This window comes from Oryzias latipes, chromosome 22 (assembly GCF_002234675.1).
Source record: "Oryzias latipes chromosome 22, ASM223467v1".
In the NCBI taxonomy this organism is placed as follows: domain Eukaryota; kingdom Metazoa; phylum Chordata; class Actinopteri; order Beloniformes; family Adrianichthyidae; genus Oryzias; species Oryzias latipes.
The window spans coordinates 18,770,848-19,059,205 of NC_019880.2; the positions used below are offsets into that span (position 1 = coordinate 18,770,848).

The following is a 288,358-nucleotide window of genomic DNA, read 5'->3' on the forward strand; positions in this document are numbered from 1 at the left end:
GTCATTGGGGTTGACTCACAATCAAAATAATTAAACAGTTAATGCTGGTCAATATTTAATACTTCCCCAACATTTTCTCTGTAATGTTTGTGGATAAAATAAGCAGGAAGAACAAAACGGACTGGGGATAAACAAAACAGATCATTTCATCATAGCATTTCACAATAGAACTTAACCGACAACAACTCAAACTGCTTTATGGTGTAGGTACAGAAACTGTTCGGCCTGCAATAAGTGTTCGGGGGCCTGCGACTAATGATGACGTCACACTGTTTGATTGGCTGTACGTTGGTCCGATGACGTATAACAGGGGTCCCCAAATCAAGGCCTCGAGGGCCATTGTCTTACATGTTTTCCAACCAACGTGCCATTGAAGCATCTTATTGGCTAAACACACCTGATCAGCAGCAAATAAGGCAGGGTTTCTGGAAAACCAGCAGGACACCGGCCCTCAAGGACTGGTTTTGGGCTACCCTGACATTTAAGATAGTGATTGGTCTGGATAAAGATCGGTGCAACTGTGGTTGCAAACAAACAAAGCTCCGACAGAGCGAGAGGATCTTCTAAACGGGCTTTAATATTGTTATTATTATTATTATTATTATTAAGTGCGTGTTCGCTTACAGCTTTTTAACTATAGGGCTTTATTATTGGCAGAGCAGACCCGCAAGAAGGGTTAGGATTAGGTTAATACATGCTAACAACATTTAATCGTGTTACCAACATTTAGCCATGCTAACAACATTTAGCCGTGGATGAATTTGAACAAGAATAACATCAGCCATTTGTTTTGTCTGGACTGAGTCCAGCAGCTCGCTTACTAAAAGCAGCCGAACGGACTGCGGTCCGAACCCTTCTCCGGACCGCACACTGTAACAAAGCACACTCCCCTGCCCGCAAACACGAAGCTACGAGTCCGGCTGCTTTGCTAGCGTGGAGCAGCCGGTTTATTTTAACAACCACAGATCATTTTACAAAGTGGGTTATGGCAAAATCTCTTTATAAACTTTACAAAGAATAATGACAGACACAAATTATGAGGGAAAAGAACTTTAGGTTAAAAAAGGAAACGTGAAATAAAAATATGTAGAGCCCGAGCAGATCTCGGCGCTATGCAGTTTGTCCAAGTGGGGTCACTGTAGTGTGACGCCATCATTAGTGTCAGGCCCCATGACACCTATTGCAGGACGAACAGTTTTTGTACCTACACCGGCATCGTAAAACCCCAACATTGATAGGATGAGGTTGAACATCTGCCATAAATTCAAATCTCATACAAATTTTTCAAGCACCTAGAAATTGCATTTTCAATCTGTAAAACTTTTCCAGGTTTTCCCTGACCCCCTGGGAAGCCTGCACCCAGTCAACGAAGTCATGCCATCCAGCCGCTACAGCAATATTTCATGAACTCCCATGTTAAAAAGTTCACTTTACTACATCTCATTCACCTTTTGCTGTCTCTCAGAATTTTTTCAAGTAACCTTTTTTTTCTTTTTCAAACAGTGACGTTTTCTGTCCCGATTGGTTTTTCTTGTCAATTTCTTCTGCGCTGTGTCTCCTGTCAGAAACTTGGCATGTGCAGCTTGTCAGAGTTGCATAAATCTTCATTGCCATCAGATCTTTCTTTTCATTCTACAATACTGGACTTATCTTTCTATGAAGGTTTAAATGTGTAGAGTTTAAAGAAGAAAAGTGTAGAAAAATAATAGTCTGTCTGAGAAAAAGTATAGAAAATGTTTTAGGGGTTTTACAGAATCCTCAAATGAAAAACGTTTTTTTCTTACATGAGAAACAAAACATTAGCCATTCCATAAATGTGTAAATGACTGGCATACTGCTGTTAAGACTGTAATTTGTGTAATGGTAATGTTCAGTAAAGGCTTTATTCAAACCTTTTTTCTTAGAATAATAAACTCAACTTCAGCGCATAATGGTTTAGTTGCCATTGTTGTCAAAGTTTAACAGTAATATAGACTGTCTTCTCACCTGGTTGACATAGCAAACATCTCTTGAAATAGTGCAGTTGAACTGACAAATAAAAATACGTATTAGTTTAAATTCATTTCGAGATTTAGCATTTCAAAGTGGTATAAGAGTCAATATGTGCAGAAAAAAGGGGGTTGTCTTTAATTGGGCATTGACTGTACACTACTTTTGAACCAACTGAAAACCGATGCAGAAACTAAGGTTTAAACATTCCTCCATGGCTTGTTTTTCAATGAAACAGATTAATAATCAATATATTCATGTGCTGAAAAACAAAGTAACACTTTGTAGCTGCTAACTGTCTTCTATGCTTGTGAGAGAATGAATAAGCGACTATGAGTAAGTAAGCTGTTGCTGTGCTAACACTGAATTTTAACCTTTAGTATAAATTTTTTTGGTACTTTGGTGGTTATTAGTTGACTTTTGTAAAGTACTAGAGCTTGCATTCTCAGCTGCTAAAAGTATGGTGTCTGCTTAAATATTATCGCCTGAAAGCTAATATTATGACAGAATCAACCAGAGGAGTAAATTGTTGTTTTTTTTCCCCCTGCCAAGCTGATTAATTCAGAGCTCCAATTAACATCGACCATATTAGTGTGTGTGTTTAGCTTTGAGGTTTTGTGTTGTTCAAGCAGAAGCAGTTTTCTTCATAAAAATAACTTTTAATCCCATGTTTTTTTTAAATTTTGTTAAAAACTGTCCACATCTCTCTAATAATAATTAGATAATTTACCAGAATTGATGATATAGATATGCTGAGGAAAACAAATGGATCCAGCAGTTTCAGAACCACCGAATTAAGATCTTTTGTGTCCATTGGAAGTTCAACAAGTGTTTACTTAAAAAAAAAAAAAGACATCCACCATGGCCTGCACAAACTCTTTATCACGAATTTGCAAACATTAGAGGAACTAAACTAAGCTAAGAAATGAAAGAGGACCTCTTGTATTTACAACTTATGTGTCACTGTAATTTGTTTGGCCAACTGAAGATCTGGGTCATCTTGGTGTCACACACTCAACCCTTTACACAAGACTGAATGAAAAATAAACAAGACATAAAGTTAAAGCTCTACAAATTTGACCCATGCCCTGAGTTGGGAGGCAGGGAGTTACAGACACAGCTGTGCTCGGGAACCTACGTGTGAACTACCAGTGTAAGGCAAAGAAGCCACCATCAGTGTGTAAATGTGTGTGGATAAATGTGCCTGTACTGTACAGCCAATTTGGACCTTCAAGGAAGGTAGACGGCACTATTTAGTATAAGCTGTTAATCAAAGTTTACTTTGAACTGATTGGGCGGCGTTTCATAATACAGATGAACAATGACCCAAAGCAACTCAGGAGTTTATTACAGCAAAGAAGTGGAATATTCTTGAATGGCCAAGTCAGTCACCTGATCTTAACCCAATTGAAGTTTAGTCTTCAACAAGTGAAATGCATGCTCAGACAGAAAGGCCCACAAACAAACAGCAACTGAAAGCTGCTGCAGTGAAGGCCTGGCATTGCATTCAGAAGGAGAAAACCCAGCATCTGGTGATGTCCATGACTTCAAGACTTCAGGCTGTCATTGCCAACAAAGGGTTTTCAACCAAATACATTAGCAATGAGCATTTTGTTCTCAGTTATTTCATTCGTCCAATTACTTACAAGCCCATGAAATGAAGGGGATTGTGTTTAAAAAATGCTTTAGTTTTTCACATTTGTATGCAATCTTTTTGTTCAACCCATGGAATAAAAGCTGAAAGTCTGCACTTCAACAGCATGTAAGTTGTTTTATTTTAAATTCACTGTGGTAATGTACAGAAAATAAATGAGAAAGAATGTGTCTCTGTCCAAATATTTATGGTCCTGACTGTATGTCTCAGGGTTTCAAAATTAGAAAAAACTTCAATCATCGAGCCAGAATCAAAGAATAATTCAATAATTCAGCTATAGTTAGATTATCAAAATTTCACTGGTGGTAATGTCTAACTAGAAGATAAAAACAGAGATTGAACAAGATCATGTATTGATAGTGAAGTTCTACAGCCTTTTATTTCTCTGGAAAATCTAAGGGCATTTGACGTCTTGGAGCCAGCAGGTACTTCCTGTTTCGATTTCAAGGGGGCTGTATTGGCACCAGGGCCAATCAGAGATCAGCCGCCCAACTTCTGCACCACAGCTGCCCCTGCTCTGGTCAAGTAGTTGTTCTTTTTTTACACAGAAAAGTTTTTAAATTTGAATATGGGTTCTTAGATTAAAACAATTACCACAAACATTTTTACCTTTTTAAATAAAGCCTTTTTTTTAGCACACAACTGCAGACTGGTTATACAGTCCAAATTTTGATTTTTTTTTTCTTTTAATCAATCCTGGACTCCTGTATTGGCACATTAGTACCTAAAACTGGATATTTTTGTATGAAGGGTGAAGAAAATTCTTTCACTTTGATTTTTTTCTTTGTTCTCCCTCCAGGGAGCCACACTCGGTTCAGAGAGCGGCTTTAGATATCGGCTGAAATCACACCTCCTTATTGCTTCAGGTCAGACTGGAAGCCGTTCGCTCTGTCACAGAGCGCTTTACTTTACCCTCAATCAGCACTGAACTCCAACCATCTCCCACTGAGATGATTCTTACCAACAGGCTGTGGTTATATCCAGAAAGAATCTCAACCTTTTTCCTTCTTCAAAATCCACAGGCTGTATCATAATAATCATAATAATAATGCACAATGCAATTAATATAGTATGTTATTTTTTATTAAAGCTTTCTGGTCTTTAGTGTGGTTATTATTATATGAAAAATGGAAATGTCTGTCATGTTTGCTATAAAACTTGTTTATGTTCTTTTGTAATTCCATATTTTTGGTGCTTTTGAGAGTTCTTATTTCTTAGATTAAGTCAGACTTTGTGTTTAGGTTAATTTCTTTTGTCATCAAAACCTTTTTCCTCTTTAAACTCAAGAGTCTGGTTTTCAATTTGTTTTGTCAGATCATTTGTCTAACCACCCAGCTTTTGAAGTTTAGTCCATTTTTGTCATTTTGTGGTCATTTATTAAACTTTTTTATGTTTCTGTCATCAAGTCAGTCTCCTTTGTTTCATCCTCCAAACCCTGTTTTCACGACAGCTTTCTTCTTTGAGCATTCAGCAGTTCATTATCTGATTCTATTCACTTGCTGAAGATATAATCCCTCCCTGATTGTCCTGTTCTTGGAGCATTGTAGTCCTTCACACCAAGCCTGACATCCTGTAGGCAGGTGTGTCAGACTCTCACAGCTGTATCATTCTCTCAGTCTGTGGATCTGTTTTCCAATTGAATGGATGTACTGAATCTTCCAACAGGTTGTACATGTTTTTGAGGGCTCTTCTATAACTGGAGTGACAAATATAGAAGGAAGAGAAGTGTGTCTTAGCTGTTCTCTTATCACTGACACTTACCAGTTTTTACTCCTCTTTGGCATCATCCTTCACTGTTGATTCTTCTCAGTGTACACAATCTTCTCAGTCCACAATTTTTCAAAATAGAAGTATTACATGTTCTATGGTCTTCAAGGGAAAATCTATCCGATAATGTGCAAAAACTCCCAAGTCCGTTGAAAATGCATTAAGTGCAAAATTCCTGGACTTAGGCCTCTCTTGCATGGATTTTGCTTTATCCGATAGATGGCAGGACTAGTTATCCAATATGGCAGCGCCCCTGTTTAATTCAAGAAGGGCCCTAGTCCAGAGACTTTAGTTTGCCAGTCTTCTGAAATTGTAAAAGTGAGGTGCTTCATATTATAGCATTTGTAAGCTATGAACTGGTACTAAATCTGTATAAAGTATTAATCATTTGGTGTAACCTCCCTTTAAGGTATGCAATTAAAATCACTTGCTGGAAAAAAAAACCTCTTGGACTTGGGCCCCTTTTGAACTAACCAATTCAAATGGATTATACGGTGCTGCCCACAACTTAAATACTGTCGCTCTGTAGAAACTGTTTCCCAGAAAATACAATTTTTTATTTGAGTTATTTTTGACTGACCAGGCACTCTCCCTCTTTGTTCATTTCATCATCGACCACAGTAGAACATACACATTCACTTAAGCACAGGTGTTTGCGCATCTGGTATGATTTTTCTGTCCAGTCCAAAAAAAAGGGTATATACCAAAAGGTGTATATACAAATATACACCTTGTGTGTCAGAAGATTCATAACCCCCTGTTGTAACTGTAAAGTCTAGCCACCCATCGGATCTAACAGATGCATTGTTTTTGATCCCTCTTCCTTCCACTTTATCTTCAGCTGCCTTAGTTAAATGGGTCTGACAAAGAAAGGAGGAGGGAAAATACTCTGGGAGTAACCTCATGAAACTAAAATAAACTCGGAAAAGACAATATTTGAAATGTAAATCTAAATGTATACGTCTAACAGTCTACTTTTTTAATTAATAATATACCAGCCTATTGATCAAAAGCACAAGTAAGAATGTCAGGGAATTTGCCATTTCACACATTGCAGTTTAATATTTGTGAATTTGCTACTTCCATATGCAGTAAAAGATGGCAGAATGTGCTGACACTGGTCATAGTCTGTCACAATACTCCCTAGTGATATCTCTACTAAAAAGTCCTTCACATTTCTGTCCAAAGTTATCCACTTTCATTGGGCTTATAGAAAGTCAAACTGAAATGCTCATGACAAAAATGCCTAGAATAGCACATTTACAAGAAGAAAACTACCTGTGTCCCCAGTATCAGGTGCAGCTCAGGCAGACACAATGGTGGAGTCAGGGATTGGCAGAATCAAAGTCTTTAATATAAATCAAGGCAAAGGTTCAGGTCCAGGAGGCCATCCAAAAAGAGGAATAAAAGCAGGAACTAAAGCACTAGGAACTCTGGAGAATTAAGGGCTGGCTTGCTCACAGTGGAAAAAAAAAGACAACCTGGCACTGGCTTGAGTAGAAACACTGCTTATATAGGGAAGACAATGCCACACAGGTGGAGCACATTAGGGAGGAAGCAGATCACACAACATGAACTGGAAAGGAAGACAGGGGAAAGACAGGACTACAAAATAAAACAGGAAGTGACAACCAGAAAGCTAATTAATCCTGACACCCAGTAAAATTTGACTTTCACTTGATTTGACTCATCTTTTTAAGATGGTTTGAGAATTTAAGGGAAGAATTGTAATGGCTTAATTTGTACTTTCTTTTATAGATTATGCAATTAAAGAACATAAAATTCTGATGATTATTAGGGTACTTATTATTATGGCATCTATGATGTATAAACCGACACCTGAGATGTCTGGTGCCCTGCTGTCTGTCTAGTCATCATAGAACAACTGTTACTTTACAGTAGACTATGTTATGTCAACATCCTACATTTTGAGTACTTTATCTTCACTTTTAACCTTTGTGCTATCCTAGGCACTTTATCGTTGGGAGTTGGGTCATCTAAACCCACTAGACAGTGCAGTGAACCTTTTTTCTTCAATGATTTGTGATCTCTACTGGTGTCCATGGATTACATGAAATCTTTACACCTTTTTCCAACTTTATCATGGGAGGGAGAACACGTCAATGCAAGGGTGGGGGTCATCTAAGATAGCACAAGGGTTAAATGACTAAGAACTATTCTGAAGAGCAAATACTGACTGTAAAAGACAGGGGTCGGTAACCTTAATTGCCAAAAGAGCCATTTGGTCCAGTTTCATACTGACCAAAATCTAGTAAAATCTGCAAAGTCAGATTTCACTTTTTAGAAAGAAATTTACATTATATTTTTGTGGCCAATTGAAAAATGTATTTATAATGTGGCTTTTAAATATTTAAAGCAATTTATTTATATATGTTGTGGTTTTTCTATGTAATAAATGTAACTTTTTTTACTTTTGTTAGCAGCACATACATGTTTATTTTAAAAATACTGCTTTTGGGGTTGTTTTTGTAAGGAATTAACATTGTCATGTTAGGGAGAACACGTCAATGTAAGGCTGGGGTCATCTAAGATACCACAAGGGTTAATACACGTTAGCTTTCCAAATGCCATCTGACCCATTCCACACAAAAAGTTTGAAGGAAAGAAATTGCACCTTTTTTCATGTTATATCCATGGTAACTTCAAGTTATGGTAGCTTTCTAGCGGCTGTAAGAGTTGGCTAAACTACCATTGTGAATTATTTTTTGGTCCCTCTTGTGCAGGATGAAATTAGATGTTGGGGTGGTTGTGTCAGCCCAGCACCAAGCTGTTTTCTTTTAATGCTGTCATTGACAATATAATACTTCAACTGTTTCTGAGCTATAGCTAGTGCTACAATTGCTGCTACTGTGTTGACCTGGATCTCTGTTGGCTACCCAGCAACATGTCCATAAAATCACCAAATCCAATGAAATTACATTAACCCTTGTGCTATCTTTGATGACCCCACCCATACATTGACGTGTTCTCCCTACCATGACAAAGGTGGATAAAGGTGTAAAGATTTCATGTTATCCATGGACACCAGTGAAGATCACAAATCATTGAAGAAAAAAGGTTCAGAGCACTGTCTAGTGGGTCTAGATGACCCAACTCCCAATGTTAAAGTGCCTAGGATAGCACAAGGCTTACAAAAAATAAAAACTGCAAAATGGTTATTAAAAATGTTCTTTTTAGATCATGATTTCAAGTGATGAAAGTCAAATAAAAGTCAAAACAATTCTTCTGATGTTTCTCAAGCTAGTGTTTTTTAAACTATGACTTGAGTTCCCCTCCTCAGGATTAGACTATAAAATGCAAATAGTTGTTAGCTAGTTATTCCTTATTATTGCTTTCAATTCGTACATTATTGAGTGTTAAACCTGATTGAATTTACACGTTTTTTCCACAAAAGGAGAATTTAAGTTAGGGATAATTTTCCCACTTTTATACCAAAAGCTTTCCAGTCTGCTTTTTACTGCTATTCTGAAGAAGCGCCCTCAAGCATCGTTCACACCAAGCATGTGGCAGGCAATAAATTATGCAAAATAAACCTTTTGAGCTTTTAAGTGTATTCAAATGTTTATTCCTCACTAAAAACAACCCCAAAAAGATATTTTGATCCATTCAAGCGTTTTTGAGCATTACTGTAAAACCTGCGCTCCGAGCGCCAGCCCCTCCCAACCCACAAAAACGAGTGGGTTCTCACATTCATATATATGAAAGTGAGGAACAGCCCCTCCCAGGAAGAGTCTGCGCCGCCAGTAGCACACACACCCACTATCACAGCAGAGCTAGCGGTGGTCAGAAAAATAGTTTGTAAGAGTCCACAATGCACATCCATCTTTTAAATGGGCACAAGGAGCGGAAGATCAAGTCTTCTTACTTCTGGGTGTTAAATTTTTAAATGAGCTGTGAAAATAACTCTTATTTGATAAAAAATGTGTTTTTTATTGCGCCAAAGGTGCATATACTTTACTCTGAAAGGCTTAGGTCCTTTGATTGTGCTACAATTACATTTCTAAAAGCACATCACACTGGACCTGACACTTGTCCCTCGCTTGTCCCTGTTTACATAGACTTTTCATTATATGGGGACATTTGAATGCTCATTAGGCTGGTGCGAACACAGAATCAAACAAATTACATTGTGGCATGGTGATCTTATTGTCATCATGTTACTATTGGCAGACCCAGATGCTGGAACCCAGAAAACCCAGACGACGTGAGGTAAGTAAGAGATATTTAATTTATAGTCGGATATTTTGGTAGCAAACTTGAAGGATTTATTCTGATGAACAGAGGAATGATGTGGATAAGGAATCTCGTCCTGGAGGCGAGGCGTGGCTGGAGGTTAGGGCAGACGGTTTTCAGGAAAGCCGGGCTTGAGCAGGATACAAGACGTGGAACCAGAAATGTCGACGGTGACCATATGAGCACTCGTGGAGGAATTTTCCTGTAGGCGAGGTGTAGGATAATTTAGCGAAAGGTAAACAGACATGAACTAGATACTAGAGGCGACCAGACTAAGCACCGTAGAGGAACAACAAACTGGCGTTGAATACTGGCACTGGATCTCCTTAAGAGGCTGCAGGCTGATGAGGTGAGTGGAAACAGCTGGCCACGTCAGGTACAGAGCAGGGAGGGGAGGGGGAGGAGAGCTGACAGAGGCACCATGACACTTATAATGTTTTGAAGGATTTGTAAAATTTTCCCAAAAATGCTAAACGAATCTTTAGTGCCTGAGGTAGCATTTGTATTGGTAGGGTTTGTTGAAACCTTAGAAACCTTAGAGAAGGTATTTTCATCCCACTGGTGGCCAATTAAACTTTAGCTTGTAGTTTTACTTGGTGGAAACCTTCCCTAAAATAAAAGAACAAAATGACCATCAGTAAAAGAGAAAGTTACAATTAGAACGTTCACACAACCAAAAGCTACAGAGAAGTTAGCTTAAAAAACTGTATTGGTAGAAATGAGCATCAATTTTTCCAGCTTTGCTGGAATCTTCCGATGACCCAGAATTCCAGTCTCAGCTATTTTCAGCTCTCTCCCTTTTTCTTTTTTCTTTTTCTTTTTTGTATTTTATATAGTATAAATGTGAACATGGCACATAAAAAAGGGGAAATTATCGACTTTCCTTAATTAATATTAACTCTATTCCCTCCAGCCTTCATTGTTTTCGCTTTGCTCTCTGACTTCTCATCCTGTCTGAATCATACAACATCTGCTCACATTTCTGCAAAAATGCTCTTGTTTCTGTGGCAGTTTCGTTCTGTGTAAAGACAGACCTGTTTCTGTAAACTGTTTTTTTTTTTGTTCTCTGTCCTAATTAACGTGATGGTCTGTGAAATTGCTAATTGCTGCCTCTTTGACTCTGTTAGGGCTTCGGGGGCTGGTTGTGTGCGCGTCATACTTGTGTGAAAGGAAAGCTTCAGCTGTTGGAATGAAAAAAAGACCACATGAAAAATGTTTATATTTTTGGGTAAAAATCTTGACTAGACCATGTACAGCATGTTTGAGCATTATAATCAGTGAATGTCTCAGGCAATGGAAAGCAGAAAATGTGGTGCTGGAGGACAGATCCTCATGGTAGGAAATGGCTGATATCAAGAAGTCCTACCAATGGCTAGAAAGGGCTGGCCCTACAGGACAGCACTAAAGCACTCATCCTGGCAGCTCAGGAACAAGCCCTGAGCACCAGAGCCATAGAGACTCAGATCTACCACACCAGACAAGACCCAAGGTGTAGATCTACCACACCAGACCAGACCCAAGGTATAGGCTGTGCAAAGAGGCGCCTGAAACAATCCAGCACATAACTGCAGGGTGTACGATGCTGGCAGGTAAAGCATACATGGAGCGCCACAATCAAGTGGCTGGAATGATATACAGGAACATGTGTGCAGAATATGGACTGGAAAATGGGAAACACCTCCAAAGGTGGTAGAGAATGAGAGGGCAAAGATCCTGTGGGACTTCCAGATCCAGACTGATAGGATGGTAATGGTGAACCAACCAGACATTGTAGTGGTGGATAAAGAATAAAGGAAAGCCATTGTGGTGGATGTGGCAGTGCCATATGACGGGATTTTTATAGCTCAAAAAGTTGTTTTTTAAAAGATAAAGGCTCTTTAAAGGTGTTTATTGGCAAAATTCAGCTGTCCAGCATATGTGCCTTCCAAAGCAGAGGTACTTTGCAAGCGTTTGCAAGTATTTTCAGTGACACCTGCCTTTGAAGCTGCCACATACTGACCAAAAAATCCCATTTTTACCAGTGCAAAAAGTCATATACATTTTTAGAGTTTCCTGTTGTTTTAATCTCTTATTTTTACTTTTTTGTACTTGGCAAAAGAAACATTTCTACCCAGTACTAGACTCATTTAGAAACAAGAATGGATTTTAAATAAATGAAAAACTTGATCTAATTCCTGAGAAGCCGAAAATTCTCTTGACTTGCTCCATAAAAAAAACCTGCAAACCTGTTGATTATCAGAAGTTATGCTTTTTGGTTTGTCTGAAGATTAATAACCCCTTTTGTTAAAGTAAAATATGTCCAACACAAGAGGCCGTCAGCTCTCATCTGCCTGCCCAGCTGTTGGACAGGACAAGTTAAAAAAAAAAAAAAGAAGTTATGCTTTTACTATGACTGGCCATAGAGTAAAGATGTTTTTTTATTTTTATTTTTTTTTATTTATTTGTTTGGATGAATTTTGTTAACTACCTGTATAAGTGGAAGGATAAATTCTGTCTGTTACTATAGTACGTTCTGTCTAGTTTTTATACAGTAAAGGTAATTTTAAAATATAATTGATTATTACTCCTATTTCCTATAAACAATTTGACTGTCTTTTAATATATTTTAAGAATATTTCAGGTTTCAAATTTCTCAAACTTGGTTTGACAGACTGAAAGAAGAAAAGGCTTGTTAAAGATACTGCAACATTGGAGAACATATTTGTGTCCAAAAACAGACAAGAGAAGGACATCCATTCTGGAAATCATTCAAGCACACACTGACAGATCCCAACACATCCAGAAAGTCACTTTCACACACACAGCAATGGGGATGACAGCCGTGCAAAGTGGCCCATTATTAGATTATTGTTCGTCATCATACTTTAGCAAGTGGGGGGGTGTGAGAGAATGACAGTGTTGCTCCGGACAAACCAGACAGGAAGCGACGCAGAGATGCAAAGAAATGCCAACAAGATGGAAATAGTTAAGTCAGCTTTGAATCAAGCTGCAATCTGAAGAGAAAAATGAAGCTGTGAGTGAAGGTGACAAAAACCCCACAAGAGAGAAGACTAAATAAATAAAGACGTGTTAAGGCTATCTTTTACTGGAATGAGCTGAACTTGTGTCCTTCAGCTGCCATAGTGTATGCTTAACAGCTGCATTTCCACTGCAGTATTATTTTACTTTGATTACTTACAAATACCCCTTTATTTTTTATTTTGACGCCACGTGATGGAAATAAATGCTCCTTGGTCTCATGTGGTTTTCTATAAGACCCCTAAATGTTGTTTATGTTCTTATTTATACCCATTTTTTTATTAAATGTGACTCTTTTAAGCACTTTAAAAAGATAGGTTTGATTAAAACCATCAAAATTTAAAAAAGTATCCATGCTGTCCTTTTTTTTAAATACATTAACCCTTGAACCAACATCTATTCTTTATAGAATAAAAACCAGTATTTACTCACCATTTTTTATACATTTCTAAGTGTTGGGAACTTGGGATATTTTTTTCAACTTTTTCTAAAAGAAATAATCTGTTCATTTTTTATTGTCCTATTAAATTTGTGGTAAAATAGGGTCTTAGATTGCTGTAGTAATTATGAGAAAATAGATTTTTGGCTTGCATGACATTTAAAAAGCTTAGTTACTAAATGAAATGGTTAAACTCTGGTTACAAATGCTAAAAGAATTGCAAAAGGAAAAAATAGACGGTGCTGCTTAAATAAGCTATATTCATAATAATAATAATAATGGATTGCATTGTTCTGCGCTTTTCCAGACGTTCAAAGTGCTTACAGTGTGTCCATTATTCATTCACTCCTTGTTCATACTTGGTGATGGTAAGCTACTGATGTAGCCACAGCTGCCCTGGTGCAAACTGACAGAGGCGTGGCTGCCACTGTGCTTTACTATGGTATGACCATCACCGGGGACATTCATATGCATTCACACACCAGTGGAGCCACACTGGAGGCAGGACGGGTAAAGTGTCTTGCCCAAGGACACTACAGTTGGCTGGTGGGAGCAGGAATCAACAATTCGGTCAAACATGGATTGTCATATATGAAAAACCTTGTCTGTTAGAAATGATTGTAAATAAAGGTAAATAATTGAGCAAAACGAGGTTAGTATGGATTACCATGCAGCAATACATAATAAAATAGGGTTAATGTATCTAATGTACATGTCTTCCAGAATTTCCATTCTTCCGTTTTAAAAGTTTATTTTGAACCCCTCTTAAAATTGAAGATACCTCTAAAATATCTGACTGCTACGAATACAAATCCAATTTTTAAATTTGTATTTTAATTTACTTGTGCTTCCAAAAAGTCTATTTATATTGCAATATTGATAGAGATATTTCTAAACAGACTTTTCTAAATGAATAACCCTGATTAGGGAAGCCAAGAAAGGACATCTTTGCCTTTTTTCTGGCCATTTTCCTTTTTATAACATCTACTATTACGTCATCACGAAAGAAAAAAAAAATTGTGTGATAATGAGATAATATGTCGTTATCAAGAGATAACAAAAAGCCATAAACAGAGTAATTAGCATTTTTTTACCCTGTTTTCAAAATAACAATTTCTATGTTCTCGTTATAAGGATAATAAAAAAAAAAGTTTCTCTTGAGAATAAGAGCGTTATTTTCCGTTACAACAACAACCTTTAAAATGTTATATCTGTTGGTAATCACCGTATATCTACTTGTAGACACGGTGTTTAGGTTCCATCATTCTGGAACCTAAACACCGCCTGGTCCCGTCATTGACACCAACTGCAGGATCGCCTGCGCAGCTGCAGTCGGGCCAACCTCCTCTTCAAATGCTGAAGTCTGATTTGGATAATGTTATGGCCGACAACATCAGCACAATCTCTGCCTAAGTTAGACCGTGATTAGAGTAATCAATTATAACATGATTGTTTTCTGGAATTATTGGTGTGTTCTGGTATCCAAATGCTAGAAAAATTTAAAAAGTTTCTTCTTCGTTAACAAAACTTGTTATCTCCCAATAACAACATCTATAATCTTCGTATCATGGGAAAGACACTTATTTTCTTGTGATAACATGGGATTAGATGTCATTATCACAAGAAAACAGGCACAAAAAAAAGAAGGTAGGCTTATGTGGGCACCAGTACTACAATTCAGCATCTTCCTAAATAAGATTTTTATTCAACAGTTATTTTGATATATTCTGGTCGAGTTGTAATCGAGTGTGCATTCACAGCATGTTGTCAACCCCCCCCTTTTTTTTCTCTTTAACCTGCCTTCCATCTTTTCCTCTTCCTATATGTCAGCCCCTCCCTCTTTCACTGCTTTTTTTTTTTTTGCTCTGATGTTGTCTCAACTCTTCTTCCCCTTTTCTCACCTTCTCAGTCACCCTCCTCTGTTTCTCCTTCCTTCTTTCAGTCACAGTTTGATCCCCTCTTCTAGACGCTTTTCTTCTCCCCGCTCGGTTATTTGTCGGCTTCCTTCCTTCATCTCTCACTGCATTGCAGTATCTGTGTCAGGCATCAGCAGAACAGGCTCCCTTGTGTGTGTATGTGTGTATGTGTGTGTGTTCGGATCCTGCAGTCCTTCCTTAGCAGTAGGACAGGAACTCAAAAGGATGCCATTTTTTCCCACACCATCTTTATCTTATTCTGTCTGGCCTCAAATGACCGGCGTTTTGCTTCATGTCTCAATCTTTTTGTTCCATTTGATTTTAAATATACATATTTTTTTCTTTTGCAAAATCATAACATTTTTTATTCTTCTATATCTGTTTTCATTTAATATTGTCCATGAAACATATAAAAAAAATAGATGTAAGAAGCTCTCTACCTTTGCTTTTAACGTACGAACCTCCTAGAGCCCTTAGGTCCTCAGGTGCAGGCCTGCTGAAGGTCCCCAGGGTCAGGACAAAAAACCACGGCGAGGCCTCGTTTAGAAACTACGGGCCTCGTCTGTGGAATAGTCTACCTGAAGATGTGAGGGCTTCATCAACTGTGGAGGTTTTTAAAAAGAAACTAAAGACACACCTTTTTAAATTAGCTTTTAATTAGATTTTATGCCTTTTTTATATTTTATGATATTTTATCACATATATATTTATTCTTCATTCTTTTTACGTTTTATGATGTTTTATTACATCATTTTTAGCATTTTACTTGTTTAATCTACTATTTTCTATTCTTATATTTTCTGATATTTTATCACATATATATTTATTCTTCATTCTTTTTTACGTTTTATGATTTTTTGCACAGCATTTTATTATTTTATTTGCTTAATCAAGATTTATGATATTTTACCACATATTCTTTTTATTTCAAATTAGACTGTTTTCGAGTGTTTTCTCACCCTCGGCTGGGGGGTTTGGGTCTATACTGACACGCCTGCCGAGAGGAGGACAGGGCAGACGGCGCTTTCTGGTTTCTCTTTATTTTGGTTTCTCTTAATTCTGGTTTCTCTTTATTTTAATCACTTATTTATTATCCACTGCTGTTTGTCTTTGTGTATTTTATTGCGTGGGGCTAATTGAATGTATTTTATTGTATTTTATTGCATTTGTTTTTGTTTTTATGTACAGCACCTGGAGCTGTCTTCTCGTCATGAAAGGTGCTATATAAATAAAAATTATTTAATTTAATTTACCTATTAACCACTTCATAACATATGTCACTAATTTGCTTTGTACCAAAAAATTACAGGACTCCACTTGATTTTGCATCACCTTGAAATGAAAAAGCACAGGTTTTTTTTCTTAATATATATTCAGAAATTAAGTCAGGCATGAAGGGGTATAAGCATAATTACATGCAAAGTTTATTACAATAGATTACAATCGTATTCCTTTATTTTCCAAAGTAAACAGTGTTTGCAAAGATTATTTAAAGTTTGTTTACTTCGTAAGGTTCACAGCATACCTGCTTGTTGGGCCCGTTGGGCCCTGCATGACTTGATTGTCCCAACCACAAGCGTTTTAGAAAGTGCTTATTGCTATTGTATAATCCCTTTAGGATCCTATTGCGCTGCCCCCATTTCCAGCTACTTGCGAGGTAAAGAGTGAGGAGACCAGACACACAGAAAGTCACTCAGTACAGGATGTATAGAGGGCAGGATTGGTCTGCAGCTCACCAAAATTCAAATTCAAGTTAATTTTATTTTATAAAGCACCTTTCATGTCAAACAGACAACTCAAGGTGCGTTCCATAAAAAACAAACAAGAATACAATAAAACTAATCCCCACACATGTAATAAAATAATGAAATAAGCCCCTCATAATAAAATACACAAAAACAAGCACAAGTAAAAGAGAAATGACAGAGCTAAAGAAAAGACAACCAGTCTGGCAAATTATGCCCTAAGGCCTTCTGCCATTCCAACGTTAGTCAAGATCTGGTTGCTGCATGAAGGTCATTTTCACGCAACTCCAACCAAGAATCCCATGACCTTCATGCAGGATTCCCAAATTGATTCCCCTATCAAGAGACAGTAGGCGACCTTTTCTGATGCAGGTGGGGGATTCCTTCTAACATTGTTCAGAACCGCCCATTGATCAAAGACCGCAATAACCACTAGATGCATTAAACATGCACCTATGGTATGAGCCTCTCTTATTTTAAGGCCTCATGGGGTATCCTCCCGATTTCTCCAGTGAACTAGGTTGTTTGCTGTTAAAAGTGCCAGGTGATGTCATTGCTTTTGCAGTTTCCTGACTATTTCTTCAAGGACAGACGAGACCCAAAACGTCAAACAAGCTGTGAAGGCATCAATAAGGCCATCTTGATCATTTTCAGGCACATGGTCATTGGATCCTGTGCCACAGAATTTTCAGATAGATCTTTAAGGACACCTAAAATAAAAGACTTGCCTGGCCTAACTGAATGTATATGCATTCCAACCATTTTATTTCACAGTTCCTGCCCTTGGTGGTAAGGGCCTACACTCTTCAACAATCTCAGTCCAGTAAATTAGTAGAATGATTTTAAAAATATTCAGGTTTCTCCTTGACCCCCTTGTTCATCCAGTCTTTAAAAACAGATCATTTGCAAATTCTTGAAGCTGTATGTTTGCTTTTCTTCTTTTCTGGTGCCTGGATATGGCAGTTCATTACAAGACAGAAGATCGTGGAATTTTCTTGTTTGACTTTTCTTGTTTGACTTCAATCTCAATGCTGGAGAGTAGCATTCTCCTGCAACCCAAACAAATCCATGCATCACTTATGGCAATTGCAGATCAACTTTATTGCATAGTGTCACGAGGAGGGGGTTGATGAAGGACCCAAAATGCAGAGGCGAGGAGGCACGTGGTTCCAAACACAAAGGGGTTCTAATACTCAAACAAGAAGTGCTGCTGAGCAGGGTTAACAAACCAAACCAACTGTCGGGGTATCCAGGACCACAGGGAATCAAACGGTATGGACCAGCACAGAAAAAGGCAGAGACAAGACTTAAATACACAAAGAAAAGACAAGACAGAGGTGAAAACGATCAGGAGAGATTGGAACCAGGAAGTAAAACTCGAAACTCACACATACAGGGAACCTTTAAAATTAAACAGGAAACAGAACTCGAAACATGACAGAACAAAATTGAAGCAAAAAAAAAGATATATTTGTCTCTCTGCTCCTAAGCAACCATGATTATAGTAATGTGATTTAGACGACAGCCTTTTTTTTTGAATGGATAGCCCCTATATGAAGAAGAACACAAAGAGGTCACATGGCTTTGTCTACAAAGTCCAGAAGCTACAACTTAAAAACGTATTTCTTGTGTCTTTCAAAACCCTAACAACCTGTATCCATAACTCCATTTATTTTTTTGATTTGAAATGGTTTATTTCAAGAAATCAAATAAGAATAATATACAAAATATTACAATCATCAGTTGTGCATTCATACAAAGACAAATCAAACTTAGGATAATTACACATATTAATAAATATTGCTTGAAAAGGAGTGGAAGGAAGCAAACTTATATAATCCCACCTCGTTATACCGTAATCATTTTATTACATGCTTTATCAATATTCGGTTCCTCGTTTTTATCAGACAGAATAAAGAAACCTGAAATATCAATAAAACACATGACAAAGATGAATTAATCAAATTATTATGTTAAAATAACTTTTAGAAATCAACATAGCAAATGCAGATCATTTATCCAAAATATAAGCAGATAATGTTACTTATGAAAGTCATGTATATGATTAATAAAAATAATAATATATCAGTAAAATAGACATAACACTGCTTCAAAGGTTTCTCAGCAAAATTTGATCAAGTATCAAAAGTTAAACTATGTGCAAATTTATGTTACATCAGGAAAAATCATGAGTCAATTTTTCAATTTTTGGAGCAATGAAGTAATATCATTATAAATCACTCAAGCTAACCATTTTCAATAATTGATTAATCGCTTATTTTTTTTTTTTTATTTTATTATTTTTTTACTTTTTATAATAAGGTAATGCTGTAAAGTATTACATTATTTACCTTACAGCCATTCTTCTGGTTTTAAACAGAGTTTATAGTTCTCTTTGTTGTCATGTCTGCAGACATTAGATTCAGGTCCATATCCTTCTTCAGCTGATATCAGCGGCGCTGAAAGTTGAGGTCAAGTTGTCTGCAGCTCAGAACTTTGCTGAAAATCAGGGTCACTTCAGACTTTTGGAGAAAGGGATGAATCCAGGCGTCATATTTCATGAATTTACATTTGACGCTTTGATTTATTACTGCATGTTGGTTCAGACGTCTGTGATCAAACACTTCTCAAAGTCCTTCATGGTGTTACAACCAGAACCTTGGACCAGTCCGGTGGTCCAAGTGGTTTCACGTAAATCCTGCAGCCTTTAACCCAACTGTTCTCAATCTGCTTACGCTTCCTGAGAAGCCGTGCTTGTTGGGCCAATTCAGCACTTCGTCTGGTCAGATGCTCGTTCAGATAAACAGCAGATTCCTTCAGATTCCTCCTTTGGTTCATCAGAGCTAGCTTATGTTTTTGATTCACAAAACTGATGAGGATCGCTGGTTTTTTCGTTTCCTTTCTCCTGGGGAGCGAGTGGCAGGTTTCGATGGTATTTAGATCCAGGGAAATCCGTTTAGATGTGAGAAATGATTCCACTTGGTGTTCCACAGACTCTTCATCACTCCCTGTTTCAGAAGAACTGCTAGCAATGCTAGTGCTATTAGCATAATGCAATGCTAACTCCAGCTTTGCCCGAAGTTTTACGATACTCCAGTGAGAATGACATTATTCATCCTTGCTTGTTGTTCAACATCGTCCAGTCTTTTCTCCAGAATGTCAACCAGCTCCATCAGAGGTGTTAGCTTAGCGGTCACTTGCTCCATGAAAGGTAACAACTTAGCTTTGATACCATCAATAATCTATTTAAGGTAGATAGTCCTGTTTTTTCTTAGGGGCCATGGTCAGCTCTCTTGCTTTGGAAAAAAATCAACTTTTAAGTCAATTGAAGATAGTTGTGAAGCCACAGTGAGCCACACGCGACACTTCACATTTAATGTCATATGAATTATATTTTTTGTGCTAAATGCAAGCAGGAATACAAAAATGTGCACATTTTAGACCTAATTTGAGTCTCCATTACTCCTCAGACATGAGGAGTTATTGCTGCCTGTATGGAATATGAAGAAAATTGACATTCCAAGACCAGTTTGAATAGAAATCATAAACTAAGTATGAGTCCCATTTTATCACAAAGAAGTAATTAATGTCAATGGATATTTTAAGATGTTCAAGTTGGAGCCTAGTGACATGTTTAGCTTATGTTATTTATTGCTGAGTAGTTAGTGCCTGTGAGTGTCTTTAATAATTATCATCTTTAACCCCATTCTGTTCACTGTCACATATGTCAGTCTAAACCTGACTGGCTTTTTTCTTTATGTTGCCCATCTTCCCCCCTCCTCCTGGGGTGGGACGTAACATAACAGTTGATTTTGATTGTCAACTAATTTATGTTTCAAACATTGAATTTGTCAATTCTTTTCAAAGCAATTACATCTGTTTTTTTCCGACCATGACAGTTCAAATAGAGCTGAAAAGAGTCTCTGGTTTAATTTTTTAGACAAAGAAAGAAAAAATACAAATACAAAAACCTGCATTATATTTAATAGTTACTATGATCATACTTGTTCAGTACCAAACCTCTAGACCTATATAGCAACATAGTTTGTTACATAAATGTAATGCTGTGATTACAAAACATTTAAGGCCATGTGATAAACATGGTAATGTTGTGACTTCATTGCATAGAATTTAAGCTTGCTGATTTATAATAAGAATTAGTGTAGTAATGACAGTAAAATGACAAAATAGGTAAACTCATTATCATACATTAGCATGTAACATGCAAAAACTCTTTTCAGAAAGAGAAGAGGTGTATTATATGAGGTGATACAACATTTTTAAATGGCAAACAGTCTGAACAACAAAGAGAAACATGTTGTTCAAGTTACCACTCCAACGTGCTGCCCGAGCATGCCCGTAGGAGAAAATTTTTTAACATGTTTGCCTTATGGGCTCTCCGAGCAGCCCATGTTGTTAAAATTTCCTGCGGGCCACCTACATACCCAGAAGAGATTTGTCAATTTTTCATCTGCAGACAGCCTGTATCCACCCATTAAAGCACTAAGGGACTAAGGCTTTAGAAAATCCACGGACATCCATTGTTTTAAATGTAAATTTATGGAAATAATCTTTGAGAGATATGGGAAGGAAAAATGAATTCAAGTATAAAGACTGTCTGCTCTTAATTTGGCACATTAGACAGTTTTGTTATGGCTAAATATGATGTGTTAATAGTTATTCTTATAAATGTATAACAGACATTGAAAGACAGTAGTGATATCAAATGGATTAATTTTATCTAAGAAAAAGCCACCAGCTACATTTCATAATAATTTATGAATGTGTAAGGGGTGGGAATAAATGTGTTTTTTCCTTCCTCCAACTCCGTTTTCGAGCTGTCGTTAACATGAATGGATAAAAAAGCACTTGGAAAAAAAAGTGAAGATTGAACTTTTGAATTCAAAAAGAACCAGATAATCTGTGTTAAGAACTTTAGAAGGAAAAACTGAGAGCAGGGTAACAAAACACTGCTCTAAATGGAGATGAGGTGAAATGAGAGAACTGTGTGGTGAACAAAAGAAGGATTTGAGCAAATAAAGAGAGTGCATAAAGATAATAAATACATCTTGGGTTGGGGTGGTGGACTAGACATGTCTGTGGATGATCCCAAAAGAAAATGGTCAGGTGGAATTCAGTCTCTGAATTTGCAATGGCAATAGAGACGTGGTGAGTTGGGAGAGTTTTTACAATGATGAGGGAATTTGGACGAGTTAAATGGAAGATTGGCTTTGGAAAATTGCAATAATCATTGTTACGGATGGACCTGGAAGTGGACCAGATTGGAGGCAGAATGGTGGGAGTCAGAAAAAAAGCAGAGATGATTGATGGTAGATGGAAAAAAAATTTGCTGACCAGGTTGATGGGAGACTGAAATGATAAAAATGCTGCCCAGGATAATACAGACTCTCACCCCAGACGTTCCTCCTTTGGGGAGAAAGAACCTGGAAAACTGTTAATGGGTAGCCTATTACAACTCGGATGGAATAAACCAAGGCTGTCAAACATTAGGCCTCTGTGTCAAAACGGGCTGCATGAAGGGCCCGACCCAGCTTACTGGATGAATTGGGTAAATGTGAAGGCAACACAAAATGCAATAAATGTGACAAATACAACTTGTCCATAAGGGAACACGCACTTTTTGTGAACAGTTTTGTGAATTAGGGTTCTTAAAGACGCATTTTTAAATTTCTCTACTTGCAGAATTGGTAAGTTAAAACTGCTTTCTTTTATTTTTTTCTTTTACTTTGAAATTAATTTTTCAAAGGCTTGTGATTTGCTTGTTGACAGGATAAGAAATAACTTGTTTTCAGTGAGATAATGAATATTTAAACGCCGTGGTCGAGGTAAGTAAGGCCAATAACATCTGTTGCTATGATAGCCAGAACAAAGTGGTCTCACTGCAAAATATGCCGTATGTTCACAACTTCAGGTTTTTACAAGTACCAACTGTAAATGACATTCTGAACTCATCTGAGAGCTGAACCCTTACAATGATGGACTTGAGAAGTTAAAGGTTTCAAGTTTTAGGAGCCAGAAGGTATTTTCTGTTCCCTGAAAATCATATCCTTCACTGGAGTTTATGACTCAAACGATGTTGAAAGAAGGAACGTTTTTGATTAGAAATACAGCTAAAAACGGGATTCAGACAGTTATTGGGATTTCTGACCAATAATTTCTGACCGCTTCATCCGGAGGGAACCAGACATCCTAAGTTAAAGTTCCAATTTACTAACAACAAATGTTCAAATAGTCAACATTTAAATCAGCTAGTGAAAAAGTAGATTTTTTAAGCTATTTTCCTTTCACACACACATTTGCATTTCACCCTAAGTTAGAAAAGTTTAAAACTGCTCTTATGGCTAGGTACAGGCAAAAATACGGGCTAACTTACATGGAATAGCAAGGTCATAGACCACTATGCGAGTCCATGAAAACTTTTTCAATGACACATTTTTTACCAGCATGCAGTGGGCGACATTTTTACAACACACAAGGTAAAGTGAGGGTCAAGTAGGTAAGGCAGCCGCGTTGTACAGATTTGTCATTTTTTCAAACTCACCAAAATCCTGCATAATGGGCTACTGAGATCGGTTCACATGAGGCCACCTGCATGCCCTGTACAGGTTTGCCAATATCTTTTCTCCCAGACACTCCTTATCTAGCCATAAGTGCAATTGTGACAAATGCTTTACAAAGGAATTGAGTGTGCACCATATGACAGAATCATCATCATTAGTGTGTGCAACATACATTATCATTATGTACACTTCACGATACACTTACGCCTGACTTCCACTGGTCTCTCTGCGGTACGTCTCCGTTGTGTTGAACCACAAAAGAGACACATCGTAGATCGACCATTGTAAATCAGTTTCTTTTTTTTACCAGTATGACAATTATTATTATTACTTTCTATTTTTAATGAGCTTCAAGGGAACTGCGAGAGACACCTGGGGTCCCTTTAACCCTTTAACAGCAGCTATAGCTCTAGTGTTGACATTCTTTGAACAACAAAAGATGTTTTTTTCCACATCAGAATCAGATGATTTTTGTTGCTTGTTTAAACACTCAAAGTTACGGTCGGTCAGAGGTCATGTGTTATTTTGGTGTCACCTGCGACATCTCTGGCGTTAAAGGTTTAACCCTTGTGTTATCCTAGGCACTTTAACGTTGGGAGTTGGGTCATCTAGACCCACTATACAGTGGGCTGAACCTTTTTTCTTCAATGATTTGTGATCTTCACTGGTGTCCATGGATTACATGAAATCTTTCCACCTTTATCCACCTTTGTCATGGTAGGAAGAACACGTCAATGTAAGGGTGGGGTCATCTAAGATAGCACAAGGGTTACGATGCACCTTGAATAGGGACGCTCCTCTCTTCGGCTCCCATTCAACCCAAAAACCCGAGGCTCCCCTATGAGTGTATGTGACCCTGTTTTAATGAAAATCTTCAAATAAAACAAAAAAAAGGTTTATCTATACTTCCACTCAAGGTTAGCAGGTTATGAAATGTTATTTAATGAGTATTCCTCCATAGTAGAGTTTGTAACTAAATCTGCAGCTTCATTGAAACTTCAATGAGGTTTTCTCTTTTGGTAGTTGCTTTGAAAAATAATGCTGACCAAATAGAGACAGATTTCACCTCTTAACATCACGGGTAACGAGCCCGCAAAGCATCCCCTTTACAACTAACAACGTCTTTGTGTGAGAATTTAAACTGTTTGTTTTCAGACAGGTACCATGGTGTTCGCCATCTGTTTTCTTGCTCAGTCACCAGAATTTTTTTTCTTCATTCAGCTCCTTCTGTTTCTCTCTTTTCTATTTTTCCATGCAGAGATGTGGAGCAGATTCTCAGCTGGACTAAAAAGAATAAAACATAAAAAAAATGCCTCAGATTGACACGGAACTGTGTTGCCACAAAATTCTTCCTCTTTTGTTTTATATTCAAACTCTCACCGTGCATCATACGTACAAAGAATATGAATGATCAGGTGTGCCACTGTTAATAATAAATTATGTTAATGACTGAGTGGCAGCACACCCACTGAGTCATGAATGATAATTATGCAGCACCCTGATGTGTGGGGGTGGGTCAGGTCTGGAAATGGGTTTTGGGCTTCCATTAAAAAACAGCCCTGCTTTGATTGTAATTCCACAACATGGCTTGCCAGACAGTTTCCATGAAATGAAATGACCTGCCACCTGCTCACATTTAAAAAATGACAGGGACGGTTAAGAGACTGGTCTCACCAGAGCTGAGTTGGAGTTGAAGTAAATTGGTTGGGTATTAGAGTGAAAGTCCATGTAATGACTTGCTGTATGGATTTGCAGATATGATGCAATCCTCACAGCCCCGTTCTGTGAAGGGATGCTCCCTCACTAAATCCTGCTTTGAATATTCACAAAGGTGTGCACATTACTGAGGCTGATAACAACACCAGCCAAATCTAGGAGATGTTCCAATCAGGACGGAAAGGGAGAATTTGGGTTTTATTGCACTGATGTAATTAGGATCAAGTTTCATTTTGAAAAATGTCCAAATTAAATTTCACTCATGCTGACGTTAGTTAAGTCTTTTGGTCCAGATGGCATTTTCTGCTTTGGAAGAGGCTTGGTGCAAAATGTCGAAGTGATGCAAATCTTGCTCCAGGCTTTTTCTTTCACAGCTCTATTCCGATATATCAAAGACTTTTGTGCCATGTGATTCTGGTCAGGCACAAACTGCAACTATTAATTTCTCCTCCATGAACAATTCACACAGGTTGGCACTACCATGAATGAAAAGGGACGCCATCCATACTCCAGTATCAAATCCAAGTCCCTGATTGGTCAAAGTCCAATGACCATGCACTTTGTACACAGAGCAAAAAAAGTCCATCAACATAGAAATGTGTCTGTATGTGTTTGCGTGCTAGGGGCCTTTATCAAGGGTAATAACTTTATATAACTTGAAATCTTAATAAAATATATGAATATTTGTATTAATTTAATCAAGACTAAGTTCTGATAATCACCCCACTATCCTGAATCTGTTTAAGCGTCTTAGTTTTTCTTTCCATTTACACTGAATTTTACCTCTAACTTATAAAATCCCAAATAAACACAGAGGAATTTCATTATATTTGACAAACTAATTCATTCGGCAGAGCAAACACTCAGCATGATCCCGCTAGCTGATGGACCTAAAGCTAATCTAAAATAAATCTGCAGAAAAAAGGTTGACCGGGTCCGACAGTGCTGACAGTTTGAACCTTAGCGGAAAAAAAAACAAATGTGACAGACATTCACTAACCTGCTCTCCCCAATTCCAGACAGCTGACTGTCAGCTTGGCATATTCTGGTCTCACGAAATGTCACTGGGTTGCTCGGAGATGAGAAAGGGCGGTTCTAATGTCCTGGTGCACTGATTTACTGATGGTGTCATGAGTTTCTGGCTCCTCCGTCCGTGTTTGGACAGTGATTAGTGGATTTCATCGTGTTATGGATAAAAGTTTTTGGCTTCTTGCAGAATTTTTAAGAAAAATAGAAACATCATTTAAAGGTCTTATACAATATGTTAGCCTCTAAAAATGAATGATATTTTCTAAAATTCCTGGAGCTAATAAAATGGTAAATTCTGAGGGATGGCAAAAGATAAAAGTAGTGTTTTTTTAATGTGGATTATAATTAAAATAAAAACTTTCGAGGTCTATATGAGATAGAGAAATAATTTAAAAATGGGGAATAGAAAAGAAAACAAAAGGTGTCAGCAGTTTTATCTGTCTCTCACCCAGTAAGCAGAATCAGATGCCAGTGAGCACCAGGAGCATGACAAACTGATTGTTTCTCTTTTATTAATGCTTTTGGAAATCACTTGTGTAGGATTTGTTATTGTTTCAAAGGTGCTGTATCGTGACAGGAAAGCTGAAAATGTTCAGGATACCACTCCAATACTAAGAAGGTCCGTGTTGGGGGATGTTTATAGAGCTTTGAAACAGGCTTCAATTTGAAGTCGTGTCTCCCTGCCAAAGTGTAAAAATTCAATGAAGTGGGTTTACGTGTTCTATGCTTTTTTTTTTTTTGTACTTCCGTGGTTTATTCATAATTCATCTGTGAAAATTTCACGTGAAAAACCACAACATTATGTGTAAAATGTACGTAGCGGCAGTGTGACACGGCCCTTAGATGCTATTTAAAAGAAGACAGATGGAGATTGCTCATTCAATTGTAAGTTTTCAGTATTTATAAAAACACAAGCAAATTGTAATATTAAATAATTAAAAAAATTATCTCCAAAAGCTAAAATAAAGTAATAAAATTGATATTATTTTGGTTTCTTGGAAAACACAATTAAAGAAAGTTTAAGAAAAAATATTTTTTATTTCGCTTGTGTTTTAAACAAACAAACAAAAATAGAGTATGTCCAAAGTCCTGCTTTACATTTCAACTTAGTCTTTTATCTTTTTCTAGTGAAAATAAAGGAATGTTTTTAATATTTGTAGATCTACCTTTTTGACTTTGAAATTTCAACTGATTATCTGCTGTACTACAATAACCTAAAACAAATTTACATAACACTTAGCGCGCTACAGTACATCTCACTGACAGCACCAATTTCTGAGTTCTTTATTTTATGTGACTGAATACTGTTAAGTTCTGTTTGTCTGAATTTGTCATAGCTAACTAGGCTAGACAGACCCAGATGCTGGAGCTCGGAAGGAAGACAGACGGTGGGTATGGATTAGTAAAAGTTTTATTTGCTCCGCTGATGAGGATGTTCCGGTGCGGTAGGGAGGCGGCGTGGCTGGAGAGGGTCCGTGGGTCCGGGGCGAGACTTGAGGATCGGTGACGGCTAGGAGGTCCGGCTATGGCTCGTGTGGCGCCTTGGCGATTGGCGAGGTTCCACAGAGAGGTAGGTATATCCAGATGAACTTCTGCTCGGCGTGTTCAGCTTTGGACGTCCACTCGTGGTGTATGAGATTCCTGGAAACAGGACAAGGTATTCGTGAGGCAATGGCGAGATGTACATGACCAGGGGCCTCATTTATAAACGTTGCGTACGCACAAAAGAAGGCGTACGCCACTCTCTACGCAATAGTTGAGATTTATAAAAAGCAAACTTGACGGGAAAATGTGCGGTCCTCCACGCAAGCTCTGACCCAGGCGTACGCACAAAAACGGGTGAAATGAGAAATGGCGACACCGTCGGCAGATGGAAGAAACACGTGAAAGTGACAGTGTGTGCCAAATCGTGCTGGCATGTGCTGTGCTACACAATGTGGCACAGCTTAAAAACGTGCCTCTACCCCCTGGCGCTGATTGCTGTGTTGGCCCCGACCCTGAACCCCATCCCCACGCATTTGAGCCAAATGCTGCTGCTGTGCGCCAGCGTTTGGAAGTGATGCGTCGCTTGTAAAGAAAAAGAGGTGTGGAAAATATTATTTATTTAAGAATTCCCTCATCGTGCAGTTTATTTCAGTCAGGGCGATCTTAATTTCGCCCAACTCCTTGGCCACCTCTCTGATTGAACTACTGACTTCCCTCTGCATTTCAAGGACTGCATCGGTGGAGACGCTGGGTCCAGACGGCTGCTCAGCTGCAGCATCGTAACCACTTGCCCCGCTGGAACACCCAGCAACTAAAATAAAATTGTTCTATATTAATAATCTGTAATTGTGTAGCCTGCATACATGTGACTTGACTGCATTCATTTTAATTATTTCTCTTAGCTGTGTCACCCTGACCCTGGCGCGTCGGCGTCCCCTCCGTCTCAGTCAGGTGACTGAGGCGGAGGAGGACGCCGATAAGGGGGACTTAATAGGGATTCCCCAATAATAGCGGCCAGTTTCTCATCAAGAGGGGTCAGCTCCGGTCCCCCCACCCCCCCACACCCCACCCCCCCACGTGGCGGACACACTCTGCCGATGCAGCGCTAGACGTTTTTTTGCCTCGACTTTGATGTCCGATCATTTCTTTCATTTCTTTTTTATTTCGGCCACGGTCCGAGGTTGTGAGGCTACAGCATTTACGGCGTCTGCCACCGTTTGCCGCTCACGTGCCTTTTTGGCATTAGTAATGCCCACACTGTGCCCTCCAAACAACGTTTTATCCTCTTTTCCACCTCGCCAACGATAACTTCTACTTCACATTGAGTGAAGTTACGTTTTTTTGATTTCCTCTCTGTGTTTGCCATGATTTAGCAAGCCATGAATATTAATTTGTGGGCGTTTCACGGACTATTTATGGGCAACTATGGGCGTGTCATGTAGCCGCAAAAGCTGCGCTGCATTTAGAATCGGTTGTGATTTATAAAGGGAAAGATGCGTAGGATGTGCGTGCGCACGGTTTAATAAATCCGAATATTTCTGTGCGTACGCACGTCCTATGTTTCATCCGTACGCCACTTCTGACGCAAATCCTACGCAAAGTTTTATAAATGAGGCCCCAGAGACTGTGAGTAGACCAGACTAACACCATTAGAGGCAACGAACTGGCGATGAATCCTGGTCTTGAAGCTCCTTAAGTAGGTCATGCAGGCAGATGAGTTGAGTGGACGCAGCTGGGATGAATCAAGGGCCAAGCAGAGAGGGGAGGGGGAGGAGTCTAACAGAGGCACCATGACAGAATTTGTTTTTATTTTTGCCTAAGAACACATATTTAATATTCTTGAAACTTAAAACAGTTTCTAACAAAGTTAAACTATTACCATTTGAATACAAATGGTAATATTTTAAACACAGTCATCCTACAACTTTTATCCCCAGAATGCTGACATTTTTTATAATGTGTTATGTTATCATATTGTTGCTGTGAGGATTTAGTCTTTCAGTGGTATTTTTGGTCATGTTCTGTCCTCGATTAGTCACTCCAGGTTCATGTTATTTATTCGCAACTGTCTTCATTGCTGTTAATTGTCATAGGTGCATAGAAGTCTCTGATTTTAAGTTCTATCTTGTCAGGACATCTACTATAACGATCATCTATATATTTTAGTGCTCATCGTTTTTAGGGTAGTTAGATTCTTTAAATTGATATGTTTACACAACAGATTGTATTCCTTGTAATTCAGTTTCTATATATGTAACACAAGAAAAACCAAAACAACAGAAAAAAAAACAAATTGTATATTAATCCTCAGTCTCTCAAAACCGATAAGTTTTCTTCACGGTCACTCACACTCCCGACACGTAGGCATCATCCACAAAGGAAATCCAAACGTAAAAAAAGGAATCCTTTCACCCATGAGTCCATTGTCCAGGCGAGTCCAAACAGAGATGAATCCCAAGACGAAATCAGATGCGTTGGGCGTTATGCGCCTCTTTTCTCTCTTCAGGTCTCTTGTAGACTCCCTAAAGTTTTCCCCGTCTTGACAGGATATCTATCACATCAGTCACAGGTACCTTCAGTCACATGACCTACTGCTGACGTGTCCTTAATGCAAAAAAATATATATAAAAAAACGCATACCATTAATTTATTTTGAAAATTCAATTTCCTGTCCCAGCACGAATTGCTGCTGAATTGTTGAGCTGTGCTTAGACATCTGGCAAAAGAAGAACTGTAATCCTTTACAAACGAGGAGCATTTTTCTGACATATTAACCATATTTATGTCATGGTGGCCTGGCAGACTCCTCCCCCCTCCCAGCTCTGCTCCTGACTCTCAGCTGTGTCCGCTCTGCTCATCATCTCGTCTGCTTCTTAAGGAGTCCTACCTCAAGTATTCTTCGCTAGTCCGTTAACACTGATGGTGCTTTACCTCGCTCTCAGCTACGCCTGGCCCCTTTGCTTTGTACCACGCTCCCCTTGTTTTGTGTTGGCTCGGGTTTCGTCTTCCACGAGTGACACTGGAGCATTCCATCCTCCAGAGCAGAAGCTGCCTACTTTGACGCCCCCCAAGAACTCCAAGCCACGTCGCCTCAAGAACTCCTGCCACGCCATTGCTGCTCCTTCCAACCACGTCTCAAGTTAAGGTCCGCACGGCTGCCTTTGACTCATCTGGTTTCCACCACGCTGACGGCTCGCTTCGTCAAGCTTCACCATACCATTTCCTCTGGATCCGCTGGCTCCTACAAAATAAAACCCCTTACTCACCGTTCTCTCACCTGCCTCCTCCTTCCAGGTTACAGCATCTGGGTCTGTCACGAGATCATATCATATCATGACAATTTAAGTTTGTTGATTCAGGTCAAAGACTGTAGCTTCACTGTCACATGTCTTCAGTTTTCCGTGTTGCAGCAGTTTCTCTTGCTGTTTGTCTGTGATGGCACTGAATCTGAACAGAGACAGAGGCAGCAGCTCAGATCCCTCGGGTTACAAGAAAACGGGAAGAAAACCGTCTGGATTTAGTGCAAACGTTCTTTTTTTCTTGCATCACTAACAAGAATTTATTTATGTTAATTTAATACAATGAAACAAAAAAGAGGGACTTGGGCACTTTTTAAAACGAGGCAAAAAGGTCAGTGGTTTCTCAACCACCCCTAGGGCCCCATGTGTGCACATGCCTGTGTTTGATTCCTGGGTTGCTTTATCTCACAATTGACTTCAAAGCAACAAAAGGTTCGAGTTAGACAAAAAAGTACCCACTGCCACACAACCCTAATGACATTTTTTAACAGCCTATTAGACAGAAAGCTACTGCAAAAAGGTTATTAAAATGGCTTGAACATTCATTTTTGGACCATAATTGTGGTTAAATAATGTCTTGCCACCTCCGCCCAGGTGACACATTTAGGTAAAGTTGTGAAACAAATCCAACAACCTTAGAAATTTAAAGCTATTTTTGTAATTTATTATTAGTACAGTTTGCTATAAAGTATTTAAACACACACAGAAAGATATGATGAAGTTGTGTTTCAGAAACAAGACCTTTATAACTATACATTTGTTGCAGAACTAGGGTTACTGACAGCTAACATCTGGTAAATCCAAATGGCCTGTTCTGTCAGAAATGACTTACTAGGTAACAAATGCAGGGACACTGTGGGTCTCCTGCTGAGACATCAGCTTTAGCTCTGAAGGGGTTGCTTCTGGGTTTCACGGAGAGAGAAAAGATCATCCATATTAGGGATTTGGTTTATAAGCTCTGAGCTCAGCTTCTCTTTCCTTTCACTCTCTCCTCTTCTTCTCTTTCGGGCCTTAAAACCATAGTCACCATTCCTTTATTATCCAATGTTCTGGACATCTGGGTGCTCAGTTGATAGAAATGTATTCACTTTTCTGAGCCAGAAGGGGCCATTGGTAAGTGAACAGAGATTGACAAATCAATGGTCATTCTAAACTCTGTGCCTTGTCAGGGATACTATTGACAGACACAGAGCGGGGTGTGATTGACTGACAGAAGCAGATCGCTGGAAAGAAACGACGTCTGACTAAAGCCAGTTCCTGCTCAGGTGGTCATCAACGAAAACAAAAAAGTGAAACTGTTTTCACACTTTCAAACTGGGCTGATTGGTCCAAGAAAGACGCCATTTTCTGAGACGGACAAAAATGGTGCATAGTGGAGTGTAGAAGGCAGGAACCATTTGGTGGATTAACCCCCCCCCCCCCCCCATTCAACTCCTTATTGAATTGATCTGACCCTCCAGTCACAGGGCGAACACAAGGCCACTGAGCTTATCACTAGTCTGAACCAACTAAACATAATGGCATTTTTCATTCATTCATTTTCTATTCTGTTTTGTCCCTTTCGGCGTCACAGGGCCTATCCCGGCCACTTGCAGGCAAAGACAGGGGACATCCAGGACAGGTCACCAGTCTGTCACAGGGTTTATATCTGAATGATATAAACATGTCTGTAATGTCATCTAATTGTAAAGTCAAATTAAAACCTCATGAGAAAACAAACAGATTCAAAGGGGAGCAGATTAACAGAAAATACACTTTTTTGCTAATTCCGCCCCCAGGTTATGTATTTTTATATGAAATCAGAAGAAAGACAGCCTAAAAACGTTATAATGTGACTGAGCTTTGTGGGAGATGGGTGTGGTCGACTCCAAATAACGGAAGGCAGAGAGAGCAGAGAGCTGGGAAAATAAGATGAAATAAATAAAATCTCGATTTCTCCGAAAAGAAATCATTTAAACACCAAATTCGAATTCAATAAAATTGTTAGTATAATATTCAAATCATTTTTCCTTTGCATTAGTTTTCTGTGGAAAAACAGTGGGCTGAACTTTATGAAACTAATAAGTGAATGGATTTCTCATTCATTTTTGTTTACTCGTTTGTTTGTACACATTTAATTTCTACTTGATTGACTCTAGTCTTTGAAGGGTTTCTGTCCTTGTTTTCTTATGACCCCTCCCACTGTTGCTGCAGATCGCAGATCTTTTTCTGTTTTATCTATAAAAGATGCTATTTGATTTTTAATAGTATACATATTTGTATGAACATTGCTGTTTTACGTTTTCTGGTCGCTGTAGTGGATGTTTCCTATCAATCTGAAATTGAAAGATTTAATCAGTATTTTTATGTTCAAACTATTCCTTTTCTCTGATGAATGGCATTTTTTCAAATACATTTCAGTCAGACAAATCATGCAGTAAATAAGATTTATTCTATTTGTATTTTAGTTTGGCATAAGGCTCCGTTCAGAAACATAAAACAAAGATCTCCATAGAAAACTTTGGCTATTAAACTACCCGTAATGGAGCTAACAGGTGGAGGCTGAGGAGGAGGGTGGGGCGACTAACGCAGAGCTCGCGGAAATGGAAGCAGAAGATTGGACCGCACACCCGGAACTTAAGTAGGATGCTGAACAGGTGAGTTGATTAGACTGAACCACCCACACTGAGGAGTAACCAGGTAAACGCACTGCTAGACTAACCTGCCTGAAATATTCCCAGGGTCATTCACTTCAGTTAGACAACTCATGGAGTAAAGAACATTTATTCCATATTTCTTTTAGTTTGGGATAAGGCTCCGTTCAGATAAATAAAACAAAAATCTCCATAGAAAACTTTAGCTAGTAAACTACCCCTCAAAACCGAAAGGAGATCAGCAAGAGTTTGAAGAGAATGTGAATGTTAAGATCAGGATTATGTGTGTTTAAGTCAGATGAGGCCATCGAGGAACAGGCGAATGGAAGGGCATCCAAGGACCAAGGGGATTCAAAACATCAAATCCAGCCGAGCTGGACAACCTTTGTAATAATCTCCACGGCTGAATTCTATCAGAACACCATGATCCGTTAATGGACCATTAGAGAGGTGGATTGGAGTTCAACATCCTAAATTAAAAAAAAAATCCTCCCAAAATCAACAGAGAGCACAGCATCAGAAAACCAGTGGAGGGAGACCGAAGACTCAAAAATGAAATGCAAGACAGAGGTCCGGGACCGAACTACCTAGAACGAGATAGCAACATGAATGAATGACCGTGGCTAATAATGCACAGAGCGAAATTCAAGGGCCCCAACAGCGATAAAACCCCTTCGTCAGACATCTAAAGACTGAAAAGACGATGCGCGGCATGAATAAGAGGAATTTTTTTAGTGGGCAGAGAGGCTTGCATCAATCAACCATCCAGATTTATGTCGCAGAAAATAAATCCAGACAGGTAGAGGACCCCACGTCTTAGATAAAGCGGAAACCAGGATGCAATGTCTGGGGATAAAGGTGGAAAATCGACCACCGAAAAAATCATCAAGATGACGCAAAACTGAAGGAGAAACCATAGAATTTTATAAATTCTAGCACAAGGCTTCTGACAAATGTAGTCGAAAACATGACGACTGTTACGATAGCGGAAAGGTAAACGGACAAATAATACTTTGAGCGCCAACTAACGCCAAAAAGATGCCACTGGGAGGGATGGAGAGGCAGAACAGGGAGAACATCTGCGATATCCGCCTTCCCCAGCCATGCATTGCGTCCGGTGGAAATAATCATGGAGATGGCATGGTCAGCCGAAGTGCAAAAAAAAACAAACAAACAAATGAAACAGAGAGGATCATGAAGAATTAGGCTGCTGATAGAATGGATGAACTACGAGGCGCAGACAGGTCTAATGTAAGTCGCTTCAAATCTGAATACTTCCAAGTGGTAACCCTTTGGGGTTGACTTGAAAACGGGAAAATTGGGGCCCTGGAAAGAGCCCATCACATAGCCCCCACAAACCAGCCAGAAACCCCTGAACCAACCAGAGAGAGAAAATAACAAAATATCTGTTAGGTTGAGAAGACAAAGCTGACAAATTCACAAGGGTGGCTGATGTTAGTTCCCCGAAGGTTAGGGCTGGACTCTCCGGGGAATACAGAGCGGGGTGGCTGTCCACAGAACAGCTGGCCCCAAGAGAGGAAGGGTGAAGCAGAACCAGACGCTGAGCATGCAATGGTGACGACACGAGGATTGCTGTTTCTGGACCAAGCAAATTAAAATGAGAAAAGGAGCCACAGATGCTGCATAAAAGAGACCAACGATGAATAAAATGTCCACAGTTGAAACAGATGCTGGTTAAACTGTCGAATGTACACAGCAGCTTTAACAGAAAAGAAACAAAACAGAACCACCATAACTGCACTGCTCGAGTTGCCTGCCTGAAATACTCCCAGGGTCGTTCACTTAAAACCCAGCAGAATTTAAAGCTGGAAATGACTGAGATTTTGTTGGTGTTGTAGATTTACTGTTACTGATTTACTATTTGAGGCCAAAATTGAAATGAATGTCAGTCCGGTTCACATAAGAAGGCATTTGACAGAAGATGTGAGTCTGAAACTATAATTATTACATGACAACAAAGCTGTTCATAACTCCCTTGTAAGACAAAATCAAAAAGAGTTAAAGGTTTTCCTCTATACTTTTGTAACAGTCTTGGGTTTGGTTTGCCCTGCACGCCCATGTGTTAAAGTGTCTTTGAGTCCCACATTGCTCATGGTAGTTATAAGTTGGTGCCAGCTCATGTCTTTTATGTAAAAAAAAAATACTTTTACAAAACTTAAACATCAACTCATCTGTCTTTCAAGTTTAGTTAAAGACCCACTCCAATGGAAATGTTGTTTTTAACACATTCTTGTGGCATTTATCTAATGACTGAAGACAAAGAAAGTTAAGCTTAAAATTACATTTCTGAGTATTTCTTTATTCAAATCGTTGTGAATCATGAACAGACACATTTTTAAAAAAGTTAGTTTTTGACGTAGAAAATATGCTGGGCGGGCTATAAGCTGTCTGCTGCCTGCTTCGGTCCATTCTGTCCAGAGACGCATTTTTGAGTTTCAAACACAGCGGAATATTAGCATATTGGCGTAATTCGTGCCTTGCGACACAATGCCTCTAGGGTTAAAATACTGATCTTTGGGGAAGAAATTGAATCTCATCAAACCGTCAGGAACTCATATTTTTTCCCTCCTCTGACTAATGCGGGACTCGTCGTCAAACTGAGTCACAGAAAGACGGAAGTTCCGCAGAGAGCAGCCGTCATTCAGACGCATGTCCTGCAGAAGATGGTGAATCTCTCCGTATTAGGAGAGTCTCGGAATGATCTCATTAATCCGGATATGGGGATGCGTTTACCAATATTTTTAAGGAGCTCTTCAAAATAAAAATAAAAACGGATCCCTCAATATCATCTGTGTCCACAATGCATTAACTGCCTAGATACAGGGGTCCCCAAATCCAGGCCTGGAGGGCCGGTGTCCTGCTGGTTTTCCAGAAACCCCTCCTTATTTGCTGCTGATTACTTGGATCAGGTGTGTTTAGCCAATAAGGAGCTTCAAAGGCAGGTTGGTTGGAAAACACGTAGGACGCCGGCCCTCCAGGCCTGGATATGGGGACCCCTGGCCTATAAGATATACAGTCAACGCTTCCATCTACCAATGAGGCTAAAAATTAATGTCAGGAACATCAAGGCTATGGACACATTTTTGGACAAGCGTTGTGCAGCCAATTTGACACACGTCCATCCTTATCCTTTTTTTTTTAAATATACAATCTAGCATACAATCTGACTTCTCATACTGCTTGTAATTAGTTGTTAAACATATATTTGTATAATCCCATATTTTACTAAGGAATACAATTAAAAAAAAAAGGTAAATGGCATCAAGGGGGGAAAACTGAACACTCAATCTTCCAATCAGAGGTCAACCAATCTACATTTGCGCCATGGCCACCCAGGCACCAAAAGTATGTACTACAATGCTTTTGTAACATTTTTTGCAAGAAAATTATACATGTCACAACATTTCCCATGTGTCCCTAATACTTAGTTTCACCACTAAATAACTTCTTTGAGGAACTGTTTACCAGAGTCTTTTTTTATGTGAAAAGGCAAAGTCATCTACCTTTTGTTGTAAAGATTGCAAATAATTTGCATATATATGAGTTTTGGTTTGAATACTGCAAAGTGAATAATCATATTAAGACTGAATGTCAGCATCTAGAATACCACTATCCCCACTTGGATATCCCATCCTACAATGCAAGATGGAGCATGTAAGCACCTGGATCAACTTTCTGGGTCCGTGACTGCAGAATGCATTAACTGTATTATCACCACAACACAACCCAAAACGGAATCAGAAGTGGAAGATACACCGGAGGGCGAAAAAAAAAAGAGTTGACAAAGGAGGAGAGAAAAAGCTAGGAATGGTGTGGATGAGAAATAGTCTCATTATGCAAGAAGTATGAAGGGCAAAATCAGACAGTTTCACATAAACGTGACTTTTGATTTCATTGCGAGAAACTGTGGAGACTGTGGTTCATGTGCAGAGTTTATGCAGCCCCCTGACACCATCTCTCTGGCATTCATTTTTCAGCAGGGTCTTGTTGGGGAGATTGTTATTTTGCTCAGAGGAGAGATTACTGAAGATTCCCAAATCCATTTTCTCCTATCAATTATTCAAATCTGACCGAGCCTCATTATGCATGGAACCTTTTTTTTTTTTTTTTTCAGCTCAGTGAATGAAGCAGTGCCTGTGTAAGTATGTACACCCGTGGATGCTTACATTCACCCCGTGTAGTTCGGTGCTGGGTTATTGGAGGATGAGAACTCAGTCACCACCTTTATATCGGAATACTGTAAAGAATTTTTTATCTATTTTCCTTGTCTTGGATTTTTTCTAACAAGTATCAATCATCTATTAAAGATTTTTTGGATATTTCAAATAATTCATTGTTATCATTTAAAATAAAAATGAAAATAAAATAAAAAAACAGTACGTTCAGTCTCTCAGTTTTATTGGCCAAGTATGAGTGCACTTGTGCTCTCGTGTACAAGGACAAAGTAAACAAAGACAAAGCATAAATAGGTTTCACACATTTAAGAGTGTTCAAAAGTTCTCATGTTGTGGTTTCATTCTCTGTTACTGTTCAAGAGTTCATCAGAGGGACAACTTCAGGGAAGAAGCTGTGGTTGTGGCAGGTGGTTTTGGCATACGAGCTCCAAACAACAGTCTGAGGGGCCGGCTCACTTCCCCTCCCTGGACCGGTACAGATCCTGGATAGAGGGGAAGTTGGAACCAACAACACTCTCTGGAGAACTGCTGGTTCTCTGAGGTCTGTCCCTGTTGTGTTCAGTTGCAGATCCAAACCAGACTGTGATGGAAGGATAGTATGGATTATTACACAACCGAAGATGGTCAGGGAGGTCGAACTTCATAACTTGACATTGGAAGACGGCCCAACAGGGGTTGTACTTCCTGAGGGAATCTATGTGGGAAGTCCACTACAGGTCTGGTGAGAAACTGGACCCTTGGAACCTGCGTGACTCAGTGGAAAGTTCTCAACACAACAGTTCCTTTCAACAGAGTGGTTTGAAATGGTCCAAGTGAGCATTTCCTTTCAAAGTTGGACCGTCACTGCGCAAGCAGGGTGAAGTTAACAACAATAACAATGGAGGTCATCCAGCAGCTAATTTTTCTGCTGGGGTTTGGTACTTCATACTTCACTTCACCTTCCCAAACTGGTTCTTTCCTTTTTTCTATAGACCTACAACCAACAGAGGCCCAAAAATGGCACAGCTTGGTCCGGCTTAATGGTACCATTTTTTAATGGAAACGCTCAAAATACCAGACCTGACCGTACCACTTAGGGTGGGGGTAGGAAGTTCTTCCTCAAGTTCACTGTTTTTTCCACAGTTTTAAGTGGGTTTAGCTCCAGGTGGTATTGGCTGCACCAGAGGACTAGCCACACCACTTCTAAAATAGATTTCCTGAAATGGACATCTATTTTTCTTGTTTGTTCACATCCAAATCCTAAAAATGATGCTGTATTTTGCTGTCTACTGGTGCTGTCAGTGTATAAAAAGTGCCATTTTGGAGGGACATGTTGTCTCTTTCAGAAAAAAACAACAACATTAAGTCCTAGAAAGACAGCAGTATTAGACACACCGTAGGTTGGCTTTGCACCCTATAATATTTATAAAAACTGCACATTTTTCCTGCATTTAATAAAATATTTGTTATTTCTTTCTGTTTCGAAAATTGTTGAAAAATAGGCTTTAAACATTCTTGGAATTTTAGTTCCTAAAATATTTTACCTAAATATTTTTTATGTAGATCTACAATAAAGCCAAAAACGAACAAGACAAGATATCTACAGTCGGGTATTTACTGAAGAACAAAAACAATTAAAGTTCTTTAGTTATTATGGAAATTAGAACGTTTTAACTCAACAAGTGTCTCATTCTTTAAAATGAGGAGAAAATATGAAGTCAAATGTGCACAACAAAAGATTTCTGAAGAAGGAAAGAAACAGAGTAGGTGTCTGATTACTTTGGCGCATAGATATGTTTAGTTTAGGCTTTACAACAACCCAAGCTTTCAGGGTGGTTCCGACACCCATCCTTAGTTCGACTTCTGTTTGACCTGTATTGTTTTTTAGCAATGATCAAATATGCATTCTTCCTTCTAGTGTTTCATTCTATATCTGCCTGCTGCAAATCCTGAGTTTAAGTCAAGATCAAGCCCACATGGTGTTAACGAGAAGAAGACCTTACATGGTTAGATAGGATCAGATTCCATGGCAACCATGAGCTAGTTTTGCCAATATTACCTGTAGTCTCAGAGGTGCTTGGATGACAGACACTCAATATAAGCTTTTAAACGCTGGGTTCCACATTAAGCAAGTCTTTAGACAGCATTTTATCCAGCCAATGAAAATATAATTGCTTGCATAAAGTCAGTAAATGTGAAAAAAACAGTCTGATATTTTTGTTCAGAGCTAAAGCCTGAACGGCCCACTGGAAATATCCAAGTTGTAAACTAGTTGGTGAGCATTCAGAACTAAAATGTTTATGCTAAAGATTCTTTTACAGGCATACTGCGAGTGACAGGTTATGGTGAACATTTGTACAAAACGCAAGGGTAAGTTAAGGTGAAGTAGGTAAGACCGAGGGCTGACGTGTGAATTTGGCATTTTTTCAACCCCAAATCTTGCAGACTGCACAAGAGGCAGCTTATCACATGATAACTGTGCGCCACCTGCATGCATCCTGACTGTTAGAAATTAGACAATTTGCGTCATTTGCTGCACGGTAGCACAGTGGTTAGCGCTCTTGCCTCACAGCATCAAGGCAAGATAAAAGTATATATAGTCTTTTTATGCATAGAGACAATACTTTGTGAAAATGTGTTTTCTAAAATATGGCAGATTGTAAAGATACTATTTCAATTTTGTGAAACCTGCAGTACACTTACAGAAAAACTGTCGAACCACTGCGGAATATTGAGTTATGTCAAAGGCACATACCTGAAACTCAATGTTATGGTTAGGGGTTTTCTTTTATTTGGTTTTGTGTTGTTGTGTTTTGTACTTATGTTTTGTCTGCTTTGTGCTTCTGCAGGGTGGCCTGGGGCAGGAGGCGTGGCCTTCTAGACTGGTGTCTCTGCACACCTGCACCCAATCTACACTGTCCTTTAAAAGCCTCTCCCTGGCTCTTCCAACCTGCCAGGTTATTTTCCTTTCTATGTGGCCTCGCCCTTGTTCCTGTGAACGCTGTCTGTGGCTTAGCCTCCTGCCTTCACCCCCAGTCAGCCTCCTTTGGTTTTGTTCCTGTGGTGAAACTAATAAACGTCACTTATCTGACACATCCAGTCTGACTCTGCAATCTAGCCACAGGGGTTGCAATCTAGCCACAGGGGTTGCAAGCCAGTAACTTCTGTGCCGGTCCCAAGCCCGGATAAATAGAGAGGGTTGCGTCAGGAAGGGCATCCGGCGTAAAAATTGCCAAAATAACCATGCGAATCATCCACAACACTTTAGACATACCGGATCGGTCGAGGCCCGGGTTAACAACGACCGCCACCGATGCTGTTAACCTACAGGGTGTCGGTGGAAATTTGACTACTGTTGGTGGAAGAAAGAGGGGAGGCAGAAGGGTCCGTGGCCAGAGAGAGAAGGGAAAAGGCAGGAACATAGGTTTGAGAATAGGGACTCTTAACGTTGGCACAATGACAGGGAAAGGCAGAGAGCTGGCAGACATGATGGAGAGAAGGAAGGTAGATGTACTGTGTGTGCAGGAGACAAGGTGGAAGGGCAGCAAGGCACGTAGTATTGGAGGAGGATACAAACTGTTCTATCATGGTGTTGATAGGAAGAGAAACGGGGTAGGAGTGATTCTGAAGGGGGAGTTTGTGAACAGTGTTCTAGAGGTGAAAAGAGTCTCAGACAGGATGATGAGCCTAAAGTTAGAAATTGAAGGGGTGATGGTGAATGTAGTCAGTGGGTATGCGCCACAGGTTGGCTGTGAGTTAGAAGTGAAGGAGAGATTCTGGAGTGAGTTGGATGAGGTCATAGAGAGTTTTCCCAGAGGAGAGAGAGTTGTTATTGGAGCAGACTTTAATGGGCATGTTGGTGAGGGCAACAGAGGTGATGAGGAGGTGATGGGCAGGTTTGGTGTGAAGGAAAGGAATCTGGAGGGACAGATGGTGGTGGACTTTGCGAAGAGGATGGAAATGGCTGTAGTCAACACTTACTTCCAGAAGAGAGAGGAACATAGAGTGACATACAGAAGTGGAGGTAGGAGTACTCAGGTGGACTACATCCTATGTAGACGAGGTCATTTGAGAGAGGTTAATGACTGCAAAGTGGTGGTAGGAGAGAGTGTAGCCAGACAGCACCGCATGGTGGTGTGTAAAATGACTCTGGAGGTCAGGAAGAAGAAGAGAGGGAAAACAGAAAAGAAGACCAAGTGGTGGAAGCTACAGAATGAAGAAACTTGTGAGGAATTTAGGCAGAAGTTGAGGCAGGTCCTGGGTGGTCAGGATGAGCTTCCAGAGGACTGGAAAACTACAGCAGAGATTATCAGGGAAACAGGTAGGAAGGTGCTAGGTGTGTCATCTGGAAAGAGGAAAGACGGTAAAGAGACTTGGTGGTGGAATGAGGAAGTACAGGAATGCGTCCAGAGGAAGAGGTTGGCTAAAAGGAAGTGGGATGTAGAAAGGACTGAGGAAGGTAGACAGGAGTACAAGGAAGCGCAGCGTAGAGTGAAGAGAGAGGTGGCAAAGGCCAAACAGAAAGCTTACGATGAGCTATATGACAGGTTAGACACAAAGGAAGGAGAGAAGGACTTGTACAGGCTAGCCAGACAGAGAGACAGAGATGGGAAGGACGTGCAACAGATAAGGGTGATTAAGGACAGAGATGGAAAGGTGCTAACAACCCAGGAGAGTGTACAGAAAAGATGGAAGGAGTATTTTGAGGAGCTGATGAACGAGGAAAATGACAGGGAAAGAAGGGAGGAAGATGTGGTTGTTGTGGAGCAGGAAGTAGCAGAGATTGGAAAGGATGAGGTTAGGAAGGCTCTGAAAAGGATGAAGAGCGGAAAGGCCGTTGGTCCTGATGACGTTCCTGTGGAGGTATGGAAGTGCCTAGGAGAGACAGCAGTGGAATTTCTAACAAGGTTGTTCAATAGGATTTTAGAGAGTGAGAAGATGCCTGAGGAATGGAGGAGAAGCGTTCTGGTCCCGATCTTTAAGAACAAGGGTGACATGCAGAACTGCAGCAACTATAGAGGAATAAAGTTGATGAGCCACACAATGAAGCTGTGGGAAAGAGTAGTGGAAGCCAGGCTTAGGAAGAAGGTGGAGATCTGTGAGCAGCAGTATGGTTTCATGCCCCGTAAGAGCACCACTGATGCCATTTTTGCTTTGAGAATGTTGATGGAAAAGTACAGAGATGGTCAGAAGGAGCTGCATTGTGTGTTCGTAGATTTAGAGAAGGCGTATGACAGGGTGCCGAGGGAGGAGCTGTGGTACTGTATGAGGTCGTCTGGAGTGGCAGAGAAGTATGTCAGAGTAGTTCAGGACATGTATGAGAGAAGTATGACGGTGGTGAGATGTGCTGTAGGTCAGACAGAGGAGTTCAAGGTGGAGGTGGGACTACACCAAGGATCAGCTTTGAGTCCTTTTTTGTTTGCTATGCTGATGGACAGGCTGACAGACGAGGTCAGACAGGAATCTCCCTGGACAATGATGTTTGCGGATGACATTGTAATTTGCAGTGAGAGTAGAGAGCAGGTGGAGGAACAGCTAGAGAGGTGGAGGTTTGCTCTGGAAAGAAGAGGTATGAAGGTCAGTCGTAGTAAGACAGAATACATGTGTCTGAACGAGAGGGATCAAGGTAGAAGCGTTAGGTTACAGGGGGCTGAGGTGAAGAAGGTGCAGGAGTTTAAGTACTTGGGGTCAACAGTTCAGTGTGATGGGGATTGTGGAAAAGAGGTGAAGAGGCGAGTGCAGGCAGGTTGGAGCGGTTGGAGGAAAGTGTCAGGAGTGTTGTGTGACAGAAAAGTGCCAGCAAGACTCAAAGGAAAGGTGTACAAGACAGTGGTGAGACCAGCTCTGCTCTATGGGTTAGAGACGGTAGCAGTGAGACAGAGACAAGAGGCTGAGATGGAGGTAGCAGAGATGAAGATGTTGAGGTTCTCCTTAGGAGTGACCAGGTTAGACAGGATAAGGAACGAGTACATCAGAGGGACGGCTCATGTTGCCTGTGTTAGCGACAAAGTCAGAGAAGCCAGACTGAGATGGTTTGGACATGTTCAGAGGAGGGATAGTGGATACATTGGTAGAAGGATGTTGGAGATGGAGCTGCCTGGCCGGAGGGCAAGAGGACGGCCAAAGAGGAGATATATGGATGTCTTAACAGAGGATATGAAGTTGGCTAACGTTAGGGTAGAAGATGTTCATGATAGAGTGAGGTGGAAAAGGATGATTCGCTGTGGCGACCCCTGATGGGAAAAGCCGAAAGAGAAAGAAGAGATCCAGTCTGACTCTGCTCTGGGATCCGTCTACACGCCGTGACACTCAAGGCCCGGGGGCCAAATGTGGCCCTCCATGTCATTTTATGTGGGCCGCGAGAGCATAAAACTTTTTGATTTCTCATAATAAAAATACAAATTGATGTTTATTTTTTTAATTCTAAGGGGAATCAGATTTGAAATATCGGATTGGGCAACTATACGTCAGAACTTAGACGCTGTCCATATAACCTGACCTGTCAGAATCAAATTTAAAAGGAATTACGCTAGAGTAACAAGCAAATATATGTTTCCTATGCAACTGTTATTGTCACTTTAAAAAGTTATAGTAAATAAATAATGAGTTATTTAACATTAAGAAGTAGTTGCATTTATTTTTCATTACATTTACATGTTATATATACAAGTTATATCTGGCCCTTTGAGGACAGCCGCTATGCTTATGTGGCCCTCGGTGAAAATGAGTTTGACACCCCTGGGTTAAAGCAAGGAGGTTCATTTAGAAGATAGAGTGAAATACTTTTTGCCTAATACAGCTAAAGCTGGCATTGAAATGTTAAATACAACGCAGTAAAACGAATTATTGAACATTTACTAAACAACTGGAAGTCTACAATTTTCTAAATTCTACATTATTTTGATTGTAGAGATGAGTTATAATTGGATTGGTAATTGGCCTGTGTTTGCAACATCTATTAAAAGGCACACAGAAGTTTCTAAAGGATTTCCTAAGGAGATGTATGAAGTGGTTTCCTGTCAAACAGAACGCTACAGGCTGGCTTTAACTCTGCCTTTAACCGCCACAAACCAAATAGGAAACTGCCATCCATCAAACAAGCAGAACGGCTTACCACCCTCTGCACCTTAAAGTGTTTCCTGTAGTGACCAACAACAAAACAATTGAAAGGCCCTCTGTCGTTAAGCCGCCTTAGCAAACATTATTAATAAACTAAAAGTAAAGGACTGGCAGAAAAAATGTTAGACGCAAAAAAGGGTTTATCAAAAACAGAGGGGGAAAAATGGTAAGAAAGACTGCAAAAATGCTCCTTTAAAACTAAGTGACATTCAGATAGTTATGAGGATCAAACACAAAATTACAACACTGAACAAATAGTAAAAGCCACATTAAATCAGGGCCACACAGCCACAAACAAAACAGATTAAAGGATTTGCTTTGGAGAGAAGCGACAACTAATCCAAAAATTAGTCACTACAACACAAATGGTACCAGGGGGTTTAACAGCACCAGATACTGCAACAAGCATGCAGTGTACGGAAGTCAGCAACACCACCACAAAGTCCCAGACCTATGCACAAAATATTTATGATATTTATTTGTACACAACTGTTGATTTCACCTGTGTCTCTTCAGTGACAGTAGTCCCTATATCAGTTTAAATTTCTATAATAACCTGCTAGACATGTCTGGTGTGCTCTTATGAACTCTAAAATTAGCCAACTGTTTAACACACTAATGCCTATTGATGCAAATATGCATCAAACCACTTTGGCTCCAAAATGACTAGAAAATGTGCATCTTTAACCCTTGTGCTATCTTAGATGACCCCCCCCCCCCCCCCTAACATTGACGTGTTCTTCCTACCAGGACAAAGGTGGATAAAGGTGGAAAGATTTCATGTAATCCATGGACACCAGTGAAGATCACAAATCATTGAAGAAAAAAGGTTCAGAGCACTGTCTAGTGGGTCTAGATGACCCAACTCCCAATGTTAAAGTGCCTAGGATAGCACAAGGGTTACAGCAAAAACATACGTGATTTTTTTTCATAGCTAGCTATCAAGGAGTTAAAAAAAAAAGCTGTGTAAAGAAATCCTGAATCTGTTTGCAAATTCCAGATATCATCAGATTATAGGCTTTGTAGAGGGATTTCTAAGGGATGCTAAAGTCCCAGGTCTTCCAGATGGTCCAGAACTTCTAATTTAAATTGTATATCAACAATGTTCACTCTTTTTTAATAGGAGCTGTTGTCTTTTTGACTTTGGCATTACAACATTGCACCATAAAATGGTATATTTAAACCTTCAACACTGGAGATGTTGCCGACGACACCTAAATGACACATGCATTCCATAAGTCTTCGACTATTTACATGATCAAAGTAAATCAGCTAATTTAATGTAGATGCCTTTATGTATTGACTTTTCACTGATATTAAAACGGCACAAAGTGGCTTTTCTCTGCAACAGAGTCAGCTGATTTATGTGAATTGAGGAAGCAATTCACTACTGTAAATTGTTACAAATCAGTGCATAAAAGCTGCTTTTCTCCACTTCAGAATCTGATGGAATTCAGATAATTGTGTTAATGGTTTAAGAGTTATGGTAGTCAAAAAAAAAAAAAAAGGAAACACTAGAGCTTAAAGCTCTGGTGTGAAAGAAAGGGTTAATAGTATTTCCCTAACTTCTCCCTTCTTTGACTGTGATTGCGTAGAAAAAAAAAAAGAATATTTGACTGTAGCAGAGCAGTCCTTGTTTGATGGATGAACTTGTCAGCTATAGTCAATGGACTTGTATACTACAGAGGTTTTTCTTCTGTTGTTGTTGGTTTTTCAGTAGTTGCCCGCTTGGTTCTTACCTCTTTGACGCAGTATAATAAAACAGTAATATTACTTGCAAAGAAAATACTTCAGTTAATGTCTTTTCATTGTTTGGCACGTATTTGGGTCATTCTGACCACAATTCTTGAATGTTTTATGTTTTTTTATATTGAGTTAAATAAACTGCACTTTGAAGTTTTCATGTCATGTCAGCACATTTTTTAAAATATGAAATAAGAAGAAAAAAAACTGCTTTAGTTTCTGCAGACTGCTGGTAAGCCGTATTTTCTTTTTTATATTTCTAACTGTGATTTCTTAAACTCTCGCCTGACAAGCATTATTTTTACAACTGTAAACTAGAAATTACTAGAAATTTCTGTAATATTGTTGAATAACACATTATTATGCATCCCTACTGTTCAGTCTGATGGTTGTAATACACCTTATCGTGAGCTGCTATAACGAGGAAGAACAAATTACTCTTTGCTTGTTTGAGTTAGACATCCCTGGTGCAAGGACTGAAATGGAATTTTGTTATGTAAGGCGGCCCTGCAGATTCAGGATTGCCATAAATCAATGTGATTCGTCATTTTAGATAGCACACCCATCAGTCATTCTTGCTGCGGTAGGCAGTCGGCAAGGCTGGAAACTATTTGCTCACTTATGTCTTTATTACTTCTTTTAAGGGTTTTATGGTCATAATTATCAACCTAATTTGTACAACTGTTCATCTTTACCATACAGAAATATTTCTAATAGTAGTTTAAGTTTGTCGCTATCACCTAATTTGAGGTGGTATGATTGACAAAATTATGTATCTGAAATTAACTGGTGACACTGGTGGGTACTGGAGAAGGAATGCACACAGTGGGATGTTCAAAGCCTAAAGATAGTGCTATTGAAGACCTGTGGTAAATGTTCTAAGCGGCAGTCTGCAGAGAAAATGTTTAAGGTTCGGGCCGTTGCACCTCTTCCTCGAAGGACCACAAGACAAGGATGATGGAGGGGTTTATCCTGTGGATTTCTACCCATCATCAACCAAAGTAACCAAAAACTTTATTGCTAAAATAATTTTTATTTATCTATCTTCAGGCTTCACAGATAGTCAAATGTTTAGTTTATTTCTAGAGGAATAAGTCAAAGCTAAGGTTAAGACATAATACAAAGAATAAAAAAATAAAATAAAAGACAGAAAGGCTAACAAGGAAGCAAAATGTACAAATATTTCCAATATTCAGAATTTGTTATATTCTTGAACAATAAAGTTTTTTTTGCCACATTATTTGAACTGTATTCCAAGGATTGTCTATACACAGTGAAAGATCAACAGACTACATCCATAAGTTTTAGTTGTATCTCATTTACCAAACAAGTAATTGGGCCTCAAGTGAATCACATCTTTTTGCAGTACATAAATAAACCTCCAATCATAGGAATATTGTAGCTACTTCAAAAAGTATGACCATCTTCTATGGCTATTTGGGGTAAAAGTACTGAAAAAAGACGAGCCCAGAGTTTAGAACATTGAAACATCTCAATGAAATTAAAGAGACAATTTATTAACTGCAACAATGACAAATTTTTGATCATAGGACTTTTCCTCTGATCATACGACCATATTTTCAGCAGTATACGTCCCTCCAGAGTAGAAATCACAAGAGCCAAGAAAAATTCACAGATGATTGATTTTATGACGAGCTTGCGGGCTGCATTTTGCACGCAGGCCGGACTTTGGATATGCCTACCTTAAACTGTTCCTTAATTTTAAACGATTAGGTAAACATTGAATAAAAAAGAAACTGTTTATACCCATTTCTGAAAGATAATGCACACATGAAGACTTTTGCCAGACTCCTGCCTCAGAGCTAAACTGACGGGTATTTGGAGGCTTCAGGGATCCAAGGAGCTATCCAGGCCAAATGCATCCTGGTATGATCTCCTGCGAGCAGGCCCTAGGTGACAAGCTTAACAGTAGTTCTAACACACCACAACCAAGACTCTTTCTATTGCCCAGACTGATATCACTGGGGTCCAATCCTGGAGCCAGGTCAAGGATTTGGGTTCATAGGCAAGTGTCCCTATTACTGGCTTCCTGTCACAGAACCTGTCCAGGCTCTGGCAAATAGCCTGTGTGGGATCACTTTAGGCCGACGACCTGCAGGAAAATCCACAGGGGGCTGTATTGTGTAAATTTGGTAGCAGTCAAGAACGGGTGCTATAACGGCCCAACCCACAATGATGCAATCTATCCATCAGGACATGGAATATCACCTCACTGAGCAAGAAGAAGCCTCAGCCTGTGTGGGACGCTGAGCAATATTGGTTACCGATACTTCAGCTTAACTCCATATACAAATTGGGCTGTAAAACCCAACTCCTCAAGAGAGGTTGGACTCTCTTCCACAATGCATATGGTCAGAGGTGAAAGGCTGGTGTTGCTTTGCTCAAAGAGCCCAGCTTGTTGGTCATGAGGTTTACCTCATTGAACAAGAGAGATGCTTCCCTCTGCACCAGTATTGAATACCTGGTCATCTTGGAGTGTCTCAAAGAGGTTACAGAAAGTGCTTCGATTGTGGATTTACTACAGTGCTTTTCAATTATTTTTTGCGAGGCCAATCTGTCATTGTTTTTTTAAACTAGAAACATTTTTGACCAACAGAACCATTTGATGCTGAGAAAAACAATTCAATCAATAAATAATATTAAATGTAAATTGATCTAAAACATCAGCACAGCTGCACCAATATAGTTAACATTTTTAGGCTGAAGAAACAGGTAAAAAAACATTGGGCTGATTTTTTTTTATAGCCTAGTGTTAATTTGGTGCTAAACTATCTCTATTTAGTGCAAAGACTTTTAAAGGAGGGGTGGCCTGACTGAATTGTAAGTCAGAGGGTAGCAGATTCAACCTCGAGACCACAAGCAATAAATGAGATTTCTAATGTTGTTTACCTCACTTTCAAAAACCCCACTGTGGCATCATGTCCTTGCTCCAGGCTGCTGCCCCAGATGTGCAAGTAGTCACTGAGCAGCTCGTAGGTGTTAAAGTGTTTAATGGTGTGTGTGTGTGATTAAAAAGGTCAGACCAGTGGAACAAACAGCCACATGTTCCAGTCAGCTTGGACCCTCTTAAAGCCTGAAATAGACCCTCAATGGTCAGATCCAAAAAGTCTCTCCATGTAACACACGATAACTCATAAATCCTAATCCCCATAGTGTCACATTTTATTTGAAGACTTTAGCACTAACCTTTGACAAATTGTATATTTTTGCAAGCTAATTCAATATAAATTAAATATGTAAACAAAAAGACATGTTAACAATAATTAAAAAATGTTTTTGTAAAGTTCAGCCCACTCTTGTTTTTTACATGAAAATAATACAAACGGAACAGTATTAAAAAATTCTCACTTTACAAAATTCAAAGTGTTTCCACACATTGGACTGTAATGATGGTTGATCATGTTTTGATGCCATCACGTGTGTTGTTCACTGCACTAAGCCTACTGTCTCAATCCAAGTGGTATTTTTTTTAAATTTTGATTTGATTACAGTAAATCTAATTTGGAAAAAATATTTTGATGGGATTGGTTGATTCGATATGTGAGTGTGTGTGATTGTGTGGCCCTGGAACAAAGTAGTAACCTGTTTGGGGTACACCCTGCCTTTGCCTAACAGGAGCCAGTTTGGCTTCAGCAACCCCGCGACCCTGAAAGAGATTCAGCGGGTTTTAAAGATGGATGGATTGATTGACAGGACCAACTTGATCATAAGTCAACTCAACTTTATTTTTTCCTATAAGGTAAATTATAAAGTCAGGCTAATCAGATTCTATCCAATCCAAAAAAGAAGCTAAAATTGTAAAGATAAGACCTTTACATTCTGGAAAAATATAGGCTATATTTATATAAGAGGAAATCCGGAAAAAAATAAAAAAGGAAAAGCAGAACTGAAAACAAGTTGAAGGCAGAATGAAAAAGAAAAAAACAGAGGAAGCCACAGATAATAGGAGTGATGAAAAACTGAGCAGACACTTTTAAGTCAAAGATCTTTCCTAAACAAGACACAAAGATGCAATTGGCCAGTACTGACTCTGACAAACACACACAGACACAAACTTCCTCTCTGAAGCAGATTTATTCTCCTTGCCTTTCCAGGGTCACTGCTTGTGTTTGATTGGCTGCCACACCATAATTTAGAGGAAGGAATGTTGCTATGACGACAGCAGTCAAGGCCGGAGACAAAGAGAGTGACGTGTGACGAATATTGACTCTTTCACTGTAACACTTGGCCATTCCCCTGTCAGTGAGTCTGCATGCAGGAATAGAGACATTTTCTCTGGACAAATACCGTCTTCTAAGTAATTTGACTATGTTGCCAATTTCCCTCCTCCAATTTGAAAAGATGACTTAATAGAGTTTATGCTTAGCTTAGATATTACTATTATTTTTTGGCCTTTTCCTGTTCATCCAGTTATCCAAAAAAAGTATTTTTTGTTTGATTCCTGGCATCAAATCAACATCCTGAACAGCTAATGCTCTTAAACATTACTGTTGCTAAATGGCTGCTGCTGTGTCTCCCAAAACTGCGCGACTGCATCAACAAACGCTGACATACAGATCGCTAACCACCTAAAGGATATCCAGAAACTCTTTGATGAGCTGAGGTTGAAGAACGATCTGTTGAATTCTTTGGTGGACCTGGCACATTAACAGTCCACACACATTGCCTCCCTTAAAGCGGCTTTGCAAGACACTGTATATCTGACGATGTCCTGACGGCTGCTCCTCCACTCAGTAGTGAAAATCCTCAACCTGTCACTGCTTTTCGGACCAAGAAAAAAGGCGGCCCAGCATCTGGAGGTTCATCTTCTGCCAAACGCCAGTGTTCTTACGATATGTCCGACCTCATGAGATTTTCCTACCCATAGCATAAAATGATAGATATAGCCATTAAACTGTCCTACCTTATCAGATAATCCTTCCCACTATATATGAACAAACGCACCGTTTTGATGGTAGCTCGTAAACACAGCCTCACGGCGATAGGACAGCCTCCAAAGAGGTAGGACAGCCTCAGATCGAAGAGGTATCCAAACCCAAATGGTGGTGCTGACACAAGATTACAGAGATAACACTAAGCACAAGATAAAAGGGTTAGCAGTAAGAAGGAAAATAATCACGGGTAGGACAGGTTGTTAGAACGCCGGCTGCTCCTGAGAGACGCAGCCGGTAGACACTCTGACACCCGCTGCCGTCGGAACATAATCCACATCCCCATAGGACTAAACAATGGGGGGTTTCCATCTGTAGTCACGGCCTGGGCATCAGGTTCAAAGTCTGCTGTGTCTGCTCCGGCAGCAGAGATAGGACAGGCCATAGGTGACAGCCGACACCTCCCCTCCTCCTGGTGGCTCACCTGCCTCAGTGACGCCAACTCCCGCTAGTCCTCCTGCCGAGACGGGCCCGCTTACTGTACCTCGGCGGCTAGAACTGGAGGCCGTGGGGATCACCCTGACTCGTTTGTCGTGGGACACTCCATGGTCAGGCATGTCTACGTTAACAGGAGCCGCACTTTCTGTCACCCGGGCAGAGACCCTCAAGAAAGACATCATCCCCCTCATCAACTCCATCGAACCAGTAAACAAACGGTGCATCATCATCGCTTCTATCTCCCTGCTTCAGAGATATTGAATTCAGCCGTCTGTGACAACTTCACATCTGGCTGTATTTCTAATAATATTCCATATGCTAACATTTTCACCCCCTTCTACAATAGACCATATCTATTTAAACCAGAGGGCATCCATCCAAACCAAACAGAATCTTATCTTCTATCCATGAACATCAAAGTTACACTCCGCTCCACTAAACTGTTCACGTACTGACTGTACCACTGCCAGAATCCATAATCAGTTAAAACCATATCTATCACACAACACGTCCCAGCTCACATAACAAGCAGATTTCCCAAACATCCCCGGTCAAGATCCACCAGCTCCACAGTCAGAAATCTCCATCATATTCACACAATACCTGACAAAAAGATGAAACAATCCATCTGCACTCACACACGATTTTGACCTTCGCTGTTTTAAACATTTGCTCTCTTTTAAACAAATATTTTATTGTGAATGACCTTATTTTTGATAACAACATAGACTGCCTATTTTTTTAAACTGAAACCTGGCTTGGCACTGATTTTTCTGTTATTCTCACTGATGCGACCCCACCAAATTTCAACTAATGGCTAAAAATAGGAAATTTCTCTGTTCAGACAGGTGGCTTCCCCGCTGCCTCTGAAACCGCCATGGTGAGGCCTCTTATGAAGAAGAGCAATTTAGAAGAACTTCAACAACTTTAATAATTATCGACCAGTATCAAAATAAGTAACATGATTAAAAAACAGTTATAAGCCAATTGAATGAGTTTTAAAGTAAAAAAAAATAATGTGGCGTCACACCTACCTTTTTGCTTCACACCAAACAGGCTTTGCAGTTGCTGAGGGCGGGGTCTGATTATCCCATATATAAAAAGTGATTTTCCAGGCTTAGTTAGTTGGCACATGAGAGAATAAACCTTCACATTAGGAGGACAAGAAGTGTCTCTTTGTCATTGCCACAATAACTTCTTTGAAAAGTGTCAGTCAGGTTTTAGGACAAACCACAGCACAAAGACAGCCCTTGTTCAAATGGTAAATAATAGTAGATGTAACCTTTTTATTTATTTTTTTATTAAACCTTTATTCAACCAGGAAGTCCAATTGAGATTAAAAATATCTTTTCCCAGGGAGTCCTGGCCAAGAGGCAGCACATTTCAATGCAAAAAATACATATAAACAAACATCATTAAAACCACATACAAAGCAGTTGCACATCATTGTTTCAGTCTCTGATGATTTGAACTTGTTCTTTGAAACATTTAAAGATACCACGCTCACCTATGGTCATGAGCTATGGGTCATGACCGAAAGAAGAGGTCCCGAACACAAGCGCCTGAAATGAGCTTCCTCCGTAGGGTGGCTGGGCGCTCCCTTAGAGATAGGGTGAGAAGCTCGATCACCCGCGGAGAGCTCAGAATAGAACCGCTTCTCCTCCACATCGAAAGGAGCCAGTTGAGGTGGCTCGGGCATTTAGTCCGGATGCTTCCTGGACGCCTCCCTGGAGAGGTGTTCCGGGCATGTCCCACTGGGCGGAGGCCCCGGGGAAGACCCAGGACATGCTGGAGAGACTATGTATCTCAGCTGGCCTGTTATAAAAGTTATAAAAGTTATAAAACTTCTCTGTATGTTAGAAACCTTGGTATTATTTTTGACTCTAAGAAAAAAATTGTTCCACATTAAAAATATAACAAAAATGTTGCTAGTCTTCTCATTTTTCTCTCTCATCAGCACAGATATACTAATCCATGCTTTTACTGTCTATCTAGCAGATTAGATTATTGCCTTGCTCTCTGGTCTTCCCAGAAGAAGAATATCAAACCTTCAACTGCTGCTAAATTCATCCACACTCATGCAGATAAGGACCAGGTTGCGGGAACACATTAAACTGATTTTAAGATAACTGCATTGGCTCCCTGAGCAATTCAGTATTGATTTTAAAGTTCTTTAATTGGTTAACAAATGTTTTTTTATGGTCTTGGGCCTTCAAATTTGACATGATATGATCTGGGGGGGTCCTGTGGTAGAGTATTCTGTGAACTTGAGTCGCGGGTCGCTGATGTGGACAGGTCCCCAACGTATTGTTTCCCCACTTCAGTTCAAAGCCAGATTTCTACATTGCATCATTTTAGTCAATCATTTCATGCTTTACCATGGTGTGCGTATGTGTGTATGGGTTTTATACAAAATATTTGTGTAATGCTTTGGTTTTTGTTTATAAAAAAACAATTATGTTTTCTTATGTAAAGCATTTTGAGTAACAAAATTTGGAAAAGTGCTATACAAATGAAGTTAAATTTGCTTTGCTAATGTAGAAATATGTATTATTAAACTAAATTTAAACATTTTTTTGATCGGACTATTGCGAAAAGAATAATCCTAAAAGATTAGGAAAATTGCTTTTCCTTCTGCAATATCGCGCCAATGCTTTAACTCTACCTGAACACTTAGATGCCCCAATTCAGTAACAATCGGTTTTCAACTTTTTCACAAGCCAAATTCGACTCTTAAGGCTGAAGTCGAGTACTAAAAAATTCCCAGAGTGTGATTTCCTTTGGGAAATCACAACTGCAATCCTGTGTTAGATATGGATGAAGTCTACACCACTTGCTCTAGTTTCATCTGTGAGGAAACTGAGGTCTGTATTTTATAACAGGGATATGTCAGTTCTTGAAGTCCTGACATCTAACCATGCACTTCAAGCTTCATGGCAGCATCTAAAAAACTTCACTTTAAGCAATGAAGCAAAAATTCTAGTTTTAAACTCACTGAAAGGACATGATTGGAAAACGATGGCGGCTGTAACTTTTCTGTATGTTTTCCCACTATTCTTCAAGCTCATATAAATATTGCAATAATTGTGTTTAAGAAACCTTTCAGTTAATATGACCTCTAAATCTGAAAGATCAGAGTATAAAAGTACTTAAGTTATCTACAGTAAAACACAAAATCACACTATTTACCACAAACCTTTTGTTAATCAGCCAATTATTTTCAAGGCCGTTGACCTTGAGTGCAATTCTCTAAAAGATAGGTAATTTAATCTGTCTTCATAAATACATAAAAATCTCCAGAGCATCCTTGCGTAACCCTCTATAAATGACTTGTCATGTAAAGGAAGAAGCCTTTGTTGTGTAACACAATAAGCAGGAAGTGAGTGAAATATTTAGCAGACATCCTGCTGTGATCTCCCTTGCTGTGCATTCTGATTCGGTCATGCATGGTTGGAGATGAGAGGGCTCCATTATGAAGATAGAAAGGGATGCTGGTAAAGATTGGACAATCGAGTGAAAGGAGCATTTTAAAAATAAAATCGAGTTTGCACATAAGAGATATAACAGATGTTATCCTTTAAGATGAATGATCACCAGCAATTAATCAAATTGTAGCATAATCCTTTCAACAGTAAAAACAAAACAAAAAAACCTGATAGTTAAAAATTACATTTTGTTGCATTTCTCAAATTCACAAATTGTTCTGTTTAACCCTTGTGCTATCCTAGGCACTTTACCATTGGGAGTTGGGTCATCTAGACCCACTAGACAGTGCGCTGGACCTTTTTTCTCCAATGATTTGTGATCTTCACTGGTGTCCATGGATTACATGAAATCTTTCCACCTTTATCCACCTTTGTCATGGTAGGGAGAACACGTCAATGTTAAAAGCTTTTAAATGGAAAAATGGGTACATGAGTGTCAAGACTGCATATTTTTCCATTGTGTGATCTGCACAGTGATGACAGCACACAGGTGCTTTTTTTTTACAATGGATATGCTTACTCTTTTTTTTTTTTCTCCAGCATTATAGCACAATATACCCAGTGGAGGTTTTTCTGCATATCTGATTAAAAACAGCATTTGAAATAATGGCTTTTTATAGTTTTTTTGTTTTGTTTTTTTGTTCTTGGAGTCCAAAGAAGCAAGTTTTTTTTTTTGTTTTGTTCCGTATGAGAACTAGCCTGAGTGACCCCCCCATACACACACACACCTCATGTTCCAACAGGAAGTACCCAATGGCTCCCAGAAACCAAAATCCCATGTACTTCTATATAATTCCACCCCTGTTCTACCGTCACCATTTTCATTACATGTTTTATCAATAACCGTTTAATAACATTTTATCAGATATCTATTCCTTACCACCACCGTTTCGGGTCATTAAGAGTACTTAAGTATCAAAAATCACATGACAAGGATGAATTACCTTATAAATCTGTAAAATGGCCAAAAAAATCTATTTTGGATATCCACATAGGACATACAGATCAATTACATACAATATATTCTGATTATTTTCATTAGAAAAATCATGAATATGTTCAAAAATAACACTGTTTCAGGAAAATAGATATAACACTGTATCAAAAAATCATCAGAGCATATGCAGATAAATTATCAAAAATATTTCAATAGAAAAATTATAGATCACTTATTGGGGCAAGTGAAGTGACATAATTATAGATGAGTCACTTTAGCCATCTTTAATAAATAATATAAACAATTTTATTATTATAAGGTAATGCTGTAAAATAATAAGGTCCACATTCAGTATATTGTCCAGGGTTGATAATTCCATCCTTTGCTGCCTGATTGACAGCCGTCTTTCTGGTTTTAACAGAGTTTATAAGTTCTCTTCATTGTAATGTCTGTGTCATGACTAGTGGACGAGGCAGATCCAGATGCTGTAACCTGGAAGGAAGACACAGGTAAGTGAGTGGGTAATTAATAGGATTTATTTTGATCTGGCGTGGTAAAGAGTCGTGGCGTGACTGAAGGCTCTGGCGTTGTTTGGATTCTTGGCGTGGCTGGAGATCTTGACAAGTTCAGGATTCGTGGCGTGACTGGAGTTCCGGCGTTTACAGGATGCGTGGCATGGCTGGAGATCTTGTCGTGGATTTCGTTTTCTCAGGAGTTTCAGGAACGTAGCGGCTGCTCTTGGGAACATCTGACTCAGGTGAACCTCGTGGCTTGAAGTCCTGAGGCAGGAAAACAAAGTTAGTGAGGAACCAAAACATAGGACTCAGACATGAGTCTAAAGACCAGAATAGGCACCACCAGGGGCAACGAACTGGCGATGAATGCTGGAGCTGGGTCTCCTTATGAAGAGCTGAGGCTTGATGAGGTGAGTAGTCACAGCTGGTAGAGTAAGGAGCAGAGAGGGGAGGGGGAGGAGAACTGACAGAGGCACCATGAATCGGATACGTGCATCTGCGTGTGCCATGTAAGCAGACAAATCGGATATTCCCCAGTAAATGCAAGTCGTACGTCAGTGACATCAACTCAGGACACCACAAACTGAGATCACATGACTTATTAAGGTGCTTTTTGTGCGCTGATGTTGCTGTCAGCGTGTTACCTTTCAGCCTCAGGCTTCAGACCGTAGTCGGAAACCGCTGTTATGTATGGTCCGTACGCAAACGGTAATTAATGAAGCGGGACACCGTTGCTATGGAACAGGCTAGAAGCCGTTTATTTCTTTGGGGGGCGTGTATGATGGGGACCGTGTGTGTGTGTGAGCGTGCGCGCGCATGCTTGCGCGCGTGTGTGTAAGGAGAGAGGTGGGATGTGAGCGCGGAGCGGGGGAGTGTCGGAGAACCGTAAATTTAAAACAAGGCATCTCGCCCAAAAGTTTTGGAGTCTTTCTTAACCCACTCTGGAGGTTGAGGGTTCAGAACGGAAAAGAGAACCCTGAGGAAATCTCCCGTGTGTTTCTGACCACGGTCGGAAAAGAGAAGTCATCGCGCAGGAAAGGTTCAACACTTGGATCAAACTGTTAGTACATCACGTCTTCAAACACGTCCTCATTCAAAACTCAGAGAGAGCTGAGCAGCCCTTCCTTTTCTCCCCCATGCATCCCCTCTGGAGCGCCCAAGGCAACGCCTCCTTCCGTCGCCGCTTTGCCTCCATGACAACCGCAGTCACAAAAGTCCGAAAGAGGCATTTCCGCCTTCCGCGGAAATGTCCTCAGAACGTCTACGTTTGATGGTTTCAGCATTATAGTGTAAATGCAAAAATCAGATACGGGTCACTTTTAAAAGATGATGTAAGCGGGTCGTGAAAAAAATCGGATATAGTCAGAAAATCGGATATGAGTATCAAGACCTGCAGTGTAAAGGAGGCCTTAGAGAGAGCGCAGATCCCAGGCGCCATATTTCCTGAAATGATATTTGGCTCTTTGATTCATTACTGCATTTGTTAGCTCAGACGTCCGTGATCAAACACTTCTCCAAGTCCTTCATGTTGTTGACAACCAGAACCTTGGACCGGTCCGGTGGACCTGGTGGTTTAACATAAATCCTGCAGCCTTTAATCCCACGGACCATTTACTGTTCAGAATCTGCTTATTTACACGCCAGGCCACTGACGAAGAGGGGTCAGCGGATGCTGAAGCGCATAGTGCAAAGGGGTCGCTGACTGCACAGTCAATTGCCACAAAGCTCCTAACAACATGTGACCTTCAGATTAGACCAAGTACATTACGCAGAGAGCTTCATGGGATGGGTTTCCATGGCCAAGTAGCTGGATCCAAGCCACACATCACCAAGTGCAATGCAAGGCGTTGGATGCAGTGGTGTAAAGCACAGCGCCACTGGACTCTAGAGCAGTGGAGACACCTTTTCTGGAGTGATGAATCATGCTTTACCTTCTCATGGACTAGTCTGGGTTTGGAGGTTGCCAGGGGGAACGTACATTTCGGACTGCATTGTGGCGAGTGTGAAATTTGGTAGAGGAGGAATTATGGTGTGGGGTTGTTTTTCAGTACTTAGGCTTGGCCCTTTAGTTCCAATGAAAGGAACTGTGAATGCTTCAGGATACCAAAACATTTTGGACAATTCCATGCTCCCAACCTTGTGGGAACAGATTGGAGCGGGACCCTTCTTCTTCTAACATGAATGTGCACCAGTGAACAAAGCAGGGTCCATAAAGACATGCATGACAGAGTCTGGTGTGGATGAACTGGACTGGCCTGCACAGAATCCTGACCCTAACCCGATAAAACCCCTTTGGGATGAATTAGAGCGGCGACTGACAGCCAGGCCTTCTCGACCAACATGTGACCTCACCAATGCGCTTTTGGAAGAATGGTCAAAAATTCCAATAAACGCACTCCGCAACCTTAACCGAGAATTCCCAGAAGAGTTGAAGCTGTAAAAGCTCCAAAAGGTAAAACAACATCATATTGAACTCTATGGGTTAGGAATGGGATGACACTTCATTTCACATGTGAGTCAAGGTGGGTGAGCGAATACTTTTGGTCATATAATGTACCTAAGATCAGGTGAACTTGAACATATATGATGATCAAAGGTCTAGGAACCAAGAAGCTTTTTTTACACAGAAAATCTGGCTAAATCTGCAAGAGTTGTGCAGGATTCATTCGTTGGCTTGTCTGTGTAATATAATGATTGCCTGGTATCAAGATAGATAGACTTCCAAGTAGTAAGGAAGCTTTACTGTGCCCTTTTTTGTAAGAAAAGATGATATTTTCATAAAGCTTCCCATATGTGCTGTGCCATTTCAGGGAAGGCACTGGGACTCAACAGGATTTATTGACTGTGTAATAGTATATCAGATCTCCATGACTTTATTTAAATTTCACATGTGTTATAAAAAGACTATTTTAAAAAAAAGTACATCAAAGCCATTTGAGATTTTAGCTCAAAATGTTGATATTGAACACTGCTATGCAGAAGTGGGATAATACATTGATTTCATGTTTGTAATGGAAGCAGGTTGTAACTGGATAATATCCACAACATCCTATTTTTATCATGTTTTAAGTACTTACATGGAATTCTAACAACACAAAACACAGTAAAAAGAGCTACAGCAGCCTTTGGGTCAGCTTCCAGATTTCAAGTGTTAATAGATCAGAATCTGCTTCACAATGAGGGGGTCATTGTAGAATCATGCCTGGTTGAGATGGTCATCTTTTATAAAACGTAGAACACAGAGTAAAGAAATAGAGATGGAAAATGATGACCATAAGTGTAACCACAATTGTTTATTCTTTTTTAGTTTTACCTTTCATATCAAACCTATAATACACTATACTTTTAGGATGAAAAAAAATATATTTTTGTTTTAACGTGTCTTCTTTTGTTAACTACAACAACAATTTGAAGCCAAATTAGGCAGGAACTATGACCCTCACTATAGGCTTCCCCTTTAAGCTTCACAAAATGAACTATGATGTTCTGAAAAGCAGAAATGATAACTTTGTCAGTCATAACATGATATAATTGCTTCTTGGACATTTCATTCACTCATGGCAAACTTTTCATCACAATCCTGAAAACCTACAAGTAGAATGAAGTTTATCAATTAGGAACAGTTGCTGAGGATTTTGTTTCCTGGTCAAACAACATTGTAGACCTCCTTTCTGAATGTCGGATTTGCTGCTTGTTGACTGCATAGAATGAAAGGCTTGCATGGAGGACCACAATGCATTAGAAAGATTTGAAGTATTAGAGGATAAACGCTGTAACTCTTGTGCTATCCTAGGCACTTTACCATTGGGAGTTGGGTCATCTAGACCCACTAGACAGTGCGCTGGACCTTTTTTCTTCAGTGATTTGTGATCTTCACTGGTGTCCATGGATTACATGAAATCTTTCCACCTTTATCCACCTTTGTCATGGTAGGGAGAACACGTCAATATAAGGGTGGGGTCATCTAAGATAGCACAAGGGTTAAAAGAGTCTAACAGGCAAATTCTTAAACCAGTTAACATCCGAGATGTCACTGGCATCACCTAAATAACTCACTTTTAAACAACGTAACTAAAAAAAAAGATGTAATCCCAACAGATTCTGACAAAATCAGCTGATTTACGTTGACTGTGTAAGCATGCCACTACTTTAAAGTGTTGCATATCAGTGCAAACCTGCATTTCTTCAGAATTCACTGGAAGTATACCAATTGCGTAAACAAATAAAAGAGTGACGATAGTCGAAATTATGTCAACACTGACCGGTCCGGTGTTAAATGGGCAACCGTGGTAACCCAAACACATATCCCTCAACAACTAAACTACATAGGAAAGGCATGCCCTTGTTTATCATCACAATCATTCTATCTGAAGCGTGACTACCTTTTGAGAAACTGCTAAACGTATTACTAAGCAAACTCTGAATTACCGCACGATACATCAGATTGGCAGCTTTTCCAACATTAGTTTTCAGCCTTCACGGAAAAAAAAAAAAGAGTATAGGGCAGGTTATAATATGCATAAAGAGATTGTCTGGGTTGGTCTAAAGAGGAAACGTGAGTAAACTCAGGTGAGAGGAAATGAACCACAAAAGGGAGTGAAATCTATGGCAGGGGAATGATAACGTAAAAAATTGGCAAGGCAAGGCAAGGCAAGTTTATTTGTATAGCACAATTCGTACACAAAGTAATTCAAGGTGCTTCACAAAACAGAAAAATGCATTAAAATCACAATACATCATTGAAATCAACGTAAAATTTACTTTAAAAAAAAAGAAAAAATTTGAAAAATGATTTAAAAATAAAGGAAGGAAAGGAAAGAAAAGTGCAGATAGGACCTTTCAGTCATATACACGGCTAAACAGAAATGTTTTAAGTCTAGATTTGAACATGAACACAGAAGAGGCCTGTCTTACGACTTCAGGGAGGCTGTTCCAGATTTTAGCTGCAGAATATTGAAACGCTGATTCCCCTTGTTTAGTTCTGACTCTGGGAATCAACAGGAGGCCGGCCCCTGAGGTCCTCAGAGTACGAGATGGTTCATATGGCACTAACATGTCAGAGATGTACTTTGGTGCTCGGCCATGGAGAGACTTGTACACAAGCAGAGCTGCTTTGAAGTCTATTCTTTCAGGTACAGGGAGCCAGTGCAAAGACCTGAGCACAGGACTAATGTGATCATACTTCCTGGTTCTGGTCAGGACTCGAGCAGCAGCATTCTGGATGTACTGAAGCTGTTTTACACCTCGTTTGGAGAGGCCGGTGAGCAGGCCGTTACAGTAGTCTAACCTACTGGAGACAAATGCATGAATAAGTATCTCCAGGTCTGGTTTTGACACTATGTTTTTGATTTTGGCAATGTTTTTCAGATGGTAAAATGCCGCTGATGTTACTGACTTGATATGGCTGTTAAAGTTCAGGTCAGAGTCCATGATTACCCCTAGGTTTCTGACTTGATTTGAGGGTTTAAGAGACAGAGAATGAAGGGAGCTGCTGACTCTTTCTCTTTGTTTCTGTGGGCCAAAAATAATAACTTCGGTCTTGTTTGAGTTTAGCTGGAGAAAGTTGTTCTGCATCCACGCACTGATCTGTTGGAGGCAGTGGCTGAGTGAATCCACCGGCCCATATTCACCTGTTGTCAGTGACACATAGATCTGAGTATCATCTGCATAGTTGTGATAAGATATGTTATTACTGCGTATTAACTGCCCTAGTGGCAGCATGTAGAGGTTGAACAGAAGGGGTCCCAGGATCGATCCCTGGGGCACACCACAAGTCAAGGCCATGTAGTCTGAGACACAACTCCCAATTTCAACAAAATATTTCCTGTCTTCTAGATAAGACTTGAGCCAACTTAGGGCAGATCCAGAGATGCCAACCCAGTCTTGGAGTCTGTGCAAAAGGATCCCATGATCAACAGTATCAAAGGCAGCGCTCAGGTCTAGCAGGATTAAGACAGAGACTTTTCCATCATCAGTGTTCAGGCGGATGTCATTGGTTACCTTGATAAGAGCAGTTTCTGTGCTATGATGGGGTCTAAAACCTGACTGGAAAACATCAAATGAATTGTTTAATAAGAGAAAGTCAGTGAGCTGTTGGTAGACAACTTTTTCAAGGACTTTTCCTAAAAATGGCAGATTAGAGATAGGTCTGTAATTATTCAGTACAGTGGGATCAAGACCGCTCTTCTTCAAGAGAGGTTTAATGACTGCAGTTTTTAAGGCCTCTGGAAATATTCCAGATTGAAGAGACATGTTAACTATTTGAGTAATTGATGGCAACACACTGTTCAGGACAGACTTTAGAAATCTAGTGGGTAACACATCAAGGCAGCATGTAGACAAGCTCAGACGGGTGATGGTCTCTTGGACAGTTTGGTCAGTGACAGGTACAACGTGAGTTAGCTTAGAGTGAGTAGGTGGCCGTTCGATAGTTATATGTGTTGTGGAGTTGATGGCTTTTTTAATGCCCTGAACCTTGTCATTAAAAAATACAGCAAACTCATTACATTTAGGTGTGCAAACTAGTTCTATTGGTAGCTGGGTTGGAGGGTTAGTTAATCTGTTAACTGTTGTGAACAGGATACGAGAGTTGCTGCTGCAACTTCCAATGATTTCAGAGAAGTACCTTTCCCTTGTTCTGCATAAGATCTGGTTGTAAGCGTACAACTCCCCCTTATACATTTCATAATGAACCTGGAGTTTTGACTTGCGCCACTGTCGTTCAGCTCTGCGGCACTGTTGTTTCTGTGCCCTGACTAGATCATCGTTCCTCCAGGGAGCTTTCTGTCTATGTTTTCTCAATTTAACCTTCATAGGGGCAATGGCATCCAGAACATTCAAGATGCTAGAAGTAACAGAATTCAGCATTTCATCAACATTGGCACCAGAGGCGTTTTCAAGGTCTATCATTTCTACAAACTGTGCCCTAGTGCTCTCATTTATTTGTCTCCTTTGGACAACTGCAGGGCCAGGCGGTGGTTTGGGAGAAACAGACAGGTCAAAGAATACACAGAAATGATCAGAGAGGGCGACATCAACCACACTGACATTGTGAATATTAACCCCCTTTGTGATGAGCAGGTCCAGAGTGTGCCCTCTGTTGTGGGTGGGGCAACTCACATGCTGAATTAGATCAAAGGTTTCAAGGACACCATTGAGCTCTTTTGCATTTTTGTCATTGACATTGTCAACATGAACATTAAAATCACCTGTAATGACTAGACCATCAAAGTCTGTGCACACAACTGAGAGCATTTCAGTGAAATCATCAATAAAACTTTGGCTGTGCTGAGGAGGTTTGTACATAACTATGCAGAGTAAGGGAGGAGTTTGTTTTAACTCAATCTTAAAGGACACATACTCAAATGATGAAAACACACCAAATGATAGTCTGCGGGTTGCAATATTATCTCTAAACAGTGCAGAAACGCCTCCACCCTTTTTATTTTCTCGTATTTCCGATTCATGTTTGTAGTTTGGGGGAGTTGATTCAACTAGAACTATGTTTCCTGTGTTTTTGTCAAGCAATGTTTCAGTTAAAAACATAAAATCAAGATTAAAAGAAGAGATAAGATTATTGATTAAAAATGATTTGTTGCACTGCGTAGTCAGAAGCTCTTCGCCTGTTTTCTTTCAAACACTGCGGCTTGCTTTACAATTTCGTTTTCCTCTTTTCCTTCTCTCTACCTAGTCATTCATCTGAGTGACGAAAGTGGAGTTTTCTAATTTACCTGACTGGGGTGTGTAACAAGCTTTTGAAGTCGCTGCTGATACAGGTGAAGACTAAGAGGAGTACACTGACACAGAGGACACCGTGAACGACGGACAAATTGGAGACGGAGAGGGTCACTTTGTTATATTGTTGATGACAAATAACTTTATATGGGCTGTGAATTCACAAAAAAACCTAAATATTATCAAACCTTCAATAAGGAGCAACAGATATAGGACAAATCACCACAACATGTTTTTGATTCCATAAGCTACATTTTTTATTAAACTATTCTGTGATACATTGGCATGAAATTGTTCACGTTTCATTATTTTTACATTTATTATTCATTTCGTTAATATTTCTAAGGAGGATTAAAAAAAAGTTGTCTTCTGTTGTTAGAGAAGAACCTTGGGGTTGACTTTACAGACTAAATAAAAGTTTTATTTAATGTATTGTTTAGTTCCACTTGATATGTAGATATTCTATAGCTGCAATATAATGAAATATCACAATTTAACAGGCTGAAAATAACACAAAGACTCATAATGACATTTTAACAAACTGTTTGATCACAATAATAGCTTATGGGATCAGACAAAAGCCATTCGTTGGTGGAGCAGGTGGAAAGACGCAAAATCAGTTTGGATCAATCTATTGCACCCCTTGGGGCATTTTTTGCATAGTTTACACTGCTCAATATGCTACCCTGCACCTTGTTAATTACAGGGCTGCTCATTTAATCTCCACTGACATATTTAATCAACTTTTGAGTACAAAGCAATCATCTACTCACCCACACATGTGAAGCCAAAAAGAAGGTTTTATTTGTTCAGTGAGCGCTTTTCCAACAAACCCCATGACAGGATGCTGCTTAAATTCCATCTTTCTTTCATGATAAGACATAGAAAAAGAAAAAACTGTCTTCTGGAGGAGCAGTTGTAGAAGAATGTAAGAATGCTATAAAGCTTAGTTTGTAGAGGAACGAAAAGAAATAAATTAAATGGAAACCCAAGAAAAAACAAGACAATTTTACTGACAGTTCAAATGTTAATGTTTTTACTGAACACTGAACATCTGGGGGGAATTCCAGAAAGCACATTTAAACTACCCGGACTTTAAGCCTGAACTCTGGCTGAAATCCGCCTGAACTTGCTTACTCTGGGTATGTCGGTTCCAAAAGACCCGATATGAATTAGCGTAATTGCGCCCGACTTGGTAATCCTTGGTTAATGCACGTGCACGGCAAGTACATAAATACATTCTCAATGGATCGCCGATTCCAGAGTCACCATGGAAAAACGTGGAGAAAAAAAGAGAGTGCTATACTCCCGTGAGACGGAGTCGGAGATTAATGACGGAGTATGAAGATTATACGTCCATCAAAAAAGTAATACGGCTGCATCAGCAAAACAAAGAGTTTCTGCTTGGAGAAAAAGAACGGACAAAGTAAACGCAAAAGTTTCTGATCTTATTTCCGTTTTCCTTGCATATATATATAGAACTTATCCAATTTTCCCAAGTTAAATGAATTACTTCTATTGGTAGCAAGTAATTGAGTTAATTTTATTCCACCTAATTTCTTACGTCTATCAAACTCGGTTAGTGTTTATAAAACTCAAATTAACATATTTATCTAACCAGTCATATTACTCCAATTCACTTAAATGTTTTTCCATCTTAATTTATTGTACTTCTTGAACTCTCATATGTCTGAGTTTGAGCCTGCATATATACTCATTTTTATAACAATAAAAAGAAAAAAACAATATAGATTTATAGCATGAAAATTTCTAACATTTCTCCAACTTTATCATTAAACCATTTCTCAGTAGGGGTGCTATATAAAGTCATAATCTTCTTCCTCCCTCTCACTTATGATGCAGAAAAAATTAAACATAGTAGGACAAATAACTCGGCAAAACACAGTAAAACAGCTAAACAACTAAACAAATTTTGTCAAAAAGCCACACTTAAACCCAAATCCGTCCAGACAGGCAAAGGGAATGGTATCCCACAATTCTTTGCAGTGCCAATCTAACAGCAGCACCAAAGTTACACCTACTTAATTGAATTAATTTGAATGAAAGTAAAATAAATGTCTGATAACTTTGTGTTGTTTTTAAGCTGACTTAACTAAAAAAAAAGATTTATCTGAACTGAAGCAAATAATTAAGTTAGATCAAAGTAAAAACGTTTATCTTTCCAACATCCATGTGGTCTTATTACCCTCTCATGGTGGAAATAAATCATCTTCAAATGGACACGCCATGCTGCTTCACCTCTCTGAAAAGACACTAACCTTCAACTAAACCTGCTCCAGACCAGGTTATGTTCAGAGCATGAGTTGCTATGGCAACTTGACATACCCTGAAACATACCTCCATTTCTGGAACCAAAAGCTGAGGCTATCCTCTTTCTTAGCCTCAAACAAGGGGGATTTTAACTTGTGCTGCACTGTGACGCAGTGATCTGCACTCCTACTTCACAGCGAGAAGGCCCCGGTTCAAATCCCTACTGGGAACTGTCAGCAGCTCCTAGCAGGGGGGGAGGGGGATGGGCAAAATAAAGCAAAAAATAAAGCCGATAGGGTTTAGCCTGACAGCTCTGCTGTTAATTAGATTGATAGATGCAGGAGTGAACAGAATGGGGTTAAAGATGATATTTAGTGAAGGGAAATAAACTTAAATTCACAGGCACTACTCAGCAATAAATAACACAACCTAAAGTGGAACTTAAACCAGAGGGACAGTACTAAAAACAAATAAAAAAAGCTTAAATGAAAAGAAGACCATAAAAAAGGCAAACCAGGCCTTTTCCACAGGCTCCTAAAGCCAAAACCGAATATATCTACATTCTGTTGTGCTCCTTCTATGATGACATTTTTTTCTATTCTGCTTTATTTTAAAGAAGCACTGAAAAATGATTGTGCTTTTGTCTAAGTTTTCACAGTCTGCTGTATGGTGTAAACAGCTATGCTGTTGGACAGAGTTGGACATTAGAACGCCTGATTAATAGTCTTCTAAACTAATGACGTCTATGGCTGTTCCATGTGTAAGGCCTCAGAATTAGCTAAATATTGCCTTGAGACTCCTCATATCAAGATAATGAAAGAATCCTGGAGTTGAAATCCTACGTGATTAGAATTTTTAAATATTTACTGTCCTCTGAACTCTTCCAAAATTAATCAGGTGTTATTCCCTCTTCCTTTCTACTCCTTTCAATTTGCATTTCTATACCTTTTTTCATTGGTAAAGGCATAAATGATTTATTCAAGCGTTTTTCTCGAGTTGTAGAGAAATCTCTTACGGGTACACACTGAAAGATTCTTGACAATAAATGAGCGCACTTCCACTTATGCAAACATACTGAAGCTTCTGCATAAGGAGCTCTAGACATTTATTTAGCTACATTAGACTCTTCATTTTGCCTCTTCTCTGCCAATAAATGCATTTTGAAAAATATGTCAGCTTAAACTACATCATAGAAAGATTTTTTTAACAGTGCCTATAAAAAATAAAATGGTAATGTAGATTTCTTTTCTTTTTTCCCCTCCCAAATTTCTCTCGCTGTACAGGCATTACATACCATACAAATGGTTTGACAATGCATAAAACTGTGAATTATAATAAGCAATTAAGGTTAACAATAGTTAACTATTGGCAGTGTATATGTCCATGGAAAAAAATGTACTAGTTAGTTTAAAAAAAAAACACACACAAAATTTGGAGATACAGTAAAACATGGATGCAGACTTCTTCTGGTTTTTTTTTTTTGTAAATAAATAATAACGTACTGTAGTGCCAAAATTAACACACCAGATTGAGGATTCATTATCTATTAATTAATTTAGTTTTTGCTTTCATCATATCACACAGTAAAAATTAATATTAACAAATATTTTAAAAGTTGAGATGTTTTGTATGTTTGATATAAAAAGAAAACATTTAGAGAAAACACGCTTTATTTTGAAAGGTCGCGGTTAAAGTTGCATGCAAAAGCGTAAAAGTCGAGAAGGGGCTCTGGCCTTCTGCTGCTGTGTTTTTGAATTATCTGTATTTCTTTGGCAGCCTTACTTGTAACTAGATTACAAAAACAGGTTTTCCCCTATTAAAGAAAAGAATTGTGTTTTTGGTGTTTAAAACATGTTCCTGGGGCATTTTTCTCATTATGGAGGACATCTATATAAAGAAAATAAATCTTAAAATTACATTGCTGGGTATTTCTTTCAAATTGTTGTGAATCAACCAAAACATTCCGTTTGAAAAAGCTTGCAGTTGTGTCGTGGAAGCTACAATTCACAACAATGCAAAAAGCTCCCTGCTTCGTTCCGTTCCAAAGCATCCACTTGTAGACAAATAGATCCATGTCTTCATTTTACTCGTCTGAGCTGGAATCTAGCTTAAAACTGCAGGGCTGGATAGCTCCAATATTCGCCATTTTTGCTGCACCCTTACTGTTAGGTTGGGGTTGTGAGGGGCTGTGAGCTAGTGGGAGAGCATGTAAACAGATGGATAATAGGGAAGTGGGGGGTGGGCTTATTCAATACCAGTGGTCCTGCCCAGCTTTGTTGCTTTTGGCTAAAAATGGCATAGTCATAATTACAAGGCCACATATACAAAATAAAATTGGAGTGGGACGTTATGAATGGCATTGAAAGTTCCTCAAACTTGTCCTTACCTTTTTTGAAGAAAGAAGGTTGTGACAATGATCCAGAAGAGTTCAAGTCTGAGATCCACGCTGACACTGACAAACATGTGGGAACCTGTATAGCTTTATCTTCATTAAAACACCACATGCCACTTTACTTGTAAAGAAACACAAAATATGTGTCAGTAGGAGTTGAGAACTTTTAATAAATACAAAGTAAACACTTGAAATATGCTCACAGAGGTCAGTAATGATTCACCATCAGTTCTCTCTATTCAATTTATTTAATTAAAGCAGCACTTGTAGAATAATTGATGAGAGAACTTCCATTCCCGATTGTCTGTCAGATCTGCTTCATGTCAAACACTTTTCACTGATTTAACTCCACAGCGAATCCGTTCCCTCTATTGACGTTAAATGATGCTGACTTTGCCCGTACTGCCCGTCGCCCACCAGCTGCTCTTCTGCGTGTGCTCCTTTGAAGTTTCTTGTCGTGTTCGTGGTAACCTTACATGTGACCATTTTCCTTTGGTTTGTACCTTTCTGAATACGGCATATCTTATTTTCCGCACTACAAGTTCCTTTTCGAAGCTTTAACTTTTTTTTAAAACATGACCGTGCACCCTATATTCCAGAGCCCTTTAGAAAGTTGAACAATTCTGGTTGTGTTTACTGATCCTGAAGCCATTTTGTGAGGTACACAGAGACCTTTCATTATGCTGTTTTTTTATGCGTTGCAAACAAGGTCGGGTGTTGTTGTACATACGCTAACAGGGCCAACGTGCACCTGTCGGACTGTTTTTAATACAAGTTGCAAACAAGGTTAAGTATCATTGAAAATACAGTAATGAGGCTAATATGTAGCAGTGTTGGGCGTGTTTTTTCTCGAGTTGCAAATATGGTTGGGTGTTATTGTCAATACACTAATGCGACTAACGTGTAGCTGTGTTGTTTTTTATATGTGTAACTAACAAGGTTAGGAGTTAGTGTGGTCACAGTAACATTTGTTTTTGCTTTATCAGTCTGTTTTGTTACGCAAATAAGGTTGGGAGCTACAGGTATTGTGAATTTGCTAATGTGGCTAACGCGTAGCGTGTTACAAATGAGTTCTAGAGTTCTTTTATATATAGAGGTAATAAATGTAAATGTATCTATTTTTTCTGTTTCACCCCAAAATGTGTTCATCCAAAAGGGACAAAAAAAGTGCTCATTTCCCCCTGGATGAGCACTTTTGCAAGATCTTTTTGTTGATTTGTGGAAATGAAAAGAAAGAAAGAAAACAATTTGAAAAAAAATATTTCCCAACAAAATAATATTATTTGGATTATTTTTCTACAAAAAAAAATCAGCTTTGCATGGATTTGCAAGATTATACTCATTTTATAATCATATTAACTTGCCTTACTCTCATGAGGTTCTTATTGGATTTTGTTCTTAGGAGTCCAGAGAAACTACGTTTTTGACAATCAGAGGAAATTTAATAGCCCACCTATCATTCCGTCTACTGACCAGAAGCCCCATGTTCATCTGTTTCTGCAGTGCTGCTTGATGAAAGAATCAAGCCACTGAAAAAGCCTGCAGCCTGCTCTTTCTAGCCTCTGCAAAACTTGAGCACAATAAGAAAATCACATAACATGTCTACCATCCTGTCAATGTCACTTACCCATAAATCAAATGAGTCTCTCTGTTCCTGTGGTTCCTGTGTGGTTTTGGGGTATCTTTTTGCCACCTAGATCAACTTATATCGTATTCAATTACTCAGTTTGAGTAATTTTCTAGACACTAACATCTTACAATTTGGACTAGTTGTAGGACTGTTGCTAAGGTTCTAATACAGTTCCAAAGAAAAAAGAAAACATGTTTTCCAGTGATTCATGATATCATTTTAAACACTTCACAACTTGTTACATATTTCTTTCTTTGTTGTGTGTTTACTAACCATTTGTTACGTCTAGTAAATTAAAATCATTCCAATTCTTACAGTACCCTTAAAAAACAGTTCAAGGAGGAAAGACTCCTTGATGGATGCAGGGAATAAAAGTCTGGTCCAGCAGACTGCAGCTCAAAGTGCGGAAGGAGTTTATGCTGTATCTGGTTGAAGGATCCCAGAATACTTTGCAGCTTGTAGGCTTCAGAGCTGTCTGGAGACTTGTGCGGAACCATATCAATTGCACCAACAATATGCAGGCAAGCATCAGATCCAAACCACAATCAATGGATTACAATGGTCTGGTCTGATCATTGATTATATTTGAGAACTGGACTGAGTCATCCCTCCCCTGCCGCGTTCCAAACAGGAAGTAGCTACTAGCTCAAAGGAGACAAAACCCCATAAACATTTATTGGTAAATCAGATATTACTCAGTAATTTCATTTGTCAGAATAAACATTCTTGCTATGCTACCTTTTTAACATGTTTAAGTTAATCCTATTTTTTTTTTCATGATATTATTTCTGCAGTGCAAGTTTTTCAAGTAATAAACTGACCAATCAGATGCAACAATAAAAGCATGTGGTCTTGCGTTCAACGTTTGAATTCTTTCGAATCCGCTTGCAGGTGGTGGGGGTGTGGACTTCATACTAGCTCACTCCTGGCTAGTGAGAGTGGTTGCCATAGAAATGTAGACTCAGACTGATTTGGACCAATCACTGCTCACTGAGGTTGTCTGACTCCAACATGGGATCCATATTACAGAAAAATGGCGACTGAATTTATTTCATTTTGTTGCCAGTTGCTATGGGTGATGTCGCACTCAGTCCAGTTCTCTCATACAGTCAGTGGGTCTGATGAATACTTTTTTTAATACCCCAGCACCTTCCATGGATCTATTTAGCTGTTATAGCAGGTAAAAAGTGGTAATAGCTGTAATGATAAACATGTCAGACCAAGCTTAATATATGAAAAAAAATACAGTTTACCTTTTTTAATTTTATCCCTTTTTATTTTACACATCATAACAACACAGTACATGTTGTTTTTTTGTTTTTGAGTTTTTTTTTTCTGTACAGAAGCTTTCTGGGAGCGTGTGGCCAACACAGACCATAGTATACCAATGCCAGTGAAAAGCTCACAAAGAAATCATGTTCTTCTTTTTTTTTTCCTGTTAAAAAATATCAATTTCATAAGAGGTCCATTAGATTCTCAATGTGTTGTTTGATCTTTCCTTTATACACCAAGAAAAGATCTGTACTCTGCAGAAGGTAAGAAAGGCTATGTGTGAAATCTCGCTCTTCCTTAGCTGATCCCATTCATCCAAATTCCTCCAGTGGTGGAGCCATTGTGATCTCCTACAATGAGGCTCTATCAATTAGTGAGGATCTGTTAGTGCAAAAGAAGGCACTGACTGCTGTTCTCTTGCCAAGTTATGGACACACACTCAACGTGCGTGTGTATGTATTGAGAATGATGTGCTTTTTGTTTTCTCCAATCAAAAGATCTTTCTCTTCTTTCCCTTTTTAATATTCCCTTTTTGTAGTACTGTCAGATAAGGTGAGTGTGAATCGGGAAATGACATGGCAAGCTCATTGTCTTGTTTTTTTCTTTTGTGCTATAAAGTGGAACCAACGAGACAAGTCGAGGATAATACAAGACAAGGCAAGAACTCCACCCGTTGCCAAAAAAGATGACCAGGAAAACTGAACGAACAGAACTGTAAACCAAATACAAAAGGCTGTGAAGAAACAATATGAAAAGAAGAGCTGAAGAAGGCTTCAAAAGGGGGTGAGGGAATCAAAGAAACATGGCTTTCATTTTGACACCAAAAACCCCAAATGAAAACTCAACAAAAAATACATTCGGAACAGTATCAACACGCTGTCTCAAATGTGAATGACAAGTTCTTACCTTCACCCATACCCCTTTAAACAAATCCAAACACACTGCATACTCTCACACAAAGATTAAACAGTTATGAATGAAAAGTTTCTGTTTTAGCTGCTGCTTTGCTTCAGTTCAAACTGTGCTTTCCAGAATCCAGTCAGAGTCGAGCCGCCCTTTGTCTGAGTCTGCGCCCTCGTCTTTGGGGAGGAGAATGCCGCTCATTGATCGACTTCTTTTGTCCCGCATCAAACGCCCCAGCTTGGGCGCTCCCGTTGCTCCCAGATGGGGCGAGTAAGTCTTTGAGCCTCCTTCACTAAGGGAATACCTTCTCCTCGCTCTGCTTCTGCCTCCCTCTTCCACAGGAAGAGTCTGGTACTTAGTAGAAGATGAGGCAGCCCGGGGCGCCCTGCGTAGGATGGGAGTCTCTCTGAATCGCACAGAGGGAACAGGGCTTGGAGCGGCAGAATGACTGCCGAATGGGAAGGGAGGTGGGATTTGGGTAAGGGAGGTGGAATTGTTGCGGTTGGTGTTAGGGTTCTCTATAGGGTTGGGAGCAGATGAGGTGATAGGGGCAGGATTGGTTATAGATGATGGGGAGGACAGAGTGGGGCGAGGAGAGGAGGTGGATGGGAGTTTCTCAGGGATCTTTGTGGTGTTGGAGCAAGCTGAGGCCGGCTTGCTGGGAGCAGGCTTGCGCTTCGGCCTGTGCAGGGAACCAGTGGAGGAGGCTGGCAGGACAACGCTGGTTTTGGATCTTTGTTCGCTCGCTTTCTCCTGGTCCTCCACCCCGGATGTTGGGCTTTTCGACTCCCAACTCTGGCTGAGGACCGATGTTGCAGTGAAGTAGTCAGGCAGGGAGCACTCAGATGACTGGGATATTTTGTCCTTCCCCCCACATGCTCCTCCTGCAGCTGCTGCTCCAGCTCTTTTCTTTGTTGGCGCTGGAGGGTCCTCCAGTCCAATGGATCCCTGTTTGGAGGAGCTGGGGGTCATGTTGGATCCCTGGGATTGCTGACCATTCGTCTGTGAGTGCATGTTTATCATTGACATGGAGACGCCTTTACCACCCCCACCTGGGTTACACACCTGTGAAAAAGCAGAACATAAGTCATTCGTTTTGGGATAAAAAATAAAATAAAATTAAAAAATTAAAAAAAGAATAGCCACATCCGCTAGAGCAGGGGTGGGCAATTCCAGGCCTCGAGGGCCGGTGTGTCTGCATGATTTCCAGATACTCTTGCCCTACTCATGGCTGATTACCTGGTTCAGGTGTGTCCAGCCAATCAGAACATGCCAGAGCAGGGTATGCTGGAAAACATGCAGGACTGCGGCCCTCAGTGCCCACCTCTGCGCTAGAGGGTTCTGTAGGTGTGTGCATCAATATTTGTGACCGTCAACGACACAGAACAAGTAGCGCCGCTCAATCTTATGCCAGGCTTGGTAGAATTGTTCCAATGTGACACAGAGGATGAAGAATTCAACTGGTTTAACCCTTGTGCTATCTTAGATCACCACACCCTTAGTTTGAGGTGTTCTCCCTACCATGACAAAGGTGGATAAAGGTGGAAAGATTTCATGTAATCCATGGACACCAGTGAAGAGCACAAATCATTGAAGATTGTCTTGTGGGGGTCTAGATGACCCAACTCCCAATGTTAAAGTGCCTAGGATAGCACAAGGGTTAATGATTTGAAGTCGTATAAAGATTTTATTTGACTTGTTAGTGTATTTTTATTTTTTTTTGCTATGGTTATGGGGTCATATGTTGTGCTACTATACTAGATTGCTGCTGTTTCATGAAGCTAATTTGTGCCATTGAAGCATGCATATTTTTAAAAATGGTCTTTTTAGTGCAAACTGACGTGCAGTGTGACAAAAGAGACACCTTTGCTATCCCCCTAAGGGTTTGGTTGAGCCTGAAGGCAGGGCTCCTCATCCATAGTCTTGGATCACCCAGCTTCTTTGCCAGCTACCATTTGCGTCTGATTATTGGAATTCAGGTGAGGATTTCCAATCAGACTCAAACAAAAATAAGTGGGGCCAACACACTTCAGTGTTTGAACCTCAAGCTTTTCTCTGTTCAGAGTGAAATGGTCCAACTTAACAACTAAAACAATCAACAAATTCACACTTTTGATACAGCCCAGGGGAGGTCAACGACAGAAACAATTGTACGTTCTTGTTTATGTGCAGCTTTTTTCTTTTTGTTTATATTTACATTTAGATTTCTGATAAAATATGTCACACTCTTCTTTGTTAATTTTATTTTACCCAGACTTAAAATTGTTCCCAGACAGAACCACAATGCAACTGATGCAACAGCTGGATCATATTTATTCGAAATATCTATAATTGATAAAACCATTACCATTCCAACTGGCAAATAAATACAGAGTATTTATGTTCTCACACATTTAATAGTTTATTTAGTTTTTAGATTTTTTTTTACATTTACTGCTGTGTAAAAAGTTGTATAAGTAAAAAATTTTTTAAACTATTTTTGACACCGAATTTTTACCCTCATTTCTTTCATAATAATACTCTTTTAACAAGCGACCATCATAATGTCATTCCTCCAGCTCAATAAAGAAATCTATTTAATCCATTAAGAGGTATTTAAGAGTGGGTCTTAAGAGGGACAGATACCTACCTTGTACCGTATCATCAGGATGATGATGAAAACCAGCACAGAGGCCACAATTATCCCTCCGATGATGATGATCATAGTCCCACCGAGGAACTGAGACTGCATAAAATGACATCTCATGTACTCTGACTCGGTTGTGAATTGCACACAGCCAACCACTCGCGTGGCTGTCAGGGAGGTGATGACATCATCATAAATGGCCAAAACGCAGAGATCGTACTGAGTTCCCGCTGCCAGATTATTGACCAGGAAGCTCTTGCTTGACGGTGGGATCATTCTACAAGGAGGAAACACAAAAGAAGAAAGTATGATTGATGCACATATTAAAATCAATTTTGTTTTATGATTTCGAAAAACTTTTCTGTTCTTTTTTCGAAAAGCCAGATGCTGGATTACTAAGAATGCTATAACATTCTTTGCATTTTTAGGTTGGAATGCTTTAATTTGATAGATAAAAATGCAAAAAAATATAAAAAGTGTTTTAGTAAATTTATTTTAACACATCATTTTTTGACATCACAGTTTTTGCAACAAATGCAAATTTTTCACCTTGAAGCAAGGTCATAAAAGCAAACAAACTTATTTATTTAATGGAGGACAACATCAAAAAAAATTACAAAACCAATCTTTTTTTTCAATTCAAAAAGGTAAATCAGTCAAAGTGATCTGGATTTTTGTCCACAGTTGTCAGACATATTTGTTGCTTTAACCTATGAAGTCTATCCGCACTTTGGGCTTTCCCTATTGGAATGCTAATCAAAAGCCTATTCAAACTATTAAATTAAACCGTTAAATTGGTGGCAGTGGCTCCCAATTTTTTGCTTGAGCAGGTCGGCCAGTGATTGAAAAGTGGGTGGTTCGATCCCTGCTCCCCTCAGCCAATTGTTGTTGTGTCCATGGGCAAGACACTTGCCCCGCCCTGCCTTCAGCGTCGCGACACTGGTGTGTGAGTGTGTATAAATGTCCCGGAGATGGTCAGAGGTGCATACTGGCAGCCACCTCTCTGTCCATCTGCCCCAGGGCAGCTGTGGATTCATCAGTAGCTCACCATTACCAAGTATGAATGAGGAGTGAATGAATAATGGACACATTGTAAGAGCCTTGAGCGCCTGGAAAAGTGCAGAAAAATCCAATCCATTATTTTATTATTATAATAAACCGCATAGGGCAGCTAGTTCACTGCTCTTCATGGTCACTAAGAGTAGCAGAGGGGAATCTTTGTGTGGTTAAGGAACTCAATTTACAGTGTGAGCCAAGCAAAGGTTAGACAACATATTACATTTTAATGGGCAGAATTAAGAGGTTCAGGATAAATTCACTACGGTTCATTACAGTGTTCTGACTAAAGTAGCAGCAAAAGCTTGCAAGCGTCTGTGTCAGAGTCCCCATGAGCCCATGAATACTAATTGAACCATCTTTACAATAGACGGCGAAGAGTGTTATTTTTTCTTCACCCACTGTTGATGCTTTTTCCATTTTAATGAGACAACCTCAACTCAAACAGCACTCACATCTAAAACTTTAGTTATCATAGTTTCCAGTTCTGAGTGAATGATGAGTTTTTTTTAATGGAAACAGCTAAGGGTCATGACAACCTAAAGCACCAAGAATTTGTAACATGAAAACAAGCAACTTAACCAGATAAGTCATGAAAATTGAAGTAAGACTCAAGTAGGAATCCATCTCATACCTTCTGACCTTTAATACTAGTAAAAGTAAAATAGCAACATAACCTCCGTAACCCTTGTGCTATCCTATGCACTTTACCATTGGGAGTTGGGTCATCTAGACCCACTAGACAGTGCGCTGAACCTTTTTTCTTCAATGATTTGTGATCTTCACTGGTGTCCATGGATTACATGAAATCTTTCCACCTTTATCCACCTTTGTCATGGTAGGGAGAACACGTCAATGTAAGGGGGGGTCATCTAAGATAGCACAAGGGTTAAAATGAGTCATTTAAAGTGTCATCCTATGGTGTACATTTTATTAGAGATTTCAGATTTTAAAAAATGTTGTCTTTCAGAAAATTGGCATGTTCATCTATTGAAATCCTAAACCTAAGTGTGAGCATTTAGGCATCAATGCATACAATCTAAAAAAATAATCATTACCATTGTAAAACTGAGACATTATAAGATAAAAAAAAGTTTTGTCTTAATTCCAAATAGGATTTTTGCCTTAGTGTAGAACCTGGATTCATTACTGTGTCAATTATTGCATATTTAACTCTCCCCATTAACCCCCCCTTTTAGTAATAGGTTTAGTGTCAGGAATTAGTGCCAGTGGACGAATTGGGCTTAATCCTCAAACACAATTTGGCCCAACCTCTATATTTCAAAAAAATAGGGGGATGTCAAATAGTTTTACACTTAATAGTAGAGGTAGGTGGAGGATTTTCAGAGCCTTTCCAATCAAAGTTTATTGTGTTACCCCAATTTGGTGACGTGGGGATGCTGGAGCCTATCTAGCTACCACAGTGTGTTCCAAATTTTTATGCAAATTGTATTTAAGTGTCAAAAAGATCAAATTCTTTATTTTTCAATTAAACCCATGGATGCCATTCTGTCTCGGGGCTCTTTGGTTCTTCATGGGCAGAGAGCTGGTCGGCCCCTTAGGGTTTCTTAAGGTGTGAAACATATGTGGAGTTTCTGACTGACCCCATTCTTCCATGGTACAAAAAAAAAAATGTGCTTTCCGAAACAAAATATCTTAATGCATGACAATGCAGTATCTGATGCTGCAAGGAATATGTCTGCATCATTAGCAGCTATGAGCATAAAAGGAGAGAAACTGATGGTGTGGTCCCATCCTCCAATCCTCAACCCTATTAAGAACCTTTGAGGCATCCTCAAGCCAAACATCTATGAGGGTGGGAGGCAATTCACATCCAAACAGCAGCTCTGGGAAGCTATTCTGACATCCGGCAATGAGATTCAAGCAGAAACTCTCCAAAAACTCACACCTTTTTGAAGAGTTTGGCAATTTTACTGATCTATACTGTGGGGAATTCTCTATGTTTTGATACTTTTATGTCATTTTATTTCATGCAATTTCATATTAATAATGTACTTTAATAATGTAAGTTTATTTCATCTATAGTCTCTTGGTGGCTGGCCATGGTCAGCACAGGACAGGGAATGAAAATTAGCTAAGGCTACAATCCTACGTATGTGTAGTGTTATTGTATTTCAGAGCACCCCACACTGTTTTTCTATGCATTGTCCCTTTACTTAATAAATACAAATACAATATGATACAATTTCAATAGATGCAAAAATTGTGAAGCTGCAACAAAATAAGGGGTCCTATGTCAAAATGTGACTTGACCTATTAAGATGTTTTTGATTGGAATAGCTTTTGGTTTCAGTAATGCAGCAAAATCCACAAATGACCATCTTCAGTTCTTTAGAATGTGTAAAATGCTGTGGAGCTCTGTGTGTAATAATGTGAAACAATGCATTTGCAGATTTCTTTCTTTTTGGAAAAAAAAATACTATCTTATTTTATTTATTTTTTTTAAACACTATCTTATCTTTAGGAGGTTTGTTCAATTACATTTAATATGCAGTGGGTCACAAAAGTATTTATTCAGCCACCACTTATGCAAATTATCCCACTTGAAAGATGAGAGAGGCCTTTAATTTTCATTTTTTACCTCAACTATGAGTCTTCCCAGTCTGGTGCAGGTCAGCAATTTTATTTCTGGTGTCCTCAGACAGCTCTTTGGTCTTGGCCATAGTGGAGTTTGGAGTGACTGTTTGAGGTTGTGGACAGGTGTCTCTTACATAGATAACCAGTTCAAACAGGTTCCATTAATACGGGTAAAGAGTGGAGGACAGAGGATCCCCTTACAGAAGAAGTTACAATGACGACCAAATACTTATTTTCCACCAAATGTTGACAAATAAATTCTTTAAAAATCAGTTTTTCTGGATTCTTTTCACATTTTGTTTCTCTTAGTTGAAGTTTACCTGTGAAAAAAACAGCTCAGGCCTCTTTCATCTTTTTAAGTGGGATAACTTGCACAATTGGTGGCTGACTAATTACTTTTTGCCTCACTGAATATTCTAATGTTTAATGACTCAAAAATATATGCTGTCATTTGCATTGAGAATTTAGAAAAGCATAGAAATATATCAATGAATGGTAATTTGGAACGCGCTGTAAAATGGGATGGAAGGGTACACCCTGAACTGTTTGCTGGTCCCTTGCAGAGCAACACAGAAACAAACAACCGCACAGACACACATTCACCAGTTAACCTATAAAGCATGTTTTTGGGCTGTGGAGCCTGGAGTGCTTGGAGAAAACCTGTTCATGCACGAGGAGAGCATGCAAAGTCCACACGGACAGATCCCAGATGGGATTTGAGCTATAGGACCTTCTTGCTGTGAGGGAAGAGTGCTAAGCACTACACTAGAGTGCAGCCCATTCTATGGGTTAATGCTACAAATAAATGGATAAAGAAAAATGTATGCACGTCCTTCTTAGGAAAGATTTAAAAATAGTTCTAACAATTGCTTACTTTGATAAATGGTATCAACTTGCATTCCGCTTTTCCACTTATTTCAAGGTGAAAAAACTCTTAAGTCGATGCTTCATTCAAACACATATGTATTACAATTCATAGCAGAGCTGCCATCCATCATTAAGCCAGGCCACCAGGAGCAATATGAGGTTTAGCGTATAACCTGTGGTCCTCTGACCATGCTACCTCTGCTCTTGCATTGAATCAATCAGTTCGACTTGTACTAATATGCTTTTTTTATGTTAAAGAAAACCCTAAAAAAATGAAATTTTATTATCTTTTTAATTATTAGTGCATTGCACAGCAGTCCAACATGGCTACACATGTTTAGTGTTTGTGTCACTTAACTGCTTATCTGCTTTTTACAACATGTCTTTAATCACCATTGGTGCTCAAGGCTGACACACTTTGGTGATAATAAAGAGCAGCACTAGAAGTCATAAAGTGACTCTGGATTACAATCCTGATGAATCATTTCAATGCAAGGGCGTACTTTTATTCTGCTGCATCCCTCACATTCAGTTACAAATCAATACAGTTCAGTAATAAAGAGACAATTTACAGCCAAGGTCGTGCCAAGAAGCTGCACACAACAAAAACATCAAATCAAGCAACTGTTAATAATTTTAGTAATTCCAGATCATTATAATCCAAAAAATAGACCACCTTAATGACTAATCTTTTCATGAAATCAAATTATGTAATCTTATCAAAAGAAGGGCCACCTAAGCCTGATGCTGTGTTCGTACCAAACACGATTCATGCATCAAATTTGCAATCGAACGCCTCTTTTTTAATGCATGTCAACGCTTGTCTGAAAAAGGTGTTCATAAACTTAACGCTCCAGACGCGTGTGGGAGGAGCTACTGTTAAAGGTTTTTGGCCTCATCACTACATGGAAGCGTAGAAGGTTGCGTCTGGAAGGGCATCGGGCGTAAAACATTGCCAAATTTACCATGCGACTTGTTCGCTGTGGCGACCCCTGATGGGAGAAGCCGAAAGTGGAAGACTACATGGAAGCATTGACATATATCTCCTAGACAATGAATGAATGACAGATTATATTGAGAGATCAGGTAATTTATTTATTTTGAAAGCTTAAAAAATCCCAATTTGGGTTCATGAGATCGTTCAGAGACTCTCGCAGTACGGTGAGCTTCAACATCTACTGCAGAAGCTGTGTCTATATTAGTGTTTTTCAACCAGTGTGCCGCTGCACACTAGTGTGCCGTGGGAGATGGTCAGGTTTGCCGTGGGAAATTGCCCTCTTTCACTGATCTAAAAACATTTCCCATCTCCAGGAAATCAGCTCTTTGTTTATCCAAACAGGCCCTGATAAAACACTGAGTAGTTAGGAATATGAAAGATCATAAAATACTTGTTTCTTTGTGTTTATTTGATTTTATTAAAGACAGTATGAAAAGAATGACGGTACTGCGATTTAGCTGCAGCTATAACTGTATTCTGAAAAGTCCCGCCCCTTTAACTGTCTCCACCAATCATTCTTGAAGGCTTAATCACACGTCATCAGTCTGACCAATCAGAAGTGGTTAAAGTCTTCACCTCCTTGTTCAGATTCTGCTCATACAGTCGCACAGATCCAACAAAAATACCAGCTAAAGCTCATCTTTAGCGGTGTAGCTTTCCACAGAATCCGGTATCAGACCATGGAACAAGTGAACAAAACAATGAAGCTCAGAGACGCGAGTCTTTCTGCGTTCAGCGGCTGTTTGCACTATATGTCCCATGATGCATTGGGTTAAAGTAACAGCATCTTAGCGCACAATCAGTCTTCGTTGTTAAACGTCTTGAAACCATAACTGACACACATTGATCAGTTTTTAACTCTTCTAACTTAACATTTGTTACATCTTTTAGAAAAAACAGCTGCAGCTTCCAGCTTTTTCTGCCACAGTTATCACATAAATGCATGTGAGATTGCGGAGGAGCTGTAGATCAAGTCAGAGTATGAGTTTTTCCTATTTTATTTATTTTTTTGAATGCTGGTGTGCCGCGGGATTTTTGTCAAGGTCAAAGTGTGCCGTGGCTCAAAAAAGGTTGAAAAACACTGATCTAAATGACGGCCGCTTTCAGGGGTACTCCTATTTCTCTGCGACCCAGTTTGATGACTTGCTGTCCCGCATTAGTCTAAGAACTGACAAAATGTAGACAATCTTTTTATTGTTGTCCTGATGGAAAAAGAAAAATATAAAGTTCAGGGGTAATATGACTTGGTTCTCTGCCATGTTGCCTTTGGACTCCACCCCCTGAATGCATCATCAGCATGTCACATGCCCAAATGCGTTATTTTTGCCCAAGTTCAGATTTTTTTACTTTTGATTAGCAGGGATGCTAAAAAATGCTGCTAGACAGACCTGCCGCACCTGATGTTCAAATGTGGGATTGCAGCTTAACCACGGTTAGTCTACAAGACCAGGCAAGTAAATCTATCTTCTATCCTTCCATGGAACCTCTTCAGTTAGGATCATATGTTCTCTTTCATCTGAATGAAGCAATGGAATAAAACAAGTTTTACCAACACCTGTATGGTTGGTTCCCATCACTTAAAGTGCAGCTGAAATGTGTGAATCGGCAATAGTTATGCATCTCGTCTGTTTGCTCTATTGAATGTAGTCAGATGTGAAAGAAAAACATTTTCTTTTTCAGAATCATTTCTTTTCCAGAAACCGTCAGCTCAACAAGCCGTCCCATCAGAAACACCAAATCCATCCAACCTATAATTTGACCAATGAAAACCAGCACTCTGAAATGCGTCTTCTAGTTAGCGTGTGACCTGACATGTCAATAATAATAATTCAGTCAAAAGAAAACAACTGTGTTTGGACTTTGCGCTGGGCGCCAAACTCAAACGTACATTTTCATGCTGATTTCGTTTTGTGCGTTTGTTAAGTGTGTGTTTTTTTCGTTCCCATTCTCTTTTGACTGTGAGAGCTGCTCGTTTTTTGAAGCCATACACACTGACTCATTCATTGTGGATAATTTCTTTGTGTTTGAGTCGGATCTTGCTGCCAGTATTTGAAGCCCCACTGTGGGCAGATGATTGCCTTGGCTGGGACTATTACACTAATCTATCTACTCAGTTCTGCCAAGCCCTTAGCCCAAGGCTCCTGTGTGTGTGTGTGTGTGAGTGTGTATGCATGCGTGTGTTCTAGGTTTCTAACACTTTGACAGCACAAAAGACAATGTCTGTCTGCATGTTTTGAAGTGCAAATGGTCTGGATCTAGACGTAACTAAAAGAAATGCCTTGCCTTTCCCTACACGTATGCCGATGCGTGTAAAATCTGTGTCAGGAATCGTCTCCTCTAATAGCAGTCTGCTCATGTCAGTGTCTCTCACCACGCCTGGCCTTTTGCCAGGATCTCTGATGCACTCTGCATGCTGGTAAACTGAAACCTGTGCTGCGTTTTTTTCCTGCATGGATGTGAGCTTTCCACAAGCATTTGCAAACATATTAATTCACTGAAGCCTTTCCGCACTGCGGCCCCGGACAAAGAGAAGATCGCTAATAGAAAAGTCCCTACTTTTATTTCGGGTCTCCATACAATTCACTGTCTCCATGCACAGAACAGTGAATTATGACACTGGTTTGTTCTATTTTGAGCCATTTTACTTGATTAAATACTGGATAAAGTCTGTGCGCTCCAAACACATTAACTTTTCAGGGGGGACAAGCAGAATTCTTGGCAGTTATTCAGCACACAAAACCAGAGCTATCCAGTTGAGCTGGAGCCATAGGATGAGGTGGCAGGGCTTCTAACAACTCAGCTGTGGTCCCCCCCCCTCAGCAGTGTGGTCCAGTTACATCATGTGTAAACTCCTACCCTTCAACAATATTCACTGCTCCAAGCTGTCTCATTAGCAGCATTACATAGCTGCAGGAGGAAAAGTACTTTGCAGGAGAAACTGTGTTCTCTTTTGAACACTGCAGCTATTTGGAGCTTCCAAAATCAGGAAGTTAGCTCAAAAACACACATGACTTTTTGTTTTCTAGCACATGTCTGCATCCAGTCTTTCTGTTCAGCTGTATCTGTAATAATTTAGCATCAAAAAGTGACTTATTTCATCTTCCTAGATGTTTTTTTTTTTTTTTTTTTTTTTTTTTAACTTGTCCTGTCCAACAGCTAGGCAAACAGATGAGAGCTGAGGGCCTCTTGTGTTGGACATATTTTATTTTAACAAGAGGGGTTATTCATCTTCAGACAAACCAAAGGTATGTCTGAATAAACCCCTTTTGTAATTGAGGCCAAACTTTATTAATTTCAATCATGTTTGAAAATCTTTGGTGTTGGACCGGACGGAAAAGGAAAGAGGGGAAGAAGAGAGAGGGACGTTAGAGAGAGGGGGGGGTAGGAGGGTGATAATAGGAGGGGAAGGGGGGTAAGACCATGAAGCAGCATAGAGCAGGCAGGTTTACTGGTTGTTTATCGTTACGGTACGGTTCAAATGTAGTACAAAAAGGGCGGGGCCTGTTCACACACACTCAAATATTATCAACACACCTGCTAGCCGCAAAAATGTCCACATGTCAACATGCACACAAAACAGATAGTGTTCACGAACGCATACCTATGCCTTTAAACCAACTAGTGTGAAATCTTTCATTCATTCAATCATGCAAACTATTAGTGCAAAGGTGAGCTAACACCTGTGCTCAGGTGAGTGTTTATGTTCTTCTAAAATGGATGGTGGAATGTGAAAAGAAGGAGGAGGAGCGCCCAGCCACCCCCACACCCATACCCCCGCCGCAGCAGCAGCGGCAGCCGGAGCCCCCCCAACGCCACACGGGAACAGGCAGGGAACAACCGCCCCCCGGGCGACCAAGACCGCCACCCAGGCCAGGGCCAGCAGGACCGCCGCGAGGCCCCCAGAGCCAGAGAGCAGGGAGGCGCAGAGGGAAAGAGAGCGCCGCCCCAGCCCAGCCAGGAAAGCAGCCCCCCGCCGCGCCGGAAGAGCCCAACGCAGGGCCCCACCGGAGAGGGACGCCCACAGCCCCAGACGAGCACCCCACCACCACCCAGGAGTTCCGGGCATCCCCCCGCCCCGACCCCAGGTACGAGCCAGGACCCCCCAAGGGAGACCCGCTCCGCACTCCAGGCAGCCACCCACCCGGCCCACGGTTGGTCCAGGTAGGAGCAAGGCAGGGGCCCGCCGCCCCCGCCCAGGAGGGGGGAACCCCGGGGAAAAAAGGGCGGCCCACAAGGGATGTTATAAATATGGCCCGACCAGGCTCGGCCATGTTGGAAGTTTGGCGGGGCCCAGCGTCCAGGGCCAAGGACCAGGACCCACCCCCCAGGGACACGAACACCCCCGGCTCAGGTGTAATATGAACCCCCCCACCGTGCGGAGAGAGCACCGCCGGGCCCAGGGAGCCGGCACCCAAGGGACACGGCCGCCATCGCCAAGGGGCCCGCACCCCCCACCAGGGAAGGGGTAGGGGACAGATGGACCCAGGTCCCACCTTCCTTGTAAAATGTGTGTGCGTGTATGGGTGTTTGAGAGGGTGTTTGTGTGCATGTGTGTGTGTTTATGTTTGAATGTATATATTGAAGGGGGAGGGGTGTGTGTACTAAGGGGGGTGCAGTTAAAATTGGCGAGTAGGGCACTAAGGGGACATCTCCTGATTACTCACAGTGATGTCCCCTCACCCTCCACACCAAGGGGCCCTAAATGTCTAAGGTGCGGTTAAAATTGGCGGGTAGGGTGCCAGGAGGACATCTGCTGCTTGCTTGCAGTGATGTCCAAGCACCCCCCCTACCAAGGACCCTACATGTCTAAGGTGCAAATAAAACCGAAAGAGGGGGGGCCCACTCCATACGGCAACCATAGGAGGGGGGCCACTCCCAAGTAGCCCCCCCCCCAAGGCGCATCGCAGGCTAGACCCCCCACCCCCTCACCCTAATATGAGGTTATATAAGGAAGGGGGTAAGTTGGGGACAGCTGGTAGACTGTCCCCCGGTGGTCAAACAGCCGTCCCCCAGCCCACCCCCAGCAAAGGGGCCAGGGCCACCCAGCCCAGGGGCCCACCCCCGGAGGCGCCGACACCCCAGGCCCGGCACCACCCACCCCACACAGAGAGAGAGGAGCCAGAAAGCGTCGCCCCCCCCCGGAGCAAGCCCAGGCCCCCACCCCCAGACGCCGGCCCTAGAAGAGCTCTGGTCAGGCCTCGACGGGACCGAGGAGGCCAACCGGCCGAGGCAACCACCGATTGCCTCAGCGGAGACCCCGACCCGCTAGCCCCCCCCGACCCGTACTAATAATGGGCCCCCCCTCCCCCCCAGAACGCCCCCCCACAGGACAGGGCCGACAAGCCCCCCACCCCGCCCCACCCCAGACCCCGCAGCCGAAGCGGGTGACACCCAGAGCGACCGGGGGCCCCGAGAGGGTTGTCCCGTCCCGTCCCAGAGCCAGGGAAGGGCCGATCCCAGCCCCAGGTGCAGATGGGCAGCCCATCCGGCGCCGCTGGGCCCCCCCCACCCGAGCAGGGCCCCCCGCCAACCCCCCCCAGCACAGGCAAAGGGACCACCCCCCCAAGCCAAGCCAGACCACCCCCCCACCCCCCCACCACGCACCCCCACACCCAAGCCCAGAGGACCACGCAGCGCCCCAGCCCGCCCCACCCAGGCACCGGACCCGACCCCCCGACCAACGGAGCCCCCCACCGCCCCCGCCAGGCACCGGAAGCCCCGACCCCCACCCCAAACCACGGCAGAAGGGCAAGGAGCAGCGACGACCAAGCCCTCCACCCCCTAAGTCATGGAGTCAACCACAGGAGACCAGAGAGACTGAATTCTTTCAAAGTTACTTGAGCTTTGGGCTGACATTTTTTCCAAGCTGATATGATCAAACAGCAGATTTCTGTGTTGACTTATGTTTATATTTTTCTTGTTTTTCCAATTTATTAAAATAGTTTTTTTGGCAATACAAAGAGTTATGAAAATGATAGATGCTAATCCTTCTTCTATATCGACGGCACTCATGTCACCAAGCACACAAAGTGACGGTGAGGCAGTGATTGAAACCTTAAGCCAGACTGATAGATCGGCACATACCTGCTGCCAGAGAGCCTGGACAGGAGTGCAGAACCACAGTGCGTGCATGTAGCTGTCGGGTAGATTATTATCACAGTGCTCGCAAATGTCTGAGTTACTGAGACCCATCTTGAACATCCTCTGTCCAGTGTAGTAAATTCTGTGAAGAGTTTTGAGATGGATTAGCTGCAGATTTGGACTTTTTGTCAGTTTAAAGGTGTTTAGACAAAGTTCTGACCAGAAGCTTTCATCTGTGCTGATGCTCAAGTCTGCATCCCATTTTTTTTGTTGGAAGGGCAATATTGTTATCTAAATTACATAAAAGTTTGTAAATTTTGGAGAGAGTTCTATTCATTGAAAAATTAATCAGAGTGGTAACTACATCTGATAGCTTTAAATCGTCGTCTTTAATTTTATACTTTTTAGTAATACTTGATTTAAGTTGCTGATATTCCAAGAAGTTATTTATTCCATGTTTGTCTTGAAGTTCCTGGGGGGTTATGAATCTTCTATCAATAATTACGTGCTCTAGTTGTTTTATGCCCCCTGCTTGCCAAGCTGGGAAGTGAATCATTTTTTTGTTAATAAGGATGTCCGGGTTGTTCCAGATGGGTGTCATTTTGCACGGTTGAATTGATGATTTTGATATTTTGAGAAATTCCCACCAGGCTGTTAAGGTGGCATTTATATTAATGCTTTTGAAACAATCCTGTTTTTTAACTGTTTGGCTAATAAATGGTAGCTGTGACAGGTTGATCTTTCCACATAACACCTGTTCCAAGTCTAACCATGAGTTGGTTTCTGGATTATTTTTTAACCATTTTAAGATATATTGTAATCTATTTGCAAGAAAGTATTTGTGGAAATTAGGTAGTTCTAATCCTCCACAGCTTTTTGCAGATTTTAAAGTTTTTAGACTAATTCTTGCAGGTTTGTTGTTCCATAAAAAGCTTGATATGGATGAGTCTAATGTTTTGAACCATTTTAATGGCGGTTGTGTGGGAATCATTGAGAAGAGATAATTAACTTTGGGTAAGATTTTCATTTTAACCGTGGCTACCTTGCCCATAAGTGACAAAGGCAGGTTGGTCCAGCGTGTTAGATCGTCCTGTATGCTTTTCAGTAATGGGGTGTGGTTTAGCTGCACCAGTTCTGATAGTTTGGGGGAAAAGTAGATACCCAGATATTTGATATTTCCTGTTTTAACTGGAATTGTGAGTCTTTGTTCCATATTCCTGTTGAGTGGTAATAAAACAGACTTATTCCAATTAATGGAATAGTCTGATATGGAGGAGAATTCATTTATGATCATTGCTGTTTCATTTACAGAATGTAAATTCCTTAAAAACAGTAATATGTCATCCGCATAAAGACTAATTTTATGATGGCTGTGTTTGGTTTTTATTCCTATAATGCTCTCATTCTGTCTTATTGCTGCAGCTAAAGGCTCAATGAATATAGCAAAAAGAGAAGGAGAGAGTGGGCAGCCCTGTCTGGTTCCTCTTCCAAGAAAAAAACTGTTTGAAGTCTGTTTATTAGTTCTAACTGATGCATTGGGGTTGTGATATAATATTTTGATCCAATTGATGAATGCTTCTCCAAAACCAAACTTATGGAGGGCAGCAATAAGGAACTTCCAATTAACTCTGTCAAAGGCTTTTTCAGCATCCAGCGATAGTACCGTCATTTCCTGGTTTTTAATGGTGGCAAAGTCTATTATATTAACTAGTCTACGGACATTATCATCCGAGTGTCTGCCTTTGATGAATCCAGTCTGGTCGAAGTGAATTATGTGAGGAGTGATTTTTTCTATTCTCTGTGCTAGTGCTTTGCAGATAATTTTTACATCTGCATTGATTAGAGAAATAGGGCGATAGCTTGAAGGACTAGTGGGATCTTTGTCTGGTTTTAGAAGAAGAATTATGTTGGCTGAGTTCATGTTCCTAGATGTTTTATTGTGCTGTAAATCACTCAATCTTGCTGTAGTACCCCTATTTATGAGTATTTTTTTTCTCAGCTTAGTTAAATTATTTCTTTATCAGACACTGGTTTGTTTTATAAAACGTACCGACATGTTTCGGTGGAATGCCTTCCACCTTCATCAGGGTCGTCATCAGGTGGTGGTGTGTGACGTCTTTAAAAACAGATGATTGTGACTGAGGCGGAGTCACCTGTCAAACTTTGACAAGTGACTCCGCCCCTTGATGTCCGTTTTTTGCTGGAGGATGTTGCTCCAGGTGTGGGAGAGCAGGAAGGCCCCCTCATCCCTTTTCATGGAAGTGTGGGCTCGCTTTCTTATCTCCACCGCCTCCATGATCCATCTGCGACGTCTGTTGTCTTCAGTGCGGAGGACTTTGGCCTTTTCCCAGTCCATAATGTGGTTTTTTTGTTTGCAGTGGTCCGTTGTGGCTGATTTCATATTTTCTTGTACTGCCTGTTGTCGTCTGGCTGGCGGAGTCACTGGTCAAAGTTTGACAGGTGCCTCAGTCACAATCATCTGTTTTTAAAGACGTCACACACCACCACCTGATGACGACCCTGATGAAGGTGGAAGGCATTCCACCGAAACATGTCGGTACGTTTTACTTTACAAAACAAACCAGTGTCTGATAAAAAATAATTCAGATAAGCAGTATAATTTTAGAGACACAATGAACCTCTTTGAATAATTTTCTTTTCTCAGTTTACACAAATACAGTACTTTGAAAATTACTTGTATATTTCATAGTACAAAAGAAATATACACTATGTGGTATAGTTCACAACAATTCAAAGAGTTCATCTTTTGGGGAACAGTAGGAACTTAGTTTGCTGCATGTTTCTTTTTTTTATTTAGTACACTTCAGTGTTTGGTTAATACTTAAAAATAATATTCATAACGTGAAAGCAAATCAAAGGAATTAGGACTTCTGTCACATTTTTATTTTCCAATTTCCCTACAATGTTGACAGGTGAATCCTGCGAGCAACTTTTAATAATAGAACATGTAGCATACATAGAATCAAAATGTGTAAAACGAAACCTTTTTTCTTTTTAGGAGAGAGCGTTGACCCACTTTGATGAAAGTTGTCTTTAACATGTGGCATTTTTCCCTTAATGGAGGACATGTATAAGGAAAATTAAGTTTAGTTTAGAATTTAAATTAAGTTTAGAGTTGCATTTATGAGGATTTCTTTATTTAGATCATGGTGAATTGGGAGCAGATGAAAAATTGCTGTTGGAAAATTTTGTAGATGTAACATAGGACCTACAACGGCAAGCTACAGGCTCCCTGTTCCCCTCCATACTGATGCATCCACTTATTGACAAATAGATCCATGTATTTCTTGTCTGAGCTGGCATCTGGCTTGAAATTGTATGGCTAAACAGCTCTGATTTGGTCGGTTGGGGTTGTGAGTGGCTGTAAGCTGGCATAAGGAGAGTGTAACCAAAAGAGATGATGGGAAATAGGTGCAGGCTTACTCCACAGAAACAGTCTCACCCACAACTAATGAACTCCTGCCGCTCGGCAGAAACTGTCATTGAGAAGGACTCAGGTTTTTGCATTGTTTGCTAAAAACAGCATAATCATGATTAAAAGATCACTGGGAATGCTTTTAAGATGGATCAAAAGATGATAATCGATCTTAAGTGATACTTTTAAAGATAAACAAAATAATTGGTTACAGATAATACGGATAATTAGATGCAGGACATCTGCTGGCTTTTTTTCTAAATATTACCCTTTATGTTGTCATAGCATAAACAAAATTTGATTAATAATAAGTATTGTTCAAACCTCTTCAATAACAGCATAAAACACCCTGCCTTTGCCCAACAGTAGCCGGTTGGGTCCGACAGCCCTGTGACCCTGTAAGGGATACAGTAAGTTCTGAAATGGGATGGACGAATAGTGTAAAGCCGACATGTTGTAAGTTCAGCCCATGGGCCAAATGTGCCCCACGTTCAAATCTCCAATGGCCCACAGGCTCCTTTCTTACAAATCAATAATATACGGCCCCCAGCATTTCAACTGTGTGTACGATTTCATGATTGTGGTTGGCTAATTGAGACTTTAACCCTTGTGCTATCCTAGGCACTTTAACATTGGGAGTTGGGTCATCTAGACCCACCAGACAGTGCGTTAAACCTTTTTTCCTCAATGATTTGTGATCCTCACTGGTGTCCATGGATTACATGAAATGCTCTTCACCTTTGTCATGGTAGGGATGACACGGCAATGTAAGGATGGGGTCATAGGATAGCACAAGGGTTATGAAGGTTCAATATCAAGAAAACGTACCAGATAAGACGTGCTATCTATGACAGGCTAACTCGGAATGAATGGTGCAAAAAACTGACAAACTGACAATGATTTTGGTTTAACCATTGTGCTATCTTAAATGACCCCCCCCCCCCCCCCCCCCCCCACCCTTACATTGACGTGTTCTTCCTACCATGACAAAGGTGGATAAAGGTGGAAAGATTTCATGTAATCCACGGACACCAGTGAAGATTACAAATCATTGAAGAAAAAAGGTTCAGGGCACTGTCTAGTGGGTCTAGATGACCCAACTCCCAACGTTAAAGTGCCTAGGATAGCACAAGGGTTACACAAAATCAGCAAAAAAAATTGGACACCCCTGGTGTAAAGCAAGTTTGTAAAGTGTTTTAGTAATGGACAAGGCAATGTCCATTTGACATTTTTTGGAAAATAATAAGTCACATTGATTTATGTTTGGCACACTTTTTGAAAATCTTCCCTTACAGACATCTAAAAGTTAAAGGAAGCAAACTTCCAAGTCATTATTGTGTGCCTGCACGGATTAAACAAAGAAGACAGCTTTGTGCTCGCTCATTTACTCCACTGAGAGCATGCTGAGTCAGTAGCTCTAACAGCAGATGGACACCATTGCAAACAAGAAACTCACATCTTATTGCTTGCCACATGGCCAGCTTTCACAGTATGGCTTTGGAAACCACTGGGACTTTTTGTTTCCCTTCAGGACAAGAGCCGCATTACGAGATACAAATAATCCTGCCCTAACAATTAAAGAGCGGCGTGTTAAAACCGCTGACATGTTCTTTAGGGAAACCATAGGATACAGAACCCAGCTGCATACTCCTGCAGGGTAAGACATTACTGTGATGTTCATTTTTTTTTCTTTTTAAGAAAGCACACTTGTTACTCAGTTTTTTATATTATTTTATGCCTGTTGTGCAGAAAATGACAGTTGTCATTTTTCACCTGCTTTTTTATAAGATCACATCAAAAAATCTTAGATTCTTTTTAAAAAACAGCTTAAATTTTTTCACAACTGCAGATATGATTTGTCTGCAGGCGAAAAATGGGCAAACCTGGTGGCCCACACAAAATCAGAAAATTATAGACGTCACAAAGCAAAAATGTTTATGCACTTTTTTTTAGAATAATAATAATAATGCATTGTATTCATTTGCGTCTTTCCAAATGCTCAAAACGCTTACAATGTGTCCAGTATTCAATCACTCCTCTAGTACACTTGGTGATGGTAAGCTACTGATGTAGCCACTCCCCTCCTCAGAAATTCCTGTAGCACCTCCTTCCCACACAAAAGTCTCATAGAAGTGTCTTGAGCTGTCTGAGTTTTTGTGATGAACTGGACAAAAAACCTTAAATATTGAAACGCTAATAGCAGGGGAACACTGCAAGCCAAAGGCACATGCTTTTTTTCTTTATGTTAGCAATTGATATTGATGGTATTCTGTTTTAACGTATCTAATCCTAGTGCTGTAGGTATGACATACAGCATATAATAATAATAATAATGAATTGGATTTATCTGTGCTTTTCCAGACGCTCAAAGTGCTTCCATTGTGTCCATTATTCATTCACTCCTCCTCATTCATACTTGGTGATGGTAACTACTGATGTAGCCACAGCTGCCCTGGGGCAGACTGACAGAGGCATGGCTGCCAGTTCACGCCTACGGCCCCTCTGACCATCACCGGGACATTCATACACATTCACACACCAGTGGAGCCACACTGGAGGTTGGCTGGGGGGGGCAGGGATCGAACCGCTGACCGTTCAATCATTGGATGACCTGCTCAGCCGCCTGAGCTTGCAGTACTTTTTGTTTCAAACATAGTTGCAATACTATTTCAACTTGGGCCTATTTTCCTTGTGCAATATTGTTATGAAATCACTTTTTTTGAGTGAATGCCAACATACTTGTTAAAAAGCTATTTAACCTGCTGTTTGTAAATTAACTAAAATTTCAGATATTTTGAAAAAGTTTTTGAGTTTTTTTGTATTAGAGTTTGCATTATAGTTGTTGATGGGACATTTGTAAAGGAGACAATTTCAAATTGGCACTTCATGTCATAAACGTTGCGTAGGTGCACCATAGGACAGCATCACCCGTATCCCTAGAAGTACATGCAACTTACATTATCCTTACAAATTAGACTTACGAATACGCTTAGCACATGCACAACAAAGGTACGTTCCTTAAGGTGGCATCACGAGCTTCAAGGGAACCGTAAAATATACCTGTGCTCCCTTTAAGGTGTGGTTGGCCCTGTCTACGACCCGGACAACCCAACAACCTGCACCACTCAACTGTCTTATTGGGCCGTTTGACTAAGGCTTTAACAATCGGCAACCAAAATAGGCTGATTTTAAGTTAGAATTAGAGATGACCTGATTTCTTTGCTTGTGTGCTTTGTTCTGTGATCAGGTTGGTTGTGAATTGCTTTTACACATTAACTACTAATTGTGTCAACCAAATTACAATTTTTTTTTTTTTTTAAAAACTCAATGTAATGATGGTAGTAATTGTAAAAATGTAGATAGTTAGACTATTATGATGAAATCAATGTGTTGTGTTTTCATGCTAAGGAGCATGAGTTGGGATTAAGGCAGGCAAATGGAGGTTATGATGTGAAGCTGGTCAAAGGTTAACCTTGAACTTTGAATTTAGGCAAGCAATGAAAAGAAATCCAGACCTCAAGAGTAAATAAAATAGATTTTTGATTTGATTATTTAATTTAATATTATTCTGCCAAGCATTTCTTTTTACAATTTAATCTAATTAAAGGGTTAACTATTAAAATAATGGAAAAAGGGTTTCTCTTTCTCATTTTTTTAAACATTTTGATTTAAAATAAAAAGATAAAAATAAAAAATATCCCATTTTTATGGAGCTCTGGACATGACATAAAAAAGTCCCCTCAAATTAACACTTTTTGCTCACTTATTAGAATCTTGAGAATTATGTGAAGCTTTTTTTGTTCTTTAATAAATAACAAATACAAATTTAAAATCTTAACTTTTACAATTTTATAGTTTACAGTAAGAGACAACACCTTTGTTTATTATTGTAAATGTTATTTTATTTCTTTGGTATTTTATGTGCATAAGATGCTAACTTGTGCGCACTAAATGATTAATACCAATTTGAAGGAACTTTTTTTTTTAAATGTCATGTTCAGGGCTGCATACTTTTTAGTTTATGACAAAAACTAAATGTTTCTGACATAAACTTTTAATTTTTAAATTCTAATTCTCTGTCTATCCTTTGGAATCAAAAACGTATAGAAACAGTTTTTTTCTTTGAGTAAAGACTGATGTATTTTCATGCTGATCTCAATCCCAAATGATTATTGCACAATGGGACAGGTGAGACCAAAGTTCTAAAACAATGCAAAAAAAAAATAAAAAAAGAAAGATTCCACAATGTTCTAAAAACTATTGATCTGCATTAAAAGGTTCCCGTTCTGCCTTTTTAAAAGCACAGATGAAAGGTTGAAAGGGTGACCATCAGCCTAGACAGGAGAGGAACCAAAAGTCGGGTCAAAGACATTTGGAAATGGTAATGGACTGCATTTATTTAGCGCTTTACTTATCGTTACGACCTCTCAAAGTGCTTAACAAGCAAAAGCCAACACAAATGCAAACCTCCACACAGCAGTTTCATGCATAATCATCCTTTAAAAGACCATAAAGTGTTTGTTTTCTGTGCTTAATGCACACTTACAGGCAAACATGGGGCATAGCGGCTTGCCCTGGTAACTTCTAACCACTAGATTACCCCTTGCACTTACTGTAGGCATAATTAAAAATATAAAAAATAAAAATAAAGGAAGACGGGTCAATTTGCCAGTTACCCACTAGGTGGCTTGTTGTCTACACAAAGTGGTTTCCGCTTACTTTATGCAAAACAGTCTGTCATATCCCACCTATTTGTCCACACCTGACCTTTGTCCACACCGTCTGTCAGGTAATTTGTTCAGTCGTTCCAACTGCTGCGCGGCTCCATCTAAACGCTGGACATCTGATGGAAGCGCAGACCGTGTCTATTTTAGGTCCGTCAGTTAGAGACCTTAATTAGACGTCAATATGCAGTTGGACTGTCAGACTAAATTCGTTTTTTGCTAGAGGTCAAACTGTCATGAGTTGTAATTTTTCTTTTTTGCCAAATACTAAAATTGTTGCCAACATGATTGATAATTATAAGAACAAATTATTTTACATTATACTATTTGTAAGATACTTCCTGTTTTGACTCCATTGGTTTATTAAAATAGATCAACTTAGGCTGATCATCATGATTTGAAGCAGTTCTACAGGCAGAGGCAGCATGTAATCACCGCCCAACTCTAATTAAATGCTTTTATTTTTGTGCTGCAGATGTTTTAGCTTAGCAGTCCACAACATGGTCCAGTAGCAAACTGGTTTGATTTAAAACTACATATTTTACATGTAGGTTGTAAAACATATAATAAACATGCATGAATATTTATGGTCTGGATAACCTACAACAAAATCCTCACTTTGTACAGTATATTAAATTCAGATTTGCATGATGCACAGTTTGACCGAACGTAACTTTTAAGCTACGTTAGCAACACGCATTCAAGTGGCCGCTTCCGTTCTCTAAAAATTCATATAAAGGCTTGTAAATTCTGTGTTCAAAACTGTTGTGTAACTGACCTGTTTTTTGGGCTCTACACACTGAACGTGTGTTGAAAGTAAAACCAGGTCAAATCAATCAGGGATTGGATTTGGTAGTGACGTCCAAATGGCGCCCTTTTTAATAGACATAAGTGCCAACCGTTTTGTAAACTGATGATGACAGAGAAATTAATATATGGGGTTTGAACCCGGCTGGACACCAAGTATTTTATACATTGGAACAGAGGTGTGGAAGAAAAAGCCTGGGGTAAGATTTGCGAGATTTGCGCCACTTCAGCCTTTCAGACCAAGCCTCTTCAAACTGTAGGTGGGCTAGTAAACAGCAACAAAAGAAAAACAAGAACAATTCCCCATTCTGCTCATCCAATCTGAACACCGTGGACTAAAGTCACTAAATCACTGCCTTCAAGTTCCTTTACTTAACACTAAGTTAAACAAATGCAGCAGATCCCACCATAAAAGCAAACAAGAATATCTGGTTTTTCAAGGAAAAAAGGATTAATGGTGGCTCCACCCATTACTACTGACCTCAAACCTAATGCGACTTGCATAGCAACTGACATGAGGCCATGCTAATAGGTCTGCCTCAGCCCAGCATGGAGGAAGCACAGCACAAGCTACCTTTCTGTCTCTGCTTTACCAGGCATAATGTCCCCAATGCCAGAACTAATGGATAACAAGCACCCAGTGTGCTGGTAGTTAGATCTGTTACTGGGATTTCGTGCTCAGACCAGGTGGACTCTGGCATCACCTCAGCTTCTATTTTTAAGTCATTTACAACTAGGAGAGTTGTTTTGCACTTGCTGAAAAAGGAATCATTATCTATCTGGTTAATTATCCGGCAGTGATACGATAAATTATGATGGCAACAAAGTGAGACTGAAGTGCAAATAAGGTGCAAAGTGAAGCAATGAAATGACTTGTCAGACAGTATCATTTCAATTTCTAAGGTCATATATCTTTACATCTGACCTCTTTCAGTTTGTCATGGCAACACCACAAAAAGAAATTAACAAGGCAACTGTTACATTCTGGGTTTTTTTCCCATTGTCTTTCCTTCTACCTTCCTCTACATGTACTTCCTGTGTTTAGTGAAGACACATGGTGGAGACCTGACGAGCTGTCCAATCAGACCTCAGAACCAGCCACCAGGCCTGCATTTAAACTCTTGTGGATCACAAGAAAACAAGGAAAGGAGCTCTTTTTTGATCACAACTTTCATATGAATGCGTATGCCCCCTTTATGCTGGAGAGTGTGGTGCGTGGACAGGTAAGACGGGGTATCCTGTACACCTCATATAGCTTATCTTCTGTTATGCATACTCTTGTATGTTTTCATTCCCTTTTTGTAGATTGGTCAGTTTGTTTTCCTGTTTCTGTTTTAGGACGGTGATAGCTAGGCTGTGTTTTGTTCTATTTATTTCATTCCTTTGGCCCAATCAAATCAAAATCAACTTTGGTCCCTACCTCCCCTCCTCCTTTTATCCAGTACAAACCTAAAATTTCAACCTTTGTATGTTTTATGTTAAGATACCTTCCAACCCTAAACCTGCATATACGTAGATATAACATCAACTTTTTTTTTTAAATCTGAGAGAAACTAACTTTAGAAACAATAACCACTTAGACAATTGTAAACATGCTTCAATGCACAATCATGTAATGCATATTCTATAGCAGATGCAGAAATGAATACATTGTTTGTAATCAGTCATATTAAGTGCTATTACAGACTTTTATGTGGAATGAAAACTGTTTTTTTGGGGGATTTCTTTGACAGTCCATGTCTCACGTATGTGCGCACAGCAAGCTCAGGCATTCTTTAGTCTTTCCTGCTGTATTTATATAATACTTAATATATACATATAAAAGAAATAGAGACAAATTTTACCACCATGTTTAAAAATAGTTAAAGTAAAGGTTTTCATTATGTTTCCAGTTTTAACAGTTTTTTCTAGTATGAGCACAAAATCAATCAAATATACCAATATACACAAATCCTTTTACCAAAAATGGCTAAATGATGAACTTATGGGATTCTTCTATGGTTGTATAGAAATTGAAGGCTCACATTTTACAACAAATGTCTGTATTTGCATTTTTTTTTAAACAGTGCCCAGGTTGTGGTTGTTATGGATGTGGAATCATTTCTCAAGATGTAGAACACTAAATATCTCAAGTAATGTGACATCTAACATTTTTTTTTTCTGTTGAGTAAGCTTGTCTGGCATCATTGTAAATTTCAGGCTGAGTAAGGAAAATAGATTTTTCTTTTTCTTTGTTTTTTGTTCCTTTTAGGGTGTTTTTTGCTTGTTTGTTTCTCAAGTGTTGTCATGAACACATTAAATCAGAATAAAAGTAGTACCTTACAGTAAGAATGGGATCGAAAACACTTTTTTATTACATATTCAAACAAATATGATAACTAGGAGTGTCACTAACAATTACTTCAGAAGTCAATTCGTTTTTCGATTAGTCAGCGATTATTGTTTTTGTCAAGTTGCGGGCAATTTATTTTTACAATAGTGCTGGTACTCAGTCCGTGGAGGTTTGCGTCATGTATGGTACTGCTAATGCTCGGCGTATAGTGCAGTCACAGAAACTGAAATTTTACATGTATAGTTCATGAATTTCAATTTTACATTTATAAAAAATTAAAGGTTAAAGGTCCCAGCTAAGTGGCTCGCAAGTTATAGGGTACCTGATCCATATGCTAAATGATTGTAAACTTCCCATAGAAAAAAAATTAAATAAATAAATAAACTTCCCATAGAAATAGTGAGCAAAAACAAAATTGTGAACATAGGTTTTTACTATATTGAAATTAGTGAACAGTAAAATATTCAACAATAATTTTTCCTCCATAAGTTTGCAAAAGCGACTTAGGTGGTAGCCATGGTACAGCCCCCCAATCATGTCTTTAAATCCATCCTCTTCAGCCATTGACAGAGGTCTCATTTCTTTTAGAAAACACCTTAACCCTTGTGCTATCTTATGGGGTCTAGATGACCCGATCCTTACATTGAGGTGTTCTCCCTACCATGACAAAGATGGATAAAGGTGAAGGGGTTTTTCAAGGAATCCATGGACACCAGAAATCATTGGAGTCTAGTAGGGTCCAGATGACCCCACTCCTAATGTTAAAGTGCCTAGGATAGCACAAGGGGTTAAGGATGCTCTGTGTAAGTGTTGCAGCCATCACTGCAGCACTGTGGATTTTATAATGACGTGTGGGTGCCATCCGCTTCAAAACAAGGAAGTACCAACGTTGTGAACATGATCATGAAGGAGGCATTAATAATTGCACTTTGTGTCCGGTCGGATTATTGACTCCAAGACAAACATTTTTAGAAACAGAGCTGTGAAAACAAAACGTCTCTGCACTGCTTTGACTTCGAGCCTCTTTCTATAGTACATGGTAGTGCTAATAAGCAGTAAATACACAAAAAAAGAAGAACCCTCCCCCTGTCCCTATGTGCACGTCTGATGCCTGTCCTATGTAAAAACAGCTGCCTGTATCCGCGTTCGTAAAGACAAAATGACCCAAAAAAAAGACGCGCCGACCATACCCCATCAGTGTCAACAATTTTTAACATTCGATCAATGGACTAACCGTTGACAGCCATAGTAATAACCTTAAATGGACAGCCGGTGGATTACAAATACTGCTATAGGACCCTGACATTAGTGAAAATATGTCATAACTATAATTTTGATACAGTTTTGTTTTCACACAGTGTAAAGATTTAAATAATTTATACATTTAGCAGGTAATCTGACAAAAGAAAAGCAGGAGAGAAGGTTGTTATTAACTATTACATAGATACCCGTCTACATCATTATTACTTTGCTCTGTCTGACTGTATATATTTATTTTAGGACTTTGTGTTTGGTGGTAAAAGGTAGATTTTGTGTTTTTGCCACCAACAAACCTTCCTTTTACGCGTACTCCTGCTTTGTAATTGTTCACATGCATCTGCATAATTTGTTTCCTCTGGATTTTTCTCTCTTTGGGATCAACACAGGTTTTCCTATTCCTCCTTGATTCATGGCTTAATATTCTTTCGTGTTTCAACTCAGAATCACCCTCACGGCGCTAACAGCTCCCTTTGTGCAGCTCGTCTCGGTTTAACACCCCGTGGACTACTTAAAGCAGGAAGACTGTTACATTAGGGTTGCTATGTGTTTATGGTGCTATAAAAACAGGATTGGAACATTACAATAAAATAATGGTGGGTGGGTTCCATGGCCTAAGCACAGCTGAGCTAGGTGTTATGTGTGGGCCTTGGGGATCAATGGCAGGGATACAACTACTTCCTGCTTCGCAGAGATAACGGGTGAAAACAAGAGGTTTGGGAGAGTTGGCATTCCTGTCGCAATGTTTGTTACAGAAGTTCATTAAAAAACAAAGCATCCTGCTACACTACAACTTTCAAGCAGACTTTTTTATGTAGAAAAAAAAAAGTTTGATAAAACTGTATTACATATTGTAAAAAGTTAAGTTAAAATTGAAGTCCCATTAGTTTGTCGGAAACCTGAGACTGTAAAAATTTTACGTTTTTGGTACGACTAGTCCGTGGATTTAAACTCACAATAAAAGACTATATAGAGAAAAAACCAGCAAAATTGACTAAATGGAAAATGTTGTTTGTCGTGAGTTGGTTTTTTGGCTTTTTTTTTATTTTCTTTTTAATTAATTTAAAGTTTCTGTTAAGAAACTTGATACAATTCTTAGTACTTTAAAATGAAATTTAAAGGGCCCATATCATGCTTCTCGTAACCCTTGTGCTATCTTAGATGACCCCACCCTTCCATTGACGTGTTCTACCTACCATGACAAAGGTGGATAAAGGTGGAAAGATTTCATGTAATCCATGGACACCAGTGAAGATCATAAATCATTGAAGAAAAAAGGTTCAGAGCACTGTCTATTGGGTCTAGATGACCCAACTTCCAATCTTAAAGTGCCTAGGATAGCACAAGGGTTAAGCCTTTCAGACTAACCTATATCCATAGTAATATATTACCTTTGACACACTAAAGAACACATTTTTTATGAAATATTAGTTATTTTGCAGTTCATTTTCTTGTCCATAAGTAAGACAGCTCGATCTCTGAGGCACCGGCTTTCACTCCATGTGGGTGCTATCCATTTTATGACAAAAGCCATTTAACCGCTAGGGCTGCAGAGAAAGTGGGAGTTTGTATTAGCCGGCAGCAGCGCAGACTTTTCCTGGAAGGGGCTGTTCCTCACTTATCAATGTGAGAACCCGCTCGTTTTCATGGATCGGAAGGGACTGGGGCTAAGAGAGCAGGTTTTTAGAGGAGTACTCTGAACTGTGTAAACAGATCAAAATACCGCTTTGGGGTTGTTTTATGTGAGGAATTAACATTATAATACACTTAAAAGCTCAAATAAGTAGATTTTGCACGATATAGGCCCTTGAAACTCCAATTCTTTTACACAAACATATGCAATCCAGGTTTAATGCAGAGACTTTAAAACAGATTTATAAATATTTTACAAACTTTACAATGCTAAAAACATTTCTCGTAATTGTATTTACATTTACCTAATAAAGTTAAAAGGTTTAAAACAAACCTTGAAAATATACTGTTTAAGTACAAAATGAACAAAAAGTAAAAATTTTCTTATCCTTGTATTTTTAAAAATCTTATTTTTTTGCTTTCCTTCCTTTTGTTTGTGTTTTATGTTTTTTAGGCACACATAATAATGTAAAAAGAAGCACCATAAGACAAGTTGAAGTCCCAAAAATGAATGTTTTTGCACTTCATAAATCATTTTTACACAGTGCTCATCAGGGTTCACTGCTTCAGTAATGCTGCCCACCTGAATCAGGTGTGTTCAGTCAATCAGGAACTGGACAATTTGAATCGAGCTAATCAGCATCTTTTAAAGCAGGATTAGCTGCAAAACAAGCGTTAGCCCATGAGGAACAAGGTTGGTGACCCCTGGTTTGGACAGAAACAGTTAGTATTAACAGATACTTTTCTTAACACATCATTGCTAAGAGAATGTTGAAAATAGATGACAGTGCAGAAAAAAAAGCAATCATGTTCTGCAGAACATGAAGGTCGTCATGAATGCTGCATGCTTCTTCTTGCAGCACTGCCTGAATTGTTTCTTCCAGAGGTTCCAAACCGACTTCATTTCATTTCATTCGCAGTCAGACTATTTCTTCGTAATGATAGCAGGCCTTATTAGCACTCATCCCCCACCCTGCAGGAGCCGGATGATATGTAATGCCCTCTGATCATTCCTGAAGCAGGGTTAGCCCACCTCCATGCACAATTAACATTTATTTGTTTCTTTATATTTCCTCCATTTTTTTGTCATTGGAATTCGTTCAATTCCTATTTAACACTCACTTTGAAAGATGAAGCTGTCAGGCTGCTGCACGGAGGTTATTCCTATTTCCTTCATGTGAGTTGTTGCAGATGAGATGACAGCGTGCATCACTGCATGTCTGCATGCTGCATTGCAGCTTTATGCAGACAACTGTAACCTCAGACATCATTTCTCTTTCCCCAGATTGCTCCATCAGTCACTGTGGTATCAAAGGTCATGTCATGGATAAGCAATCTAGTCATCTCATCTACCAGAATATTGCACTTCATGCATGCATTTTTCCAAGTTTGACAAATTTTGAATCCCCACTCCCTACCTCTCAGTCTACATGCTCTTCACCTTAAAGTCTAATCTCAGGTTCTTGGAACTCTTTTATTTCTCTATGTCTGTCAAGTATTGGATTCACTGAACTCAGTTTCTCACTTTAATCTGGTTTTGTTGCTTTAAAACATTTTCATTTCTGGACTCTCATTAACGACTTGCTTGAAGTGAACTATTTATTGGTCCATAGATGTCAGTCTCAGATCCTTGAATCCACATAATAATATTCCATAGTGCATCAATAACTTTCGTATTAAAATGTAGGCCTTCATTTTGCATTTTTATTGGTAGGATTGTTTCTGTTTTAAGTGTTACAAAAACCAACTCAGTGGCCTAGTGTAGGAGCATCCACCCGGAAACAGGAAGGTTGTGACTTCAAAATTGAAGTTTAGTCATACCTAAGACCCTAAAAATGGGACCATTGCCTTCCGGCTTGACACTCAGCATCAAAGGGGTCGGATTAGAGGGTTTAAACCACCAAACGTGTCCTTAGGATCTCCAGGGTCAAATGTGGAGATCAAAATTCATACATTTAGGTGTGTGACAGCTAATGGGACTTTAAGTCAAGACATTTTTTCCTCAATCAAGTAAATATTTTAAAAGTTATAAATGTACATTAAAATAGTGTTGTTTTTTTATGAGTAAGATTAAAAAAATTTCGTGAACTGAATTTACAGTCAGGGCTACACATCGGTGCTGTGGTCGGTACTGTGACCCTGCTTTGCATGTTCTCCCTTCTCATTCATGGGTTATTTCCTGGCATTTCAGCTTCAAAACCCGTTTCTTAGGTTAATTGGTTGCTCTAAAGGAGGGATGGGCAACTCCAGGCCAGAGCTGTATTCCTGCAAGTTTCCAACATACCTTGCATGTTCTAATTGGCTGGACACAACTGAACCAGGTAATCAGTCACGACTAGGGCTTGGATACCTGGAAATCATGCAGACACACTGGCCCTGAAAGCCTCGAGTTGCCTATCCCATCCTTGTTCTAAAGTGTCCCTAGGTGTGAGTGTGTGTGTGTAGGAGTGACTGTGTGTCAAGCGACAGGCTGGCAACCTGTTCAGGGTGTGCCCCACTTTTACCCAACATTAGTCGGGTAAGACCAATCCCATGGTCAAGAGAGGGACATAGCAGGTATTGAAAATGGATGGAATTTAGTCAGTGAATGTTAACTGGCAGACATTTTCACTCCTGCTCAGATTTTTACACACTGCAGCTATTTTTTTCCAAATAAATTTCCCTCGAACGGTAATTACGGCAGAAATCATGTGATAAAAATTCAAAAACAAAACAAAAAACTACTAAGTGGAAAAATACACACTTCAGGGTAGCATGGTGTATTTAAGCAACAAATACCTCTATGTTCTATGTTGTCTATATTACCATATACTATACAGTTGTGTTGCACTGTTTGACATAGTTGAAGTTTATCTTTTTTAAACATAAAGGATTGTATTTACAGATCTTACATACAATAGCATATCAATATGTTCATACATATATTTTTTGTGTTAATAATTTACTATTTTTGGCTTATTTTAAAGCTGCTACTAATAAAAAAACACTTTTTTTTTGTTCCAAAGTGATATTTTTGATTGGTTCTTCAGATCTAGTCACTGTTCTTTGTAACAGACTTTGATTGCCACAGGAGAAGAAATACCACACTGGAACAGGAAGAATATCAGTGTCCACTCAGCAGTGTCAAGTGTCTTTGAGCATGACCTATGTCCTGTTAGTTCCTTGAGTTCTGCTCTGTAGCTGACCCTGACCTCCCTGAGAAAGGACCCGTCCAAATAAGAATCTGCTCTGAATCAATATTTACAGTTCTTACATTGCAGACATGTCACACATAGAAAGACCAGGAAGCCACAAGGAATTTCCTACCGCAATGTTTAACCAACGTCTATTGGACCTTAAAAAACTGCATGTGTGAATACTGTCTGCTGCTGGTTGAAAGTGTTTCCTTTTGTACTCAGTTACTTAAATGCTAAATTATCAAAGACAGGAAACACATTTCACTATTAAAGCCTGATTTGTTTTACAAAAGATGTCAGAGTGGTAAACAATTGTGTCTAAGAAACCGACAAAGCAGTTGAAAAAAGCTAAATAGTAAGAATAGTAAAAGAAAAATGGAAACAGTTGCAGCAGCAGTGAACAGGTTTTAGCTTGTATATCAAACATAATAAATAGCAGCTTATTATTAGGGGTATAAGTTGTTTTTTTCCGTTTTTTTTTTTTTGCAGTTTAGCCTGGGGTGTGACTTATACTCAGTTGAGACTTTAATGTGTTTTTTAAACAATAAAAAAATAGGCTCATAGGTTTAATTTTCCCACTAACAACCTCTAGAGGGCACTGTAGGTGTGTGTATCAGTATTTGCTACTGACAGCAAGGCAGAAGAAGAAATGTCCCTCAGTCTGATCAGCGGGTAGACTCCAAGACCAACATAAAGAAAAATATGATTGTTCTCCACCTAAACTTTTTTTCTTTCCAATTTGTATAGAGAGAATAATAACAAAGATCCTCTTATTTTATTCTTACTTTTAGGCTGAATCCAAATTCTTTCTCCACCTCTACGGCTTTTCCCTAACCGCTACATTTAGCCCTCCAAACGGAGAGTTTTGAAAAAAATAGTGTTTTCCAATTTGGACGGCACTAACCCTCGATGACGTCATCAATATTCATCGCCATCTACGTTAGCGTCTAGCTGTCAGAGCTCGAAAAAAATATACAACATTGGTTTTATAACTTGCTAAAACAAAAGGGTATTACTCGCATTTAAATGTAAACCTGTGGGCTTCAGAACACACTCACGTGAAGAAATGCATTTCTTCTATGCAGCACAGCACAACACGGCTCACCCTACTGACGAAGGGACACAGAGCTCAAAGTCTTTTCGCCTTACTTAAAAAAAAAAAAAAAAAAGCTTCAAAGACCCCTACAAATGCCTCTTCAATTGGAGAGGCAGGTAGAAGCCGTATGGGCAGGGGAAGAATTCGGATTCTTTCTTATTTTTTTCCCTCCTATGACTAATGCAGGACAGCAAATGGGTCACAGAGACAGAAGTACCGCTGAAAGCAGCCGGCATTCAGGCGCAGTTCCTGCAGTAAATGGTGAACTTCACCGTACTGGGAAAGCCCCTGAATCATCTCATGAATCCAAACATGGAGTCTTGTTTACCGATGCTTTTGTAGAGCAACAAATAAACCTGATCTCTCAACATCGTCCGAAATACAATCAATGCTTCCATGTGGCAGTAATGCTGAAAACGAATGAAAGTAGCTTCTGCCACTGGTGCGTCAAATTAATGAACACATTTTTGCTTTTTTTAAAATTTATTTATGCTTTTGTTTTTGCTGCTGTGACTTATACTCCAAAGCAAATTATAGTATAAAAAAATGCACGAATAGCATTTGCCAACCAGCCTTTTTTTTAATTTTTTATCATGGAGGACTTTACTTTTTATTTGTAGCCATAGTGTGGAATACCTAGCTACTGCTACTTTTTAGGCAGCTGTCTACCAGACCATTATTTAAGATAAAGTCCTAATAATATTTGTTCTGAGAATTGTAAAAGGCATTCACTTTTCCCAGATGTACATGGCAAATGACAAAAAAGCCAATAAAATGTGTTTGTACAATCTTTTGTTCCGTTTCTTTGTGAATAAGAATAGTAATGTAAGCTAATTTGTCTATATCAGAGCTGTTTGTACTTACAAACTATTTTTTTCTCAGGTATCAGATACAAGAACCAGGAAATTATTGGTATCTTTCATAAAAAAATGTATTTTCTTGAATCACTACTAACAGTTAAATTCCTTGGATGCAAAATGCCAAGTTAGCCAACCAAATTCTATGTCTTTATTCCTATTGAAACATGGTTGCTAAAATGGCAATGAAAGACTTCAAAATGTAAGTAGTGACTAAAATAACATCAAAGGCTTTAAATATTAAAGTGTTTAAAAATATATTCTCAATTATTTATTATTTACTTAAAGTATAAATCACGGCTAAATTGTTAAGTAAGCTAAACCAAGGCACAAGGTTCTAGATCTTTTTTTGTCCAAAACTAAACAGAAAGTTCCCCTCTCAACTGAATTCTTTGATACCAGAAAGGCTAGCTAAAACCTTTCTATGACAGAAACATACAAATAAACAAGAACTGCTAACAGAACCCAACAGCTTTATGCTGAACAGATGGAGAGCTCAGAGCAAAAATGTCAATGGGTAGCAAATCAATAAACTCTCATTGTCTCTCATTAAGTGCCCTGACTGCAGCAAGAAGAGCAGATTTCCCTTGCCTATCATGTTTTTTCATTGCTCTCTCACTACCTATCTCCTCTGCCGCCCCCTTTGTTTTTCATTAACCTTGTTCCCATTTTGTCCCGATTCTATTTTTTTTTTCATTTCCTTCTGCCCTGGCACTTTTCCCTCTCTTCTCTCTGTTTGTGTAATGAAAAGGCATAATCAATGGGCCTCTGCTTTGTGCCTTGAGAGGAATTGAATAGAAATCAATTTGCTTTCTAAAGACAGGCGCTTTTGCAAAATAACACAGATGCCTACAAGTGAGAGGCAAGAGAGGCTTGAAAAAAACAACAAAAAGGACAGAAACAAAAATCATGTTGTGATGAATTCAAAAAACACAAGCCTAAACGTTTGATCTCTATGAGAGATAGACATTTCCTGGTTTTTATTTAATCTTATACCTTTTTAAAAAGTTGCAGAATTGTGGTCACAGAAACCCAGATGCTCATCCTCCTCAGATCCTGATAAAAGTGATGTGTTCTTATTAAGTGTGTTTGTGAAGCAGCTCTTAAAGGCAGATCGTTCTGGCACATTTCCCTGAAAATACCCTTTGTGCTTAATTCCCTCTCCTCCTTTTTTTACCTCTGTAAATATTTGCTTCAAATAAAAAATCATTCTGCTTGAGATCAGATCTAATCTATGTAATCATGAACAAATGAAGAAGCCAAGCAGAGCTGTCAGTTCTGGGCCAGTTAAGGCCGTCCTGATTAAGTCAACAGGCCAGACCGTGTTGCATTTACTTTCGAGGTCTAAGGTAGGGATTTTAAACTTCCTGGTGGCATTCTGCCTCACATCTCTGCATTATCTCTGAATTGGTTTGACATGAGCTGTCTGGATTGATCATCAACACATATGCTATGCAAAATCCCAATGCTTAACCTAGAGCAAAAGCTCTCCCCTTTGCTTTTCACTCTTTCCCTCCACATACATTGCAATTGCATCCTTTTATTTGCATTTGAAATTCAACAATTAGACATCATTGACGGAAAAAAAAATGTTTGCCACAATTTTGAATTACTTTCCGCAGTAGACATTAAAACCATCTTTTCCCTTTACAAATAAGAATACATGCTCAGAAGACAATGAGTAGAGCAGACGTCATATTTCCCCATTGTGATCAGCTGAGTTTGAAAACAAAGAAGACAGCCCTCTGCTGTTTCTCCTTGGGCTGACCTCTGAGACTCACGGTTTACATGTTACACCTCTTTGGCTTCCACAGCATCCATTATTTACATTGGAGCCCCTGCAACATCCGGTTAGTAAACAACACTTGAACCGTTGGTTAAGTCCTTTCTGTCGTGTGTTCGAGGCTAAACCCAAGCATATTAAACCCCTGTTAGTGATCCTGTGGGCAGGTAGCATCCTTATAGCAGCTTTATGGTGAATTTTCCTAACTAGATCTGCATTAAGTCCTTATTCTTGGTTCCTTTGTGTTTCTTCAGGTATCAATTCCCTGTGATCACATTTTCCAACAAGATCATTAAAACTGAAGCCAATCTCCTGTAATTGAATCTTAGCCACTCAGACATGTGTAATTCTCTACCCCACATTGGCCATATCCTGGGTCAGTTTCCATTGGGTAGACCATATGAGTTTGCATCGGTCAGCATAAGTAAGCATTGACGCAGTAATGCTGTCAATCTTACCTGTAGACCAGCGAGTCGTCCTGGCTCCCGTTGTATTGTATCTGGAACATCCGGATTCCCGGTATATTCCTCTGGAAGTTGAACTTGATCAGCGCAGTTGACGATGTGGCCTCAGCGGACACCACCCGCTTATCGACTCCACTTTTTATGTCACCTGTCACATCGCTGCCATTAGCGCCGCCCCGGCTTGAGGTGGAGATGTCGGACGATCCCGGATCAGGCTCTTGGATGTTGTTGGTATTGTTGGAGATGTGTGGAAGTTTTATGATGACCAGGTCCACAGTTTGATGGGCTTCACCAGCAGGGTTGGAGGAGATGCAAGTGAAGGATCCGGTGTCTTTCACAGTGGTGATGAGTATGTCCAGGGTCCCATTGTTGTAGACCAAGGTTCTGGAGGAGTTCGACACCAGTTTGCCTTCAGGAGAGATCCAGTGAATGGCTGGTTCTGGATCGCCCCTCGCCTTACACCTTTGGAAATAAACAAGCAATGGACAAAATTTGTAAAAAAACAGCCAGATGGTTGTAGGTCCAACAGAAAAATATTCAGGCAAACAAATATGACAACCAAGAAAAGGCCATTTTGCTTTTTTTTTAACTATCAATAGCATTAGCATGTTTTTTTTAATGTATTCCCCTTTATGAAACGTTTGACACCTCACGCATGGTCCATGGGTACTTAAAATTCCTCAATCGAATTTTGAGTAAATCTCAGTTCGACAGTTTCAAATACTCTAAAGTAAAATATATTACCCATCAAGTACAGTACTTTTTTGTTGTTGTGTGTTATTCCTGAAAAGCCACAACCTAAGACAGACACAACCACAGAAAACACAGCAGATCTCCATCATTTTCATTTCCATTGTTGGAATATAGCATTACAGCTAAAAGTGCAAGACCAATAAAAATGCAAATGCAGTTATGGAAACACAAACTTGTTGATTATGTTTAGTTTCAATTTCTCTTCTTTTAAATAATTTATACTATTGTATTGTCCCCACTATAAGGCACACTTAAAAACCTTAATGTCTGAAACAACAAAAAACAACAACAGTGTGTCCTTAAAATCCAGAGTGCCTCACATATGGATTAATTCTTGTTGTGTTTACTTATGTCTAAAGGATTTTTAGAGAAACAGGGCTCTCTGTTAAAACCATTGGTTGGTTGTCATTGTGAAGACGCCAGAGTAGCTAACATATAGCAGTGTTGGACTGTGTCTTTTTATGTGTTGCAAACAAGGTGGAAGTTACAGGTATAGTGAATACATCAACACGGCTTCTGACATGACGAATGTGTAGCGTTACAAACAAGATGAAGCCACTTGGATGAGTGGGTAAACATTTCAAAGAAATAAGATGTCTAAATGCCACAATTCCACTTCAGGTTATGTATTATCTGTTGTGCACCAAGTATGGGTATGTATTATCAGGTATGTATTATCTGTTGTGCACCAAGTCGTCAATAGATGTTGGACATTCTCATTTATGTGCAAAAAAGAACAATCAAAATGACTTAAATAGGAGATGGGTTATTTGAGTCCCAGATGCTACATATACTTAAGAATAATACCTGAGCAAAACTCTTTGCCCCTCAAGAACCCTCATCTCATGAGAGTATCTGGTAATGAGGGGGGGCTCACAGAGGAATTCCTCTTCCGGAATGGACCAGAAGTATCTGCCCGAGAGATGTTGAGGGGTGGCACACGTCTCTAGGTCGTCCTCTCGGTTCAGCCTCCTCAGCCAGAGTAACTCACAGTTACAGTGAAGAGGGTTTCCACCAAAAGACAGGGCAAAGGAAGAGGAGCTCATGATGCCTGATGTTGCTAGGACCTGTAAGTGTGAGAAATTGGTTCGGAGGAATGTTTTAGTTTCAGTTTAATTATTTCAAACTCAAATGTAAAATAAACACAGTAGTTTACAATAGAATATAAAGTAGTACAGTGTGCTTGAAAAGGAGTGGGTTGAAGAGAAATCTTGTCTGATCCCACCCCTTTTTTTACAACACCTGATGATGTGCGTATTTCTATTTACATTCTGCATGCCAACTATGAAAAAGTGCCTTTCTGTTTTATTAATCATTTCTGGCCTTATAAAGTTCTATTAGTGACTTCTTGTAGGTACGTTTAAATACATGTGAACTTTTGCCTCATTTTAAACCTTCATCCAATCCATTCCATAAATCCACAACACAATTTGATAAACTCATTTTCTTTTTTGTAGTGCAGATGCACTGCTTTTTGAAATTCAGTTGTTTTCTTAAATTGTCACTCTGTCTCTGTCTCTGAACATTTGCTGTAAGTTTATTGTAAGTAAGCTGTTTCTGGCTTTATACATGAGTGCCGTCATCAGTTTCACTAGATCCCTTAGTTTCAATGAACAACACTTTAAAAATAGTGTGTTTGTATGTGTTCCATAATCCACAATGCGTGAGCTTTTTTTTGTAAGATATACAAACACTGTAGGTTTGTTTTGTAAGTATTTCCCCAAACTTCTACACTGTAATGTAAATATGGTAGTATATATATTAGTAAACGTTCTGTGAGTGAGTGTATGATGCCTTTTTCCCAACACTGCTATGCTTTTAGCAAGTTTAGCTCTGACTTGCTTTATTTATGGTTTCCATCTTATTTTGTCGTCCACAATTACTCCGAAGTACTCAATTTTAGTCACTCTTTCCAGAACATGATTGTCAATAGCAACTTTTATTTCTACATCTACAGGAATGTGTAGATTTCAGAAAATCGTGAATTTAGTTTTGTTAACATTGAGTGAGAGTTTATTTTTGGCAAACAATTTTTTTTGTTTCCCTAATTCTGTGTTTACTACTTTTACAACTTCCCTGCGGTTCTCCCCTGTACAGACTATACTTGTGTCGTCAGCATATAAAAGTATTTGAGTGTATTTGATACAGAGTGGATGTCATTAATATATAGGATGAACAGTGTTGGACCTAATATTGACCCTTGTGGTACTCCACAGGTTGAATTTATAAGGGATGATTTAAAATCTTCCAGTTGGACAAACTGCTGCCGGTTTTTAATGTAGCTGTTTAACCAGTTTAATTCCGGTTCTCGTATTCCATATTTTTCCAGTTTGCTTATTAAAATGTTATGATCAATAGTGTCAAAAGCCTTTTTCAGATCGATGAACACTCCTACTGTGAACTCTTTATTATCTGTGCCATTAATTATTTCTTCAGTTAGTTGCGTAATTGCCATGGATGTTGATCTGTTTTTTTCTGAAACCATATTGGTAGTCGGATATAAGTTTATGTTTCTCAACAAAATTATCCAGCCTTGTGAGGAATACTTTTTCAAGTATTTTTAAGAACTGGCAGAGTAAAGACACTGATCTGTAATTTGTTTACTAATAAAAGGAAAATAAAAGAACAGTTGATGGCACTTTTACTACTTTGTATTTTGTTAACCCATCTGACGCTTGATCTTGGTCCAACACAATATTTAACCAACCATGTGCTACATGGTATGTTGGTACTGATGGGGGGGTTTGTGTGCTGTTTACACAGATACTGTTGCCAGATTGGGCAGTTTTCTGCTCAAATTGGGCAGGTTTTTGCTCAGATTGAGCATTTTTTTTGTATACTTATATAGCGCTTTTCTACCTTCTTCAAAGGCCCAAGGCACTTTACAGTCACAGTCCCATTCACACACACTGATGGCAGCTCCGCTGCCAAACACTGGCGGCAGCCTTCCACCAGAGGCAAGGTGGAGTTCAGTGTCTTGCCCAAGGACACTTCGACACGTGGGCTGGCAAGGCGGGTATTGAATCTGCAAACTTCAGATCAGAGGTCGACCGCCCTACCACTGCACCACGGCTGCCCCTTAGGTAAACTTAAATTTACCCATAGGTAAATTTACCCACAGGTAATTTTAAGCTTGTACGAAAGTAGGGCTGTCTGCAGGAGAAAAATGGGCAAACCTTTAAGTGGCACACAGGTGCCCCACGGCAAATATCAATACAGTGGACTGCTCCATGGGCCCGTAAAGTGTAAGTGTATGCAAATTTTTTCCTACATCCATCAAAGATCATATTAAACATGCTAGGGTAAATAAGGGTTAAGTAGGTGAGATGCAGGCATGTCATAGGGATTTTTCATTTGCTTTTACTTTTTCTAAATCCTGGGCAGGGCTCAAGGGGGAGGTTGTCTGTTCAACTAATAACTGTGTGCTCCTTGTATGCAGCCTTACTGTTAGGATTTATCCAGTGGCGGTTTTTGATATGGGTGAGGTGGGCAGTGGCCCAGGGCGGCACTTTATAGGGGGCGGCATTTTCTGTGCCCGCTGAGTTACACACAATGAAAAACCAAATTCAAAGAGGAGACATTGAGCTTTTATGTTGACATGCCTGGAGCAGCCGGCACTTTACGCTCTTATTTTGACACATCTGACTTCTAACATCGCACCCATGTCTTCATCCCTCTCCACAATTATGGTGCAAATAAATAAATAATGGATGAAATCACTCATAGTGAAACAATTTCCCACAATTCCCTGCTCTGACACAGCAGACCCAATGTGCATGTGACTCCCGACCTCTGCTGCAAGACACTTGCGCCCCCACCTATTTACGGTAGTCTCTGGAACTTAACAAGTTAAAAAATTCGACTGGGGGGCTAATCGATAGCTGGGTGAATCACTCTAACAGGTGATTGGGAGTTTTTTTCACTCAAACAATCAACTCTAGGCCGCAGCTGCGCGCTGCCGTCATAGAGACGGAGCCGCGTGTGTCAGAGGGAAGGGGAGGGGTGGTCGGCGCAGACAATTTTTTATGGATTGAGGTTTTTTGAAGGATTTCTGCTGTTGGTGTTGCACAAAATTAGGGAAATGCCAAATATTTTTGGAGTAATCCCACGGATGAGTTCTATGATTTAGTTTTTAATGTTTTATAAGACCTAAAAATAGTATTCACAATAAGTTTTTTTTAGATCCAATCCTTCTGCTCTGTTTCACAAAGAAACACACAGGACGTCACACACCAAGAAATTATTGCTAAAAATGATGCAGGAGTCCAGCTCCAAAAAAATGACAAAAGAGTAAAGAAAACAAAATTATTTGATTTGTTATTTCTTATTATTAATATTTTCAGGCTTTGTTTGTTTTGTTCTGCAGCATGTTCATATTTGTATAATTTTGACAGAATATAATTTTATGGAGAGCAAAATATTATTATTAAGTTATTTAAGGTTTAACGTGAGTTACTCTAGATTAATGTTCCTGTTTTCTTCATATTTATGTTCAAAAAGTTCAGTATTAAAGGTTTAAAAGTTTAGCTTTAGTGTGTTCAGTTAATGTTTATCTTCTTCGGCCCAAAACCTTAAGCGTGTTTTTAATTTAGGCCCCTGTGTGGGGGGCGCTGATGGGATTACTCACCCAGGGAGTAAGTTAGTGCAGAACCGCCACTGGATTTGTCAATTAGACAATCAGAGCATAGTTTGTGTGAGTATCCTGCGGGTATCCTAGATGTCCTACTGGCACCTACGTATCACCTGCACACCCCGTGGGGCATTTATACACGGTAAGGGGCCAGCATGCGCACCTTATTAACGACTAGAGTATGGTGGAAATGCTCTGCATAAAAGCATCACTCGTATGTCATAAATGGCGGCATCTTACTGTTAACTTATAAATACTCAAGATACACTTACAATGATAAGTTACATTTTTATGACATCCCATGCGAGCTTCAAGGGAACTGCAGAACATACATGTACTCCCCTTAAGATGTGGCCGCTGCTATCTAAGGGTGTGGAAATGTCAGTTGGTCCGGACCGCTTTATTTGGTCTGGACTGAGTCCTGACCTTGTGTGGTCTGCATTCAGACTGCCGTTCAAGCTGATATTTCTGTTGCAAACCAAAATTTGTAGACAAACCCACATGACTAAAGACTTCTTCAGTCATTGGCCAGGAATTACAAAGTTGAGGCAAAGCAACAAGAGAAAGAACAATGGAAGTCCTACTCTATACAATCCTTGTCTATATACTGTAGTTTCTTACTCAAACTTTATATTTTACTGACTGGTTTCGAAATCCATTTCGAACAATACCCAGTTTCACCAGCAGGGTCTATCAGTAGCTGACGCCAGCAGATGAAGCATAGTCAGTACGGGATAAATGAGTCTGCAGAAATTATGTTGCACCGAGAGTGAGTTGGCCCATCATTTTTATCAGTGTAACACACGCATTCATCCAACTAAATCTCAGTGAATTGCTTTGTCTCATCATCATGGTTCCTACTCCGTTTACATCCCATAATGCCCGTCTACAGTGGCTGTTCCTATTGAGACTGAGGTAAGTCAGAGCAAACCAAAGCTCAGTCCAATTGGAAATGAACTTAGACCACCTTAAAAGATGGGTCTGAGAGCGCTTTCTGGTCCTGGAAATTTTGCTCCGAATTATTGATGGAAACAAAGTGGTTCATTTTAAGTGAACCAAATGTGTCTAGTCTGAATACACCTTAAGACCCTCATTTGGGTCAACCCCCATACGTGTTCATGGGAACACAGCTGTAGATGTTACCTCCACCGTAGCTTGTCACACAGCAACACCTCACATGTCAAATAAAGTCCTACAGAACAGTGTTTGCAGCTTGCCACACTTTCAGAACAAAAACATGACCCCCCACCTTCCACCCCATGGCACTTTTTCAACAGAAGTCTCACCTTCCAGACTAAAGAAGTCAAAGTGCCACATGTTAACATCGCCTCAGACACAACAAGTACCCGACTATGCTTTAGTTTGTGCCTCAAGGAGACACTCAAAGTTGGGTGAAATTGCTGTGTGACACACTAATGTTGGGAATTGAGTTTGGAAATGTGAGTTTGATCTGTGCAGGCCTTGTGAGAATACCTGGGCTCGCTGAAAAAGTGGGTCGGGTGGTAACTTTTGAAGCTTATTAGATGTGACATCCAGTCGGTTGAGTTTCTGTAGAAGAGAAAAGGTTCCCTCAGGAATGAAGTCCAGCATGTTGTGGTCTAAACTCAACGTGTGGAGGCTTGTCATTTTCTGCATGGATAAAAAGAACAAGACACAGACCTTTTCATCGTTGGTTTTCCTTGTATCTTTTATGGATGCCAGACATTTGAATGGAAATAAAAGGCACAGGATTTTACGAATGAGGATAATTTAAAGGATGTCTACTTCATCTTCAAGGTGTTTTCTGACAGATACACATGTGTTTTCAAAGTGTCCATTTTAAAGTGTTTGAGTTTGATTGCTGTAAGTGCTGATGCAATACGCCAACCTGTATCGCCTCCCATGGAATCGAGTCCAAATTATTGTAACTCAGGTCTAGTTCTTCTAGTGCCAGCAGGTCATTGAAAGCTCCTTGATGGATCAGCACCAGCTGGTTGTTGTTGAGGATCAGATGATGGAGCTTGGACATCCCGCTGAATGTATCATTGCCGATCCTCGTCAGGCGGTTACTGAGAAATTAAGAAAAAAAAAAACGGTTAATGTCTGTTTCAAGAAAAGCACATGCAGTACGATTGTCACTACATACCTGTTCAGGTGTAACGCTCTGAGATTTTCCAAATCAGCAAAGGCAAGAGGTGTGATGTAGGAGATGGTGTTTCGGGATAATGTCAGGTCCACCAGCCGTGTCATGTTTGCAAAATCTTTTCTCTTTACACTGTTAATAAACATTATTAAAAGGAAAATAGATAAGAAAAAAAACACTCTGGTACCAGATCTCATCGTATAGGGCTAACCCTGTTTTTATTTATCAGCTCTAAGAACAATGAGAAGAAAAATAGTAAATCATTTAAATAAATTCTATGCTAAAACATTTTATTTTACTATACATTATCTTTGTGGACCTTATTTTGAATCCAACATTTGAAAGCAAGAGTAAAGAGCCTTTCTCAGCCATGTCACGCTCTAGCAAAGCGGATAAACATCTCCAGATTCAGACTGAAGAAAGTCATGTTTATTTTCCCACATTAATTCTAAATTTGTCAAATTTTAAAGTTTTCATGAGAATTATATCCACAAGTCAAATGCACTACCAGCAAAAACTCCTGATTATACATTTTGTAATTGTATATGTGTGGAAGTTGGGAGTTTGGTGCTTCAAAGCGGGGAGAAAATAATTCCTTGGCTTGTGGAGTAGATGGATGTGCAGCAGCGTATCCTATTACTGGCTACATCAGGTGTGTGGGTTTCTCTTTCAGCATTGTGTCGGACAGTTGGTGTGATATGGGTATGTCAGCATCTACATATGACCATAGTGTTAAAGGTATAAAGTTACAAAGCAAACAACAGCTGGTACTTGTGAAAAAACAAAAAACAGCGTAGAGCGAAGCTTAAAATTATAAGCAAGGGAGGTTCGGGTTCCCAGGGCTGTACATTTTTTACAAAGTCAATCTTTAAAGACCCACTCCAATCATCATTTGAGCTTTTTCAAAAGCAATCCAATTCTTTTAATTATTATCGTGCCATTTTTGGCCAAATGAAAAAAAAAACTTTGTCTTTTCTAGGACATAGCTTCTGCAAAGTGCCAGAAGCTCCCGCCGAACACAAAATCCCCCCGGCGGATTATTAATTTGATTTATTTACTACTTAAACTAAAATAATCCAATTTTTATTACATAGTGTAGCCTAGCAGGAAAAAATAATGTAGTTTTTGAGTATTTAAATATGGTAAGAAATTTCATTCATGGATGGATACTGTTAGATAAAGCAGTAAATCTCATCCTTGGTTGCCTTTTTTTGGTATTTTATTTATAGTTTGAAACTACTTATAGTTTGACTTGTCTTAATTCATTTATCTGACAGGTTTTCTTTAAAGATATTTGTTTAGAATAAAGTGTAAGTGGAGGTTCTCAAATTCCACATTCGTTAGACATTACCTCGTGACAAAGTTGTCAGCCAGTCGTAGTTCCACTGTGTGCCTGTCGATGTTTGGTGGTACAAACAATAGGCCCTTCTTAGCACAGAGGGTTGCCAGGTTGGGCGACAGAATTTGACATACGCAGCGCTTTGGACAAATCTGTGCCCTCACTGCCATGGCAACCACCAGCATCAGACATAGCAACAGCCTCTCCATGGTTACCACCCGCACCTGAATGCAACACCTGGAAAGAAAAAGAGAGAAAATACTTTTTGATGTAAAAGTAACTTAATGTAGTCTTTACTTCAACAAATACTATTTGGTTAAAACAACAGACATTGGACATTTTGATGTAGCATCGTCAACCTAACTCAAATAATGAAACATTTGGAGGTCAGTTTTGTTGGGGTACATTAACTGTTACCTTTTAGGCATTGCTCTATTGGATTTCATGACAAAAAGGATCCGTTACTGCACAAAAAAAATCATGCACCGAACCCAGCAGTTTCCAAGCTTTAAGACCCAAGATGGATCAAATGACACTCAAGCAGCCAGCAGCTGAAGGGAAACACTAGAGCTTTGGGTTTAGTCCTTTTTCCTTTGTTCTTGCATTGCACCATCACAGTAAACTGCAACCCTGCCAGCTCTGTGAAGCTCAAACACTCACCAATATCAAAGGGTGAAAATCAAACAAAAAAGCTCAGTTTTTTAATCTTGCAATACTGTTTCTGCTCCATCAACAGCATGCACTTATTGAGTCTGGTCATCACTGCCTAGTTAGGTGTAGATCCAGTATTTGCACTCCAATCAACAGATCAGAAAGGGACGAAAGTGTTCAATTGTTGTGTTATTGGACATTTCCTGACGCCTTCCAACATGCTTCTTCCTTCTTATCAATGATCTTTCACTTTCCTATTTGAACCTGTACTAAAACTTCACACTCCGTGCAATCAAACTTTCACATGCTTAGACATAGTTCTGGAGTTTTCTTATGGAGTAATAATTTATCACTACTTTTAAACAGAACAGCACAAAAAACTGTTTGAAAGCATTTAGCCTACGGTGTTTACACCGGACAAGCAGGGGGGGATTCTTCTTCTGCTGTTGCTACTGTCTACTAGCGCATGTCCACCACCCACTTGGAAGAGGCTTGATGAGAAATATCAGTGGTGCGAATCTTGCTCTGGACTTTTTCTTTCACAACTCTTTTCTGATACATGAAAGACTTGATGTCATATAATTTATGACATATTTATATATATATATATATATACATATGTATATATATATATATATAAATAAAGGGATGTCATTTAAACATCACTACCAGATCTGAGTCACTGATTGGTCAAAGTTCAACTGGTTTTACATGCAACACCTTTGTATGTAGAGCCCGACAGTGGTCGTAGAAACGTACATAGCTACACGTGATCATGTGAGATTTAAGGCCGAAATGCGCATTTCCGTGCATTTACATAGATAGTTTCTCTCTTGAATGGGGGTTGCTGAGGGCAATGTGAATGTAGTTTAAGGCCGCATTCCAATTACAAAAAGAGATAACATTGTTGTAACTGATTATTTATTTGTTTACTTATTCATTTTAAATCATTTTCCAATCAAGCAATTCAGCACTTGATTATAAAAGAAATACAGAAAACACTTTATTTTAAAAAAAAATTTTTTTTTTTTTAATTTGAACCAAAAGCTTAACTTATAGAAAAGATTAAGCTTTGTTAATGGGACATGAGCCATGCAGTTACAATAAGATCATTGCACTATAAAAAGCCTTTTGAAATTCACAAAAATGTTCAAAAATACTATGCCGGGTGCCAAGTGAACAAAGAGAATTGCAGTGTATTTTCTGTATGCAGAGGAAAATGAAAGAACATTAAATTCAAAGTAGGCAGCAGTGAGATCTGTAGCTGAATCTCAAGAGTAGGAATTGCGTGTTCTGTTTGTGCAGCAGAAGATTTTCTTTGGGCACTCAGGCTTTATCCACGGCAATCCAAAAACACTGTGACTGAGAGCATGCATGGTGGTTTAGCTTCAGGGCTTTTCCAAACTCCCTCCTGATGACAGCTTGGGTAGAAAAAGTCATCCCAAAGAGGACAAAGAAGCATTTCCAAATAGACAGTCGTCCTTTCACTCATTTTATCAAACCCAATGTGTTTGTGAGATGTTTTTTTAACTTGCAATGAGCTTTTAGTGCTAAAGGTAGCTCAAGCTAAATGGGTAACTAAAAGAATTGAGTTGCTTACCTTACAACTGTCTCAATAAAGTTTCGAAATATATTTCCAACAACATCTGTTGTTTGAACACTGCTACAAAGCTCTGCTTGAGGTTATTCTTACCACAACATATCATACAACATAATTTCCTTAGTCTGATTAAGAAGCCATTCACCCCAATGAGATCTGGTTGTGTGGCCATCTCTCAGAGCACCTCTTTCATTCCCACATATAATTACTGAGCTGTAATCGCCTTCCCGCGTCACAGGTCACACAATTGCTTTAATTTTTCTTTCTTTTCCACATGAGTGAGGAAAGAAAGGAACACAAAGACCAAGAAGCAGCTAAATAGAGCCCAAGATGACTCACATGTATGGGTGTTATACACATACACACACACACACGACGCTTGTGACCCCAGTGACATGAAAGCAGATATGGGCTCATTAATTACACCGAAAAATGACTGTAATGAGAGCGGATGAATGAGACAGACAGAGAAATGGAAAGGAAACGAGGTAGAGTTATCAGAAAAGGGAGGAAAAAATAAAAGAGATCAGAGAGCTGGCTAATTAAAATGAGTGCCGAGGTGTGAAAGCCAGAAGAATGGGGGATGAATTTAATTTGGGGTGAAAAGATGCGCTAGTCCCGTCACACACACTGTAAACAAAATCCACCGCAGAGGAGATAATGGTATATGTCGCCACACATATGAGAGTAGATCTTACATCAGAACTGGGCTCCATTTCACCCAAACTCTTCTTCACACTCAAATTACTGACACTCTATTGCCTGAGGTGACATGTAGCACCGCTGGGATCAAATGGAATGGTGAATTAACCAAAGGGATTATGTGTAAGGAAGACAAATTAAACTCTGTTTGCAGTGGTCTGTAAAATGTGATTGTGTTTCACACATGTCCGCCGCCTGTTTGATCCACTTTTTTGAAAGCCAACCCACCGGGTTCCTACGAAGGCCTGCCACAAAAACCTATTTCACCCCTGGCTTGCTCAAAGATGAACAACTGGCTTCCCTGAACAGTTGAAATGGATTCTCCCCACGCTCCATGCTCTAAACTGATCTGAGGTTATATTCAAATCCCACGGGGAATAACCAGTGGAACGACTTGACAGTTAAAAGCTATGGCCTGGAACTTTTCACACAATCAGACCCTTTTGAAGCTGCTAAAGAGGCATGATCCAATGTTTTTGCCAATGTTATGTGGCTTCCAGAGGAACTTTTGCATCCCAGAGCATCTAACTACAAATTAAAAGTTTTGCTTGGTTTGAAATTAAAATATCGCTTATTTGTTGAATTGATGCACACGTTTAAAGGTAAATTAGAACAAAAACGAAAATAACGTCAAAAAACAAGTAAGCCAACCGACTTAAAATGTTGTGTTGAATAATTAATTCTTTATTTTTACAAAATATGGTGTTCTTCATCTGGCAGAAAATGGTTTTAAAATAGAATACACATTTGGCAAAATATCTGACACTACTAAGACAAGGTTGTGACAAAATTGAAGAGGATGAATAGCTTTTTCAGTTGGTTTGACCTTAGATTAGAGGTCAAACACTTGAAAAGATAGAAGCATTTATGCTTTAGATGAGGAAAAAAAACAATTTTACAGGAAGTACTTCAGTTTCAAAAGAAATTGAATGTACTTAGGGTGGCCATAGCGCAGAGGTAGAGGGGTCAAGCTCTGTTTGGAAGTCCGCAGGTTTAGTTTCCGCCTTGGCAGTGTCCATGGGCAACACACTAAAACTCACACTGCTCTTGGTGGGGACGGTGTTTGACAGTCAAGCTGCCATCAGTGCGTGAATATAACCTGAGAATACATGGGTGAATGGGACTGTGACTGCAAAGTGCTTTGGGCTTTCTGATGCTATATTCACACCGGCTGCAACTTGTGCATCAGTGACTCGATCACAGGGTAGTAAAAAAGATTCAATATGGCTGCTCAAGGCATGGATTTTCATCCTACCTTTCATGCAAAATCAACTTTTTTTGTTGTTTAGTGTTTTATAATGTTCATTCCTCACTATAAACAACCCAAAAGGGGTATTTTGATGCATTCACACAGTTCTGAGGATTCCACTAAAAACCTGTGCTCTGACCACCAGCCCCTTTCAATCCAGTTAATCGAGTAGGTTCTCAAGAGGTGACATAAACCAGTGAGAACAACCCCTTCAAGGAAGAGTCTTCACTGCCAGCACCGCCCCCAGGCTAACACAAACACCCACTTTCTCCGCTGAGCTTGCGGTCGCCTGTCTCTAATAGTTGCCGGGATCCATAAGGACATATGAGGTGGTACATGCATTTGTGGAAGACTGACATATTCTCTGAAATACCTGAGCAGATCCAGTTAAAGTATGCGCATTAGCACCATAATAGATGTGCTTATAAAAGCCATTGCTTTGCTGGTTTAAACATAGAAAAAACATTACATCCAGTGTTGACATTCTTTTGACTACCATAACCTTTCAACCGTTTATGCGAGAAACTTTATTCCAGCAGATTTTGAAGTTGAGTAAAGAAGTTTTGGTGCTGATTTTACGCCATAAATGTAAATCTGTTGATTCTGTCACAGAGATAAGCTGCTTTTTGCCGTTACTAATATTAAGTGCTGTTACTAACAAAGTAACATTACTAACGTGAACTGTTCTATATCAGTACAAAGCCAATATGCAAAGTTACTAATTCACGTTGATCCCATGAGCAGTCGAAAAGTTATGGTGTGTCAAAAAACGTTTGTTAGGTGGGGCCGCCACACCTCTGATTTTAATGGTTAATGTTTAATTTATCTTGGTATCCTCACCCCCCCGAAGATGAATTCTCTTAACTTTGGCCCAAAAAAGTGGTGTATAGTAAGACACAGTTTTTTGCGTGTAAAAGGCGTCTTGTTTCAAAGTTTTAGTCAATGTACAGACGCGATCAGAAGTCCTGCAGGACAACTTGAGCATAACGCGCGACCAGTCGGCCTGGCAGCAGCCCGTTTTGGTGCAACTTGGGCATAGTGGGTTAGTGTGTTAAGAGTTCAAAAATCTGAACTTTGGCAAAAAAGACGTGTTGCATCTAATTGGCGACTCAGCTTTGGCCTGTGACATGGTGATGATGAGATCAGCGAGTGGAGTCCAAAACCAACATTTCTGAGAATCTTTTTGTTCTATTCCTGAACTTAGTAATATTTTTCTTTTTTCCATCAAGACAACAATAGAAATATTGTCTAATTGTATTCCTATTTTTATGTTTTTCCTTGTCAGACTAATTTGGGAGAGGAAGAGGTCAAACTGGGCCACAGAAAGAGGGAAGCAACACTGAAAGCAGCTGTCATTCAGACGGTGAACCCCACACTCAACATTTACAACCATCCATTGCAAATGAAATAAACAGTCAATACTTCCATGTAGCGATAAGGCTAAAATGTTATAACAGTTGCAACTTCCACTTAGGGCTGGAGCATCAATTTAATGAACATTTTTGACGGGCGTCCAAAGAGAGGCGTCGCACCAAATCATGGTTAGCGTGAAGGTAGCATAGTAGAGAGGAAGCTATAAAACTGCTTCTGCTCTGGCTCTAAATCAGCATTAAGATTAGCTTGGAAAATGGCTCTCTTTAGGACAAGTCTTAGAAAATCAATGGCAGTTTGGTGTTTATTAATTTTTAATTTTAGCCAATTAATCCACCCCTCGGTCAGAGATACAACCCCAATAAGTGATTCTTCAACATGGCAAACCATAGAGCTACAGTGTGTGCCAAAACATTTTTTTAAGAGCCAGGTCCAAAATTCTTAGATACTAAGGCACCAAACTGTTATTGAAACCACGTTACTAACAATTGAGGTATTAGTTTCCACAAAGAGTGGTGCATGTGGTAAGGGTCCCACAAGAACTTTCTAAGAAGTCCGCACTGAGGTTTCACATAAAGAATGTCATATTCCTGATGGATTGTGTTGTTCAACACCTGGAAAAAAAGTTGCCCTACTGAACAACATAAAACCTTTAAATCAGGGTATTTTTAATTCAGGTGACCCCCACCTATATACACAGCTCAAAAATAAAAATCACTGGGCTATTTGATGAGAACATTGGAACCCAAACATAAGTGTGACCTTAAGTAGCAGTTGGGTTTATTAGTCTCGCACTTGCAAATCGTGAATATAATCCCCTGATTGGCCTGCCACAGCTGAGAAAGCCCCAAGTCTCCTACGAGGTCCTGGACAGAATGAAAATAAACGAGCAGACGGAAGTGAATCAATTAGGTGGAGAATTTGCACTCTCTTCTCTTACGAAAGCATTTACCTTTGATGCATTTAATATTTAATAAAACGCACCAATGCCCAAAGTCACTTTAACTAACCTGCTGCCGGCAGCTCATCCTGCTTCCACTCTTTGGTAATCTCTGTCTCTGCTAACACAAACCTGCTCTACATGGGATCATCAGCTGCTTATTACTTTAGAATAACCTTTCATGCTGTTTACATGCATTGAAGTACCAACACACCAGATAACACCAGTGGCACTGAACACAAGATAAAAATAAATGCGATTTTCATACCAAAGCTCTCGCACAGCACAGCACAATCTCAATAAAGCTTTATGTTACATTCATACTGGGCAGTAAATGGGCGTTCTTGTATGCCCGTTGTTGGCCCGTGCACTGAACAAGCAACTGTTTTCTTTACCATCGCATGTCCACTACCAACAGTTGGAAGAGCCTTGGTGTGAAATGCCAAATGACAACGGTTCAATTCATTACTAGTGTCAATGCAATGACAGATATGGATTCTCATCATGTCAGGAGAGCGGTCTCCTTATTTTATCTTTATTTGAAAAACAAACATAGACATTGTCAGGCTGGTCACTGTGTAATTTGTTGGTCACTACTAATTCTGAGTCCTTGACTGGTTAAAATACAAACCGGTTTAGCGACACACATTCAATGGCCACGCACTTTGCACGTAGAGCCTGACAACGTTCTTAAAACTTGCACAGCTACAAGTAGACCTGAGAGTTTTGAACGTGGAAGCTCGAAACGCTCATTTAAGCGCGTTTACATAGACTTTTCATTTTAAGTGGCCATCTGAACCCGCATTGCAGAGGGCTTTCTTTTGGGTTGTCCAGGTCTGTGGGTCTTAGAAAGAAGTGGCCACATCCTAAGTGGAGCACAGGTGTCCCTCCATTAAGGCTTGTGCAGCCCATATTAAAATGGCCGGCTGGGGGACCTGAAACAGAAAACCAATGGGGGACCTTTCTGTGTGAAGTTTGCATGTTCTCCCCCTGCATGCGTGGGTCTTCTCCGGGGACTCTGGCTTCTTATCACCATCCAAAAACGTGCTTCATAGGTTCATTGGTTACTTTAAATTGTCCCCCGGTGTGAATGTGAGTGTGCATGGGTGTGTGATTTGTAGCCCTTCGTTAGACTGGTGACCAGGATTTCCCCTGCCTTTGCCCATGAGTGGGCGGGATAGTCTCCTGCAGCTTCATGACCCCGAAAGGGATAAAACAGGTCTAGAAGATGAATAAATGTAAGTTTCTTGCACTTATGATGTATGGGTGATGCTGTCAGACAGCATCTTATGCTACACTCTAGTTGTTGGTATGGTGCGCGTACTGGCTACTTTAAGATTACTCGAAGGAGCACTGGGTGTGCAGGTGATACATAATAACCTGTAGGATTCCAACACAAATTATGCTCTGACTGTCTAATTTCCTAAATTCTATCAGTCAGACAGTATCAACTGACTCCCTGTGCAGTACACAGGATTGGGGAGGTTTGAAAAATGAAAAATCTGTACAACGTGCCTGTGTCTCACTTACCCTTACTTGCCCTCATGTGTTATTTCAGTTGTCGTGTTGTTTGCCATAAATTCCAATGTTCACCCATCAACAACTATAAGTGTACTTTAGTTCCATGTATGCTGGGTTGTTACACATCACTCATCATTCAATCCTGTCCTCTGAATCAATAGTTAAATTGGCTGCCTTTTATTCATATACAATCATAGTTTGGTTATAAATTCTTGGACCTTTATCTCTGTATTTTCAGCGGTTTGCTGGCCCTCCTCCATCCTGTCCTCCACAAATTACAGTTCTTGGTCATGGACTTCCCCTCAAGAACCGTCAGCATTTAGGCTCTGGGGTTTATTCATCTATGGCCCAGGCTTATCTTATAAGTATGCAAGATGTCATCGTCCCAGAGCCTAACAGCTTTTGACTTGTTTAATGCAAATCTCATAATATGTAAATTTTTACTCCCATTCCTAAGATCTCTTCCTATTGAAATAAACTCTAAACTCTCCTGTTTGGATGTTTTTTTGCAACAGAATTACTGTGCATCTAAAGGGATGCAATACTGGGAGTTTGACAGATTTGGCAAAAGGTATCAAGTCAAATCTATGGCTTACTTTTATTTTTCTGCCTTATCTAATTCAATGCACACATTTTCTCATAGACAGTCAACTGACTAAGTCAATAGTCTGTCATGTTGGATGTAGCAAGTCTTTTTTTCCCATCTACAAGCCAATTTTTCTTACCTTATCTTAGAAAAGCTCCCTGTTTATATCTGGGGGAAGGGATGAGCAATGTAGAAGAAAATTGCTTTTATAAACACAAAATCCATGTACCCATAAACAAATTGTGTGTGTGTGTGTGTACACTGTATTCTTGCCTAAGTAGACATCCTCACATGCCAGTAAGTGCTTGAGTGACCACACTCTTAAATGAGTCCTGGGCTGCCTTCTATCCTTGATCTCAATCAGCTCTTCATGGAATAAATTGTATTCAAAGGGAACATCCAAAAATTCAGGTTCAGATATATATATATATATATATATATATATATATATATATATATATATATATATATATATATATATATATATATATATATATATATATATTATATTTATATATATATATATATATATATATATATATATATATATATATATATATATATATATATATATATATATATATATATATTATATTTATATATATGTATATATAATTGAGATTATGCATGCCTAAAGCAAACACACAGGAATTACTAGGTTTTACATGGAAAGGCACAACAGGGCAGTATTGATTTTAGATCCAGTTGTAACTGCACTCATAAGCATTTTGTATGACTGGAAAAGGGAAGCAGTGAAAGAAGAGAGAAAGCTCGGGAAAGATGTGTAAGAGGAGATGACGGTACTGCGGTGTTTAAAGTGCTTGATTCATGGCGGTGCAGAGCAATGCGAGGTCTGCACAAATGTTTCTACACCATCACATCAGAGAACTACCCCCCCTGAAAAAATAAATAAATTCTAAAGTGCATTCATCAACAACTAAGCGGATTATATCATGAAAAACATGACAATTTTCTGTGAGAAAACATCTATCACTATCCCTCAAAGTGGATCCTCCACACACTAAATAACCCAACATAGATAGGGTTTTTTCAGCATGTGGTTTTAATATTGGCCCCTTACAAACCAGTTTAGACTTGTGATAAAAACCTCAACTATGAGATTCCTGCTCATCCTTTTTAGGATGATCATTGATTGATTGATCACAAAGACTGATAGTGTTATTCATCTTGTTGTGTGCAGACAGTTCATATGCTTAGCTGCTGCTGTTGCTTTAAGCCTCAAACACAATGTTGCTTTCGTCATCAAGATCACATACATTAAAAAATAGGAAAAAAAAAACGGACTTGCTTAAATGTAAGAGTGACTTCTTAAAAAAGGAGAAGGTTTGATTATAACAGTTTTTATTATTGGAACCCTCTTGTTTGTTAAGCCTTAGTCACAGGCACCTGGACAGGGGTTGACCCGTTTGCTGAGTTTTCCTGGCCCTTGGATGGTCATAGATAGGCACAGGTGCACCTTAAGGGGAGCAAAGGTGTGTTTTGAAGTTACCTTGAGACTTGTGCGTCCACCGTAAGGGACGTCATGAAAATGGAATGTAGCATTGCTGTGTGTGCGTGTAGTAGTTGTCTTGTTAAGTATCTATAAAGCTAATCTAAGTAGCGTGTGCTTATAATGTTCAGGTGATGCTGTCATGTGGTGCCCTCACACCACAGTTGCATGTAGTGGCTCCTTGATGACCACCTGCAGATTTTGCATGTACGGGGTGTGCAGATAGTCCCCGTAGGACGGGCCCACACAAATTACACTCAGATTGTTAAATTCCTCATTTCTAAAAGTCAGGCTGCACGCAAGGAGCGTTTGCTATGACCTGTCACTTACAGTATGCATGAATATTTTCACTTTATGACCCCATCAGCGGTCTAAGACCTTGATATTTTCTGCAGGCCACTTGCATGCCCTGTGCAGGTCATGGGTCACAGGTTTACCCATCTGTCGCCCATAGACAGCCTATATCTAGCAGTAAGAGCAGTTGTGACTAAGGCTTTAACCCTTGTGCTATCTTAGTCACTTAGACATTGGGAGTTGGGTTGTCTAGACCCACTAGACAGTGCTCTGAACCTTTTTTCTTCAATGATTTGTGATCTTCACTGGTGTCCATGGATTACATGAAATCTTTCCACCTTTGTTATGGTAGGGAGAACACGTCAATGTAAGGGGGGGACCATCTAAGATAGCACAAGGGTTACTACTCTTTTCTAGAGGAAAGTGCTTCTTTGTCATTTAAAGAAAATGCTAAAGAAAAGTTTAAAGTCAAAACACATTCATATTAAACTGTTTACTAAACTTGGGTGCTTTAATGTGGGAAAAAAAATGCTTTTATCTCCAAGCGGAAAAAGGGCTTCATGTTTGAAGGAGAATCAGTGAAGGTAAGAAGAAGAAAAGGTGGAAATTTTCCTTTCAAAAAACAAAGCAGCTTATTGCAGAAACTGAATCATTTTTTCAATTCTATTCTTTATTTCGCATTTGATTCACTTTTAGTTTAAATGTATTTCTATCACCTCTGGTTTGACTTTGAACACATTTTTCTTGGCTTTAGCATTAAGTATTCCTGACTGTGCCAAGGTTGTGTGTGAAAGTGATCGAGCTTTTGCTGTCAAAGCAAATCCCACTGGCTTTAAAGTGACCTGCTGGAGGATATAATGCCTCAAAATTAGTGTCCTTCTTCAAGTGATTCTAAAAATTCCTTCACGGGCTATTGAATGATATCTTATAATTAATGAGTACATTTATTTCATTCACTTTTCTACCACATATTTGGTGTTGCACATTATGAACTGAACTGAACTGAAGTAATTAACTAAAAAAGAGATTGTTGGAGAATGTGGTGGTGAATGCGTAAAAGGAGTTGAAGGAACCAACAACTGCAATTTTACCACGTTGGAAGTAATAAAAAGGACTTTTAAATATTAAAGTGACAGATGAGTCATATATCAATTGTCACATGAATGAACGCTATCGGAGTTTCAGACCGCCCTTGGTAATGAACATACAAGTGGTCACTTCACAAGAAAAGGTCTATGCAAACGTGCATAAAATGGGTTTTGAGCTTTGGTGTTCAAAACCCTCATGTTCAAGTGTAGCTTTTCACAATTCTATGAACGCTTTCAAGCTATGCGTACAAAACGTGCAGGCACTGAATGCGCATTAGGTGCTAAACCAGTTCAACTTCAGCCTATAAGGAACTCAAATTCGGAATTGATGTATGAATGGCGTCCCTTTTCATTTACGGAAATTCTAATTATCAGAAAATTGATCTTGAAGGAGAAACTGAGAATTGTGGTTTGTGCCCGGCTGAAATTACATTGTTACCCGGCTTATTTGGGTTTTAATATTTGCACTTTCACATTTTTCGCAGATTTTTTTCCAGTCATGTGTCTTCTGTGTTTCATCACAAAAGCTCAGCTCAAGACCCTTGTGGGTCAGAAGGAGGCTAGCGGAGATGAGGAGCATGCCGGCCCAAAATATTTCACAGTTCACTGTACGTGTCCTCGCACGTAACTGATGAAGGAGGAAGAACGGGCTCCTGGTTTTAAGGCACAGAGTGACAATGTGTATTGTAAAGTAAGCTAGTCTAGTCTATTGCTCTGAATAAAAAAATAAAACTGTTTATGTTGAACAATATTCCAACGTTCTTTGCATGTTTTTCAAAGCATCAGATTTGTTTCAGAAGGGTTTTTGATGAGTAAAGATCGATGACGGGCATTTTTTGGCCGCTGGGGTGGGGGTTGGCACTCCGTATTCGTGGATTCTGTAGACTCGTGGGTGTCTCTTGTTCCTAACCCTCGCAAATGTGGGGAGAATATTGTATGTAACAACGAGTCTTTTATATATGGGAATAGAGCTGTGAAAGAAAAAGCCTGGAGCAAGATTCACAGGATTTGCAGTGCTTTAACATTTCACAGGAAGCTTATTCCAACTGTAGGTAGCGGACATACGCTAGTAAATGTAGAAAAAGAAGAATCCAGTATTAACACCATGGGCTAAATGCATGTAAAATGTGCATTTAGCTTTAGACACAACATGCTCATTTAGCAATAAAGGAGCTAAGATTTGAAACTATTGTTGTAGTTTTAAGAGATCAAAAGAAAGAACGTGTCTATGAAAAGAATAGATATTTAAATTTATATCCAAAAATTGCAAATTTAAAGACTTTGGAACATATTCATTTTAAGACTGAAGTGACACTGACCTTAAAACTTGAAACAGTGAACACCTGACATCAACATTTTTTTAAACATACTATATTTTTCATAGCACATTCAAACATTTTTTCCCTCTATTGTTTCAGTTGTGGTATTGGACAACATGAATCTGTTCTTGGGAGTTTCTTTAAGAAAATTGACACAGATTGCTAAATTATTTATAATTAACACAATAAACATTGTTTGTCTGTTATTTGATCACATATTGAAACTAGTTCTATGTGGTCATTAGTTTTTCCAGCACACTCCAGAGCGTACCTGTATGTGATTTTTGCAAGTTTTGTGTCCTCCTGCTCGGAAGTTTTTCTTTTTTTCTTGTGTTGAGTGTGACAACTTCAGATACCACTAGCTGCTGGATAACAGATTGTGTTTTTGCTTTCATTCGGCAGGTCATACTTCTTACAAACACAGGACTGGCTTGAATTCTGGTATGTAGAAATAACTTGGACACACGTCACCTATTATTATCATTAGATTATTATTATTATTAAATTTTTATTAGCATTAATAGATTATCACCTGTTATTATTAGATTGTATAATGCTACAGTTTGAATATGTATGTACAAACCGGTTATCGTGCGTCCATAGGCCATCCGAATATTCTATCTTTTACTTTATTTAATTTTGTCATCACATATAAAATATGTTATGTCGTAATAGTGTAAATAGGTGTAAATTCTTTTTGTTGTTAAATGTTATTACTTTTGCATTTTTTCACATTTTTAAACACCCTTTCATTCTTTTAGCACATTGCTGTTGTTCTTCTTTCTTTCTCTATTTTGCACTGAACTGCTGTAACAATTGTATTTCCCCAACGTGGGATCACTAAAGAATATCTCTCTACCTCCACTAGTAGTCAAAACTGTAATATATACAGAATATTCTGTATGTACAAGTAAATATAAAAATATATTTCTGCTTTTGTTTTTCATCTCAAACAAATTTAAAACATGTCTAATCTTTATTTGTGATTCTTACTTTACCTGGTTGCTTTTAAAAGCTCAGACTATCTGCTGACAAAAGTAAAGAAACCCACATTGGCTTGGGAGAAAATAATAAACGAAAGAATTTGTTTTCTCTTATAAGACAGAAATTTGTCATGATACAAACAGTTCTCGTCTTTTGTTTGGCAAATGTTGAACACTTACCACCCACTTTTTTCCTTCTGTTTTCTAAGATCTTCTTGAACAAAGAGCACTTTCATCCTCTGAGTTGGAAGGATGTGTTTGATGAAGATGGCAGAATTTGTTTCACACTGTCATGTGAAGTTAACACACAGATCAAGTCACAGGAAAATTATCTTTTCATGTGATTTAGATCTGGAATGCGACTCAATTTCTGTCAGCAAAACACGAGAAAGAAAAAAACATTGTAATATAGTGATCTAAATCAAACAAATTTATTATTTTTCTACTAGTTCTGAGTTCTGGCTGTATGTTAACTGATGTATTATTAGAAACTTGACTTGATCCTTTTATCCTTCTTTCTTTCATAACCTGTCCTCCTAATTATTCATCAATATTTATGACGATATTATTTATGTTTTACTAACTTTAACATAATCACTAGGGCTGGGTATCACCAATAATTTCCAAAATCCATTCAATTCCATTCACCAGAGTCTGAATCGATTTGATTCACTATTTTTCCCCCCGATTCTTTTGATCCACTCAATTCGATTTACTTTTGAATTTACATGATTTTCACATTTAGCCATTTGTATAGAAATACAATAATGATCTATATATGTTTTGAAGAAATTTAAATTCATCTGATTAGGTTCACATTCTTTAAAATGTATTAGTGAAATAATAAAACAATGACATTGTTAAGCCCATACAATACTACTCAAATGGAGTAATTTTAACAAAAATGTGCAGATCATCAACATTGATCTGGCACATGTTACAAAATAAATATTCTGCCTCTCCTGGAGGCCATTTCAGTTTGGCCACTAAGTGGAGATCACGCTATAGCATCACACTTTATTCCATAAGATCTGAGCATTTGTGCTTTAGGCCACAAATGGTAGGGACTTTAACGTTGGGAGTTGGGTCATCTAGACCCACTAGAGAGTGCTCTGAATCTTTTTTCTTCAATGATCTGTGATCTTCACTGGTTTCCATGGATTACATGAAATCTTTTCTTTCCTTTATCCACCTTTGTCATGGTAGGGAGAACACATCAATGTAAGGGTGGGGTCATCTAAGATAGCACAAGGGTTAAAAAGGATTCTCCTCAACAGAGTTTGGACAATGCATGCTTGTGACTACAGCTTGTCATTTAGTCAGGAATGTATTTAAATTCCTTCATGGGTTAGCATCACGCTAGGGGACTGAGACTATACTGTTGTTATGCGTCACTAAAAAGGGAAAGGCATAAAAGCACAATCTCTACTTTTTATTGATTTAATTGAGCATGGATCGATTCATATCGGCTAATTGATTTTATCAAATCAGCCCTAATAATCAATTTTGTTTTGTCTCTTCGATCAATTTTTTTGATGTTTTTACCACAAATCGTATTTGATGCTCAGGTTGTTTTAAGTCTCATCAACAATATTTGAAAGAATAGATTTATTTCTACCCTAAATATTTATAAAATAAAATAAAACTGTATTTAAAACAGTCATTCTTGTTTTTTTTCGAGGCAAAAATAAGGTTGTCACAAAACCCTCTTGAAAAGCCCTAGCTTTAACCGTCTTTATATTTTTATCTGTTAGTGCTAAAAATTTACACAAAATAAGTATCAACTTTGACTTTAGCCCACAACTCCCAGACATAACAAATTCAAATGTTAAACTTTGTGTTGTCCGTTTCTGGTTTCTGCTAGGTTTAAATGTAACCATGGTAGTATTTGATGAATATGTGTTTGTGACCATATCTGTATTTATACATGCAAGACTATAGCTCCCCCTCAGTGTACTGTTGCAAATATAGCCATCCGTCTGTCACTCCTTGTGCCGGTAAAAGCTCTAATGCTACGCTTACACCATGCTTGGAAACACATTCAAGGGACCACTTGTCTTTCTTTCAAATGTTTGTAAAAACTAAATGTCTTAACTCTGGTTGATGTATTGAAAGTACCACATTTTTTAATTAATTTAGAAATATCTTAACACTGGCTAATATTTATCTTTTATATGCATTCAATTCTTGGCAATACTGTCTCACATTTATAATGTGCATGTGTCAGCAGCATTATATATGTCACAATTGCTCTTTAACGCTAATAAAGCGCATATGTTTGAATGGAAAAAATATAATGAGTGGGAGAGTGAGAGACAGAGGTGGGAGAACGACAAACAGTTGCCTCGTCCTCGAGGCAAGAGGGGGCTGCCTGCTTATGCAAGAAAACACACACAGATGCCATTTGAATTTCCTCACACACACACACAAGCACCTAGTCTTTGTTTCGTATTCACCGCAGATCAGTAAACATGATTGGCCCACAGAGCTCCGAATTGTGGGAGGGCATGGTGCAAAAACGATGGAATTAACTTGTAATAAAATATTTTTGTGTTCATGATTGTGTCCCATCTAAAGATAGCTTTAGAGAGACTATAAGGAAAAGATCAGGTCAAACCAAAGTCCAGTGCAATTTCCCCTTTAAAAAGCATTTATTTTTATTTTACATAAGTCATAACTAGAACCAAAACCACGGTAACAGGATTTTGATTTAAAATGTGTCTTGTAACCCTTTTGCTATCCTAGGCACTTTTACATTGGGAGTTGGGTCATCTAACCCAGTGTTTTCCAACCTTTTTTGAGCCACAGCACACTTTAACCTTGTCAAAAATCCCGCGGCACACCAGCATCCAAAAAAAAAGGAGAAACTCGTAGTCTGTATTGATTTACTGCCACTCCACAATCTCACGTGCATTTTTGTGATAATTGTGGCAGAAAAAGCTGGAAGCTGCAGCTGTTTTTTCTAAAAGATGTAATAAAAGTTAAGTTAGAATATTTAAAAATGATTGATGTGTATTCGTTGTGGTTTCAAGATGTCAAAGGAAGACTCATTGTGCACTGAGACGCTGTCACTTTAACCCAATGCATCATGGGAGATGTAGTGCAAACAGCCGCAGAACGCAAACAGACTAGCCTCTCTGAGCTTCATTGTTTTGTTCACTTTTTCCACGGTCTGATACCAGATTCTGTGGATAGCTACACCGCTAAATATGAGCTTTAGCTGGTATTTTGAACTAAGCAACTCTATGAGCAGAATCGGAACAAGTGAGGACTGTTAGTTTGTACAAATATAATTTACTCTAGATCAGCTTGCAAGAAATACAAGGAATGTGAAAAATTTCACCAGCACTGCTCAGTCCCTGGGTACTAATCTCTGAGTCCCACTGGTTAAGTTTTGGCTAAGGATGTTCTGGATTGACATAAGGTCAGTGTGTCAGATCAAATTGCACAGAGAAACATTGACAGCAACTTTGCATGAAGAAACTATGTGCTCAGTTCGTATGAACAACCCCACCCCACCCCCCATGAGACACTGTCTACTGTATTCAAGTTTTATGTTTTCTCCTGGGTGAAAGAGCAATCTTGACATTGTAATTCTCCTCTGTTGTGCTCAAAAAGAAATTTGATACACAGACATAGGAATGACAGACGGACACCAACAGTCCCGACTGTGGCGTGCAATCCGTCTCTGGAAGGGGATGGAGCGTTTGTGTATGTGGCACTAGGCGGGTGGGGAGATGGGCTAAATAATTTACATTCATCCAAACATGAGCACGCTCTTTCATTATTTACAGCTTGCACATTTACCACACAATCTCAAGCACAAATGCCAACTTGAATGTTTTCAGTACTGCAAGACTTCATTGCAGTAAAACCCTTTTTTATTATTTTTTTTAGAAATGTGCAATGGCACAGAAACAGAAATGAGGATGAAGGAAGGAGTTAAAGTAAATCCCAGGAACTTGGGTAGTGGTAAGAAGAAGCCTTTTGTTGGACACATTCAAATCAAATAAACTCCATCCTTAATGTGTACCTGTCTACTTTTGTGTTTCATCGTGTTATAGGAATGAACGCAGTTTTCAGGTCATTCAAAGTGAAGTGAACAGGAAAGAGGAGGTACAAGTAAGAAAGTAGACCATGCACATACTAAACGTTTTTCTTGACATATAGGCCTATACTGCATCCACTTTAGTGACTATTGGTAGGTTTTTCCTCCCGTACTAAGGCAGCATTTAAAAGCAGCTTTTTAGAAACGTAAGCAGCAGAAGATTCAGATTTTCAGTTCAAAGTTTCTGCTTAAGGCGCTAAAAAGAAAACGCTGGATTAAAAAAAAAACATACATAAATTGAGGGAAAAAGACAAGATTTATATGCGAATACACACAAACACCAACCTTTGCACAGCCTGGATTGATTACAAGAAAGCCTATGACTCAATGCCACACACGTGGATCACTGAATGCTTGGAGCTGTACAACATCAACAGGACTCTAAGAGCATTCTTAGGAAACTCCATGAAGCTGTGGAAAACCACCCTTGATGCCAATGGCAAGCCACCTGCACAAGTGTCCATCAAATGTGGGAGTTACCAAGATGATGCTCTATCCCCACTGCTGTTCTGCATAGGTCTGAACCCCTCAGCCAAATATTCAACAAGACTGGCTATGGATACCGACTCAGAAATGGGGCCAACATCAGTCACCTCCTCTACATGGATGACATCAAGCTATATGCTAAGAGCGAGCGTGACATTGACTCCCTGATCCACAACACCAGGATCTACAGTACTGACATTGGGATGTCATTCAGGCTCAAGAAATGCAGCCGGATGGTGACAAAGAGAGGCAAGGTAGTCCACACAAGAGGGGTCTCACTCCCAGAAGGAACAATAGCAGACATCGAGGACAGTTACAAGTACCTTGGAATTCCGCAGGCAAATGGCAACCTGGAGCAGGCAACAAGGAAAGCTGCATCAGCTAAAAACCTCAAACGAGTAAAGCAAGTCCTGAGAAGCCAGCTCAATGGCAAAAATAAGACCCGGGCAATAAACAGCTACGCACTGCTAGTTATCAGATACCGTAAGGAAAAAGGCAGAGGACTAGTGAGCGTGGAAGCCCTTGTTCATGATGAAACATCAAGATCTATGAATACATCAAGCTTAAGGCCCCAAGTGACAGTGTGCTCAGGCAATGGAGAGCAGAGGATGCAGTGCTGGAGGACAGATCCTCATGGGAGGACAAACCCCTGCATGGGATGTACCACCGGACCATAACTGAAGTGGCTGATATCAAGAAGTCCTACAAATGGCTAGAAAGGGCTGGCCTACAGGACAGCACTGAAGCACTCATCCTGGCAGCTCAGGAACAAGCCATGAGCACCATAGCCATAGAGGCTCAGATCTACCACACCAGACAAGACCCAAGGTGTAGATCTACCACACCAGACAAGACCCAAGGTATATGCTGTGCAAAGAGGCGCCTGAAACAATCCAGCACATAACTGCAGGGTGTAAGATGCCACAACTAAGTGGCTGGAATAATATAGAGAATCTTATGCAGAATATGGACTGGGAATCCTAAGATCAAAATGGGAAACACCTCAGATGGTGATACAAGTTAGAGAGAAAAGATCCTGTGGGACTTCCAGATCCAGACTGACAGGATGGTAATGGCGGACCAACCAGACATTGTAGTGGTGGATAAAGATCATAGGAAAGCTGTTGTGGTGGAGAAAGGGTGGAAAGTGAAGGTGACAGTGGTGTCTTTGGTATTTGGAGCACTCGGGGCAGTAACCCCCAAGCTGGAGGAGTGGCTACAACAGATCCCTGGTAAGATCTTAGACATCTCAGTCCAGAAAAGTGCAGTGCTAGCTAAAATACTGCGCAGGACTCTCAGGACCCAGGCCTCTGATAGAGGTGAGAAACCACCTGCGGAAGGGTGAGAGGGGAGTTTTATTTTATATAGACCTAAATATAGTACACAGAAAGTTAAAAAAAAACTTTGGCTTTTTTATCCAATCCATTTAGCATTATATGGCATATACTCATATTGCGCTTTTTGTACCTTTCTCGAAGGCCCAAAGCGCTTTACAGTCACAAGCCTATTCACCCACTCACACACACATTCACACACTGGTGGTGGCTCCGCTGCCGAACACTGGCGCCAACCTTCTAACAGTGGCCAGGTGGGGTTCAGTGTCTTGCCCAAGGACACTTCAACACATGGGCGGGCAAGGCAGGAATCAAACCTGCAACATTCCAATCAGAGTTCGACAGCCCCACCACTGCACCACGGCTAAACTTTATAATGACAACTATCACTTTGTTCATATTCCAATGTTAGAAGGAACTAAGTTAAATGTTCAACAAGAAATTATACGCACCTTTGTAATGTTTGTTTACCTACTGTATATGGTAAGTTGTTATGTTACATTAACAGAATATCTTTGGATAGAAGTCATGTAGCCATGCACACAACTTGATATACTAAATGGTTATAGTTATATTTTAGAGTTCAGGTTCTGACAGCTTTTTTACCATTGTGGTAATGGTAAACAATTAAATACTAAGAAAAAGTATTTTTTATTACAATCACAATGTGTTTCCCCGGTAACAAGAGGAGAGTGAATCAACGGCAACACAGGTGCCTCATGGATACATTGACTTACCCAGTAGATACTTTTAAAAGTATTTTAAGCCTGTAAAATGGCTAGTCTTGCTTTAGTCCTCATGTCATTAGGATCACACTTGACCACACTTTAACTTTTCATATCAACTGATTTACATAGGCAAATCTTTAATGTCTGGACACACTGAAAACATTCCAATGGGCATCAATAATGAATATTGACCACAAGATGAAGATTTCCCAGTTTGTCTCTCAGTAAAATTTACATTCAGATAGGTTAATCTCATTAAGTCCCTGCTGTGCATTGACTTTATTAGTTTTTGCGTTAACTGAAGATTCATTACGCTGGATGAGTCATCTGTGTGCTAAGAGGTCATCAGCATGTGCTGACGGGTGTGTAAATTTTTCCTACCTCACATAAAAAAAACACACAAACATTAGTTACGTTTAGGTGGGGAATTTTCTGTGGAAAGATTTTAGGAGACATTCCCTAAAGAAAAGTTTAATTTTTTTCCATGGATCACAACTTCCTGTTTCTAATATGTTAGCACAGAATGGAAGCTTCAAGGGGTTATACTGAGAAGTATTAACAGACACATCTGTAGATGTATGACAGTACCGGACAAACAGTGGTTTTCTGTAAAAGAAATTCCCCAGGTTGAAGCAAAGTGACTCCCACAGTGTTTAATACATCTTTCAGTCAAAAGGCGCTTTCAGAGTAATGAGAAAATCATGTTGCATACTTCTGGACATGTCCGTTCAGTCCATTGTGACCTGTCCAACCAGATTAAGAGTATCCACCGAGCTGCAATACTTCAAGCACTGAAAGCTCAAGTGTCCTCCAAAGGCTTCTATAACAGGTGAAACTTCAGAAAAAAGATATTTTCACCAATTTTTAAAGTTCTTTTTTTCTCTTAGATATTATTGTGCTATCAAAGAAATTGTTTCTGACAATGGTGCCTTTAAGCCGGAAGCCTCCAACTGTGTTTTGCAATTTTTCCAATGTCTGGTAAACCAATGAAAAAGTCAAATGCTGATCTGGGTCATCTACAGTATTCTTTCTATTGATCATAATAATATTGTGTTTTAGACATATACTATAAAAGGAAAGATAGAATAAGAATAAAAAACAGGATAAATAGAAAGGGAGTAAGAAGTAAAAGCCTGTTAAAATCTCACCCCAGTTCCCTAGACAAAATTTATTTTTACACCCACTGCACCCCACAAACGGAGTACTGTTCCCACTCTCATCAGCGTTTCTTTTTCATAGTCAAACCAGTGAAATTCTGGGTATTGAAAAGAATACAAAACATTCCTTTAAGTGTTTGTTTACACATGTAGGCCAATATTGAAAGTTTTTTTTTTCATTGTTTGTGTAGCCCTGCAACCTTGGCTATAAATAGACACTTCTTGAATAAAGTAAATGTAAACAGATTAGTGTTTCATTTAATGCTTTTACATCTGAGATGTTTCCCGTCGACACCTAAATAACTCACGCTCTTTGAAATACCGCAACTCTAAGACCATTCACTTGATCAACATGAATCAGCTGATTCTGACTCAGCAAATAACAAATTTTCATATTGGCGTGGATGCAGCATATTACTTACGTTAAGCGTTGTATGACAGCATAAAGCCGCTTTTCACCTTGTTAAAGTTGTTATCTATATAAAAGAATCTGCAATAGATAAGCAGCTTGGTGTGAATAAATCAACTGTGGGAACAATTAGGAAATGGAAGCCATAGAAGACCACTGATGATCTCCATTGATCTGGGGCTCCCCACAAGAGCTCACCCCATGGTGTCAAAATGATCACAAGAACGGTGAGCAAAAATCCCAGAACCACACAAGGGGACCTAGTGAATGACATGCAGAGAGCTGGGAGCAAAATAACAAAGGCTACCATCAGAAACACACTACGCCGCCAGGGACTTAAATCCTGCTGTGCCAGACATTTCCCCCTGCTAAAGGCAGAACATGTGCATGCCAGTTTAAAGTTTGCTCGAGAGCATTTAGAGTATCAAGAAGAAGATTGGGGGAATGTCCTATGGTCAGATGAAACCAAAAGGGAACTTTTTGGTAAGAACTCTACTCGTCGTGTATCCAGGAAGAAGAAAGAATGCAGAGTTTCATCCAAAGAACACCATACCTACTGTAAAGCATGAAGGTGATGCTTTGGGACTGTTTTCAGCAAAGGGACCAGGACAATTGATCCATGTAAAAGAAAGAATGAATGAGGCCATGTATTGTCAGATTTTGAGAGAAACCCTCTTCCATCAGCAAGGGCATTGAAGATTAAATTTAGCTGGGTCTTTCAGCATGACAATGATCCCAAACACACTCCCCGGGTAACAAAGGAGTGGCTTTGTAAGAAGCATTTTAAGGTCCTGGAATGGCCAAGCCAGTCTCTACATCTCAACCCCATAGAAAATCTCTGGAGGGAGTTGAAAGTCTGTGTGGCGCAGTGACAGCTCCAAAACATCACTGCTCTAGAGGAGATCTGCATGGAGGAATGGGCAAAAATACCAGCAACAGTTTGTGAAAACCTTGTAAAGACTTACAAAAAACATCTGACTGCTGTTATAGCCAACAAAGAGTATATAAAATAGTAATGAGTTGAATCTATGTTATTGACCAAATACTTATTTGCCACCATAATTTACAAATAGGTTCTTTAAAAATCAGACGATGTGGTTTTCTTTTTGTTTCTCATAGTTGAAATATCCCTTGTGCTGTCTTAGATGACCCCACCCTTATATTGACGTGTTCTCCCTACCATGACAAAGGTGGATAAAGGTGAAGAGGATTTCATGTAATCCATGGACACCAGGTTCACAAATCATTGAAGAAAAAAGGTTCAGAGGACTGCCTAGTGGGTCTAGATGACCCAACTCCCAATGTTAAAGCGCCTAGGATAGCACAAGCGTTACACCTGTGAGGAAAAATGACAGGCCTCTCATCTTTTTTAGTGGAAGACATTGCAGGATTGGTGGACGACTAAATACTTTCTTCCCTCACTGTATATGGATCTTAAGGTGAATGTCTCGGGATGCTAAAGTAGGAAATAAAAGACCTCATCCCACCATCCTTTCTACAATTTTAAGTCATGACCCTAATTAAAAAACTGTTCTGCTGATCATGTCTGGTAAATGCTTCCTCTTTATTTGTTACAAATTAGTCCCCACCATTATACACACGTGCTGTAAGGCATAATATAAAATGATTTCTTATTATCGTTTAGATTATTGCCTGTAATGGCATTATGTTACCAAGCAAACCTGGAAAGCATCAAACTGAAAATAAGCTGTGTTGCTTTTCTCATTTATGCCAATTTATCCTGGTTGATAGAAGAGCCCCAGAGAGAAAAACCGGGGATAGGTGTTGTGTTAGAGCCAGGAGACAGGCTAAGAGGAGCCAACGTGACATGTTAGCACTTTTTCATGTCTCACAAGCATTCTCAAGAGCTGCTTGAGAGGAAAATCACAATGGAAACCGAACAAGCCTTAGCTGCCACCTGCTCTGACTGCAAAAAAAAAAAAAAACGGGAAACACATCAGTTCTTCAGAGTCTGGCCTCAACCCTCTGCATGTAAATGTAAAGGAAGAACAAGACATATCAAGCCTTTGAGCAACGTTGCATAGGTATGCATAGGGAGAAATACCTGCCTATGCTAAACATGGATCACCTTAGAACCGTACTGCAACATCAAATGGCCGTTACCACAAAGAAAAACTACCAGAAACCTGCACTTTACAAGCAAAGGTGGTTGATTCATTTGCAGTAGCATGTTCGTGCGATATAAAAATACTGCCTAGATACATTAGAACTATAAGAATTAATTCATTTTCTTAATATATTTTTTTGATTAACTATCTAATAATGTTGGATATTTTCAGGCCATCTCAGATATGTACAGAAGGTAGGATTGTAGATGTTTTAGGGCTGTATAAACACTGACTTCACACTTTATACACTTTTCTCAGACAGAAATGAACATTTGTACATTTTTCTCTCTTGTTTAAACTCTCAATGTTCTAACTTCTATAGAAAAATAAGTCCAGTTTCATAGAATGAAAACAAACAGGGAGCAAACACAGATTTGTGTCAATTTGGAAAGCTGAATGGATTGTGTATAGACACAGAAGATTGACTGGCAATGCCATGAGGCCTATCAGAATATAAAACACTAAGCGGTGTCAAAAATAACTAAAAAAAACTCCAAAATTGCACTGAAAAAAATCCTGAGACAACAAAACTGCAACAGATGAACTGCATTATAGCAGGGCACCTCGGTACAAAAGTCTTTTTATGAATTCAACATTTTCAGTGAATATTGCAATATAACAGGATGGTGTTTTTTCTGCTGCAGAAGACAAAAGGTTCCTAAATTATTGAAGCAACTTCAACTTCGAGTCAACTTTTCTGCTGTTCAACCTTCTGTACTGACAGACCTGCTCATGATGGACAATAAAGCCTTTTTTGAATCAATACTGCAGCCATCAATGAAGGACTTTAAGCAACATCAGCAGCTATAAGGCTTCTGTTCACCTACAGCGAAGTAGCAGCTAAAGGTGGAACCAAAAAAAATGAGTTGGCAACATTATGAAATTCTGTAAATAAATGCACTTCTAATTTGAAAAACACAGGCTGAACTGCAAATATTGCGGAGAAATCTGAAACATCGGCAGACCAGCTCTGCCTGCAGCCGCCAAGCCATGATTGAACAGTCCTTATTTAGGAAGGTCTTGGTGAACCTTTGACTATTTCTGGCACTACTTTTGGCTCTCTGTAATATATATATCTGTGCAGATGATGTTGCACAGTGATTCTACTTATTGTGGACACAAAATAAACGCAAAAACCAATGCTGTTTCATTGAGAAAAACTATGTTTTGTCAGAAATGTTGCTGTTTTATAAGTTTTAGACTTAACTTTATACCCTGAAAAACAACACACCTAGCCTTATTAAGACTTTAGGCTGCATGAAATAAAACATGTTCTCTGTTATATGACTGCCACACTAAAATAGATTTCGAGTTAAAGACAACAAAACGGTGGTGCACTCAGACTCCCTTTTCCTGAAAGGCTTGGCTGCTTTGAAAGAAAACCAAGAAAAAGTGAAGTAGCAGCCAGCTATGATGAGAATAACAAACTAAACAAAACAGAGGACCCTAATCCTTTTTTAATAAAGGTGCAAAGTAAGAAATGAAAAAGCAGTAAATTATTAAGCACTCTTTAAAACTGTGAAAAGAGACCAGATTGACACATCCACATCTCAAAGAAAACCAGGATAGAATCAGAAAAACACTTTTAAGACACCTGGAAATCTGCAGAGGTAAAAAATCTTTGTAATGTATTAATGAAGATTTCAGCTGGAACAAAACAGCAATACCGTGCAGATACCATAAAACTTTTTTGCCATTTTAAGTAAATATACATTATAAAATACATTGGTGTTTATCAATCTTCCTACAAATAATTATTACTATATTTACATGCAATGCATATTTGTAACCAACAGTTTTAAGGCAAGTTAATGTGCTTTGGAGACTAAAAAAACAACTACTTGTGCATTTTAACTTACTTTTTGCATCATAAATTTCAGTTAGTTTGTTTTTTTTTTTTAAACATGAAGGACATTTATTTGTGATACATTCATCTAAAAAGAATAGATTATAGGCTGGACTAGAACATTGTTTGGTTCATCCTTGAGAAGATTTTTCCAAGTTTTAGTTGCATAAAATGTAACATAGTACTCTAAAATTTCTTTAAAACTGGATAAAAAATGAATAATTAAAAAAAAAAGACAGACAGTTTAAGGGCATTATATGGTCAATGGCAAAACAGCCACATCACAGACATACGGTGATAACCCTATCTAACCATAGGTACATTTCTGAGACCATTATCTCATTAGCATGATCCAAACTTTCCGTATAAACCCATATATACCGTATATACCGTGTATACCGTGGTCCATGTTTTGAGCCTTGTAGTGCAACAGAATTCCAATAGGGGCTTTTCCTGCTTATTTCAAAATGGCTGCTACCAGGAAATTCCAAAAAAAGCTTTGGTGGGAAAAGTTTAGCTACTTTTCAGAACTTTATAAATAGAATCACTCAACTTAGATTTTCATTTTTTAAATGACTACTTACTGTATTGAAAGATTGTACATTTTATTGATAATTAATTCTATAAAGTACAGTTACATCATGTTGAAAATCTGTGGATTAAATTGGAGAAAGTGAGTAGATGTTTTTTTTTTTTTTTTTCCTGAACACATGTTATTATTTTGGCTCTTAAACTAAATCTGTTGTTAGCAAAAAATTAACAAAACACTAAACATTGCATATTTATTACTATTTACTGTATATCTAATAAAAAAAAGGATATTGATTTTTTTCTTTATAAAATTGAATTTTATGCCAATTCTTTGATGTACTGGTTTTTTTAGGGTTAAAAAGTTTGTTTTCCCTGCAACTGTTTTCAGACAAATCATTACCTCGATGAAAGCAGTCTTGATGCTGTGATGGTAAAACATTACTGAAAACATCTGAAGAAGTGTTCATATAATGCAAGTCAGTGAGCAGTTGGTAAACAACTTTTTGAAGAATTTTACCAAAAAAAGGGTTGAAATGGGCTGATAGTTTTTCAAAACAGTGGCAAAAAGAGTGCTCTTTCTCGAAGGGTTAATAACAGCAGCTTTTAAAGGCCCTTGGAAATATCCCGGACTGTTTTCAGATCTGAAATGAGTGAGTAAGTTGTGGAAACAAAATAGAAATCCAGTGCATGGCAGCAGATTTATATGTGTTGTTTGAATCAATATTCATAAAATGTTATGTATTAATAAAAATACTACAAACACAAAAAATGTAACTTCAAAAGTCCCCATTAGTTTTCCTATAATGCCTTCAAACATGAAAATTTACTTGTAAATTGTCTATATAGATTCAAGTAAATAACCTTGATTTATAGCTTTTCTCTGACCTTTACCTCATTGTAATTGTCTGTCTTGTTGCAAAGGGTAACACTTTCTTGCTTATCTAAATTATTTCTGGAAACCCATTCCTCCTCAAAACGGGATATAGATTTTTTTTTCTTTCATTGCATTAGCATCTATAAGGATGATTAATAATGATAAAGACAGGAGGCCACATGAATAGAATCCAATTCTCCAACCTTGTCAACCGGATTGTACTACAAGATGCAGTTGATTAGGTTTCAAGAGACATATCTTCCAACCACAATGGATTTTTGTCTTTATAAATAATTCTAGTTAGCCAGTGTTAATAGAACAAGAGAACACCATTTTCTTTTAAAATCTATTAAAACACAACTATAGTCTTGAATGAGCATGCTTCCCTGTAAAGTTTGTTAATCAATGCATATATGCACTATGCATAGTGTTTTGAGCTTACAGTAAAGTAAAGACATCCATCCATCCATGGACCAAGTCATCCATCAATTTTTCCCTCCTGAATTTAAAGCCTGCATCACAGCAGTAAACCTCTTCTGTCATCTGTAATCTGTGTCAGTACGAACAGAGGATGTTTGATTTTGTTACAGTTGTAAGTGGTCTGTATTTATTTTGTTTTTTTAGTCTGACCACTCAAAACACTTAAACAAGAAAAACCTCATTCGCCCACTGCGACAACACTTTTTGAGACTTTATAGCCTTTTTTTGGTCGTGTCCCTTAAGTGCTTCTTTATCCACAGTCGGGATGAAGACTAGAGTACCACAGGGATTCTCAACTTTTATCAGAGACACTGAAGCATATATGCTGGGATACAAGATGTTTCCCGGCGCTGCTAAGATTTAAAGACAGAAACAAGAAGTAGATAGATAGTAGATAGAATCTAGGCTGTTGAAAAATGTAACAAAAAGTAATTTTGGTCATTTGGTTGTGTTTGGTTTAACATTTGTGTTTTGAGGGGCTTCGGGTTTCAGATCTGACCTGGTTTAAGCATTAGCGCTCTTCTAAAAGTGTGAAGCTGGTGTCACAGATTTTCTGAGCCCCATAGCTGAAACAGTGGAACTAAAGTCACTGGTTTTAGTGAACCACTCAAGGTTGATGGAAAAACTTCAACAAACACTAAACTAGCCTGGAAAGAAAGTATCTTAAAGATTCTGATGAAAATTGGATGTTTTTAACATGTTCTTGTAGCATTTTTCTGACCGTAGAGAACATATATAAAAAACATTTGGATGAAAATTGCATTTCTGAGTATTTTTTTAAATTTTAATTATTGTGAATCAGGGAAAAATGAAAATAACATTTTTTTGTGACATAGAAAATACGGTGGGCGGGTCACAAGTGTCCTGCTCCACTCCATTCTGATGCATCCTATTACTGACAAATAGATCCGTGTAGGTCTTCATTTTCCACATCAGAGCTGGCCTCTGGCTCAAAACTGTACGGCTGGAAAGCTCTAATATTACTCGCCATTTTTGGTAATGTTATGTTAATGGTGTGAGGGACTGCAAGCTGCTACACTCTAAAAAGAAAAAAGTTGATCCAACTTAATTGAATCCCTTCAATTGGTAACACCTAATTGAATTAAGTTTATTCAACTTAATTTTGTATGGCTATCCAACTCAATTTGATAAATTGATCTAACTTAAAAAAAATTGTTTATACAGTTTAAATTGACAAATTTTTCTAAAGTTTCAACCAATGGGCCTTGTAAGATTCATATCAAAGACATGAATGATGAAGAAAGAAACGTAACACTTTAAATTACTAGTAAAACAGAGTAAAACAGCTATAAAACAAAACTCATTGACAAAAACTCACACTTAAACCCCAACCTGCCCAGTTAGGCAAAGAAAATTGTATCCCATAATTCCTTGCGCAGCCTTACGTTATGACATCATGACGCATCGACAGCTTCACACCAAAGTTACACCAACTTAATTGAATTAAGTTGATTGAAAGTAAAATATGTCAGACAACTATGTGTTATTCTTAAGTTGAATGAACTCAAAAAAAGTATTTATTTTCACCAAACTAAATAATTAAGTTGGAACAATGTAAAAAAGTTCATCTTTCCAACTACAGCCCAAATACTAGGTTGACGGAAACTACCCCAGTGGGGTAGGTGGGATACACGCTGGGCAGCTTCATCAGCCTGTCACAGAGCTCATGGAGATGGAGTGATTGACATTACACTGGCCAGCCAGACGTTGGAGGGCATAGCGAGCTCCACCGCCCAGGTTCCGGCAGAGCTAGAAGACCACCGCCCAGGCTGCCAGTCCCTGGGTAGCAGAGCTCGCTATGCTGGCACGCCAACGGTTGGCTGCCTGACAGACATAGAGCTGCCGCGGGTGCTTTGGTAGCGGGCGTGATCCTCCAGTTCCATGGGCTACTGATGTTTTTCTTATTTTACTCAAGGCATACTAAAAAGATCTTCCAGCTTTATCGTTTTTTTTTTTTCATATATAAATTTGACGCACAAATCGTGTTTGCTGTCCGATGTGAATGAAGCATTAGAATGTTGTGATTTTCTAAAACCCTGAACATGTCCTGTTTCTAAAAAAAAACATTCCATCCCTTTCATCCCACACCTCATCCCTTTTTTGCTGTTTTTATTTTCCACAAACCTTTTTTTTATACCTAAAGAACAGAAAGGAAAGAGTGCAAGAGGAAAAAGTAAATCCCTGAAGACGTGGATACGAATCTGTAAGAGCTTCATGCTAAAAGAAGCATTTCAAAGAACAGGTTTAAATGTCGAAAAAGGATGGAAAGGGAAAGAGAATAAGAACTAACCTCAACGTCTCATTAATTCTAACCTCTCAAACTCTAATATCATTTACTACTTTCCCCCTTAACCTGTTTTTTTTTCAACCACTTCCCCCTTATCCATCATCTTTGCCCTTTGTTCTTTGCATCTTCCCCTCATTTCTTTCCTCTAAGTATTTCACTTCTTACATCTCTGCCTGTGACTTGCTACAGACTTCACATGCATCGTTTCACTGCACCTGATCACAATAAATATCTACATGTAGTTTTTATTTGACAGATATCTTGAAAATCTCTGATTTTTGCTTTGCTTTAAATATGACTTTTTGTCCTTGTTAAAAATAATAATATGACAGCATTATATAATTGACAGCTCTGTTGCAGAGAGTTCTTCGTGCCACAAGGTCCATGCTTTCAGTGAGACTGCAATGTTCACCAAATCTGACTCTTAACTTGAACAGAATCTGACTCTTCATTTGAGTCACTTCAAGTCCCCCTCTGATGAAAATCATGTTTTTTGAGTTTATCACATGAACGTGTGGCGTTTTTCTTATGAAAGAGAACAAATGTAATAAGAAATCATTTCATTTTTGCATTTTTGAGTATTTTTTCCTTTTAACTCGCTGTCAATCAAACTGTTGCAAAGGCGCTCTGTTTGAACGCTGGATTTTGTTGTTGGCCGCACGTATATAAAGATAATGTCCCAAATGTGTTCTCCGCATTTGTGCTCTCTCTCTCTGACAGAGTTTTAAGGCTTCCTGTCTCACATTAACCACAGAGGGTTAATGTGAGATTTTTATTTTTGCCTTGATGATAATAAGAAAAATATCCTAAGTTCAGGAGGCCTGAAGTGATCCCTGCGACAAACTGTCTAGGGTGTACCTGCCTTTCCCCAACAGTAGCCAGGACGGGGACTAGTGGCCGATTTGGTTCAGACGGGTACCAAATTGCGCAACTGAAATCTTGCAGCTACCCGACCTTTGCGTCGGGCCCATCGCTTAAATCGCACTGCTGGACTTCTGCCTCTGCCGCGGAAATCACGTTGGCTGATAGATAATGTAGCTTAACCCTAATATATAGTCCTAAACCTAGCCCTTCCTCTGGTTATGTAGAAAGAAAAAAGTTACAAAACAGTACAAAGTAGATAGCTCTGGTTTAAGAAAGTGGACAGATGAAGCTTCCACCTGATGAACAATCCTTCAGGTGAACCTTCCATTAGCATCTCAGTGACCCAGAAAGGGGTGGAGGATGTTTGAAAGATGGATAGTCTAACAAACTCAATGGTAAATCTTCTTCTTTGTCTTTTAGAAGCTTTCGTAACCCTTGTGCTATCCTAGGCACTTTAACGTTGGGAGTTGGTTCATCTAGACCCACTAGACAGTGCTCTGACCCTTTTTTCTTCAATGATTTGTGATCCTCACTGGTGTCCATGGATTACATGAAATCTTTCCACCTTTATCCACCTTTGTCATGGTAGGGAGAACACGTCAATGTAAGGGTGGGGTCATAGGATAGCACAAGGGTTAAAGGGTCGCCACAGTAAATCATTCACCTCAATCTAACCCTGTCTAACTCCGTCTTCGCTTCAACCCTGAACCTCCTTTATGGTCTTCAAGGCCTTTTTCCTGAAAGCTCCGTCAGCATCCTTTTACCAACATCATCATAGTCCCTCCTCTTAACATGTCCAAACCATCTCAATCGGCTTTCCTCCATTTATCTCTAAAACATCTAACATAAGTTGTTCCTTTATTTTTTTTAATTACTCATTCTATACATCTTCATCTCTGCCTCCTGTCCCATTCTTAGTGTCTCTAAACAAACATGGCTGCTCTCACCACAGTCTTCTATGACTTTCCTTTCATTCTTGATGACGCTCTTTTGTCACGCTTCACAATTAAAACCTATGCCTGTTCACTACAGTCTCCGTTTCTCTGGACTGTCGACTTTAAGTCCCTAAAGTCCTCCACCTTCTCCACCTCTACTTCCTGTTACCTCACCGTTCCACTAAAGTCCTTCACATTTACACACAGACACTCTGTATCCACCTCTCTAGATGTTCCTTCACCTCCTTCCTGCTCCCACCACCTATCACAATGTCATCTCTACGGAGCTTCCTGTCTAACCTCATATGTCAGTCTGTCCATCACCATCTCCATTAGTCCAGACTCCCTCACGTCTAAAGCCTTTGACACATGCGCCTGTATTGGGGGTTATTTATTTTCTTAGGCTTTCACCAACATTATTTGCCTCTTTTTTTCAGCTTACTGTAGTTAAAAAGGATGTTTAATAAAAATATCAGCATCTGATATGATGGAATAGTTTTTTCCTTTTTTACAGAACTGTTTCAGTGAAATGTTTGAAAAAATAAAATATATTTTTTTCTAGTTTTGTTCAAACTCAGACTAGAAGAAGAATCTAAATCCCCTGAAATGATCAAATCAAGAAGTCTTGATAATATTTCTAAATTTCTAAGTCAGTTTTAAAAAGTTAAACAGATTTTTGTTTTTCTTAAAACTTTTTAAACTTGTGTTTTTCTCTTTTTTCATATCATTTGTAGGGTTGCCTGAGGAGACGCAATCTCTCTGAAAACTTGCCCAAACAACCTGTGTCCACTTTTGTCATTCATCTGTGCTTTCCAGCTGCCTTTAAACTGTTAAAATGAACAAGTATGGCTACACTCGCTTCCTGTTTCACACCCCACTTCCTGCTTCTGGCTTTGGTGACAAAGCAGCAAAGAGACGCAGAGATCTTTGGAAAGAATGTCAAGAAGAACAGCAATCAGTGGGATGGATGCACAGAGAGAATGTTCCTGTCTAATTCTTTATAAAATGCTAAAAAATGTCAGAAGTACAAAAAGTGTTTAACCCTTGTGCTATCTTAGATGACCCCACCCTTACATTGACGTGTTCTCCCTACCATGACAAAGGTGGAGAAAAGGTGGAAAGATTTCATGTAATCCATGGACACCAGTAAAGATCACAAATCATTGAAGAAAAAAGGTTCAGCACACTGTCTAGTGGGTCTAGATGACCCAACTACCAAAGTGCCTAGGATAGCACAAGGGTTACAGAAATACTGTGAAAGGTTTAAAATATTTGGTCTATTCCTGCTTTACTTTTCACTCAGACAGACTTTCATTTGCTAAAGTAAACCAATCTTTGACCTGGCCCTGTCTGTGGCCTCTGCTGTTTACCGGTGTTCGCCTCCCACGTCGGGCGGTCAGTCTCTGCCACTTCCCCCTGATTGTCTTTGGTGGGGCTGACGGGCAGGCTGCCCGGGTGTGGAGTGCGGGCTGGTCATGGGTGGTCCCGGCCTACCTCTGGGGGTGAAGTCAGGTGGTGTAACCCTTGTGCTATCCTAGGCACTTTACCATTGGGAGTTGGGTCATCTAGACCCACTAGACAGTACTCTGAACCTTTTTTCTTCAATGATTTGTGATCTTCACTGGTGTCCATGGATTACATGAAATCTTTCCACCTTTATCCACCTTTGTCATGGTAGGGAGAACACGTCAATGTAAGGGTGGGGTCATAGGATAGCACAAGGGTTGCATGAAAACACTCGAGGAAGTATCACACAACCCCGATTGTAAAAGCAAAACATGTCCATCAGAAGAGGCCCTCAGCTGAAATCTGTGTGTTCATTTGCTGAACAGAACAAGTGGGAAAAAGTGGCATTGTAGATATATTTAATTAAAAAATGTATCAATTCATCTAACTGTTGGAAACAAAAAACTTTATTGCTTTGACTGCAAGGATTGAGGCATCTCTCATGTTCTCGCTTTTTATACTTTTAGCTATTTTTCCATTATGCTTAATGACTATTAAACTGTATTAGTTGTAGCTTACGGATTTCTGTTTAGCTAAGAGATCAACCAAGGATGCACAAAAAATTCTTTTTAAACTCTTAAAGTCCAGATGCTGATACCAAGGTGCTGACATTTTGTCATTGTTCTGTCATTTATTTATTTTTTGCTGAACTATGTCTGTGTATCTGATACTGTAATGTTCCTTTGAAATGTTAGCTTCTGGAATGTTTTCTGTTTAACTGTGGAGCATCACTATGCTTGTTAAAAGACCTTACAAGAAAACCAAAGAGATGATTTTTTAAACTTTTATTTTAAAGAAATACTTAAGTAGCCCAATGATTAAAAAACAAACATACTTTTTAATTGTCAATTTAAATTAAACTTAAAAAAAATTAAGTAGTTCTTCATAAAAATAAATGGTAGTCATTAAAAACAAGTCCACAAGTTTTATGAATATAAGAGTGTATTATTATTAAAGTGTATAGAAAGAAAGATGTTTTTTTTATGAAGTGGTGTGTGACTTCAGGGTGTGTGTGACTTTAGTCTTTAATTTATGTATTTTTACTAAACAAACTTGAAGTGAATAAAGGCCAGTTTGAAAAGAGTAATAACACATCCAAAGAGGAAGATTTATAAAGGTCTTTTTGAAAGATCTGGGCTAAATATTTCAATTAAAAATTCAAGTTATTCAATTAAAAAGGTTGTAATAAAAATAAAAATAAACACTGGGAAATACTTGAAAGGTTTTTTTTAATGACAGGAGCTGTTTTGATAATCAATTCAAGACCAGTTTAAACACTTTTATCATTTATTTGGATAGACGAGAATAAATTGCTATTTTAGTCAATTTCTATTTATTCAGACTCTTATAAAGATTCAAAGCTTAGAAAAAAATATAGGTTAGAAATCAAACAGCTGAAAATCTTTAATTTGACAGGAAAGGGGGAAAAATAGCATGACTTTAAGACCCACCCCGATGTTTTTCTCGTTTTAACATGTTCTTGTGACTTGTTTCCCATAAGAAGGACATTTATAAAGAAAATTAAGCATAAAGTTGCATCTCTGAGTATTTCTTTAATCAAATCAATGTGAATCAGGAGCAGAAAAAAAATGCTGTTGGAAAAAAATTGTATTTGTTCTCAGAAGACACACAGGGCAAGCCACAAGCTTCCTGCTCTGCTCTTCTTGTAGATGACGAGATTCATGTAGGTCTTCATTTTTTATTTTTATCTGGCTCTAAACTATACAGCACCATTCCTACAATATTGCCCGCCATTTGTGCTGCAATGCAAATTTTAGGTTGGGGTTGTTAGAGGCTGTTAGCTAGTGGGAGAACGTGAAAACGTATGGGTGAAGGGAAGTGGGGACGGGCTTACTTCACACAAACGCTTCTGCTCACAACTTTCTAATGAACTACTGCTGCTTTGCAGAAACTATGTCCTGGAAAACTGTAGAAATTTTATTTTTTTAATGATTTTTGTTAAAAATGATAAAATCATAATCAAAATAGATCAAAAGACGACCAGAGTGGGACTTTTAGTCCGGTTTAGCAATATCCCATTGCTGTCATCACTTTTTTTTCTGAGCTTCTTGTGCTTCCATCCATCTATCTACACACTCATGTCAGAAGTCATTCATCAGAGAGCAGGACGGGGACACTTGACTTTGACTCTGATTTGAGGTTTGCTCAGCAGTTTAGGGTTTCTCTTCCTCTCTCTATCTCTCTCTCTCACACACACACACAAACACGAACACTTATACACACACATGGTAAAGATGTGAAGTGAGCATATACCAACAGGATACATGGTTGAGGGTAAATTTCCCACTGTCACGACTTTGACCAAACTGTGACTCTCACACATGCTGCCCTTGTCTCACAAACACCGTCTGTGGGTTCATATATCGCCCCTCTCTGCCTTTCACCGCTATATCTAATTTTCACACCCACCCTAAAGCTCAGAGAGATGAAAAAAAAGAAAAAAGTGGTGTTTCACACTTTTAGTGTGTCTGCACATTAACACAACAGGAGGTGAGAATGAGAAAAAGTGCATATGCTGTGCACTTCTTTCCACAGTTGGTGCTTCTTTAGTATTTCGTTAGAAACAAGATTTTAAGTGGAAGAATCCTGATAATTAGGGTGGACCTGACTCTAGCAGGAGCGTGCAGTGAACCTTGAGCCTTTGTTTAGAGGGGTTCTAACCGCTGTCGATGACTATAGAGTTAGCCAGGCATTGATTTGATTGAGTCTGTTTTTGCAGATGATGCGGTTCTGTTGGAATCACCCCGGGTGACCTCTAAAGACATCTAGGGATGTTTGGAGTGAAGGATAAGGCAGATTAAATGAGCGTTTCTCTGAGGTTAGGGTGCTCAATCAGAAACAAAGGAAAGTGTAGAACCGCCTTAAGGTTTTGGGAAAGAGTCAAAGAATTCAAATGTCTTGGGGACCTCTGGGATTAATTTGTTCTATCTGAAGCCTGGTGGTGGAGAGATTTGTATAATCTGTCAGTGTAAGGGGGGTGTTAGGGCAGCCTCTGTCACACTGGAGAGATCATATCTCCCGGCTGAAATGGAAAGGTTGGAGTGGCATCTTGGTTCAAATCGAAATGGTGATTGGAGAAAGAAAGGTTTGGGTGTTTCACCTCTAGATCTTGTCCCTGTAATCCAGTCCCTGAGAAGGAGTAAACATGGATGGGTGGAGGGAGGGGTGACACACTTTATAATAGTGGAATTATGGAAGTAAAAGAGTAAAGAAAATGTGAACCTCAACTTGAGGACAAACTAAATGAATAACGTTTTTTCTTCTTCTTTTTGTATTAAGGTCAGATGTATTCATGATATAATAAGATTAAGACCTCTTTAGTACTGGTCTGAAATACATCATGTCAAATATGTTTTGATTTGTAATGGTTTATTTCAAGCAATCAAATAGGAATAATACACAAAAATATTACAATCATCAGTTTTACATTCATACAATGACGTATCAAACTTAGGATAATTAGACTTTTAATAATTATTGCTTTAAAGGGAGTGGAAGATAGCGAACTTATATAAACCCACCCCTGTTCTACTGTAACCATTTTATTATCATTTATTGATCATTATCCGGTTCCTATCTTTTATCAGACAGAATTAAGAAACCTGATATATCAATAAAGCACATGACAAAGAGGAATTACTTAAATTATTATGTAAAAAAGAACTTTTAGGAATCAACATGGCAAATGAAGATCATTTATCCAAAATATATGCAGATTATGTTACTTATAAAAGTCATTGACATGATTAAAAAATAATACTATATCAGTAAAATAGACATAACACTGTTTCAGAAATTTTCATAGCAAAATTTGATCAAGTATCAAAAGTTAAAAACTTGTGCAAAATTATGTTGCATTAGGAGAAAAAAATCATAAAATATGTGAAAATCATGCTAAAAGATTGGAGCATGGGATCAACAATTTGTCTTATGTAATGTTTTTGTCACAACTGCCCTTATGGGTGGATACAGGTGTAAGGGCACCTTGGGACAGCATCACTTACATGTCATAAGTGTATGGAACTTACATTATCCTTACAACTATCTCACAAACAACAATGGTACGTTTCATTTTCATGACATCCCCTTAAGGTGGCCGCATGAGCCTCTAGTTTTTGATTTGAATTTTTTTGATTTGAAACGGTTTATTTCAAGCAATTAATTAGAAATAATACACAACAGCAATATAATCATCAGTTATACGTTCATACAGTAACTAATCAAACTTAGGATAATTAGACATATTAATAAATATTGCTTGAAAGGGAGTGGAAGGAAGTGGAATTATATAATCCCACCCCGTTCAGTGAGCTAGTGAACTGCAAGACAACCCAAATGTTTTTTTCTTTTTTCAATTAGAAAATGACATCAAAGAATGACATTTGGATGTGAAACTCTAACAACTGAAGTTATCAATATTATCATAGTCCCTATTAGTAAAATGCTTTTACTGAGAATTCTTATTTAGCAAAAGAATTCTCGTCACCAGCAGACGTTTTCTCACACTAAGATTATTTTGATTTAAAAAAAAAAAAGTCTTGATAAAAGGATTTTTCTTGCAAGATAGAAAAAGGACACGTTTTCTTGAGAATTCCATTTTTTCAGTGTGCTTCATGTTTTTCTTCTAAATTGAACTGATATCTGCATACCACCCTTTACTGCAATTTCCCTCTCTTCTGTCCACCCTCCTTTGGCTCTCTTTCCTTTCCCTCTGCTTTTTTATAGCTGACTTCAGCAGTCAGCCACATCCCATCGGGATCTTCTGAGGTTATTAAAGTACATCCAACAACCAGGTTTAGAAAGGAAAAGAAAAGTAGGTAAGAAAAGAGCTGAACTAAAGTAAGGAAGGCCATAAAGGCGACAGATCAGCGGCTGAGCCTCTTGGGGTTCTAAGGTTAGGGGTGGATTTCTGACAAAGAATTCCTTTTTAAAGATTATAAGCTGGCACTCCGCAGCTTGAAGCCATTAGAAGAGAGATCAGGGAGAGAATTTATATAGGGAAGTAAAGCCAAAATGTTTCAACCAAATAGTTCAACACACTCACACATGGTTAGGTTTTACAGTCACAAGTGTAGATTAAACTAAGCTGGAATCCAGACGAACATTCTACTTATTTATGCTGTAAGTTCAACTAAGATTCACACAAACTGTTTGGACCACAGCAAAAAAAAAAAAAAAAAAAAGACTTTTATGGTGTCAGAAAAGGCAAAACTGCTCCTCCAGATGAAAACAAGGTATGTTTGCATGCCATTTAAAGGAATCAACTACCCAGTGGACCATAAAGCAAAGTTGTCCTACAAGAGAGTAAGGTATGTTAACATTTATACAAATAAAAAAAATGCCCCAGAAGAAAAACATTTTCTGACTTAGTAATTGTAACTGAGTGTCGTAACGAGTTAGTTTGGGACACCATCTCTCTTAACCCTTGTGCTACCTTGTGGGGTCCAGATGACCCCATCCTTGCATTAACGTGTTCTCCCTACCATGACAAAGGTGGAGAGGATTTCATGTAATCCATGGACACCAGTGAAGATCACAAATCATTTAAGAAAAAGGTTCAACGCACTGTTTTGTGGGTCCAGATGACCCCACTCCCAAAATTAAAGTGACTTGGATAGCACAAGGGGTTAAAATTACAATGCGAAGGCAAACTGAACTAACTGAAGGTGTGAACATTATTTTTGGTATCCCTCAAACCCAACTAAATCTGCTTTTTGAACAATTTCTGCTGCATTAGCTTGCGTGTTTAACTATCAAGTCTTTGTTTTCACTTTTTGTCTTAGATTCTGTGGTTTTGTAACAGGTGCTTGCAACCATAAAGAAAAAAGGATTCTTTTAGGAGGGAACTACTTTATCCCACTGGTTTCCAAATTGTGTTTTGCATATTTGACAAACTTATACTATTCGGCACATCCCAACACAGCTAGAAAATGCCCTTCACAGGGAAAGAGACTGTAGCAGTAGCAAAAACAAGTTTAGCGTGGAATTCAATGTAGCTTTGATTTTTTTTTACAACCAACAGACTCCAAATATATTAAGCTTTAAAACATTTTTTTAAAAATAAGTCCTTGTGTGCTAAAATACCAAATCACCAGAAATGTATGTGGTAAAACATCAAAAAGCTGAATTAGCAAGACCATAGCTAGTGAACTAGTTGGTGCTTCTTGTTGACATGATTTTGTTTTTTTTACATGTTTACATTATGTAACAGTAAAAAAAAGTTTAAATTTAATTAAAAAAAATAAATAAATAAATAAAAGTTGAGTAACGTAAACTTTATTTATGGAGAACAGTGTCAAGCTAAGCTAGAATTAACCTTCATCACTAACTAGTCTACTTTTATTTTGAAAATACCACGATGAAAGAGATATTTCAAGAATGATTTATGCTTTAGTGCCTTTGAAGTTTTCATCTGAACTTCACATGATGATAAAATAAAGATCTAAAGTTTCTTCTGGCCTTTATTTAGGATGGTTTTTCACTCAAAGTCAGTATTGAAAGGATAAAAAACTATGTTTCTTGGAGTCCTGCAATAACCAATAAAAATAACCATCTGTACAAAAAAGTACATGCATTATGATGTTTATCAGTCCTTTGGATTTTTATATATATACTTATACTTACATATAGTCCTTTTATTTAGCCTTCTATATATGGGAGTTGATAAAATACAAAAGTTTAACAACAAATGGGGAGAAATGGAAAAAATGTTGATGAAAGAGCTACAAAAAGGCTGCGTAAAAACGTTGCATTATTCTTACCTTCAAAGACGAGCCAGCAGAATGCACTCTGCTTCAGGATTTACATGTTACAGCAGCAATAGAACATCTTAGATAAGGGTCCAAGTCAAAAATCTTCCGGTTTGTACTCCTCACTGCAAAAAATTAAATGAAAAAGAAAAATTCAGGAAAAAGTCAATTTTTAGATGAGGTCTATTTGCAGGGAGGTTAGATTAATTTTTTTTATTCATCTCTGATTTATTTAATGCACCATATTTTTTTCACAGTTTCTTGCATAGTTTGGCCAGGGGTTCGACTTATACAGGTACTCAGGAGCAACTTATATGTGATTTAAAATATATATATACATTGGATCAAATATTTAATATTTTTCCACTAACAATCAGTTGCCCTTTAGCGCAACTGGTCGCTAAAAGTCACAGTTGGTGTGTGTATCAGTATTTACTACGGACAGCACTAGAGAAGAAGAAGCGCCGTCCAAAACACACATGATAATTGTTATCCACCTGAACTTTATGATATATCCCTTGTGCTATTCTAGGCACTTTAACATTGGGAGTTGGGTCATCTAGACCCACTAGACAGTGCTCTGAACCTTTTTTCTTCAAGGATTTCTGATCTTCACTGGTGTCCATGGATTACATGAAATCTTTCCACCTTTATCCACCTTTGTCATGGTAGGGAGAACACGTCAATGGAAGGGTGGGGTCATCTAAGATAGCACAAGGGATATATTTTGTTTTTTATTTGCATTGAGACATTATTATAGTTTTTATTTTGCCGTTTTTCAGACTAATGCCGGACAGCAATTCATTAAACTGGGTTACACGGAGATGGAGGTGCTGCTGATAGCGTCATCATTCAAATGCAGTTGATGGGAAACAGACTGAATGTTTTCATAGACCCAGACTCGCATGCGTGATTACCAATGGTTTTCTGGAGCTCCTAAAAATAAAATAAAGCTGAAGCAGATCAAACGGTCTTTCGCACAAGTCCCACCACGTGAGAAAAACGTCCTACTAAAAGTTACAAATTTCAGAAAGGTAAAGTTTTATTTGATCATTTTTAATGCTCAACTTTTGTGCAAAAATGTGATTTTCTACACATAAACATGTGCACTTTAAAAAAGTATTTAAAAAATAGTTTTTTTTTTAAATTCAGTTTACTCAACTTGGATTTTTGAAAAAATGTGAAGGCTGGTGCAGGTCAGCCATATTTGTTCTTATTTGTTTTATTTTTTGGCACTAAAATGTATGTTTATCATTGGACTATTCACTTAAATGCACCTTAAGAAAATAAAGTTAGAGAAAATTAAGCAATGGAATTTTTTTACAATTTTTTTCAGAATTACTGAAAATATAATTTATTGTGGTATATCGTATTATTATATCGTTATTGTGATATAAAATAATTTATATCATGAAAAATGATTTTTTTTCCATATGTGAAGCAAAAAGCTTGACGATAGCTTCTCCTCCACGTGACGGAAGCGTCTAGTTTTTGAACACGTTTTCAGACAACCATCGAATTTGACGCACTTCAAAACAGAGAGTGAACACAAATTTAACATGTGAATTACGTTCGGTGTAAAGGCAGTACTTCAGGCTTGGCGGATTTGTTCAGAAGCGTAGTACTTTTCTTCCTAAAATGCAAACCTATCTATGTTTTTTTCTTCTTTATTATCTTTGTTTGTTTGTTTGTTTTGCACCTGCGACTTAAACTCCTGAATATATGGTACAGATTGCCGAACTGTCTGTATACAACATTCTAGTTTCCAATAAGCTACTTAGCTTGAATCAATCCTGCAAAGCAGAAAGCTCATGTCTGATGATCGATCCTCCTTCACAGGAAATCTCATCCATATGCTGTTGCTTGTGGATATCAATGACATGAGGAACCTCAACCATCCATCACAGATGAAGTTCCTTCTTCCTCTTTTTTTTTTTTTTGCATTTATGTTGTCTTTTCATAGAATACATTATTTTTTCTGCTCCAACATGTTTCCCCCTCTCTGTCATTATCTATCCTCCTCTTTTTTCTTCTCTCCCTGATGCCCTTTCAGGCCTCCTCCTTCAAAGGATAGAGGACACAACTAAAACAAAGGCTGCCTTTATACCCGCTGAGCCAGCAGGAAGGAGGGAAGGAGTGCAAGAGATAGAAAGAAGAGTGGTGTTCAAAATGATGCTAAGGGAAAAAGAATGAGGGCAAAGAGTTAGGTGGATGGGAGTGTGAGTATATGACAGGGCTAAAAAAAAAAAAATGAAGGCAACAGAGTGTGAACAGGTAGAAGAGAGGAATGGGAGACGGTGATGGATGCCGGATAAAGAAAGGTTAATGCAAGCGGAGAATGTGGATGCCATTGATTTAAAAGTGAAAAGGTGACAAATGAGAGATGTTTAACATGATTTCAGCAGGACAGCATGTTTGGCTGATTTAAGAGGCTTTAATGATACCTTCAGTAATACAACTAATAGTTCTCTTTGCCCAATAAAAACATTTGTATTTTGATAAAAACTAGACATCTATGTATTTGTGGTTGTAGTGGGAGGTGAGGTTACAAAGAATTTACACTCAGTTTCTACAAAAGAACATTATAGACCCCATCTGATCATCTTTTAAGCTGTTTTTAAAGCATTCCAAGTGTTGTTGTTTTTTTGAAAAACGATTATGCAGTTTTTAGCGACATAAAAAGCATAAATATATATATATATATAATGTCTTTCTTTTCTAGGACATTGTTTCTTAAGAAAGGCAGGAGTTCATTAAAAATTCACTTCTGAGTTACGGGGCGTGGAGCAACCTCACCCCCCGTTCCCCTCCCAGTTGCTGAGAGCTCTCTGTTTACATGCTCTCCGGCTAGCTTACACTGCCACGATGTACAATTTGTGATACATGTGTAATATACGTAATTCAGAAGTGTTTCTTGCGTTTGTTAATGGTCGATGTGCACAGATGTCCGTTGAGGGTTTCGGCCGATGGCTCCTTGTGCAAATTCAGTTTTGAGCTGTAAAATCCTTTTGGTCGGTTGAGAATGACGCAGTTAATGCGTAGTTTAAGTAGTTCATACGCAATTATTAAGTTGAATCATTCGCAGTTGTGCCTGATGCGTAGTTTTTCACGCATGTACCTCGCTGACCCCCTCCCCAGCTGCAGGTCCCACCAGGGGTAGGACCCCCACCGGGCTTCCTCAGCTGGTACTTAGCAGCTGACTTAGAACTGATGCAGACCAGACCAAATAGAACACGCAATCTTTGCGTGTTCTATTTGTATTATTTGTACTTCTGCACCTCGGACAAGGATGATAAAGATGCTGATGGACCTAGTTGTCCAGAAGGGAAAGCATCGGAATGGAGCGGAGCAGGGAGATTGTGGACCACTCATTTAATCCTCCTTCCTTTCCCCATTACCAAGAGCTCAGAGCAAAGAGCTTATGGCCCACCCACAAATCAGTTCTTTTTCTTTTCTTTTTTTTTTTTTTTAACTTGTCCTGTCCAACAGCTGAGCAGACAGATGAGAGCTGAAAGCCTCTTGTGTTAGACATATTTTACTGTTACATTAGTGGTTAGGAACCTTTTGACACACCAGGTGTATATTTGAATTAACCCTTTTTGTAATTTAGGCTAAACTTTATTCATCTTACTACTATCTGTAACAGACTTGTGTTGGACCGGACGGAAATGAAAAGAAGGGAAAAAGAGAGAGAGGGAATCTCATTTTATTTTCTAGGTCAAAAATAGGAACTTTTCCAACTGGATTTTTCACCTGACCCTGATTCATAACAATTTAAAATGCACTCAGATATGCAATTTTAAACCTAATTTCTTATATAAAGAAACTGGCACAAGAACATTTTAAAAACACCAAAAGCACCATCTTCAATGGAGTGGGTCTTTAATGATGAGCTAAAGCAGCTAAAATCAGACACCTGAGAGGAAATTTCAAGAGGAACTGAATCAGGGCAACCATTTTTTTTAAAGCAGCTTTTTAAATATTCTTGACATCAAAGTCAGTGAATATTTCCACTTAAATGTTTCTTTTCTTTCCCTTTTTGTCTTGATTAATTTCTTTTACTGTCACAATTGAAGTCTCCACAGTTCATCCCCAGCATCTGTTCTCAGCAGCTTTTAGCTTTAACATTGGCCTGTTTGGTTTGGAGATCATGTCTGAGTAATTCACTTGTTTATGAAAACATTTCTGATGTCCTCCCAAACATACTTTACACTAAACCCGAGTAGAAAAATGCTAAGCTATGCAACTTATGAGTAGACATAAAAAATAACTCAGTAGGAAACCAAGATAGTCCAATTCACTGGCAAAGAAATGGTACAAAAACATGGTGTAGTAAATAAGTATTAATAGAATAGAAAAAAAAAACTTTATTTGTGACTTGGTTGAGTCATTTTAATGTTTCAGCAGGAAAAGAAAATACAGAGAGGAAAAATTTTTGAAAAATAACTACAAATATTCAAAACTAGAATCTTCCAGTGGAAAACTGATGTTAAAATGATTGCAGTGATTCACTGGGATTTGCTCGGATTCTACTGTCTGTAATTTACAGGAGTTGACGAGCCATTAACTATTTTATACCTTTTTATTAGTTCGACTTGCTTTGGTCAACCCTAGAACAAAGTTAGCAGCTTTTCTGCAACCCTTCAGGCTAAAAGAGCCATGCAAAGAGAGATGCAAAATCCCACTTCAAGTTAAAAAAATACTCAAAGTTTTTGTGGCCATGAAGCCATTCATTTACAAAAACTAGCTTTTAAATATTTACAAAAATTAAAATATAACAAGAATATTTTTTTCTACTTTAACTTTTCTAACTTTAACTTCTTTTACTCTTGATAGCAGCACATCTGAGTTCCTTTCAAAACAAAATTCACCCCGTTTCAAGTCATACATGGTGCTTTTTACTATTATGGATGGATGGATGGATGGATGGATGGATGGATGGATGGATGGATAGATGGATGGATGGATGGATGGATGGATAGATGGATGGATGGATGGATGGTCAATAAAACCTTTTGCCATCATTTTGCTCAGTTATCTGACATGTTAATTTTTTTTAAACACAAATTGTTAACATAAGTGAACAAAATTAATTAATTGAAATAAATTAATGAAACTTACAAACTCATAATTTCTTTAATTAACTTGCTTTTTTCCCCTTTTCTTTAAAGTCTAAAATCCATAAAAAAGAGCCTCATTCTGTAGCTTCAGGTTGCAGACCCCTAGACTAGTCTAAAATACACCAAATCAGATAAATATTGAACAGAAAAATCTCACTTTGGAAGATTTTTGGAATTCCCCATATGCTAAGTGTGGGTTGTCATGAGAATCGTATGGCTCTGTGAAAGACTGGGATTGCAGTTTTCAGGTTCACAAACGTTGCACACTGTGAATTGCCCCCACTGAGGGGCTCAGCCATTTGCAACACTGCTTTCATTTGCAAGAGAAGTGCTGCTGCAAATCACCAAACACGATTCAGAATAACTGTTGATCCAGCAGGACTCATTTCAGTTTACGTGAAGGCAATGTGTGAAGTCTGCATTTAGAATTTTAAATATTGAAAAACCTAGCTTGCAAAGTGGTAGGAATTAGCTACTACAGTCGCACAAACTAGATTTCTATCTGCAGTGCAGCAGCAAACGGTGCTGGATTTCAACTACTTCACACTCAAGAACTCAAATGAGACTTTTTTGTGGAGTCTAACAATTTTTTTTTCATGTTTTCATGCCATCTTCATGAAAGATAAATAAAACTTTAATTGTAACTGTAAAATTAGTTTTTGGAGATTAAGACAAAATTAAAAACGTAGCCCTTCTCTGAGGATCCTACATAACCTACTTAGATTCAAAGGCATGCAGATGTGGTCTGCAAGAACGTTCTTTTCATCGTGGTAACAAATATGTATTGTATGTTGAACAAATGAAGAGTTAAGCCACCAAATTCCAATCTTTGCTTGGAAATACAGGGACCTGATACAGGTCCAGAGGGGACATGTATGGAATTTTCATCTCCATTTCTGTCTTGTGTTTGGCTACAGATCCTCATTTCTGGTCTTGTGAGTCTGTATCTGGAGACCTGGGAGTGAACCATTGACTCGGTATGAGGATTGTTACTCAGTCATTCTATTTTTAAGGCTTCTTGCTTTGCTACCTTTTTTAATTTTTTCTTGTTAATTCAGATTTCATGATATTTTTATTTATTGCACGTTTTTTAAAATATAAACTGACCAATCAGATGGCTCAGTAAAAGTATGTGGTCTCACATGTTCAAAACATTTGATTGACAGATTCTCTCAAGCCCGCTTTCAGTTGTAGGGGTGTGGAGTTCCTGATTGGGGAAAGTGCTTGCCATAGTATTGAAGACTCAGACTGACTCAGACCAATCACTATTTACTGACGTCGTCTGGTTCCAACATGTCGGTGACCTTAATGCAAAAAAAATGACAACTGAATTGACTTTACTTGGTTGGACCTGGAAGTAAACCACTATCTATGGGTGATGTCACACTCACTCTGTCCAGTTCTCCTATACAGTCAAAGGAGTGATCTCTAAGATTCATGAGAGTTATTGTCCAACTCTTTCTTAGATGAGGAACGTCTTAAGAGTTACAGGAAAAAGAGAATGTATGTCAGAAGAAGTGTCCCCAGAACAAACATGTTTTTGTGATGTTCAGGAAAGAAAGAACAGTGTGGACAGGCTTGTCCTATAAAGGTTTCTGATAAACACAAAGTAGGACTTCTTTCCTGTCTTGCTTTCTTGTCTGCTCAGGTGAATTCCTTTGCTTTATCTTTCTGTACAACTTCAATGGTTTGTTGTTATCTTAATAAGACTCTTTACTTTTTTGTACCTGAATAAATAATTGGACCAGACTTCTCTTTATTCTGTTTTTAACCCTTCAACACCAGAGCTTTAGCTCCAGTGTTGACATTCTTTTGACTACTGTTTCTTCAACTGTTTACTCAAATAAAGCAATTCCAGTGAACTCTGATGTGGAGAAAAGCAGGCTTGCACTGATATGCAATACATTAGTAAAGTACTTATGCAATCAACTTAAATCAGCTGATTCTGGCGTGGAAAAAAGCAGCTTTACCTTATAACTGTGTTGCATATTAGCGCGAAGCCGATGTGAAAAGTCACTTTTCTCCCCATCAGAATCAGCTGATTCACATTGATTGAATTGATAGTCTACTTTCTCCAACTCTTGAAGATAATAATAATGGGGTAAGTGTTTAGATGAGGTCAAACTTTCATTTCTGATCTGCAAGTTATGCAAAGCTTTCATGTAGACAGACATGATTGTAAACTCCTTTCCTAGGACTTTCTGACAAACCAAATTAAAGACCTACTGGAATAAGATGGCCCAATATGGCCCACTTGCACTTTCCTGCACAAACATATCTGCTTCATGCGACCTGTCAAAAAAAATGACCATGGTAACCGTATTTAAAACGGATTCTTTCCTATTTGTTTAGATGCAGAATGTTAAATATCTAGATACCATGATGCATCTGCTTTCAACACTCGTTTTTGTGTTACTTTTTAACCCTTGTGCTATCCTAGGCACTTTCGTTGGGAGTTGGTTCATCTAGACCCACTAGACAGTGCTCTGAACCTTTTTTCTTCAATGATTTGTGATCTTCACTGGTGTCCATGGATTCCATGAAATCTTTCCACCTTTATCCACCTTTGTCATGGTAGGGAGAACACGTCAATGTAAGGGTGGGGTCATCTAAGATAGCACAAGGGTCATAGGATACATTCTGATGCTGAAACACCAACGTTACAAACAGACTTACAGATCAAACTCCTCAAGCCTCTGCATCATGAAAATAACAACAACTTGTGGGTTTACGCATACAACTCTATAGGCTTTGAAGAAAGCATAATTGGGTATTGATCTCACTTCCTCAATAGAAAGGTATATCCTGTGGAAAGTTAAATAAATTGAAACGTTTTTTAAAAAACGCAGATCTATTTTTCTTTTGAATCAGTGGTCATGACATAATTTCCTTGATTTAGTTCTTTTTACTTTCACAAACTGTGGGCAGCAGCCATAGCATTCCTTCATATTTGATGACTATTTTAATTTTTCCAGCCAGCATCTATAAGCTCCCAGAATTCCCTCTGGGAAAACTAGACCGCCAATGTCATTCCTCAATCAAAAATCTATGCAGCCGTAAATAATTCCAATAAGACAAACATTCTACTACACAGCCCACACAAGTGGTAGATTTGTTTCAAGTTTGTTTCAAAACGGTAATGTGAAAATGCAAAACACATATGTTCTGGATGTGACAATCCTATGGGATCACACTTGTAAAGATGCTTTGGTGTGTTTGACTGCAAAAGAAACCAAAGTGCCAACATTTACAAATAATCCCTGTGAGATTTGTGTTTTTTTCTCTGTCTGTTTGCATGTAATGCTTGACTGAGTCAATAGACTGAGCCAATTGCCAGCCAGCTAAAGCAAGTCATAGTGAATTATTAAAGCAGGCCTTCAAGCAGGAGAGCAGCACTTGGGCCTAAGTTTGTAACCATCTATCAACACAAACACACAAATATATATAGAAACAAATGCCTGCCAAAAAAACTTTGTGTTGAAGATGTTGACATTATAAACAATATTTAATACACGTGGTCCCCAGCAGTGATCAAAGAAACTAATCAAAGAGTAAAAGTCACTTCTGCTCCATTCCAAACAATAAAGCTGATGCAAATGCAAAGAGAACTGTGAAAGCACAAGACAAAGTATGAGAAGTCAGACTTGCAGGTGAGGTCACTATGAATTTCATGACTGCAAATTCTATCTACACACGTTCCTGACATAAATAGACCTCTTGCTCTCTGACCCAGGTTTTTAAAATCTTCCACACTGCTTGTTGTAGTAACTGGTTGAGTCATAAGTTCCATATTCAACTAACCTCAAGCGTGATTAACCCTTGTTTTATCTTAGGCATTTTTCCATTGGGAGTTGGGTCATCTAGACCAGTGTTTTTCAACCTTTTTTGAGCCACGGCACACTTTAACCTTGACAAAAATCCCGCGGCACACCAGCATCCCAAAAAAAAAAAAAAAAAGCAGAAACTCATAGTCTGTTTTGATCTACACCCCCCCCCCCCCCCCCCCGGCAATCTGACGTGCATTTTTGTGATAAATGTGGCAGAAAAAGCAGGAAGTTGCAGATGTTTTTTCTAAAAGATGTAATAAAAGTTAAGTTACATACAAACTGTATATCCGTTGTGGTTTCAATCCGTGTAACAAGGACGACTCATGTACGCTGAGGCGCTGTCCCAATGCATCATGGGAGATGTAGTGTGAATACGGCGAGAAAACGGCAGAAAGACTTGCGTCTCTGAGCTTCATGGTTTTGTTCACTTGTTCCAGTCTGATACCAGATTCTGTGGAAAGCTACACCGCTAAAGACGAGCTTTAGCTGGTGTTTTTGTGGGAAATGAGTGAGTTATGAGCTAAATTGGAACAAGGAAGTGAAGACTTTTAACACTTCTGATTGGTCAGACTGATGACATGTGATTAAGCCTTCAAGAATGATTGGTGGAGTCGTGGAGACAGTAAAAGCTGCGGGACTTTTCAGAAAACAGTTATAGCTGCAGCTAAATCGCGCTGCCGTCATTCTTATCAAAATGTCTTTAATAGAATCAATTAAACACAAAGAAAAAAGTATTTTATGATCTTTTATATTCCTAACTACTCAGTGTTTTATCAGGACCTGTTTGGATGAACAAAAAGCTGATTTCCTGGAGATGGTTAATGTTTTTAGATCAGTTAATGAGGGCAATTTTCCACGGCACACTTGACCATCTTCCACGGCACACTAGTGTGCCGCGGCACACTGGTTGAAAAACACTGATCTAGACATATGTTGTGACTTGGATCACAAAGATGTGGCAGAGGCCAAACACAGGTAAAAAGAAGACCATTGACTTGTTTGTTTAAGTGAATTTAAATACTGAATAGCCAAATATAATAATTGCACTGCTAGAATTTCCTTTCATTTTTGATAAAATACATTTTACCAACAGTAGCACAAAAATCTACGATAATATCTCTGTACACAATGCAGCTCTAAATATGCACTGTTGTCAGGATGTGTTAAAGGCATTTCCTAAAAGCATCAAATCCTGCTCACATGCCGAGCAGCTCATTGGTGTAAACCTTTGGTTACTTAACACTTTTCTGAGGTGTCTGGCTGCATGGATACATTTTTTTTTTTTAAATAATGATGTAAGTTGAGAAAATAGTGGTAAATTCTCTGTTAAGTACCATCCATCCATCCAGATATACCACCTGGACAAAACTCACGACACACGTCCATGTAGACTACTGTCCAAGTCTGACTTTTTACTGTAAAAGGTCAAGAAAAAATATTCCAAGACACACATTTGACCTTTTATTTGTCATTCTTTCCTTATTTCCTGCCAACTCAGTTCCACCTCATCCCAAATCCTCTCTGCCTGCTGCTCTCTTCCTTTATCCATACACCCATCAGTCTCTGCCCACCCAACACCCTCTGCCTACCCATCATCCTTCACTGTGTCTGCTTTCATCCACCCCCTTTGGCTGTGCTATGAGTTATTTTGAAAATCCAAAAATGGATCAGACTCTTCTTTGTTCTGTGAGTGTCAAAATGTACAAGTCCCATTTAAAGAGTTTGGATATAACTTTAATATTAATATGTACACAAACACACTGAACATAAGCATGTTACTGTTTGCTTATGGGAAAAAAAATCCCATAAGGAGAATGAAATCATTTAGTATACTGCTATATATTCATTAGGCCAGTAGGTGAATGCATCTGCACGATCATTCCGCTGTGGCAATAAGGATTAAAGGAAGTGGGGGGGGGGGGGGGGGGGGGGGCTAAAGGTGGAGCAGTGACAATCCCATCACAGTGAGGTAACACAGTGCAGGGTTTAAGTGTACTCTGCTTTTTTTTTTTTTTTTCACCAACCTACACACTTCTACCTAAAACTATACACACAAAGATGCACAATCTGCCCTTCAAGAGGGGATTCTCTTAAAATCCCCCAGATATTGACTGCTCTGCACTTAAGTGCTTTTCACACTAACAGATATAGAGGAAAAGGGTGCAGTGCGAAAGGCCACCGAGCCGGTTTCAGACCGCCTCACTAAGTCACTTTGAAAAATAACTGAAAGCAGCAAAAACGCTGCACTACCTACGGTGGCATCGAAGTGCAAATCACACCAAGAAATCACTAACTGCAAAACGTAAAAGAATATTAATAAAAAAGAATAATAATAAAAAAAATTACATTTAAGAAAAAAGGAAAAATTCCAGAAATAATCACAATTCCAAAAAAAGGAAAACAAATGATTCCAGAAATCAAAATGAAATATTAAAAAAAAACGAAATCAGAAAATGTAGGTAGTATGGAGTCAGGATTCAAGCTTCTGTCTCCCCACAGAACACAGTTGCACATGGATCCTCCTCTTCCTCGCAGATGGAACATCACTGATTGGATGATTACGTTTGTCTGTCATTTCATCCCAAAGTTATTTTGTATGAAGCAATACTTTCAATGCTCTGCAATAATCCTAAAAGTTTTACAGTTATGCAGACACTGAGGAAGCATTTGAAAAAACTCAAAGGTCATAAATCTAATGTCATTCTCCAATCAGTGATGTCCTGTTGTCCCTACCTTTTCTGGTTTCTTATTGTGTTTCATTTTTAACAATTCATTTTGACTTACAAAATGTTTTTGTTTTCTTACGTTTTGGTTTCTGGCATTTTGTTTAAACTTTAAAAATGTATTTTATTTCTTTCTTGTATTGTTGTGATCTTTAATATGCGTTTGCCTTGGGTTATATGGACTTCAGGGCTACAGTACGTACCTCTGTGTAGACACAGACCACTGGGGTGCTAGTTTAAAAATCCAACTCTCCAAGACCTCAATTAGTGTGTTTTAGAGGTAAAGTGGAAGATTGTAGGGTGGGTTCCTGCCCAAATATATTCAACCCCACATTTCTCCTGGTGATTAAGGTTTACATTATTTCCACAACCGTAATTCCTCAACCGATTACCTAAATAACTTGATTCCAGCAGATTCTGAAGTAGAGAAAACCTTGCGCTGATTAGTGAAGTCTTCAAGCACAAATAAGCTGATTCTGTCATGGAGAAAAGGGGCTTTGCGCTGTTATACAACACTTCCCGTTAGTAATGTGAAATGCAAAACCCCTTTTCTCTGCTTCAAAATCAGCCCTGCGTTGATCGCATTAACGGGGGAGGAGTTACGGCATGTCAAAGAGTGTATATGTTATTCAGGAGTCACAGGTGACATTCAGGATTCAAATAGGCTCAAATTTTCCTTAACCTTACACAAATGTAAAATAAAAAAAATCCCCACTTGTTATTTTCTGCCATTAGACTGAAACAGATCTTCCTCTTGTCGGCACTCATATCTCTCCATTTTGTTCCTTCAGCTCTATTCAGTCAGACGAACGTCTATTTTGGAGCCAAACATTTTTTTATCTACACTAAAGAACCGTCAAGGTCCAGATAATAAAGAGCTCAGACAAACTTTAATAAACTTTCAGAGGCGCAGCAGTGGTTTTGCAGAAGACAGAAATGTTTTTGTCCCAGACTGGGTCAAGACTACTGATTTAGTGCAAGCATGGCTTTATTAAAAGAACCTTTTCACATAACCCTGTGTTGCTAAGTAACCAGGAAATAACTGTATATCACTTTCTTCTTGGTGTCTGTCGCTGTGGGATCATCTATGTGCTGTAAATATGGCAATTATTTAAATTTTATGTCACATTCCACTTCTTCTGTGCATTGTATTGTCAAATAAAAGCCTTTCCGAGGTTAGCTTTCATTACTGATTCAGCAAATTAACTGCCAGCATGAGGCCAAACAGAAACATTATTAAAACTTGGTACAGATCTTTACAGGTTGGTCTTGTTAGGTCTGTCTTTTGTTTTCCATTTGCGTCTTGCTTTTCTGATGAAGAGGAATTGCTGTGGAATAATCACAGAGAAACGGACACTGCTAACAGACTCCCAGCGAGCTTCTATTCATCCAGACTCATTTGTGAAAATTGCTTGCATGCAAATTACAGGTCTATTTTTTTTGTTTTGTTTGAGAATGATGATAAACACAGGCGTCTTCCAGGGCTCCTGCAGGAGTCATTAAAGTGAGTAGTAGATAATGCACTATGCTGCATAGCAAAGCTTAGGAAATATGTTGAAACGGGCCCCAGAAATGAACCTTAGATCTTACACATTTATGGATCCCACTCTGATATGAATTATAGATGAAATCCAATCATTAAAGACACAAATAGCAAGTCAACTCTCAGCTTCTCTGATGTGGTCCCTGTCAATTGCAAATGCGATTCAATGTGCTTCCAAACAACTTTAAAAGCCACAAGTTAGGAATTCAGCCTCATGGAAAGACTTAGTCAAAACTGCTCCTAAGCGTGGATCTCACGCTTTATCACATCTTTTCTGCTTTTTAAGTTATTGGAGACAGAAATGAAGGTTTTTTCTAAAAAAAACCTTGCTGTCTGTGTTCATACAATCATGGAAAACGCCCTCTTTGAAGCCCTAATGCAAGATAGCAAACCTGCCAGCGAGGCTGTTTAGCGTTCTGCTGTCAACATGAGCCTCACCAGCACTGGTGGAAAGCAAAACATGCTTTTTTTTTAACCTCATGTGGGCTTGAATGCTTCCATGAAGCAGGTGGTCCAGGCATATGTAAGAGTAATCCACTCAGAATAATACTGTTAGTTGTTTCAGACGGTTAGCCCTACTGAGCTGCATTGCGGCGATAAGTCAGGCGGAATTCATTCTCCCGGTCTGACTAAACAGATGGCTCGCTCCTTGAAAAAAGGGAAAATGTGAATAAAATAAGGTAATAAAACCTCCCCATGAACAGGAAACATTTATTTCAGGGAAAATACAGATGTCTGCAAACAAAAACCGCACATGAAACAGTAGTTCAATGGTCTTTTTGTTGTTAAAAATCTATGCTTGATTTCACATTTCCTTGTGCTAATAGATTGTTGTTTATGAGTGCAGAAACACTTTAAAAACTGAGAAGAGTGTAGAAACCAAATGATAACAAAATATAAAAAAAAAAAAAAAAAAAAAAAAACCGGCTCAGCACAGAAGGCTACTGAAATAAAGAAATCAATAACCTTGAAACCCCCAGAATTCTTAGCAGCAACTGTTTTATGACTTTTAGAGGAACCTGGAGCTAATTCACGCTAGGGCTAAAGCCTTCCCACATCAATCAGTGCTTACAAGAAGACATTTGTGTCAAAGAAGAGTGTGTTCCTCATAGTATGTGTTGTTTAACAGATTTTGCAATATATTTTAATCAGAACATATTTTATTGGTTCTACTGTTAGAATCAGTGGCGATTTCTTTAAGACTGCAAGGGAAGCTAGGCTTCCCTTATAAGGTCACAAAATTAATGGTAAAATATGTACTATTATATTAACATTTTATTGACTAAAAATGCGTTAGAAAACGTTCATCTCAAAGAGGAGTTCGTACAGAATCAGTTACATATAGCAGGTCGGCTGACTCGATTTCCTTCTCATACATTCCCGCAGCGTCACAGTGCATTTCCCTATTGAAGCCCCGCGTCCATTGACTTCAATGGGGCTGCTTTGAACGTTTTTTTTCAGCGCTTCGAAACTAGACGGTCATTGGATAAACGCTGCGATTATGTCCCGCCCACAGACGCTCAGCGTCTCTGGGGGTAAATGGGGAGTGGGCTGGCCCGGACTCCGAGCTTCTGAGTGATGATTGGAGGGTCTGTCCAAAGACTGCATCTCCTTCTGACTGACAGCGATTCTGTACTATAAGGAATCACTGAAGCTATTCACACTCAGTCCCATCGCAGATTTCTCAAGTTCAGTCAACATAAAAAGTGCTGCAAACTATTTCTTTGATATTTGTTTGGCAAATTGCTTGATTTTCATCATACATTTCACGCAATTATACACCACATTCCTTGTTTCAGTTTTACAGTTTCTTTTTTTTTTTTAGATCGTTCATTCATTCATTCCTTCATACATTCATATAATGTTAGTAGGGCAGAATTTACTTTTGAATAAATAGACAATTTTATGATGTAGGCCGAAAATGAGCTTCCCCCTCTCTGACAGACCAGTAGCCGCCACTGGTTAGAATATATCCCCGCTGGACGTCAGGAGATGTTTAAAGAAGATGGAACCAGAAGAGAACACATCTATCTATCCATCTATCTATCCAGTACAGGACAGCAATCTTTTTTAAAACATATCTTTACTTTTTGTGTATTTATTTTTGATTCATCACGATCAACGTAATGCGTACCCTTGGCATAGAGCTTTAAACTTTACTTTTTCCCAATCAATCTCTATTTTCTAAATCCTATTGATGTGGTCGGAGTATAAACCTTGGTCAGTGGGCTTCATTTTCACTGTTCACAATCCAGGGATTATCCATCTAGCGTATACATGTCAGTTTGTTCCCAACATAGGATGTGAATGCCACCTGGATGCCCAACTGGTAAGGCTTTATGAGCACATTCAATCAGGACAATGCCCAGTGAAATTGGAAAGTCTCTGGTCACAAGTGAGCCTCAGAGATACTATGAAGTGGATTTCCTCCTAAATCATTTCTGCAAATCTAAAAAAAAAAGCTTCAAATAGCTGAAGAAAGACCAGCAAAACCGTTCACCACATGAGACACATGGGCCTTTGATCTTTAGCCCCATGAAGCTGGGCAGTCTGCACACACAGTATTTGTGCATGTGTTATGCATAATTATGTGTTTCCCTGCAAAATATCTGTAGACTTCAAAGGAAATCAGACATGTGCACAGACACACACAGCACATCCCTTTATGTGAAAGATGTATCAGAATATATTGTCTGTGATAGTGTGTATCTGGGACCTAAATATATATTTCTGACATGTTTTGATATTTTGGGCAGAGTTGTTGTTGAATAGAAATTAGGAAATTCAGACAAACATGGCCCCAGGTTTTTCATTTTGGTATCAAAGTGCAGGCGGAATGTTTACAAATTGAATGCTTTCTTAAACACCAAATGATTTTTTTCATCGTAGAATTGGCACATACTCTGTACGTCCAAGGTTCACATTTGGCAGGAGGAATGTGTTGACGCTGATCCCGTCACCAGGCAACCGCCTCAGTCGAGTTGGAGTGGAGTAAATTCCTGCAGCAAAACAAAACAAGAAAATTACAAGAATGTTTTACATTTTTATTACTTAAAACGTTAAATTCCATGCAAAATCAAAATAACTCAAATGTTTAAAAAGAAATTGTTCAAAAGCTTAAGCATAATAATGTGTTTGAGAAGCTGCTCCGTGAACCTGAAACAGGAATAAAATGTTTTAAAGCTACGTTTACACCACGTTCAAGCGACCACTTCATATGTCTATGTGAATGCATGCAAACGTTCACTCCAGGCTTCTGTGGAGCGAACGCTTACATGTGTAGCTATGCAAGTTTCTAAAACAGTTTTTAGGCTCTATGTACCAAATGCGCATTTTCTTAAGTTAAACTAGGTTTAACTTTGACCAATCAGGGACACAGATTTGGTATGGATGTATGGATGGCGTCCCATTCAGTTCATGAATGTGCCAATCGTTGGATAGTTGATCATAAAGGAGTAATAAGCATTTGCTGTTCGTGCCCAGAGGGAATTATATGACACCAAGTCTTTCATTTATCAGAGTAAAGCAAGATTCACCAGATTTGCACCACTTTGCAGTTTTCCACCAAACCTCTTCCAGGCTGTGGATGGCAGACATGCGCTCGTAAACAGTAGAGAACGAAGAAGAAAGCCCTCCCTGCTCGTCCAGTGTGAACATCGTATGTTAAAAGCACATTCAAGAAGTGTCAGGACAGAACACAGGGCTGGACTCAGATGCAGAGTTTAAGAGTTTTTAATCTCTGAAAGAAGCTATAGCTATGGCACATGAATGAACCAAACAAACTGGCACAGGACAAAGGGAGACTCTATTTAAGACATGAGGAAGGGAAAACACGGGTGGAAACAATCAGGGAAGATTAGACAGTCACACCTGTAGGGAACACACAAGGGCAGGAAGAAACAAGGCCTGAAATGAGTTTGACACATTTAGCATGCGTTTAAGCGTGTTTCTCATGCCCCGCTGTGAATGTATAGCTTAAGAGTAACAGCTTTGGGGTTTTTGCATTTTAACTTATCCCTTGTGCTATCCTATGGGGTCCAGATGACCCGATCCTCACATTGATGTTTTATCTCTACCATTACAAAGGTGGATGAAGGTGGAGAGGATTTCATGTAATCCGTGGACACTGAAGATCAAAAACCATTGAAGAAAAAAGGTTCAGCACACTGTCTTGTGGGGTCCAGATGACCCCACCTTCTAACGTTTATTTGCCTTGGAGGCATGTTAACGTTCAAAGTGGGGTCATCTGGACCCCACAAGATAGCCCTAGGGGGTAAAGCAGAAAAATTGTGATATGAAAGTTAATTGCATTAAAGATTTCAGTTATTTTTGCTTTAAAATGGTCCCTAATCCTTTAATTTAAGAGCAGAGGACACAAATTTGGAATATCCTGTTTTTTGCCTTTAACCTTCTTGTACAAACCTTTCCTTTAGGAGGCCATCTGGGTTACATTGGGAAATGCAGGCCTGGGCTGCCCGCCAGACCATGATGCAATTTCACTATAACCAGTCAGACACTGAGCTGTACATGGGTCACAACCTTTAAATGCTTATTTTCCTCTTTTTTAGATGACTTGGCACATGCTCTACCTTGTTTGTGCTCTGAAAAAAGTCATCAAGGAGAAAATGTAAGGCCTGGAAAGGTGACAAAAACAGATCGAGTCTCGCTGTAGCTTTCATTGCTCTCTGACCTGCAGACTTCAGGTTTGCTTCCACCAAGGAGTTATCAACACTGTATTGCTGAGAATTAAAAAAAAAACGAAAAGATGAAAAGAATGAAAGATGGAAAGAAAAAGAAGAATGTAAATAAGGAGGAAAGCAAAAAAAAAGAGGAGGCAAAGAATTTTGTTTTAAAAGAGATGCATGGAAAAAACAAAGCAGAAAAAAAGGACGTACTGGTGTTTCTTATCTTTTAGTTAAAAATATAATTCAGTCACACAACTCATGGAGTAGAAAAGCTTTAATTGTTATATTTTCTTGAGTTTGGCATCATTTTTTAGTTTGGCACACGGCTCCGTTCAGATACAATAAAACAAGAACGCCATTGGAAACTTCAGGTACAAAACTACCCCTAATGGAGAGGAGGGTGGGGCGAAAAATGCAGCTCGCGGAAATTGATGACCCAAGGCGTAGAGCACGCACCTGGTTCTTTAAGTAGGTCACCGAACAGGTGAGTTAATTGGACTGAACCGTCCATGGGAAGGTGTAAACAGGTAAAGGCACTGCCGAGCTGCCTGCCTGAAATTCTCATTTTCATTTTTCTCTTTTTGTTTTTTTAATTGCTTAAAAACATTTTTTTATTTAGGTAAAAACAACAATATTAGAACAGATCTGCTAATGTGTTGATTTTGCACATCCTTCCTCATAAATGATTCCTTATGACGCATCGGTTAAAAAACGTTCCTTACAGGTCGCTTGCTGGACTGAAGTGTGAAGAGGCGAAAAGTTTGGAGTCTGCAGCTCAACTACATATGTTCTCAGTGGATCTCAGAGCTGTGTTTTCATGAAGACCAAACACTTCAGCTACCTTTGAAAAAGACCTGCTCGTGCTACAACAAAAACGAACTTCTGCCCGCGACTCACTACAGTGTCTGACAGGGAAGCACAGGTCTCCTTCAAACTTAGATTTGAACTTTTGAATCTGTGGTTTCCTGAAAGCCTTCTTTTTATCCATCATTCTTTGATCACAAAATTTGCTGCAGCAAATTTGGACAGCTTAATTCCCCAATGTTTGGTTTAGAAGAGGAGTCAAGAAATTAAAACACAATGATAACACAGCAAAAGAATAAAATAATGCTCAGTTAAGGTCTATTTGTTTTCCCAATCTTAAAAAACTGCAGATGTTTTTCAAACCTGTATTCTTGACCTGTTGACACCCGAGCTGTTTTTGAAATTGGAATAAGACTCTCCATGAACTACCGTAACTTTATTGTTTACATAATTAAGGCATTAACTTTTATTAACGCAATTAACTTTACTAATGTAAATATCACAAGAAAAAGCAGATGGCTGGATCCAAATGCAGCAGGTGTATTAGCTCAGTTAAAAGTCCACAAAGCTAAATCAGGGTCAGGCAGACAGGAGTCGATAACAGGCATGAGAGCATCAGAGAAGAGACAGAGTAGTCAAGACCCAGGCGAGAGTCAGGGCAGGCGGCAGGCAAACAGAATCAGAAACAGGGTCAGGAGACAGAAGATCAGGTCCAAATATAACACAAACAAACAATACTTCGCAGAGCTCAAGTATGCTGTGGTTGTTCAATGAATGAGATTCATCCAGGAAGTGTGCGCTGGGGTTTTCTGGGAGTTGTAGTATGGCTAGAACTCTAGGGACAGCTCCTGCCTAGGACCAAAGGAGGAGACAGAGCCCTTACTTCTGACGGTGAGGTTTTGCATAAAAACACACAAATACTTTCCTCCAAGTTAGAATCAGCTGATTTACATTAATAACACACACACATTTTAAACAAGTCACTACTCTAAAGTGTTGCATATCAAGGAAAAGCCGCTTTTCCGCATCAGAATCGGCTGATTTCTGTTAATTGCGTAAACACTTCACTACTGTAAAGTGTTGTGTATCAGTGCAAACCTGCTTTTCTCCGCTTCAGAGTCAGCTGATTTACATCAATGGAATGTAATGGTAGCAACTTTCAATTACGCTAACAATGGAAACACTGGAGCTAAAACTCTGGTGTTAAAGAGGTCATTTTTATGTTGTTATCTAATTCGTCTGCTATTCTCACATTCGTCTAGAAAGGCCCTCTAAATTTGAATTTATACACATTTTTGGCATCAAAACTGTTAATGGCATAATTTTCCAGTTTAGTAAATAGCTTTTTTTTAATTAGTTTAATTTCAGTTGTTATCATACTGGAAAAAATGTCAATCATTCCATTTCATAAAAAAGTCAAATCTAACACTCAACACAAGTTGATTGATCTGCAATACAGAACAAATGAAAGTATAAATCAATATACTAAAGATCTTCACTACACTTGGCCTGTGTGCTTTCAGACGTGCAGGCAGCAGCTGCTCTGGGAAAGCTTCCTTCCTAGAGATGAAAACATAAGACATAAAAGAGATTCTCAATACTATTGTGGCACAATAACGGTAAAAAAAAAAAAAAACCTTGAGCACACAGCAGAAAATCCTTTGATCATCTGGATTTTAAACATTTCAAGTGAATGTTCTTGTTATCAGCTCTTTGCTTTGGAATTAGCTTCCTTCCTGTCTTTAACACGGTGCAAAATTCACACAAATTTGCTAGAAATCTTCACTTTCAAAATAGGTCAAGTCCCTGTTTTGCTTGGAACAGCTCCTTAAGATTCCCGTCACTGCTTTCCTGCATGGTCCAACTCAACATTCAAGGTTTTTAAGCACCCCACTGTATTACAGTTTTTACGCCGCTGACCCTTCCTGACAGTCATGTCTAGTAGCTGGAGAGCCAAAGGAAAAATTGTGGAAACTGTTGGTATTTGCAGGCTTTTCATGTCTTTGAATTCCTCCAGACTCACGCTATTCCTTATGCATCCTGCACCTGGACTCTCCACTGATATAATTAATTCCCCAGGGCCCGACCATATCTCTAATAATCACTATTGAAGCCCATCCCTAAGCTTAACCTAATAAGGCTAACCTTGAAAACGTCAGGAGTGCACGGCTCAGCGCAGCTGTTGAGCTAAACATTCACAGTTCAAGGATGTTCAGAAAAGCATAGAGTTTCCCATCGCTCGCCTCATTTTTACTTATCTGTTCAAACAGCTGACAGGCAACAAACTGACTGTATTATTTATAATGCAAGAATAAATATTATCCAGTTTCCTTAATCTTAGCACTTATTAAAATTCTAAGAACTTTCTTGAATCCTTTGTAGTATTTTCATGTAGTGTATGTACAAATGTACTTTTCTTATGTTTAAGTTTATTTATATGGTAAATGTATGAATATATACCTAAATTAGATTTGATTTATGTATTGGGGTCTTCGCTGAGGCAATTGGTGGGCTGCCTTGGTCTCGTCAAGACCTGACCAAAGTTCTCCCAGGGGCGGGTCTTGGGGATGGGGGCCAGGGCTTACTCAGCGGGGAGCGGCGCATTCTTGGCTCCTCTCTTCTTGTGTGGGGCCTGGGGGCTTGCATTTTGGGGGATGGGGCACCTGGGCTGAGAAGACCTGGGGGGGGCTGGGGGACGGTTGTCTCATCACCCAGGGACAGTCTACCAGCTGACCCCCATTTTCCCTCTTCATCATACAATCAACTATTGGGGTGATGGGGGGGGGTCAGCCTGCAATGCACCTTGGAGGGGGGGGGGGGTCACCTGGCAGTGGTCCCCTCCCCTGGTTGTCGTATGGGAATGCCCCCCCCCCCCTCGGTTTTATTTGCACCTTAGACATGTAAAACAACATTTAGGGCCCCTTGGTGGGGAGGGTGATTGGACATCAGATGGCCCTATCCGCCAATTTTAACTTCATTAAAAGCATTAGTGTATTCACAATACCTGTAACTAGCTTGTTTGATACACATGATAAAAGAGACTGATACCGCTAACTCTACACCTTGTTAGTAACACTGAAAAAAGAACACTGTTCAAATCCACTCCATGTTAACCACGTTAGCATATTCACAATACCTGTAACTCCCAACCCTGATTGCAGCGAGTTAACAAACAAACAAAAAACATACTGATACCACAAAAAACAAATGTTACTGTGACTACACTCATTCATAACCTTGTGGGTAATACATAAAAAAAAAAAAAACAAGTGTCCAACAACCAGTTTTACTTGCAGCTTAGTTATTCCATAAACTAAAAATAAACTAAAAATACATTAACGTAGTGCTTCTCTGTCTTGCTTTAAGGTCAAAACACTTTACAATCACCCATGCACACACATTATCACACACTGATGGCAACTCGGATGCCTTACAATGCCGCCAAATTGTAACCACCAGGAGCAATGTGGGGGTCAGTGTCTTGCCCAAGGACACTTCAACACATCGGCATTCATGGTGAGAACCGAACTGGTGATCCTCTGATAAGAGACCGACCACTCCACCTCAGCACTATGGCCGCCGGATCTTATAAACACACCAGAAACTAAAGAACTGCTGTAAACAGAAACGTGTTTTAAGCTCTCCACTATTATTTCTAAATGCTTCAGAGTGACTTTTGTTCCATCCAGCCTTTAGCGCCCACACATTTTCATCTCTCCATTTGACAAACAAACACAAAAACCACAACCTCTGCGTTTGTGTGAGTCTGTCTTGACCCTCTCTGTTTGGAACTGGTCTTTTGAATTGTGTAATGAATGTGCCATCACTTTAAGCTGCTTTTGCCCTCATTGTAATCTATAAACTCAGCTTGTGCAGACACCGGCATCGAAGCAATCCTTCACAGCAAACATTATGTAATAATGGCTGGTGGGGCTGGCATTTGGAATCATGGGAAAATAAGTCACAACATCAGACCGACAATCAGTGAGGCCAATCGATTAGCTGCCCGTCGTCTTTTTACCGCTTCAACAGTCCAACAGTTCCTCACTTTTCACCAAAGTGTGCAGCATGGTGGGGCCATTAACCTCAGATCCAATTTGCTAGGTTAAAACGTCACCCCATTTAAAGTTAATGAGAAGCAAAACTACTGACTGTTAACACTCAAACATATGAACGCTGTTACAGCTTTCACACTTGGGGGAGCTCATGCGTGGCCTTTAAAAACACACACTGGGACACCGATACGTTTAAACAAGCTGTTACTTATGGACACAAGTGGACAGCTTCGACTTTATTAAATAGATCATATAGCAAGCAACCCTTAATTGTAATTTTATAAATCAAAACATCACAAAAATTCAAAACCTAAAGCTCCTAAAAAGAGAACTGTTCTGCTTTTCAATGTTTTCATCCAAAGAACCTTTATGATATGTATTATTTACATGATGTAAAGGTCAATATGAGATTGCTGGGCTTCTGAAAGTAAATGTACAATTCTCTTCCGTCCACACACACACACACACACACACACACACACACCAGGGAACACTTGGTATCCTAGATCCCAAAAAATGGACTGGGGTGAATCAGGTGTGCTTCATGAGGCACAGCATTCTGCAGTAAGCTTGGTTGTCAAAACTTTGAACCAGTGAAAACTTACGGTTGTGCCCAAGTTCCCTCACTTTTCCCTAACTCCTAAAAGTGCTTTGGATTTTAATTCTGGCACATGCACACTACTTTTTTATAATGCCAGACATAACAACACCAATTTTCTGGAATAAAGGTAAATATAAGCATTTTACAGAGACTATTTATGAAACCAATATATTCTGCTTATAGAAAGTTGGATGATTTAAAAAAAATAAAAATAAACTTCACATTTATTTTTTCAATTGACAAATTGTTCAAACGCAATGCATTATGGTTTATGTTTGCCAATCTAGTAATTACTGATGCAAACTAGTTTTTTGTAGACTTCTGGGAGATTTTGAAATTGTACATTTGGACACGCCGACATAGTGTACCAACTGGGAAGTGAGGGAATTCAGAAAACCTAGGAAATGAGCAGTCTGAATAAATACCCCACCATCTTTTTTACCTGATGATTTAATTTAAAGTCAAGAAGGGATTTTGTTTAGTTATTAGGAGCTGGACTCAACTGTGTAAGGGCAACATTGTGTTAGAAAGAGATGAGAAAATGAGTTTGCTTTTTGAGTCTATCATAAAATTACTGCAGATACTTTTACAGCCTCAGTATAGATACCGTATTTTCCGGACTATAAGTCGCTGCGGAGTATAAGTAGCACCAGCCCAAAAATGCATTATAAAGTACAAAAAAACACAGATAAGTCGCACTGGACTATAAGTCGCATTTTGACGGGAAATTTATTTGACAAAATCTGAGACCAAGAACTAATAACTTGCACAACTTCATATGACACAATCATAGCAGACTGTTTATCTCATAATTTTACAGTAATTCTTTCTCAAACCTATTTATTTATTGCTTTCATGAAGCATCATTGGCCAACTAATACTCTGTTTTCATCCTGTATTTGTAGAAACAGTAGTCATTTTTATTGCATTTCTGAATCTATGAAATCATTGGAAAATAGAATATTATGTTGTTAGCCTTCAAGATATTACTGTAAAAAAAGTTTGCTGATTCTCTGAGTCACTTAACATACTCTTAACACTTAACATACCTCATACATCAAATTTAGCCAGGAACATCATCTCTGTTCCTCACAAATGAACATAACAGGAGGGTTAACAATGTATTTATTTCAATTTATTTCTAATAAGTCGCTGTGGAGTATAAGTCGCACGCCTTGCCAAACTATGAAAAAAAGGGCGACTTTTAGTCCGGAAAATACGGTAATCTATAAAAAACAAAGTCTTAGTCACAACTGCACTGAAAAAACAAACTCGACAGAGTTGTATTTCCTAAATAATTAAATCGTTTAGTATTGCTCAATTATTTCAGCCAGCAGAAAAAAAAATGACATTGGATAAATTAAGCTTACTACCCTTTTGCTCTTAGTAGAGACAACAAAGCTGAGAAAATGAAGTAAAATGTACCCTGTAAATGTATGTTTCTTACTGGGTAAAATAACACCCCAGAAAGCTAAATTAAAAAGATGCAATCATCTTTTTTATGTCTTAAAAATTGTCCTTACATCAATAAAACAGACTTCATAGTGGTGCAATTATAAAATATCTTACAAATGTAAAATTTAGCCATAGACAGTCTCAGAACACAGGCAGACGGCTGGATCCAAATGCAGCAGGTTTATAGCTCAACTTAAGGTCCACAAAGCTAAATCAGTGTCAGAAAGGAAGGAGTCGATAACAAGCATGAGATCATCAGAGTAACAATGAGAATAGTCAGGATCCAGATGAGATTCGGGACAGGCGGCAGGCCAACAGAGTCAGAGACAAAAATGGTGGCCCGTTTAACACAGACGCTTTGGCGCTTGTTTCATCTCAATGAAGCAGAGTGGTTCGACACAATGTTTCGGGCGTGTGTCAACTAGCCCAGATCACGTGGTTAATGACGTATAAAGCACCAAATGCATCATTTGGTCGAACCACGGTTCAGATGTTACTTGTGTTTGAACAGTTGGGCGCGCTTTTCTCTAGAAATACAAATGAATCCCGAACTTTTCCCGACCAGTTTTATTGTTTCCCCTGTATTGGAATCAGCGTCAGTTCATTGCATTTCACCATGGCTCCTGGTAAAAACGTACTGTGACTCAGGATTATTTCAACTCGGTTTCTCCTAATTAAACGTTATCACATTCATAAAGAAAATACTTCTAAAATATATAATGGCTTGAGATTTCTTTAGTAGCAGAGATAGGTTAGTAGAAAAGTCATGGTATCTGCGTCTAGAGATCCTGGGTTCTAGACCAGCAAATTACAATTTTTTTCTTTTTTTTGCCTTGTGTTTATTTTCTTCATGTATGTGTGTTTTGCTGTGTCAAGCACTCCTCACACAAAACATAACTCGTTGTGTTGTTTTACTTTGTTTTTAAAATCATCATTAAAAACATTATTTTGTTTTATCATTATTTTCACAATGAAGTGTTACAAGGAGCTTAGTTGAAGCATATGATATATGTCCAGTCTGCCACCAGATGCCGCTGCTCGGTGTGGTTTTAAAGCCCTGAATGGTTGGTTCATTTTTCCAGCACAATTGCATGAACCCCAAGAAAGCTTCATGGGGCTTCTATTCCCATCCCTAACTCTCGGTAATGCATGCAGAGTGGAGCACACAATATTTCACACTGAGTGAGGCTCAGTGCAGTAGTTAAGTATTAACATAACTTGAACATTTAATTTTAGCAATAAAAAAAAAATCTTAAAAACTATAACAGGTCATTTGTAAAACAATTATTAATTGATGAAGTACAGATGTATTATAAATGCACAGACATTTTTGAAACAAATTTTACTTCAACAAATTTTTAAACAGTCTGCGTAAGCGTGATGACATCACATTCTCTTTTGTCTGCACCGGTCTGGTTGAAGCACCTTCTCATTTTATGCCTCCCTTTGGGACAGCTGTACCAACCTGGTAGTTCAGGGGCCCGGCTCCACACGCTTAAACATGGCTAAAACAGTTGTGTCAAAATGTGTTTTATTAAAGATGTTCATTTTGTGCGTAACATGTTCAAAAACTCGGTAGATTGAACTTTATTATTTTGTGTTATACTGGCTCTTATACTTCAAGCAGTTGTTGCCAAAAAATGCAGGTGAATTGAACCAGTCATATTGAATGCAAATTGTTACCTCATATTTTCAATAGCTTGTTTTTTATAGTGTACAGTCAATGCTTCCGTGCAGCGATGAGACTGAAAAATTCAGACAGTAACTCTTTCCACATGTATCCGGAGCATCGAGTTAAGGACACATTTTTGGGCAAATGGCCAGCAGCAAATTTGACACACATAATGCTTTCAGTATGAATGCAGCTTAAGGCTATTACTTCTACTCTTATAAAATTACATTAGTTGCACATATAGATTAATAATACTAATAATTATAAGTATTAATAATGGGGATAGGTATGAATTAGTATTAATAAGATTAACAAGATTAGATTTAATGCTTATGTATAAAGACAGCAGAAAACGATCTATTTCGTATGTACATAAAATCTGAATGGGATTCTTGGGGTTAAATCAACAAAAAGTGAGTTATGTAGTTTTGTGTGTGTGTGTGTGTGCGTGTGTGTGTGTGTGTGTGTGTTTGTGCTCCCCCTACAAAAAAACAACAACCTTGCCTTGATCCAGCCCTGCCCCATGCCTCACCACCTTTCTCCTCTCAGCTCATCAAGCAGTATCACACCCTCAAACAAAGCTCAAAATCAAAACTGCCAAATGGTGTGCCATGTCATAGGAAGACAATCAAGCGCACACAATTTGCAATCAGCGCGGACTCATGCAAACCCACTGATTAGTGCGGGGTCACACAGAGAGGTGAGGAGATAGAGAGATGAAGAGGAAAACATGGGGGGTGACTGCGGCGTTCCCGCTTCTCCCATAGTCATTACCGGATGATTACAATTCTAATGACCCTCTCACTCAAACACCTGTCAATTTAAGCACACATGTAGTTTCATTACTCTGGAGTTTCTTCATTTATTTCTCTTTGGTGACTTAAATCAGCAAATATCAAAACACAGGACACTCATGAAGTCCTGGAGGCCTGAATGGCCTCTTATCCACCTGAAAAAAATGCCTCTGTGTTACATATTAGCCTTCATGCTTGTTTTAAGAGACCTCCCCCACATCAGTTTTATTCCGTATCAGTGCCAGCAGTTTAACACCTCATTTGGCAGAGTAACCTCATGGATCTGATGTCGGCCTCGTCAAGGAAGGAGAGCACATAAAATTGCTCATTCCAGAGGTAGCAGAAGTGCTTATGTCGGCAACAAAAAAGAAAAGGAAAAAAAATCCCCTTCTAAGCAGACCTGGAAGAAGATATTTTCTTGGCAGATCCCAGAAAAAGCATTTGCCAGAGTATCACGGAGGTGAAATTTCTGTGCATCTGTGTGAAGGATTCGAACACTGGTGAGGACTGCAGGCTAGGAGACTCCATCTCGTTTGTTGCTCAGCGTTTAACAGTCGCTTTATTTTAAAATTATTTATAAAGTTGCTAAAAAGGAAAGAAAAACGTATTTTGCCGATGCACACAATTATGCAAAGGAGGGTTGTCCCGATCCGCTCCGATTTTTACTGTTTTGGTGAATGTCACTTTCACTTTTGCTGCTGTACTTTGAATGTCCTTTTTATTGTCACCTTTGAAAGTCCTTGTTGCTGCCATAGATAAATGAATTTCCCCGTCGTGGGATGAATAAAGTTATATAATCTAACCTAATCTAATGATTGGATATCGAGCCCAAATCAGTTTTAGACTCAATCCAAATAGGAAAAAAAACCATGGTTGGGACGTCCCAATACAAAGTCATGTTTGACATAAAATATTATGCCCAAGCTGTTGCTTTCTTCTTGGTTTGGTGAGGTAGAAGCTAATACTACGTTCAAGCCACATTTAAGCAACCGAATGTTCCGAAGAAAAGTCTATTGCACATTTCAACCTTTCTCATTCACAACTTTTGTGCTCCTGCGTTGCAATGTAAGTTTTAAAGTCCGTTTTTTGGCTTTACCTGTACTTAATTCATTTGCAACTGATCCCTTCCTGTTTTCACACAGCCATAACACTGTAAACTGGTGTTCCATTGAAGCCCTTTTAGCGTGTTCAAAGTGCTTGGATGCACAGTAAAGTGCACCTGTCTCTCCACTGTTTAGTGTTGGCTATCTCAACTCATTAATAAGACCTACAGAGAGATGTTCCGCGACTGCTGTGATCCTTTCTGAAGTGGAACCCCAAACATACCGGGCCGTTTCACTCCACTCTGCTTATCTTTGCAGTTCCCTAATGCAGCTTTTTTCAACCTTTTTTGAGCCACGGCACACTTTAACCTTGTCAAAAATACCGCGGCACACCAGCATCCCAAAACATAAAAAAAAAAAATTAAAAAAAGGAGAAACTCATAGTCTGTATTGATCTAAAGCCCCTCTCATCTCACATGCATTTTTGTGATAATTGTGGCAGAAAAAGCTGGAAGTTGCAGCTGTTTTTTATAAAAGATGCAATAAAAGTTAAGTTAAAAGATTTAAAAATTGTTTGATGTGTGTTTGTTCATTGTGGTTTCAAGACGTCAAAGGAAGACTTGTTGTGCGCTGAGACGCTGTCACTTTAACCCAATGCATCATGAGAGATGTAGTGCAAACAGCCGCTGAACGCAAACTAAAGGATTTCTTAGTTGCTTATTAAATAGATGTTTTTACAGTTTTTATGCAGCAGGATTTTTTTACCAACTGTAAATATTGTTGCTTGTTTTGTCTTCAGGGTTTTCACACGTCAAAGAACTGTAATATTGGAGGATAAACAAATATCAAGTGGATGTAATGCATCACTTTTAAACATAAGCAAAAAAGCTTACCAGTGTCACTTAGTTGATTAAAACAACAAAAAGTAATGGGCTTTAGTGTTAACAAATGTTAATCCTCTTAAAAAAAGAGCGCAGAAACTCCACCAATGTTTTCCCTCGGTTACCATTATTAAAAGCCTCTGTAAATTGAGCTTGCATCGTTTTATTGAAAAAGACTAATGGCTGCGCTAATATAACTTTGTTTTGCCTTTCTGAGTGTGTAATTGTGCAATTGTGTTGGTAATTTGTTTGCTTGTCTGCATTTGCATGCATGCGCCGCTTTTCCGTCTCATTTTTTCTTTTAATGATGCATCTAAGAGCATGTTTTCCCCCTGTTTGTGTGCATTTGTGCTGATGTTAAGTGGGATCCATTATGGCCATGGTTTGTTAAGAAGCGCGGATGCAGAGCTTAGTGCCAAGGCGAAGACCTGTCAGCTCCGCTTGTGTGGAGGGGGAGTTCATCACTCAGTGGAATGAAGGTACAAGAATAAATAGAACATGGTTTGCTGTTTTTGAGTCATGTTTACCCCAAAATCATTATGAAATTAACATGAAAACCCACAATTCATAGTTGAGTAGAATAAAGACGGGAACTAATTGGTTTCTCTGTGTCTTTCCAGATTTGTGCGAAGCCCCTTGGCTGTGATGCCTCCCACCTCTGCTTTACTCATATGTCCTTAGCTCAGCAGGGAAAAGTGGATCCACGGAAAAGCAGAATGTTGACGTCATAAAAATCTGGATGCCAACAACCTCACAGCCATGTTCCTATTAGCAAACATTCACACTCACACAGTGGAAGTGTTTGGGCCGCTCCCAGTTCACCCACTGGGATCTGAAACGAGCTGCAGACACAGCATCACAACAGGACACTTTATGTGGATCTATAAAAGTGTCTGCACCAAATTTACAGAGAACGCTGAGAAATAATGTGCTGTACTGTGAAGTATTGATGAGTGGAGAATAAACTGAATTATAGAAAATTGAATAATAGCTGAGTGGTCTGAGGAACACAGTGAGAAGGAACAAGAAGGATGTTTTGTTATTTGTCAGATTTTCCGCCACTTTTGAGTCAAATATTATAACCACAACAAAAGAAAACCCCTCAAATCCTCTTGTTTGAATGTCACTGTTCATTAAGGTTTATTGTAATAACACGTAACTTTCACTTCATTATCTTTGGCCACATCTCAACTCTAACACTCGTTTTCCTGTTTTATTTTTTCACTTCAGTTTGAAAAAAGGTAAAACATCAATGATTTGCTTTTATACAAACTTTAAAAAAAGTAAAAAAAATTAAAAAAGTAAAAAATTGGAAATGTATTTATTTTCAGAAGCCCATCACTCTAGAGGCCACTTTCATCTAAAATAGTTCAACAGACATAATTTAATACAGACAACAATGTTTGGTTGGTACTATTGTAAACATGCTAACGCTGCTAACGTGTAGTATTGTCAGACCGTCTTTTTTTCTTACATATTAATAACAAGATTAGGAGTTAGCATAGTCACAGTAAGGTCTGTCTAGCATTATCAGTTGGTTTTTTGTTCTAATCGCAAACAAACTTGGTTGTTTTTGTGATTATGCTAATGTGTAGTGCTGTCAGACTGTTTTATCTTTTTTTTAAGTGTTACTAGCAAGATTAGGAGTTAGCGAAGAGAAGTTAATGTTTGTTTTTTAACGATATCAGTCTGTTTTTAATTGTTGCAAACAAGGTTAGGAATTACAGGAGTTGTGAATGCGCTAAAGCTAATGCTTCTAATATGGCTAATGTGTAGTGTTACAAACAAGTTCCAGAGTTAGTGGAAATTCATAAAGTCTGACTGACTGACGGACTTCTCTCTAATTCTTATCATTGTTTTTTTTTTTTTTTTACTTGTCCTGTCCAACAGCGGGGCAAACAGATGAGAGCTGAAGGTCTCTTGTGTTGGACATATTTTACTGTTACAACAGCTGGTTTTGAATCTTCTGACAAACTAGAAGTATGTATGAATAAACCCCTTTTGTATTCAAGGCCAAACTTTACTCATCTTAATCATATTTGCAAAATATTGTTAAGACATGTGATCATATATCTCCCAATTTTTTTGTCTCGCCTATTGTGCCTTATATTTTGTTGCGCCTTATTTATAACATAAGTTCAAAAAAAGATCATTCATTGACAGCGTGCCTTATAACCCAGTGCGCTCTATGGTAACTAAAAGAAATACTTTAGTTTTTGTTTTCCTTTACAGTGTGCTCCTGGTAGAGGACCAAACTGTCGGGAAGTGTCATGCAGTTACAGCAGCTGGTCCTTTGGGGGCGGTATTGAACAAAATGAGCGTTGGCCAAGTCAAAAGAAGAAAAAGAAACATTAAAAAAAGTGCATAGTTCTAAAGCAGTGGAGGCACACACAAGAACTGAAGAACTAATTATGAAAAAAAGAAATATATTATATTGATTACTGTAAAAAGTAAAGCAAAATAAAAATGAGTAAACATTACTCCATTACTTTTCCCATATTTGATGATAAAGAAAAAAAGAAAAATGCCCCCATAATGTTCTGCAGAAATGTGATTGTCAAACTGCTGCTTAGCCTGCTTTTCATCCTCCCAGTCGGCCGTCCTGTTCAGCCTCTTTTAGCTTCTCCATATCTTTAGCCCCCTTGAGTGATGGGGTGTAACGCACACTGTGATCCTTGATCAGCCTCCGCTGTGCAGCTCATCCCTCTCGATCCATCTCCCTGCAATGTCGCTCAGCATCACGTGATGGTCTCATCCTGAGGATTCATTATGATCTGAACAGCTGCTAATGGATTATCTGTATCTGGTTTCACGGGACAGGACAACGGTCAAATGATGCCTAAGACAACATCATCATTCAGTCAGTAATTTCTAAAAAAGGATTTGGCAACAATGTCAAGAATTTCAAATTACATTAAAGGAAAGAAGATAAACAACTGTTTATCAAAATCAGTTTAAAGTGAAAAAGTCCATACTTGGTACAGAATTTATAAGACAAAAAAATAAAATAAAAATCCCTCCATGCTTCTTAAGAACTTGCTGGGCTGTTGGAGCCTATCCCAGCTACTGTTAGTTGAAGGCGGGGTTTAACCCTGAACAGGTTTCTAGTCCGTCGCAGGGCCATGATGCTAAAACTGATTATGATGTAGGACAACTACTAAAGCAGCAATTTTTCTAATCTCTTCTTGTGTATACACCTGTCATTTAAACCCCTATATCACGTTTAATTTGCAGACCTGCCAAAGAGACTCATAAGTGAATTGTGGGATATGGCGATTTCTTTTTCATACCCCTACGGAATTAACCATTTATACAAACATAGATCCAGGATCTGTCTTTGTTTAGGGGTAACACAAAGATTAGAGAATATACTTCCCTTAACTATGCAGTGATGTCTTCAGGGGGAATAAAACAGACTTTTAGTTATTTTAATCTGCAAGTTCCCTTTTTTTTGGATGAGACAGGCAGTGAAAATTGCTCTCTTTCGATGCTCTCTCATGTTTATTACTCCTAAAACAAGAAAAGAAAAAAGTGTCTGATTTCTTCTTCAGTTGCATCCTTAAAACCTTGTGTCTCTGACCTCTGTGAGCCACTTCAGACCAGTATTATTCTTTTTTGGATTTCTTTCAAAAAATGACACTCTTTATGTTAGCATTGCAAGTGATGATAAAACAGGAAGTAGGTGCAAGGTAAAGAGCACTTTCATGCCATATACTCAGGATATGATCTAAAAATTTCAGTCAAAAATGTCTGGAAAGCTTTTTTTAACATGAAATAAAAGGGAAAGTTTACATTTGAAGATAATGCTAATGAGCTTTTTGTTGTTAAATAAAAGAAAAATATCAGTAATTATGACATCTATCTATCTATCTATCTATCTATCTATCTATCTATCTATCTATCTATCTATCTATCTATCTATCTATCTATCTATCTATCTATCTATCTATCTATCTATCTATCTATCTATCTATCTATCTATCTATCTATCTATAGCTATATCTGTATTTTCTGAAATTGTCGTCCACATATCTGAACCAGTGGCTTGGAGAAGTACCTGGGAATGAGTCCAAGCCATCTTTGTTAAGAAGGATAAACCTTCTCTTAATAAGAATGGTGGTCTCAGGTTTATTCTTCCATCCATCTGCAGCAGTGTTGTGAAATCCAAACAAACCGAACCAGTTCTACCTGGGTCATTAACAGCTGAAAGAGGTGACCAGTTTGGGGAGGGAGTCACTAGCTCCCCAACCCCCAGCTGAGGACAAAGGACGCTTAACGACCCAAAACCATGCAGGCTAAGTTCACAATACCATCCAGTTTCAGGTCTGACTCCTGCCCCATGAGCGCATATATACCAGCTCTTTTACCAGCTAATTCAAAATTGACAAAGCCTCTTGGATAAGAGGTGAAACGTCTTCTAACTTTAAAACTAAGTCCAGATGACAGCCTTTAAACCGACTACTATGAAGGAATCAACCTGGAGGAATGAGAGTCTCCATAGACATTCCTGAGGAATATAATTACCTCATTCTGGCCCGCCCTCCACAGTGACTCATTGCTGAGAGGCTGATGGCTAAAATAGAGAAATAAGTAGTACATTTGATAGCCTATCGTTTTCTTTGTTGGTTCTCTTATTGAATTTTGGAATTTTACACTCCCTTTCACTTGAACTGCCTGATCTCCCTCTTTCTGCTCAACCATTTCATGAATTATTAATTTCTCTAGAACTTTGCTTTCATACCCATTTTTTGGGTCTGTTCATTTCATAATTAACTGATTTTCTAAATCTGTTCCGCACTTATTTGACTTGCATTACTCTCTGTTTCCACCATTTGAATGGTATTTACCTTATTTCAAGTTCAGCACAGAAAACACTACTTCCATATAAAACACTGTATTTAGGTTTCCAAAGAAAGCTATCTTCTTAAATAAATCTCCACATTCAGTCAGGAAATATCACTAAAACCTGATTATCAGTTCAATGACGATGAAGCGTAGAAGTTGTAGAAAGGCTAAATCAAGAAATCAATTATTCATATTTGGATTGCATATGTTCTCAGAAGTGCAGGATGACAGTATGGGCGATTGTGTGTGGAGCTGGAGAGCACTTTAATGGCTGACAAAACCAGAAAAAGGGATGCATAAATGTATAATATTTGATTAGTTGCATAAAGCACTTACTGAAGTTACATTAGGAATGGCAAAACACATTTAATATGAAGTAGAATGCGTTATGTAAGTAGAATCTCTGAGGCAAGCTACTTCAAATTTCCCTTTTGGAGCTGGCAGTGAAAAATCCATGCGCGGTGAGCCGTCATGTTTTTAGAAAAACAAAAACAAAAACCTCCTTATAATCTAGAGCGCTTTATATATGGATTAGTTCTGGTTGTGTTTACAGGTGTTGAAGTGATTTTGAGACAAAAAAACGGTGCTTTCTCAAAAAGTTTCAAATAAGGTTTATTGTCTCCCGGTAAAAGCCTTGCCGCAGAATTTTGAACAAGTTTCAGACGTTTTGAAGAGGTTTTGTTAAAACGGGTAAAAGGTGAATTACAACAACCAAAACGAGGAGAAATGAAAGCATGAAAAATCACCTCCAAGTCAAGTATAAATAAGATATATATTTTTTTTGTCCTGTTCCTCAGGGGGTACAGGACATTTTTGACATTTGTGTTAGTGTCCCTCCAAAAGCGGAGATAAGCAGCCCTGTGCTGACATGCAGCTCTTTACAGTAGAGAAGTGTTCGTGCAATCAATGTAAATCAGCTGATTCTGCTGCAGAAAAAGAAGCTTTTCGCTGCTATGCAACACATCACTAATGTGAAGTGTTGCATGTTGGTGCAAAGCCGATCTACAAAGCCACTTTTCTTCGTCTCAGATTTAGCTGATTCCCTTTGATTAAGCAAACAGTTAAAGAGTTAAAGTATGTCAAAGAGCAACTGTTGTTCAGGTGTTGCCGTGACATCTCAATCAGCTGTTATTATTTTAGTAGAGCTTAATTACTGCAAAATTATGTATTTAAATTAAATTATGTGTTTAATGATACAAAAATGGGTGGACCCAACAATCCGAGTGAGGTGAGTAAAGTAAACCAGCGCCACCGAATCCAGTTATTTTTTTGTTGATGGCTCTCATCATTGGGGTCACCTATGCTGGGATTAAGTTTGGATTGCCTGATGTAACACTTGTGTTATCTTAGATGACCCCACCCTTACATGGACGTGTTCTCCCAACCATGACAAAGGTGGATAAAGGTGGAAAGATTTCCTGTAATCCATGGACACCAGTGAAGATCACAAATCATTGAAGAAAAAAGGTTCAGAGCACTGTCTAGTGGGTCTAGATGACCCAACTCCCAACGTTAAAGTGCCTAGGATAGCACAAGGGTTAAAAAGGCCTTGAATCTGTTTCATTTGCACTCGTACAACTGATACCCTGACTCCCAACTTGGTGACAGCAATGGAACCACTCAATTCCAACATGTGCCCCATTGCATAAGACGCCGCGAAAATGATTAAGTTGGTGGGATGTGACACTCAGTTATATGTGTTGCTGCTGCATGCGATGAGGACAAGCCGTACAGGTTACATCAGGAGTTTCATAAGCATCCTTCCATGAGGGGTTTGAAGGGAGTCGAAGGGAGTTGCTGAGGGTGCTTGAAATGTATTGTACATGCAGGGACAATGTCAGTGAGAGCTACACTGAAATGGAAACACTTTTAAATTGGCAGCTGCCACCAATCATTGGGAGAAATGTGGTTATACTGAATTAGGGTCTGTCAATCTTCACAGTATCAGTGCAAAATGAATGTATATGCATATGTGATCCCAGTGGAAAGCCTGACCACATTCAGTTTTTATCTTTATGATGTAGCTGCAACAAAAGCAGCAGCTTAACTGTCTAATTTAACTGTTATGTATGTATGTTGTTATGCTATATGTTTAAAGATAATTAATGAAGTTTGGTAAAGGTAGAGTTCAATTATGTGAACCTCTTATTATACATTTATGAATTTTCATTCTTTTACCTAAAGGGTTTTTTTTCAGCTAAGCTGAAACAGGAAAAGACACAAAAATAAAGGAAAAGGTAAGATAGATGCATATATCACTTAAAAAAAACAAAATTTCTTAGTGTGTGTGTTTTCTCTAACCTAAATTTATATTAAATTTGGCAGATTTGGGACGTCAGCTGTGATGTCCTCAGCATGAAATGTATGTGGTAATTAGTTAAAGGGAATCTTTTCATTACAATGTTATTTTAGACTTGTATAAAATACAAAACTGGCATTGCTTTATTTGTGGACGGACAGTGGCTTAATCTTATTTCTGGCTGTTGAACTTCCTGATAGACGGATTAGCCCAGAGTGACACGCAGGATTTAGGGGTTTATTCGTGCAGATGGGTTTAGATGTTAACTGGAAGTGTGTGCCATCACAAACGTGTCAATCAGAGTCCAACCACAAAGGTCATTTTAGTTAGTTCCTTCAAAGATTATATTTAATTCAACAGGTGAACTGCAGTGATCTTTAAGATTTAACTAAACACTGTTGCTTCCTTTGTGCCCTTAAGAAACACCTCATTGGTGCTTTATTTTCTTTCAATTATTCCATCCCCCTCAAAAATGCAGTACCGGTGGTTTTCATCAGATACGTTTCCACCTGTGCACCAGCCCAGGGGAGCAACTCCACAGATAAACGGTGTGACACATGCCGAGCAACCTGATGCTCTAAGAGTTACAGCAGATATGGGCTATTCCGTATCATACAAGGCACTTGGCCATGGCAGAGCATCCCCTGTTATGTCACTGGTAAACTAATACATTTATTCATACTTCAATATTTTACCTTGCGTTTACTTAGGAATTACATGGAAAAAAGTGAATGAAGTCATGCAAATCTTGTTTTATTATGACTGTTCAGACAAAAACAACTGATATGAACTAAAGACAGTATATATAAGCACTGTGATAACTGAAGTTTACTAAGTGTCAGTAAATTTAGTATGGTATAGTATAGTATAGCATAGTACCAGTATAGCAAAGTACCAGTACAGTAAAGTATTAAATAGAATAGTATAGTGTAGTGTAGTATAGTATATATAGTCTACCCTGACGCTGTGAGAGTTACAGCAGATATGGGCTTTCCATATCATACAGGGCAGAACATCCAGTTATATCAAAATATATTTGATCATACTTTAATGTTACCTGTACCTAATAGAAATTAAATAGAAAACAAGTAAATGAAGTCATGCGTAACTGTTGAGAGAAAAACAGTGTATTTTAACTAATAATTGCATATAAAAACTCTTAACTAAAAAGACGATAGTATAGTATAGTGGAGTAATTGCATAGCATTGTATAGTACAGTCATTGTATAGTATCATGTAGTCATTGTATAGTTATGTGTAGTCTTTGTATAGTATAGCCGTAGCATAATAGTAAAGTATAATCATTGTATAGTATAGTCATAGTATAGTGAAGTAATTACATAGTCTAGTCATTGTATAGTATAGTGTAGTCATAGTATAATATAATCATAGTGTAATAGTATAGTCATAGTATAGTACAGTCATTGTATAGTGTAGTCATATATCATTGTATAATATAGTCATAGTATAAAAATTAACAGCATGCAGGTTTGTAATAAGGCATATCTAGATGAAAAGGAGCAGACATGCATCAGCTGAGCACCAGCTGGCTGTAGATCCTCATGATGCAGAAAAAACACCTCAGCAGTTACAAGTGTGATACTAATGCTTGACTTTGTGCTGATAATCCGCACAAAAAAATGATAACCCCTCTTTTTTCTTTCTTTTTTTAATATCCTTGGAGTTTTTAGATTCCGTGAAGATGAAGACATGACTATTTGATCGTCTGTCTGAAGTCTCCTGAGGGTTTTCATTTTCAGTGAATCTTTCATCGCTGCCACATCGACAGCAGAAGAGGTTTACTGTCCCCGTCAATCCATCCGTCTGTCTATTTCTTTGTAAAACCCACACTCCATCTCCATTTCTCCCTGAGTCTCTCTTTCAATCCCTCTTTGTGCTCTTATCCAATGGATTGAATAATTCATGTCTATTCTTCAAGGGGCCTCTTTGTTCTCCCTCCCGGTATTTTCTTTAAGCACTTAGGGTGTGTGTGTGTGTGTGTGTGTGTGTGTGTGTGTGTGTGTGTGTGTCGCATTTGTGATCTGCAACAAAGAAAAAAATGTGAAATTCCTTTACTTTCCTGCTCTTAAAAGACCCATGCATGCAAAAGCTCGCACATGAGAATTTACAAAGAAAACAAGAAAAATCCCGACGTGGAACCAACAGTCTGTTACACTTCCCTCATCTTTTCATGCTCTTTTTTTGTGCCAGGATGTTTTTTCTTATATAAGAACAACAGCTTAGATTGTTGCATGGCTCCATCAAGGAGGAAAATGGCATAAACCTTAGTACTGGTAACTTATTTTAAGCCTTAATGCATGTGAATCAATTTTGTCCCAGTACAAGAGAGAAGCAGGTGCAGCAGGACCAACCTGGAGCTAGCCCCCCCCCCCCCCCCCCCCCAACTGAATCGTCCTCTATTAAATTCACCGCCTAGAGGCATCCACTATCTCCCACTATCTCACTTAAAAAGCTTCATCTTCCTGTAAAAATGTTGCATCCATTATCACACACTCCTTAACAATCCACTTTGCCTCGGACGCAACCAGAAAAAAACGGTGGAGTGTCGCCCACTTTGCAGAAAAGGTGAGTAGCTACAGCCAGCCTGGTGCGTGCCTTAGCCCAGTGTTTTACAACCTTTTTTGAGCCACGGCACACTTTAACCTTGACAAAAATCCCGCAGCACAACAGCATCCAAAAATTACTTAAAAAAAGGAGAAACTCATAGTCTGTATTGATCTACAGCCCCTCCGCAATCTCACATGCATTTTTGTGATAATTGTGTCAGAAAAAGCTGGAAGCTGCAGCTGTTTTTTCTAAAAGATGTAATAAAAGTTAAGTTAGAAGATTTAAAAACTGTTTGATTTGTGTTTGTTGTGGTTTCAAGACGTTAAGAGGAGACTCATTGTGCACCGAGACGCTGTCACTTTAACCCAATGCATCATGGGAGATGTAGTACAAACAGCCAACGGACGCAGAAAGACTAGCGTCTCTGAGCTTCATGTTTTGTTCACTTGTTCCACGGTCTGACACCAGATTCTGTGGATAGCTACACCGCTAAATATGAGCTTTAGCTGGTATTTTGAACTAAGCAACTTTATGAGCAGAATCGGAACAAGGAAGTGAAGACTTTAACCACTTCTGATTGGTCAGACTGATGACATGTGATTAAGACTCCAAGAATGATTGGCGGAGACAGTTAAAGGGACGGGACTTTTCAGAAAACAGCTTTAGTTGCAGCTAAATCGCGGTACCGTCATTCTTATTAAAATGTCTTTAATGGAATCAAATAAACACAAAGAAAAAAGTATTTTACCATCTTTCATATTCCTAACTTCTCAGTGTTTTCTCAGGGCCTGTTTTGGATGAACACAGAGCTGATATCCTGGAGATGGAAAATGTTTTTAGATCAGTTAATGAGGGCAATTTCCCATGGCACGCTTGACCATCTCCCACGGCACACTAAACACTGCCTTAGCCACATGCACCCCTACAGATGCTGCTAGTTTTAGGGTTGCTCAGGCCTGTGGATTGTCGTAGACAGATGCAGCCAGATCTTACAGCAGCGTGGGTTAGGGAAAACCACTCACAATGAGAAGTCTGTGTAAACATGTTCAAATTTTTGTACAAATTGCTTGGCCATTGAACACACATTGTCATTTAACCCAGGTCAAACTTTGACCAATCAGATTTGGTAACGACGTTTAAAGGTGATGGTGTTTTTTTTTTCAAGTAAAGATAAATCAAGGCCCCTCTTCTGTCATGGTGGTAATTGGATGTTGCAAAGATGCTACTTAGTAACCCTTGTGCTATCCTAGGCACTTTAACGTTAGGAGTTGGGTCATCTAGACCCACTAGACAGTGCTCTGAACCTTTTTTCTTCAATGATTTGTGATCTTCACTGGTGTCCATGGATTACATGAAATCTTTCCACCTTCATCCACCTTTGTCATGGTAGGGAGAACACGTCAATGTAAGGGTGGGGTCATCTAAGATAGCAAAAGGGTTAACCCAACCGTTTTATGTTTTGCGCCCAAATTTCGACATTTGAATCGCATCAACAATTTGCACCAAGTATCTTCCAGCTGTAGGTTCCAGACATGCACAAATAAACAGAAGAAAAAGAAGAAGAAGACGAAGCCCCTCCCTGCTTGTCCAGTGTGAACACCATGGGGTAAACGTGTGTATGTAGCTTAAGGATAGTGTTAAGTTACACATACAGTGCCCCTATGCTACAGTTTTATTATTGGTGAGGTGTGCACTGGCTCCCTACTAACTGCACACAAATGCCACTAAGTTAAAATTTGGTGTGGCACCTGCGTGCCCCGTACTGGTTTGCCCATTTTTTGGCCTGCAAACACCTCATATCTACCCGTTAGGGCAATTGGGACTAAGATTTAAGATGTGTGACTCCAATCCCCAAATCAGGATATGAATATGCCACCTTTCTATTTTTTTTAGGGAGTTATTCAATTATAACCATAGGATGAACTCAAAACTATGGTTCTCTAACACAATGCTGACCTTTAAATAGACAGTTTAAATATATTCCTTCATGACTCACACTGAACATGTAGGCCAAATCAGGAGAAACTCCTTCAGGATGTTCCTGCGGCATTATGCTGATGAGACCGATCTGTGCACCCTTCTTCCTCTGACTCAGACATTTGTTAGGAACCACCAGCTCCATCTTTGGCTACACATTGTGGAGAAAAAATGAATGCAATCATTAAAAGAAATTATCATGTTTTGGTAGATTTGAAGCTGCAGTCAGACTTCTAAAGTGTGGTTTGTTATATTTTCGGATTAAAATTTCACTCTGATCTGCAATTTTTTGATCAATCCCCTGAAATACAGGACTGATTCTTTGTACAAACAGAAGAACTATATATTAATACTGATTTTGTTTTTTTAAGTTAGACTTTTTTCTGTTCAGGAAGCAGCTGTTCCCTTTTAAAAAAAGGAAAACTCATCGGCATCATGTTTTTCTGCTCACTCATGCCAGCGTGATGTCTAGTCCTTCCAATCCTTACACCTCATCTAACAACAGCTGTCACCAGCACACAGTCATGAAAATTAAACGTGAATCCTTGGTGCTTGTAGTGTGTGGGAGTGTGTGCGGTGATTGTCGGACTGCAGGCCAGAAGCACGCGACTGAGTTTTGACATTTTTCACTTGGTAAAACATTTTAAAGAGACTGCCCGGTGCCTGTGGTAAGTGAGGTCATATCAAGTGACTCTTTATGAATATGAATATGTTACAAACAGGTCCATTCAACCCTTCAACAATTTATCTGTGTCAATAAATTCAATAAACTCTGCTTACGCACATTTTGCATGTCTTTTTTGAGCATGCATGTTTGTTTGCAGGGGTCTCCAGCTTTAATTGATGACTCGATTGCATATTAGGAGTGTTTGGTTTTCTATGTCTTAATGCAGCCCTACTACGGACTAGGGAGCTGTCCAAGGTGTGTCTTTTCACAATCACAGCAAGGACTGGCTCCAGGAACCCCTGTGACTGTGCTCAACAGAAAGTAGGAATAATGGATCCTCTTTAACCCTTTAACTCCAGAGATGTCACAGGCAACACGAAAACAACACACGCTCTTTGACATGCCCTAAATCTTTCATCAATCACATGATCAATGTGAATCAGCTGATTAGCTTTGCACCAGATATGCAACACATTACTAGCATGAATGTGTCATGAATGTGTTGCATAACCACTTTTGTCTGCAACCGAATCGGCAGATTTCCATTGATTGTGTAAACACTTCCCTACTTCCCTCAGTGTTGGATTTCAGCGCAAGTCTGTTTTTTTCTCCGCTCCAAAATAAGCTTAACCTCTGATGTTAAAGGGGTTAGGTTCTACTGTCTGACAGACAGATCCGTCCAGGTTCTAGCCTGTAGACCTTTGAAACTGATCATTCTTACATGCATTCCTTTTTGTAGTGGGGTAAAAAAGTTAGAGTCAAAAGGGTTGTTTATTTGTAGAAAAAATTAAAATTTTGAAGTCTGGGTTTGGAAAGCTGCTCTATCCAAAGCATTTTACTGCCAAAACTTTTTATTCTGTCAACCAAGTAAATGCCAATAGGGTGTTTCTGTTAGCATTGGACTGCTACTACAAAAAGTTATTTCTCAGGAACCAGAATGTGGTTCTGTAAAAAGTTGCCTCGTGTGCCACAGTTCCACCTTAAAACAATTCCACACCGCTGTCTCCTGTCAAATGTATTAAACTAAATTACAATAATTAGGAAACAACAGAATGCAAACCAGGAAGTAGTGGAGCATGTAGACCAACAGTGTGGGTCAGACGATGCTGAGGAGGTCACCAACTTCCAACAGAAACCATCACTACAGACCTCCAGACTTCACTTAGCTTTCAAAATAGTTTGAGAACAGCAACAGTGAAGTAAAAGTGGTCAGGATACTGTACTTTGTTGTGTTGATAAAAATGGATCTTCAGTCTATTTTTTCATGCTGCTTCAGCTGAATTTAGTCGACATATAGAAATAAGATGAAGGGAACTGTAAAACCCACCTGCACTCCCCTTAACCCTTGTATTATCTTAGATGAGCCCACCCTTACATTGATGTGTTCTCCCTACCATGACAAAGGTGGATAAAGGTGGAAAGATTTCATGTAATCTATGGACACCAGTGAAGATCACAAATCATTGAAGAGAAAAGGTTCAGAGCACTGTCTAGTGGGTCTAGATGACCCAACTCTCAACGTTAAAGTGCCTAGGATAGCACAAGGGTTACGATTCAGCTGCACCTCCATGACCCTCCATGGGCTCGGACAACCCAAAACCCTACAGCACCCACTCCAGTTGTGTGAATAAAGTTTCAAACTCTTTGAATCCTTTTCCCTTCCAAAATAAGCTAACTTTGATTTAGTCTCCATCTGCTTTCTCTCATGGGACAGGTCTCCCAAAAAAAACAACAACAATATAGCGTCCACATGAAAACCCAGAAAAGACCAGTCCATGGCAGGGCCGGTGTTCCCCGATCGGAATCAGGATGACAAACCTACTGCCTGGAGGCAGAATAAATATTCATACCAGTTTCGACCCTGGTAATGAATATTTATATCACCTAACACCAGATATGCAAATGAGCCCGCCAACCCAGATGGCTTCAGATCACAACATTGCGAATGTACACATGCACGTGCGCGCAAACGCTAACAGGACACACACCACTGGGCTTTTCTTCCTAAAAGCAAGAACAAGAGGGAGGAGGAGAATGATGAAAAAAAGGGGCTGCAGGTTTGGCAAAGCAAAACCAAAAAGTTGTGTGCAGCAAACATGTTGGCTTGGCAAGGCAGCTAAGTTACTGATGTGTCGACATTTGTTTTTCCTCAGATTTTCTTCCCTGATTAATACAGACTAAAGAAGATTAGTTTCAAATGATCCATCCTTCAGTAGTTCCAAGAACTGTGAGGTTGAACTCAAATTAATTATTCTACTCCACATGTTAAATATAGAAAAGGTTCGTGAAGTCCCTAACAGGGTTGACCGTTTTCATGCAAAAACATCACATTTCAAGATATAAGTAGAAGTGGATTTGCTTTCTTATCTACAGAACTGGTGTTAACATCCCTCCTATTGTCCCAGTCACACACACACACCGAGATAGAGCACAATTAGAATGTCCTCAGAGCCAAAGCCTCCCTAACAAGCTTATCTTATCTTGTTTGTTGAGAGTGTGCATGGTCTTGTGAGCGCCAGTTAAGGTGCAACATATGACACATCTAAATAGGCCCGCGCTCACATGCACAGAGGACAAGATTAAGGCCAACTGTCCTGTTGTCCGTAAGCTCGACATCACCTGAGATCATAAACAAACTACTTTTGTCTTGTTTACATCTTTTGTAATGACATCATTTCTTTCTTTTCTCCCTCAGCTTATTGGATTTCACCCCCCCCAAGCTGCAGAGGTTTGATCCACTCATTCTGCAGCCAAATTTTAATCTAAAGCTGTTTCCAGTGGAGAACGATGGCCAGCTGTTAATTATGGTCACTAATGTGGCCGAGTGCGTCCATAAAGCTTTGTTTGACAGCAGGAGAGGCATCGATTCAGAACTCAGCGGCGGTCGGTGAAATCAAGCATGATCAATTATGTTTCTAGCTTCTGCCGTGTCATGCTGAGGATGATGGAAACAGCTGCAGCAGCATCCAGTATGTGTTTTTTTTGTTTTGTTTGTTATTGTGAAGTCAGACTGAGGTCATGCTGAGCGACAAAGCTCAACTGGGTCACAGGCTGTGATTCACTGGATGTTGTGGTTCTCCTAGACAAAGATGGATCTCCACAGAATTAAGAAGCATCTTCAACAAGTCCTGACTGATTTGTAAAGCCGTATATCAGGATTGGAGCAGGAAGCTTGTGGCCCATTTCTATCTAACAAATATGTTCTTTGTAACCCTTGTGCTATCCTAGTCACTTTAACATTGGGAGTTGGGTCATCTAGACCCCCACAAGACAATCTTCATTGATTTGTGATCTTCACTGGTGTCCATGGATTACATGAAATCTTTCCACCTTTATCCACCTTTGTCATGGTAGGGAGAACATGTCAATGTAAGGGTGGGGTCATCTAAGATAGCACAGGGGATAAATACTTTTATTTCATCTGCACCTTATTCACAACAATTTGAATAAAGCAATACTCATCTTAAGTACTGAATTTTCCTAATACATGTCAATTATTATCAGAAAAATGCTGCAAGAATAAATTGAAAACACCACAGCACCACGATTTTCAAAACGATTCAATTTTACATTCCAGACAAGTTCATGATCAGTCAAAAGGAAGTGATAACCATTCCAGACTAAGCCCTGAACTCAGTAGGTTTGTGGAGGATCCAAATGTAGGAGAATAGCTTGTTGCAGAAACATGTATAAGTATAAAACTCAAAGACATATAGTGTGTATATGTGTTGTGTCATACTGTCACACTGAAAACCTGGGTTCAATTACCAGGTCGTTCAAAAAGCCATTGTGGGTCCTTCATGCCGCTGTCTATCTGGGTCTCCCTGTACCTTTAAAATACAAGCTTTTGTAAAGACTATATGCCAAAGTGACAAATGAAATATCTGAACACAACAGAAACAAGGGGAAAATGAGTATCAGGGGGTGACAAACATGAACTATTTACTTAGATTCACCGAGGGTTAATTAACAAACTCTTGTGAAGGTTGGAAGCATAAACTTGATGTAACAGTGTTGAAGGGAAGCGAAAACATGACCTAACATTAAATTAAAACTGTCAAAAGGCATAAACCCTGATATTTACAATGTAAATCTTTGTTTTGTAATCAATAAAATGAAATAGAAAAAAAACCTGCTTCATGTGCACTGACTCTGAACCTTTTAACACCAGAGCTTTAACTCAGTCTTAAAATTTATTTGACTCAACCCAATTCATTCCTGAGGATTCTGAAGCCAGGATCTCCAGGAGGATCTGGCTGCAGACAGATACGTCCAAAACAGAAGGTCCTTGGCCGCAGCCGGACGTTCCCCCCATATTGCTTGAAAAAAACTTTTTTTTAACAGGTGATTCTGACATTTATGTTTTTGTTTTTCCATTTTAAGCTTTCATAAAAGTTTTTTTCTACAATTCTGAACTCTTTTGGGTTAGGGTAAGTTGTATAATTTTCCTTTCTGGCCGATAACTGACAACAAGACACAATAGTGAAGCGCTTACACAGACAAGGTAAATCAGCTGATTCTGTAGTGGAGAAAAGTAGCTTTGTGCCATGATATCTGTGTAAAGCCGATAAGAAAAGCCACTTTCCTCCATGTCAGAATCAGATCATTCACATTGAACACGCAGATGGATGCAGGGTTACAGTATGTGTTACTTAGGCAACATCTCTAATGTTAAAGGGTTAAGCGAAAAATTCTATGTGTACATGAATATTTACTCTTTTATGAAGATTTTTTTGTCTGTTCAGACCTTGAGTTCAGGTCCCAACAGAAAGTCAGTTCTGCCTCTGTGTATGTTTTTAGAAACTGTATTCCTGAACCTCACATATGCAAGAGATGTTTCGCATGCCAAGTCCTCATTTTACAAATGTGCTGACTCATCTTTGGGTGAAGGTTGGAGTCATGTTTTAGATAAGGTCCCGCAGGACAGCTGCAGTTGTGCTATGCATCCATTTAGCAGACCACTTACTACTTAGTGAGGGGCTGACACCCACTTGTCTGTATAAGTAGACGTCTAATGTCAGAGCTTATGGAAGAAAGCGTATTTCAGCGTTGGGAGTCCACACTCTTCTACTTCTTCCATTAATCATAATGTTTTTCTCAACTGCTGCTCAACAGTCAGTGCTGACACACTGTTGGATTATGCAGATTACTAGTCATGATATTGGCCTAAAAGGCCACTGCGTCAATTTTTGACCTGCGCTGTGATGTTCCAATAAGGACAAGCATGAGTGATAATCTCTGTGTGGATTGTTTGCACACTAATGGTGGATGCCCTCTAGAACTGCTCCTTGTATTCAAGTTTATGTGTCTGTGGTCATTTAGGGCAGTGGTCTCCAACTCCTGGACCGGTACCGATCCGTGTGCTACTTGGTACTGGACCGCAGACAGAATAAAATGCACATGCTAACTTAGATTATTTCCATTTAGTTTATTTTCAGTTACTGATGGAAGTTTTATTTTGGAAAACCTCCTAATTCTATTCACCACATCTGTATGGCTACATTCACACTGCAGGCTGAAACAACCCAATTCCAATTTTTTTGCCCCTATGCGATCTGTATCTGATCTTTTCAAGACAGCCTGAACGACACAGATCCGATCTTTTCAAATGCGACCCAGGCCACTTGGGTATGTGGTCCTGAATCCGATACGTATCCGATCTTTTCAAATGCGACCACTGTCTGACCGGCCAGGCCACATGTATCCGACCCGTACATAATTCTGCTTTGAAGTAGGTGGGAACTAGAACATAAACATCAACCTTGGCGGACGATGCTGCCGAGACCAGTCAGTGGAAGGGAAGCGAGGTCACCGACTGGATTCATATTTGGGGTGACAGCTCCATTCAGGCCAAACTCCAGGGCTCTTATCGCAACCGGGCGGTTTTAAAAAAAGAATTCCAGCGAAACAGCGAGCGTGGTGTTGAACATTTCCCGCGATTACTTTTTTTTTCTCCCTTTCCGACCGTGGTAAGAAGCGCGGGGGACCCAAGGTGGATCCTCCTCCAGTGTTCACTTCCCATTTCCCTCAGATTCTCCAGAGCAGGTTAATAAAGAGTCAATATCCTTCTTTTATTACCGTTCTCCTTCCTCCTTAACACAAAACAGAATGCATGCCCCCACTGCCCCCTCATTCTGTACCTCGCTGCACACGCGCTCTCTCGTCTCTCTTACACACACACACGCGCGCCCGCCAACACATACACATCTCTATTCCACAACAGTAGGTACAGACCATCCTGGCTCCAATGCCTTCTTAAAATGAGAAGATTTTTATTGTGCTGGCTCCTTTGTGAAAGTAAATGTATTAATGCAAAAAGAGCTCTGCTGTTGACAACACTGTTGTTGACATCCATTGTTAACGTTAGCTACTTCCGCAAACAACAAGTGACGCCAGTCACTGTAGAGTACTCTTCTGCGCATGCGGGTCACTTCTGGGTCATTTCACGGTCACACAGGAGATCACAAAAATTCGCATTTAATTGGAAATGTGAACGGCCTTGCAAAAAAAATCGCATTTTTTCAAAAAATCGGAATTGAGCATTAAGGACTGCTGTGTGAACGTAGCCTATGTTTTAACGCATCTTGTGACTTTAAGCAGCTGCTCGGACCGCTATCGTAGCCCAAAGTAAAAAAGTGAGGAAACCGAAGAAAAGAGCCTTCAACTTCAAAGAAGAATAAAGCTGCTATTTACAGACAAAACCAGGAGTCTTCCTCAACAAACAGATTGTTGAGACAGTTATTTCCACAAATCAGAAGCCGCTCCGGCTAAAATTGGGCAACTGACTTTTAAATGTTTAACAAATGCAGATAAGTTGCAGGCACGGTAGATTCATGTTTACAATTATATATATAAAAAAAAACAGTTTTAAAGTCGGATGCAGCTAAAGTTAGCGTCTGTTTGTTTGCATGCAATTTGAAAATAAAGGGAAAAATCTTCATCACAAAGTTTAGGTTTAAACCAGCCAAAAACATTTGATAAAGAATGAAGATTCAATCCAAAAAGGTTGCTGATTGGTGGAAGTTGCTTCTGATTTGTTTAAACTTATAAAATGGACATTTGTGAATTTTCCAACAGCCAGGGTGAATTAGGCAGGCATCAGATAAAAAAACTTTAGCTCAAACATGTTTCTCTGTGTTAAAAAAAAATACGTAGTTAATCAGATTAATCTTTTTTCCCTGAAAGATGATCTGAGACTGGGGTGAGGTTCTCAGAGTTATAATGGTGTTCAATAGAAAAATAAATAAATAAATAATAATACTTTAGGCCTAATGCTGCTTTTATGGATTTTTTTTTTACAAATCAGAAACAACTTCTACAAATCAGCAAAACCTGACAAAGGTTCCAGACCACTGTTGTAAGGCAAGGCAAGGCAAGGCAAGTTTATTTGTATAGCACAATTCGTACACAAAGTAATTCAAGGTGCTTCACAAAACAGAAAAATGCATTAAAATCACAATACATCATAGAAATAATCAACATAAAATTTACTTTAAAAGAAAAGGAAAAAAAAAAAAAGATTTAAAAAGAAAGGAAGGAAAGAAAGGTGCAGATAGGACCTTTCAGTCATATACACGGCTAAACAGAAATGTTTTAAGTCTAGATTTGAACATGAACACAGAAGAGTTTGAAAGCAAAAATGAATTTGCTTTAAAAATAGTTAACACTTAGAAAGATCTATGAATTTCATACTATGAATTTTCTAGTTGTCAAAGAGACGTTTTTATTTAGGTTTCCAGGTATTAAGATGTCTTTTTTTTATAATTTGGATCTGCCCTAAGTTGGCTCAAGTCTTATCTAGAAGACAGGAAATATTTTGTTGAAATTGGGAGTTGTGTCTCAGACTACATGGGCTTGACTTGTGGTGTGCCCCAGGGATCGATCCTGGGACCCCTTCTGTTCAACCTCTACATGCTGCCACTAGGGCAGTTAATACGCAGTAATAACATATCTTATCACAACTATGCAGATGATACTCAGATCTATGTGTCACTGACAACAGGTGAATATGGGCCGGTGGATTCACTCAGCCACTGCCTCCAACAGATCAGTGCGTGGATGCAAATTTTATTGAAAGAGATGTCAGATTTATCCTTGTTACCAGGGGTGAAAGTAGATCTTTGTTTATGCCGGTAACAAGTTTCATCAGCATCATTTTTTTTTAATTGCAGTAAATGCAGATTAGGGGTGTAATGATTAATTGATTAATTTATCCAACTAAATTGATTTGTCTGATTTAAGTTCTTAACTAAATCAAATCGAACTATACCATGTGGAAAAACAAGAGTGGCGGTTTGTTAGGAAACTAAAATGTGAATAGGTTTACCATTAATTTAGTTTTAACTTGTTTGTACACATATTTAATCTACACATATTTGATTATCTTGCAAGAACAAAAAATCAGGAAAACCTCTGAGTCACACTGGTTGAATTTTTGGTTAAAAGTGTCCTGGATCAATTTAAGATCATTGAATCGGATCTTTCCAAAGGAACAAATATTGACTTTGAATCGGATCAGCGACAACAAATTATGATTTGAATTGAATTCTGGTTGAAATGAATCGTTACCACACTATTATAGATAAATGCATTTTCAGAATAAATCTTGACTGTAAACAAAAATGAAATAGATTTTCACTTCGTGAAATTGGTGACATGTTTTCCGTGTAACCCTTGTACTATCCTAGGCACTTTAACATTGGGAGTTGGGTCATCTAGACCAGTGTTTTTCAACCAGTGTGCCGTGGGAGATGGTCAAGTGCGCCGTGGAGAAATTGCCCTCATTAACTGATCTAAAAACATTTTCCATCTCCAGGATTTCAGCTCTGTGTTCATCCAAACAGGCCCTGATAAAACACTGAGTAGTTAGGAATATAAAAGATCTTAAAATTACTTTTTCTTTGTGTTTATTTAATTCTATTAAAGACATTTTGATAAGAATCACGGTACCGCGATTTACCTGCAGCTATAACTGTGTAAGGAAAAGTCCCGCCCCTTTAACTGTCTCCGCCAATCATTCTTGAAGGCTTAATCACATGTCATCAGTCTGACCAATCAGAAGTGGTTAAAGTCTTCACTTCCTTGTTCTTAATTCTGCTGATAAAGTCGCTCAGTTCTAACAAAAATACCAGCTAAAGCTCGTCTTTAGCTGGTATTTTTTTGGGGGGGGGGGCGGTCGATCAATACAGACCATGAATTTCTGCTTTTTTTTTTTTTTTTGGATGCTGGTGTGCCGCGGGATTTTTGTCAGGGTTAAAGTGTGCCGTGGCTCAAAGAAGGTTGAAAAACACTGATCTAGACCCACTAGACAGTGCGCTGAACATTTTTCTTTAGTGATTTGTGACCCTCACTGGTATCCATGGATTACATGAAATCTTTCCACCTTTATCCACCTTTGTCTTGGTAGGGAGAACACGTCAATCACGTTTACAATCAACCTGAATCAATCAACGCTTAACGTTTGATGGTTCAGGCTTCCCTTGTTCTATCTTAGATGACCCCACCCTTACATTGACGTGTTCTCCCTACCATGACAAAGGTGGATAAAGGTGGAAAGATTTCATGTAATCCATGGACACCGGTGAAGATCGCAAATCATTGAAGATGTTTCAGAGCACTGTCTAGTGGGTCTAGATGACCCAACTCCCAATGTTAAAGTGCCTAGGATAGCACAAGGGTTATGCACTTTTTGATGTCTTTAGGTGGTTTGTATCTGCAACATTCACCAATCTTTTACAGGATGATCTAATTATAAAGGGAGCAGGTTTTATTACAGGTAAAAAGATCAGGTCATTACATTTAGAAAGTGTGGTGCAGCATTGCAGTTTTCTGAGCTCAGGTTAGTGCCAAGTAAGAAAGAGTCAGACTAAATAAATAAATGAAAATACAGCCAATAGCAAGGATTAGCCCGTCTATTTATAGTGTTGGGAGTAAAAGCTCTCTAAGTGGGACGCAGCAATTTGAAAATCACGAGTGCATGGAAAACAGCTGGATAAACTTTAAGGGAAATACAGAGTGGCTTTAAAATAGATTGTAATAGACCGGATGCTGATATATAAGATTCATATTTAGAAGTTGAATAATTCTAAGTAACTTTAAAGATGAAACAGGAAGTGCAAAAAAAATTGAAGGTTAACTTTAAAAAGATTGTAGAACTAATTTGACCTGTGATTTTTTTTTTGCAATAAAAAAAACAAAACAACTAATATAAGGCTGCATACATAAGTATTACTGTACCGCATGTCACAAACTTTAAATTGTTTATTTCCTTTTTAAATGATAGCACAAATTTTCATAACAGCAAAATGTAAAATATAGCAACAGACTCCAAATCATGAAATGTTATTGACTACAAAAGCTACTTTTAAATCCAGAGCACCTTACTGTATATGTGAAATGGTGAAGGTTGTTTTAACTGTTGTTGAAGGGATTTTACGAAATACACGCCGCTCTGCCAAAATGTTTGTTTGGGTGTTATCGTAACTGCGCTAACACGGCTAACGTAGCAGTGTCGGACAGTTTTTTTATTTTATTTTATGTGTTACGAACAAGGTTAGGAGTTCGTGTATTCACAATAATGTTTGTTTTAGCTGTATCAGTCTGTTTTTACATGTTGCAATCAAGATTGGGAGTTACCGGTGTTGTGAATATGCTAACAGGGCAAACGCTTCAAACGTGGCTAACATGCAGCATGTTACAAACAAGTTCTACAGTCACTGTGAACACAGTTAATCAAGTCTGCCTGACTGATGGACATATCTGACTTTTTTTTTGTCATCGTGTGCCTTATATACTATGACATCATTTCGAAACAGAACAATTATTCATTAACGGTGTGTCTTAAAAATATGTGTGGAGAATATGGTAATCTTTTTCTAAAACCTATTAGCAAATCTGACCTCTAATGTGAAAATTGTGTTTTCTTTTCTCTAATAATTCATATATCTACATATACTTAAGTGTTTCAACCCTGTGACCAACAGTTACCATGAATGCATTGAGATGACTGGACATCAGCTGATAATATGCTGAGTAAAGTAAGTGCACTCATATTTGAGCATGCTGCACCGTTTTAATCTGTGTGAGCAGATGGCTCATGATAGTAACAGGTTGGGCTAAATGTAGCTACTCTTGGCTCAAACTGGGTCTGATCTGTGACCTCCTGATCCCAAGCCTCTTAATTAAATGCAATATTTAATCCACTTAGTTTTCAACCTCTCTGGTACATCCCCCTAAAAAAACCAATACTGATAATCTCCTTGGATTTCCTGATTTGATTGGAATACCGGCCTTCTGAATAGAGCAAAAAGCTTATGTTATATTTTGATGATGAAGGTGAAAACAGACAATTCATCAATTCATGGTAGGGCGAAACCAGTTTTTAAATGACCTGCATACTATAATTACTATAATTTTAGTGATGTTAACAGAAAAATATGATAAGATATTAATGAAAATAATAAGATCTAAACTTGTGTAATACGTATATATATATATATATATATATATATATATATATATATATATATATATATATATATATATATATATATATAATATAATATAATGGAAGAGTATTATAGTGTTTTGGAAATATGAAATATTGATAGCATGAAAAATCACAATTTAAACAGAAATCAAAAAATGTACATGATAAAATCCTAGCTAATTGAAGTAATCCCTAACATAAAAAAAAATAATAGAATTTGAAGAAAATCTAATAATCCAAAGCCATAACTATTACAGACACTATTACAAAAAAAAAAAAAAACTACTTTATATATAAAACTTGAAGAAACATGATGCTCAATTTTCAGTTTAATTAAGTCCAAAACTATGGTTCTCCCTTAGTTTAGCAAAAAATCATTTAGCAATTTTTTTATTTTTCGTGTAATTTGTCTAACATAATCAAATCAATAAAGTACCCCGCATTAACTTTTAAAAGATTCCCAGAATTTTTATTTATCTATTTATTTTTAACCAGAAAAGCTATAACTTAAAACAAATAAATACACTATCAATTCATTCTCAGTAGTAAATAATGGATTTCTCCAATTTTTCTTTACAGCGTTTATCAGAACAGTGACTTTGGATTAAAAATACTTTATAAATTATCGCGTTTGTCATTGTTCTTGTCCTTAAACACCCACCTGAATGCAAACCCTTGTAGGGTTAGCAATAAGAAAAGAAAAGGGATATTATGATCTGATGACCTATTCCGAAGGGAGTGAAAACTGCATAGATACTAAATTTCTATAGAGGAAAGAAGAGAGAGGAAAAACTTACCGGTATGCGACAAGTGCAAATAATACAGTAATCTTGGTCGAAAAGATATGTAAAATCATGAAAAAAGAAGTGGGAAAAACCCTTTTTGATGAGGTATTTGATCACAAAAAAACTGTCAGAAATAGAGCAGTTTTGCTCTGTCATACAAAATACACCTCGAACACAGGGACATACATTTTATCAATTCTGGTGGAATTAAAAATGTTTAGTAAGAAACAGCCTATTTTCTTCCAGAGAAATACCAGCAGATACTTATTCATCATACAATACGATAAGGGAGGTATTTGATTGCCCCCAATTTATTCTGCAGAACAACAATAACCCCAAACAAGTAGCCAAAGTCATCAAGAACTGTATTTAGCATAAATAAGAACAAGAAAGACTGGAAGTGATGTCATGGCCGCATAGTACCATGTCGTGGATATTATGAAGGTCAGGTGGGAGAGGGTTCCAGAGTTTGGGAGCCGACCGGCTGGTGGGGGGACAGGAAGCTGGACAGAAGAAGAAACCCAGAGAGAACAAGTGGGGGAGTAGAAATGGAGGAGGTTATTAGACTGTATTTTAACTTTAGACCTGAGCCGGTCCCCAGCCTTGATAAAATACAGGGTTGCGACAAGAAGAGCATCTGGTGTAAAAATCTGATTCACTGTGGTGACCCCTGAAGGGATGTGGAGAAAGGTGAGTAACAACAACAACTTTAGCATCAGAGGTGTGGAGTTCTCCAGGGTCCTGAACTGTTTCGGTGAAGGGAATTGTCCATGGTGCTGAAATTAGTGCCAGAAGCTGGAAGCACAGGCTGTTTGCAGATCCTTCAAATTGCTGGTTTTATATAATGGTATTCCGGCATATTGATAACCTACTGAGTAACAAATTCCAAGACATATATTACGCCTCTATTGCAACTTGATGTGAACCTGGAACAGAAGAGCTGTTTTTGTTTAATTATTTCATCTGAGTTTAATTAAAATGATCTTTTAAGAGAGAATTGAAACTAAGAAAAAAAAACTGCAATTGATGTCCCATGCTATGTTTGGCAACGACAACAAATATACCCCAGAGTTGAAGAGTAAATGGTTTTCCTTCTCTGCCTCATAGGTGTATGGAAATGAACTCTGAATGTTGATGGGAAAATATATCTCATATTGCATTTTTTGCAATGTCTTTTGAAGTGGAAACTTGTGTCATTTTGTTTGTTCTGTAGGTTGGTTCTGTTATCTACTGTCTCCAGACTCTTTCAATCTATAGGACTTCAGCTGCTTTGACCTATTTCCCTAAAATAGAAAAACTTCATTTTCTCCTTTAATCACTGCACATTGTACAGTACTGTAAATGCAATGGTATAACTAAGATCCCTAATGGTTTATTAATCCCTTTATAGTATCATGTAAAGTAAAAAAGAATGGATGCTTTATTTTTGGTTTTTACATTCACTTTATCATTTTGATGTCTAGCCAGTATCAGAAATCACACATCTATAAGAAAAACTGCTAATCATAAACAACCAAAATGCTCAACAGTGCACTGACCAAATATTAGAAACCTACTTCTCACAGGGTTAATGGCATCAGGACTTTTGCCACCTATTACTTGTATGTGTTGAGCCTTTAACACCTGTGACCTGCAGCAGACTTCACACATCGTACCCCAAATCATACAGAATCAATCTGGTCTTCTGCAAGGTTCTGACCTTTAACGGCCCCTTGGGATCAGTCAGAAGATAAAGCAGTGATTTTGCTCCAGTTTCCAAAAAACCTTGCAGGTGATTTTTTTTTCTCTGAACCGAAAGTGGCTCATACTTAACAGATGGAATAGAACCCATTCAATTAAACAAAGACACATTTTTGGAACTTTAGACTTTTTTTGTATTTTTTACAGGTTAAAAAGAAGAAATCTTGATATAAACGTTTATGTATTGATGGTTACACCACCAGTCCTCTACAAGGGAGGTCACAATAAAATAAAATATAAAATTTCCTTAAGGGGCCTATACTATGCAAAATCAACTTTTATTGTCATTGTATTATGTTAATTCCTCATAAAAAACAACAACCCCAAAGCCGTATTTTGATCCATTCACGCATTTCTGAACATTCCTTTAAAAAACTGCTCTCTGAGAACCATCCCCTAACAGTTGGGTCGTCATTTAGTGACATCACAAAGTGAAAATAGTCTCCTCCAGGAAGCTCACGGGCTAACACACACTTTCTAAGCGCAGGTGGGGGTGTTTGGCAAAAACGCTTTTTTATTTTATGTGCACAAAATGCACATCCATCTTTGAAGAAAAGGATGTTAGGATGTTTGTTTTTGTGGGTGAAACACAGACACACTGCCAAGGCCAAGACTAGGTTGACGTCATTAAATAGATAGAAAGCCAGTGCCTCAGAGATCGAGTCACTTCTGTAAAATTGTCTGTAAAATAAAATAACTGATATTTCATAAAATAAAAAAAATTCCTTTAGTGTGCCAAAGGTAATATATTATCATATATATAGATATAGTTTACTGTGAAAAGCATGGTATTTGCCCTGTACTGTCCTATCCGAAACGTGACAGCTAGCTGTCCAATAAAACATGTGATCTGGGGTACAAGGTGAAACTGTAAAAGTACCGAAATAAAAACAGTCATTATCGGACTTTTTTACCCTTGTGCTATCGTATGACCCCACCCTTACATTGACGTGTTGACATGACAAAGTTGGATAAAGGTGGAAAGATTTCATGTAATACATGGACACCAGTGAAGATCACAAATCATTGAAGAAAAAAGTTCAGCGCACTGTGTAGTGGGTCTAGATGACCCAACTCCCAACGTTAAAGTGCCTAGAATAGCACGAGGGCTAAACAACACCATCAAACAAATGAATCAAGCATTTTAGCTGTCATGAACCCCACCAGACAATGTGCCAAACTGCACAGATTCAACAGCACAGCACCCACGTCCAACCTCAAGCTTATAAGTCATTTTCAAATTGCAGAACTCCCAAAAACCCCTTCAAACCCCCATAGGATACATACAGGTGTTGCTTCTGTAGGAGATTAACTAAAAGTTTGGTGGGTTTTAAATGGAAGACAGGCGGTGTAGGTATCGTAACCATTTGGCCTGCAATAAGCGTTAAGGGTCCTTTCGACTGAGGATAACATCACACTACGGTATCCCCACTTGGACAAACTACGTAGCGTGGAGATCTGCTTGGGCTCTACCTATTTTTATTTCACGTTTCCTTTTGTAACCTGAAGTTCTTTTCCCTCAAAAGTTGTGTTTTTGTAATGTTTATAGAGAGATTTTGCCACAACCCACTTTGTAAAAAGATCTATGGCTGTTGGGATGAACCTGCTGCTCCACACAAGCGAACCATGTCTCTGATCAGAGCAGCCGGACTCTCGTAGCATCGTGTTTGCAGCCAAGGAAGATGCTTTGTTACAGTGTGCGGCCTGAAGAAGGGTTCAAAACGCAGTCCGTTTGGCTGCAATGCACTTAATGATAATCATAACCATAATAAAAGCACGTTTAGAAGATAATCTCGCTCTATGTCGGGGGCTCTGTTTGTTTACAACGGACCGCATACTATCTTCCTCAATGGTAGTATCGTAATTTGTCCAGACCAATCACTATCTGATACGTCATTGGACCAACGGACATCCAATAATAAATAATAATACAATAAATAATTATAATAAAGTCCAATAATGTGACGTCAGCACTACTCGAAGGACCGGTTGTTGCAGGCCCAATGGTTTTGGTCCCTACAGCGGGACATCATCTCTCAGCATTAACTGGCATTTTCTCCTCCACTAGCAAAAAATCTGCCAAAATAAGAGCGACGGTTTCAAAATAAAAGTTTCAATAAAAACATACCTGGAAAACATGCCTAAAAAGCAGAACGAGCCCTTTAATGAATGCATGTTTGCCCATGTTTTTAAACAACAAATCATCACTGGTGAGAATGCACAGAACAGACTCATCTACAAACTTCATGGCATTTGAAAGGTTTATTGCAGTAAAAGTAGCAACCACTGCTCTAAAGTGACTTGGGTTTCTTGATGTGTTGCATTTTTCCACGGAAATACTTTTGAAGCCATTAAAAAGACAGAAAACAAACTGCAGAATTGATTTCTTGGCTCTGTTTTCAATAGGATTTAATTCAACGGAAAACATCTAAAAGCTGAACAGCACAGCTTTACAAAAAGCTCTAGTAATATAAGGGATACTTAAAATTAAATTCCCAATCTGACCATTTTTTGATCTATTTTAAAAGTGCTCCCAGTGGTCTTTTTTTTATGATTAAGTTGTTTTTAGCCAAAATCAAAAAACCTGCGCCGTTTTCTAGGACATGGAAAACAGAGCAACTGCAGTTCGTTAGAAATTCACCTCTGAGTTATGGGCGGGATATTTTGTGCAGAGTAAACCCGCCCCACATTCGTTTTTTAATTTGCATGAAATTAAGACGACAAAACTCTGATCTAGTCTCTTAGTGAAAGAAAAGCTACATTTTTGTCATTCATTAAAGCCTTCATTAAGCTTAATTTTGTGTTGAACAAACTTCTAGGAAACAATTAACTTGAAAGCCAGTGTTATTAAAAGACATCAAGCACAACACCTTATCATGCCCACTTTAAAGGAAACAAACAGCTAAGAGAAAATGCAAAAAACAGCATCTGCAGAAAAAGATCTATGGCGTACGCCGTCGTACGGGGTGGGCGGCTTACAGGCATTTAGTGTCACAAACGCAGCAAGCCTGTCAGCTGCTCTGCAGGAGGAGACAGACGAGGGCTGTGTGTGTTAATGCAGCCTAAGCTATCATGACCTGCGAGTATGAAGTGTGTGCATTCATATTCGCTTTTTTATTCAAACTGTTGTAGCGCAGATTTTATCGTCACATGCTAAAATGCTTAACCAATGAGATAAAAAAAGTTATATGTGTTGGGGAAAAGCTATTTTAAGCTGCCTTAAGTGACATTTCATTTGACCAATCTCTGCTAATAGTTATTTGACATTCATAACTTGAATGCAAGATAATTACCTTACTTCTATCACTATCACTTCTTACAACTATGTGGCCACATAACAAATTGTTTGGCCATGGGATCATCGCCACAGACTGGGACAGCAACGGGGTCTACTGCACTGCAGTGAAGCTGCAAAGTTAGACTCCAGCTGCCCTAGCAAGGGTGACAACTGCAGCAACAACCATTGACCAAGCCGGCAAGCCCTGGAGGAAAAGATCCCCACAAGAAACACTGGGGCTAAAATCATGATTAAATACTAAAATGGAAGATAAAACATGTATGTAAAAACATAAAATTGAGAATAAGATGCATTACATGAAAATAAATACATAAAATAGCCTATACTAAAACTAATAGAATAAATTAGCAGTTAAAATCAACTAAAAGCTCAATTAAAAAGCTAGGTGTTGAGCCTCTTCGTAACCCTTGTGCTATCCTTGGCCCTTTAACATTGGGAGTTGGGTCATCTAGACCCACTAGACAGTGCTCTGGGGCCTCATTTATAAACGTTGCGTACGCACAAAAGAAGGCGTACGCCACTCTCTACGCAATAGTTGAGATTTATAAAAAGCAAACTTGACGGGAAAATGTGCGGTCCTTCACGCAAGCTCTGACCCAGGCGTACGCACAAAAACGGGTGAAATGAGAAACGGCGACACCGTCGGCAGATGGAAGAAACACGTGAAAGTGAAAATGACAATACTGCCTCTCATAAATAACATGAAGACTTCACAAAGCAAGTCTTACAATTAACAGCCTACACGAACATCCGTTTGATCGTTCAGCAGTGAAATCAAACGAAAATTACAACAGAAATTCAAATGAACACATATTTGCAAAAAGAAAAGTGAAACATGTTCTGCAATGTTGGCATGTTGTGCAATTCATCCTCATAAATAATATAGTTAACAGAACGAAATAATGTACAAAACTGATGTTCCCGTCAATGTGTCCGTCTGGCGGAGCAGATATAGGTGCAATTAGACAGACGGACGGACAGACAGACATATTAATTGTCCACTGGGGAAAGTTGTTTTCATAGTAAAACATTTCTTCATAAGCTATGGAATTATGGTATTCATGCATATGCCTTTAGTTTGTTTTATTTTTGATAAAACAATGTATGGCGTATGTCTCAACCATTCAGAGAGCAACAAGAAATTACATTTGCGCTGAACAATTTCCCATTTCCAAGTCGATTATTACCGACATCTGTAGCTTGTCAGATGTAATAAATGGAGGGAAATAAAATGCCCCATCACAATGCGTAATGACGCACAATGGCTGATCTTACGCTCTTAGAAGATGTGGCAAATGGAAGAATTCGGAGTGAACGCATCTGTAGACAGCAAGAAGACTTGCTGGCAAACGAGGACGAGTTGCTCATGAGCCGGTTCCGACTTCCTCGAGCCGTCCTGTTGGAGCTTTTGGGGGTGTGTCACCCGGTGCATCTGGCGCGTCGTGTCCCTCTACACGTCAGTCACCACTCCACTTAAGGGATTCCCCAATTATTGCCGCCAGTCTGTCTTCAAGAGGGGTCAGCTCCGGTGTCCACACCCCCCCCCCCCCCGCCCCCCACACACCCCCACCCGTGGCAGACACACTCTGGCGATGCAGCGCCAGACATTTTTATGCCTTGACTTTGATGTCCGACCTTTTCTTTTTCATTTCGGCCACGCTCCAAGGTTGTGAGGCTACAGCATTACGGCGTCTGCCACCGTTCGCCACTCACATGCCTTTTCGGCATTAGTAATGCCCACACTGTGCCCTCCAAACAACACTTTTCTCCTCTATTCCACCTCGCCAACGATAACTTCTACTTCACATTGAGTGAAGTTACGTTTTTTTGATTTCCTCTCGGTGTTTGCCATGGTTTCGCCATCAATGAATATTCATTTGTGGGCGTTTCACAGACTATTTATGGGCAACTATGGGCGTGTCATGAAGCCGCAAAAGCTGCGCTGCATTTAGAATCGGTTGTGATTTATTAAGGGAAAGATGCGTAGGATGTGCGTGCGCACGGTTTTATAAATCCGAATATTTCTGTGCGTACGCACGTCCTATGTTTCACCCGTACGCCACTTCTGACGCAAATCCTACGCAAAGTTTTATAAATGAGGCCCCTGAACCTTTTTTCTTCAATGATTTGTGATCTTCACTGGTGTCCATGGATTACATGAAATCTTTCCACCTTTATCCACCTTTGTCATGGTAGGTAGAACACGACAATGTAAGGGTGGGGTCATGTAAGATAGCACAAGGGTTAAGCATGGTTCCAACACCACAGCCTACCTGAGTAATGTTGCTGACCGTGTCCAAATCCCTTTATGACCACTATGCACCCATCTTTTGGTGGCTACTTCCAGCAGGACAAGGCGCCATGTCATACAGCTGGAATCCTTTCAGACTGGTTTCTTGAACATGATAATGAGTTCACTCAACTTAAATGGCCTCCACAGTCACCAGATCTCAACTCAATAGATCACCTTTGGCATGTGGTGGAACAGGAGATTGGCATCATAGATGTGCAGCCGACAAATCTGCAGCAACTGTGTGATGCTGTCTTTTCAACATGGACCAAACTTTGAGGAGTTTGCAGTGCCTTGTTGAATCTATGCCACCAAGGATCAGGGCATGTCCATATTGTATCAGAATTAGTTGACATCCTGAACCAGGAAGTAAAATGTCACTAACAAAAGAAAAGACATCCATTTTAATCAAAATGTATTTTTTATGTAGCATTCCCACTGATGGAAGCCTTAACTTTGTTAAATAACTGACATGTTTTCCAGTGTCACACTTTACTCCATCAGAGAAAAGCATTAAATTAAGAATATATATATTAAAATTTGAAGTGGGATAAAACCAGCAAAGATCCTCTATATCTGGGACAAAAGTTTAGAAAACAAACAAACATGAAAATACAATAAGCTAAAGACTCTAATTGACATGAGTTTTGACTCCATCAGAGATGAATCTCAATTTTGAATCCTGTTAATTAGCATGAATAGATATACACAGTGGGAAGCAGCGTATACCGGCACAGAGCCAAATGTCTGTCCGGACTGTGTCACATTCATACGTGTCGGATCTACAGCACACACAGCTCATTATCACCCAACATGTTTCACATCTGTCATACCACCTATTCTTTACACCTGCACCAATGTACACACTAGGAAACACACACATACGCAGATTCTACCAGCTGGCTTCCTCAAGAGGGATGCAATGTCAAACACGTCACAGGTGAAGCAGCAGGTGTGTGGAAAGAGAGGATGTGGGGAGAAGGGCGCACAGATAAGAAACACTAAATTCAACATATTTACTGTAAAAAGTAAAGAAGAAGAAAAAAAAACACTTACCTTTTAATTTAAACTTTGAAGCTTTCTTACATAAAGCTGCAATTGTCAATCCATTTTCTAAACCAGATTCACTCCTGTTTGGCGTCAAAGAGTTGCTGGAGCCTATCCTCATACTGTCAGGTAAAAGCGGGACTGTATTGGACTGGGGAACACCAGTCCATGCAGGCCAACATAGAGATAAAAACCAAAGACACCCCTCAATTTTATTTTAAAATTTAAATCTCAAAGATTTGAAGATTAACCCCATTTTACTAATGACAAACTAGGAACAAAATATGCATTCACACCAAGCCAGTTTGGTACTGTTAAGAAATGATTTTTGAAGCTACAAAAGAAAGTCTAGCACTTTTGTTCATTCTTAGAAGTGCAATGTAAAAGCACAGTAAATAAATTTTTTCAACATATTCCACCAATTCAAACTACAGGGATGACACCATCCTGGTCTAAACCATTGACCGTATAAGACAACTGGACTGAGGGATGAGAGGAACCCAGATGAGAGGCACGCCACCGCCCGGGAGTCCTGAGCCCCTACCTGCCCCCACCCTCAGAGGCATGCCAGAACCACCCATGGCCAGCCTGCAGTCCACACCCCGGCAGCCTGCAGCAGAAACCGACCGCCTGACAGGGGAGGCGGACACCGGTGGCCAGCAGAGGCCCCAGGCAGGGCCAGGGGACGGTGAGCCAGAGGATCAGGCTCCAGTTGCTGTGAGAAATTGTGGAAAAAATGGGGTGCCCTGGTGTGCCCAGAAAAGAGGCTCTACTCAGGGGGATATGGTTCACCCAGCTCAAATGTTGTGAACACCCCCACTGCGTGGAATAGGAGGTGTGAGGTCTGGGGTCACAGGCAGCCCAATCAGGATGGCCCCAACCCCCTCTCGGAACAAGAGGGAACGGGGGCAATGCAGTAGTTTGTTGTGACATACATCGCTGCCATTTTTTGGACTAGGCATAGTTAAATGTGCGTGTTGTGTCACAGACAGATATACACAGATACCCCCCCAATATAAGAGTGATATGGTGCCTTTCTGATACAGAAACAATAAAACCTGATTTCTAAAAACATCTACTGACCTTAAAATATATTTGGCCGCAAAATTCTATTAACTCCAGCTTCTTCCCGCTTTTCAAAAACATGTTCAATGGGTGGATTGATGAATCTAAATCGTCCCTTGGCTGTGAATGTTTACTGTGTGTGGTTGTTTATCTCTGCATGGCTTTGCAATTGACTAGCTCACAGTTCAGGGTGTACCCCGCCTTTTCCTGACAGTAACTGGATAGGATGGATTGAAACCCTTCTATTGGTCAGTAGGATATCTATCAACGAAGCAAAAAATACCAGTACTGTAATCTGATTTAATGAATTTGAGCCATTTTTGAGGGGACTACAGTCTCATTCAGCTGTAGTCTAAACAGGATTTACCGCAGCAAAGCAATGTCTAATGGTCTATTGTCTGCTTACCAAAAAAATAGTAACTTGTGACAAATAAAGAAGAAATGTAAATCTAAACCGAGACATTTGCTCTTATTAAATTAAACGGATGTTCTTATAAAAACAAATAGTATTCCCTCAAAAAGATTACTTTTTCCTAGAAAATATTCATTAAAGTAAATATCTCGCATAACTGAGTTACAGAGCAGTCTGTGGTTTGATTCATGCAAAACATAACTTTTTGGAGGAAGTCTAACTTGAGCTGTTAGATTCTCATTTATATGTTTCTTTTTGAAAAAGAAAAAAAATACACACAAAAAACTAGTATTCCAACAGGCCACATTCAGAAAGCCAAAGATGTCTGGACCAAAGCCCAGAAGGAACGGATGTCTGTAAATGAACATTCCCTTCTCCTCACAGGTCCACTGTTTGGCAAACCTGAGGCATGAATCCATTTGTGTGATTTCCTCATCGCCCTGTCAGCTTTATTTTCTCCCTCCAGACTATTTGGTGACATATCTTTGGACATGTTGTTGCACTTGACTGAGGCATCCAAACAACGTGCATATGATTTCAGTCAGCTGTAGGGGGATAACAGGTGTCACTGCGTCGGGACAGCTTCCCGAGGCCGACCTCTCCGCTCTTAATTGGAAATGCTCCGTAACATCTGCAGTCTCCATCGCTCTCACTATTGCCTCCGCTCTAGCTCTCTGTTTTTGGGCAGAAGAATAAACTGAATTAGAGCTCAATCACCCACTCTAAAGAATCCTGCACGACTCTGTCAGACGGCTAAACAGAGAGGAGGACAGAAATTACCTCGACTGAATAGAAGGGGAAGAGAAGGATTGGAAATATAAGAATCTGACTGTATACTAACCTATAGCCAAAAGTCGTGATGTTCTGATACTGGTATAGTTTAAAATGTATGAAATGTTATATTCAGAACATCCAGGGGTTTTGGAACACAACAGTAAAAATATCAGTTTTAGTAAAGAATTGAAGGAAAGGCTGATTCTAACTAAGAAATTCATCTGATTAAAAATTGAAAAGGTATCCCCTTAGGGGAGAGTAAAAATATAAATCAACAAATTAGGAACATTATTAAATGAACATTCTCAGTTAATATAAAATACACCTCAACCAGCAAAAATGTTTTTAAGCAGTATAAAAATAACCCCAAAACTGTTAAAAAACAACAGTTGTTTAAGGGAGATTTGAGTCAAGAGTACGGTGGCCCTGAAATATAAATCACTCAACGTGGAAAGATTTTGAAGATCACGACAAAAAATTGTAAAAAATCAAAACATATAATAAAATTTTAAAAAATTACAATTTGGAACTAAATAAAGAAATTTGTTTTGCTTGTTCATTTGTCATTGTGATTGTTAAACTGTATTGAGTTTTTCTTTTAAATGTGATTTTAGGTAATCGTTTTTTTAAAAGGCACTTTCCTCTGCAAATACCTACACTCAATTGCTGGGAATTAGTGTAATATAAGTTTTCTTAAAGACAAGAAAATGTACTTTACTCCCACTATGTTGATTCAAAAGTACAATAAATGCAAATAGTAGTGCTTGACATTTCCTGACATAAAACCTTATTAACTGGCAAATGCTTGCATAATCTGTACATGTAAAAAAAAAAAAAAAAAACTGAAGTCTTAAGGATTTTTTAAAAGACACCCACCTCTGTCTATCACATCATTAGCATCTCTAGTGAAGCCTAGATCTTTCATAAATAAAGTAAATGTTTTATTTTCACAGACTTTGGCGATTTCTGAGGTTAAACACAGACAAACAACCTTCTTGCAGCTTGTGTAGTAGATTCATCCCTAAGTCTTCTCCAGCATTAAGAACTAAATATCACGAGTAGTAGGTTTAGGGGATGTCATCTGGACTTGGTCTTTTAAAGTAAAGAAAGAATTGACAAAGCCTCTTGGATAAGAGGCGAAACGTCTTCTAACTTTAAAAAAACCAAGTCCAGATGACATCCCCTAAACCTACTACAATGGAACCAACCTGGATGAATGAGAGTCTTCATAGATAAATATCACGAGACAACTTTTAAAGGCACTTTTGTTAGTCATGAATATTTAACTAACAAATGGCTTTATGTTTAAATGTTTTCAAATCCATACACATTTACACTAGAGCTAATGACAAAACATTTGTTTTTGTTTTTTTATGTGCAACACAAAAATTCACTTTTGATACAGTTAAAATGTGAGGCCAAAGATAATCATTGTCTGTTCTTCACTGGGGTAATTATTTAGCAGTTTGAATGTGAATTTGTTTTACAACTATAAGATTTTGCTGAATTGCTACCTAGCTTCTTACTTCATGGATGCTATAGCTAAATTTTGCTTCAGCGGCACTAAAACCTCTTGTTTAAAACCTGGGAATTGTGTTTTCTGGAGACATAAACATCCCCAGGCAGCTAATTTTGCTGTCTTTAACTAGAAAATGAACAGGTCGCTTATAACCTTTAGTCATTATTACAGCTAGCTAACTAACGCAAACAGTGTCATGACTGAATGAGGGGGCAGGACAGCCCACTCCAAGCCCTACCTCTCATGTATTCCAATCATTGAGAACTGGAATAAGTGACACTCATTACCACCACCACCTCACATTCTAAATAGTAAGTACCCACTGGCTCCAGTCATTTGTCAGAATAACCATTCTTTACTCTACTTCCTGTTAATCCAATTTTTTTATGATACTTTTTCTGTAGTACAAGTTTTTTAAGTTGCCAGATGACTCAACAAAAGTAGGTGGTCTCATGTCAAACTTTCAAAGCGTTTGACAGATTCCTCCGAGTTTTATTTTCACATTCTGAATAATGCAGTGGTAGGGGTGTGGCCTTCCGACAATTCAATTGATTGATTTTTTTATTTATATAGCCCAATATAGTTATCTATATTATCATAGTTGTCTCAATAGGCTTCATACCGGATAATTGTATAGGAACATGAAATCAGTCCTAAAATACAATAGGTAAAGGCTGAACTAAACTAAACAAACTAAGTTAAACTGGGTATCCCTGCCCTTAGACGCTCTTTCTCGGAAAGAGAAGATTCCTTAAAAAAATGGATTTCAGACAAAAAAGAAGAAACTTCACCTTATCAGGTGAGACACTAACCATTGGACACACAGCACCATTTTTGGCAACAAAATACCACATGTGAAAGTTCCGTAACACAGTACATGGCAGCACTAGAAACTAGCTTATGTCTACACTGTCTTTACTTGCATCAAACTCCCTCCAACTTTGTTCCCCAAGAAAGGGGAACCAAGTTTTTTTCTGCTTTACTTAACTGAGAAGAACGAGGCTCCATGAGTTTTACCCTTCAGTTGTTCTTCACTTAAAATATTAAAGTTGATAAAAGCAGAATATATGACAGTAATGACATTTGAAGATGGAGTATCCTATATTTATAATCTTGAATTCTGAAGAATGCAGTTGGTGCCACCAAAGGAAAAAAACAAAGAATCACTTTCATGGTTGCATATCTGAACAGTACTACAAGCCATAACGTGTTGTACAAATGCACAGCAATTCCTGCGCAACCTAATGGCATGACAACGTAGTCCTTAAATGGACAACTAAATGCAACAAAAGTGAATCTAAAAAAAAAAAGACACTCTTTTTCTCCTGCTTACTCATTCCCTCACAATTTTCATGTCCTGAGGTTGTATTTACATAATGCCTCCATATCCACGGGCCATTTAGCATCAATGTGAGTGGCTTGTGAGCGGAACTTTATTTCCCTGATCAATCAATGGCAGTTACTGTTCCGCTACAAAGTGATGCAACTCCAAATCAGCAGATGCATAAAAAAATAGCCGTTTTCACATTTGCCACAATACTAAATGAGTGATAAATGAAGCTCCACAGCCTGAAAGTGTTTTGTTAAAAATGGTCTCATAATGTGGCACATATGGCAATTAAATGTCCAAGGACAAATGGCTGTTGTTTGTAGAAGCTTCTGTGTAAAGGTGGTTTTGTGAACATAATTGTGTCTGCTTCGTTCAAAAAATGTCAACAACAAACTTCACTAAAGCATAGAAACACCAAAAAAGGAGTCTCTGTAATGACAATTTTCTAATTCTCTGTTACAGCTAAAATGTCCTAATATGCAATATTAGTCCTAATATTCACTCAGCAAAAACTGAAAGGATTGGCTTTTTCTCACTATGAGTTTTATGTAAAAAAGAGTAAATAAACTAAAGACCATACATATTTAGAGCCAGCAAGCAGAGACAATGTCATATAATGGTAGACAACTAAAAGACTTGAAAGTTTTGTCTATTCAAGAAAGTTGAACGTTTTATTCTCTGAATCGAGAGCTTGTAGAGTTGATGACAGAATAAGTCGCTTTAATGTTTTCTGCGTATATCAATCTACTACATTATTATGGAAGACTAATAGTTCATCGTCTTTGTAACTTTGCTTCAGTTTTTTGATGCATGTCGTGCTCAAGCGCTTCCCAAAGGTCATCATACAACCTCTGTCAGCCTAAGTTCACACCACCCCTGGCAACACGCATTCAAGTGGCCACACACGTGTAAACACACGAAAACATGCATTTCGGGCTTCTGCTTCCCAAACTCTCATGTTCACGCATTGCTACCCAAGTTTCAATGACTGCTCTCTACATACAAAAAGTGCAGCCTATGAACGCGCTTTGCAAGTTAAACCAGGTCCAACTGCGACCAATCAGGGACTCAGATTTGGTAGTGACAAATAGATGGCTTCCCTTTTAATTTCTGGAAGTCCCAACCCTTTGAAAATCAATCATGGAGGAGAAATTAATAATTGTGGTTTGGGCCAGGATGGAATTATATGACACCAAGTCTTTCATATATCGGAATCGAGCTGTAAAGGAAAAAGACTGGAGCAAGATTTGCAAGACTTCCCGCCACTTCGACAATTCTCACAAAACCTCCTCCAAGTGGAGGTGGTGGTTTTGCACTTTTAAACTGCCAAAAAAGACAAACATCTTCTCTGCTTGTAAACAGCAAGGGCTAAATGTGCGTTCAAGAACCTGCGGTTAGCGCATTCTTGAACCTACATTACATGCTCTGTGTGTCTGTAAATTGAGATCCCAACATCTTCCTTTGCCATTTGTCGTCATTGTACTTTTCCAAGGATCGGTTTTCTCTCTGTTCTGTATGACCTTATTAGGTGAGACATTAACCATTGGACACACAGCGCCACTTTTGGCAACAAAATACCAAAAGACTACAAGGCACATTATAGCTAAGCTGGTTCCTCATCTGTCAGGCATGCAAGCTTTAAGGTAAATCCCCTCAAGCTTTATGGATGGTTATAAAATATGACATCTTGAGTTTGGAGAGTAACTGTGCATTATGAGCTACCATCTTGAATATGGTTTTCTTCTTCAAAGAGTAGCATTCTTTTACTTCTAAACTGAGCCCTCTTAGGAAATCCCATTAAATGTTTTCCACTATAATATTTCCCTCATTATGAAATGACTGGAACTAGATGTTTGGACACAACTTTTTTAATACTTTTTCAGCCAATTCAACAGCAACGAGATGAAATAAAGACTTGTCACAGAGATATATAATCTACCAATGCTTAACTATGCTCATTTTTATAATTCTAATGTGGAATAAAAGAAAAACAAAAAACATAGACATTCCAAAGAACACATTATCAGACACATATCGAAATTTAGAATGTCTGAAAAGCATTTATAGAGATGTGTACACTAAAATTTTGACTGAATCTAAAGAAGGTTGTACTGCCCTTTGCCTTATCTTCTTCATTCCAAGCTGTCAGAGTGAGAGAAGGGTTCCATCATGGACAGGTCGCCATGTGTCAGTCAAAGAACACAAAAATGGAGCGCACGCCAATGAATAGGCCAATATCAAACCACCTTATGTCAGTTCCAGAAAATTCAGAGCTAAATCGAGCATAAATCCTGACTGGTAAAGAGAAAAAAGGTAAAGCTATACATTGAATACAATCTCTTTCTGTTTACTTTTGTCGTCAAAATGTTATTTATCATGCATAATTTACCCTAATCTGTTTATATTTTGTTTTCCTCATTTTTGTCTAATTAAAAGAACTGGAAAAGATGTGTTGGTATTTCAGAAAGCTCCATCAGAAGGTGCATTTTTAGTAAAGGTATTCATGCACATATGATGTCAGCGATCATGTTTTTTATCACTCATTTCAAATTGCAATTTTATCCTTTTTAGACAGATATCACCAAAAAAAAAAAATCCTTGCCATCTTTGTACAAGTCTGCAGCTGTGCACAACGCGGTGTCACTGCGCCAGGGTGCAAACACAGGTGCAGCTAATACACGCACACAGCTCTGAGGCGCACGGATCATCCACTGCACACGCGTTCAGGTGGGCTGTGCATTCTTCCACACACACCAGTGAAGTGGAAGCAGAGCTGCTGCTGGTAGTAGTGATGATGATGATGATGATAGTTGATGAGGATGATGACAGCAGCACTCCAACAGTCTGCATCCACTCTATACTGCACCTCATTTTAAGCAGGCTCGGTTTTGACCTTGTGATGTTCTCAGACACTTTTCCTCACATGCAGCAGAACCTGGTGTCACCCCCCACCCTGCTGTCACAACACACCCAATGCATCTGAGCAAAGAACTCCAACCACCCATCTTTACATAGATCTAAGATAGATCTAAGATAGATCTAAGATAGATAGATAGATAGATAGATAGATAGATAGATAGATAGATAGATAGATAGATAGATAGATAGATAGATAGATAGATAGATAGATAGATAGAAAAAATGAATATGTACCTCTTTCCAAATTGTCTTTATCCTCCTTTTATTGAGTGTCAGATCCCAGTTATTCCTCCAGATCCCATTATAATAGATCAGTGATTATCACAGTTGTAACTCCACGGGTCCAGGGGAAGAAAATGCCCCATAAACGTCGTCACCGTGTCAGGTATCCTTTGGGTGCCTTTAAATTCCGTGCGTATTTTTTTTAATTTTAGAGTTCAGTCTTGTCTTGTGCTGGGGTGCGTCCGTTTTGCATTCTTCCACTTCCAGCGCCCGACGACTCCATCCTCTTGTCTTTTCTTTTTTTTTCTTTATCTCTTTCTCTCCATGCCCCTCTTCACTCTTCCTCTGCTCCCGGTTTCACCCCTCCATCTGCAGGGCGACTGAAAAATCCCATCCGAGAAACGGAACTGGAAAGCTTCTCCCAGCCCTGTTTCCTCCCCACTCTTCCTTTTAAAAAAAAAAAAAAAATCGGTCTCTTCTTTCCTTCCTTTCCTTTCCTACACACCTTGCAGTTAAAACAGGAAGAAATTCAGCTACAGAAAAAAAAAGAAAAAAACAGGGAAGAACAAAAACTGCTTATGTCCCAGGTAGATACAAAGTCTTATTTTGCGTCTCCAGTGCGCAATTGGGTGATAGGAAAGTAACTCTGCGTTGGAAGGTTTCTTTCGATCTGCTGCTCTCTTCTTTCCTCTGATATCGGCTTTTGTGTCGGTCCTTTATAATAGAATAGAATAGAATAGAATAGAATAGAATAGAATGTGAGGTCCTGGTGAAGGCAACCACCGGTCACTTTCAGACCGGTGGCTCAACAGTCCTGTCCCGCTTATCCCGTCCTCCTCTCCTGGCACTCCGGCTCTGATAATCCTCGCAGCGCATCGCGCACAGCCGGCGTCAAGCTGCAGCTGTTCTATTCACTTCACCTCCCAGCGCAGATTTCAAAATAAAACACATCCGTGCCACGCACAAGTCCCAGTCGGGGATCCAGTCAGCTGCTTCAAACTATTAAGGTCTTTTTTCTGCCTTTTGTGCTACAGTGTTGGAAGAATAATGGGTAACTTTTTTTTTTCCTTTTAATGTGAAAAACGAATTCCTCAATGATTGTGTAAAACTGCTGGAGTGCATTAATGAAGCATTAATTAAAATTGTTTTGGCTTAATTAACCCTTTAACACATGAGTTTTAGAGCCAGTGTTTCTATTCCTTTGACTACCATATTTTTTCAACCGTCCATCCATTCATCTTCTTCCACTCATCTGGGACCAGTTCATGACGGCAGCGGTCAAAGCAAAGATACCCAGGCTTCCCTCTCTCCGGTCCCTTCTTCCAGCTCCTCTGTGGGGATCCTGAGACGTTCCCAGGCAAAAGAAGTGGCCTCCCCAGCGTGTCCTGGGTCTTCCCTGGGGCCTCCGCCCAGTGGGACATGCCTGAAACACCTCTCCAGGGAGGCGTCCAGGGGACATTCGAATCAGACGCCTAGCGCCCAGCCACCCCGTGAAGGAAACTGATTTCACCCACTCAGGACCTCAGTTTTTGGCTCATGGCCATAGGAGACTTCTGGAACAAAGATCGACCAGTAAATTCAAAATCTTTTCTTTCTGGCTGAACTCTCTCTTCATTAGAGTTAAGTTGACTTAATTTAGGCATGACTGAGTCCCTCCAGTGGACTTTTACTGCATTAGGTGATTGATAGACAGAGATTAACTAGGAAAGTGAATGTCTTCACAACTTTGATCATTTTTTGTTCAATTAAGAATAAGATGTTTTTTGTTGATAAAGTTGTGAAATTAAGTTGTTTTTTTTGTTGTTGTTGCAATAAAAATCAGAGTAAAAAGTATGTGAACTGCTTGTACTACTTCCAATGATGGAAAAAATACTTTATAATTAAGTACACATTTTCTTTAGGAATTAACTGTAAAGTAGTAGGCTACTATTTTATTTTTTTTGTTTATAGGCCACACGAACCTTCCCTGTCATATTTAATTTGATGATTGGTCAATCAATTTGTGTTATAAATGAAAAAAAAAAACATTAGGTATAGTCCTTTATTTAAAGGTTCTGTCTGTTTCAAAATAGAAAAAATAATGCACTATGAATTCAGGTTTCTCTTATTTGGTCATTTTGTTTTAGTGACGTACATAGGCTTTTATGCTGAAATGAAAGTGTTTGACTTCCGGTCTGTCCTTTGAAAATTCTTACTCCTTTAACGCTCGTCCCCGGATCTTGCTGCATGAAAGTTTATGCTACAAAACCTTTACTTTTCCTGTTTATCTGCACTTTTTTAACCCTGTCACACCCGAGCTGATATGCATACACGCACACACACACATTTAGATTCACAGTAAACTGTCTGCAGATTTACAGAGATGAATGTGCTGCACATTTCCAGCTCGCGGGGCGCCTCTCCTCCCTCACGCTGCTCCGACATTCTGCGCCTCGATGGAGAGAAATTGAATCGCCAATCCTGATCGGATCCATTTGGAGCTAAAAAGCTCAGTAACAGCAGATCTGTTTCCATTTTCACAACCATCTTTATGTCAGTGAATGATAGAAGAAGCTGCTTCTGTCTGCTGTGACAGGAGAGCTGAGGTAGAATGCATCCAGCATCAATCCAGAGTGTAAATAACGATTTAAAAGTTGTGCTATCTTTTTTTTTTACTTTCTCTTTTCATTTTTATAAATGTTATTTTATTTTATGTTATAAAGGAGAATCCTCTTAAAACTGTGGTATTGCAGAACTTTAAAAATGTAATACAAATATTGTTGTGCATTTTTTTAATCGAATAAAGAATTAGTCTACAATTAGTAGTAGAGATGGGTATCGTTAAGGTTTTAACGGTATTACTACTCTTATTGATACTGCTTATCGATCCGGTATTTTAACGGTACTCTTATCTATACTTTTTGAAGACGAAAAATAAATAAAGTACATAAAGTGTTTTATTTTCTCATTATGCAACAACATTGTTTTTTTTTAACAAAACATTTTACTTTATACATGATAATGATACAATACAAACCTGGAATGCACGTGGATGTGCTAGACCAGGGGTCGGCAACAACCGGTACCTCTCAAAGAGCCATTTGGATCAGTTTCCCACTGAGATGAAAGCACAGGGAGCCGCAACGCTAGATTTGTTAGAAAAAATGTTTTTGCCGAAATATCGCGATAGTTCATATGGCAATACTTGTATTGATTCAAAATTCTGTCAGGATATTTATTTAATTATTTAATTTAATTCTTTATGAGCGTGATGTTTCCTTTGATCTTTTGTCCATTTTTCACACCTTGAATAGACTTTTCTGTCTGTCAAACACCCAAGAGTTAAAATAAGTGAGATAATGGAAACAATTTCACTTTGATGCAGACTCCTTTCTATTTATTTATTTTCTTTAAATTCAGGAAACCCAATACATTATATTAATTATATGGATGACAACTACTTTTTATCAGGAAGCTGCTGTTAGTTTGTCTGGAATCATAAGCGGTGATTCTCCGCTTTTCTACCTGTTTGTTGTTTTCCCGCGCGTGCAACTGACGCAAATTTGATTAATTTTATGCAGAAGTGGGTGGTCTTAGTCTGGGGTGAAAAAATAAATTTTTCTTTTTTTTTTCCAGATCGCCACCGACTGTCTTTTTAGAAGGACTTTCCATCCCATAACAGACTCTGGTCGGCGACACGCCCCCTCCGTGTGCTAACACCGCTCTTTTCCCATGATAGTTATTTTACAAAAACACAGAGAGCCGCAGCTCAGGGAGGAAAGACCCGCATTTTGGGCCGTTTAGCTCTTTCCACCACCGTATATCTTTGGTAGCGTTCCTGTGTGCGCTGCCTTGTCTCGTGTGCGCCGCATGCTGTCTGAACAACAGCGCCCCCCCCGTGCAAACAAATAGCCAGGCTGACCTCTCCTCATCAGCGACAATAGCTAAATTAATATCATCATTACTTAATATACTTATACTTATATATTTATACTTAATTATATAAATATGGCAGATAACATTTATATTTTGTGGGACACAAAAAAAAAAAGCGACTTCTCCAGTACCGATAGCAGAACCATTGAGGTCAGATCTTAACGATACTGCGGTCTTGAAGAATGTTGCCCCGGGGCTCGTTCAATACCAAGGCTTAGTACCCATCCCTAATTAGTAGCCTAATCAGAAAAGTTTTGTCTATCTCATTTTAGGATTTTTCCAAATTGTGAAGTCTCATTTCAAGATTCCGCAAATGCAAAAAATTATAAATGTAGAAATCTTGGAAATCTTGGAATATTTGAATAATTATTTTTTGTTATTTGCATTTTTGGCATATTGTGGAAAAATTTAGTTTAAATTGCTATTATTACTATTTTATTATTCATTAATCTATGGGGTCATGGGAAGTATGTGTCAACGAAGGGGGGGGTGGCATAAAGGTTGGGTTGGGTTTTTATTTGCAATTCTGTCTGTATTGGTTTTAAATTGTAAAGCCCATGGAGCTGTACTGTAACATATTAAATGTACTTTTTATGAATACAAATTAGATTTATTGTTTAAAATTCAGAACTGTAAAATTGGTGGATGATTTTCTTTGCAGCTTCTGTTTTTTTCCTAATATTTTTGCAGTTACAGAAATCTTAAAAAAAAAAAAAAAAAAAAAAAAAAACGTTGCAAGATTATCAAAATTACTTTTTGGAAATTGCATTCTTTATTGTTTTCTGTTGTTGAGCTCATTCATCACTGAAAACTTCAGGATGAAGTAAATTATCCTCATAAATAAAAATAACAGCTCTGTATGAGGTCTGTATTAGACAGACATCAGGATGAAGGGAGTAAGGGTTGATGTTCTGCGTTACCGTGGTAACCATTTCAGATCTTGCTCTCACCTGTCTCTCCGTATGTCTGGCTCTGACCTGACAGCTCCTTCGTGCATTCCTCTGCCTTTCTCTGTAATTTCTTGTACAACGGCTCTTAGAAAACCATTGCTATCCATGGCAACATTGGAATATCCTGCTCGGTAATGAGAGCCTATTGTGGATTCTTTTGCAGCACGTGGGTGAAAAAGATGCAACCTTGACACCAAGCCACAAATCTCTTCACTTTTCCTCTTCCATACAATCATCCTCATACTTTTCTGTCCAACAGGAAGTAAACAGAGAAACAACAAGAACCTTTCTGTATCAAATGTATACCATGACAACCATCATATGGAACACTATTAAAACTCCATTAGGTAAATCAGTTACATTTTTCATGTGAAGATTTCATTTTAGGTCAACATAAATAAAACATTGCCTTTTTTATGTTTATGCATGTTTGCCTGCTTTTGAAAGGCAAGTTAACACTCATTTTTATTTATAAAACAATAATAAAAAAAAGTCAGTTTTTAAAGATTGTCCAGAACACAGCTGTTAAGTACACTCAACAAACTTTATTAGCTACACTTTGCTAGTTCTGTGTTTGACCTCCATTTGCCTTCAGAACTGCTTTAATCATTGGCGGAATCGATTCGACAAGGTACTGGAAACATTCTTCAGAGAGATTGGTCCATACTGACATAGCATTACACAGTTGCTGCAGATTTGTCGGCTGTACATCTTTGATGCCAATCTCCTGTTCCACCACATCCCAAAGATGATCTGTTGAGTTGACATCTGGTGACTTTGGAGGCCATTTAAGTTGAGTGAACTCATTCAAGAAACTAGTCTGAGGTGATTCCAGCTTTATGACATTGTGCGGAATTCTGCTGGAAATAGTTGTCAGAATATGGTACGCAGTGGTCATAAATGGATGCACATGGTCAGCAACCTTACTCGGGTAGGATGTGGCGTTTTAACCATGCTCAGTTGGTACTAATGTGCCACGAAAATAACCCCCATACCCATCAGGAAAACATTGGGGTGGAGGATGCAGTTCTGTACATGCTTCACACAGTACAGTCATTTTTAGACCCTCCTGGACGTCATGTAGGGATTATGTTATCTGATTTTTCAAGTGCATTCAACACTAAACAACCAATGTAACTGATCAGGAAGTTAAGATAACTGAGTGTGGACTCTGTTTTCATTTCTTGGATTTAAAATTCCATAACAGAGAGGCTTCAATTTGTTAGATCGGGAAACACTGCATCGTGAACTGTACAGACTAGCACCAGACCTTCAGGCAAGCTCCCTGATCCACGCCGTCTAGCATGCACAAGCTCAAGTCCGAGAGAAGAGAAGATGGCACATTGCTGCACTGCTCAAATCTATTTTATGTGCATCCAAGGCTATATTTTGTTGTTAACCACATATTTTTTTTAAATAAACAAAGTTAGATAGACAATCCAAGGAAAATTAAATACTGTAATGTTCCTTCATCTGTTCCTTCATTGTGTCAAAAGAATTTGTCTAAAGATATTTACATATGAGTCTTGAGCCTGAACAAGATTAAATATTTTGCATTATGTATTTTTTGAATATCTTTGCAAAAATAGCACTTGTATGAATATTTAATGAGGAAAATCTATTTCGTTTTTTCTTACAATTACAGTCTGGATTATTAATGATGCTCAAATCTGTCTAGCATCAGAAAGTGAAGCTCAACAAAACCATCACAGCCACTTGGGCTCGGCAGGGATCCATATCTTCTGGTTTGGCTGAGGCGGACAGCGGTAGAGTGGCCCCCTTAACTTTTTTATTTTCAGGAAGAGGAGCTTCTGATTTTCTCACTGTGGAGGACATGTTTGAACAAAGTCAGGAGTCAGGAACTAGTCACCAGGACGAAAGAGGACGTCTAGTAGCTACATGCTCACGCTGGCACTGAATTTTTTGGTAATTTCTTTTCACATTTCTTACTCAAAATTATTTTTAGATGGGTAGAAATGTACTAATTTATTAGGTACTTAAAATGTCAAAAATAGACGGGGTTGTAAAAGATGATGCTTTGCAACTACATACATTGTTCACAAAATGTTTTTCCTCTTTATTAATTTTAAAATTCAATTATTATTTACTAAACATGAAAAACAATTGAATCACAAAGTTGTTCATTGCTCTGTGGCAGACAGCCATCAAGCCAGGTGATTGTTCAAAAAAGGTCCCTCTTCTGTCTAAGAAGGCTCATATCATTCAAGGTCTGCAATTTGATGCTAAAAGGGTTTTACCAGTCAGTTGTTGCCAGTGTTGTTTTTTTATGCAGTTGTTTTTTGGGCGCGAGCAAAATCACAGCAGGAGATAAGAAGATCTTACAAAAACTGGGGGACAAGTGTGCATCGGCGGTGGGGTTTTATCTGTGGAGGCAGGATTGGGGAGCATGTTGAAGGCCACCTTCAAGAACAAAAGGCACCTTCTGCCCGTGAGAGGTTCAGAAGCTCTTTTATCCCGACCGCATCAAGGTTCCACAACAGGTGCTGCTGACAGAAGATCTCATTTTATTATTTTATTCGTGTTTATTGTTATTATTTTAAGTTACCTTTTAATTAATTTATTCATACATTATGCATTCATTGTTTTTATCTTGTTTTTATGGTGTTATTTTTAACCCTTGTGCTATCCTAGGCACTTTAACATTGGGAGTTGGGTCATCTAGACCCACTAGACAGTGCGCTGAACCTTTTTTCTTCAATGATTTGTGATCTTCATTGGTGTCCATGGACTACATGAAATCTTTCCACCTTTATCCACCTTTGTCATGGTAGGGAGAACACGTCAATGTAAGGGTGGGGTCATCTAAGATAGCAAAAGGGTTAATCACAATTTAATTTGATGTTTTCTTTCCGTGTGTGGTATCTGTGCTAACCAGACAACTGTTTTTTTTTTCTCCAAATGGTGAATAATAAAATGTTCTCTACTCTACTTTACTTTACAGCTCCACCAGCCTGAACCGTTTATACAAGGCTGCATGGATCCACAGTTTCATGTTGTTGACGCCAAATTCTGCCCCTACCATCGCAGCAGCAATGGAGACTCATCAGACAAGGCAATGTTTTTCCAAATTTCTATGTGAGTCTGTGTGAATTGTAGCCTCAGTTTCTTGTCCCAAGCTGACAGGAGTGGCACCCAGTGTGGCCTTCTGTAGCTCATCTGCCTGAAGGTTGGAAATGATGTGCGTTAAGAGATGCTCTACTGCAGTCTTCTGTTGTAACCAGTGCTTGTTTGAGTAACTGTTGCCTTTCTATAAGATGGAACCAGTCTGGCCATTCTCCTCTGACCTCTGGCATCAACAAGGTAACAAAGCAAGGCGCACAGAACTCCCGCTCACTGGACATTTTCTCTTTTTTGGACTATTCTCTGTAAACCCTAGAACTGAATGTGGGAGAAAAATCCCAGTAGATCAGCTGCTTCTGATATATTCAGACCAGCCTCGTTCAAAGTCAATTCTATCTCCTTTCTTCCACATCCTGATGCTCATTTTTTATGTTTATTTTAATTATTTATGTATTTGAAAGGGACAGGACAAAAAAGTATAGCTTCAATTTCAGAGGAAACACATGCCCTGTCCACAGGCCATCTAGCTAATAGCTCATTTGCAGATCAAGTCTATGTGACACAACAATACAGGATATTTACAACAAAACAATGGCAGAACTGGTTTAACTGCAGCAGATAACTGGCAAGATAACGCATTATTATTATTTTTTTAGCATGTTAATCTTATTTTTATTGTATAGCTATCGTTATGTTCTCAAATCTAAAAAAAACAGTCCAATTGTTTACTTGCTTAAAAATTTTATCTGAACTCCGCTGAACGTACATCCATCCTCTGCCTTTGCTCCTAGTGCATGTCTTGCACTCTATCCAAATTCCCACCCTAAGCCCTAACTACTAAAAAACTATACAGTGTGGCACTATATAGTGCCCTGAATTTTAAAAGCAATTCGTACACCATGCTCACTACTTTTTTTTTAAACAGCGGACATGACTTCATCGATTTCAGGAAGTTAAAATCTAATTAAAGTGAGCGTTTTGCGACGATTATTTATCAGTCCACTGACTTCTGAAGATTAAAATATTGTTTTTTTTGTTGAAAAAAACATTTAAATACATTTTTTTTCTGTGTAAAAATTGTTCCGGAATCTATTGTGGTCTATATTCGCCGATCTTGTGAGCATAAATGCACACTGGTTTTCACAGAGACTTCTGGGAAATTTTCAGGTTACTCAATTTTGGAATTGTAGATTCGGACAGCACTACTAAATGGTGAACGCACTATATAGTGCACTATATAGGGGTTAGGGTGGTAATTTCGACACAGGGTTGGTGTCCCGTACCGCTGTGGACACGGGATGTGCCGCATTGCTGCTGTGATGTCATCAATGTGGGACTTTGTAGTTCTTTAAAAAACTAACAAACAAGCCCACAATGCCAATCTGTCATCTTTATTATGTATGTATATTAGAAATTATGCCTGACGAGGTGTTCGTTATCACAAATTAATACGATAAGTGGGTGGGTGATCACATGGAGCAGTAATCTGTGGAATAAGGTATGTCAGCATGTATTACGGTATTAATAAGAAGTCTGTGGTCAATATTTTATTCCTTCTGTTATTATGTGTTAAATTTGAGGCATTGATATTTTGTTCTTGTGTGTGTGTTGTTTTTCTTTCTAATTATTTGAAATAAAATAAAAATAAAAAATCGCCCTTGTTGGCATAGGTTGGAAGTCTGTTATATTAGGATAACTTCATAGAGCCAGTTTTATAGTTGTAATTTGATCTTTTACTGTGCCACAATGTCACAAACTTTAATGATAATATTTATCTCAAAATGAGACCTTTTACAGTTAAAACTAGGGTAAAACAGTTTTGCAATCTAAAAACTAAAATGATTTGATTATTTAATTATGGATTATAATTAATTAATCGCACATAAAGTTAATCACATGACAGCACTAAATTTGACTATATATATATATATATATATATATATATATATATATATATATATAGTTTGTTTTTGTGGAATGGTATCTTTGGCTTTTTGATTCTGACAAGTAAAATTACTTTTTGAGGTCCGAGTTAAAGGGTTAACGAAGTCCCATAAAATTGGTCTCTGCATTTGACCCATCCCCTGGGGGAGGGGGGAGTTGCAGAAACTGCTGATGAACTGATGAACCATTTGGTGATTCAACCTCCCGATCCAACCCCTTAATGCTGAATGTTAAGCAGGGAGGCATTTGGTCCTATTTTCAGAGTCTTTGGTATGACTTGACCAGGACCTACGAGCTTCCAATCTCAGGGCGGACACTCTAGCACAAGGCCATTGGGCTGATTGCAGAAATGAAGAAAGACACAAACAAGCACTGTTTCCGTAAAATGAATTGAGAAAGGTCAAGATAAAGAAAGAGGTTATTCATCTATTGGATTGAATACTGATGAAACCAGTTTGATGAGTGGTCATATCACCAAGGAAAATAGATGCAATGATTCAACTTCAAGACATCACATGGATGAATGAGATCCTTCGACAATTTAAAGAGGGAAAAAAACAAAATGGGTTCAATTTTACAAGTTGTTTCAGGTGGATCGAGCTGAGGACACGCTTTGTGGTTTCGTGAGTCTAAATCTTTGATTTTTGTTAATAAAGTCCTAAAAATCTGTAAATGCAGGCTAAAGCAGTTTAGTCCTCTGCATTGGAACAGAGTAAAATCATACTCTTCTGTGTGTTAAAATGAAAACTTGTGAAAGTTTTGTTGAACATTTCTGAGTTGCGTTCAAGGAACTTTAAAGCTATGATAATGCATAACTTTAAAAATACATTATTTCCACTTTAGTCAGGAGACAGAAGAAAGGGCAGGAGATTTGACTTTAGTTTATTGCCGCATTAAAAAATATCGGTGCTTAAATGCTGGAAGGAATGATGGAGCATGAAGTAAGCCTGGAGCAAGCTGCAGGCCAAAATGTCCCTGGAGTCCATACTGGTGGCTAGGAAGAGGATTTGAAATAAAGCATCTGAAGACTCCAGAAAAGGAGTAGGGCTCCTTTATAGTCTGCAGCGGCAGCTGATGAGTGTGGAGGAGGAGATTTGAACTTGACAGCTCAAAGCTGACTGGTTACAAACAAATCCTGAGAGCATCCACTTGTTGTTTTTGCATTTTGTCAAAAGTGATGAATTTTGATTGAGGGGCCCCTTGTGAACATTTGCCCGGGACTTCCAGACACCTCCATAGCACCCCTGGTTGTTGTTTTAGTGTCTCTTCATGATAATTCTAAATGATTGAGCTGACATGCACCACTACATCCACGTCTTACTAAATTACAGTATGTTGGTGTGGGGGCTTTTGAGGGCGAGGAAAGATGAAGACAGCAATAATCTTATGACTCATATCCCCAGAGGAAGTCTGTCCCATCCAACACAATCCTCTCCAGAGTCCTTTCCCTTTTCCAACTCACTCTTATTGTTACAGTGAGGTGTTAAGCCGCCTTTCTGTCATGGATCAACCTAATGAGTATCAGCTGTAGCAGTCACATCAAAATGGCTGCTTTTTATTTATTTAAAAGTATGTTAGTTGCTAAATTTTGGAAAAGTATTGTTGAACTACAAAGTTTCTTTTCTGTAGATTTACTAGCAGTTTGAGCTTCCCTACACCATGTGATGTCACCTTGGAGCAACAATACTATGGACAGTGACAATAAAACAACTATGTCAAGGTGCAGGGGGGGCTCGAGAGCCGGTTGGACCCAGATGCAGAGGCAGGAGGCAAGGATCAGGGCTAGTGGGTTTTAATGCACAAAAAGAACAAACAAAAAGCGCTGCAGAGCAGGATGACAAAACCCAAACGAAAACTCACTGTGGCGTGGCGAGGAACAAGGGACTTGACGGCAAGACATGAACACCAAGACTGAGTTAATGGACCAACACAGGAGGAAGGCAGAGACAAGACTTAAATACAGACAAGGCAGACAAGACACAGGTGAACACGATCAGGGCAGATGGGGACCAAAGGAAGTAAAACTGAAGAAACCAGACAAGACAGGAGACTTTCAAAATAAAACAGGAAACAGAAACTAGACAGAACAAGGACCAAAAACAAGACACAACAAACTGAAACCATGACAAACTAAACCAAACCCTCAGATGACTTCTGTCACAAATCCGTTATCTAGTTATCTGGCTAAAAAATCATTTCATTTTTGTTGTTCTGAGTATTTCTCCTTGCAAATTTCTGTGAATCAAAACTTCGCAAAGACGCTCTGTTTGAATTAATGAGCTGTTGTGATGTCTCAATGGCCCGAGTGCGCATGCTTATTGTGTAAGGTCCCTGATCCACGCCGTCTAGCGTGCACAAGCTCAAGTCCGAGAGAAGAGAAGATGGCACATTGCTACGCTGCTAAAATGTATTTTAAGTGCATCCAAGGCTGAATTTTGTTGTTAACCACGTTTTTTTTTAATAAACTTAAAGTTAGATAGACAATCCAAGGAAAAGTAAATACTGTAATGTTCTTTCCAAATCATACTCATTTTGTTAAAAGAATTTGTCTAAAGATGTTTACATATGAGTCTTGAGCCTGAACAAGATTAAATATTTTGCATTATGTATTTTTGAATATATTGTATGAATATTTATTGAGTAACATATTATTATTATTATATTTCGTTTTTTCTTACAATTACAGTCTGGATTATTGGTGATGCTTAAATCTGTCTAGCATCAGAAAGTGAGGCTCAACAAAACCATCACAGCCACTTGGACTCGGCAGGGATCCATATCCATGGTTTGGCTGAGGCGGACGGCGGTAGAGTGGCCCTTTTAACTTTTTTATTATCAGAAGAGCAGCTTCTGATTTTCTCACTGTGGAGGACGTGATTGGGCGAAGTCAGGAGTCAGGAACTGGTCACCAGGACGTCTAGTAGCTGCACGATGTTCACGCTGGCACTGAATTTTTTTGTAATTTCTTTTTACATTTCTTAATCAAAGTTATTTTCAGATGGGTAGAAATGTACTTTAGGATAATTTATTAGGTACTTACAATGTCAAAAATAAACAGGGTTGTTATGCATGATGCTTTGCCCCTATATACATTGTTCACAAAAAGTTTTTCCTCTATTAATTTTAAATTTAAATTATTATTTACTAAACATGATTGAAAAACAATTGAATCACAAAATTGTTTATTGCTCTGTGGCAGGCAGCCATCAAGCCAGGTGATTGTTCAAAAAAGGTTCCTACTTTCTTTAAATTAAGGACAAAATGTACAGAATTTTCAGTGGACCCATATGTCTTTAAGCTTACTTGCACATTAAAACATTAATGTGAATAAACAGAGGATACTGCTCACTCAAATATGTTAAACTTTCCTGTTTCCTGTTAAACTTTCCTTTTACATATTCTCTCTCTCTCTCTCTCTCTCTCTCTCTCTCTCTCTCTCTCTTTCTCTCTCCCTCCCTCTCTCTCTCTCTCTCTCTCTGAAATCGAAACACAAAGTTGGTCGGGTGCAGGACTGGCACGCATGAATTCAGGGTTCGATTCCCCGGGGGGGGGGGGGGGGGGGGGCAATAGTTAGCAAGCAAAAGTGAGCACTTAACATGAGTCCTTGTGAGAACAACGTTCTGTTAGAATCATGCTACTCAAACAATCCCACCCTGAGCTTGGCTACACAGCCCCAACAAACACAGTTACAATGAGCAAGGCAGCGACTGACCTGAAAGACAACATCATGTCTAGATTGAAGGTTAAGTGATGTACCGCCTGAAGGTCTCCTGGAAGCTGTGAATGAAGCATTAAGGGCAATTCCTACCACAACAATCACAGAAACCAATGAACTGGTTTACACCTCAGCAACAGTGATCCTTGAGATGTTTGGCTATAAGAGCAACCATGGAAAACAATACCCACCATGGAAGCAACAGTTAGAGGCCGAAATCAAGGCAACTCTCAAGGATGTAAATAAGCTGACAGAGGCTCAAACAGGTACCCAAACTCTGGAAACTGCCAAACAAAGGCTCCTAGCCTTGAGCAGCTGCCTAAAAAGGTACACAAGAGAAAATTAAGCCAGACGGATAAACAGACTGTTCACAACTCAGCCTGCGAACGTGTACACTCAGTGGCAGGGTCAAGACAGCCGATCAGACCCACCAAGGCTAGAAACTAAACAGTACAAAACAGAATTGCCCAGTGGCTGGTGTCTCTGAAAAAAAAGAAAAGAGGAACCTCCCTGAATATAATCCAGTAACCATCACAATGGCAGACATCCAAGAAAGAGTCTCAGGTATGAAAAACTGGACAGCACCGGGCCCCGACATGACACATGAAGAAGCTCACTCCACGAGCGCCTGGCAGCACAAATGAACCAGGTGCTAAGAGATGGGACTAACCCCGAATGGCTAACGTAAGGGCGAATGATCCTAAACTAGAAGGATCCCTCAAAGGGTGCAGTCCCATCCAACTACCGGCCAATAACCTGTCTCTCCAGAACATGGAAGCTCATGTCAGGCATCATTGCAACAAAGATAAATAGGCACATGGATCAATACATGAGCAACACACAGAAGGGCATTGATAAAGACTCCAGAGGAGCCAAAAACCAACTCCTGGTTGACCGAAGAGTCGCTCAAGACTGCAGGTCATGACACACCAACCTGTGCACAGCCTGGATTGATTACAAGAAAGCCACTCAATGCCACCAACATGGATCACTGAATGCTTGGAGCTGTACAACATCAACAGGACTCTAAGAGCCTTCATAGGGAATTTGATAAGCTGTGGAAAACCACCCTTGAAGCCAATGGGAAGCCACTTGCACAAGTGTCAATCAAATGCGGGATATACCAAGGTGACGCTCTTGTCAACCTTGGTATATCCCAAGGTTGTTGTATCCCAAGGTTGTTGTATATCCCAGTGTTGTATATCCCAGTGTTGTCAACAGAGCTGTTGACAACACTGTTGTTGACATCCATTGTTAACGTTAGCTACTTCCGCAAACAACGAGTGACGTCGTTGACCGTTGAGTACTCTTCTGCGCATGCGGGTCAATTCTGGGTCATTTCACGGTCACACAGGAGATCACAAAAATTCGCATTTGATTGGAAATGTGAACGGCCTTACAAAAAAAATCAGATTTTTTCAAAAAATCGGAATTAAGCAATAAGTACCGCAGTGTAAAAGTAGCCTTAGGTTGGGTTTGGTTAAAAACGTCATAATCATAATTCAAACACCACTGGGAACGTTTTTATTTTAAAAAAAATGGCATAGGGGGACTGTAACATCACAGATTACATCATTTTTTTTTATTTAAACCAGACAAAGACTGAAATTGTTTTAGGTTTTTGGATCTATTGCATGATGGTGCGGCGCCCGCTGTCATGGAGTCATTTTGGAGGTCTGTCCTAAATGAAAAAGGAACTAGTCAGAAAGTGAAACTCTAGATGTATTGGTTACTCTTTTTTCCAATAGTCACATATGGTCATGACCAATAGAACAATGTCACATAAAAGCAGCCAAAATGAGGATTGGGGAATATTCCATCAGGTGGAGACTCCAGGAAAGACCCAGAACATGTTGGAGAGACCATGCCTCTTGAATGGCATGGGAATGTTTTGAGATTCCCCCAGAGGAGCTGGACGAAGTTGCTGATAAGAGAAATGTCTGGGCATCTCTGCTTAAACTGCTGCCCCCTGACAAGGAGAAGAAAATGGATGGATGAACAAAGCTGCAATCAATCTCTGAGTTGGTCAAGTAAACCCTTCTTAAGAAATCTAGGTATGATCATCAATCTCACTTAGAACAGGTTGAACTACAGAAGGGCATGATGCTAAGGAGAGTCTTTATCACCTGAGACCTTTTGATAATGTGACTCCTTATCTAACTAGAAGGGCATTGAAAATGTGATTTATCTGCTTCTAATGTCCATTGCAATTCTCTTTTCTATTGTCTATGTTAGTCTCATTTTGCCACCTGAAACGTACACAAAATGAAGTTTCACTCCATTTGACAAATAAAAAAGCAGAACACATTATCATGATGGCTTAATCCTACTGGTTGCTCAGTACTTTCCGTATCCAGTTCAAGCATTTTTTTTCATTACAGATTTCGATTATCTGGATTCATTATCTTTTTTAAAACTCCCTGTTCTCCTATTCTTTTTCACGTGTAAGGATCACTCAAGAGTTGAGGAAATAAATAAAATGATCTCTGCAGCTTCAAACTCCAATGGTAAAAATATGATCCATGATTCATTTTGATTAATACAGAACAGCTAGTTTTGCATTTTCCAAAACCAATACAAAAAAACAACAAAATCAGAAAACAATTTTTTGGGGAAATTGCAACTGAATGCAGTATTATGTTGTGTAATCATCCGTGATCCCCTGAAGTCATAGCAAAATTACTTTTATTATCCTTTAACTTCTCTTATAATGTCGCCAGATGGTGAAATCGGCCCTGCAGGGTAAAGCCACAGTTTTTTGGACCGTGACTTTGAAGTTCAATTCACAGAGGCAGAGTTTAAAGGGGTTTAAGGGGAACCTCCCTTCAGATTCCATCTACCCCATTGCCATATACAGTATATTTCACTGGATAAAGTGGCTATGATGTCAGCCATGGAAATTGTCTTACCTCTGGCTCCAACAAAATGAAGCCAATTCAGTCGCCATTTTTCTGTGATATGGGCGACCCCATTTGGAGCCAATTGGCAGTGATTGGTCTGAGTCATGTTTTTAAGACAGCAACTGTCACCAATCATGAGAAAGCTTGTTTGAAATCCACACACCTTCCACTGAAAGTGGCTCGGGAGAATCTGTCAATCAAATGTTCGAAGTGGGGCCAGCTGGCAACACATGCTTTTACTTTAATTTGAACAACTTGGATGAAAGAAAAAATATAATTGAAAAAAATTAGGATTAGCAAGAAGATGTTAAGAAAAAGGTATAAGAACAAATGGTTACTCTGACCAGTAGAATTACTGAATACCAGCTGTTTATTTCTCAATACTATGGGATTTTGTCTTTTTGGAGCCATTAGGAACCAAGCAGTAAGTCTAGCAGGCGGGGGGTGAAGCCAACCTGGAAGTAAACAAAACGTTGAAGTACTGCAACTGACCAGAGTGGCTGGTGCTTAGAGTGAGAAATTTCCCATTGACTCACATGATGAAATAGTCATTTTCACCCCTTAAATAAACCCTTTATAGTGCCTGGTGCTTATACTTTTTATTTCCAGGGACCAGACACCCACGAATCTGCATGAAGAATCACCCCCCACCCCGCAGCCGAAGAATGTATACCCCCGATCCTTACACGGGAAACAAACATTTCAGATGCTTCATAAAACATTTATCAAAGAACATTGTAATATTGCTCAACCTTTTTTTTTTTTTTTTTTTATTCAGAGCAATTGTACCGTAGCGTGCTTGAAAAGCTCAGCATCAGATTTTAAATCGGAGATCTTGCATGATTCACTAGAACCCCCCCCCAACATGGGGACTGAAATAGAAGATGGTACAGGTGATGCAGTTTTGGACTTGAAAACAGCTGACCCAATAAAGGAGGAGCCAAATATTGTGGAACATTCTTTGGCATCGGCATTACTAAAACTGGAACATCTAATTTACGTACCTAGCTAAGCAATTGATATTTTTCTTTCAGAATTATAACACGTAACCCTTGTGCTATCCTAGGCACTTTAACATTGGGAGTTGGGTCATCTAGACCCACTAGACAGTGCTCTGAACCTATTTTCTTCAATGATTTGTGATCTTCACTGGTGTCCATGGTTTACAAGCAATCTTTCCACCTTTATCCACCTTTGTCATGGTAGGGAGACCACGTCAATGTAAGGGTGGGGTCATGTAAGATAGCACAAGGGTTAAACAGCTCTCTCCTGCATCCCCACATTTCCAGTGTTCATTCTGAATCATTACAAAAAGACAATTTTCTAATTGATGAGGATGTAATCAATAACATAGGTGCATTTCTGTCCTAAAAAAAAAAAAACCTAAATAAAGCTATTGAAAGAGAGTTGACTTTGTCTACCACCTATCAACGTAGACAACATTACAAAAAGAACTTCAAAATTGTTGAGACAGTTGAATATGTTTTGAATGCCAAACACCAAAAGACAAAGTCCCTTGGAGTTCTACTAAATCGTAATGACGCTGTTGACACAACTGTCTCAAATTATCAAAATAACTTTGAGTTAAACATAAATGAGTTAAACAATGAGTACAAGTCTTTCTGTAATGGACAATACTTCCAACAAAACACACTTTTGTCTGGAGAGGAGTTGAGTATGTCTACTGGTTTGTAGATGACTTTGAGAATTGCAACCCTTTAGGAACCTCTCGCAAAATTCACAAGCTTTTTCCAGTGTATTGGATTTTGGGCAACTTGCTCCCTGGGTTGAATTCATCTTTATCCTCCATCTACTTGGCCCCTCTGTGCAAACAGACGATGCAAAAGCCTTTGGATAAAAAAAAGTTTTACAACCTCTAATACATGATACTAAATTCTTAGAGACTGATGGCATTTTTGTTCCATAAATTGGAAAGTTTGTGAAAGATACTGTTCAGACAGTTGCTGCAAATAATTTAGGGGTGCATGGTATTGCAGGCTTTGTTGAGAATTTTACAGGTCCCTACGTTAGCCAATTTTGTACAGCAACCTCTTTAGGTTTTGAAGTGCATTAGGAGGCTTTAGTCCCAGAACTACTGAAATCCACGAGGGTCATGTTAGAGAAGCTGAAAGCACAGGAATTAGTTATGGAGGAGTTAAAAGGGCATTTCTTTTTAACTGAAGTTTTGTCCTATTTTCATGCTGTTAAGGAGTAATATCTGTTTGAGGGCATTGTGCCACATGAATGGCACTTTGTCTTACAACTTTCATATCAAAAAAGTACATCACTTAAGAAGACATCAACCAATCAATTTGTAATTTTCCATTCAAGTGGAATGATAAAACAAACAAACCTCATGTCTTGCCACAGATTTTACAAAATAGACAAGCAATTGGTGAGAGTGCCCATGAAAATTGGGTTTTTAATTATAATGCTGCCTTTTTTAAACAGGAGCAAAATTCCACATAATAAACAGGTGTGGCTACTGCTATTGGACCTAAAACAAATTCTTGAACTTGTTGTGTCTCCTAAGCATAATGACTCTTCCATTGCATATCTGGAGAGTAAAACTTCCGATCACAGACACGATACATGGAGTTGTTTCCCCACCACAGACGGTTACCGAAGCACCAATATTTAGAACATTATCCATTATCCCTCTCTGATAAAGTTCTTTGGCCATCTGGTAGGACTTTGGATGATGAGGTTCCAGGCAAAGCAAAGTTTTTTCAATAAAATCATCAAACATACTAGTTGTCCTTGCAATGAAAAACCAATTTATGGTTGGTTTTCACTTGTCACAGCAGACAATTGATAAACCAGATCTGGGAGTTGCTGATGTATCCACCGTCCTCAGGCTGTGTTCAGGGATGTGATGCCTCAGACTTTTGAGGTAAAGTTCCCTGGATGTTCTGAAATCCAACTCACAAAAAATGTTAGTGTAAAGAGGATTAACTACAGGATCAGTATGAAAGTTCCATATGGATCTGAAGGTGGCCTCCCCGAATTTGAAAAATCGATTAAATAGGAATTATATACCATACAGTTCGTTTGGTCTGAAAACGTCTATATGGATGGTACAACGAACATTATAGATCATTTGAGTTGACCACATCTCCCACACGAGACCTTGCTGCTCTTCAAGTTTCCAATCTAACTGACATGTATCCCTTAACATCTTATTTAGTCAACTCGGTGCATATGGTGACCTTGAAGAGGGCAATTTTTTTTTAACATGACCTCAGTCTTGCCAGCCTACAGCCACTGAGTTTCAACCTGCCAGAGTCCAACAAGTGAGTTCTATTCTCCAGCCTGCAACAGCTGTAGTTGACCCCCAGGTTTAACATCTGAGTTCCACCCTACAGCCTCCCAGACTCTCAATTTTTTATGAGTGTGAATGAACTAAAAAAAAAATATGGGATGGCCGAAGTGAAAGGATGAGAAAACTTACAGGGCCTATATCATGGTATCCTTTCAGAGTAACTGCATCTGAATTATGGTGTATTTAGCTGTTCCGTCTCTCTGTGACCCAGTTTGATCACTTGTCCCAAGGTGAAAAAAAAACAATATTATTAATGTCTTGATGGAACAAGAACAACATTATAACGTTCAGGAGGAAAACCATCAGATTCCATGTTTGTTTTGGACATCGCTTCTTCTTCGTTGCTGTCAGCAACAAATACTGAAACATGCACCTACAGTGCCTTCCAGTGGTTGATAGTGGAAAACAACCGCTGAAGGGGCAACTGGTTGTTAGTGGGAAAATAACTAATAGATGAGCTAATTTATGTTTAAATATCACAAATGAGTCACTCCTGAGTAGAAGTTGGACCCCTGGCCAAAAAACCCCCACGACCTATACTCCGGAAAATACGGTAACTGGTTCCAGTAACAGAAATCCTTACAATGACACTCAATAATAGTGAACACAGATCATCTATTCAAGCAAATGCCTTTTGTGCATAATTGTCAATTATTTTCCTTTCCTGACATTTTACTTTTACTTTGTAAAGACTGTTTGTTTTAGAGAAGTCGGAACTTTTCAAATGAATCATGAACTTAGTTCCAATTTTTTTTAATCACTTGAGCTGGTCCAATCCAATATCTCACAGATGTGGCTATACTTGAAATGTGTACAAAAGTCATCTTATGTCCAATGAGTCAACATCTGGAGCAAATAGAAGTCATTAATAGCAGAAGCTGCTTCAACACCCTCCTCCTGTCGGTAGGCATCGTGCTGTTGATTTGCAGTTATGGCTGCTGCAGACAGCAGCGGGTCAGAGTGGGTCATATCCATTTGCACACAAATGAATGCTCTGAAAAATACCTTCTCTGCAGTGAGTCGCGACTTGAATGCAGAAATGTCCACCTATTGTGTTTATTAATTACACATTTGTCTTCTTTGCACAAAGGTAATGGCCTTAAAAATACCATTAACCCTTGTGCTATCCTAGGCACTTTAACGTTGGGAGTTGGGTCATCTAGACCCACTAGATAGTGCGCTTAACCTTTTTTCTTCAATGATTTGTGATCTTCACTGGTGTCCATGGATTACATGAAATCTTTCCACCTTTATCCACCTTTGTCATGGTAGGGGGAACACTTCAATGTAAGGGTGGGGTCATCTAAGATAGCACAAGGGTTAAGAATCGGTAATTGTTTTAAAGTCCACAAACGAAGAAAAGACTTGCTGGACACCTGTGTCCACACAGTCAGTGGTGTGTTAACCTGCATACAGGTAGATTTTTCTAGATTTTTTTGCCATCTTCTTTTTCAAGTTTGTACATGTAGTAAAAAGAACGAATGTAGATAAATGTGTTTAAAGCAGACCTAACATTTTCTTGTGTTATTCAGAAAATCACTTCTATGGACGTCTCATAATGAATATATTCCCTAAGATCTAAAATTGTGCTCACAATTTTCACGTCCATGAAAATCCCCAGGATGCAATACTTGGCACAACATATTAAAATGTGCTTTTTATTTATTTTTAGAAATTTTCCTTTTTTTTTTTTTTTACTAGTTTATTTACAAAATTCAACATTCAACTTTAAAAAAAAAAGTGCAATCCCTGTCCCAAATGAGAATTGGTAGGAAGCAGATTGTCCTGCTTATGTGAAAGTGATTTTATTCTCCTTGTTTCAGAAGGCAGTGTGCAGAGAAATTAGTTTAGTCATAGGAGAGACACTTCACCCTAGCCTAGAGTTTTGCCTACTCGGGTATATAGCTATACAGTAATAATAAAGCTTCACAAAAGGCTCCACATATTTCATCTTCAAGCCAGGCTCCGATAAACAGACAACGTTGGAGTTTTTTTCTTGTTAATCTATGACTTTTTTTCTCGTACATTTATGAGATTTTAAGTCGCAAATTTTCCAGTTTTCATCTTGTAAATTTACGAGTTTATTACAAAAATTTACGACTTAAGATCTTGTAGTTTAACAGTTGTGACTTTTTTTCTAGTAAATTAAAAAAGAAATTGTTTGTACACTGGCCCTAAAATTCCGCTTTAGGTATGTATGCAAAAAATAAAAAAAATAAAATTAAAAACACCTTTGGGAGATTTTAGTTCAATCTAATTTGGTTGTATTTTCCACACTGATGTCGCAGAGACTCATTTAATGGGTTTGTTGTCAGTGGTTATGAATAATGAAGGCCGACTCATCATGTTTAGTGGAAGATCCTTTAAAGCTGCAGAGGGATCAAAGGAATCTTAAATTTGACAAAACTGCATTTCTATTTACGTTCTTTTAGGCTTCATGAAAAAAGAAAAAAGTTCAGAGGTTAAGAAGTCAACACTAAATGTGGCCTTTTTTGCAGTTATTTGCCGTCCGTGAGGCTTTTCCAAATGCAGCCTGAAGTTCATTAGCAGCCAAAGCTTTGACAGCTCTGACACGTTCAGCTTTGTTGTAGGATAATAAGGCTGGGGAGCACTTTCTTTCCATAATAAAGTGTAAGCACACACACACACACACACACACACTTGCATGCAGGCGTAAACACACACATAATGAAGAAAAGCTCCATCTTTCTACCAGTGTAACTAAACATGTCTCTGTCTCACAGTGACCTTCACTGCAATTGTTTATCTATGGTTAAAAAAAACTGTCTGACAGAAAAATGAGCAGCCATTAATTGAGAGGAGATAGGTCATTGCATTAATTTTGAAAAACAACAATAGACAAATAAATACATTGAAAAGAAATGATTAGCAGCCCCCAGACCAACCATCAACCAAGACACACCAGTGAAATGTAGAGTGGTCAGCTAATTATGCTAATTCTAAGATACTGTATGTATTTAGTTTAACCTCCATTTCTACAATTGTTTTGTTTTTCAAGGAAACTGGACTTAGAAAACCAGACTACGAACCCTGCAGGGTTACGAAAAGAAATAAGTAGAAAAAATTTTGTTTTTTAAAATATTTGTTTGATTTCTGATCAGCTTCCTGAAGTTTAAAGGTTCTACATCCCAGGTTTATATATCTAAACAGTGGAAAACACATTCTGCATTCTGGAAAAGGTCTGTGCAACGTTTGGATCCGTGACACTTTTGGGAATTTAAGATGTTTAAAAATAGAAATCAGTAAAGTGCTGGGCCACTGCAAAGGAGGCCCTGAAACCCTTTGTAATACAGGGAAGTGCTTTGGAAGGGACGACTGCTTTAAAAAGGTTAGAGGATATGGGCTGTCTGCAGACGAGTGGGCAATCCTGTACGGGACACGTAGCTATTTTTTTTTTTCTCACTATCCCCCAAGAACACAACTTTACATGACTTTGAGCAAGACACAGCAATTTCATGCCAAGATGGATCCTGCTTTCATGATGTTGACATCAAATTCAGAATCTACCATCCGAATGATTTAGCAGAAGTGATCAATAAGCATCAGAGCACTCAAGGTTTTTCACTCTCCTATCTTTTCTCTGTGTGTTTGTGTCAGTGTCTAATTGGTAGCCATCACACATTTATTTTCAGGAATTTAGTACTACATTCATTCATTTTTGTCTGACATTTTTGGCATGTCAAATCAAGAAGGCTATTCTCTGGTCTTCGTCACTAAAGATCATCAGGTCATCTCTGTCTTTTCTGTATGCCTAGAAGCACCAAGTGGCTGCCATGGATTTGGCATAGATAGATATTTTCACTGAGTTGAAGGTAAATCATTGTATCTAATCTTATAGTATATAAAAAGTATTTCATTCCCTGTACGCTATGTAGTCAACAATCAATACACTGAGCTTTCAGAGTTATTTTTGATTACAGATTACCATCACCTATGTGTGATGCATCGTCCTTCCTACCTTTCTCTCCCCATCAATGAGATAAACCCCACCTCTTCCTGTGCATACAAATCACCAAAGTAACAGCACTAAAGGGCGTGCTAGACAAACTGGAGACTGTCCTCCAGGTCGTGGTATCTTCTCTGTGACCCAGCGAGCTGAGAATGTATTTGTTTGACTGTGGGAAATCTCTGGAGTCCATTTTGTGCTGAAATCTGTTTGCAACGTTGTGTATCTACGTGGACAAAAGTAAGGCTTCTAAAAGTGTCTTTATGTACACAGGTCTTTGTGTGTGTGTGTGTGTGTGTGTGTGTGTGTGTGCGTGTGTGTTTGCAGAACCAAACAGATAAGCCTCTCTTCCAAGCCTCTTACTCAAACAGAACCTAACAAGACAAGGTCACAATCGCCCTGAAATTATCTCCAACTCGTGGATTTTTCATCTTAACCCAGCAGCTTTTGTTGATCTGAGTACTTATGAGTGTGCCTTCGTTAATGCACATTACATGGAAACCATTTGTTGTGCTACTTATCTGCACTTACATGCATGCTCCTGTGGCTCATTGTGAGTCTGTGTTGACATGTTTGCCTTTTTGTATTGACTGCGTGTTTCTGCTTTGTTGCTGTGTGCACCTTGACAGATAAGCCTCTCCTGCATGTCTGCCATTTTTCTCCCGTTTCCAGCCGTAAACAATAACAACAACAACAAGGCTGGCATTACTAATAAAGTCTGTGCCAGTGCTCCGGTGTGAGCAGCCAAGGTAGGGTTTATGAAATGGGATCACGCGGGTGTGGCAGACAAACACTAAGCTGCAGAGCTACATTTTAAGGGATACAGGAGTGAGAAAGATGAGGCAAAAAGGAGCAAAGATGAGTTTATACACAACGTACCTTTAACAAAATAATTGAAAGCATGCCCTAGAGACCACAAAGTGTACCAGTGCGCCATTTGCATCCAAAGCTGAGCAGAAAGAAAAGAAAAACAAATCCAAGAAGGTGAGACAAATATTTCAGTCTTTATGTAATATCATCTTTGCATTTCAGAAGAGATGACGATGTAAATCTCATTCATTTTACTTAATTCCTAGAAATCCAATCTGTCTCATTTTGTAATAGAGGATACTAGAATAGTGACCAAAATTAGGCTAATTAGAGATGGTAATTAAGAAATAGTGTTCAATGTAGTCCCATTACAAACACTTTTACTCAGGTAACCCACTGAAATAAAGGAGAGAATATGAATTGAAGAAATAAATGGCTTGTTATGAGGACTAATGAACATGTTTCCTAAAACTACACTGGAATAAAATTGTTGCTGTCCAATTTTTAGGCTGTACATTTGCACAAAAGAAGAAAATATTCAGATTTGAACATATACTTCCGATGGTTTAACATGTGTATAAAAATGTGTAATTTCTTAAGCACAAATAAGCATGTTTTGGTTTTGTTATATTCCAGCTGCTCCTTTTAGTGGTCACAGCAGCGAATCATCTGCCCTCACTTAACCCAATCCTCTGCATCCTCCTCACTAATACCAACAAATCTCATGTCCTCCTTAACTACAGCCATGAATCATTTGTTTTGGTTTTTACTATAGACCTTTTTCCTGGTAGCTCCAACTTCGGCATCCTTTTACCAACGTACTCACTGTCCATCATCACTTTCTTGGGACAGTGCTGCTTCTCTTTCCAAAGCATCTAACATGGGCTTTTCATAATGTATTCATACCGGATTTTATCCATCCTCATCAACTCCCAAAGACAACCTCAACATATTTATCTCTTCTACCTCCAGCTCTGCCAACTGTATCTTCCTAAAGCCACGTTCACACCGCCCTCTGCAACTTGTATTACAGAGACGACTTTCAAAAAGAAGTCTGTGTAGATGCACGTTTGGAGCTTATGCATTCAAAATTCTTGTATTCACACATGTCTGGGAGTCTCATTTGGCAATAATGAATGGATGGTGTTCTTTTTTATTTTATTTATTGTTTTCAAAATTTGAACACAAAAACATTTGAACAGTTTAAGCATCAAGTATCAAAAATATGTCAGTCCCCCCACCCCACCCCACCCTTCAACTTAAGACAGCCATACAAGTAAAATAATAAAAAAATAATAATAATAAAAAAGATAAAAACTAAGTAAAGACAAAAAAATTTATAAAAAGGTATACAGGCAGTTAATACATACATACACATACATACATACACAATCATTTATTTTTCTCTGTACCAGAGAGTGACAGGTGTTCTTTTTAATTCACAGAAGTGCCAACTGTTTGAACATTGATCATGGAGCAGAAATTAATAAATGCGCTTTGTGTCCGGCTGAAATTATATGACAGCAAGACTTTCATATATCGGAATAGAGCTGTGAAAGAACATTCTGCACCAAACCTATTTCAGCTGCAGACACATGTGCTAGTATTGGGTAGCGACAGTCCAGTGTGAACACCAGATGCTAATGCACTTTCAAGGACACATGCCCGCTGTAAACATATATAGCATCAAAGTTACTGTCTCTAATGGCTGCTCTCTTCAGAGTCTGCTACACATGTTCTTTTATTCTTGTTGGCACTCTTGTCACGCATTACACCTGAAACTTTCCTCCACCCATTACCTTTTACTTGCAAATGGCTCCCCACCTTCTCCATCTTTTCTTGCACACCCATCTCACACATCTACTGGACAAGTGTTTTTTTTTAGCCAAGGTACACTTTTATCTTTAATAAAAAATCCTGTGGCACACCAGCAACTAAATAGTTTTCAAAAGAGAAACTCTATAGTCTGTATTGATGTACAGTCTTTACACGATCTCCTGTGCGTTTTTTGTAATGTTGTGAGGCACAAAAGATTTGAAGTTGCTGCTGTTTTTCCTAAAAGTTGTGATAGTTTACAATAAGAAATTTCAACTAAATTAGTTACAAATTTGCCAAGGTTGTTTTTCCTCCAGTTTATTGAAATGCAATTTCATGTAACCTCACAAATGACATTCTTTCTGAACTGCTATTTATTTTATAATGTTATAATCACAGGAGGCTTAATACATTTGACACCAAAAAGACCAATATTTGTGTTAGTGTTTGATTTGTAATATTTTAATGGTCTACACATAAAGACAAATCTGCTGTCAACTTAAATTTTTTCAACTACTACTACTGGAAGATTTTTAGTGAGTGAATCTTGATTTGAAACATTGACTGTGTATGAGAACTGGACTGATTGTGATGCCACCCATAAAAATAGTTTACTTCTGGCTCCATCTAAATGGAGTCAGACAACGTCAGTAAGCAGTTATTGGTCCAAGTCGGTTTAAGTCAATGTTTTTGTGAAAACCACTCTCCCCAACTAGGAGTGAGCTTGTCAGAAATCGCCTCTTGAGAATCTGACAGTCAAATGTTTCGAATGTTGGCCGTGGAGGCCAGCAGGTACCACAAGCGTTCATTAAAACATTTTATTGGTCGGTTTATAATTTGAATAACTGGCATGTAAGCAAAAACCATAATAAAAACATAGGATTATTAAGGGGGACGGGGTTTGACGCCAAAAATTCTCAAAGTCAAGACAGTATGAAACTTAAATAGCAGCATTTGATACATTCACCAAAGATCTATTAACTAAGAACTGTGTTTTTTGACAGTCTGTGTAACCGGGACAGCCTTTTTCTTATTTTATAATAGCACAAAATTTGTTCAAGTGTTACCATACCTGAGGGATCTCCAACAAACTGCTGCATTACACTCCAAGTCATAGCCCCTCCTTCCTTCATCTTCTTCTTTTGACCACCAATAGTTTCCAAAGGCTACTGTTCCCCGCCCCTTTTGCATGACTTCCTGTCAGAGAGGAACTGGAGTGGGCAGGATCATACAGTGTATTGTTTTCTGTTTGTTTATTACCAGAATAAAGGGAGGCTTCTCTCCAAGAGGTAACACAGTGTCAAGCCAAATTATTAACCAGCACAACGCAGAAAGCGACCGGTTACATCTGGACGAAAGCTTTGAACCTCTCTGATCTTCTGAGACATGATGGCAACATGGATTTGTCAAACGTGTCATTAACAGGTTTGTATGCATTCCTGGGCTTGTATAAAAAAATAAAATCATACTTTACAAACTTACGTAAAACATTTCCCTCTTTTTAATTAGCTCTCTCTCTTTCTCTGTAGCTTAAAGTAGATCAATACGAAAGACTCTGCTGAGATTAATGGCTCACCCTGACTTTGCATTCTGGAAGAGGTAAACCTATTGGAAAGCAACCACATTCATCACTGCATATACAGAAACTTATGTTAAGATGGTGACCTGGCTGAATCCAGAAAAGATGACCTTTTTTCTTTTACAAACAAAAAAACGTAGATGAAATCTAGTATTAGAAAGCCATCTAGCTTTGACATGAGCAGCAAAAGGACCTTAATATAATCATTTGCTAAACAGGAGGGTTCTCCTTTAGCACATTAGCTGTTGAAAGCCCCTAAATGACTTCTGGGCCTGAAAAGGCACAAACTCCGCTCTGAGACTTTACTTTAGGGACGATTCTTGCAGTTTTCTCAGGTAATAAGAACCATTTATCCTCATTGCCAGCACATTGTAGAATCTCTTGCCCTAAGCATTAAGATGATTGGAAATCTGCACACTGGTTTACAATTCCACACTCTCTGTCACTGCCTGCTCAAGTCCAATATAAAATAGATTTCTCCAGAATACTGGATTTCTGTACCAAGATATGTCCAGAAGTTAATCTGAAGGGGAAAAGATGGAGTTTTTTTCCTTAAAATAAAAAGATTTTGTCAAGAAATTAAAATAAATATTGGGAGACAATTTCTTTTGTCTGGTTCGGTTGGGTGGACCGCAGTGGAATGGCCTTTTTTTTTATTTTCACGCCTACAAGGAATAGTAGCTTCTGATTTATTCTCATCATTCACATTGGAGGACATGCACGGGCGATGTCAGGAGTCTGGAACTGGTCACCAGGACAAAAGAGGATGGCCAGCCGCTTCACGGTGCTCACCCCGGCGATCTTATTGAAACTCTTTCAGTTGGTAGAAATGTACTCTTTGGGAGTATTTATCAGGTACTTTAAATTAGGTACTTAAAATTCCAAAAATAGCTATTTGTCTTTAATTTATTTCAAATTTGATGTATTTTTTACTCTTCATGATTGAATGACAATTCCATCACACCTTTGCTCTGTGGCAGACAGCCATCATGTCAGGCGATTGTTTAAAGTAATCCCTAGAGAAAATACAAAATCAAAACCAAAAATCACTCCCTCTAGAGTTTTCATGGATCAAATATGCAACCATTGATGAAATAAAAAGTTTAAGCACCAGAGGTTAAAGGGGTTTAATTCAGGGGTGAAAATTACGATTTTAACATGAAAGTCAATTAAAAAAAATGATTACCTATGAAGTTGATGATGCATTTTGTACATTGGCGAAAAATATCTGTATTCACAGTAAAAATGGCCCTCAAGATTTTACTGAGGTCTGTTATAACTTAAAGTTGAAAGCAAGTTGATTTGCAAAAGTCAAACTGCAGTGGTCCCTCGCCAGAGGTACGTTCTAAAAAGAATCTACAAAAGATGAAATTCACGAAGTAGGATTATTCATCACTTAAGGCTTCAAACTCACTACACACTTTATACACTTTTCTCAGACAGACAAACTTTTTCACACTTTTCTCTCGTTTAAACTCTCAAAGTTCAAATCTTCATAGAAGATTACTCCCGGGTTATAAAATGGAAACAAAGATCTGATCACAATCAAAGATTTAACAGATTTGGCAAACTGAATGTATTCTGTTTAGAAAACACGGCAGGGACGAGATTGATTAACAGTAGTCCACAGCCAATTACGATGCACAACACGATGCAATGTAATAAACAAAACAAAAGAAAAAAGTGAAGTGCGATTTGGAGAGGAAACACTGTTTATTGTACTCCTGTTCAATGATTAAAGTATTCAAATCCAAATGCTGACCTGCGTATCTCTTATCAAGGATTCAAATGCTAATGAACTGAGCATCATCATTATTTTAAAGCAATTAAATGATGAATTTCTAACATTGTGGGTTTGAGGAAACATAAAGAGTCTGAAAAATGCACAAAATATTAATGCCAAACAGCAAAAGGATAGAAAAACCAAGATATGATCAAACTAAAACAGAATAATAGAACCATCAGCGGTGGTCAAGATAAAAAGACCAAGCACACGGCTGGTAATGGTGAAGATGCAAACCCTCCTGCTGATCAAGTCACTGCTGCAACCCAACCGAAAGAAACAAAGAAAAACTGCTGTTTAGTGAGGAAAACTAGGACAGCTCCCATATCACATGATGTGCACCCTCACAGACGGTATGTTTTCAAAAAGACAAGCTTTGTCAGTGACTGGCTGACACTGATCGGCTCTTTAGCCTTGATTATTACCAGTTTTGACAGCTGACTCTTTGTCCTGACTGACGGTTGTCACTAAAGCTCTGCCTTCTCTGCACTTCAAAGGCCAACGTTTCTTTCCTGCCACCGTGCCGTCTTTTATGTTTCATCCTATTGATCAGTCACCCAGCACCCCATGGCTGCATGTGTGTGACCATCTCTTCACATACTTACAAGATTCTGGGAGGAAAAAATGTGCATAACAGCCTGATGTTCCATTCACTTTAGCATTTATAAACAGCAATTTACAGAGTGATGTCCAGGATAATGTCACTAAGTATGAAATGGATTGTGTGTCTTGTATTGTCTCAAGAATTTCTTCCAGCACCGCTTGATGTCCATTTTATTTGTTTCTTTTCTTTACCTTAAACTTATATTATTTATGGGTCACCGGCAATCATGGACACACTATTTTAACATGTATTAAAGCGAACAAAACCATAGTTCAAAAATACCTAATCTCGTTGCTTTTTGTGGCATCCAATGTTTTTTGGATTTTAATAAATTGTAGCATGGTTTAATTTTAAGGTAACTAATGTTTTTTTTAGTTTATATTGTTTGTGTTTTACTGAGTGCATGTGTGTGACATTAATTCCACTGATTTTATTGTTGATTGTTTGTGTCTGCAATGTGTTTTCACTGGCAAAGAAAGTTCCTACCAGAAAAATAAAGTAACTTTGATTTGATTTGATTTGATCTTTTGCAGTACTCCATATTTGTTTCTTGGTGTGATTTTATTTTTTGATGTATCTGCTTTAATGTAAATATAAGATGATAGTAATCATTTCAGAGTGAAGTCATTCTCGGTGCTCACCCCTACGATCCTAGTGAAACTCTTTCAGTCGGTGAAAATGTACTCTTTGGGAGTATTTATCAGGTACCTTAAATTAGGTACTTAAAATTCCAAAAATAGCTATTTGTCTTTAATTGTTCCATATTTGATTCTTGTTGTGCTTGGGAACACAGGTGGACTGCAGGTGGTCTGCAGAACATTTAAAGGACATAGACCGCTCTGGGAGCCTATAGAGTGAAAATCTTCATGAAAATTTTTCCTACAGGCATGCTACATGCGACAGGTTGTAGCAAACAGTTATAAAAACATGTAAGGGTAAGTAAGGCTGAAGTAGGTGAAACCAATGTTGTACAGATTTTTTTTTAAACCCTTCGCACTGCGCAAGGGTCCCATTAGTGCTGGCACATGGAATGCCCTCCTGAAGTGGAAGTTAGCACCTTTTCCATGGCAGATTAATAGGAACATGCTCTGGGACCTATTTTAGGCAAGATTTTATGAGGATTGTTGTAAATTACATTATATACCTTGAATCATTATGTATTTACCAAAGGAATCCAATTTTAAGTCTTGGTTCCTCGTTTTATCTAAAAAAAACAAACAAACAAACAAAAAATCCAATTAGCATGATTTACCCAGTTATCTTCCATCTGCTGTGAGACATGCTTGGAGGTCTCAATTTGCCTGGTGACTCACCAAGTCCCCAATTTACCTATTGCCATAGTTCTAAAGGTCAAACATGAGAAAAGCCATATCTTGCAAATAAAGTCTTAACAGCATGATCTCTACTCTTCAATATTTTATACCAAATGTGAACCTTGCTTTAATACGCTGAATACCCTAAAAAAAAAAAAAAAATAAAGGATTTATTTATGTCACTATGGTGAAAATGACATGGGTTGTTTATTTAGGAAATTGGTTTCTCTTATCGTTTCCCTCTGACAGTAAATATATGCAGAGGAACAATTAACGTCAATCTGCCATGCAGCTCTAATAAATGACTCCTAATGGACTCCACTGCAAGATGGTGCAACATACTGCAGAATCAGAGCCAGCAGTCCCCCACACAAGATCATTTACTGCTTGAATACCAATTATTTTTCAACCCAGACAGAAATATCGGCCTTACTAAGGTAGTATTCTTATTTTAAAAAAGGGATTTTATAAAAACAACACTAAATATATTTGAAGTACATAAAAAAAATGAACAGCACATTATCAACTGTGCAGAGAGTACAAAGGTCATTTGAGAAGGTCAGACACAGCTGTAAGCGTGGCATGTTAATACCTTGATTCAAAGAGTAAGTCATGACTTCAAATTGATCGCAAACAGAAGAACCGTAATAACAAAAGAAAAAAAAAAAACATCCAATGGCAAGGTGGAAGAACAGAAGAGCTGACAACAAGCAACTTAATCCATGAACTTAAATAGACTAAGGGGCATTTAGCTGATACACAAACCGCTGTGAATGATTAAAGGTAAAAAAAAACAAAAATCAAACTGAAAATAGAACATGACCAAACACAACCTGACATTAATTAAAAATCAAGAAAGCTGATTCAAAAGGGCACCAATTATCATGTGTATTAATGAAAATAAAAGCATATGTGTGGAATCATTGATCCATTCATCTTTAGAACTCCACTGTATCCCATTTGGGGTAATAGGGTTGCTGGAGCCAACCTTGCTACTTTTGGGTGAAGTCAAAACATGCACACCCAGAGGAAACTTAGAGATGCTAATAAATCTAATAAGCATGTTTTTGGGCTGTGGAAGACAACCAGACTGCCTGGAGGAAGCCCAGGCATGCACGAGGAGAAAAGGCAAACTCCATACAGAAATGTCCCAACCGGGACACTTGAGAGTGCACTACACGGAATCTGCCACTCAAACATTTCAAACATTCGTATAAATAATGTTAATTTAAAACGTGGTAGATCAGGAGCAGACGAAAGATGCAGTTTTAAAAAAAACTTGTAGTTGTGTCAAAGAAACTACAATTAGCAGGCCAAAAGCTCCCTGCTGCGCTCCATTCCGATGCATCTGCAGTACTTGCAGACAGATCTCTGTACGCCTTCAGTTTCCTCGTCTGAGCTGGAATCTGGATTCAAACTGTGCTGCTGGATAGCTCCACTGTTGCTCACTATTTTTTTGCACCACCATGTTAGATTAAGGGTGTAAGCTAGCGAGGAATGTAAACAAAGGCGTGATGGGAAATAAAGGCTAGCTCACTCTGCGCCAACAGTCCTGCCAACAACTCAGAATTTCTAAAGAACTCCTGCCCCTCTGCAGAAACTATGTCCAAGAAAAGAACTGTTTTTTTTTATTTTAGCTAAAAATGGCGTAATCAAGATTAAAAGTCTACTGAGTACGATTTGAAAAGAGCAGATGATTGGACGTGGACTTAAACCCTTGTGCTATCCTAGGCACTTTAACATTGGGAGTGGGGTCATCTAGACCCACTACACAGTGCGCTGAACCTTTTTTCTTCAATGATTTGTGATCTTCACTGGTGTCCATGGATTACATGAAATCTTTCCACCTTTATCCACCTTAGTCATGGTAGAGAGAACACATCAATGCAAGGGTGGGGTCATCTAAGATAGCACAAGGGTTAAATCAACCTGCACTATCACACATGCAGGAAAACGACCCTTTGCAAAGCCAGAGGGTGTTACACTAACTCAGAAAATACGACATGGCTAAGTGATGAGGAGGAGTGTCTTGAAAACCCTTTTTTCCATTACCAGGAAACCATAACTAACACAATGAAACTTTAAAAACAAAAATCAACTCGTGAAGTTCTGCAAAGATAAGTACAGACACAGTTTTGAAGAAGGAAGGCAATATTTCACCAAAAAGCTGATGTGATCTGATGAGGCAAAGCCAAAGTAAATGAGAAAATAAAAATCTCCTTGACAGTGGATTAAATTTTGAGCTGCGAAGCAATGAGCCATACCATTCCAAACGGCTCCAAACGTCACAGAAAAAAAAAAAGATAAAAACTTCATCCAACGCTGTATGATTTGAATTAACTTTGGTAGCAGCCAACATCTCAAACACACTTTTTTAAACATCTTTATAAAAAAAGAAGTCACTGTTGCTCAGATGTATTGGACCTTTTGTCTTGGGCCTGTTTTTCCTCTTCTAGGAAAACCAAGATTCTTTTGAGGTAATTCGTAAAAGTAACTGCCAAAGAGTCATGCTCAGAAACATGACAAATTTTAAAACTAATCGTGGTATCAACTAAAGTGGTATCAACTAACTATTGATACCACTATTTTTGGAAGAAAAAAAATCATTCATCCATCCACATCTTCATAACCTGCTTAATCCCTTTTGGGGTCACGGAGCTGCTGGAGCCAACCCAGCAACTGTTGGGCAGAGGCGGGTTCACCATGAACAGGTTGTCAGTCTGTTGCATGGCAACAAAATTACACACTCACATGCACACCAAGGGGCGATTTAGAGACACCAACTAACCAATGAAGCATGTTCCTGGACTGTGGGAGGAAGCCGGAGTGCCCAGACAAAACCCACACATGCATGAGAAGAACATGCAAACTTCACACAGGAAGATCTCAGCTGGGATTTGAACAAGGGCCGTCTCACTGTGAGGCGGAAAATCCCTAACCAATTCGCCACTACCCCAGAACAAATTTATAAATAAACAGATTTAAATTAAAAGAAAAAATGATTGTCTAAAATCTGTTTTTCCCATTGCTAAAGTATTGTATCTTTGGTTTTGCAAGTTAAATAAGACTAAAAGCTCCAGACCAACTTGTCCATCTCTGCTTTTAAAGAGATTACTAAGCTTATACATTAAAAAAAAAAAAAGATTAACAGCACCCAAATGTACCAAAATATAAAAAGTAAAACAACTGTATTTCATCAAATAATGACAACGTTTAGAAATTCAATCGAATTCTTTCTGAAATTTATTAAAGAACACTGTACTGCCCCCCCCCCCCCCCCCCCCCCCACACAGACAACACATCAAATTTGCAATGATTTCTTCTTTAGTTGTTTCAACTCAAAATCTTTTGAAGTCACATATTTTGACAAGCTGTGTGTCTGTGTTTGTGCTTCTACGTAAAAGCACAGTGAAACAGTCAGAGAGCATCGTGCTGTTGCTCTTACGCACCTCGTGTTTGTCATGATTGGTGCCCTCTCTAGTTAGTCATTACTGAGCATGCTCAACCACCCCAGTTGATTCAAGTGTACACAAACGCCTGAGTACGGATGTTCCTGTTCCGATAATACGTCCAGTGTTGGACGTATTAAACAAGAGCTGACAAAAGCACAAACTTTAAACGTAAAAAACATCAAGCTGAACTGTACAGAGCAAGGCCGCCTTAAACATTTGTCAGGAGAAAATGTATCCTTTACAGCTTAGCTCAGTTTGTGATTCCAGCTTAAGATATAAATAGGGTTAAGTGAGTGAACCCTGAAGCTCTGAATTATCAGGAGACTCTCAGCCCATGGGAAACAAAGCTCCTTCTAGACAAGCTCAAAATATTGCACCTATTGTGTCTGGATTATAAGAAGTATTAGCTTCATTCCTTGTTGACATGGTTTGTGCATATAGACACTGTAGGTTTCTGCACACAAAAAAACATAATGTTAGATTAAGAAATAATGCTTGATGGCATCATTTTAGAGCTAAAGGTAATAGAGATGATTAAACAAAAGTAAAAACCCAAAAAACATTTTGAAGAGATTTTGAAGAAAGAACCAAAAACTGATCACAAATGAGGCAGGGTGTTGCTTTTTTCTTTAATCTTGTCTTTTTTTAAGTTTTAATAATTTATGCAATCCATTTTTCATGTATGTCATTGATGAATATGCAAAATGCAACAAGGGTGTTTAGGAGTTAATGCCACTTGATCCATTTAGTACACGTAAAGTCAACTTTGAATATACAAGGTGTTTCATTGGTGTTGGTCAGTGAGTTCCAGACCTTCCCAGTAGAGAGAGAGCAGTCTTGGTTGCAGTGGTGGCACCAGGCTCTCCCGAAATCAGCTGTCTGATTATAATATTTTTGGGATCAATAAAATCCAATTTTTGAAATTTGGAGTCTGCTGGCTTGGTCATCTTATTTCAGAGTGATTTATTTTTTCGCTGCTGAGAAGAACCCCGTCACAACACGTCTCCATTTCTGGGTTCTGACATCATTCAGAGACTCCCAGTATACTGAGCTTTACCATTTACTGCAGGATCTGTGTCTGAAAAACGGCCTCTTTCAGCTGTATTTTTGTCTCTCTGTGATCCAGTTGGAAGACTTCCTGTCCCACATTAGTCTGAGGAGGGGGGAAAAAAATCAAAAAAAGAATACAAGTTAAGGGCCTTTTTGTGATTGTCTCATTAAAAATAGGAACGAATATGTTAAAAGTTTAGGAGAGGAATAATCAGATTTTAGTCCGTGTTGCTTCTGGGATCCATTCGCTGATCATGTCATCAAAACCTAACATGCTAAAGTTGAATTCCTGACTTGTTGATATTAATTAAGATATTTGAACCCTGGAAAAACTGAGATGACCAAAAAGCACTGCTGATAGATCGCAGCACCTGATCCCCAAAACCGGCTGCAGGACCTCTGATCACGTCTGGTCATTGATATAGCATTGAGCATTGATTTAACATTTAACATTGGGTCTTCCAGATCCAGACAGATAGGATGGTAATGGTGAACCAACCAGACATTGTAGTGGTGGATAAAGAACAAAGGAAAGCTGTTGTGGTGGATACCAGGTGATGGCAACATCAGGAAAAAAAGAAACTTGAGAAACTGGAAGACTACAGGGACTCAGAGAAGAGCCAGAGAAAGCATGGGAAGTGAAGATGATAGTGGGTCTCACAGTGATTGGAGCACTTGGGGCAGTAAAACTCAAATTTGCAGAGTGGAAACAATAGACCTAGGAGTTCTAGTGAAAATACTGTACAAGATCCTCAAGAAAAAAGTGAAAGTGAAATAAAAGTTTTACAAGATAGACTGATGTCGTGCAAAGATATGTTTCACATATTATAACTTTTTTCAATAAATATGTTGGTAGAGACTAGTACTAAAGGTCAACAAGACCATTATCTTCAATGACACTCAAGAGTAACACTATGGCCGCATTTACACTGCATGGTTCAAGTGACCCAATTCTGATTTTTTTCCTCTCATGTGGCACAGATCGGATATGACCAGTGAACGTGTAAGCAGGAAAAAAGCTCATGGATTCTGTTTTTCTCAGATCGAAATCAGGCCTCACTCATATGTGGAAATAAATTGGATACGTGCATTTGCGTGTGCCATGTAAGCAGACAAATCGGATATTCCCCAGTAAATACGAGTCGTACGTCAGTGACATCAACTCAGGACACCACCAACTGAGATCACATGACTTATTAAAGTGCTCTTGTGCGCTGATTTTGCTGTTCAAGGACAGCTGGAGCCCCATCAGCGTGTTACCTTTCAGCCTCAGGCTTCAGGCCGTAGTGGGAAACCGCTGTTATCTCCGGTCCGGTCCCGGTCGGGACGCAAACAGTAACTAATCAAGCGGGACACCGTTGCTCTGGAACAGGCTTGTAGCCTTTTATTCCTTTGCTTGGAGGATCAAACTGTTAGTCCAGCACAACGTCTGCAAACACTTCCTCATTCAAAACTCAGCGAGAGCACATAAGTCGGCCGAGCAGCGCTTCTTTTTCCTCTCCTGCGCATCCCCTCAGGATCGCCCAAGGCAACGCCTCCTTCCGTCGCTGCGTTGCCTCCATGACAACCGCAGTCACAAAAGTCCGAAGGAGGACCGCGGAATGCGGAAATGCTGCTACGTAGTCCTCAGAACGTCTACCTTTGATAGTTTCAGCATTGTACAGTGTAAATGCAAAAATCGGATACGGGTCACTTTTAAAAGAAAATGTAAGCAGGCTGTCAAAAAAATAGGGCATAGTCAGAAAATCAGATTTGGGCATCAAGACCTGCAGTGTAAATGCAACCTATGACTATATAAAGAATGACTTAAAAAAAGTAATGGATGCTGTTCTATTGCCAATTAAAATGTAATCTAAGAAGGGCTCAGGCATAAACAGCCAGTGTTGTGTTGTTCTACTTGCAAGGTAAACAGTTTTTGATGTTCAAGCTTTGCTGTACATTGATCTATGTGGATGTATTGGGAGAGACAGTACGGGAGCCATTTCGTTAAAGAAAATGAACAAGTAGCAGGAGGAAGTGTGCCTGGTTATCTTATAAAACCAAACAGAAAGTGCAACAATTGTGTTATGTAGAGCAGACAACATCCGTGGCTGTAGGAATTGGCTTAGTCTCTACAGCAAACAGTCCGCTCAAGCATGTTGAACTGAGAACCAACAATCAGTAGCCTAACATTTTCACTTTAAGTACAAGTAAATGAAACATTTTGACTTTTACCGCCTTTTTACATGTTGACCTGCATTTTTGTGCATTTACAACAGACCTCCAGAGCAGGTCTGCACTTGGAAGGAATCGCACATGCATCTTGCACAAAAAAGCTTCCATGAATTCCATCTGTGGATTATTTATGCAACCATCTTTCAGGGCACACACCCATAACCCTAGGTGTGGCTCACGGGCAAAACACACAACAGATTATTGTTAGATTTAGATCAATAGTGCATAGTACTCCTGTTGCAATGAATTGGTAAAACCCTCTGTCACTTCAGCAAAAGTGCAAACCCAGCTCTTGTGCTTTGCTGATAGTGCTTATGGAAGCAACTTATACAGAGACCATTCAAGTCTCTTCTAGCCATACAACAACACATAACTGAATGTCTGCTTTAGTTAGATGTATGTTTGGCATTACCGTTAATTTCAGACAGTCTCAGCTTCTGCATTAAGGACAAGGCAGGAACTGCAAACTTAATGATAGACTTTGATCGAATCCAGATTCTTCCCCCTACCCCTCCAAATGTGGGGATATTTGGAGCTGTAATGGTGCCCGAAGTTGTTTTTTTTAACCCTTGTGCTATCTTAGATGACCCCACCCTTACATTGACGTGTTCTTCCTACCATGACAAAGGTGGATAAAGGTGGAAAGATTTCATGTAATCCATGGACACCAGTGAAGATCACAAATCATTGAAGAAAAAAGGTTCAGAGCACTGTCTAGTGCAGGGGTCTCAAACTCGCGGCCCGCGGGCTATTTGCGGTCCCCAAGATGATATTTTGCGGCCCCCGCCGTAATATGTATGTTTAATGCGGCCCGCCAGTCTGTATGAATGATACTTTTTCATTGTCGTGCGTGGAGCTGATGAACCAACCAATCACAGTGGGGTATATGGCTCTTGGGGGCGGGACATTGACTGGGCTTGAAAGCAGGAGAAGATTTAAGGCAGGACACCTGACAGCCCCCTCCCCGGACCACATTAAGGAGTTCCTTACTTTCCTTTTTAGAACATATCTATTTGCTCGTAATTTTTCTAAATCCATGCAGTCCGTGCTGAACTTTTCTCTGGGTCGCATGGACCCGGAGGAGGGTTGAGGTTATGGTTACGGTCAGTCGCGGCGGCGTATCACCCCCAACTCCCCCACCAAACGGTTCTCATGCACGGCTGTCACGGCAGCACACCGCTCCCGCAGGAGGTGGGCCGGCCGAGGAGAATAAATGTCCCACACCTACATGTGTGACAGCTAACAGGGCTTCAAGATTAAACACGTGCGAGTAACAACAAGATTTAGTCCTAGACACACTGAAAATACGTGGGGAAAATACAACGATAGACGTGTTTGAGAGGAACCAGGGTGGGGGGGTGGGGGGTGAAGACAAAGCTGCAGCAAGACTGAAGGAGAACAGGAAGTTGGAGTTGTCCTTAACATTCAATTTAGTTTTAATATGCCTCTCCCCCTTAGTACGATCTGTTATTATATCTTTTATATTGATTTTAATGTTTTGTAATGTATGTAGCCTTTTTTTATTCAATTGGTATTTTAAATTATTTTAATTGATCACTTAACTACACAAACCATCAGGACACATGTCCCACAATGCATTGTTTTGTAGTCATCAGGGCAGCTTTCAGTCAGTGCAGTACTAAATTTCCAGCTGCGTTCGCTTAGGATGGCGCCTTGCTCCGCCCCTTTCCTCGTGATATTTTTGTGGTGATTGACAGGTGATGTTTGTGCTAAAACAAAAACCTACGTCACACACCAGGTGATCTGCGCAGTGTTTCGTCCACCTGGGTGGTCTCAAACACGCTTATTGTGCATCTTGGCTGCACATATTTGGTGTCACCAAGATAAATTCCCATCCTTTTTTTGAGCTTTTCTGTGATATCAAGTATCAGTAACGAATGTTCTGATCTCCAGTGAACAGCGCCCGTTATTTTATGAACCAGTTTGAATTCAGTATAAAAACATAGGAGTGGCTGACCGGCTGCTTTACAATAACTTGTGACCAGAGTTTAAATGTGCAAAAAGTCATAAGAAAGAAAATCCAAAAATGGTTTCTGAATTTTGTTTCTCCTTTACTGATTTGTGGTTTAAACAGTAAACTTAAAAAAAAAATTCAACACAGACTCTAAATTGGGAGCACACACTCTCTGACTTCTCCACCTTAAATTTCAATAAGTCGATGGACAGTCCAGATTTCCTGGCAATCATCTTCATCCACACTGAGGTTCTCAGCTGTTTGGGAGGAAGTGCTGCCAAGTCTCCATCAGTAAAAAGTAGATAAGAGAAGCCGTGTTCAGAAGAACCCATTGATGGATTTACAGAACTGTAGAATTTAAGTCTTCTTTTGTGTTTAATAGTTATAATTCAACAATGTGAACTGAACTGTGTTAATAGGGGCGTTTAAATTAGAAAATAGCAGATATAGAAGACTGAAGAAACAGAAATGTATTACTAATTTATTTACTTATTGATTTTTTTGTTACGTATTTTATTTTATTGAATGAGAGTTTTATGAGTAAATTATCTACAGAAAACAGTTACTAATAGAGTATAGTTAATAGTTTAGTATAGTACATGTTCCATACAAATTTATTTGCTCTCAGACACTCACAAGTTGCGTGTGTGTGTTGAAGTTGCGGCCCTCCCTCAGCTAGACCCTGCCTTCAGTGGCCCCCAGGTAAACTGAGTTTGAGACCCCTGGTCTAGTGGGTCTAGATGACCCAACTCCCAAGGGTAAAGTGGCTAGGATAGCACAAAAGTTATGGGGGACCTCTTAGGGCTGTGTATCCAATGAGTTATATCACTAGAGGAGACACGCCCGTTTTAGAAGCCTGGCCGACAGTGGTGGAGCGCGGCGCCATCTTGGTGCGGTCGACGACGCCCACATGACAATGATTTCTATTGCTTTTAGAGGTTGTCTAAGTAGCTTTTATATACTATATATATTTTTACATTTATATATATTTATACATATGTTGTTTCTCTTTCGGCTTTTCCCATCAGGGGTCGCCACAGCGAACGAGTCGCATGGTAAACTTGGCAATGTTTTACACCGGATGCCCTTCCTGACGCAACCCTCTCAAAGCAATCGCGCTTGGGACCGGTACAGAAGTAGAGAAGGGAACAGGGAGCAGCCCGGAGTCGAACCCAGGTTTCACGGACAGAAGGCGCCGCAAACCAGCACGAGCTAAACCGGCTCCCACTATAAATATTTATACATATATGTAAATATATTATATTTATATATATAATATATATATATAGATACATCATTTGTTGTTGTCAAAGAAGAGAAACAGACAGCCTTAAAAGCTCGAACTTTAATGAAAATGCATTGTTGCAGGACTTCTTACAAATAAAAAAATTATTACAAAGAATTTCTAAAAATAATTTCTAAACATTTAGAAGTTCTAGATCTCTTTGGCATGTAATTTAAATTATTTAGGAAAACCCAACAATAAGTCAATAATAATAATAATAAATCAATAGTAAGTCAAAACAAACAATAAATAATAACAATAAATAAATAATAAGTCAATAAATAATAAAAAAGAAGTCTATTAATAATAATAATAATAATAATAATAATAATAATAATAATAATAATAATAATAATAATAATAATAATAATAATAATAATAATAATAATAAAATAAATATTCAAAAGAAGTCCAAAAGTAAACAATAGATTTATCCTAAAAAAAACAACAACAACAACAAAGAAAAACAATAGATTTATACTGATTCATGTGAGTGATCAATTTGTGTAACACAGATGGTATGGTGTCGGGTTTCAAGCAAACAGTCTGGCCTTTCATCAAAATGTGTTTCCACAAATGTTTCTAATACAGTCAGACTGTATTGCTAGTTGTTAACCACAGTGATCCATCTGGGTTAGCTCTTTTTATTGCTATGATCCCCTTTTTCTTAAGTCTGAATCCATTGGAAACCTGCAAGAAAAGTTCAGTCACTGAGTCAGAAATGTATAAATCTATATTACTATAATAACCTAGTATGCTGTATACATTTAGCAAAATAAAATGTACATTTATGTCGACAGCAAATTATTCGTACATCATGCAGCATGTTGATAATAGCCCTGCAGCATCATACATGTCAACATGTGTATGATTAATGAAGCCCCTGCAGCATTAAAAGAAAAAGAAAATTATAATACTTACCTGTGAAATGATATACCTTCCTCCTTCATGGACTCAGTTCTCTGATTTTGGCAGTTGAAACCCGCACAATGAACTGGTATTATGCAAAAAATGTGTTCACATGCATGCACTGCAGTAGTAACTTGACCTCACCAAGATGGCGGTGCTCTCCTCCCATGAGGAACCACGTGATGTCTCCTCTAGTGATATAACTCATAGTGTGTATCCCTCTGTCAGGAGGGGGATCCAAGTTGCGTTGGCACGCTTTTCTTCACATTGGTGTGCTCTAAAGCACAGGAGATTACATTTAAATGTAAAACAAATAACTTTATGTTTTAGCAGGGCTTTTTAAAGTTATAAACCGAGGTTGTTATGCAGTTTCCCAAGCACTGGCAGCTACGCACAAACGTAACTCACCAGCGACTATTTATGACATTATCAAGGAGTAGTGTGGTCCCAATTTAAAGACACTGTTTTTCCATAACTCTCCGCTTGAAGGGCTAAATATGGGGATGGGAAGAAGCTGGAGCAGTGGGGGAAAAATTTGGATTCAGCCTTGGATTCAATGAAGCTATTGCACTTTAAATTCCAAATTCAATTATCTTTAGATCTATTTTAAAAGCCTTCTCATCATCTTTTGTTACAATTTTACTGTTTTAGCTAAAATGTGAAAACTGTCATTTTCTAGGACATAGTTTCTGTTGTGGGCGGAATTGTTTGTGCAGAGGAAGGCCTTCCCCACTTTACCTCATCCATCTGTTCACATGCTCTTCCGCTTTCACCCCTTTTCAACCCAAAAAATGACGAGCAATATCAGAGCTGTCCAGCCGTAAAGTTTTGAGCGAGATACGTGCTCGAACGGGGTAAACGAAGACGTACATGGATCTAGCCGTCCACAAGTATACATCAGAATGGAGCGGAGCAGAGAGCTTGTGGCCCGCCCAGTGTATTTTCTACATCACACTTAGAAGTGTTTTTGTCTGCTCCTGATTTGAAACTATTTGAAAATAGAAATACTCAGAAATTGAATTTTGAGCATACTTTTATTTATATATATATATATATATATATATATATATATATATATATATATATATATATATATATATATATATATATATATATAAACACTCCATCATGAGAAACATGCACCAAGAACATGTAAAAACATCAAAAACACAATTTTCATCAGAGTGGGTCTTTTGTCCAACCTCCACGTAGTACCTCTAATTTTTATACATTTTAACCCAAAAAAGAAACGAAAATTAATGAACAATATATGTATTGTAGGTAAAAAAAAGAACTGATTCAAAAATGAGATGGTTGTTAAAATGTTCTTTCAAAAATCTTTAGTGAAAACCAATCTTGTGATTTGTACAGAATTATTTTTTTTCTTTGAGCAACTTTGCACATGATGCAATTTTAACATTTTCAACACAGAATGATGTAAAAGCAGGCTTTGAAACTGCTTTAAAAGTACATTAATGCTTAACACCTAACACTTTCCATCTGGGCAGTCCCTATTATTTTAACCAGTTAAGCATTGACCCACTTGTCTGTATTTTTTCCTCAAAGCAGGTACTTTTTTCATCTGAAATAGTGCATTTAATTCATTGTTATTGTGGTGTTATGCCATTGGTTAAACATAATTCTGTTAAAGAACTACAGGGTCGCATTGTTATGACGTCACAGCGGTGTGGGGCAGCGGGAAGCGTGGCTAGACCGAGAGACACACATGTAGAAGGCTGTCTAACGAATGTTCGAATAAAGCGCCCTAACAAGCAAACAGTTGGACCCTTATTTGCTTCCCTCAGTTTAAATAACACGACATGGTGTCAGAAGTCCTGTTAAGTTGTTAGAGGGAAAAAAAAAGCCGATTTCGAACATGGCAGACGAGAACGCGCAGCGAGTGCCGGCGGGGCCGAGCGCCACCTTCAATCTACAACCTCCGGAGCCTTTCGACTTTTCAAAGCCGCAAGAGTGGGAAAAGTGGATAAGAAGGTTTGAAAGATTTCGCATTGCCAGTAACCTGAATGCAAGCACGGAGGAAAATCAAATAAATACGTTGATATACTGCATGGGTGATGAAGCTGATGACGTCATGCGTGGACTGAACATACCTGCAGACCGACGAGGGACGTATCAAGGGGTGAGAGATGGCTTCCAAGCATTTTTCATAGTGAAGAAAAACGTTATCTATGAACGTGCAAAATTCAACATGAGAAAGCAAGAAGAAAATGAGACTGTGGATGCATTTGTTACTGCACTGTATGCATTAGCAGAACACTGTGGCTATGGGACACTTCATGATGAGCTCATACGTGATCGACTGGTGGTCGGTTTGTCAGATAAACGCCTGTCTGAACGCATGCAGCTAGACCCGGATCTTACGCTGGATAAAGCTATTAACATGGCAAGACAGAGCGAGGAAGTGAAAAGGCAGCAATCTTCACTGCAAGGTGACACCAGGACACAGCCAGGAGATGCTAAATGTGTTGACAGGGTGCACAAAAGCAGCAGAAAGTTTAAAACCAAATCACATACAGATGTCAAACAGAGCAAATCGTGGAGGCCTCAACACAGTAAACCAAATGCACAGTGTCATAAGTGCGGCAGCTCATCACCCCATCCAAAACGTGAGTGTCCAGCTAATGAAACAGTATGTCATGCATGTGGAAAAAAGGGACATTACATGAGAGTGTGTAAAAATAGGAAGACTTTGAGTGAAGTGGAGGAAGATGTCAATGCCTTATTCCTCGGCAGTGTTACCAGCAACGGAGAGCCGTGGATGGTAAACATCATCATAAACAACAGAAGTGTGTCATTCAAAATAGACACAGGAGCTGATGTCACAGTTTTGCCACTTCAGGTGTTCAAAGAGATCTTCAGAGACAGTTGCCCACCCACTCTTCAAAAACCAACCAAGCCTCTGTTTGGACCGGGAAGAAAGCCGTTGGAAGTCCTCGGGTTCACAGAGATGAGACTAAGGAAAGGAGCTAAAGAAGCAAGGGAGGATGTGTACATCCTGAAACACCTGCACACAGCATTGCTGGGAAGACCTGCTATTCACAAGTTGGAGTTAGTTACTCGAATAGACACTCTCAGCATCGAAACACTAAAAGTCAGCTACCCAAAACTGTGCAGCGGTCTTGGTGAAGTGAAGCAGCCATACAACATCAAGTTAAGGCCAGATGCTCAGCCCTTCTCATTAAAGACACCTCGAAGAGTTCCATTGCCGCTCATGGACAAAGTGAAGCAGGAACTGTCCCGCATGGAAGACTTAGGTGTGATAGCCAAAATAGAGGAGCCAACAGACTGGTGTTCTGGCATGGTGGTGGTACCCAAAAAGAAAACAGACAAGGTGCGTATTTGCGTTGATCTCACACACCTCAACCTTTCTGTGTGTCGAGAAAAATACATCCTGCCATCAGTGGAAGAGACACTAGGCAAATTGGCTGGAGCCAGGATTTTCAGCAAATTGGATGCTAATATGGGATTTTGGCAAATTCCCCTTACAGAAGAGTCAGCCAAATACACCACCTTTATTACACCATTTGGCCGTTACTATTTTAGGAGGCTACCCTTTGGCATTGCTTCTGCTCCTGAACATTTCCAGAACAGAATGTCAGAAGTCACTAACAGTCTGGAAGGTGTGGTTTGTCACATGGACGATGTGTTGGTTTGGGGCAGAACACAGGAAGAACATGACACTCGCCTACATGTTGTGCTTAAAAGGCTGCAGGAGGCAGGCATTTCACTGAATGTGGAAAAATGTGAGCTGTCAAAGCAGGAGGTGATCTTCTTAGGACATGTCATCTCAGCCAATGGCATTAGTCCTGATCCAAGCAAGACAGAAGCGGTGAAAAAAATGAGAGAACCAACAAATGTTTCTGAACTGAGGAGTTTTCTAGGAACAGTTAATCAGCTTGGAAAGTTCATCCCTCAGCTGGCAGAAAGAGACAAACCCCTGAGAGATCTTCTTTCTAAAAAGAACCACTGGGTGTGGGGGATTGACCAGGCTCAAGCATTTCAAGGTTTAAAAGATTCCTTGGCTTCACCTCCAGTGTTGGCTATGTATGATCCAAACCGGGACAGTAAAGTCTCAGCAGATGCATCGTCGTATGGACTAGGGAGCGTCCTACTCCAAAAATGGGGCAGCGATTGGCGTCCTGTGGCTTATATCTCACGCTCTCTCACGCCAACAGAGCAGAGATACGCCCAAATAGAAAAAGAAGCCTTAGCACTCACTTGGGCTTGTGAAAGGTTCAGAAACTTCCTGATAGGCAAGCACTTCCAGATGGAGACTGACCACAAACCTCTCCTGAGTTTGTTAGGGTCCCAGCAACTGGATGCCCTTCCTCCACGCATTCAACGGTTTAAAATGCGCCTTATGCGTTATTCCTATTCCATATCGCATGTGCCAGGAAAGAGCTTGTGGACGGCAGACATGCTATCACGTGCTCCCCTGTTGAATAATGAAACACCGGATGACAAGGAGTTGCTGGAGGACACAAACATATATGTGGACAGGATAATGGAGAACCTACCAGCAAGCACCTTCTATTTGGATCACCTGAAACAAGAGCTGCAACAGGACAGTGTGTGTGCACGTGTGATGCAACTCTGTGAGCAAGGATGGCCGACTCACTACAACGGTGAACCAGCAATCAGACCCTACTGGGCGGAACGAGCATCACTCTCAGTACAGGATGGACTGCTGCTTAAGGGTGACAGGCTTGTTATCCCTTCTTCACTGAGAAATGGGGTGCTCACAACACTGCATGAAGGTCACCAAGGAGTCGTGAAATGCAGGGAACGTGCACGGCAGTCGGTGTGGTGGCCTGGATTAAGCCAACAGATAAATGAGTTAGTTCTCTACTGCCGGATCTGCAGTAAAGAGAGGTATAATCCTGCAGAACCGTTGTTGCCAACCCAGTACCCAGGAAGACCGTGGCAAAAACTGGGAGCAGATTTGTTCATGCTGGGAGCTAAAACTTACCTGCTGGTAGTGGATTATACATCCAGATTTGTGGAAATTGCTTTGCTTTCAACCACAAAGTCTGCAAATGTGATTCACCATTTAAAATCTATCTTTGCACGCCACGGCATTCCAGAGCAGCTGGTGACAGACAACGGGCCTCAATTCTCTGGAGCTGTTTTTGCAGAGTTTGCACAATCGTATGGATTCCATCACATAACCAGCAGTCCCAAACATCCTCAGAGTAATGGTGAGGCTGAGAGAGCAGTCAAGACCATAAAAGAACTCCTGAAGAAAGCTGCTGATCCCTATCTTGCACTGCTCGCATACAGAGCTACTCCACTGCAGAACGGATACAGCCCTGCTCAGCTTCTCATGGGGAGGAGGCTTCGCACCACAGTGCCGACACTTCCAGCTCTTCTACAACCTGCTCTTCCCGACATGGAGGCTGTTTCACATAAGGAGACCGAGAAGAGGATGAAAGATGCACAGATGTTTAATCAGCGCCATCGAGCACGGAACCTTCACCAACTTGTTCCAGGACAAGACGTGTGGATACCAGATTTAGGATCAAGTGGAGCTGTGGTGAGCAGACACACAACCCCTCGCTCATACATGGTTGAAGGACCTCATGGGACAGTAAGGAGAAATCGACGTCACCTTGTTGCCATGAAGACTTTTCCTGAACAGAGCCAGAGCGACACAGAGCAACTGGTTTCAGGTTGTGCTCCAGAACAACAACCACCAGAGTCGCTGATCCCGAATTCATCTGAACTGACATCTACCCCCAGAACCAGGTCTGGGAGAGCTGTTATAAAACCAACCAGACTGGACTTATAGATTGTTTGAATATGAAACATTTTCAGGGATGTTGGAGAAAAAGAATGTTTTGTAGTTGTGTTTTTTTTATAACTACTTTCTATAGAAACACTCTTCAACCTTAATGCAGAGTTCCTCAGTTTAAATAACACGACAGTTATGTCACTCAGGCTCCCACATTTATAATAGACCCATAAACTGGACTTAAATGTGAGGTGCAGGATTTATTCACATTTTCTCAGGAAAAATTTCATTTGCAAGTATATGAAAAGAGCAGTTCTTCATAATTACGTATTGTCTGAGCTTAAATGTTTGTGTATCTGTGCACATTTAATATCTGATGTAATATCTTGGCCATATTTGCTTAAGAGTCACCAAATTAATAGTTTTTTTTTGAATGTATTTATGTTGAATGACTAAATGAATTACTCGGATATTGTATTTCCCAACTTTGACTAAAAAATACTTTTCTTTAAAAAAAAAACACAGATGTTTTTAACAGTTTCTTGAGTTAAAACAATAGAATTTATAGTGTCAAGCAAAACTTTATGGCTCCTCTTATTCAAGGATATTAGCAGGTGAAGGTAGTCAAATCTGGCATCTTTCACCATCTCACGAGATCCCTAAGATGCATCCTGTGTTATGATGAGCGTGGCTGGATCCAGAAGCAGGACAGAAACAGAAGGTGGCTGAATAAGCGATATTTATTGAGTCCCAGTGGTGGTAGAGGCTTCAGGCTTGGATGTTTTGTGGCTGTGACAGGATGTCGGACTTGAACCTTGCATGGAGTCCAGAAGAGTGACAAACGGTGATCAAAGGACTGGAGGCGTAGCTGATGGTGATTCCTGAAGAGGCAGACATAGAAAGGATGAGCTTGCAGCATGAGGCACTTGGCATAGAGCTAAACGTTGACATAGAGCGTAACATGGGTCTGAACTCTACCGCATGAATCAGACGGACTGACGTCGGCTGATGGGTGAGGAGTCCATAAGAAGGCTTCAGGCTGATGAGGTGATGGGTGGCAGGTGTGATGAGGATTCCCTGGTAGGTGTGGGGGAAGACCAGGATCCTAACATCCTGTGGATAATGAGATTGGTGGATTTCAAAAGACGCTCAGTTTGACGACATTGTCTCCTTAAATTTTGGATGGTTTCATTAATCCAGAGACACACTTTTTTTCTGTGATTAGTTGGATTTGAAAGGAACCACCTTCACTTCAGCAAGCTAAGCCGTATTGGAGTAAGTGAGATCACGATGTGAGCGATGGCCGGGTGTCCGCTGTGGTGGAAGTCAAGTGTACACGAGTGTAAACATGGAAGTGCAGGACGGTAGCGTGATCCGGTGGTAAGAATGCCAATATTGTATAGGCTCCGGGACAGTAGCTTCCATGCCAGTGATGGCATTCTTCCTTCCTTCATTGTTTCCAAACCATCTCAATCTGCTTCCCTGCCTTTATCTCTAAAAAAAACTAACATGATCTGTTCCTCTGTCAAATTCATTCCTGATCTTATCCATCCTCATCACTCCCAAAGAGAACCTCATAATCTTCATCTCTGGTACCTCCAACTCTGCCTCCTGTGTTTTCTTAGAGCCCCTTTTTTCTAAAACATGTCAAAATGCAATACATTGTTCTTTTTTTTATAGTTGGGTGAATGCAAAATGTTTTATCATCTCACTAGTAGTACATTGTAAATAATGGATGCCTTGGTTTGTATCATTGCAAAACAAAAAGCAACTGGAGTGCAAAAGAACAACTACCAAATCAACAAATATTAAACTAGAAAAGTTGCATTACCTGCAACAATACTAGTGTGAATGCTTTATGCTGATTGTGGTTGTTGAAGATGCTTTTGCAAATAAAGAAATTGCTAAAAGAATGTGTTGAAAACGCTAAAACTGTTTGCATTAACAAATATTTTAGCTTAACTCCAAATTAGCCCAAAAAACCTCAGTAGACAAAAAAATTTGCAAGAAAAAAAAGCTAGCACATAGCTAATAGACTAGCTAAACTCCAAAATAATCCAAAAAACTTCAGTCGGTGCCAAATGATGCAAAAAATCTAGCAGGTCGCTAAAATATTAACTGAACAGTATTAGAAAAGTATATGTGAGAAAGAGACAGCACATAACTGCAATGACCAATGGCTGGTTTCTCTGAGAAAAGAACATAGCAACCTCCTTAAGCAGAATCCAGTAACAATCACAGTGGCAGACATCCAAGAAAGAGTCTCAGGTATGGAAAACTGGACAGCAACGGTCCCTGATATGATACGTACCTACTGGGTAAAGAAACTCACCGCACTCCACGAACGCCTGGCAGAACAAAATGAACCAGCTGCTAAGAGATGGGACTCACCCCGAATGGTTAACAGAAGGCGAACAATCCTTATCCCAAAGGATCCCTCAAAGGGTGCAGTCCCATCCAACTACCGGCCAATGACCTATCTCTCCAGAACATGGAAGCCCATGTCAAGCATCATTGCAAGAAAAATAAAAAAGGATCAATACATGAGCAACACACAGAAGGACATTGGTAGAGACTCCAGAGGAGCCAAACACCTATTCTTGCTTGACAGAAGAGACTGCAGGTCACGACACACCAACCTGTGCACAGCCTGGATCTTGTTCTTGCCACTCGTTGGAGGTACTTGGCTGTTTTAGCTTTCCTTGTTGCCTGTTCCCGGTTGGCATTTCCCGTTGGGATTCCAAGGTACTTGGAACTGTCCTCAAAGTCTGCAATTATCCCTTCTGGGAGTAAGACCCCCCTGTGTGGACTACCTTGCCTCTCTTTGTCACCATTCGAGTATATTTCTCAAGCCCGAATAAGATCCTTAATTTAGTTCTGAAGATCATGGTGGTGTGGATCATGGAGTCAATCTCATGCTCGCTCTTGGCATATAGCTTATTGTCAGCCACGTAGAGGAGGTGACTGGTGGTGAACCCATTTCTGGGTCTGTATCCATAGCCAGTGTTGTTGATTATTTGAGCAAATTCTCCCACTTAAAAGATAAGAGAGGCCTGTTATTTTCATCATAGGTATACTTTGACCACGAAAGACAAAATGAGAATAACAGCAAACGTTTTCTGTAAGTCTTCATAAGTTTTTCACAAACTGTTGCTGGTATTTTGGCATATTTCTCCATGCAGATCTCCTCTAGAGCAGTTATGTTATGGGGCTGTCGCTGGGCAACACAGATTTTCAACTCCCTGCAAAGTTTTTCTATGGGGTTAAGATCTGGAGACTGGCTAAGCCACTGCAGGACCTTGAAATGGTTCTTATAAAGCCACTCCTTCGTGTTTGGGATTGTTGTCATGCTGAAAGACCCAGCCACATTTCATCTTCAATGACCTTGCTGATGGAAGGAGGTCTACACCCAAAATCTGACGATATAATTAGTCTTGTATGTCTTACATTTCTTATTAATTGTTCCCACAGTTGATTTTTTTCACATCAAGCTGCTTACTTCTTTCAGATTCAGTCTTGCCAGCCTTGTGTGGGTAAAAAAATTCTTTTTTTGGTGTCCTTAGACAGCTTTTTGGTCTTGGCCGTAGTAGAGTCTGGAGTGCGACTTTTTCAGATTGTGGAAAGCTGTCTTTTAGATAGATAATAAGTTCAAACAGGTGCCATTAATACAGCTAACAAGTGGAGGACAGAGGATCCTCTTACAGAAGAAGTTACATGTCTGTGAGAGCCAGAAACCTTGCTTGTTTGTAGGTGACCAAATACTTGTTTTTTATTTTTCTAATTTACAAATAAATTCTTTAAAAATCAGACATGTGCATTTCTGGTTGTTTATTCTGAATTTGGGTCTGATAGTTCAGGTATACCTATGATGACAATTTCAGGCCTCTCTTTAATTTTTTTAAGTTGGAGAACTTGCACAGTTGGTGGCTGACTAATTACTATTTTTGCCTCACTATGTGTGTGTGTGTCAATATATATATATATATTTTCTATAAACACGAGAATTTATAGAGAATTTATTGTTGTCAAGATTTTTATTTAAAAATATTCAGAATCAAGCAAACTGGATTCAAAAAGATAAAACACAGATCAATCATTTTCTGGTAGATGACTGGCACTTGAAAGCCATCTTATTTTCCACGTCATTGCAGAGGTGTTTCAGTCAACACATGTTCTGCCTCTCAACAGGTTTTAATTTCTGTTTAAACGTCTAATGACAACAGCTTTGTGTGCATCATGTGTGTGCCTAGACACTGCAGAAACAGATGTGAGTGTCTTGACATAAAAGCATTCTCTATGAAAAAACATATACATGCATCCCCTTGGCAATTAAAATCCCATGATCTTTTAAGCGCACATAATTGTCTGTATCTGTGTGTGTGTGTCTGTGTGCGCATCCACGGGGAGCCTATAATGCCCATCTCAATCAGGCTTCCGCACAGCAAGAGCTTCAACATAGCTACAAGTCAATTAGGTTCTGTTCCGCTTCACTCAGCCCAACTGTCAAGCTGTGGAGAGAGACAGTTTTGAGATGCAGAGTTGAAAGGTTGAACTGAATCCAGAATAAATCAGATCCCTAAGCATGGAGCTGTTATGTGAGCAAACAGGTGGCCATTTCCCATCTTAATCTGGGAGTTAGACAGTAACAGTGCAGAACCTGAGCTCAGTAACACAACAGCAATGATGTGTTTACATTAGACCTGACACACGCACACACACAGCCACACACATGCGTACCTAAGGACACTTTGAAGTTGAAGTGATAATATTTGATTTAATATTCTTTTTTTCTTAAGTGACCGTGGTATGAGCAGAATAATGCCCTTCAAGGCCACAATTAAAAGAAATGAACACACCTTTTTGTCCAATTTCTGTTGATGTACAATTTGTCTGGCATTTATTGCTTAAATATTCAAAATATCATAGAAGATACCAATGTAAACACCAATCTTTCATTTAAGATTTGACTATATTTGTGTTGTGTTCAGGGACATTAGAATTGAAATTGAATTCAATAAAAATTTATATTATTTTTAACTTTTTGTTACCAATTTTTGTTGTTTCTTTGTCTGTAAATGTATGGATGAACTACTTGCCTTAAGTAAAAGGTAAAATTGGTGTAACATCCTTGATACATTTATTAAGTCGACCAAGGAAGTCACAATAGCTCTTGGGGACATTTGAGAAAGTCCTAAATTTGTTTCTTAAAAAAAAAAGGACAAACCTGAAAAAGGAAGTTCTCTGGAAAGAATGGATTGCTGAAAAAATAAGATTTAACTTAACAAATGTTTGTTTGAGCAAAAATATTCCTTTGCTGAAGTTAAAATTGGAAAACGCTGTAAAATGCAAATTTTGCACAACTGGTTGTTATGTTTTCCACATTTTAAGAATCCAGATTCGATCCAAGTCTATCATTAAGTTTGCAGTTCCTGTCTTGTCCTTAACCTTTGTGCCATCTTAGATGACCCCACCCTTCCATTGACGTGTTCTCCCTACCATGACAAAGGTGGAGAAAAGGTGGAAAGATTTCATGTAATCCATGGACACCAGTGAAGATCAGAAATCATTGAAGAAAAAAGGCTCATAGCACTGTCTAGTGGGTCTAGATGACCCAACTCCCAATGTTAAAATGCCTAGGAGAGCACAAGTGTTAAATGAAAGGTGTGGACATTTTGACAGTGTAATGACTTTAAGAAGTGACAAGGGACAGTTTTTAAATAAGAAGAAAAAGAGTTCCTAATGGTAAAGTTATGGATCAGTGAGAATTCAGTCAAAGTTAACCAATTTGTGCTGTTACAATGCAAAAACATTTGAATTGACTCAAAAAAATGCACACCAGTAAAAGTAAAATAGACATTAAGAGAGACTGCAATAAACCACTCCCTAATAAAAACACATTTATGGATAATTCTGTTAATGGTAAATGGCGCCTGTAAAGCGCTTTCTACCTTCCTTAAAGGCCCAAAGGGCTTTACAGTCCCAGTCCCATGCACAGACATTCATGAGTGAACATGAGTAAGACTGTGATGTGTAGCACCATCAGCTGATGGCTGCGCTCGCACACACACACATGTATGGACGCATATGCAGACACACAATCACACCATTCATTTACTGACATTTACCTTCCTCTCCGTCCCTGTTCGCCTGCAGGTACCCCTGTGTGCGGACGGGGTTGCCGACTCGTAATCCCCACGCATACATTTACACAAAGCTCACACAGCGTCACCATTAATTTGTTTTGTTTACCTGGAACCCAGCAGGTCATGTGACTCACCTGACATAGAGTTTGCATTTTATTTTTAAGGTAGATCATTTTAATTATTGTAAATAACATACATGTTGTTTGGGTGGAAAATGTTTGTTGGTTTGATTTTTGAAAGACATTGCAAAACTGTTTACCCAACCCTGAGCTAATGGAGAGCAACACCCGGTAGGAGGGGCTTATGATTTAAAAAGGAAAGTGAGACAGGAAATGATGAGGTGTCTCTTGGGATGATGTGGCCTTTGTGAGGAGCAGTGGATGTGCTGCTTCCTGTGAATAAAGAAGAAAACTCCAACATTGGCTCCTCTGCGCTCATTGTGTGGCATGACAAGCTCTTCCCTGAGGAACCCACGACAAAGTCAAACTTCAAAACTGAACATAGGCACAGTGAAATGGCTCAAATAAAGTACAAAAGGAGGCAGTACTTTTTCTATCTTATCTAGTTTTAAAAAATATGTTATCTATGCCCGTTTTATGGCTGAAAAGTCAAATATTCTTACTTCATCATGACCATTAGTGGTTTTTGTTCTGTTTTTTCATAAATAAAGATCTTCTGCCAAGCAGCATTTTGCTTCTGATGCCTTTTTCTGTAAATTACTTCTGTCAAAGCCTTCTTGTCCTTTGTCACTGGTGCCTTCACCCCACAGCAGTACCACTTAGTGTAAGCTTTGTTTCTGTCTGTTTCCCAATGCTTCATGTATTTCTGCATCAGTTACTTCAGGAAATTCTGAAATAGGTTTTGGCATCCCACTGAGAACCAACTGGATGTCAAAGAAAAGGTGATGGAGATGTATAATTTTACTCTGTTGAGCCTTTTGTTCGTCTAGTCTACTGTCCTTGCAGGATCACTTTATATTCCATAGATCCTTTTGAATGCATTTATCATCCCTGCTCCTGGCAGACCCCATTATTTTTCTTTCATACCCCCTTCCCCCATTTCTTCTTCAAAGAAAGTCAGACTGAGGGCTAGTCTGATGCTTGCTTTATAGGTTTGTGTCACAGAAAGGATGAAAAACAGATATTTCCACGTGTTTGCCATGCACAACCGAACTCCAACTGTTTGGGTACCAGACAAACCTACAGAATAATATCCAGATTATATTGGATTCACTTCAATGAACCCAAATATTGTTTTTTTAATGGATGCAATCAAAGTAGAGGATAATAGAAAGGCAGCAATGCTGCATCTTCGGATCTAAGAGAAGTGCCTGATGGGTGACAGGAGTGAATAGTGTTTGCGTCCTCTTTGTTCGTACAGTCAGGTTCTATTTTTAACAACATTAGCATGGTAAGAAATATTTAATCTGCAGACCTCTGCTGAAATGAAACGCTATAAAGGGTAGCTATGATATGTAAATACAAAGAATACCACTAAGGAGTGAGGATATGTAAATGCCAACGACACCTTGTCTAAATGTCTTTTTTTCACAAGTTGCAAGCAAGGTTGAGTTTTTGTAAACATGCTAACACGTTTAATGTGTAGCAGTGTCGGACCGTGTTTTTAAAAAAAAGATTTTTTATTAGATTTATTCTGGTTGTTCTTAGCAATTTTGAGAAGTACATGGCATACTGTCAAAATGTCAGTCAATTTCCTATAAGTCGCAAACAGGTTTGCATTTTTGCTAATGCAGCTAGCATGCAGCGGTGTCGGACTATGTTTTTTTTTTCTTGTCACGGGTCACAAACAGGGTTGGGCATTAGTGTAGTCACAGAGACGTTTGAGTATCAGTCTGTATTTGTTAATAGGTGGCAAACCAGATTAGGGGTTACAAGTATTTGTGACGCACAACATGTTGGCAACGTTGGCATATAAACAAGTTCTAAAATTTCTGTGAACGTTGTTCAAGTCTGACTGGTGGACTTATTTCTGACATTTTTGTTGTGGTTATTGGGCCTTAAAGTTTGATGCGCCTTATCTATGACAGACGTTCAGAAATAGACTATTCATTGATGGTTTACTTAATAATCGGGTGCGTCGTATTGAACAGAAAATATAGCGGACTGATCCGAAATACCTACAATAATATGTATTTGAAGTGGTGTTTTCATAATAATTGACCTTTTAAATGTTATTTTAAACTGAAATGTGAAAATAAATTAAACTTTAAATACTGCACACAAATTATCAATTTTCTTTTTTGCTTTTAATGCATCGTCTGCTGCACTATTGGCACACTGGTGATGAAAACAGGTGGATTGGGCTGAAAGCTCTGAGGGTATTCGCTTTTTACATAGAACACAGTCACAAAGGAAAACCTCTGGAGTGTGAAAATGGTCCATTGTTGTTTTGAACGGTCTTATTCAGTGGCTGTGAAAAACATCTAAATTCCTTTTTAGATAAAAAAATAATAAAATAAAACAACAGCATGGGAGCAGATTATAATGAGATTTTTTTTCCCCTTGTAAAATGTTTTCTATTTCTTCCCCATTAATTAAAGGCCAGAACGTTTTAAGACTTCAAGGGTTAAACTGTTAATTAGCTTACTGATGCGTTTATAGGATTGACGGGAATCTGACCTGCAGGAACCACACATGCTGGGAAAGGATTTAACTGTGTGGGGCACCTGCTCCTCTAACACTTTAACATCTTCCTGTTCATTTTACATTATGTCAGTCAAACTTTCTAAAGTGCACTCACAGTATCTCTAGAACTTATTTGTAACATGCCACATGTTAGTAACATTAGAAGCATTATGTCACGGTGCCTGGCGGTCTCCTCCCCCCTCCAGCTCTGCCCTGATGTTCCTGATTGCCACCAGCTGCCATCACTCTCCTCATCATCTTCTGTGGATTCAAAAGGAGATCCAACGCCACTACTCGACGCCAGTTTGTTACCCCTTATGGTGACTGTTCTGGTTCTAGCCTCGTTACAGCTTTGTTCCAAGTCTCTGGCTCTGACTAATTCTTTGTTCCTTGTCTCAGGATCCTATCGCTCACGAGTGACGGCAGCACGGACCTTCCATTCTACCCCTCAGGAGAACGGAAACCCTCGGCAACCGCTAACCGCTTCAAGACCCTCCAGCCACGCCACAGCCACGTCTAATCGGGACACTCTTCAAACCAGCCATCTTCACATCTGGAGAAAACAATAAATCCTTTCTCATCATCCACTTACCTGTCTTCCTTCTGGGTTGCAGGATCTGGGTTCCTCACCCTTGTGAAATCATGACACATTAGTGGATTTACAATACTTGTTACTACCAACATTTTTTGCAACACGTAAAAAAATGGACTGATTTAGCCAAAACAAACATTAAAGTGACTATGCTATCTCCCAACCCTTTTAGTAACATAAAAAAAATTAAGTAAAATAAAAACGACCCACATCACCACATTAAAGTGCTGTTAGTGTTTTCAATGCAACGCCCAAGCAAATATTTCAACTGAGCACCATGTACCTCTTAAAACTGCTTTGACATCAATAAACAAAACCAGAATTAATCCACACATAAGGCACTCTGGAATATATATTGCTGTATTATTTTCTTCTTTTAAAGCAAGCCTTTATGTGTGCCTTGTACTTTGCAAATTATGGTAATTTCACATATGTTTACACTCAATTTAATAATTACATAAGTGCAAAGAGCTCATGCTGTCTTTTGATTGGCTTGCTGTCCAGAGGTAGCACCCACTCTTTCTCCACACAGTAAAAACATAGACAACAGCAAACCTAAAAAATAAAGACGAATGCAGTGAATTATTCTGCAAGTGTATACAATAAAATGTTGTTTTGTTAAACAAGGTGCACTTGTCCCATACAAATCAATACTTACACTGGGAAACATACACTATATTACCAAAACCCATCCAAATAATAAGAAGAATCAGGTGTCCTAATCACCTGGGCTGGCCACAGGTGTACTCAGGCATGCAGATTGTTTTTTTTTACAAACATTTGTGAAAGAATGGGAAGAATTTGCACATAGTCTCAAATTTGACAAAAGTGTAAAAACCTTGCAGTTTTCCTCAGAAGAACAAAAGAAAACCTTATAGCACAATTTCACAGAAGTGTCTCACAAAGACATACATGTTTTCCTTGTACACCAGGTAGGTTATACAGTTCTCTGTAGAGGCAGGAATGACTAAGGACATTTAAAGGAGGGACAGAATTATACTGTAAATCTGTGACAGCCTGCCACATGCCGTAAAGAGCAGCTATGAATTACTGAAAGTATGCTGTTATATGTTTTTACATTTCCTTTGTAGTCAGCAGGTAAATATTTATAGCATTGATTCTTTTAAAAAAAACTTTTTTGTGATTAAACTGTTGACACCTTCTGTACCTGAAGCCACATCAGTGGTCTGAAAGAGCTCTTATCACTTTGCTCCCTGAAGGTGAAAATAGAGCGATTTTTATTTTTTATTTTCTTATTTTATTCTTTTATTTGTCCTGTCCAACAGCTGGGAAAATAGATGAGAACTGAAGGCCTCTTGTGTTGGACATATTTTACTTTAACAATAGGGGTTATTAATCTTCAGACAAACCAGAGGTATGTCTGAATCAACCCCTTTTGTAATCTAAGACAAACTTTATTCATTTTAATCATATTTGAAAAGAAAATAGAGCGATTTGCACCACCTTGCTAACAGCAACTATCACCACAAGAAAGATGTACTCAAACCTAATGTAAGGGATTTATAATACAATAAAGTCACGAATAATATTATTATTATTAATACTTCTGCATCCTTTACTCTTAAACCCAGCTACCTTCATGTCTTCATTAACTGAATTCATAATCACAATGCCCAGCAGACTGCAGGTTAGTATTTATAAAGAGCAGCTTTAAGCAACTATTCCAGGTACACGTGTATGACCTTTTTTTAATCAATCATTCTTGAGTAAAGCTTAAAAAGCTTCATAAAAGATAGTGCTTCAAACAACTGAATGAAAAATATAGCAAAATAGCATTAAATGTAAAAAAAATCTAGAGTTCTAAACTAGAATTACATTATTTCACCATATACATTTCTAGCATCTAAAAATTACATCAATGTTTTTTTCAATTAACTTTAATCAAAGCCATTTTTTTCTTTAATACATAGCAGTTGAGTGTAATAGACTGAATGGATGCCATTTTAAAAAAAAAAGGTCTTACCAAGCTTGCATTTGGGGCAGATGTAGCAAAACGTATCTTCGATGACAGAAAACCACCTTTTTTTTTACCAATTTGTTGGGGAAATATTACCTAAAATATAATTTTCAAGTGATTGTTTTTAAAACCTTATGCTCACGGATCGTTATCAAGAATCATGTCAGAAATGCACATGGAGAGTGGTTTAAAAAATCTGACCAAAGAAATCTAT

At 39.0% G+C, this 288,358-nt stretch overlaps 1 protein-coding gene and 1 long non-coding RNA gene across 2 annotated transcripts; one reads left to right on the plus strand and one right to left on the minus strand.

Moving 5' to 3' along the window:
* Positions 1-72,178: 72,178 nt before the first annotated feature.
* lrfn5 (leucine rich repeat and fibronectin type III domain containing 5) lies at positions 72,179-229,326 on the minus strand. The gene is made up of 11 exons (XM_011490618.3): positions 228,464-229,326; positions 174,119-174,215; positions 158,016-158,128; positions 117,737-117,961; positions 116,389-116,517; positions 116,131-116,311; positions 115,737-115,892; positions 110,441-110,700; positions 108,875-109,342; positions 75,721-75,994; positions 72,179-74,156 (listed from the first exon to the last, which is right to left on the minus strand). The coding sequence occupies exons 4-11, from the start codon at positions 117,931-117,933 to the stop codon at positions 73,203-73,205; spliced, it is 2,619 nt and encodes an 872-aa protein (XP_011488920.1). The 5' UTR covers positions 117,934-117,961; positions 158,016-158,128; positions 174,119-174,215; positions 228,464-229,326; the 3' UTR covers positions 72,179-73,202.
* LOC105356964 lies at positions 187,418-188,187 on the plus strand. The gene is made up of 2 exons (XR_911004.3): positions 187,418-187,685; positions 187,827-188,187. It is a non-coding gene; the product is annotated as an uncharacterized LOC105356964 (long non-coding RNA).
* Positions 229,327-288,358: the final 59,032 nt, after the last annotated feature.

Coding starts and splice junctions, on each gene's coding strand:
- lrfn5 (XM_011490618.3), bottom strand. CDS start 117,933: ATGGAGAGGCTGTTGCTATGTCTGATGCTGGTGGTTGCCATGGCAGTG. Junction 75,995..108,874: donor GACGACTCGCTGGTCTACAG/GTAAGATTGACA, acceptor TCCTCCTTGTAG/AATGATCCCACCGTCAAGCA. Junction 74,157..75,720: donor TCCTGATGATACGGTACAAG/GTAGGTATCTGT, acceptor GCTTTTTCACAG/GTGTGTAACCCAGGTGGGGG.